General features: G+C 38.9%; 14 protein-coding genes across 25 annotated transcripts; 10 read left to right on the top strand and 4 right to left on the bottom strand.

Moving 5' to 3' along the window:
* The first annotated feature begins 1,247 nt into the window (after positions 1–1,247).
* On the top strand, positions 1,248–12,903 carry mgat1b (alpha-1,3-mannosyl-glycoprotein 2-beta-N-acetylglucosaminyltransferase b). Of its 3 annotated transcripts, XM_026942253.3 has the most exons (4): positions 1,362–2,074; positions 5,188–5,266; positions 8,123–9,018; positions 10,932–12,903. In XM_026942253.3, exons 3-4 carry the CDS (start codon positions 8,164–8,166, stop codon positions 11,631–11,633), a joined length of 1,557 nt encoding a protein of 518 aa, XP_026798054.3. In that variant the 5' UTR covers positions 1,362–2,074; positions 5,188–5,266; positions 8,123–8,163; the 3' UTR covers positions 11,634–12,903. The 3 variants fall into 3 exon arrangements, with proteins under 3 accessions (XP_026798051.3, XP_026798054.3, XP_026798053.3); XM_026942250.3 differs by lacking the exons at positions 1,362–2,074; positions 5,188–5,266 and adding an exon at positions 1,248–1,288; XM_026942252.3 differs by lacking the exon at positions 5,188–5,266 and having other exon boundaries at positions 1,364–2,074.
* Positions 12,904–16,883: 3,980 nt separating this feature from the next.
* On the bottom strand, positions 16,884–30,695 carry ddx39b (DEAD (Asp-Glu-Ala-Asp) box polypeptide 39B). Of its 4 annotated transcripts, none has more exons than XR_008301223.1 (11): positions 30,575–30,695; positions 29,644–29,879; positions 29,388–29,515; positions 28,934–29,026; positions 27,924–28,107; positions 26,934–27,052; positions 21,351–21,482; positions 20,196–20,305; positions 19,952–20,100; positions 19,434–19,581; positions 16,884–17,795 (listed from the first exon to the last, which is right to left on the bottom strand). XR_008301223.1 is itself a non-coding variant. In XM_026942094.3 (11 exons), exons 1-11 carry the CDS (start codon positions 30,646–30,648, stop codon positions 17,779–17,781), a joined length of 1,386 nt encoding a protein of 461 aa, XP_026797895.1. In that variant the 5' UTR covers positions 30,649–30,695; the 3' UTR covers positions 16,884–17,778. The 4 variants fall into 4 exon arrangements, 2 of the variants coding, with proteins under 2 accessions (XP_026797895.1, XP_053087210.1); XM_026942094.3 differs by having other exon boundaries at positions 19,956–20,100; XR_008301224.1 differs by lacking the exon at positions 16,884–17,795 and adding an exon at positions 17,857–18,099.
* Positions 21,417–33,579, top strand: polr1h (RNA polymerase I subunit H). 2 transcript variants are annotated; one of them, XM_053231236.1, is made up of 5 exons: positions 21,417–21,551; positions 30,999–31,118; positions 32,290–32,393; positions 32,508–32,617; positions 33,300–33,579. In XM_053231236.1, exons 1-5 carry the CDS (start codon positions 21,488–21,490, stop codon positions 33,322–33,324), a joined length of 423 nt encoding a protein of 140 aa, XP_053087211.1. In that variant the 5' UTR covers positions 21,417–21,487; the 3' UTR covers positions 33,325–33,579. The 2 variants fall into 2 exon arrangements, with proteins under 2 accessions (XP_053087211.1, XP_026797896.1); XM_026942095.3 differs by lacking the exon at positions 21,417–21,551 and adding an exon at positions 30,660–30,800 and having other exon boundaries at positions 33,300–33,576.
* A 1,071-nt stretch (positions 33,580–34,650) lies between these two features.
* gtf2h4 (general transcription factor IIH, polypeptide 4) lies at positions 34,651–45,152 on the top strand. Its single transcript, XM_026942116.3, has 14 exons — positions 34,651–34,803; positions 35,363–35,497; positions 35,716–35,820; positions 35,904–36,035; positions 36,237–36,422; positions 36,514–36,622; positions 36,727–36,795; positions 38,032–38,115; positions 39,041–39,209; positions 39,555–39,685; positions 41,119–41,166; positions 41,300–41,378; positions 43,242–43,303; positions 44,463–45,152. The coding sequence occupies exons 2-14, from the start codon at positions 35,382–35,384 to the stop codon at positions 44,571–44,573; spliced, it is 1,401 nt and encodes a 466-aa protein (XP_026797917.1). The 5' UTR covers positions 34,651–34,803; positions 35,363–35,381; the 3' UTR covers positions 44,574–45,152.
* Positions 45,153–48,020: 2,868 nt separating this feature from the next.
* sh3bp5lb (SH3-binding domain protein 5-like, b) lies at positions 48,021–56,264 on the top strand. The gene is made up of 7 exons (XM_026942445.3): positions 48,021–48,165; positions 48,468–48,705; positions 48,929–48,991; positions 50,348–50,476; positions 51,799–51,960; positions 53,496–53,669; positions 54,153–56,264. Exons 2-7 carry the CDS (start codon positions 48,475–48,477, stop codon positions 54,732–54,734), a joined length of 1,341 nt encoding a protein of 446 aa, XP_026798246.2. The 5' UTR covers positions 48,021–48,165; positions 48,468–48,474; the 3' UTR covers positions 54,735–56,264.
* Positions 56,265–67,930: 11,666 nt separating this feature from the next.
* Positions 67,931–176,970, top strand: gabbr1b (gamma-aminobutyric acid (GABA) B receptor, 1b). Of its 2 annotated transcripts, XM_026942212.3 has the most exons (25): positions 67,931–68,226; positions 68,697–68,779; positions 95,418–95,501; positions 99,161–99,225; positions 99,310–99,448; positions 101,028–101,213; positions 101,349–101,366; positions 127,843–128,003; positions 137,772–137,906; positions 141,718–141,888; positions 142,878–142,979; positions 143,906–143,971; positions 144,072–144,263; positions 146,459–146,704; positions 147,505–147,568; positions 152,077–152,154; positions 159,520–159,670; positions 162,249–162,381; positions 162,563–162,679; positions 164,881–164,988; positions 165,242–165,335; positions 166,344–166,471; positions 171,833–171,961; positions 172,208–172,351; positions 174,578–176,970. In XM_026942212.3, the coding sequence occupies exons 3-25, from the start codon at positions 95,426–95,428 to the stop codon at positions 174,860–174,862; spliced, it is 2,988 nt and encodes a 995-aa protein (XP_026798013.3). In that variant the 5' UTR covers positions 67,931–68,226; positions 68,697–68,779; positions 95,418–95,425; the 3' UTR covers positions 174,863–176,970. The 2 variants fall into 2 exon arrangements, with proteins under 2 accessions (XP_026798013.3, XP_026798012.3); XM_026942211.3 differs by having other exon boundaries at positions 67,931–68,779.
* Positions 176,971–179,565: 2,595 nt separating this feature from the next.
* tnfa (tumor necrosis factor a (TNF superfamily, member 2)) lies at positions 179,566–181,945 on the bottom strand. The gene is made up of 4 exons (XM_026942329.3): positions 181,080–181,945; positions 180,954–180,981; positions 180,790–180,855; positions 179,566–180,461 (listed from the first exon to the last, which is right to left on the bottom strand). Exons 1-4 carry the CDS (start codon positions 181,236–181,238, stop codon positions 180,022–180,024), a joined length of 693 nt encoding a protein of 230 aa, XP_026798130.1. The 5' UTR covers positions 181,239–181,945; the 3' UTR covers positions 179,566–180,021.
* A 13,809-nt stretch (positions 181,946–195,754) lies between these two features.
* On the top strand, positions 195,755–215,539 carry sacm1la (SAC1 like phosphatidylinositide phosphatase a). Its single transcript, XM_026942293.3, has 20 exons — positions 195,755–195,873; positions 198,018–198,115; positions 198,999–199,073; positions 199,558–199,685; positions 200,246–200,395; positions 203,953–204,012; positions 206,148–206,181; positions 206,279–206,380; positions 206,466–206,551; positions 207,388–207,474; positions 209,506–209,574; positions 209,676–209,755; positions 209,872–209,970; positions 210,078–210,216; positions 211,177–211,246; positions 211,438–211,510; positions 212,128–212,221; positions 212,331–212,423; positions 212,936–212,993; positions 213,128–215,539. The coding sequence occupies exons 1-20, from the start codon at positions 195,845–195,847 to the stop codon at positions 213,262–213,264; spliced, it is 1,761 nt and encodes a 586-aa protein (XP_026798094.1). The 5' UTR covers positions 195,755–195,844; the 3' UTR covers positions 213,265–215,539.
* A 5,129-nt stretch (positions 215,540–220,668) lies between these two features.
* LOC113543872 (zinc finger and BTB domain-containing protein 12) lies at positions 220,669–228,814 on the top strand. 3 transcript variants are annotated; one of them, XM_026942386.3, is made up of 5 exons: positions 220,669–220,826; positions 223,326–223,529; positions 225,248–225,439; positions 225,540–225,734; positions 225,974–228,814. In XM_026942386.3, the coding sequence occupies exons 2-5, from the start codon at positions 223,326–223,328 to the stop codon at positions 226,988–226,990; spliced, it is 1,608 nt and encodes a 535-aa protein (XP_026798187.3). In that variant the 5' UTR covers positions 220,669–220,826; the 3' UTR covers positions 226,991–228,814. The 3 variants fall into 3 exon arrangements, with proteins under 3 accessions (XP_026798187.3, XP_026798185.3, XP_026798188.3); XM_026942384.3 differs by having other exon boundaries at positions 225,245–225,439; XM_026942387.3 differs by lacking the exon at positions 225,540–225,734 and having other exon boundaries at positions 225,245–225,439.
* Positions 228,815–229,207: 393 nt separating this feature from the next.
* nelfe (negative elongation factor complex member E) lies at positions 229,208–233,518 on the bottom strand. Its single transcript, XM_026942256.3, has 11 exons — positions 233,401–233,518; positions 233,028–233,114; positions 232,363–232,432; positions 232,030–232,175; positions 231,837–231,911; positions 231,697–231,734; positions 231,337–231,617; positions 230,953–231,097; positions 230,032–230,086; positions 229,850–229,952; positions 229,208–229,510 (listed from the first exon to the last, which is right to left on the bottom strand). Exons 2-11 carry the CDS (start codon positions 233,100–233,102, stop codon positions 229,437–229,439), a joined length of 1,062 nt encoding a protein of 353 aa, XP_026798057.1. The 5' UTR covers positions 233,103–233,114; positions 233,401–233,518; the 3' UTR covers positions 229,208–229,436.
* A 129-nt stretch (positions 233,519–233,647) lies between these two features.
* On the top strand, positions 233,648–253,940 carry skic2 (SKI2 subunit of superkiller complex). Of its 2 annotated transcripts, none has more exons than XM_026942254.3 (29): positions 233,648–233,793; positions 234,281–234,402; positions 235,101–235,222; positions 235,481–235,598; positions 235,889–236,003; positions 237,057–237,131; positions 237,289–237,342; positions 237,434–237,591; positions 238,418–238,585; positions 239,071–239,216; positions 239,468–239,614; positions 239,733–239,817; positions 240,032–240,138; positions 240,513–240,659; positions 241,193–241,289; positions 241,884–242,096; positions 243,158–243,268; positions 244,388–244,499; positions 245,513–245,631; positions 246,933–247,064; positions 247,486–247,623; positions 247,831–247,935; positions 248,045–248,180; positions 248,276–248,402; positions 248,489–248,699; positions 249,303–249,413; positions 250,020–250,238; positions 251,340–251,480; positions 252,375–253,940. In XM_026942254.3, the coding sequence occupies exons 1-29, from the start codon at positions 233,781–233,783 to the stop codon at positions 252,573–252,575; spliced, it is 3,750 nt and encodes a 1,249-aa protein (XP_026798055.1). In that variant the 5' UTR covers positions 233,648–233,780; the 3' UTR covers positions 252,576–253,940. The 2 variants fall into 2 exon arrangements, with proteins under 2 accessions (XP_026798055.1, XP_034157421.1); XM_034301530.2 differs by lacking the exon at positions 233,648–233,793 and adding an exon at positions 233,822–234,093.
* A 136-nt stretch (positions 253,941–254,076) lies between these two features.
* On the top strand, positions 254,077–266,146 carry prrt1 (proline-rich transmembrane protein 1). Its single transcript, XM_026942090.3, has 4 exons — positions 254,077–255,900; positions 260,899–261,257; positions 261,538–261,729; positions 262,858–266,146. The coding sequence occupies exons 1-4, from the start codon at positions 255,882–255,884 to the stop codon at positions 263,032–263,034; spliced, it is 747 nt and encodes a 248-aa protein (XP_026797891.1). The 5' UTR covers positions 254,077–255,881; the 3' UTR covers positions 263,035–266,146.
* A 446-nt stretch (positions 266,147–266,592) lies between these two features.
* LOC113543903 (transmembrane protein 268) lies at positions 266,593–277,205 on the bottom strand. Of its 2 annotated transcripts, none has more exons than XM_053231596.1 (10): positions 276,891–277,205; positions 276,690–276,759; positions 275,769–275,884; positions 272,818–272,912; positions 272,287–272,394; positions 271,254–271,412; positions 270,282–270,392; positions 269,414–269,503; positions 268,975–269,184; positions 266,593–268,462 (listed from the first exon to the last, which is right to left on the bottom strand). In XM_053231596.1, exons 3-10 carry the CDS (start codon positions 275,881–275,883, stop codon positions 268,295–268,297), a joined length of 1,056 nt encoding a protein of 351 aa, XP_053087571.1. In that variant the 5' UTR covers position 275,884; positions 276,690–276,759; positions 276,891–277,205; the 3' UTR covers positions 266,593–268,294. The 2 variants fall into 2 exon arrangements, with proteins under 2 accessions (XP_053087571.1, XP_026798243.3); XM_026942442.3 differs by having other exon boundaries at positions 266,594–268,462; positions 276,895–277,205.
* A 2,487-nt stretch (positions 277,206–279,692) lies between these two features.
* Positions 279,693–286,361, top strand: LOC113543800 (sialidase-1). The gene is made up of 6 exons (XM_026942262.3): positions 279,693–279,915; positions 281,966–282,161; positions 282,279–282,541; positions 282,758–282,940; positions 284,169–284,388; positions 285,277–286,361. Exons 1-6 carry the CDS (start codon positions 279,850–279,852, stop codon positions 285,495–285,497), a joined length of 1,149 nt encoding a protein of 382 aa, XP_026798063.3. The 5' UTR covers positions 279,693–279,849; the 3' UTR covers positions 285,498–286,361.
* Positions 286,362–287,954: the final 1,593 nt, after the last annotated feature.

Here is a 287,954-nt window from a genome sequence, read left to right as displayed (position 1 = left end):
TATATATATATATATCTATATATAAAATTTATGCACACACACACACACACAGTAGAGTGCAAAAGTCTTAGTGTTTTAATGACCTTAAATGTTTCTAAAAAAACATTAAAAAAATACTGTAAAGAGCAGTAAACAGTAATAAACGAAACAAAGTCAATATTTGGTGTAACTGAGCATCTTGCAGAAGCAGCCACAGTTCTTCTGGAGACTTTTGCAGAAGTCTTACTAAAACAAATAGGGCACCTAAGACTTCTGCACAGTACTGTGTATCAGCAACAACACTAGCTAATAAATCAGGCCTGTAAAGTAATTTTAGCCATGTGACAGCTGATAACAACATTATTCATCATGCGTGCAACAATATCCAGCAAAAGTGTGTGTTTTTATTTATACATTTAAATTTTTAGAGTCCAGAGTGAATATAACTCAGCATGCATCATTGCTGATGAAATTACAGTCACCATCTACAAGTTTGTTTTCTAATTGTGTATTAAAAGCAGTAAAACTAGTAAAGCAGTTCATCTGTACTGAAATGTAACCATGCACCTTTCTCTTGTTTATTTTTTTTTTCAAATCCACACATAGACTTGCTACAAACTGAAGCATTATTATTATTATTATTATTATTATTATTATTATTATTATTAAAAAGGAGATTATTTTTATTACTATGCTTTTGCATCACTATGTTTGATAAATCATACAGGTCATTTTCAACTGAAACCGAAGACAGAAATTAGAAATTGATACGCGCGCAGTTGTTAGGGCAACATTGTTGCTAGGGGAAACTGAAGGAGGAGGAGCTGCAGTAGGGGGCGGGGATTGTATTTAAAAAAAAAAAAAAAAAAAATGACTCAACCCGGAAGTGACCGGAAAGGCACCGTTATAGCGGTATCGAATAAAAATTAAGCGTCGGTGACTCTCACCTTTGAAAAAAAAAAAACCCGTGAAATGATCTTTTCAACCGTCAAAACATTACGTGCTTCTCTGGAAAGGTGGAAGTAATGTGCGGAAATTTACATCCAGCTGAACGGCGTTTGCACAGAATGCGTGAGGAGGATATAACCGGGAGACACGGATCATCATCATCATCATCACCATCAACATCATCATCAACAACAACATCATCATCACTACACTGGCGTTATTCTGAATACTGACAATGCGTGGTGATGGAGGAACAGTGAAGAGTCAGCTGTGACATTTATCTGCTTCATCTGGATACTACAGAGAGAGAGAGAGAGAAGCTTTCCCTGCCTGCTTGACTGCAACCCTGAAATGAATAAAGGTGAGATATCCATTCACACAGCTACCCGGCTTGCCTGATAGGGGAACCGCTTATTCTTACAGCAATAAAACCATTAGGATGCTGAATTAATCTAAGGGTGTGACTTTCTTCACATAATTCTTCATTAAACTCTAATTAATGGCACTTTTTAGCATTACTGACTCTGCAGCCTGGCTTTGGATTTAGTCCATATGCAAGGAATAGGATTATGTATAAAGGGCCTGATTTCTGTCTATAAATACATATGTAAACCTTTTCTTTTTTTCATCTAATATAAGACAGAATGGATATAGTAATGCATGAAGATATCCAGCCAGGATTTTTTCCCCATTAACAAAAAAAACCCTCTAATGACTTCTTCCTCTAATTAATGACTACCATGCCTGCTATGTAAACATGCTTTAAAAATGCCCATGTGCAAGCCATTATCCCAGACAGACAAGCACATTTTGGCTTGTCCATCCAACATGTTCTGTCTGAAGTGTAGTGTTTAACTGTACATGCATGAGCTTTGACCTCAGTGGTGCTGAGTAGCCTACCAGACTCATCCACGTTTGCAGGAGAGGAAAGTGAGGGAAAAAAAAAGAAAAGAAAAAAGAGGAGGGGGTGGAAAGGGCCAAGTTCCCTCCCCTTTCTTTCCTCCTCCCCTTCTGTGTCTTGCTCTCTCTCTCTCTCTCTCTCTCTCTCTCTTTCTCTCTCTGTCTCTGTCATTTGTTTCCTACTGATCTGCTTCTTCTTGAGAGCTGAGAGAGCGAAGAGAGACGTGGAGCAAAGTTTCATATACAGGTACTTATACTTTAACACTAGATGCTTTTACTTTCCTTGTACTTGTACAGCATTTCAGTTGTGCATGCACCCTGGTCAGTCAGGTCTTTCCACAACAGAACTTCATCAGGATTTCTTTTGGACGCTCTACTGCATTTGCCGTATCTCTACCAGCCTACAGTTTCCTGATAACTGTGCCTCTTTTGTTTATTATCTATCTTTTACACTCCTTCCCTTCTGTAAAGGCCGTGTCAGGTCTACATGTGGTTTTAATTTTGAAAGTAGACCCAGGCTGTGTTCGGTTGCTGGCACAAGGTGAGTGTGGGTATGCGCTTCGGTTTCTGTCTGCTCAGTGGAAAAAACAAAAAAAAATGGTGTTGTCTTAATTCTTTCACACGTGTAAACTATTAACTTTGCTTCCTCTTTCAGTAATAACTGCTCACACTTTAAACCGTGATGATTAAATGATGAATCTCACTAATTAATGAAGAGTTAACAGTCCGTTTGACAGTGTTTAGTGAATAGAGAATACAGAAAAGCCTCCACAGACCTCTTGTTTAACAGGATCAAGTGGAGATTAGTTGCTCAGAGATTACTGGTGTTAATATTGTAACAGGTAATTAGTACTCATGCCTTCTGTGTCCGTTCTTATTCGCTACATAGGATTTCATGACGTACACTTTCCAGTTTCTGTAGGTTCCTGCACAGGTTTTGTGTTTGTTCATCGTTATCGCAGTAGTGGACTTTGCATTGCTGTTATTGCAAAAGTTTGTAAAGTGGCCATAAAAAGTCTACACAGCCCTGTTAAAATGGCTGGTTTTGGTGATGTAAAAAAATGAAACCAAGATAAATCATGTCAAAACCTTTTCCACCCTCAATATGAAATTGAACAACTTACAAAAGTTAAGTGAAAAGCAATTAGAAACATTTTAAGGAAAAATAGGACAAATAAAAAAAGTTACAGTTGCGTAAGTATGCCCACCCTTTTATAATTGGGGATGTGGCTGTGTTCAGAATGAACCAATCACATTCAACCTCATGATCCAAAGTAATTATCATGCAGCTGTCATCAAGGAAATTATTCTGATTAACCCCAAATAAAGACCAGCTGTTTCTGTAGGATTTTTTTCACATCTTCCTGGTTTTATCCGACTGCTGAAGCGATGATCCACAAAGAGCTTATAAAGTATGCATGGTATCTGACGTGTTGAAAAGTATTGTTCAGGAGAGGGGTATAAAAGAATTTCCAAAACATTTGCTGTAGCACGGAACAGTGTAAAGGCCAAGAAGTGAAGAAAATGGAGCACCAGAGTGACATCACCAAGAACAGGACGTCCCTCCAAACTTTAGAAAAGGACAAGAAAAAATTTATCAGGGACGCTGCCAAGAGACCTACAGCAACAGTAAAGGAGCTGCAGGACTATCTGACAAGTACTGATTACTCTCTGCATCTGGCAACAATCTCTTGTATTCTTCACATGTCTGGGCTATGGGGTAGGGCGGCTAGATGAAAGCCCTTTCTCATGTAAAACATCCAAGCTCAACTAAATCACCCTAAACTACGTGGCAAAATGTGTTATGGTCTGATGAGACCAATTCCAAAAGGTAAAATAATTCCAAAAGGTATGATGGTGCAAAAAAAGCACATCACCAAAAGAACGCCAAACCTATGGTGAAGCATGGTGGTGGCAGCATCATGCTTTAGGGCTGTTTTTCTTCAGCCAGAACTGGGGCTTATATCAAAGGTGGAGGGAATCACAAATAGATACAAATACTAGCTGATTTTAGTGCTAAACTTTCAGGTGTCTGCTAGTAAGCTGAAGATGAAAAGCAGTTTCACCTTTCAGCATGACAATGACCCAAAGCATACATTCAAATCAACAAAGGAATGGCTTAACCAAAAGAAGATCAATGTTTTTGAATGACCTAGCCAGAGCCCAGACCTGAATCCTAAACTGAAAATCTGTGGGAAAACTAAAAATCTGTGGGGTGACCTGAAGCGAGCTGTGCACAGGAAATGCCCTTACAATTTGATGGATCTAGAATGTTTTTGCAAGAAAGAGTGGGAAAATATTGCCAAGTCAAGATGTGCCATGCTGATAGACTCTTAGCCAAACAGACTGAGTTGTTTAATAAAATCAAAATGTAAATATATTTTAACACATGTTCACACACTCCAATAAACAAAGTAATTTTGTTCAAAATAACGCAAGAACATCATGGAGAAATTTGGTACAAGGCTGAGTCAAATGAAACCTTATTTATGAACCTTATTTATGAAGCTTTTTATCTTATGAAACCTTTTTTGCATTGTTTAATGCAAATAGGTGTGACAAAATTGTATAATCTGTCTACATTTCTACAATCTCCATTTTGTTCAGTGTTCCAGAGCTTCAGAAGCGTCCGGATTCATCTAGAAAAAAATTCGATTCAGTTCTGATCAGTGTACCACTGTACAACTCTCTATTCTGTTTGGTCAGAAGGTGTTGATTAATTTCCTATAACAGCAGCTCTGATATTAGGTCCAGCTGCAAGGTTTATAGTCAAGCGCTCATTGTAATACTTTATCGTTTCTATAGTAACAGCTCATTCACATGACTTATATGCTGTACATTTCACATACGGATTAAAAATGTGTGTAACTGTTGATATGGTGAAATTTTCTGTGAGGAGATTTAGTGTTTTATTTATTTAGTATTTAGAAGTTTTGGAAGATTTCAGACAGAGATAAGTCTTCAGGGTGGCTTTGCGGTTCCTGTTTTAGGTAACATCAGATGATAAGCTGAATCTGACAAGCTTTTTGGCTTCTTATCTTCTTATTAAGAGCGAAAAAAAAGGGACAGACTGTTTATAGCACACATAACCCTAAACAGATAAAAAGTATTCTTTAATAATGAAAAAAATGATCATCTTTGACAAATTGCTGTGGTGTAAGAGGAATAAATCACTGCTGTTACTTAGGCATGGTAGCAGTAACTACGCTTAGTGTTCTATCACTCTGTACTGATTCGTTTCTTATTACCCCAACACTGTCTGTCTGAACTTCCTGTGTCATGTTGCCACATTGCCGGCTTCCTGGTAGGTGATATCAGCTGAAAATCTAATTCTGTTGTTTTTAAATGCGATTTTTTCAGGAAGTTCTCTCGGGTGTAAAAAGCTGTTGGGAGTTTAACCCAGTCAGCACAGCGGAGTGAGTGACTAGCCGACACTCCTGTGAGTATTGACTTTTCTGTGCAGACTCGTGGCTGACACGGAGGATGAATGGACTTTGTAATTTTGAAATGCTGAGCGTTCTCTGGCTTTTGAGTGAGCAATGGATGATGTGGAAAGCAAACCAGTTCGCTCTGAGAATTCTGAATAATGCTCTTTTCATGTAGGCTGGGTTTTGTAAAAATAGATTTTTTTTTTTGTTTGTTTATTTTTCAGGTACAAAGGCCTTTATCTGCCTTTTAAGACTGAGACTTTTTATTTCCAAGAGTTTTTTGAACTCCATCCCTGTGTGCATTGATTAGACTACATGAGTAACATGAGTAGTGACTATTTTCCATAATTTGGATATGAACTTCACATTAGCTGTGTAAATTTCCTGCGCAGATTTGGTCACTGATGAAAAAGTGCCTACTCAGAGAAAGTTTATGACCCCATAAATCCACAGGATCACGGGAAGAGACGCCACGTTTCTGTTGCAGGACGGGGGAGGGTTTCCCAAGCACTTTAAAGTCAACATGGCCGTACGCTCCCCTTTAAGCAGGATAGTGCCTAGTGGAATACATGCTCTGTAGTGTAAATAGTGTATATATATGTCCAGAATGCCTATCACATGATCTGTAACCAATCAAATCCTGAACATGGCTTTGCTCTCCACCCCAACTCTGAGCAATCCTTCCCTTCATACACTCCATCATCCAGAGAGTCAGGAATGGAATTCATGGTTCAACTAAAATATTTTTTACACTCCATGGTATGTTCCTTATCCGGCTATGATACAGTCACATTCCAACACTATCAAGATGATCCGCGTGGGTGTGTTTGAAACTACACTCCAATCAAATGATGCATCCTTTTGATTCCATTCTTTTCTTTTTTTAAATGGAACTCTGAACCTTTTTCCCATATTAACCAAGAGAATATTATTATCAGAACCCTCTTCAGGTCAGCAGATGGTGATTTATTTTCTATAACAGCAGGTCTGACAGTAGTGCAAACACAGTTAATGCGCTTGTTCTAGTACATTATCGATATAATTACTTAGACAGGGACATGTGTGGAGAACACTTCACATAATCTATAACTAATAATAAACAAAAAAAAAAGAAAAATCCTATAACTGTTGACATGGTGACATTTTCTGTTAGGAGGCATTTATTTAACTAACCTTTATGAAAGGAGTCTCCAGTGTCAGGGCTTTGTAACAGTCAGAGGTAAAGCTGTAAGTTTTCCACCATGGGGAAGTTTTCATGATGTGGCACTTTGTGGTTTCTTGGTTAACAGCTACTTGATCATAGTGATCACAGGAACTATTGTGCTTCACGGACATTCCACAACATTTAATGTAACCATAAATGGATAAAAAGTACGACATGCTGTTCTTTATTAAATAGAAATTTGTAATAATTTGCAAATTGCCTGTGGTGTAAGAGGAATAAAACACATGCTGTTATTGGAAACTAATCAACTTCTGGGTGGTAAGAGTAATTCCACTATGTTGTGACACATCCCATCAGCCCGTCATTGATTTTCCTGTAAGAGCAGCCCCTCAAGTGTTTTATTGCTTACATAACCCACACATCTTCAAACACTCATATACACTATTTCCACTCAGCACCCACTAAGGTACACAGATTACACATTCCCTATTGCTGTTCTCTTTTGGAATGTATGAGCATAGTTGATATTCTTTGCTGTGTTTTCAGACCTAACAAAGCACACATCCTCAAAGCACGGCACTATATAGTGAACAGGGTGTGTCGCTTCCTTAAAGCCTGACCGTTAAATCATCTAGACTGCACTCCTTCTCCAGCACCTCTGAGATCATAAGAACACTGCTGACGTTTGGTTTTTATGCAAGATTCATGCTTCCTCTTTAGCCTGAAAACTGTTGGTCTAAAGGAAATGTTGTGCGAGAACTAGGCGTATACTTGCCCTACTTACTGAAAAATAGGCTAGGATTAAACTCCAGTTATAAAGATATTTTTGTTTGAAATGCCATGTATGATCCTCATCTATAGTATGGATCAGTTGCTGTTGCTGTTTTAAAAATATTATGAAAAGATATTGCAATACCCAAGATATCTCAGAAAAGTAATAATATCAGTAATAATAGTAAAAGTCAGCATCTTGTTAAAAGATTTATATCTGCTAAAGGTGAGGGTCTCTTTAGACCTGGAGATCTTTTTCACCTTTGTTTGGATGTGGGGTTTTTTTTTTGGGCTTGTTTTGTGTGTCGACTTTTTGTCTTCCTTGCTGCTGAATGGATAACCAGCATGAGAGACATTTAAGTTCAAATCAGATCAAATGGAAGTTTACTGGCGTGTTTAGAAGCTTTAGAGTTGTTTGTTGGTAACTGAGATGTGACTTGAAATTAATGATTAACAGTGTGTTATACAGATCTTATTTTTGCCCAAACGTTCTAACTGTGGAAATTAAATTAAGGTGTTTATAGTCACTTGTGTTACAATGACACGACATTCTCTTAGCAACTGTTGAAGATTCACTTTTACCTTCTGTCTTCCTGATTTGTTTTGTTTTTCAGAGCAGAGGCAGGCAGATAGACTTTCACATCTTCCCTTCAATATTATGCCAAGGCTTCCTTTTGTTGCATTTGAAATCCTTTCTTACGTCTTGCTAGTTTAGCCCAAGCCATCTTTTATAATTCTAGAAGAAAGTGTATCAGGTGTATCCTTGATACATGTATTCTCTAAGGGTAGACTGCTGGGGAAACTTGCCTTAACCATTTAAAAAAGATTTGGTGTTGCCTACCATGGATGGAAAACATGTTCTTTTAGTCACCTGTGATTGGACTTGTAGTTTTGGACTTTTTTTAATTGTTGACATTTTGTCTTGCTCTAGCTTTCTCCTCCCTTCGGTCTCTCCTTTGGTGCCACTGGGCCATGGTTCGTAAGAAAGGCTCCCTTATCTTATGCGGAGCGGTTCTGTTTGTCGCCTGGAATGCCTTGCTGCTTCTGTTTCTCTGGGGAAGGCCACCCATTGGTCGACTTGGAGACGGAGGCGGAGCTGAACCCGGCGCAGGAGAGGAATGGCAAGCTGGAAAAGGGAAGCGAGGTGGAGCCAGCGGGCTGGCGGGCGAAGTGATCCGATTGGCAGAAGAGGTGGAATCGGAATTGGAGACTCAAAAGAAACTCCTGAAACAGATACAGAGCCACAGATCTTTGTGGGAACAGAGTAAAGAATTGAGGAAAAAAGAGACTGAGGAGGCAAAGGACAAAAAAGACGAATTTAAAGAACCTCAGCAGTTGCTCCAGTTACCCACCTTGAAGGGAAATGAAATTATTGTAAAAAACAAGCAGGTTCCTGTTGTCTCAAACCCTCCACCAGACACAAAGCAGGACAAAGAGTCAGACAATGACAAACCGTCGGACAAAAATAACGTGGACCTTACAGATCCTAGTCCTCAAACTGTCATCCCGATCTTGGTCATCGCTTGTGACAGGGTTACGGTGAAAAGAAGTTTGGACAAGCTAATACAGCACCGGCCTTCAGTGGAGCTATATCCAATCATCGTGAGCCAGGACTGCGGTCACTCCGATACAGCCCGGGTCATTGGCTCCTATGGCAGTCAGGTGACCCACATCAGCCAACCAGATCTCTCTAACATTCCTGTGCGGCCCGATCACCGGAAGTTCCAGGGTTACTATAAGATCGCCAGACACTACCGTTGGGCCCTGAACCAAGTCTTTAACACGTTTGGTTACTCCACTGTGGTCATCGTTGAAGACGACCTGGAGGTAAGAACACAGGTCTAATCATAAGATGTGCAGAGTGCGTATTCAAACATGTACAAAGATTGTGATGGGCTCTGAACTTGTTCTGCCATTGAACTCATTTTATAGTTTGCAGCAGTGCAAATCGAGCTACCTGAACAATAGCATTATCTGGAATCGAAATGCTGTTTTTTTCTTTTTTCTTTTTTAAGTTTATATGGAAGAAGGATGAAAGAGACCGTCGGTGTTGCAGGATCTGCTTTTATCTGTTTCTCAAGTAGCTCTTTTGAAACTGTTTCAGCTCAAACTCGCTCATTATAAAGTCAAATTTTCACCTGAGAAGCAAATAAGGATCTTGTCACTGAACTTGTGTTCTCAAAAGGCCTCCACAATGCACCAGCAAACGTTGTTATTGAGGGAATGAAAACATTTTTTGCTTGATTAATTCACTTATACTTCTACACTGGGAAATAATAATAATAATAATAATAATAATAATGATAATAATAATAATAATAATAATAATAATGTTCTTAAGGTATAATCAGTATAAAAGTATCACTCCAAATGGTTAGCTTTTGGCCAACAATTAGTTGTCCTGCTATACTTAATGGCAGTGTCGATTTTCTCCATGTTTTGTTCCAAAACAGGATCACCGGATAAACTGGATTGCTCAGTAATGCCCTGACCACAGTGACTACGTAACATATGACACAATCACATAGAGTACAGTGAAGCATTCATGTGTAGCTTTGACAACCCATTTGTCTTGTGTAGACCTTGGATATTTAACACCAGAGCTGATTCATACTGAGGCTGAATCCCAGTTTTCAGAATTACGGGCCAGTTTTGGAGCAGTGTAATTTATCTCTAGTTAGCAGGATTGACATTTTCAAAACTATAGTTTAATGTGAAAATTTGTATTACAAATTTGTACAAACTGCATTTTAATGCCTTATGCTTAATTTGCTTATTTATCAGATCAGCACACAAATGTTAGGTGTGCAAATGTTAGGTTCAAAAATAGTTGTGTATAATTTGCATGATTTGGCCATTTGAATTATGACTTTGTTTGTGTAGGAATTTGACCTAAGACTTGACTATATGTAGGAATGACTTAAGACTTGACTTTTTTTTGACTGTTTTTGTAGGCTTAACGTAAGACCTGACATTGTTAATGTAGGAATTTGACTTAACACTTGACTTTGTTTAAATCCAGGAATGACTTAAGACTTGACTTTGTTCATGTATCCATTTAAGACTTAAGACTCAAATTAAGAATCTTTAATATAGAATCTTTAATGCAAATCTTTAATTTGCATGATTTCTCAATTGAGGCACTCAGATCTTTGTTTTTGTTAGCATTTGACTTAAGAAATATATGTTAACGTACATGTTATAATATGTTACTTGAAAATCAATACATCCCAAATAAAGCATGGGTGTTCTTTAATGCAGCTGTAATGAATATGTTGGAAAAACCAAGCGTACACACTTCGCTGAACCAACTCCTCATACACCGCAATGCTGCAAGACCAGACGCAGTGAATTGAGTTTTGTACTGTAATGCAATCACGCGGTCTGCATAAGCACCTGCCTCAACACAAGAGGCGACTTTTGACAAAGACGTTGAGAGTGGCTGAGAGTGCTATCTGTCACAAAAGACTAGTTTTTAATCCGTCTTTCTAAATTCTGCTGATAGCTGGAATTCCAGTCTATTCTCACAGATTAGCACAGTGAACTGATCATTGGATTAAACATTGAAGCCAGAATGGCTCTGCACCATTAGTTATCCCAAAGGCACAACCCGTTTAAGTTCCAAACCCAAATATAATCATTTTGAGCTTTCTACCAATTTCAAATGCCTAATTCAAAACCAAATGAGTTTGAGAAATCTTGTCTTTCCAAATCTTAACAATGCTTGTGTTGCTTTGTAGGTGGCGCCAGACTTTTTTGAGTATTTCCGTGCTCTCCACCCGATCCTGCTCTCCGACCCGACACTGTGGTGCATCTCAGCCTGGAACGATAACGGTCGTGACGGCCTGGTGGACCCGGGCAAGCCTGACCTCCTCTACCGGACAGATTTCTTCCCAGGTCTCGGATGGATGCTGTTGAAGGAGTTGTGGGCGGAGCTGGAGCCCAAGTGGCCCAAAGCATTCTGGGATGACTGGATGCGTCACCCAGAGCAAAGGAAAGAGCGTTCCTGCATTCGGCCAGAGATCTCCAGAACTATGACGTTTGGCCGGAAAGGAGTCAGTCTGGGTCAATTTTTCGACCAGTACCTGCGCTACATTAAACTCAACACTGAATTTGTGCCTTTCACTAAACGGGATTTGTCTTATTTGGTCAGGGAGCAATATGATGAAGACTTTAATAAAGAAGTGTACAGTGCGCCTTTGGTGAAAGTGGAGGAGCTGCAGCAGGGTGGCAGTTTGCAGGGTTCAGGACCGTTCAGGGTGCAGTACTCTAGCAGAGACAGTTTCAAGGTGTTAGCCCGGAATTTGGGAGTGATGGACGACTTAAAGTCTGGTGTTCCACGTGCCGGTTACAGGGGCGTGGTCAGCTTTCTCTCTCGTGGTCGGAGGATTTATTTGGCACCCCCTGAGGGCTGGACAAAATATGACACAAGCTGGAGCTGAAGGGTCTCATATGGAACATGGACTGAGTATCAGAAACATGCAAGAAGACACCCATGCAAGAGGAGATGATCATCCTCTTAAACCAAAGAAAACATGCATGGTAGAGATGGGAATGCACAGTCAAAATGTCAGAGATTTTATGAAGGAAGGCAGCTTTGTTGCGTTCTGATCATGTACCTGGCATTCACACTAGCAAGCGACAAAATTTCTAATGTCACTTCAGGTGTGTCACTTGTGGTGGCGTGTGGCGACTGCTACTATTATCACCTGTGGATGTGCACTGGCTGATTTTTTTTTTAACTACTGGTATCAGATGTAGTAGTCTTTTATTTTCTTCTCTTTTTTCACACCAAAGGCTGTCGAATGAGAACTAAACACGGGTCCGAAACTGATAGTGTGAGAATAGTGATTCCGGGAGACCATTGGAGTTTACTGGAGCCAGTCATTTGCATTTTTCTTTTCAGTGCACCAAGCCTAACGTGCATAGAACTGAGAATGTCGAATTCAAATGTCAAAGATTGTGGTTCCATGTCATTCAACTTGCGTAGAAAATCAATATTTGCCTGTTGATTTGTCACTTGCTAGTGTGAACATATGTTTAGGGTTAAACACCTGTTTGTACTGGGAACAACAACAAAAATCAATTCCTCATGCACATACAGCAGTCGGATTCAGAGAAGACTGAAGTTAAAAGTGTTACATTTTCCATGCCAGGGAAGGCTTGACATTTTCACCGCTAAATTGTATGCTTTCTGAGTGACTATCATAAAAGATCTCTCACTCAATGACCCAGTGAGAGTTGTTTTCAGTGAGTTACTGATATTGTTCTAAAGTGACTTATAAATGAAGGTATAATTGTCGTTTAATTTGACTGATGCATTTGGACAAAAGTAGATTTTACATACCTTTTCAAGGAGCACTACTTTGGCAAAGTTCCCAAATGTGAAGCACCAAAACTTTTGTTGAAATACTCTGTAATTTGGGATCACTTTCAATACATTTAGTCAAAGATATCCTAAATGTTGGGTTTGTTGCAAAACCAATGACCATAGAGAACTTGCTTTACGTGTTATGTCAAATGCGGTCATTTCAGTGGATCCAAGTAGACTGGACAAGAGGACAAATCAAATCTAATTTAAAATATGCTGTATTTGCAGGTGTTTGTGGGAAGGTTTGATATGTTCTAATGTCTGTATGACAAAGTATAAAACCACTGCCTGATGTGTTGTTTATAAATTTAATACATTGATAATAAATGACTATTTTGATATGTCAGTATGCAAGAAACCTCTTTTGTTCATCTGGTTAAGTGGAATTTATTAACCACTGATGCGATCAATGATCAGATGTATGAAAGATACGTGGAAAGCAGCCAACAACGTATTACGGTACAATTTATAGCTGGTTCAATGTACTAACTTGTGGTGCAACATATGTGTATTGTGTTAGCTTTGAGGAGAGGAAGTTCACGCCTCCTTCCCTGGGACTGACAGACTTCAATTCAATCCTAATGACTAAGCTATTTTGGGGATGAAAATTACTGGTAAAACTTTTGCATTCATTGATCAGAAATAGGTGGCGTAGTGGTGTAGTGGGTAGCGTTGCCGCCTCACAGCTCCAGGGTCCCTAGAGTTCTCCCAGTGTCTGTGCGGGTTTACTCCGGGTTCTCTGGTTTCCTCCCACCTCCTAAAAACATAGGTGTGAATGTGTGTGCATGATGCACTGCAATGCATTGGCGTCCTATCCAGGGTATATTCCCGCTTCATGCCCAGTGTTCCTGGGATAGGCTCCAGATCCCCGACAAGGATAAAGCGTTTAATAAGAATGAACAAATCACCCGATCACAGAGCCGCTGTTCTAACAATTTGTCCTACCTTATTAAAGTGTCCTCCCTTAGCTTTTTGTCTGCTTTATGGTGACCTTATCAGAAAATGCTTCCAGAAAACTGAAAAAAAATGTCAGAGCAGAAACCCTTTGGAGAATTTCACAATAGGTTTGGTTAGATTAGACTATTTGTCAGAACACCGGTGCTGAATAAATGATTAGATGATCATATAAATAACTGCTTTAGTTCATTTCGTGTTTTGCATCCAGCATTTCTTTTCTCATTTTTTGTTCATCAGTCCAGAACATATCACATTTTCTGAAGCGTTACAGTTTTGCTGCTCACATTTACAAAAAAATGAATACAGAGCATGTTTGGTTCACTTTCTGCAGCTGAGTGATTTTCTCATTGCAGTCGAAACACACTAGATTTCGCAGCCTCAGTTCAGTTTCATTCTCGATGGAGTACAAAGTGTTAATATTTATAATTGCTGTGGGCCGACAAACAAAAAGAGTAAAAAAGATAAAATGTTTTAAACTAGTTATTTATAGAATTATCTAGTCATTTATTTAGTGCTGTGCCTGGGTGACATATGAGATTTCTACATGCACTTGGCAAAAGTTTGCCTTTTTCCTTTGCTATATTTCTGATGAATTTTACAAGAGTTTCACAAGTACATTTTCACCCCCCTACATGCCCCCTCAGCCAACATTTTTTTTTTTTTTTTTGCTTTATGGTTCCTTTAATTATGTGTAGTCTGAGATGAAACCAAACCAAATAGCAAATTACTCAAAAGTCTCAATTTTGTTCTGATTCGGACTAGTAGGTGAAAAGGGCCAATAAAATACTGACATGAGCGATGAATCTTTGCACCCATACTAATACACATACCCTTTTCTGCCATATGTTTGGATGCACCACTGCAGCTCATGCATTCTAATTCACATCAGCTGTATTTGGTTTAAGGAACATACTATATCTAAAAAGCAGCACAGAAAATTGTGCTGCATGACAAGTACAATACCAGAATCTTACAATGCATTGTCTAGTTTTTTGCGAGTCTCGCAATCTCAGCAGCTTGGGCCTAATTCAACTGTTGGACTCAAATGTTGGACTTTGTAACATGCTTTAAAAGGCAAATTCAGACAATGTATTAAGTGCAAACTTTTGTTCCTTGTTTTTTGTTTCTGACACCCCCACTCTCAACATAACACACACACACACGCACACACACACACACACACACACCCCTCATCCACCCCATTTGCTCCTGTGATTTCCATTTTCACTTCTCTCTCATCCTGTTGACTTCCTGTTGTAAAGTCTGTGCTGCTGACCCTCCTGTGCTTGTTTCCTGTTATCTAAACCATGACCATGGTGGAAAAAAAAAAAAAAAGAAGGCAGGCACTTCAGAATAGGACAAAGTAGATGGACTTTCCTTTAGTTACTATTATCTTGAATGAGAGAGAAACAGAGTATAAAACACAGACTACAGTAAAAGTACGTCTACTGTAGTAATAATTCACTTGAGTAAAAGTAAAGATTAAGGAAAGTTCTAAAGTAAGAGTAAATCAGAGTAAAAGTGAAAGAAACTACTCGAGTAATTACCTTTTCATGTCTACATTTGACATAAACGTTCTATATTGGATGAATGCTTTTTTTGGAACAATTATGTTGGCTAACCATCTCAGCTATGAAGTAAACACCTCCATTATCAACATTATATAAAGAAAAGTAACGTTAGCTGGCTAACAAGCTTAGCCAAATGCTGTTGGGGTTTCAGTAGATTGCTAGGTTCATTAGCTAACTACCTAGCTCATGTTAATTCATATGTGTTGCTAACTATGTAGCTAGAAACACATATGAATTAACAAGAGCTAGGTAGTTAGCAGGTATCTAGCAAACATGCCTCTTTATTCACATTGTCCTGAGTAGACTTTTGCGACATTTAGTCACATTTAACCCCACAGGCAATTGCTAGCAAACAGTGAAGTGACATCTTCAGTTAAATACAGAGCTTTCACACTGTAAAACATCAAATGACCTGGCTAGCTGAGCTGTGAAATGTCGCTTTCTCCACAGGTTTTGGCTTGTTTAATTTGCAGATCATTATCATGCTGTTTCCTTAGAAGCATTTAAAACTGATAGCTGATAAATTGGGTCAGGGATGCTCATTTGTCTCCACTGTCTCAAACATAACTAACCATTTGGTGCTAGAGTAACCCAAGTAAAAGTACTATGATTTATTAATACTAAAAACGTACTGTAACAAGAGAACATATAGTTTGTCACTTCCCATCCCTGATAGGAAGTAACTGTGAATTAAGAAGAAAAGTCTTTTAACCAGTTCTTTGGATGAAGAGACGACCTGACAGAGACGTCCTCTCAGTGAGGATTTTCAACCTTGGAAGGTTGGAAGTACTAAAATAAACATTACCTGGGGGGAAGGATGTATCTCTCCTCTTAGGAGGTGTCAAAGATTAATTTAACCCAGCAATAAATTACGATTTATTACTATGCTCAAGTTCTTAAACTGCAGTAAGGCCACGGCCCCTGTCCTTCACTGGGACTGACAGATGTAAAGGCAAAATCTGAAGATGCCAAAATTTACATGTAAAAGGTCTTTTAACATAAATACGAGCTAAGATGTTTAATATACCATGGCACCACTGAATTATCAATTCTGATTGGTCAGAAGGTGTTGATTAATTTACTACGACAGCAGTTTGACACTAGTTACATCTGCAATCTAATACCTTTATCATTTCTATAGTATCGGCTAATAGTGAGGCTCGGCAATATCATTAATCCAGCTAATTAAAACACTGCTGTTATTTATCAAGTTAAAACGTGTGCAATTGTTGATATGAGACAGTTTTCTGTGAAGAGATGTTTATTTAGGATTTTTGGAAGGAGTCCCAGTGTCAGTGCTTTGTAACAATACATTTTCTGCCACAGGAAAGACTTCAGGACTGATGAGTTTGTGCATTCGGGTTTCTCTGTAACATGACAAGCTGCATTTTTTTTGTCTTCTTAATTGGGGGAGGAAAAGGAGAGGCTGGCGTGGGATTGTTTATAGCTTCTGTAATATAAGTAAGCGATAAGTAACTTGGTTTGTAGACGTTCCACAACATTAAATGGATCAAAGCTACGATTTTTGTTCTTTAATAAATAAAAAATGGTAATCTTTGCCAAATTTCTGTGATGTAAGAGGAATTATACACTTTTTATACTTTTAATGTTGTTACTGGGAAATCATCAGCTTCAGGGTGGTAACAGTAACTGCGCTTCACGTTACTACACCACACCACACCACACCACCGTTGATCATTTTCCTATAACACACCACCATGAAGTGTTTTATTCCTTACTTAAGACACTAAAGAGCAACAGAACCAGAACAAACATCACTGATACAACAGCAGTTTGTGTTTTGTATTTAATTACGAAATTCAATTTTGAATTCTGAATACTGGTAAGCGCTATGAGAAGTACCAAAAAGTCCTAAAGGTGCATTATGTAGGAAAAACTGAGTGCTCTCTTTTTCTTTTAACTGTTGAAAAGAAAAGCTAGAATTCTTACAGGTTAATACTTTGCTGTAGGTTTGCAATGTCTAATGATTGCAACTGCAACCAGTTATGAAATATAAAAAGGAAAACTCGTACCTAATGCACCTTTACTGTACAGCATCTCAATACTAATGTTAATTCAATACAATATTGCACACATTTTGATTATTAACACAAAAGTAGCTGTAAATAAACAAACATAGTGCGTTATTATTTCTGACAAGCACTAAACACAGAACACAGATTAGTGTATCAGGCACATTAACACTCTTTTATAACTCCATATCCATCATGCCTTCATTAATAACTACTAGCACAGCTTACTATTCGACTATTTTACACTGATGCTTCATTTACGATCAAAATAACATAGCTCAACCCAACACGCGAACAAAAACGAAACAACCACTGCACTCGGATAAAAAAAAAAAAGTCTACCACAATCAGGAAATAAATGAAACCTTTGAAAAGGTAAATAAAATCCTTTACAAACACATTTTAACATCTTGGCTCTATATCTTAAAATAAACAAAGCTTTTTTTGTATATATATATTTAAGCATCAGAGAAACTTCAGAGGCATTTAAGAACCCGTGTAAGTGTTGGATTATTAGATCTACTGATTTATTTATTTTTTGTCAGGTTTACATTCTCACTAAACTTCTCTAACAGTCTGTGTGAAATGCAGGCTACTGAGTGCTGCTCTCCCAGGCGTCCTCGACACAACTCGCCACCTCTTCTCCTTCTCTGCTTTATCGCGTCTGCTCAACTACGACAGAGAAAAAGAAACCATTTTGTATGTTAATTAAATTATTACAATCCACATATCCAAGAAATCCACATATAAAGGAACAAGCAGGAATCAGTAAATTCATTTTAATTTGCATGAATTATTCCTTCAGAGGATTATTTACCAAAGTGGAAGGAAAACATCACAATCTGATGACTGCCTTTAATTATTCGCTCTACGAACGTTTGCTAAAGTTTTATGTTCGTTCGTGTATTCTATTTCAGGGCTGGACACGCTGAGCATGCTGTGTTTCTTATTCCTTGTGTTTTGTTGTGGTTGGTCTCTGTAACAGAACACACCGAGATCAGAGGTGAAAACACTTGCTGTTCTCTTATCTCTCCAGGCCTGCTTCACTCTTATCTCGCCCCACGCCCTTCTCTTTACATAAGCTTCATAAGCTGGTGAGAACTTTCTGAAGTTCTGTTAGTGAAAACACTGATCTGGACTCCAAGTGCACAAATAAACACCGAGAATCCGAAGCTCCAAACCAGTCTGCTGTCTATTCACTCATCTTTGCTGAATTTCTAACTCTGAATGATTGAGTGTTTAGGGCATGATATTTGGGCCTTATATTTCATTTCCACACATGACCTGTAAACAAGAATTTTATTTTAGCTTGGGCTTGTTTAAATGACAACATAAAATTCTATGCAATACAATACAACCGGATTCAGTACAGTTCCATTTTAACTGAAATAAAAGTGTTGCTGAGTTTCCCAGCATACAACACAACATACAACGTGGTATATTCTGTATAATTTACCATAAATGTGTACAAGTGGCAGCCTGGGAAAACCCTTCACATGGTAAAACTGTGACATTTTGAAAACTACAAGCTTTCCTAAACTGAATTATGTTTCTCTTCTGCATACAACACAAGGAAAATGAACAATATCAAAATATCAACAAGTCAAAATAACATTTTCAAACCTGGCTTGAATTTAAAAAGTGAATTTAAAGATTTCATTCTGACTTCGGCGTTTTGATAGCGGTAACTGATTAGGATTATGTCTGTTTCACTACAACAACTTGATCAAAGCGTTACTATGTGAGGAAATGATACTTAGCTAGTGAGGTGTTAGATATCTTCACACAAATTTACAGTTTTAACCACTGCGTTTGTCAGTTTGGGGAAATATACTTACAGTTTCTTAAAGTTGTGGTGGTAAAGTATGTTAGAGGTAAAAATGAAATTTGGTTTTTCATAAATTTATCTAGAATTTACTGACAACTGATGGGTTTTCCCAGACCGACACATAGGACATGAGTCACTACAGTTTCTTAAATCATATTCTTGGGGGCAAAACAGTTAAATTAGTATCTTTAAGCTCTCATGTAAAATATTAAATCAATATTTCACCCAAAATAAATATGACAAGATATTCCTCTTACACCAAATTTAGTCAATTAACATAAGACATTGCTTGTTTAATACATTGCCCTGGAGCTGTGAGGTTAATGTTGCACACAAGTAGTAGTAATAATAATAATAATAACAATAATAATAATAATAAAAGCTTATAGCTAGCAGTTTAGCACAGTTTAAACAGTATGTCTCTTAAGTCAAACTGTTTGGATCAGTAATACAATTCAAGGACCAGGTAGTGCAGCACTTACTGTAAGACGAGATGTCGATCTCCTCTGGAAGCTCACTGATGTTCACCTCAAACCTGTCCTGAACGTCATTCAGCGTTCGGGCATCGCTTTCATCTGACACAAACGTGATGGCTAGACCTTTTGTGCCAAACCTGCCCGCCCTGGCCACCTGAAAAATATGAGAGTTCAGAGAACAAGAATGTTATAATCGTTACAAACATTACATGTAGTCAATATTAAAATGGTGTATGATTAAAATGTTAAAAATATTAAAACGTATCATGATATGTTTCTGATCTTTAACCTTAATAAAGGTTAACAATACTGTAAATAAGTACTGAAAATAAAACCGTGTCTTCCATGACACTAAAAATGACTGTCAAATGCTGGAGTGTATCCTAGGCGTGACATTTTGAAATGTCTACTATAATAATATTGTATGTGTTGAAAATATCACATTACTTCGCATAATTAATAACCGGCACATGCTTATATCTAAATAAAATGATCATATCACTAATTACTAAGCCAGTGCTGACCAACCCTGTGCAGGTACGTGTCTGAATCCTCGGGCATGTCGTAGTTAAAAGCGATGTTGACTCTTTCGATGTCCATTCCTCTGCCAAACAGGTTAGTGGCCACGAGGATGCGCCTCTGAAAGTCTTTAAACTGCTGATATCGAGCGAGCCTGTGGTAACGATCGAAACGTCAAGTTACTGCAGGGGAAATGACATTGATAAAGCACAGAGAGTGTGTTAGAGTGCGGATGAGGCGGTGTCACACCTCTCCTCCTGAGGCATTGCTCTGTGGATGGCGATGGCGGGGAAGTTCTGCTCCACCAGCAGCTGAGCGAGAGCGATGCAGCGCTGCACTGACTTCACAAAGATCACCACCTACAACAGCCAGAACACACAAGCCAGTGTTATTTGTAATAACATATAATAAGAACATCACTTAATTTATACTGAGACTTTATCACACCCAAGGAGACCTGATTATAAAATATCAAATTAAAAAACAAAACTGAAGCAAATAATAAAATCCCTAAGTAACAGCAGTGCACAGTAGAGACATTACCATTATCGAATTATATGAACTAGAAGTCCTGCAGTTTCCCAATACTGGCCCTTTCTCTGCTCATTAATCATACTTCATAAGGTTAAAGGTGCACTCTATAATGTTTAAAAGTATTTACATCCTGGAATAATCATATAACATCAGACACATTAGAAAAATATGTACTCTTTCTATAGAAAAGAAAGCTGCTGCTTATTCATAAGAATTGTAATCACGTTGTAGTATAAAAGCTTTTAAAGGTGGCGTTTGTAGTCTTGTAAAGTGATTCTCAATCTGTAATAATCACACAAAATCAGAGAAAATGTAAAAAAACTAAGAATTGTAACACAGGCATAGAAACAGATTTTACTGGCTTCTTTATTTCAACACTGTATTTAAATTTTCTGGCCCAGAAATTAGCTCCACCCCCACCAGCATACAGCCAGGTAAAAAATAAGCTAGGTTTCTATTTATTTAAGAACTCAAATAGGTCAGATTTAACTGAAGTCACATTTATTCGTATATTAGTACGAGTTTCACGCATGAGGAATTGTAATTATTAACATTATTTGCTATTTTTATTGTTATTACTTGTAATTGTTACTCTACTTACAAAACTCTAATTATTAAGGATGTACAGGTCGTTAACACATTATGCTCAAATGTACGACTGTACAGACACAACATAGATGAATCGGGAAATTCTTGGTGGAATTGGCGTACGCTTGTTTTACGATCAGAATTGACCATACAATCTTTGATGAATGTAAATGAAGTTTCAACAGAGAGGGTGGCAGTATGGACCAATATGTGCAGACTAAAAGGATCAGGATTGGGAAACACCGCTTTAAAAGCCTGGCTGTTGAGTGTACACTGACATACCTGGTTGAACTCCAGCACGTCCAGCAGATCAAACAGTTTCCTGTTCTTCTCGTTGTCTTTCAGCTTGACGTAGTACTGCTGCAGGCCGTGCAGGGTCAGCTTGGTCTCGTCATCCACAAATATCTCCATGGGCTGGGATGACCAGTGGACGAGGAGGCGTTGAGGTGCAAGACGGGATCGGGGGAAAGGGGGAAGGAGCAGGTACAGGTACAGGGTATAAGGACGCAGGCAGGATGTGGTATTTTAGAAGGTGGGATTTATGTGGGGCAGGACAGGGACATTTGAGGGTTTCAGAAAGAAAGGGGTGAGGAGTAGAGCAGGGTGAGTGAAACAGGAAGAAGAGAAGAAGGAAAAAAAAGGATGGGGGTTAGACACACCCTCCCCTCCCCCTCCCTCACAGTAACAAATGCAGACTTCAGTATCTTCTAAATACACGATTAAATACTATACAAATTACTTATGCCAGGGCTACACTAGAGGATAATCAGGCTGATTTGCCTCTTCCAATGATCTCAGATGTTGTTCTGATTTTAGACTGGCCTTCCCAGATTATCCTGTGGAACGCTGTGTGTAAAATCCAATCTCAACCCCTCCAACAACACAACAACCCTGATTTAAAATGGCAAATGAACAATGTTCACATTTGTGGTGCTTTATTCTGGGCAAATCTTGTAATGTATGTGTGTGATGACTGAAGGACTAACCAGGATGGAAAAAAAAAAAAATTCTGTTATATTTGTCGATATATCTGGGGTCTCTCACATTTTCAATACAAGTTTGAACTGTATAAATCTGGTAGTGCAGCCCAGGCATTTGCTCAAATAATAGCTAATACACACTGCCAGTAAAAAGTTTTTACATTTCTGGGTTAATCAGTAATATTCAAATACTCTAAAATCTTCTAGCATGCTACATATATTTGCCTTCCAAAGGATATCAGGACTGTCTATGACTCTTCTATCTATAGGCTTAAGCCTATGATGTTTTACACTGTGTAATTTCAGTGGTCTTACAAGATTATTACGTGTCACATAGTACGAGATCATACAGTTAAAACACTGGCCGAATTCTATAACATAGTGTGTTCTCCATGTCAGATCATACAATGAAGATCCTCTAACGATAAACCTGCCATTAAAGAAAATTACTATGTTTTGTTTCCATTATAAATCAGCATGATTCTGGCTTGTGCACAAAGTGGGCTCGCACAAACAGAAACATAGTCTGATGTAATAAGGATATTTTTCTGTCCATTAGTGTTTCGTTTATGTTTCGCCATCGCCACTACTGTATTTGTAGCCGTCTTTTGCGTTTCGCATAATACGCTTTCGTCCTGCTATTGGCTTTTATTTCAGCGCCGTAGCAGTGATCATTTTAAGACCCAAAAATCTTTTATGCTGCCAAAACTCTGGTCGCAATGGCACTAAATAAGCTGGTGAGCGTGTTACATTATAAGCCTGCCAATCTCAATGAATTCCCATCAGGATCTGAGAGTGACTCCTCACTCTCTACTACGAAGATTTAGCTCATTCTTGGAGCACTTTAACATTGTTTCTTCTATTGTGTACTACTAATAATTAAACTGTAATAAAAGGTAAGAAAATGGTTTGGCTGGCGGTGTATATTTGCTGCATATTTGCAGTAAGACTACAAACGCAATCGCACACCAACACACTCCTACACCGCAACGCAAGAGTGTAACATTTAACGACGAGTAAACAGCGTTTTACATGATGCAGAAAATTTGACAGCGGAGACACTCCTCACAGTCAGTCAATGCTGTTCACTTCATCGCTGAATGTTCCACACTCCACTTACCTGCAGACAGCTTACATTTAATCAGCACTATCACTGAGCCTTAAACACTCCATCTACCCTGACATGAGTGCAGCTGTTCTGTCTATGGCCTCGTCTCAATCTCATATCTAGGCATGTTAACAGCCATTCAGGATTAAGTCAATCAGAGATCAGGTTAAATTATATGCCTGACGCTTCTCCTCTCTGCAGCCTGACTGCAACTTCTGCTCTCTTCTCTGTGCGTGTGTGTGTGTATTTGATTATAGAGTATATATGCTAATTAATGAACAGGAAGATTTGTGCAAAGCTCTAAGCTGCCCTTATTCAATGAACAGTTCAGTACGGAAAAATCTAATTTACACAATTTCCCCAAATGTAGTCGATCAGTCGATCAGCCAAGACATGTTTGCTGTCCAACATTTGGTTTTTCAGCTTTTGCAGGATAATGTTGCTAACAAGTAATGGAAAACTGTCACACAGATGTGCTTTAGTGCACCAGCTCTGTCCCAAATGTCACCCTAAGCCCTGCGGTCCCCCTCTAATTTCACACTTGAAGTGCAAATCTGTGGTGCGCGAGTGATGTAGGAGTTTGAGGGTGTAAAAGCGAGCATTTGGGACAGTTCTCACGACTTCATTACATTCCAGATATGTTCAGCAACGGTGCTTTAACACCATGGCTTGCCATTCAGTGATACTGACAGACCGAGTCAAGAAATTGTGGTCATTATTCACTCAAGCGCTTATGTTGATAAAACGAGAAATAAAGATGATGGCTGTGATGAGACCACCAAAAAACTTTTAAACTTAGTTTTCCATTCAGAGAAGAATGAAGGATTACACGTGATTACACGCAGTAGCTCCATATAAAACAATGCAGGCTATGAATATAATGTTTATATAAAAATAACTGATCACACTAGTTATCTTTATATAATGTTTATATAAAGATAACTGATCACACTAGTTTTAATGAATATAAGCTGTTACTTTAATGCTGCTTCATAAGTTCAATTAATAATGACGGGCACTTTAGCACTTTAGTTGGAAATATTTTTTTTTGCTGTGGTTTTGCTCTCATCTCACCATCTGGCATGCACAAATGGAAACCCTGAGACCACAAGAGTCACACAGCGCTACTTAGTAAAATCTATAAACACAACGAAAGCTTCACAATTTGGTACCATTTCACACAAGATGGCAAGATGAGTGGATGTTTGGATTCCATCCTATGTGCCCTACTGGTAAATTTGTCCTGGAAAAACTGTACTGATTGTATTTTAGTTTATAATTAGATTATAACTGCATAAGATGGTACAGACTAAGTTATTCTGTAATTTTGTAAATAGGAACAATTGTTGCTGTTTTTATTAAAACACTGATTTCATTCTCCTGAGTGGTGCAACAGAAAAGCGTCCACCCTGTGGTCAGGAGATCACGAGTTTGAACTCTGACGATGCCACAGCCATCTGTGGCTGGGAGACAAGGGAGACAAAAATTGGCCTCTCTCTCTTTCTCTCTCTCTCTCCTTCCCTGTCAATCACTAGCCAATCGTGTGCCTCTGTCACCTCGTTTATGCAGAAGACTGATGCAGCATGAGCAGGTTGAAAACATGCGTTTGGGTGGCTTCACGTGTCTCAGAGGAAGCATGTGTGAGCCTTCACCATATCTTGGTAGTTGTTGTGAAATTGTGGAAAATTAGCTGGTGGGTGGGAATTGTCAAATATATAAAGATTTGGGAATTAAAAAAGGATGTAGTTAGGTCTCTCTTTAACACTAGCTAACATGGCAAATACATAATACAATAGCCTTATGTTGGCTAACTTGCTAGCGTACTGGTTAAGTACTGGTTACTGGTTTAATTAAATAATAGTTTGGGGATTATCCAGTTTCCTATCAAACTTTACACAATATAATAAGTAACTTGGTTTTTATTAGACTAACACTATTAAGCCTAAACACTTAATGGCAAATGCACAGTATAACAGCCTTATGTTAGCTAACTTCCCTGAAAACCTGGCTAATGCCTTTAATTAAACAATACAATATATTCAATAACTAGCTTGGCAGTGCTTAGTTCTAAGTTTTAAGTTATTAAACTTAGCCAGCTATTAAAGTCAGATAGTTACTGCTGAGCTGTACTTAAGCTAAGTACTTAGCTGGCAACATGTTGCTAAATAATGATGTGATATTTTTCTTTATTGGTGAAAGTAGACAGTTTTTTAGTGAGAAAGCTCAAGCATTACTTGTTAGCTGCATTAGCCTTGTAGCTGCAGTGCAAACAGACAATGAATACATTTTGGCTGATTGCCTAAAAGTGAGACATGTCACCAAACCATTCTTTTAAATATTTAAATTTTAAAGCAAATCTCTTTTTTGCTCAATAAAGAGAGGAATGATGTGAAATCAGATATGTTCATGCTGAAGTGTTTCTGACTCGCTCACAGTCACCTCAGCTTTCTTTTTAAACTGTAAATCACTTTTCACATCTGTTTGTTACTAGCCTAATTTCTCCAGACTAAATAAAGAACTCTTGGGAGAGCCTGTGTGTGTGTGTGTGTGTGTTGCTGATAGCTTGATATTGTGGTGTGTGATGCCTCTTTGCATGACGTGACGGATGTGGCTTCACACGTGGCTGTCGTTGATTCTTCATGGAGAATAATCCACAGCAGGACATTCCTCATTTCATTACTTATTTCAAAAGTCTGTGCCGAGTTTCTTCCCTCCTGCTCCACCTCGCACACGTTTTCCTCTTCTTTGCTTCAAGTCGAGTTTGTCACTTCTTTTAGCGCAGACGAGGCAGTGTGCTTAGAGAGCGGTTTGATGAAGCGGTCCGTCTTCAGGCAGGAAAAGCACACAGGCCAGTTTTAATACTCGGCTGAGGACGGGTGATTTAATTACAAAGTCGTTTTTCTTAAAAAGGGGGAATTGACTACAAGGTCCCTGGAGCATTTTGTTTGTTTTGGGTGTATTTCCTGTTTTATGTAATTAGCGCTCATGCAGGTCCGCTGGGGGCCTCGTTTTAATGAAAGAGCAAGAGGATTTGTGAGCACTAAGCTCCGGGATGACAGGCTGGCCAGCTTTAAACATAGCTGCCTTCATAAATTGGAAAGAAAAGAGGGAACAATGTAGAAAAATGTTCCTGATTTGTTTTGTTTTTTCCCCCAGTATCAACCACTGGCTTTCTATCTCTCTCTCAATCTGTTTGAAAATCACACCGCAGATTGCTTGGGCTCTTTTGTTCACCTTAAATTACACCTATTTCTTAGAACTGCATAAACACACTGCCCTAAAGTGCTTTGAAGAGCTCAATAATTGCAGCTTCTCTCCAGTTTTCATTCAAAGCAGCACAATATGCTACATGCTAATTGAAAATATTGGCCTAATCTGAGAGCTCAGGATGTTTTGAGAAGAAGTGTTTTGCCTAAACTGTGTATTTTTCTGAGTAGCTGAGTAGAAAGCTTTCTGGACGAGAACTGCAGCAGAATGGACTGGACATGACGGTCTACCCTCTCTAAGCTCCACTAATACCGCCAGGTGACATTGCTCCAACTGGGAAATGTAGCACTGGCCGCCAGATAAGGAATTAAATCTGCTAGCCGTCTCCTGTTCTGTAGAGCCAGTGAGAGATAAACAGGCCGTTCTGCTCTATAAAGCCTCTCTCTAACTTAACTAAATGGCTGCAATATGGCTCCTGTCCTAACCTCAGCCATTTCCTAATGCTAGGGCGGGGCCTGTTGCTAACGGGAGGAGTAGTTGCCATGGTAGAGCGAGAGGAGGTGTAATTACATCTTGCATGAACTTTCGGCAGACGGGCCGGATTTCTTTGCTCAAAGTGGCGCTGAACATCATGACCTGCTTCTCGTGCGGGGTCATGCGGAAAATCTCCTGAACGTCACGTCGCATGTCTAAAAAAAAACAAAAGGAAAAAACAACAAAAAAAAATTAATTCAGGTCCTGAATGAAAGATGATGAATTTTCACTGAGACCTTTTTCAGTTTAAAGGTAGAAATAACACATTGTGTGAATGTGTGGATAAAGCGAAACAAACAGCTTCAGACTTCTCATCTTCATGACAGTAAACAATACATCGTCACAGTATCCCTCTGAACACCACCTCCCTCTGAACACCACCTTTCTCTGAACACCTCCTCCCCCTATACACAGTATCCCTCTGAACACCTCCTCCCTCTGAACACCACCTCCCCTCTACACAGTATCCCTCTGAACACCACCTCCCTCTGAACACCACCTCCCTCTGAACACCACCTTTCTCTGAACACCTCCTCCCCCTATACACAGTATCCCTCTGAACACCTCCTCCCTCTGAACACCACCTCCCCTGTACACAGTATCCCTCTGAACACCACCTCCCCCTGTACACAGTATCCCTCTGAACACCACCTCCCCTCTACACAGTATCCCTCTGAACACCACCTCCCCTCTACACAGTATCCCTCTGAACACCACTTCCCCCTGTACACAGTATCCCTCTGAACACCATATCTCTTCAAATACTGCCTCCCTCTGCACGCCACCTCCTTCTAAACACAGTATCCCTCTGAACACTGCCTCCCCCTTGAACACCACCTCCATCTTAACACTGTCTCCCTCTGAACATCGCATTGTTCTGAACACTGTATATATGAACAATGCATCCCTTTGAAGAATGTCATCCCTTTAAACGCTGTAATTTCTTTAGACACCGTAATTGCTTTTGAAGATCTCAACACTATGTCCATTGTGGAACTGAGCTTTACTGTATAAAAAGCCTCTCACCAAGCTGTTCCAGCATTTTGTCACACTCGTCCAGGATGAAGTGTTTGATGTGGCGCAGGTTGAGACTTTTGTTGCGTGAAAGGGCCAGGATGCGGCCGGGTGTTCCCACCACTATGTGAGGACTCTCTCTCTTCAGCGTCTCCTCATCCTTCTTTATAGGCAAACCGCCAAAGAACACCGCCACCTGAGGGAGAGAGGGAGAGAGAGAGAAAGAGAGCACCACAGAAAAACAAAAATAGCATTAAGTAAAGTGCACTGAAAAGAATAATGGCTCTTATTTGCACAACACTGTTTTCTCATCTAAGCATTATTTACAAGAGAAAATTAAGCCATACATACAGATATGCTGGATACATGATAAAACAATAAATCATGCATAGCATTTGATTTACAAATAGAAAGAGATGGACTAGCATGGGATACGATTTAGAAGATTAGATGTGTGAAGAGCTGTGTTTTGCTTTTAGCTTTAAAGCATGTGAGACTTTTGGAGTTGTAACTTCGAATATGAAAGAAAAAAGTTTAGCCACAAATGATGGTGATGCTTTTCATGAGGACAACATGCTACACTGAAAAGCAAAACCTTCACTGCATTGCTCTTATGTCGCCTGATCTAGTTAGAGGAAATACAATAAACAGGAATTGCTTTTTTATGACTTAAACACTGATTTCGCATCAGAAGTGATTGTTATTCCCTGCTGCAGTGCATTTTGATCAGTGCGTTGCAGTCGTGCCACGATGAAATGTAATCAGTCTCACAAACACAGCCATAAGCCACATTTAGGGCTCTTTATGAATGTCCTAGGATTACTGTTTCTTCATTCCTATTGCACTGAGCCCTTAATCACCCTATATATCTTGGCTGATCATCTAATTTAATTTATTGTGTGAATTTAATTTTTTTTATTTTAACTATTTTTATAGTAAAATGGACAGTGTACTGAAGGAGGGGAGTGAAGAAGCTCCTTTAGCACAGATTACACGTATAGAGACAAAAGATATTTTCAAACCTTGACAGCAGGCATGTACTTGGAGAAGCGTTCATACTCTTTGCTGATCTGGAATGCCAGCTCTCGGGTATGACACATCACCAGCACTGATACCTATGAAATGAGAAATTATACATATTAGAAATCATATATAGCTTGCAAAAGTATTTCAAAAAAAAATTTAAAGGTTGTTTGTTGCTGTGAAAATTTAAGGGTTTCTTAAATTGCTTAAGTTTCTTAAGGTGCAACCAGTTACCATCAGAAGTCACATAATTAGCTGAATAGGGTTCACGTGTGTGCAATTTAAGTGTCCCATGGTCTCAGTGTAAAGCATGGTGGTGGTAGTATCATGTTGGATTCTTGGTTTCTTGTATGACTTCTATGACTATGATGCGCTCCTTACCCAGTCACTGACTTTAGGCTATATTCTTTAATAATAGATTTAATGGTGATGTTGGAGTTTTCAGCATACTACCTGTCCAGTCACTGGCTCCAGCTGCTGGAGTGTTGCCAAGACAAAGACCGCCGTCTTCCCCATACCCGACTTGGCCTGGCACAACACATCCATGCCCAAGATAGCTTGTGGAATGCACTCATGCTGAACTGAAAGAGAAAGTAGGGAGAACATCCAATGTCCAATTACACATTTTTGGCACATTTTTATTCTAGGGGAAGTCACTTATCTCAATAAAGACGTTGTGGTAAATTGTGGTACTGCTTGTGCTTCTCACCCTCAGACGGATGCTCGAAGCCGCAGTCCACAATGGCCCTGAGGAGCTCAGGCTTTAACAGGAAGTCCCTGAACCCTGAGGAGTGGATGGAAACGTAGGATCCTTTGAGTCCCTCTTTCCTCAAGGCCACGGTGCTGCCGTCTCCAGCGAGCCCTCCGTCCCCGACACCTCCTGTCGCATCCACCTCATCCTCCTCGTAGTCTAACAGCTCGTTGTCCACATCATTCTCAGTCATTCTAGGAGAAAAAAACAGAACATAATCAGTTAGCATTTGCACAGGTTCCTAAACTTGGTCCTGGAGTACCTCCTATCCTAGACATTTCAGCGTTTCCCTTCTCCCAACACAACTCATTCAACTAATCAGCTATTTCACAGACTGAAGTGGGTGTGTTAGAGGAGGAAAACACTGACATGTGCAGGACAGGGGGTTCTCCAGGACCAAGGATGGAGAACCTGAGATTTAGTCAGATCTCCTGAGAAACCCAGCTGTTTTTACTCCTGTTGCCTGACTAAATTTTATGCTTGTTTTAAATTATAAGATGATAACATCTTATATTAAATTATAATATTTGTGCTAACACTATAATGTTAATTTGTAAGGCTGTAATGGATTAAGTGGCTGGATGACAACAGACAGCAGAAAAAAATGATACAACAGCCACAGTATAACAAATAATAATAATAATTCTGAAAAGGCAGGAGCTATGCAAATTTAGAAATTTAATGAAATACAGTAATGCAAACATTACTGTTTTTATTTTCACAGCACATACTAATCATGGTGATAAATATCTAACGGTCCCAGTGGCGCTACACACCTGATTAGCATTGCTAGCTCGCTTTACTGTTTTGCCTTTCCAACCTTAAACAACCAACTGTCATAGTTATAGGTCACATTTTTATTTCGCAGACATTAAAAAAAAACACTTACTTTGAATTTAATCTGTGCAACAATTTATTTCGTGAATTTCGCTTCACCTGCTCGCGCGTCTTTACTGTCGGCATTTGCGTGCGACAAACGTGTCAAAGGCCCCAAAGCGACGGTGTCCTGTGTATTGCCTGAATAAAATTCAAGTTTGTGAAAGCGTTTCGGATTCTTGCGTGTTTCGTGTTACATTTTTATCTGTTTCGACAACCTTAGAAGCCGTCAACGAATAGTAAGTTAAAGATTAACATTATTAAATGTATAAAATAACTGCTGACCTGTGGGAATGGATTTACTCCTCGCACCCACGTGTACATGTTGCTGTTGTGCATAGCGTCTCAGTTTTTAATAACCTTTAATGGCATGTTTTACACAGTATTTCACTGAGTTTCTCATTTAAAATTGCATTTGTTTACCTCCTATTATAAAGGAATGTCGTGTTTCAAGGGGGATATAAACTTTTGCCCGGAGTGTGGTAATATCCTTCCTATCCCTGGAGTTCATGATTTCATTACCTGTCCTCGATGCGCCTTCAGCATCCCTGTCCGAGGTGAGAATTCATCTTAATCTTACTCACTTAACCATTAAAAGTGTAGCATTGTAACTGCTGATCCAAATAAACATTAGTCCATACTTCTGTACCCTCTGATCTCTGGCTATTTCAAATATTTCTAAATAAAGAATGACATTTATTTAAGGTTTGACCAGTATGTCTAAACCATGACAAGTCAACATTACTGAAATGTGTTATTTAAAAAAAATAATAATGATAATGTAATATACAGGGTATAATATACAGTAAATATATGCGATTACTGTTTGAACACTAGATGGCGCAATGTTGTAAAACCGCATCAGAAACTGTTGACTCTCTCTTTCTGTCTTGTCTAGATGTTGTGCTTATTAAATGTGTGTTTATTGTGTGTATTAAAATGGCACGACCAAAGAAACAATTTCCAGATGCAGCTCTATCTGTATAATTTAGGGATCAGCTGTGTGTAGTCACTACAGAATAACAGTGTCTACTGGAGAAAATCTAAAACTCTTTCGTTCATTCATCTTCAGTAAGCGCTGTAGTCTGGTCAGGGTCTTGCTGATTCCAGAGCCTATCCAGGAGCGCTGGGTGTGAGCTGGGAATACACTCAATACAAATACGTTATGTGGAATAAACAGATGTGTTCCATCCTTTGTCAGATAGGAGACAGATATTTCTTTTTAGAAACCTTGACACAAAGGTTCACTGGGGGTCTAGAGGTGTGCATCGGGATCCTGTGGTACATGACAAAAAAAAGGTCACACAAGGGGGAGGTTTTTACTTTCATGCATGAGCTTGTGTGTGAGTGTGTAGTCAGATATGAGGTTCACAGGACAAAGAAAGCTCATGTTCACTGACGTGAATGTGAACAATACATTTCCAGCGTTCATTTACTCATCCTTAGTAACTGCCTGGTCATGGTCACTGTGGTTTGTTTATATTTTGGGAAATAAAGCCTCCTAAATTTGTTAGAAAATGTCATGAGAGTTAAAAAAAAAAAGACTCTTGCACATCTCTGTGTAAAAAAGAAAGAGAAAGCAAAAAAAAATGTTTTAACCTAAATGATTTTAATTAGAGCTGGTGCTATTGTCAACACATTCTGACCAGCAGAATTGTGTATAATGTTAATTGTAAAATCCCTAATGTATGAGCATGGCATGTGTTGAAACCTTTCTTCTCTCTTCAGAACTTTCAGGACATGTGATCAAGTCATCGGTGGTGTTTAATTCGTTAGAGAAGAGTTCATTTGCTGTCGATAACGAAGAAGACTCCGAGCTAAAAGGCCCAGTGGTGAGTTAGCTTTGAATAACTGCTAGATTAGATGAATAAGTGTAAATATTAACATGCTCGGTAATGTTAACATTAAATGCATGAGATATTAATTGTCCTTAAATTGTTTAATAGGTTGACAGGAGGTGTTCACGCTGCAATAAAGAAGGAATGGTTTACCACACGAGACAAATGAGATCTGCTGATGAAGGCCAGACAGTGTTTTTCACATGCATCCACTGCAGGTAATGTTTCACATGACTCACCATAACCCTAATGACTAAGTGCATTAGTTTATCTGAAGTGCAGGATGGAGCCGGTCACTTTCCACAGATTATCCACTAAAGATATCACACTGAGATTTTAAATAAAAGCCCAAAATCAGACGAAGACTGAGATATTTATTCATTTGTTCATGGGTAGGAGCATGAAGTTAAACTGCCTCTTTAGAGACTCCAAAAACACGAACTTGTATATGGATAATTTACACAGAGAAGATAATATCATTTGGCTGACATTATTTCTACTCAATAATATATGATTAATAAACTCATATTCTTTACAACATCTGGAATTCATCAATCTCAGAAACTTCAGGATCTAATGGACCTATAAAAAATTTAAAAAAAAAAAAAAACTGTCTTAGTCCATGAGGTCTAATCAGTCGTTTTAGGTCCATAATAACAAATTCAACATTATTATATTACATAAACTGCTTTTTACACATGCATTAACTGAAATAATACCAAAACATTTCAGACAAAATATAAATCTAAACACATGATCATATGGGGTAAACGAGAAGACAATTACAAAATACCAAGTACATGAGTGGATTAATTAATGTAATTTGCATAAATATATCTCTGTGTACTTATGATTCTGCAAGAGAAACTGACTCACTTCTCATCTGATTTTCCACAACAGATACCAAGAAAAGGAGGATTCATGAGTGGAGAGGAGAGGCTTTTTTTTTTTTTTTTTTTGGTGACAACAAAATTTTCACTTGATCAACACCAAAGTGTAATTCTCTCTCTCCCTCTCTGTCTCTCTCTCTGTATGTGTGTGTATGTATGTGTGTGTGTGTGTGTGAGAGAGAGAGAGAGAGAGAGAGACCGACTCGTTTTATATCTGGACTGTTTTTCAGTATGCTCACACTTTGTATTTGGGATTTTTATTTAATTAATAAAAAAATAATGACATAAAATGAGTGGACAGCTTTTCTTTCTGGGAATATGCTGTTGAATTTTTGGTTCTTATCGTTCAGAGGATGTGGGATAATTTTCTGTAACAGCAGCTGTGAGAGTAGTTCATCTCCAAATCACAGACTTACATTAACACACTCTTTCTAATGTTCTCATTTCTGTAGTCATTCATTCACAGGGACTTGTATGGTGGTTATAATATCATATACTACATATAATAATAACGAATGAAGTAAAAGTATAATCCTTGATATGGTGAAGCTTTCTGTAAGGAAACATTATGGAACATTTATGGAAGGAGTCCCCAGTGTTAGAGGAGGACACTTTGTAAAGAGGAGTTTCTGCTTTGTGGTTTCACAGTAAAATGAGATGCTGCATTTTTTTATTATTATTATTTTCTTAATAACTTAAAGAGACAAGAAAGAGAGGTTGGTGAAGGACTGACTGTTTCTAGACTAAGTGATAACGGGTACTAGTCTATAACATCAAATGTAATTATCAACTCACAAAAAATGACACTATTAATAAAAAGGTGTAATCATTGGCAGATTGCTGAGCAATAAAAGACTTCAGGTCGTGCTGTTATTGGAAAATATTCAACGTTGGCATGGTAACTGTACCTCCACTTCATCACACAACCCTTTCGTTGATTATTTTCTTACAACAGCAGGACATTAAGGTGCTTTATTTCTTAAATAACACATTAATGTTAAAAGTCACTGAATGTAGGTTAAATGTGAGTTTTATAATTACAATTATTATAATCATAATAGAGTTATATGGCTGTTTTTTGGACTCTAAACCAACATGAACATTTGAAAGAAAGAACAGCTATTTATTTGTACTGTGTGTAGATTGCCCAATACTAATTAAATAACATCTTATATATGTTAAATATTTTCCTGGCTTGCTGCTAATAATCTGTCACATATCAAGTTCTTTTTGTGATTTTTAATCATTTTTAGGAATAAAAACGCCCAGTTTATGTTTCTAAGGTTGTCACTTGGCAGTTTCTCTAACATCTGTGCATCATACAGCAAGGCTTCCATGACCACGCCCACTGTTGAGCACCACAGCCAATCAAATGAGCTCGTTCTGTCTCGTGTGCTTCACGTGACCATTCCAACATGGCTCTCTGCTCCACTCGTTCTGAAGCTGCACAATAGCAACATGTCAATATTTCATTATATGGACTCTATTTCATTTTTTAAGATAGATTAAATAAGGTAAGGCTTAAGAAAGAAGTGTTTATAGCAGAATTAAAGCTCCACGTGGTATTTTTCGTTATTTTTCTGTTTAGTCCACATGCTGGTTTACTGCTTTAGAATATAAGTCTCCACTTCTGCGATTTAGTGTTAAAAGGAAGAGTTCAAGTGCTGGAGGTTAAAGTGCGTTTACAAGTATTCGAGTATGAGTCCAGTGTGAAGCTGACCTGGTTGAATTGTCTTAATAACTCCATTAGTTTTTGTAGCAATCCTACTAATATTGTATAATCCTACTAATCATTGTATGTCAGTAACATACTCTACATTAAGGGTGGATGATGTATCAAAAAATGTATCAGGATAATTAAAGGCATTCAGATACATGGAACATATCACGACATTGTCCCCTCAGAACAGCTCTTTGTTTTCCATGCAGATGTGTTCCCATGCAAAATCCAGATGTTAATGCAGCAAAGGCTAGACAGGTTGCCTTGCTGTGACTGAAATTCTGAAATATGTTTTAGATCAAATGATGCGAGAACTGTTTAACCCGGTTCTATTCTATACATGCTTTTTTCAGTTGAGATAAACACTCAAAGATGAAGCTCCGAGTACAACTGCAGTGCAAGAACCTTCATGAATACCTGAAGGAACTGAGTCCAGACATCCTCGACAGACTGTACAACCATCCAGCCACGTGTCTCGCCGTTTACAGGTTCTCATTACAGATTTTATACAAATGATCGTGTGGTTGTTTTGAGAGAATTCCTATTAAACAGGAGCTGACATGAAGAGAATTATAAAAAAATTCATTTGTCAGTGTTTTCTTTACACTATAACATGTCTGCTTGTGTAATTTCAATAAGAACTCAAGTTCAGAATAGAGATTGAGTTGTTGTGTACTTTACCACTGCTCATTTAATTTCTCCTCAGAGAGCTCCCATCTCTGGCAAAGAATTATGTGATGCGAATGCTGTTCCTGGAGCACGCTCTCCCGCAGGCAGCCGTGGCATTGTGGGTCAAAAAAGACAGCCAAAAGTGAGTTCATGTCCATGTTCCCTTCAATCCAAGATAAAGGTCAAAATCAAAGCTTTTATTTCTAAGCTCCAGCTGTGTTGCAGGGATCATGACCAGTGTGTGTCCGTGCTGACTGGACTGAGACTGTGGCACAGCCAGCAGCTGCAGGGAGGCCTTCAGGGCATCGTGCTCAACCCTGTGTTTAAGGATAACCTGAGGATTGCAGTGCTCGGAGGGTGAGATGAGTGAATGTCAAAAAAGTTCAAAATCCAAAGCCACAAAATTTTTTTCATTTGTAATAAAAATAGGGTCTAAACTTTTGTGCAGCATATGAAGAACTCTTAGTGTAGAGGTCATTTCAGATTCAGCATTCAAAATTGTGATTATCTGTGTCCTCCTCTTTCTTGGTTCCTCCACTTTTCTTTCCTGCCTTTCAGTGGTAAGCCATGGGCAGACGAGGGCAGCAGTCTCGGCCCTGATCGGCACGCGCGGGACGTAGAGAGCCTGGACCGCTATGCCATGGAGCGCTGGGAGGTCATCCTGCACTTCATGGTGGGCTCCCCGAGCGCCGCGGTCAGCCAGGACCTCGCTCAGCTCCTCATCCAGGCCGGCCTCATGAAGAGGTAAACATCTGTCTAGGATTTCTGGGGTTTTGATTTAACTGCAGCAAGCAGAAAAGATTATAATGTGCCTTTGCTTTGCACGCTCTGTCAGTGAGGCTGGTGAAGCGCCGTGCATCACTTCAGCTGGGTTTCAGTTTCTGCTACTCGACACCGCCTCTCAGCTGTGGTACTTCACCCTGCAGTACCTCAAAACAGTGCAGGTCTGTTCACCACATATTTCATATGTGTGTGTAACGTGAAATAAAGCAAAAGAAAAACTGTTTTTTGGTATTCTGAATTTTTTGGGGAATGTTGCCTCTCACAGTCTAGAGGGATGGACCTCGTGGAGATTCTTTCCTTCCTGTTCCAGCTGAGTTTCTCCACCCTCGGCAGGGTCAGTATTCACTTCACGTATCCAGGTTCTCTGACAAAGACAGTGACTGACTACAATTATGTGTTAAGGCTGCCAAAATTTGTTTACATTACTTAAAGTATATTTTTATGTTGACCAAATGAAAATCACTGATATTTTATTTAATGTTACATTTCGTAAGAATAAAAATCTGCCATCTTTCACTCATCTCTGTGCAGACAGTGAGGCTGAATACCACATGGCCCCCTTTTTCTATTTATGCTCACTACACTGGGTGTAACACACTGGTGCTAGTGAACTATACTTCCAATAGAACATTACTTCCATTTTCATATATATATGAAATATATATATATACACACACATATATATATATATATATATATATGTATACACACACACACACACACACATATATATATATACACATATATATATCATTATTGGTGAAATAATGATGGTTTATAGCTATTATACATTATAAGGTATGGAACTAACTGGTTTCACAGACTTTCCACAACATTACATGTAACTATAAACTATAAAACTACTAAAAATTTTATTGCTGGCAAATTTTATTGGTAAAAGAGGAATAAAACACTTGCTTGTTATAGGAAAATGATCAGCTTTGGAGTTGTAAGAGTAACTCTGCTTCCCATCAGGCCGTTTCACACCACCCTGTCACTGGTGATTTTCCTATACAGCTCCTTCCCTAGAAAACTGACACAAATAAAAATAGGTTATGTAGCCAAAAAGGTTCATTTGGGAAAACTTTTAGCATTAGGCAACCTACAGTTACATGTGGTATTAGGGAAATTGAAATATTATTTGAGTGAGATTGATTGTGGCAGCCCTAGCACACTACCATTCAGATTCAAAGTGGATTTTTCAAAAAATCAGCCAGTTGGAATCACTGTGTGCTTGTAAATTGTTTGTGAATATTGTAATCAGGTAACAAATTACATCATATAAAAAAGCAACACGGACTTTGAAAAATCTTTCTTAGTTTATTGAACTATTCCACTATAACAAAGTAGAAAACTTCAATCCACAATCAGATTTTTAAAAATATTTTGTACTAAGTTAAGGTTTTTCCCATCACAATAATCCGAAACTAATGCTCAGTGTATCAGTAACCATTACATAAAGCTGTATTTATACAACTAAATGTCCACTGTGCCTGTGACTCACAAACTTCATCTTATAAAGGAATTGTCTTTGCAATTATTGTAATTATTGATTTCTGTTTTATCACAGGACTATTCTGTTGAGGGCATGAGTGAGTCTCTACTGACGTTTCTGCAGCACTTACGAGAGTTCGGCCTGGTTTTCCAGAGAAAGGTTGGTCATCATGCTGGAAAAAAATTAAAACAGTATATGTTATAAGGTTTGTTTAAAAGGTTATATGCCTCCAGGACACCGTTAGAAGGTTCTGGGAAGGTTCATTAATGCTAATATCGCATTTTAAACCTCCATTATACAAGCGTACAGTAAAAAATAATAACATAAATCATACCACAGTACTGTTGAATTCTCAAAAATTAATTAATTAATTTATGTTCTATAACAGCATCTCTGACAGTACTTCTGGCTGCAAGATCGGTTTATTCACAGGTTTATAATAGTAATACATTATGGTTTCTATAGTAACCGCTAACTCACTGCGAGTTGTGTGGAAGATGCTCCACATAATCTAAGACTAATAATAAACATCTTACAAATGTGTTATTTAAAAAGAAAAGGGCATAAGTGTTGTTATTAAGTTTTCTGTGAGGAGATGTTTAATAGTTTTGGAAGGAGTCTCCAGTGTCAGCGCTTTGGAAGAGTTTGATAAGTTTTCCTTCATGGGAAAAAGTCGTTGTGGTTTCTCATTTTTTATGAACCTTCAAGAGACAGTAAGAGGGCAACTTATTATAACTGTTATAATGTAAGTGATAGCAGGAACTAACAGTTTTGCGGTGCTTCCACAATAAATGTAGCTATAAATGGATAAAATGTACAATGTGTTGTTCTTTAAATATTGTCACCAAGTTGCTGTGGTAGAAGAGGATTAAAACACTTTGGGACATGATATTATAGGAAAATAATTAACTTCAGGGTGATAACAGTAACTTCACTTCACTCCACCCCCTCATACAATTTTTTTCTTATTATTCCTTACTTTATGAATGAAATGGTGTGTATCGGTAGATATTTTTCTCTAAACAGACTGCAGAGTGATGAATACAGTGTGTGGATGCACATCATGTTTCTCTCACTTGTGCAGAGGAAGTCGAGGAGGTACTACCCCACTAGACTGGCCATAACTCTGGCTGCAGGAGTCACTGCCAACCCTTCATCCTCCTCCTCTTCTGCTGCTTTGACTGCTTCACCAGGAACAGGAGACTCTGGTTTCATTGTGGTAGAAACCAACTATCGTGTGTACGCTTACACAAGTGCGTATGAGGTAACGGTAGGAGTAAAAGACGAAAGTTCAGAAATAAGACTGTGTAATTACAAACTCTGATTGGAAGAAGCTGATTTGTTTGTAAAATAGTTGAGTTTCCCTCCTTTTCAGTGTTAATCTATTTTATAGATGTTAAATAAAACGATCATTAGACTTTAGACATTAGATTTTCATTGGTTGGCTGACAGTTTGTAGAAAAACCTATATATCATGATGGCGCATTAGTGTTGTAGAAATGTCTTAAAGTATTGTGATATGATATTTTTTGTCATCTTGTGCACCCCTGTTCAGGACTCATGACCGTACTGAAATGCACTGGTGTTGTTTCTCTCAGACTCTGAGCTGCAGATCGCTCTGGTTGCTCTCTTCAGCGAGATGCTGTATCGGTTTCCTAACGTGGTTGTGGCACAGATCACCAGAGAGTCTGTACAGCAGGCTATTGCTAACGGCATCACAGCACAGCAGGTTCGGGATATTTTCTTTGTCTTACACACAGCAGGGTGGACTAGAAGGGGATTTTATCATAAACCGATTGAGTGAGTGACTCACTGACTGACCTGAGTTATTACTCAGAAGAACACCAAAAGAGCAGTCTTCTTTCTACCGCAATGAAAACAGCAATGAGCCAATTGACACGTGAATCTGGAATGATTGACACTTGCATGGGTGTTTTGAACTCGCCCATATTAACTGACCACCTGGAAGCCCCGCCCCCTTCCCCCATCTCATATTAGTAATATTTCAACTTGTGCTTTTGTCTCGACTTCAGTATCCCACTTGAAAGATGCATGCTCATTTTCTGTCAAGGAAAATGGAGAATGCTTTCATTAATGCAAAATAAAATCTATCAGTTTAGATTTGCCTTAGCTAACATTACACAAGTATATGATTAACATCAGTTAGCCATATTTCTTGGGGATGCCGCTGAAAATTTTCAGCAGAAAATGGTCAGAATGGCTAAAAAAAATTTTTTTATGAAAAGAAAATTAAAAAGGCCTAAAGAAAGTGCAAAGAAAGCCCCAACAAAGTGCAAAGCATAACACTTTACAAATAATGATTATTAGAATTATTAGTGCTGCTGTAAAAGTGCTGCTTGATCTCCAGCACCATTCAGACCTGTTGAAGCAGCGCTACCAATATGTGAGTGTATATGCAGGGTGTGTGTATATACAAGGTTGTACAGTAACCACCAGGTGCTTGTCAGTATAGTTTAGATACAGATGCGAGATTGGACATGAACAAAAACAAAAAGAAAATTTGATTTGAGCAGTAAGTCAGAACTGAGCTCTTAGGATTGCAGTGTCAATATCCACAGAGAATATTTTACAACAAATCCCAGCTCCAATTCTGTTAGAATTGGCCAGCACATCTTCCTCGAACACAGTCTGCAACTGCACAACTGTAAACAATGCAGACAGATAACCAGACAGACCCAAATTTTAGGGATAAAAAAAGGGTTTTGAAAAAGTGCTTGTTTTTCTTTAGTTTATTACTTTTCATAAAGTGCAACGCTTTATGAGGGAGCTACAGGGCTGTACAAGTGGCTTGCTGGTGTGATGCTTTAGATGATCAGTGATATGATCTATTGTGTTCATATTTGCTTCTCCCAAGGTGTAACAGACTGTGCAAATCCTTTTAGCACTACATCAGTACTGCTACTGCTATAACACGGCACTACGCTCACATGGCAGCTATTATTATTCACAGTCAAGTGCAAAGAGCTGGTAGACTTTCCGCTGTAAAATATGCACAATTCCTCACTGTATTTTATACCAAAGTATATTTTGTAGATATTAATTAATGATTGCCCTGATTTATTTAATTAACTTTCACTTATGTTATGGTGAATCATACTTTCCTAATTTCTGGATATATCTCTTTTTATCTCCTATGTTCAGATCATCCACTTCATGAGGACCAGGGCACATCCTGTTATGCTCAAACAGGTAGCTTCAGAATATTTTTCATTTGCTCCGCTTATATGATTTATCTTGCCTACTCAGACACCTTTTCTTTCTTTTTTTTTTTTTTTTTTAATCAAATGATAATATCTTTTATTTCCTGTGCTCGTTCTTTCAGACTCCGGTACTTCCTCCAACCATCACAGATCAGATCAGATTGTGGGAACTTGAAAGAGATCGGCTGCAGTTTACAGAAGGTAAGAGCATTTTGTCTCATTTCTATCCTGATAAGCAGGTTAGAGGACATTCTTGTCTGCAGGTTTTAAAAATGATAAATAAGTAGTAGTAAATATACAATTGTGAGTGTTATACAATAATACGCTATGAGATGGAGTAAAGGTGAACATCTTGGAATAAAACATAACGCAGCTCATCTAAAAGTATAAAGCATATAAAGTAGCGTATAGTGTTTATTATACAAACAGCATAAAAAGTATATTTCATTACATTACATTACAAGTGGGACATTTCAGTTAAAAAAATCAAAATAACATGGACTAGCTTTTGATCATGATATTTAAGGATTAAACACTTAGGGCTGTGCCGTTATAGGAAAATAATCAACAGCGGTGTGGTGTGAGCCGCCAGACATGAAACGGAGATACTCTTACCACCCTGAAGTCGATTATTTTGCAATAACAGAACATCCTAAGGTGTTTTTTTCTTCTCACACTACAGCATTTTGCCAGCGCTAACAATTTTTTAATTATTAAAGAATGACACATCATACTTTTTATCTGTTTATAGTTACATTTAACATTGTGGAACATCCACAAAACCAGTTAGTTCTTGTTATTACTTATGTTACAGCAGCTATAAACAGTCACTCCCTCACCTTCTGCACTTTTTTCTCAATATAATTTAATGAGACACCAATAATACGGCTTTTCATGTTAGAGAAACAAGATATTCCTGTTGCGGAAAACTGTTACAAAGTTCTGACATTGGAGACTCCTTCTGTAAATGTTACACAAACGTCTCCTCACAGAAAATGTCACCTTATCAGTGATTATACACTTTTCTTCATTTAATAAATTGTTTATTAGTCAGATTATTTGGTGCGTCTGCCACACACATGCCAGTTATAGAAAATTAATCAACACATTTTGACCAATCAGATTTGACCAATTCAGATTTTCTCCTCTTGGTCCATATTAAATATTTTCAATATTTTTAGTTTTCAAAAGGTTTTCTTTTTTATTGCGGTACTACTGTTGTTTTCTGTATTGTGAAAATGTCACCATAGAAAGATATAAAGATATATCAACATGTCTTTTCCCTAACGCCCACCCTCACTGCAACGTAGTCCGCTTTTCATGTGTTTCTCTGCTCTAACACACCTGACTCACCTAATGAAGAGTTTGGAAAGTATCTGGTGAGTCATATATGGAGATAAAATGCAGCTAAGCATTGTGGGTTTGACAAGCTCTCGTCTAGAGATCAGTGCAAATCTGACTGCTGTTTGTTTTGACCTTTATTTTGAACAGCACAGTTAATGAGTCAATTTTGATTTGAGGTGTAATATTGCTGTGACATGATCAGTGCCGCTTAACTGAATGGATGAATCATTATTAGATTTATTTATTTAAGCAGCATGTGATCAAACAGAGGTAGGCCGCTGTCTTAAAATGTCACCTCTGGATGTTTCAGTTTTGGTGCCGAATGCTTTATTGACATCTTAGTTATACAGGATTGATGGTATTATGATTGGATGACTTGCTGCAGTCTTCCTCTATATGAAGTGGCAAGTGCTATATTGTATATGAAGAAGCAATTTAGTCCTCGGTGAATTGAATGTGCTTGGGATGGATCTTCTACAAGCATGACAAATCACATCCACAAAGGCTCCTTTGGAGAATGAAGGCTCTATTACATACTTTCCCCTGTGACCTTTGAATGTCAATGGCACTCAGGCGTAGTTGAGCAATAATAGGCATCCTCACAATATAATTCTCTTTAATAGGAATACTGGCACTGAATACTGCTGAAAGCTACACCATTCTCCTCACCCTCCTCCGTTCCTCCGTTCACACACTCTTTGTTTCCGCTCTTTGTTTCAGGCGTATTGTACAACCAGTTCTTGTCACAGGCTGATTTTGAGGTTCTGCGGGATAGAGCTCAGGTTGGTAACTAAATTTATCCTTCATGTCTCTCTGTGTGATCATAACCATGACCCTCATGACCCACTGTAGCACTATAAACCACGCATCACTGTGAACCAGCCATAATGTTCAAGTTACAAAAGTAATAAAAATACATGAGGGGCCTTGCTGTTATAGGAAAATAATCAATGACAGTTACTGTTACCACCATGAAGGCGATTATTTAACAATAACAGCTCTTCCTAAAGTGTCTTACTCTTCTTATACAACAGAAATTTGCCAACACTAACAATTTTTTTAGTCATTAAAGAAGGACACATCATACTTTTTATCTTTATAGTTGCATTTAATGTTGTACAATTCCCAAATTAGTAAACTTCCCTTGTTCCCTCACCGGCCTTGCTTTTTTTTTTTTTCTAATTCTTCCTTTTTTAATCCAATAAGCCAAAATGGCAGCTTGTCACATGAAGGTAAAACCACAAAGCCTTTCATCCTGTGTCTGAAAATTTTGAGTTAAGCTTTACCACTGACTGTTACAAAGCACTGACACTGGAGACTCCTTCTGAAAATGGTAAATAAATACTACAGAAAACTTCATAATATCACAATTCCACACATTTTTAATGTGGAATGTCCTTGTGTATATTGTTATTTATAGAAATGGTAACATTTCAGAACGAGTGCACTAATATAAACCTTGGAGCCAACACTGTTGTCAAAGTTGAGAATGGTTAAATCCAAATTATATGTGTGTATGATTGCAGATGTTCTTGTCTACCGCATTCAAGAGCAGTCACTGTTGGAAAATATTTTATATAGATCTATGTAGATCACTTTGTAAAGCACTTTGGTCAATGGATGTTGTTTTAAATGTGCTCTATAAATGAAATTTACGTACTTACTTACTTACTTACTAAAGCTACTGTTATAAAAATTTAATCAACACCTTCTGACTAATCAGATTTGAGAATATGATCTAAGCACAGAGTGGAGCAGTTGGGGTGTAAGAATTTTTACACAGTAGCAGTTCTAAGATCTGAAAACACTTCATACGTTACTGAATCATTCTTCACACCCTTCTTCTTGCTAAGCAGCACAGTGTGAGTAATTGAGTACAGTGTACTGAGCATGCCCTGTATGTGTTTATTCACACACATTAAACTGCGTGTCTTTCTACAGGGATTGGGAGTGCTAGTGTGGCAGAACCCACAGCACAGGGTCATGGTGGTGACGCCACATGGACACAGCGAGGTTAAGAGGTTCTGGAAGAGACAGAAGAGTCACACGTAGGACGAACAGACGCCACAGGGGTGAGACGGTGCCATCATGGCAAGGGAGGCCTTATCTGAACTAAAATACTGCACATACACTGTATGCATTTACACATTTCCCTTTTCCTTAAGGATACTGACAGAAAATGTATGGTTTGAACAGTTGGAGTGAAAGAATAAGATTTTTCACTTGAATAAAAAGTTGTTGGTTCATTTATTGATTCTCTTGCCATTACTGCTTCTCTTGTGCATTTATGTAAGAAGATTGTACAGAAAATTTGTGAGTAATGATGTGAGTAAATGCAACAAGCAAATACTTCTCTTAGAAACAATGATTTCGTGGTCAGTGGTGGCTCAGTTGTTAAGGCTCTGGGTTTCTGAACAGAAGGTAGGGGGTTCAAGCCCAAGCACCATCAAGCTGCCACTGTTGGGCCCTCGAGGCCCTCAAGGCCCTTAAGCCTCTCTCTTCCTGGAGTGCTCTATCATGGCTGACCCTGTGCTCTGACCCCAACTTCCTAACAGGCTGGGATATGTGAAGAAAAGAATTTTGCTTTACTGTAATGTATATGTGACAAATAAAGGCTTACTTCTTCAATGATTCATCAAGGGTTCTTTGGATAATTTAGGGTTCTACTTGTAACCGTCACTTAGAGGGAAACATGTTGTACATGACCAGGCATCACTACCTGCACTACCTGTACACCACTACTGTAATTTCTATGTATGAAATACATTCACAGGAAATATTCAAGGATTTGAATGTTTTCCATTTTGAGATATAGGGATAAAAGTTGTATCAGTTTTTCCCACAGTGGAAATGAATAAAAATGTGGTACCTCAGGTTAAGAGAGATTTTGCCTGGGAAGGTAGAAACTACAGTAGTGTGTACAGGTAGGGCAGGTAGTGACGGCTGGTCATGATATTGGAAAAAAAAATCTACTACCTATCGGTAACCCTGTGTTACTTTTATGAAACCACTATGGATAAAGCTTTATATGGGTCTCCTCATAGGTATAAGCCTATTACGCATACACACAGGACACACATTGAAAGACAGATAGGCAACATCATTCATGATTGCTATTTTTTTTTTTTTTTAATATTTCAAGTCTGTAATCATTCTCTTCTAAATAACAAGCATGAACAGAAAATCTGTGCTTGTAATTACTCAACTCTTTTGTTCAAGCCACACAAAACAAATGGTTATGTCTCTTGTTTCTTTGTGTAATTTTGTTTGTGTAGTCTGTTTACTTTTAATTTCTCCAAATGCATTTTGAAAAGTCAGTGATTGAGAAAGTAAGCCACCTCATTCTTGTTAACAACAGCTGTTACTGTATTTCATGAGTGCCTCCACAATCACTGCTGATGATGTGTTATGGATGTGTCAGCGAAGCAGGTTCAAATAATTTAGCTGCAGTGCATGGGAAAACTAGTGCGCTTCACCAAGTGTTACACATGGCTATCAATGCTAGGCTCTGTCTGAAACTTCAGGAACAAATGGGAATATCTTGAGCAAATACAGTATGTCTGAATATGTTGAGCAAAATCCACAAAAAAATGATAAAGCAGCTGAGAAAATGCACAGCGTAAGGAGGAACATGTAGAGCATATGTTGTAAACAATGAATACAAAATTAAATGTAGGTAATTTTACTCTCATTGGTTCCTGACTTTCTGGACACCCTGTACAGTCTGGGCTAAAAGGAAATCAGCCCCAGCCAATCCTTCATACTGTTCTGTGTACTTTAATTTAAGACTGTTAATGGTGCTGTTGTTCTTGGTGACACAAACATAAATAATAAGCCATGCCAAGTTTGTAAACAGCAAATAAGATAATCTGGATGCTGAAAATTTACCCTTATTTGGTTTCATTATAAGAGAGGGAGGGCTTAGCCCTTGTAGCCCATACAAGCCAGCCCTGTACATTCCTAGTTAACGTTTTGGTCATCGGTATAGTTTCAGTGCTAGTGACTGGAAGGTTATCAGCTCAAACCCCAGGACAGCAGTGAGCCGATTTTGGGTTCTTAAGCAAAGACGTTAATTGCTTACCTAGCAAACACAGACCTTTTCCCTAACATTAGCATTTGGTTCCTCTTTGGGAACAATTTCATAACATTCTGGGAACAATGTATTTTGGTTAACAAAGTCATAACTGTTGCTGAATCTTTTATAGTTATATGACAACTGACAAAGAACATTTGGTATAATTTTTTGTTACTACAAACTAACGTTGTAGGAACATTCCCGTAACCTTCCTTAATGGTCTTATAACAGAAAGACTGTCAAATAGGTATTATTTTTGTAACTACAAACTAATGATCTATGAATGGTACCATAATGTTCTCTCACAGGAAGTTATCAAAGTTCACCAAGTTTTTTTTAGGTTTTTGTATAAAATTAATATTCCAAGTACAGACAGACCATTTAGATAAAATATTTAAAGGGAATGGGTTTTCTTCTGTTGGTCAATCTTGGTCTCTGTGAATAACAAGGACAACTTTGTATTTACATCTTATTTTATTTATTTTTGTTGACTGTGGTTTAATAGTAATTTACAATATATATTATTATATTTGTGTAAATATACATTTTACTTAGTTATATGAGTTAATTGATAATTTCTTTATTGTGATTATACACAGTACAGAGTAGTCATTGTTCTAGATAGATCCATATAATAAGAAAGTGACTAGCATAGAAATTTAGTAATCATTTAGTAAGTTAATTCAGAGAATGCTCGGCTAATGTTATGGGAACGTTCTCTGATTCCTGAAAGGTCCAAATTATTTAAAGGTTACCACAACATTAGAGGAACATTCTCCGAATCATTGCAATCTAGATAGCTCCATATAGTTAATTAAAAACTTTGTAGCATAGAAGGTTAGTAATCATTAGTAAGTTATTATTTCAGACAATGTCCTGTTAACATTCTGCGAACCTCCCAGTTTAGTGCAAGGTTCCTGAGAGGGAAAAATAATTCAAAGTTTACTAGAAACGTTACTGGAAACATTAGGGGAAGGTACTCTGAACTATCTCTGGTTACTGCAAGGTTCCCAGGAGTTTCAAATAATTTAAAGATTAGCAGAAGCATTACCGGAAACATTAGAGAAACGTTCTTCAAACCATGGTGGGTTACAGCAAGGTTATTTAAACGTCATGGGAATGTTACGGGAATGTTCTCGGAATCATAATGTGCAGAGGAAGGGTTGTATTTCTGTAAGGAAAACTTATATGGAAAACCAAAAGGGAATTAAAAAAAAAGGATGTGTTGTCAGAATGTTTCAGGAACCAAAAACAAACGTTGCCAGAACGTTCTGGGAACCAATTATTGTTAGCTGGGTATCTTAAATTGAAGACCAGTTAATTTGGATAAAAGAGTCTTTCAAATAAACAGATATAGTGTAATATAGTGAATGTCCTGGGTTGTTAAAGACTCCGTGGGTTGTTAAAGACACTGTGTTTGGATGTGGATGAGTGAGAATGTGCCATTTGGAAAGCAGAGGGTTATTCCAGTGGAGTCTCCAAGATGAGGGGGGAAAATCCTTGACACACACTTTTACTGCGGGCAGGGAAAGCAGGGGATGAGACGAGTCTTAACATACTCAAATAAAGGTAGTGAACTTTTCATAATTATTATTATTTCATTAGTCTCTGAATTACTTGCGTTTTTTTTTATATTAAAATATTCACATATTGTAACTGCACTTGGCTAACGGTCTGGTCTTGAATTTCTGCTGTCAATAGCAACCAGCTAGCTAGCATGCTAACATTTTCCTTGCAAATTAGCCAAGAATTGTACTCCTTTAAAAACCCAGACACTAAATGTCTATCTAAAATTCCATCATTTGCATTTTATTTTCACTTCTTATACATGTCGGTTGTTATTGTTATAACTGGTCCGTCTGGTCGTGTAGGCCGCGTATGGAGCCGGGGAGGTTGCGTGAGAATCCCCCCGGTTCTGGTGAGCCCGAGGCCGGGGACTGGAGGGGAGAGACTCCCGGTGTAGAGGCAGATGAGGAGCTGAAACACAGCGCTGTGGTCAGCAGCAATGGCCCAGCATCCGAGGCTGGGTGTGTCGAGACCGGTGGGATCAGGGATGAAGAGGAGGAGGAGGATCAGTACAAAGACGAAGAACTGGACCCCAGAATACAGGTAGACATTTTTATCACTGAAATCAAACCCCATTTTTAACTAATCATGGCTTTGTTTATCCAGTGCATTGCTTTGAATGGCAAAACATAATTTGGTTACAAGAAAAGCTCTCAGCTCTCAAGCTCTCAGGGATCTGTTTCTGTACTAGACCAGTCTGTTGTGGTTTTATTTTGTTTCTTTTACTTTTACTGCTTTATAATGGTTCTGCACACTCCCATAATAGGAGGAACTGGAGCATCTCAACCAGGCGAGTGAGGAAATTAACAGACTGGAGCTTCAGCTGGATGTGAGTTACGCTTTGGGGTTGAAGCTAAACAGGCCTTCTTCAGAGTATATATCTTTTATAACATATAACACATTGTCTTACATTTGGGAAATTCAATATCTTTCTGAACTGTGTGTGTGTGTAATACCAAAGATGACGAGGGTGATGGCGCTGGCCTCGCCCTTATTTAACTCTTCTGTTCTTTAATCCAGTTTCATAGGAACACCTGTACCCTTGCTCATTCATGTGGCAGCAGCGCAGTGCATACAATCATGCAGATACAGGTCAGGTGCTTCAGGTAATGTTCACGTCAAACATCAGAATGAGGAAAAAATGTGATCTCAGTGACTCTGACCATAGCATGGTTGTTGGTGCCAGGCAGGCTGGTTTGAGAATTTCAGAAACTAAAACTGCTGATTGGGGGAAAAAAGACCAGTCGACATTTTTCCAGTCTTCATCTGTCCAGTTTTGGTGAGTTTGTGCCCCGTGTAGCTTCAGTTTCCTGTTTTTCACTGACAGGAGTGGATCCCCATGTGGTCTTCTGCTGCTGTAGCCTATCCACCTATACACCTACAGGTTTGAAATGTTGTGCATTCTGAGATGCTTTTTTGCTCAACACGGTTATAAAGAGAGATTATTTGAGTTACTATATCCCTCCTGTCAGCTCGAACCTGTCTGGCTACTTTCCTCTGACCTCTCTCATCAACAAAGCGTCTCCGGCGCAGAACTGCTGCTCGCTGCATGTTTTTTTGCACCAGTCTGTGTAATTGCTTGAGACTGTTTTGTGTGAAAATCCCAGGAGATCAGCAGTTTCTGAAATACACAAGCTGGCACCAGCAACCACGCCATGATTAAAGGCACAGAGATCACATTTTTAACCATTCTGATGTTTGATGTGAAGATTAACTGAAGCTCTTGACCTGTAGCTGTATGATGTTATGCACTGTGCTGCTGCCACATGATTGGCTGATTGCATGAAAGAGCAGGTGCACAGGATTTCCTAATAAAAGTGTCCGGTGATTGTACAAAATAAAAGTGAAAATGAGTGGTAAATAGAGAAAAAAATGCCACCAAGGTGGATCCCCAAAAACGATATCCGGTTTCCATCAGTACTGTTTGGATTGTGTATATTGCATGTAACCCATATAAACCCTATACTAGAGTGTTTCCCTATCAGAAACGATTCCATGTTATAACCCTTTTAAGAAGCTACAAAGGAACCCTTGAATAACCCTTTTCCTAAGGGTGTAATGAACAGAACATGACAGTTAAACCTGATCAAGGCTGTGTTGCACTGTGATGTTTCATGCTAATCAAGCAAAGCTAAGATTTTTCTTGTCAGTCATAATAATTTATCTTTTAATCTCTTGTTTTAAGGAGGCACGGTCGAGCTACAGGAAAATCCTCACCGAGTCAGCACGCAAACTTAACGCTCAGGGCTCCCAGCTTGGTGCGTGCATAGAAAAAGCCCGGCCGTACTACGAAGCCCGTAGACTAGCAAAAGAGGTGTGTGAAAGAGTCTTATCTTTCCCAAAGCATGTACCACTTCATCCTTGATGCAGAAATCCTTGTTCCGAATATTTGTCACTGCACTGCTCGGGAATGATAATAATGTTTTCCATTAAACGAGTGTGGAGAAAGTGATCCAGAAAATATCCCTTGGCTTAATGATCATTACGGGGCAAGACAGTCCATGTGTTCCTTAATACAATTAACCCCTGGCAAACACAAGATATGATTTGCAGATCACTTTTCATTAGCATTGTTAGCATCCAATCTCAAACATGTAATTGGGCTGGTGGAAAACACTCAGCTGAGGCCACAGGGTGTAATTGAAAACAATTGAAACAGAATTGGTTTGTTTGATTGAAACAGAATTGGATTGAAGTTTGACCTGGTTAGCCTCTCGCCGTGTGCGTTATATCCAGGACATAAACCGGCGATTCTTGAGGCCTAATAAGTGTTTATTAAGATGTAGTGTTTTTCTTCTATGCTAATTCTCCGTCACAGGAGTATCCAACATACCACCGAGCATCTAACAACCCGAAGAATTTAGTTTCTTCTCCTAATCTAATGCACCTGCCTCTGCTGTTCAGATCCCCCTGAAGACCTCAACTGAGTTGTATTAGATTGGATTTGGAAGGAAATTCTGCAGGAGTGCAGATCTTTAAAGGCAATATTGGCTACCGCTGCTGTGTAATCTACTCAGAATTGGTATTCAGGGCACAGAATGGTTTAGGGCCTGCTCCTGCCTGGGACAGCTGAAGCGTATCTTGACAAAAATTATGCCCATGCTCTAACAGGAGTTGCCATCAATCTCTTTGTTGTGACCTTAAACTTGGAGCAACCTTTGTGCATCTGTGAGGCTTTTTCGGTGCTTTCTCTTGGTCTTGTATAGTTTTTTTTTCCAACCCATAACCCTGAATCGATCTTCATTTAGGAACGTTTTGTCCAAAACAGAGTTAGACATCATGCTCGGTGGCACTGACATTTTTTCACTATGTTAGCCATCTGAAATATGGCCTGCTGTTACAAGTTCCCACCATTTATTGATTGTTTGGAGGCTTTTCACTCCAGCACAGCAATTGTTTCTTGTGACGAGTCAGCTTTTTTTTTTTTCTTCTTTTCAGAGATAGTTTTAATCTAAGCATTTTTTGGCTTACATCCTTGCATAGCATAGAATTATGTGTATGGTTGTATATGTGTATAGGATTCACGCCTAGCAGATTTTATCATGCCAAGTACAATTCTCAATGAAAGGTTTAAGAGAATGACTAATGGATGGCTGTCCGGTTGATGTGTGATTGATGGGTCGCTTTTACCAACAGGCCCAACAGGAAACGCAGAAGGCGGCACTGCGCTATGAGCGTGCCGTCTCCATGCACACGGCTGCGAGGGAAATGGTGTACGTGGCTGAGCAGGGCCTCCTGGCTGACAGGAACACGCTGGATCCAACCTGGCAGGAGATGCTCAATCACGCAACAGCCAAGGTACAATAAGCAATAAAAGCAATAGGGTAAGTAATAAAAGAAAGCAATAAAAGCTTAACTGTACAGAGAACTGTACTATTTTAAATTTATGAAGAACTGTATTAAGCACATTCAGTCTTACTTAAACCCTTCTAACTAGGTAAAGTACCTTCTGAAATGTCAAGGTTACATGGGTAATGCATTTTAAAGAGGCTTTGATCTGTCTTGACAAAAGCCAGAACAGAGAAGTAGCCTTTTTAACTTTTAGCTTTCCGGAGCTAAAAGTTTATAATGCCATAATCCAACATGACATTCAGGCTTTTTCTTTATGCGTGGCTCATACCTGGTAGATGAAAGTGAGTCACTAGAAATGATGAAATATTAAACCTTAGAAAAGCATATTTACTTAGCACACACACATAAAGCAATTTCATTGAGAAGGCAGGTAATAAACACAGTCCTTCAGAGGTAAGTGTTCTTACCTCATTAACGCTTTCCCATGGATTCTGTCAACCCCATGCTGCGTAAACACTTGCTCTCAGGGACCAATCAATGATGGTGATTAATGCGTACCTGTGCTTACTGATCAAGGTTACATGTCTTTATTTGGATTCCACACAGGTCTGTTTGCAGCTTGTGCTTTAACAGTGCTAACATGTAAAAGTTGAATTTTTGTATCTTACATTACAGGACATGTACTACTAGGGTTTGTCCACTTATTGTTTATTATTATTATTAGTATTATTTTGTTTAAATTTTTTTAATTTATTATTATATTTTTTTTAATTGTTAAGTCTTACTATTTAAATGTTTCCTTTTCTCATGTCAGATATGTATGTATGTATGTATGTACCAAGGATCACCTTAAAAACTACAACAAATTCCTTGTGTGTCTGCGCACACACTTGGCGAATAAAGCTAATTCTGATTCTGATTCTGATCAACTATGCCATATTTTAAAAAACTATTAGATTAAAAAACTATTAAATGCTGTTTAACAAGGAAAAATGTATAATCATTGATGAAGTGGGTGAAGTTTTCTGTAAGGAGACGTTTATTGAATCCGCTTTGCGGTTTCTCAAAAAAATTACAACTGAATTTTTTTTTTTTTTTTTTTTGCCTTACTGACTTCAAGAGAGGAAAAAAAGAGAGGATGTTGAGGGAACAACTGGTTATAATTTCTGTGATAATTAATAGCAGGAAAGGACTTGTTTCACGGACGTTCCATATGAAATTAAATCGTTCTTTAATAAATAAAAACTTATCAGTGTTGGCAAATTGCTGTGGTATAAGAGGAACATAAAACACATAAAACACATGGTATAAAACACTTCAGGGCATGATTTTATTGGGAAAAGAAGCAACCTCAGGGTGATAACAGTAAAGAGGACAACACTGAATGCTATATAATAGTACAGTGAAAACTATATCACCATGACAGTATACGGTTATATCTCTGTTGTAAATGGTGCATGAAGATTAGAAGCTTATGAGGCAAGCAGCGTTTAGCGCTGAGTGACCATGCTCGCTGGTGTGTGTGATGTGGCTGTTGGCAGGTGAACGAGGCTGAAGAGGAGCGTCTGCGGAGCGAGAGAGAACACCAGCGAGTCACACAGCTGTGTCAGGAAGCTGAGGCGCGAGTACAGACTCTTCAGAAAGCTCTCAAGAGGGTCATCATCAAGTCTAAACCATACTTTGAACTCAAGGCTCAGTTCAACCACATCCTGGAGGTAGAGGGCTCACACAAATTACGCTTATAATGAGAAGTGTTTTTTTTTTTTTCCTGCACCGCACAAATAGAGCTCATGCTGCTTTGATAGACATATTGATTTATAGTCCCTGCCAGGGTCCTCACAATAACCTTAAAATATGCAAACTGTTTGCAGAGACTTGAGGGTTGTCACAGCTAAGCTCTTTGGTATGAGATGAGAGAGTTTTCTATAAAGTTTATATTGAAATGGAGCAGGAAGACTTGCTTTCCCTCAGGAAAAAGCTTTAGCTGTAAAGCTAATGACATAAAGGCAACAACCATAGATTTGACAGAATGCAACAGAGTTCCTGGGGGGACTGAGAACAAATTAAAAATAAATGTTTTTTTTCAAGAATCATCATTTGTTTGCAAGTATCTATGTTTACAGGTTCTGTATTAAGACGTGAACAACATAACTATGAATCAAGTGTTGATTCCTAATTTTAGATAAAATCCTTTGCAGGAGCACAAGGCAAAGGTGGTCCAGCTGGAGGAGCGGGTGGCGAAGGTAAAGACACGCTACTCCGTTGCTCTCCGTAACCTTGAACAAATCAGCGAGCAGATCCACGCCCAGAGGGGGCGTGCTCGAGCAGCCAGGCAGCGGAACAGAGCCCGCGGAGGGCGGAGTTCCCCAGTAGGGGCGGAGGCCGAGGGCGTGATACAGGCAGGGGCTTATGGCGGAGTAGGGGTGAGTCTGCTGGATAACGATTGGGCAGATCAGGAGAAAACCAGGCAGTGGGTTGAGAAGCACAGGGAGGAGGGGTGGGGCCAAAGGGCTGAGAGGGCGGGGTCAGACTCGCTGTCCATCATCAGCCTGCAGACCATCGCCTCAGACCTGGAGAAGTGCGACTCAGTGGAGCACCTGGGCGACTTGAGCGACGTCAGTAGTGTGATCGGAGAGGAGAGGGAGGGGGAGCGAGAGAAAGAGAGAGCGAATGTGTTCAGGCAGGGAAAAGAGAATGAAACGGGGGCCTCAGGGACTGAACGACCTCAGAGGGATCGAGAAAACTTCGTTAAGCAACACCACAGAAGTGTGAGCTTGTAAGAAGTACTGATATAATGCACCTTAAACCTCAAGGTCCATGCCTTTACTTCAGCCTTTCATGCCTTCCTCTCTACTCTCTCGGAGGCAGTGTTACAGTTCTCACTGTCTCATAAAACGGCTTTTCATTGCACTCACAGACAGAGATGTAATAGACAGAACGCAGCGTGAGTGAGAGGAAAGCGTGAAAGGCTGCAACGGAAGGCATCGAAACGCTCTATCAACTCCTCCAGGACTCCCGCTCGGCAGCAGCGGCTGAGAGATAGAAGTCATATTTAGTCAGTAATGACGGGAAGAAACTGAATAATATAGCGGGAGAAACACGTAATGACTACTTGGCATGGCGTCGTTTCTGTAATGCTGCATATAGAGCAGAGCGTAATGTTACATTTTTCTCCATATTAATGAATAACAATAAGGGAAGAAACAGAGGGGGCGACTCATCGTGTCCTCTGGGGTTTGTAGTTCTCATGCGCTGATTCTCACTCTCACTTCAGTCATAGCAAGAAGGGAAAAAAAGGGGGAAGAGACAGGGTGATAAAAGAAAGACAGAGTGTAACTACAGTCTAACACACAGATTGTATATAGATCCCAGTGCACATCGTGGATCAGGGGCTAAAAATAGTATCAGGTTGTTTGCTGTGTGAGAGAGAGAGACTTCAGTGATTTATCACTTTGAGTTATGCTGCTTTCGTGTCAGGCATATGCTGTAATATCCATGCAGTCACTGGAATCAGTTTGAGCTAAAAAAAAAAAGCTGAAACCCATGAAAATGGAATGATGTGCTTTGGTTTGACTGTGAAATGGTACGTCGCTGTTTAAGCCACATTTCGAAAGTGGATTCGTGAGCGTTTTGAAGAAAGGGAGCTGTTCTGGAGTGCCTTTCTTCCATGTCTAGGCTAGTTCTTACTGAATGAGTGTTTCATTTGAAAATGTCAGTATGCTGTCCTGAGGTACCGCCTTGTATTTATAGAATATTGTGGCATTTATCATAGTTCTGAGTAACATATCTTACTGAACGTATTAGTCTTGGCTTATTTATATTTATTTACTTGAGTGTTACATAGTCAGTGCCACATTAGTACTGGATTTTTTTTTTTAAATAATGTATAATAAATACATGTTTACAAGTACGGTTTTGGAATAGCTGGATCGCTGGCAAGAATTAAAGATGCACTTAGGGAAAATAACTCATTTATGCCAATGTCTGTAATAGGATTGAAACGAACGGACAGTACTGTATCACTTGTACACCTGTGTCTCTCTAAGCTTTCTTCCTTCCTTCCTTCTGTCCCTCTGAATCCTGCTGTAAATCCTTTTCTTCTCTCACTTTTCCTAACTACTCTCTTGTAGTTCACACACTGGAAAATGACCCAGTCAGGTATGGCTCGTAATTTCTCAAAAGCTCCCTGTATCTGAAATTAAAGTATGTTATAGAGGAATATACTACTTATCACCTGATAAATGTATTAATTCTGTAAATGTTAATTTATTGAACTGCTGAAGATATTAAAACTTGAATTTAACATCTAATTCTGTATTTGTTGTTTTTGTCTTAACATTTTCTGAGTTCTGCTTTATCTCCTGTTAACCTTGTCTGACCTCTAATACAAAGAGGTGGCAAGATGTACAGTTTAGTTGTAGCGCTTACGATTTTTGATCAGAGCATTCAGACCAAATGCGACTAAAACGTGCCATATGGAAAAACCAGTTCCGTGACGTGACGAGACGAGACGTGAAAGACACGTTTGCTCCTGGAAGTGCTTAATTTCGCTTTGCAAGAACTTTTTTGTAGAAATTCTTTGACCTGTCAATTTGTGAACCTCGGTTTTTTGAACCAATAGAAAACAAGACTGTCGTCTCTTTGGTTCTCAAAAATGCAGACTAGAAAGTGCTATTTATCAGCACTGGTGAAGCCAGCATATCCACCAACATATGCTCAGGGTTTTTGTTTGTTTGTTTGTTTTTGTTTGTTTTTGTCTCCCTGCCTGTTAGGCTTTTCTGCAATACATTTCTTTTGTATTGTTTCAATCAGCAGCAAAACAAGAATTTTCCCAGCCAGTGACCTGATATTCTGTCCAAAGGAGAATCACCTAAATCCATTAGTGCATCTCTGGTACAATGTAACAGTGAATCATTTTGTCTTTTTTAGCCTTACTTGTTTCCCACTGCAACACGCTCCATTACCTGGTCTAGCATGGCACACAAATCTGAATAAAATGGGCGTGTTGGATGCTTTCCGTGGTGCTTTTAATGTCTGGTTTGGATGTACGAGGGAGTGTGCTGGGATGTTCCTGCTGTCTGTGATTTATCTGATAATGCACTACGGAGGAGCGAAACCCGTAGTTAACGAAAGGAGTAAGAGAAAGAGAAGATTATCTTTCGTGTCCAGGCTTCAATTATTCAGCAGAAAGAAGTGCTCTTAGAATATAGCCACAGGCAGATAAGGAAGAGGAGGATGAGAGTTATGGAGAGGAGGCTGGATGAGTGTAATGGTGAAAGGGAATGAAAAACCGTAGACGGCCATTGAGTGGCTAGGAAACGGCGGCAGACTGTAATTTTTTGACAAGCTGCAGAGAGTGAAGGTGACATTAGGTGTGGGAGTTTGTCAAAGGGGGCAACAATGATTATAAAGGGGCTTAGAGAGAAGAGCCTTTGTCGAGTTAGAGTCTCAATCTTCCTTTCATTATGTCGAAATTTCTCTTTCAGGTGTTCATTATGGGGAAATTGCACACTAAGGATTTTCCGCCTGAGTGGAATCTAATGTTGAGATGCCTGGGGAAGAAACAAAACGGGTTGGCATCAAAGCAAAACAGTTTATCCTCTTTGTATTTGTGTTAGATTTTGATATGCTTATCAGAAAAAATACATGCCTTGAATTCTCTGTATTTTCTATTCCCTTTGTACTTTTTTTAATGACCTTGAAACAGGCAGGCCAAAAGCTTTGTTTCTAGTCCAAGAGAGAAAGTGTGAGAAGGTGCGAGATGATCTGAGAGGTTGCAAATAGAGATGGAGAGCAGTGATACAGGAAACGGCAGGCAGAGATGAATCCTCCACTGCAAGTGACGTTTGGCTCGACAGATAAATCCGTACTGGAAGGGATTCATCAGAATCAGTGGAATGTGAGTCACTGGAAGTGGGCTGGAAAGTTTATGAAGTTTGCAGACAGAGAACTGTTCTGTTAAAATGATTGGGTAGATTATTTTAGGATATCATCCAGTAAACATACTGACTGTAGCAATGGAAAGAGACAACAATGGGATCACCACTGACTAGCTATTATTTGGGTAGTGGACTATTTTCAGTACAGCACTGACATTGATATATTAGTGTGTGTCGTGCTGGTACATGTGTATCAGGCACAGCAGTGTTGGGTTTTTTAAACATCACTATAATGGCTGGATTGAGAAACAGACCAACAAACAAAAATATCCAACTATATGTGCTCAGAAACTGTCCAATAGGAACCCATATGTCATTATACTGTGTATCGTGATATCATTTTTTTTAAACTTTAAATGTCTTCAGAACAGATGAGTTTGTGCTTTGCGATTTCTCTGGAACATGTCAAGCTGCATGTTTTTTGTCTCATCTTTAAAAGAGGGGAAAAAAGAGACAGGCTGGTGAAGAACCGACTGTTTATATCTGCTATAACGTAAGTAATTACAGGAACTTGTTTCATGGACGTTCCACAGCATTAAATGTAACTATAAACGAGTTTGTTGTTCTCTAATAAATAAAAAATTGTAATTGTTGGCAAATTGCTGTGGTATAAGAGGAAAAAAAAACACATGCTGTTATTGGAAAATAATCAATGTGGAGATGGGAACAGCAACTCCACTTTGCATCAGGCTGCATCACACTGTCCTGTGGTTGAATATTTTCCTATAATATCACACCCCATGTGTTTTATTCCTTATGTACCTGTTACGATGCTATGTGCTACCAATGTAGAAGTACTAGTTAGAACTTTAGTCTCTCATATTCTGCTCCCAAATCCCTCATCCATGCCTTTATCTCCAGCCACATAGGTCATTACAATTCTCTTCTCTCTGGTATCAGCTTCTGATCTCTCCTCAAGCTTCAGGTTGTCCAGAGCTCAGCTGTCCAAAATCTTCTATTCAGTTCAAAAGCCTCCTTCTGACTCATAAAGACCTCTATCATCTCCACCATCTTTTCTGAAATGTTCTTAAATGTTCTCTGCTTCTGTGTAATCTTTGTTGTCTAGACATTTTCTGTGGTAACACTTTGACTCAGCTTTGAACTCGCTTCCCTTAACAGATACACACACACACACACACACACTTTCTAGTCTTAAGACTCATCCGTTTTCTGTGTCACTTAACCAAACCATAACGTAATTCAATTCAATTCAATTTTATAATTTATATATATAGTGCTTTTAACAATGGATGTGGTCACAAAGCAGCTTTATGGAAATCTGGATATAGATTTAGATTTATCCCTCCTTGCATTTAGTATCTCCTTAGATTCTTGTCACTAAATTTATTGTTATTCAATGTCCTGTTGTCAGTTAGTTGAAGGTTTCCAGTCCCGTGTCTGCTGCATTGTCTGTCTTATCAAGCATCGTAGGTGTCTTTTACAAATACAATATACAGCATAATGTCTGGCCTGATGATGTGATCCAGAACCCGTCTGTATTCGTATCTGTTTAGAACACATTATCTGTTCTTTCTGAATAATGCATCTGTATTCGGTTACATCCCTATTGCTTTGTAGGGGTCATTATCATTTATTGTCACATCAAAGCTGGTGGAAAGGATCTTTCCATACAGCCTCACTTTGGTGTGGAAATTGATGTTAGAGTGCAGGGTCACCATGGTGCGATGTTATGAAGCAACTGAGGGTTAAAGGTCTTAGTCGTGGCTCTAACAGTGACTCAGTGGCAATGGTGGGATTTGAACCTTCCAGTTAGTAGCACAGACTCTTAACCACTAAGCTGCTACTATCCTCATGTCCTCTCACCAAACATCTGGCTCTGTGAGGTGTGTGACTGGCTTTTTGAGCACCCTGTTAAAAGTAAAAAGTAAATGTTTTTAACTGCTGGAATTAAGTTAATGTCATGTTTTCATGGGAAAAGTGACTTTTATTACTTATCTAAACCTGTATAATGATGATTTTTATTTTAAAGCAATAACACCGTTTTGCCTGGAAACATCATTCAGTGTCTGTAAGTTTCCTTCTCATATGCGTGACTAACATGACATAGTTCGCTAATGACTTAATCAGAAGTAAAATATCATGTAAATAACCAATAGCTAGATTTTGACTTGATGCCTAGCCAATTTACATTAGCTACTGGAATCAATGCTAGTCTAATCTCAGAAAACATGCTGACTTAGTTAAATATAACCAGTTAACATTAGCAAATTAACAAAACTTACCACGACATGCTTTTTGATTTTAGATGGAGTTCGTTCCTTCTAAGGAGGTAAAAGAGACACCTCATTTTAGATTTGCTTACTCAAGCATATTGAAACATTTTACTTAAGTAGGGAAAAACCTTGGTAGCATTTTTCTGTATTGATGAACTTGATTGGATGCTAAATTCAAAGAATTGGATGCTAAACTAAACCCTTTTGATTCTGGATGAGAGAAGAAGAGATTTGAGAGTTTTCGAGATATCTAACAAGTAAATTAAAAAAATGTAAGGACTAAAAAGCTTTCTTGGAAATGTAATTAAGAAAGCGTACAGTTTCAGTGTGTTTTCAGTTTCAATAATACTCAAGTAAAGTATAAATACGCCAAAAAATAATACTTAAAAGTATAGTAACAGCATACGGTTACTCAAGTATTTTCCACTCCTGCACCACTCTGATTAACAGAGAAGAGAGGAGAGCCAGCTTTGTCACCAAGAGAGCAGGACCAGGTATGCTTTTTCAAGTCCCAGAATTGTGCTCTTGATTATTTTAGGGTCAACAAGCACTGTTCCTAGTGGTCTTTGATGTCAGAAGCAGGACAGAAAATTGCACTCAAGTGGCTTAAGTCTGAAATCAGCCAGAGGTGAGTACTGTTTGACATTCCTGCTCCCATTATGTAATTTAAGTGCTGTCCTTAATCTCAGTATTGCTAACAAAGAAGGGACCAAATGTTAGTAGTAGCAGTGCATTGGTTTGACCTTCTTTACGGTGTGCTTCGCCTAATTTGTGGCCTTTTGCTAGATTATTCAGGACACGAGAGCTGTAATTTGGTCTTATCACAATCAGGAAATTGTGTTAGACAGCAGTGATGAAAAGCTGCCGCAGATCTTTAGCACACACATGACTGCCTGAGAAGGCGCGGACGTGAGCGTCACTCGCATTCGCAGCTCCAAATATGGAAGTGAGACAGCTTTATTTGGTTAGCTTACTCGCCCTGCAGGGAGGATGTGCAAACGTCTGTGATGTTGGGGATTCAGCAATTAATTATCCACACCTGCCACGTGCCTGGTTCCATAGGATTCATGACTGGGAGCTACACAGGCCCATGATGTTTGTGGAAAGCGCAGGAGAATAAGCGGAAAGCCATAAGGATGTCACTATAATATTGATGGAGCTGTTAAAAATGCCTGTCATACCCAGAAGCAAACAGCACGTCTTATCTGTGTAGGGCGTCATTATAGAAAGAATGCATTCACGCTGATTGTTCTGGGCTCATAAATAGAGCTGAGATGAATCACTTTATTGTATAGGTAATTGCTGTGTAAAAGTCGAACATTCAGGGTAGTAATTTTTCCCCCTTGGGCCAAATGTAGTAATGGCAGTGTAACAGGAAATGCCGCCGTAACATTTCGGAAATTGTCTTGACATCAGATCATGTTTGCTCTCTTTTTAGTCTAGTAGTGTCAAGGATTTGATAAATGCCTCAGGAACTAATTTTTAACACATTAACATAGTAAAATGTGTCATCTTTTATCTTTTTAATACATGAATCAAACAGGATAATTGTTCAGTGCAAATGATGCATATGCTGCTGCAATTCTGAGCAGTCTGTTCATTCTGAGTTTTTGTTTTGAAGTATGTGTTTATATTTTAAGGCTTTTTTTTTTTTTTTTTTTTAAATGGTGTGTTTATGATGTACATCTCCATTCATAGGAATAAAACTTGATGCTGTTACAGGAAAATAATCAATGACAAAGTGATGTGATTCAGAATAAGTTACTGTTACCATGCTGAAGTTGATTATTTTCCTATAACAGCACATTCTGATGTGTAGTATTCCTCCCACCTCCAAGCTTTAAAAATGTAGATCTATACCCCTAATGAGCAATCCAGAAGTGACAGTGGTGAGTAAAAACTCGACCTGCACTGTGTCCAGGATTTGATTCTGTACTCAGGTTGCAGGTTATCCTGGTGTCCACTTTCCTCCATGTTTTCCAAAAATGCCAATATTGGCTATACTATTGCCCCTGACTAAATGACTATGTGAATGTGTGTGTGCGTGCGTGTGTGTGTGCTTGGCTTGGTGTCCCTTCCAGAGTACTGTCGTTTTGTGGGACACTCTCTGTCTGTTTGCACTTTTGTAGATGTGTATTACATTGTATTGTATCATATGTATTACATATTATTATTGTATTGCATTAGATGTTAATGTATTGTATGTTTGTATTGTAATCTATCGTATTGTATTTTTGTATTGTAATCTATTGTATTGTATCATAACGTATTGTGTTGTATTGTAATCTATCATATTGCACTGTATTGTACTGTAGTCTATTGTATTGTATTGAAACACATTTCATCATAATGTATTGTGTTACCTTGCGTTGTATTGCATTGTATTATATTATATTGTATGGTGTTGTATTGCATTGCATAATATTTTGTCCCACGCTATAAGTGTATATGGATGGGGCATATTTTAAAAACGTGGTGTGTAAATATGTGTTGTCTAAACTACAGGGAGTCCCAAAAGTCTCCATACGTTGGGGAAATTGATGCTTTTTTGCAAAATGTCTTCCAAAATTTTTCATACTTAGTTTATATTATATATTTTTTCAGATGGCCTTATTGGAACGTATTGAAATCACTCTCATGGCTGGATCGGGAAGCTGTCGCAAGGTTGCGATGGACTTTAACAGGAAACACGGCAAGCACATCACACACAACACTGTTTCCAAACTGTGAGAAATAGTAGGGAGAGACAACTCCGTGTGTGTTTACAAAGAAATGGCAAACATGTAGAGGATGGTTGGTAAATAACGTTACATTCTGCTAAAAAAAGTGTTAATTTCCCCTATGTGTGGAGACTTTTGGGACACCCTGTAGTCATCTGAATTCAAGGTGTATAATTGGTTGGTGTTACGTGCTTGCATCAAAGTACAATACAGACCTTGCTGGGGATTAACTAGTCTGTGATATTTAAGTGTGCTTTGCCTCATTATACATCACCAGCTGAGAAGCGGATACAGTATGTAAGCGAGCCGTAAATATGCACAGCATGATGACAGAAAGCGACAGACTGTTGACCATTAAAAGCTGCCTGCTGTAATGAAGAGTTATAGTGTAGACCTGCTAAAAGAAAACACAGTATTGTATATCATTTGCAAATGCATGTCAACCACAGTGAAATCACAGAGCCAAACTGTTTCACACCACAGTATGCCTCTGTATATGCAAATGGAAACCCTTTTGGAAAGAAGAATACTAATTCACATTCACAAGCCTGACTCTATATGTATGAGCAATTATGCAAGGAGTAAAGCATAACAAGGCATGCTGTTACAGGAAAATAATAAACAACAGGGGTGGTGTGATGTCTACTTACAGAAAATTTCAGCATGTTAATGATTGTGCATCTTTCTTTGTTAAATGACAACACAGTTTTTAATTCGTTCATTATTAGCCCTACATTATGTAGAGCTTCCACCTGTCACATCCCTCAGAGATGCAGTATAAACCATATACCCTATATGCACGTTAGAGACCTAGAAAGGCGTATACCCTATATCCATATTAGAGACCTAGATAGGCGACAGATGATGCTGAAACCAACACATCAGTGGTGCAGAGATTCTCTCCAATTCTTAACCCTTTTAAACCCTAAGACTCCATTAGCGTGTCCTGACTTACATGCCCTTGCCTCTTTTTTTCACCAAGGCGTTAAACAAATCTAATGCATTTTCTTGATTCATACTATCTGAGTCCATAATATACTGTGTCCTATTGTTTCTTATACACTTTTGAGGTTCATCAGATAAATAGTCGAATTTAGCAGCATAATATAGCTTGCAGAGAAAATTGCCTATCTAACCTCTTCACTTAACAGTAATAATAACAAAACTGAAATTATCTTTTTTCATAATATAATGCTTTTTTCAATTCATACCATCTGAACCGTTGGTATAGTGTGAACTGTAGTTTCTTACACACCCATTAAATAGTCAAATAATATTTCTAATCCAGCAAGCTAACCTGGCATGCAGAGACTGTTTGGCTCACTTAGTTAGTTAATTCTTTCCATTATGCTAAACAAAGTAACAGCAGTTACTACCAGTAATTACTTTTAAAGCAATGAAATAAAACTTTAAAAAAAAAACTTCTACATGGATTCTTTTACAGTTTTAACTTCATTTTTGTTATATCTGAATTTTTGGGAAAATGTTTTGTCAGTAGATAATCATTCATATCGCAGTGTAGTGTAATCATTCATATCACCAGTGAAGTGGCTTTACATCACTCTAGAACCCCTAAGCTTTATTTGGTTGTGCCTCAGGGGAACACTTAGAAGCTTAGAACCCTTAACTGTCCAAAGAACGCTTGATTATTTCCACCCCCAAGAATGTATGGTAGCTCGATGTGAGCTCGAATCCTAATGCTGTCAGAGCAGAGATAGTAATCGCAGAACCAGTGACTGGACCTGATCCAACTCCTCCTACATCCCTAACCCATGAGACCCTCTACAACATGTTACAACATACTGCATAGTCTCCACCCCATGGACTTTCTGTTAGACTCCACCCAGGCAGGAGGAGCTAGATCAGATCTGACTCCACCTCCTGGACTTCTGCTTCTGCATCTAGGGGTATTTACTTGAGCAAGGCCTTCAACTTTTAACAAGCATCTCTCAAATGAATAAAAGTAAACAGATGAGATCAGTGAAAGAATGAGATAAACAGTAAGCAAACAGGAGTGGTGTGACTGTGTACAGTGAGTGTTTTGTAACCTTTATACAAAAGGCTGGTCCGATGCCGCCGATTGATCAGTTGCTGCACAGGCTGATTGACCAGGTCAATACTGGAACATTTTCATGCAGCCTCAGCATCACTTGATGAATGTTCGCCTCACCGAAAACTCAGATATCCTTTTTAGCTTTCATGACTCATCTTACCTTTTGCTGCCAAGCACCGAGCCGCAGGATTTCGAGCCGAGCTCTCACTGTGCATGGCTTTAAACCAAACGAGAGACATAACGAATCATAAAACTGCTTAATCCCAGCAGTAACAAAAGGGCTCTAGCACTGTGCTTCTTTGGAATAAAATCACACAGAGAAGCTTCAGTAGCACCATGTTGACACAGAATAAGTTTATTATGCTCATAAATGACTTCATACATCAACATGACACCACAGAAGGGAAGAGACGTGGAACAGGAGAACATCCATGGGCTTGTGTCAGTCAGTCATCAGCACTTTGTAGTGGAGGGGGGGAGGCGGGGTGCTCTATTTATCTAAAGATCTGAACGTATCAGCCAATGAGAGCTCTAATTCACCACTATCCTAACAGCCTTATCATCATGTAGTATGTGTCATATGGGCTTTGAAGTACACACTGCAGAAGGGTGAAAGAGGCTGAGTATGGAATGCTAGCAGTGCCAAAACTTCTAAAAATCAATTGGGCTGTATGTTAGGGGTGGGCAGATCGATGTTTTTGATTCTGACTTTTTTTTTTTTTTTTGGAAAATCAATACTGTGTGCTTAATTTTTTATCAAACAGAATGTGAAAAATAAAATGTTGTTGCATGTATCGTAGTATTAATGTGCAGGATGCAGGAACGGAGCTAAGGGGTGAACTGGGGTAGCCGTGGCCAGCCCTGAAATATGATTGGCTGCTCCAGTGGTCATGCCATACGTAATTTACAAATCAAGATGTTCAGATTTCACAAAATTGCATACCTGCATAATCTGAATATCTTCCTTCAGATATTTCCAATCATGGCCATTGTTAGCTAAAATGAATGGAACATATACAGAAGAGTGACAAATTAAAGGAAAAGTCAGTACTGAGTGTGTTAGTAAGATGTCAGTCTGCCAAGATTTCTCCTAGGCCATGATCTATTTAACCTCTGTAGGTTATTTTGGTCTAGTGTCTAGGGTTCTAGGGCTGTGATAGTTCAGTGGTAATAGATCAACACCCACAGCTCGAAGATTGTGTTTTCAAGCCTCTTAGCTGGCAGGCTTTCATGTGGATGAGCCTGTAATTAAAGGTCTGTAGGGTTTTTTTTTTGTAAACTGATTTTTTTTTGTAAATTTTTTGTGGTGACTGAAAAATTGGAGAACACACACTAACCAACTTGTGATTTGCCTCTGAATTGAAACCAAACACAAAAACGCACTTTCCCATTGCTAGGAAACAGAAACAACAATGCTTCAACAATTGCAGCACAGCTTTTTACTTAGTGTGTGTGTGTTTGTGTGTGTGTGTGTGTGTGTGTGATAATTATTCAGCTTCTTATTGTACAGGCACTCATGGTGCTGGCATCACAATACAAGTTTTTTCTTCCCTTTTTGCCACAAACACCAGTTGCAATCTTTTATTCCTTCCTGTATTTCCTTTTTTCCCCACCCTTTGATGGATTCCATTCATATTTGGGAGTCGGATCATAAAGAATCATTTGATTTACACCTACTTGCTATGACTGGTGTGACATTCAATCAGGGTGAGGAAAACTGGATTCTGTGCCCCTTGTACACTACTCAGTTTTCTATGCCAAAGTCTGACTGCCCCAAACATCTGCAGATTACATCAGCCTAGTGCAGACTGATCAGGACTGTGAATCAAGACTGTAATCCAAGTAAAGATTGTGCAGTGTAACCTCAGCATAACCTCAGCATTGTGCACTGTCTGATTAGCACTCCCCAGTGTTATTAGTAGCATGTGAATCACGAGCACTATGCTTTAGCTTATTAGAGAAAACAGTACATGCTTATGCACATACATACTGTAAAAGGCAAAATCCACCCTGAATGACTGCATATTAATCTTTATAATTTACAAATGATCATCAGTGGCGTTCGAGATTTATTTTGGACATTCCGAGTTGCTGTTTTACTTTATGTTTCTCTTATTGACATGATCTATTTTTACATTGGTTAACGGTTTCTTACATTACCCACAATGCCTTTCACTCATCTGCTGCTAGTGGTCAATTAGCCGTCGCTTCATCTCTACCTAAAGAGAGCAATGCAGAGACACTTTAGTCCTTTAGTCTGTCCAGCTTCCAAAGCTTCAACTTTCACGCTAATTCCACCATCAACGCCATCACGCTCATCATCTTGTAGATCACTAACTAGCGATATATAGTTACATTTATCGGTATATCTGCAATGCATTCTGGCACTGTTATTCTTTTGTTCTTTCTTTCTTATTTGTCCTGGACTCTCAGCTTTTAGCCATCAAGTTCGGGTTCACGCTTCATGGTGTGTGGGTGTGTGCGCGTGCGTGCATGTGTGTGTGCGTTCATGTGTGTCTCACAAGCTCCGCCTATATCTATATCGCCCTCTCTCTCTCTACGGTTACGGCAGCTACTGAACACACAAAGAGACACAAATAAGTAGACTGGAGGAAATAAGACACAGGTGAAAGTCATCACACGTTACTCGTCGGTTTGACCCGCCTCCTCTCCATTCGGCGCTGACGCTTGACCACGCCCTCGCTGCTGTATATTACTATTGCAATTTCTTTGAATGAAAATCGATTGCGTAATATTATTTGATAAGATTAATTTCTCCAACTCGAAATTTACAGTGTACATGCATATTGTACGTGGTGGATCGTACCATGATGATGATAATAATAATAATAATAATAATATTAATAATAATAATATGAAAAAGTAGCTCTCTTGTCATAGAAGTGTGAGCAGCCCTGATGTAAGGGAACAGATCAGGTTGAGTTTTGACCCTTTTGGCTTTTCATACTCTATATAGGAAGAACCGTGTTACGTCTTTCTCACGGTGACGTCGAGAGAGAGAGAGGGAGAGAGAGGGAGAGAGAGAAGCAGGTACTGTGATGAGATCTGTCCGTCGTCGTCTGTGTGTGGAGCTCTGTCCGTTTTCCGCCAGATTAACACTCTTATATTTATTTACACTATTATGTGCGCGTGCTCGCGGCTCTCCTCTAGCAGACTGAACTGCAGTCGCATATCTGCATATTAGATCTTACTTTCATTTCTGGCAACATTATAAATTGCTCGACATTTGGTGGGTAATTTTTTCCCCCCCTTGCAAGTCCTAGGCGACGGAAACATGGCAATATAAACACAGGCGTATGGTATTTGTGAGTATATCTCCTCGTTTTTGGATACATCTAATTCCTATCCGAATTTCTAAATCTAAAAATAATAATATCTGATCTGATCTGATCTGATGTGATCTAAGTTGTCAGGTTTTTTTTTTTAAATCGAGCAATACGTTGAAGGGAAACACTGTTATTATTAATATTATTATTATTATTATTATTATTATTATTATTATTATTATTATTCTGTAACATATTGCACCTTATTTTGTTTTTATCCCACCAAATAATTTGACTGTTAATAATCTAAATATATAGATATATTTATGATCATAAACATAATGTGCAAATGATCTTGCAATGTTATTAATATTAATCGTATAGAAAGCAATTTTTTGGAAAAAAACAAAATCAGAGTGCCAGCTGTGAAGCTGAGAAGTTTTTTTTTTCCAGTCATTTTTAAAATCTTTTAATGCAAGAGCAAGAATTATTTTTCCGGCTTAATATAGACACACTGGATATATATACACACATAGCCTATACCAAGCTCTTCTCTGGGATCATCTCTATATACATCCAGTCCTAATACAAGGCAAGTACAATATTTTTTTTGCATTGAAGTTTCTATATATCATGACAATTTTGTAATAGTTCACATCAATACACTTGATTTGTTGAGACTTCATATATGCTCTGTAGGTGTGGTGTGATTGCTGGAACTGTCTCTTTTTTGGGCTGGACTGCAGTGCCTCCACTGTAAACGTGCCTCTGGGGGTGTCTTTTATATCTCTGTGATGTTTTTTTTTTTCCTGTGGTCTTACAGTGATCCACTGCTAGGTGTGCTGAACACCATCTAACATCTCCAGGCACAGCAGAATCCACATCCCACTCTAACATTACTTTTGATCTCCACTGCAGGGCGACTCTGTTATAGAGATTGATCATGGCTGGTGAGAGATGTCGACCTGAAGCAAGAAAAAAAAATTGTATGAATTTCTATGAAGTTTTTTTTCCCCCATCCCTTGCTGACTGAAATGAAATTGCATTTGATATTTGCCCGTTATTAGTATTTGCACATTGGCAGTTGGCTGTGGGTGATGGGACTTGCAGGCAGACGCTGTTGGAATACATTTGTATATACATTTTTTCCTTCATTGATTCAAATGCAGTGCTCCACACCAGTGTTTGCTTGGTGGATAGAAACGTGTGTAAAATTTCACAGCCACGTTGTACGCCCCTGGGCAACACTCCTGTAAGCACCTGTGGCATCCAGCCCTGTCCTTGTCCATGGTTCTGAAATGAACAGTATAGGCATTTGAAGCAGGAGAAAATGCAGTGATAAAGTACCAGAGAGGGGCTGTGAAACACTTGAAAAGTGGCACATCGTGCGCGCCAGCTGCCGATGGCACATTCCCATCAAACTGTGGCTATGTGTGTGAATGTGCTTGAGGCAGCAAATGCAAATCCAGCTTTTTTCCCCTTCACATCAGAAAGGAAGAATTGCTCATATTTGTGTTTGCTTCCAAGTATTCATAATTTGGCTACATGCACATGAGAGGTAATCACTATGATGTAAAATGTATTCATTTGAATCACTGCACCTGTTTCAGTATTTACAGTACACCTGTGCTGTTTCAAAACAGTGGGAAATATATTATTATTTAGAAACGTTATGTGAATTTTCCTTGTTATTGAGTGTTTGGCTCTCACTTTCCATGCTTCTCAGTGCCTCAGTCCCAGTGAAGGAGGCGTGGTCACTGTGCCTGTCAATACTGTTTAAGGAGGCGTACTATCTGTGCTTCAGTCCCAATTAAGGAGTTGTGGTCTCTGTGTCTTTGTTTCCAATGACAGAGGTATGGCCTCTACCTCAGTCCCAATGAAGGAAACATAATCTCTGTGCCTCAGTTCCAGTGAAGGAGGCGTGGCCTCTGTGCCTCAGTCCCAGTGAAGGAGGCGTGGCCTCTGTGCCTCAGTCCCAGTGAAGTAGGCGTGGCCTCCGTTTCTCGATCTCAGTGGTGGAAGCTTGACCTCTTTCTGTCAGTCCCAATGAAGGAGATGTGGCCTTTGTGCCTTGATCCCTGTGAAGGAGGTGTGGTCTCTGTGCCTCAATCCCAGTTAAAGGTTTTTGTGCCTCAATCTCAATGGTAGAGGCTTGACCTCTGTCTATCAGTCCCAGTGAAGTAGACATAGTCTCTGTGCCTCGATCCCAGTGAAGGAGGTGTGGCCTCTGTGCCTCCATCCTTGAAAGAGAAATTGAAATGATGAGAGAGGCTGAAAGAGGCTCTCACTGTGCCTCAATTCCTCCTCAATGGAGGCAGCTTGAACTATGTCCTTGTCAGTTCCAAGTAAGAAGGCGTGGCCTCTGTGTGTCAGTCAGAAGGCGTGGCCTCTGTGTCTCAGTTGACACAGGAGATGTGTCCCCCTATTCCTCAAAGCGAACAGTGTTTAATTTTTACACAATACTGAATCATATTGTATCACAATTCATTTCACTGCATGGCGTCTTACGGATCTCTAAATTGTATTAACATTGCAGATTTAAATCAAATTGATAGAGAGACATTGGTAGAGAGATACACAAACCTTGCAAAACACATAGCATTGCCGGAATGTGTGTGTTCAAACATATGGTTAAATGTTGGAGGGCAGTGTGCTTGGCTGAGACTACGTATATTCTTAGTAGTGTGCTTTGTTACCTGCTGTTACTCGGGAAGGCGTATGCACTTGGCTACATGTATGTCTATTAAGCGATGTCTGTTACAGTCTTCAGATATTCCTGCTACAGTGTTTTTAAGGGCACGCTCCGAGTGTCTCGGAGTGTAAACGGAGTTAATTAGCATTTGTGCACAGAACGTGTTTACTCATAAGCAAGACAAACCTCCTGGGACAAAGCAGCAAGCTAACAAAGTGTCTTAATTAGGGGATTAAGGAAAAACGTGTGTCCACTGTCTCTATGAGGGTGTGCTGACACGGCACCACAGATTTGATCAAGAGACTCAAACTGAAAATTCATTTTGTATACTCACACCCACCAGAGAGAGAGAGAAAGCGCGAGAGTGATGGCATTTCCATTTGCATTTATTCATTTGGCAGATGCTTTTATCCCAAGCGACTTACAATGAGGCAGAGCATAGAGGTGTTAAAGAGCCGACAGTGATACCGGGGCCGCAAGGTTAAATTTCGACCAAGTGACCAGAAACAAGAGTGAGATAGATGCATGAAAAACAGAAAGAGCTCTAATTAAATACACACACATGCACGAATACAACTAAATTCGAGGGTTGGAGTAAGCATGAGCACTCAGGAGTGTTATAAACACTCACAAAGCACATTATAGATGATGGAGTTTTAATACAGAGGAATATCCTGAGGACTATAGGTAATCAATCAGTAGTACCTAAAAACTGCTGCTGTAATCATAAAGACTGTCCTGCTCATCCCAGAACTCTTTTGCACAATATACTCATACTGAACATCATTTCAACACTCTTAGTACTGTTTGAGTTTATAGTAGAAGAGTAATGCTTTATAATCGCACTATTGTGTCACTCAGAAGAGGATGATTCTGCTTCCTATCATTTCTAATCAGGGAGTTTTTCTTTACCGCTGTTGCCTCAGGCTTGCTCATTAGGGATCTAAATATAAATCTACATCGAGATTTTTGTAAAGCTGCCTTGTGACACTGTCTACTGTTAAAAATTACTACACAAAAATATAATATATTTAAGCTGGTTTAACTTTTTAAGCGGTCTTTTAAGATTATTACTTGTCACACTGTATGGATCCCAATAAATTCACGGCCAAATTCTATAACAAACTTTGTGATAATGTGTGTTCTCCATGTAGAACCTCAACCAGTAGACCTGTGATAAAAGAACTACCTTCTGTTTACGTCAGTGAACATTCAGTCAATCACTGTGATTCGGACTTGTACAGAAAATGGGGTGGTGAAGTGGTAATAAGGATGTTTATTTTTTATTTTTTATTCTATTGATGGTGACATGTCGTAGCAGCACTCACACTCTAAGATTGTAAGACAAAATCTCTTACACTGCTTACAACTTTTTTCAACCATCTTTGGTCGTAAAGGCACTAAAGGCCACATTAGGTCTTCTAAGTCACATTAGGTCACATTAGGTCTTCTAAGACCACCACGACCAGCTTCAGATACCATATATGGCCAAAAGTTTGTGGACACCTGACCATCACACCCATATTCAATTCAATTCAATTTTATTTGTATAGCGCTTTTAAGAATGGACATTGTCACAAAGCAGCTTTACAGAAATAAATGGATTCACAAAAATATATTGTAAATATTTGAATTTATCACTGTGAATTTATCCCCGTATGTGATTCTTCCCCAAACTGTTGCCACAAAACTGGAAGCACACAATTCTCTAGAATGTCTTTGTATGCTGTAGCATTACAATTTTCTTTCACTGGAACTAAGAGGCCCAAACCTGCTCCAGGAATGGGATGTTCACCAAGAACATATGGGTGTGATGGTCAGGTGTGCACAAACCTTTGGCCAGTGACTCGGTCACTGGAGTGACTTGATTCAGTAAATAAATTTGGATACACTTCTTTGACTTGCAGATAATGAAATAAGAGTGTAGTCCAATAGTCTGATTACTAAGTGATAAAAAAAAATGCATAATGCAGTTGGCCTTCAGTGGAAACATCAAACATACTTTATCACTGAAACTAAAGCTAATAGACCTTAAATAAAAATTTAAAGTTATTTGAATACTATAATCTTATTCCATTCAATCACTAATAATTACACATATTATGCGCCATGAAGTCCATGATTTCATTCTTTCCTTCCCTGACACCATGCAATCAATCCACCTCGTTCAAAAAGACACACGGTATATGCGAAAGCGTGCTGAAGGAATGGCATTGCGTTTAACAGAGTCGTCCTTTCTGAGTGATTGGTCACTGAAGGAGGTCTGAGTGATGCTAATAAACTAGCCGGATAACTCGGGCCTCTACGGTTACACAGGAGCTGGAAATCCTCTCTCTGATGGACAGGCTAATCGACTCATTCCTCACCTCTCTGCTTTGAGTAAGTAAAGGCTATAGAGTCGTCACACCCTTACAAACTGCTCCTGATTGGCAGCCAGCAGGTAAATAGAGTCTCTGAATGACACTCAAGTCCAAGAAGAACGGACACCGATGAGTTCAGCGCTTCTCCTTCCATCCTTCTATGCTGTCTCACGGACAAAGACGCTCATAAAGGATAGCAGTGATTCCTTGTACTGATCTTGCTTTCTCTCACACATGCATTCACACACACTAGCTCTCCTTTTCCTTCTCATAGTTTCTAGCTGCGGCATAAATCATAAATATCCCACTGACACAAAGCATATTCGTAATATCCCACTGACTTCATGTTCCATGTCTATCATATGAAAATGATTCCAAACAGCATAATAATAGAGATATAATCACGTTTACAAGTCATACTGACCTCCTGTCTGGAGCTATTTGTGAGATTATGTAAGTAAACAGTGAAGCTCAGACAGTTCAACTACAAGTGCAGTTTATCTCGCTGAAATATTAGAGCAAAGAAGAATTTTATGAAGTGGCAGTTTATGTGTAAGGACAAATGTGATATTCCTGCATCTTTTTTTGTGTGTATTTTTACTGAAAATGCAATACAGTACTTTTTCTGTGGCATAATCATTCAGTGGGTGAGATGTATACAAGCAGGATGTGGAAAAAAATGCAGTGGTTATGATTTCACGTCTCACCTCACACCAGAGACACTGTTGATTTCTTGAGTAAAACCCTTAAACCTCATCAGCTTAGCTGTAAACTCTTAAAAGTAAAGGTTCAGTCCAAAAGCCTTAAGGGTTCTTTGGTTTGTCGCTCTGGGAGAAGGTTATATGCATAAATTTACAACACAGTGTTTCCCTGTCAGAGAGGTTTCCAAGTAGCTAAGTAAGGAATAAAATCTGACGAAAAAACACGAAGCAGAGTTGCTGTTATCACCTGGAAGTTGTGTGTCCCAAAGGGTTTTATTCCAAATATACCAGGGCAGTTTGCCAACAATGAAAGTTGTTTATTGATTAATGAATGTCACTTTGTACTTTTTATCTCTTTATAGTTACATTAATGTTGTGGACCATCCATGATACGTTAGTTCCTGTTATCACTTCCATTATAGCAGCTGAATACTGTTGTTCCTCATCAGCCTCTCTTTTATCTCTCTCTCTCTCTTTATGTTAATAAGACAGAAAAATTCATCATCACAAAAAAAAAATCTTGAAACTGGAAAGTGCAGTCATCTGTCCTGAGCTGTTACAAAGCACTGGAAACTCCTTTTATACATTTTAATTTCAAAAAAGTCTCCTTACAGGAGAGTCTTACTAGGTGCTACTATAGAACCAATGATCTATTAGAATGAGTGCATTAATATAAACCTGTGTTTATATTAGCAGCAGGAACTATTGTCAGAGCTGCTGTTATAGAAAATGAATCAACACCTTGTGACCAATCACAACTGCCCCATAGTATATGAACTCTTAACTGTCCAAAGAACCACTTTGGTGAGCCTGTTCTTGACTCATAGGAGTGGAACCCAATGTGGTCTTTTGCTGTTGTAGCCCATCCACCTCAAGGTTCGAAGTGTTGTGAGTTCTGAGATGCTTTTCTGCTCACCACGGTTGTAAAGAGTGGTGATTTGAGTTTCCTTAGTCTTCCTAGTCGGCCTTTCTCCTCTGACCTTTTTCTCACTGGAGGTTTTTTTCTGCACCATTCCGTGTAAGACACTGTTGTGTGAAAAAATCCCAGGAGTTTATGAAATACTCAAACAAGCCCATCTGGCACCAACAACCATGCCACGGTTAAAGTCACAGGGATCACATTTTCTCCCATATTGTTGTTTGATGTGAACATTAAGTGAAGCTCGTGACTTGTATCTGCATGATTTATGCATTGTGCTGCTGCCACATGATTGGCTGACTGCATAACTGCATGAACAAAAAGAGGTATAGGTGTTTCTATTAACGCAACCAGTGAGTGTAGATCTACTGTACTGCTTTCTTAAGGAGAATGTAGCATTAAATAACCTGTGGTGCGAAAATTACTGGGAAAGATACTCTCGTTCTCTTTTAGTCTGTGTGAGTCGTAACAGTTTGTGCTGTAGTGTTCGTCACCACCATCACCTAAAGACAAAAGGCTTTCGGGCAGCGATCATCATCCCGTTCAGCTCCTTTCTGTTTTTAAGAAAGGCCTCGTAATCTTTTAAACAGCTCTTTTTTATCCAGTATTAAATGTATCAGTGCTAACATGATTTCTAGTAATGTTTTATCCAGCATCATTCTCTCTCTCTCTCTCTCTCTCTCTCACTCTTTTTCTTTCAGACATGCATTTCCCCCCCCCACCCCACCCCCCCAAACTCACACTCCAAACTCCAAATTGTGAGAAGAAATTGCTTTCAGAATGAAAAGAAAAATATATATATTTCCATTCTGAGCAGTGAATATTGTCTGAGTGCATAACAGGAGTGTGTCTTTGTGTTTGAACCAAGGCCGCCTTCTCTCATCAGCAACAGCAACTCCGCAACGTGCTTCTATGGCTGACTGATTATATTCTCTTTTTCTGGAGAGGACCAAAAAAAATGGAAGGTGGTAGAAAATATGAAATTCAAAAGTCAATGGCGAGGAACAGCTGTAGTAGCAGAATTGATTGAAGTCCATCAGATGTGTTTGGAGTGCTCAGAGACGCAGGCTGGAGAAAACCTACTTCAGCCTGCCTGTTTCAGTGCTATAATTGATTTTTAGGCATGTGTCAGAACAATAGCATGTGCATGGGAACTAGGCCTGGAATTATATATCATATACGTCATAATAATCACAGTTTTCACTATGTTACAGCATGTGGCAGTCATATTTGTGTGGATGTTATACTTGATATAGAAATGGTTCAGGAGTGGACAAATCATAAATTAATTAGTTAGCCCACCTGACAAGTGAAAGCTGGCCATGTCTCATGTTTTGGTTGCCTGGAAACTGACTAGTGGTATAATGACGTATGATGAGTTAGTTAGCTAGTTACGTTTTCATTAATAAGGAAAATAAACAAATATATGATCATGTAGCACATTGTGTTTGCTACTTCGACAAAAAACTCATCTAGTCATTGGCCAGTGTTTCAGTTATGAGATGAGGCGTTCTGTCCTTGCATTACCTAAACATATATTATTAAGTCTTGCTAGTGTCTTTATTGTCTATCCATGTGTTTCAACTTGAGTTGAAAGATGAGGAGCGTGACAGCTTTCTGCTGGACTTCTTTCGGATATATTTCGTTTGCTGCAACTAGTATTATTTTGACAATTGATTGATCTATTGATTATTATTTTAATTAATTTCTTAGTTGGATTAAAAAAATACCAAAAATATTTATTTAAAAATATTTCTTTGCAGTGCCACATGTGTGCATGAGGCAAATAATATTCCAAAGCTGTGGGATTGACTCTTAGTTATCAATATCTGGAATCAGTGAATCAGCTCTTTTTGGGATCGACTAAGCTGTAAACTGAAAGCAGGATGGTGACTTGATGACACACAGCATTTATTAAAAATATATATTGTGTATGCTAAGAAACGCTGCACTACTGCCAAAAATTGTGTAATGCACATGCTTCATGACATGATTTGTGTTTTGAAGTGAGAAAATATTTGTCTCGTAGACTAGTCATTCATTTGAGACCATGTTTAATCATTTTCACCCCATCAGGTTGTCATACAAACTACCAACATTTTGGCCAAAGTAGCATGAGATCATGTTTTCTGACAGTGCGGGAAAGATCACCTAATATGACCATAAATGTGCAATAAATCTAATATTAAAAATAATTTTTGTGAAAATAAATAAGGAGTAGTTTTTTATTTTTCTGGGTGTTAGGCCGACTTGTCTGTTGGGCAACTATGAATAAAGAACTAATGAAAACATGAAATCCACTTGGCTCTCACACCAGGCTACTGATTTGTCCATCCCTGTGATTAATCATATAATTAATCCAGGTTTGTTTATCATAATCATACAAAATAATTAGTATTTGTCACAACCCCTAAGTAATTATTACCAAATATCACTCTTCATTAATGATTTACTGATTTCATTGATAATTTTACACAAAAAAAAATGTGAATTCAGGAAAAAAAATACTACTTGGCTTTATACTCATGCTTTGTTCAATATGTGCATTTCATTAGTATTCCCGGTCAGTGAGCCACGCTTGCCAGAGATGTGGTCTCTTATCAGAGCCTACACAGAGCCGCCAAGGTTTGTTCAGCATTATGCCTTCAAAATGGCAGATAATAGGTTTTATAACTCTGCAGTCGTGATTTATGACTGGCTGTTGTGTAATACATTGGTGCCACTGTGTCTCCGTCTTTTGGGTGAAAAAAAAACCTCCAGTCCCAGTTTTGTGCCTTTCAGATGCTGGATTTGGGGTTTTAAGGAATTTGATGTGGGTCAGGTAAGCTCGAACAGCGTTTACATCCCGAGCCGGATCTGTAAGCGGGAGCTGGTGGCAGAGCGTAAAAAAATGAAGGAACAGATGGAGATCAGCAGAGAGAGAGAGAGAGAGAGAGAGAGAGAGGGAGAGATGGAGATGGAGATGGAGAAGGAGGGGAGAGAGACTTAAAGAATGACAGTGTGTGAGTGAGAGAATTAGGGAGATTCTCAGGATTCAGTCAGGCTTAGAGAGAGTAGAGCAATAGCATTTCCAGACCCACTGGCTAGATGAATAGCGTCATCCATTGTAATAAATTGTTAATGGCCGTGCAAAGACCAGCATAAAGTGTGAGCATCACACTCATTACTTAGTTAAGCTACATTAGTCTCACCGGTTTATTTAAATGGGCAAGAACTGCATTTTAAGAGGCATTTAGTTCCTCCAGAACTGTCTTTCTTAGTATTGATGGGTGTAAATCAAAGCTATATGTTTCATAAGGTAATAAAGAATAGAAATGTTTACATGCTTTTATTTATATGCTTTCTACACAAGGGTGATACTAATTGTGACAATTACATTCACTCATCCAGTAGACACTTTTATTATACATGTGAGTTATGGGTATCACTCAAGGGCTCAACAGTGGGAGCCTTTTCAGTGCTGGGATTTGAGCTCATGACCTTTCCGATCAGTAGCCTGCTACTACTGATTAGGGGTGTGTAGCCCTAGTTCTGAGATACAGTGCAAATGAAATCTCAATACTGGATCAAAATATATCATTTAAAGCCCAATGGATGCATTTAAAGCCTCGAGGGCTTGGGATAAAACCTGTATTTTTGAACAACATAGACTGACAGTGAAAAGCTTTTGAACACATTATTACAGCAGCTGTAGTAAATTAACGGATGAAAAAAATATGAAACAAGTGTTCCATCAATCGCTAAATCTTTGTATTTAAGGACTTCTTCATCATCCACTCTCAAATTGTAATGAGACTGTAAATGAGTGTTTTATTAAAGACAAGTGCACTTGGGTGGTGAAGCACAGACCATAAGACTGGAAGTTATTTTAAGCCGAGATTTGCCATGATTTTAGGAGTGTTACGGAAGCTACAAGCTAAACACATCAAGCTACAGCTACTTAGGATTTTAATAAAGTAGGCTTTGATAAAGTATCTAGCTATACTCAAGCTACTAAGAAAAGGTAGCTAACAACATTGAAGTTATTTTTTTATTAAACTGATGTAATGCAGCGGAGACATTTTAATTTTATTGTGTAGCTAATTTTACTTTTCTATTTGTAAGAGGAAATCAGCAGTTAGCATTACTTAGCCGTAAAACATCATCATCATAAAAAAAAAAAAAACAACCAGATCACTCAGTTTGTTTCTGGAAATATTTAGCTAGTTAACATTAATGGGTATATGGTAATCAATCTGACACTGAATTATATAAATAAGCACATTTGGACATTTTATGCAATATGAAAAATAAGGCTTGTCATCATTGCTTGTTATTTAATTTGGCTGATGCTAGCTATTAGGCTAAATGACATTAATTAGAAGTATTGAACCTGCACATATATAGCATGCACATTGCAATTTGTTTGATTTAAAAATCAAACACTAGTTGTGTGAAAATGGGAAAAGTCGTAATAAAGCATTTTGTCACAGGTGTAAAATAGCTTGTTACTGGAAAAGCTACATTATTCTGAAAATAGCTCAGCTACTGCCATGCTATTAAAATATAGTTAAGTTAGTAGCATCACTACTTATCCCACTAACACTGGATATTAGGCAGTATTAATATCAACTCTAAGACAAATATATGGTGTGTGATATAAATGCCTATACAGCATTTTATAGTTAGAACTAGCTTTTATAATTCTACAATATTTAACGTGAACCCATTTCTTATATGTTCAACATGTTAATACACAGTGTTTTGACTAGCAGTGTGTTTTTCACGTGTTAATATGAAGACGTGATGACAAGGCTGTTTAAAGAAGCTAACAAATGAATACAATATGATTTAGAGCAGTTTAGATGCTGTGTGATACAGTACAATGTGAATGAGGATTGTGCAGCGGTGACGTGTCATTCATGAACGAGGCGACTCTTCGTACAGACTGTTTTAGCTGAGCGCTGGAAGCCAACTCGCACTTCTAACGAGCTATAATATATGCTTATGCTGAAATTTCATCAGTCTTCTGTATTAATGATTCTGCCTTTAATCGCATACAGTGCATCTAGTGAATCTTATCAACATCTGAGTTGTCTGGCACGGCATAGCGATTCAGAGAATGTGTATGTGTCAAGAGGCAAGAGGATCTGTCTGCACTGCTGCTTGTTATAATGATCTATTGTAGTGTATTGTACTGAGGAGATATATCAGCATAAATAGGCAAGAATCTTTGAATTCTACCTTTAATGGAAGTTAAATGCAGAAACAGAAGCACAATAATAATAATGTAGGATAGTTTGCTGCATTTGAGAATGCAAATATGTAGCACCTTGCAGATTTGACTTTAGATTTTATCTTCGTTAAACTGTTAGCAAGTAGATTTTCTAACAATTTAGGTGATAGACATGCAACGACCAAGAACTTTGGCAAGGAGCCATTTGGGAGTCGAAAGAGTCAGCTCTTATGGTGAGCTGAGTCAATTGCATGATTCACTGAAGAGAGCCAGATTTCCCATCACTATTTTGCAGGAATTTAAAAAAAAAAAAGAGTAGAGTGTACACCTCTTCTTGCTGAAACTGACAGGCACCGAGGCCACGCCTCCTTCCTGACTGATTCAGTCCTGATTTGAATCAGCATTGCTGTATTTGCAGATAGTAAGACCAAAAGAGTTGACTCTCTCTACTCCCCTAAATAGTTATTCCTTACAGTTGGTTTATTTTGGATGCGGCCTGTCTCTCACATTCATCGTCCTCAAATGTGAAGACTCTGCGTTCTTCTCCATTTACTTGCACAGTCTAGTGGTGTGGGTTTATTAGGGTTATTGTGCCTCCTCAGCCTTTGGTCCATTGACACTCATGTCAGATGTTAGTGTTTGAGTCCAGACACGATGCTTATTGTAACAGCTGCCTTGGAGGCATTTCAAATTGTGGCCTATTCAAGGGGACATCATTTGAGATGCGACCACTCTAAAGGCTCATTATCAATAGCTGCTGGTGTAATTTTATCCCAGATTTCTTGGCTTGAGTTTGCAGTGTGTTCTGAGTGGGTAGTTGTGCCATGTTTTGTGTGTGTGTGTGTGTGTGTGTGTGTGTGTGTGTGTGCTTTAAATTACAGTTCCTGTAAAGCTGGGCTACTCAACTTGTACACTGCAAGCCATTTTTTGTGGCCCTCTGCCAGCATCAGTATCATAGCAGTTAATCATAAACATGGTGGTAATAATTCTGACCTATTTGTGATCTATTAAAATAGTTGTGGGGATATTTTATGAATAATGTCTATGCATATCTTCTGCTACCACTATGCCAGCACTATATATTGGTCTTATAATGTACATGGCCACTGGGAATTAATTTCCCTTGAGATGAGAGGAGCTCTACATAGAAGCTTGTTAACTATCTAAAGTCGCCTAGTCCTGCTGTAGAGCCCCAGCTTTTGTTTGCTCCTTATTTTCTTCGCCATAATAGCACTGATAGCAGTGCTGGAGTGTGTAATACAGGCTGTAAATGCCATACTTATTCCTTTGTGTAGATGCTCAGATGCTCTCTTTCTTTCCACACTAAGTGCATTGACATAAAGTGTGTAGATTTTGACCAGATTATTCAAGTGGTCATGTAGGCAGCATAGTTGTGATGCCTTAAATCAGATTAAAGGCCTAATCAGATTTCCAGAAATTCACTTAGGATGCCTAGATTGTAACCCAGTAATTAGGTTATTCAGCATTAACACTGTTAATCTGATATTGTTTGTTCTTCAACATCTGTGTACGTAAACATGTAGGGAAGATTGGAACAGCTGTCCTGGTGAAGTGAATGTGTCAGTGACATGACAATCTGCAGGGTCCAAGCATCCTTAGAAAGCATGGCCCCCTTTGGCCAGTTCTTGCAAAATTACACAAAACAATGAAGAGGCCATAGATGAGCATACTGTTCATGTTTTGTATCCCTGTGAAATGCATGCTGAAAGCTGCTTGGCTGATGGCAGCCATGTTTTTAATTAACTTTTTAATTCATCATTAAATTTATATTATTTAATTGACAGATGCTTTTATCCAAAACAACTTACAACTGAGCTGAGCAGATGAGGGCTTATAGCCTTACTCAAGGACCCAACAGTAGCAGCTTGGCTTTACCAGGATTCAAACTCACAGCTTTCCAGTCAGTAGTCCTGACTGGCCCACAGAAACCCAATTACAGATTAGCCCAATAATGCAGAAGTGAACTTCAAGAAATAGTAATAATAGCTAGAAGAAGAAGAAAAAGAAAAAAATCCTTGCAAAAAGTATAGCGCTCCACCACCTGTTGCTGCTTGGACCCCAAAATATAGAGCAGGAAGAATTTTGTGTCACGTTCCTTCTTATGAATTGGGTTTATTGGTTTATTGCTTCATGAGTCTGTACAAAGAATTCTGACTGCCTTACACCGTGTACTATTACTTTCAGTATGTGCACATAAACATGTTGAAATACTAATTTGCGAAACTGTTACCACATTATTTTGTACGTGTAAACATCCTGAGTGCGGTGTGTATGTGTGTGTATATGTGTGTGCCTTGCCGAGGCCTCTCCCCTTGGGGATTGGATGGAGGTAGTTTACACTCCGCAGGTCTTTTTAACTCTAGCTGCGGAGGAGATTAAGGCTTCAATTCACACCTGGCCTGCAGGCTCTTCACTCCTTCGCCAAGGGGCTTTGAAGGGTTGCAAAGGCCCTACAAACGATCGCCCGCAGAAAAATGAGTGTGTGAACTGGAGAGCTCCTCGTTCCCTCTCACTCAAACACACATTGACTCAGCAGGAGCAGGTACAGCAAGAGGAGTAGAACTCCTGTACACAGCAGCTCCACAGATCCGGCATCACTGGTCATTTTTTCCCTAGCGCAGCACAGTCATGGACTGTGACTGAAAAATGAGATATAACTGGTATATAACTGGTGTGAGTGAAAAGTGAGGTGAGGATTTAAATGAGGATCAGTCCTCCTATACACACCTGAATTGAATATACACAACCTAAAGCCCTCTATGGTATTGCTATTCACATCATCAATTTATGGCATAATAATAGATGTCTATCTTCCTATCTTCTTTATATTCTTATATGCTGCTGCTCTCTCATATGCCTTTTATGAGGGGTAATTTGCATAGCCATTTGGCTCGGCTTTGCGCAATTATGCTGTCTAGCTCGTCCTGATGCTGTTCTAATTATGTAGTTATCCATACTGTCCCATATAATTTCACCGTATTGTGCTGCTCTTGTACTTTTGCACTCTGATATTGTCCTATACTTGTTGCACTATTTGTACTTTATGTAGTCGTGTGTGGATCCTGGAGAATTGACCTTCTGTTTATTTGTATATCAATTTAAAGATAAATCTTGTTTTCTCCAAATGTGGTTTATTTGACATAAATTTATTGATAGGCATAAATAAGCTTAATAATATAATATTTGTTGTATCATAATCTCATGAAGAAAAGCATTCATTCACCTTGGTAAGCACTTTGTCCTTTTCAGGGTCGCTGTGGATCTGAAGCGTGTCCCGGGAACACTGGGCATGAGGCGGGAAAACACCCCGAACGAGACGCCAGTCCATCACACTGCACCATGCACACACACATTCTCACACTCATTCACACCTAGGAGGCAATTTAGAATTACCAATTCCACCTACAGCCATGTTTTTGGGCAGGGGGGGGCGAAGGCAGACACAAGGAGAACATGTACAATTCTACACGGACAATAACTTGAGCTCAGGATCAAACCAGGGACTCTGGTCACAATTATTCATATAAATTTGAAATATTCTTATAAATTTCATATAAACTTTCAAGTTATTTTCACTTAATTTTAAAAATGGAAATCAGGTTTCTGGCTCCTCCAGGCCTGCTCAGTTCTTCAGTGCAGTCTGCTTACTACAGCAATTTCAGCGTCCTCATCTAACTTCTAACTGATTTGTTACAAAGAAAAACCCAGGTGTGTGTGCGTGTGTCTGTTTTGCACTCTTTGCCTTGTACCAACTTTAGTCTTGGTTTTGTCTTGCCTATGATTAGTAAAAAATCTTGGTTAGTATGGCTCTTGGTCTTATCTAAGGCCTGTCTACAATAGTGATTAAATATATACTCACTTTAATAGGAACACCTGTACCCCAGCTCATTCAGTTGAAGTTGAAGATTATCAAAACCATCGCCTGGTCTTTCTCCACTCTTCACCTGGCCAGTTCAGTTGAGTCTGTGTTCACTGTAGTCTCAGATTCCTGTTCTTGGCAGACAGGAGTGGAACCTGATGTGGTCTTGTGCTGTTGTAGCCCAACCGTCTCAAGGTTCTGTGTGTTGTGTGTTCTGAGATGCTCTTCTGCTCAGCACGGTTATAAAGAGTGGTTATTTGAGTTACCGTAGCCTTCCTGTCAGCTCAAGCCAGTCTGGCCATTCTCCTCTGACCTCTCTCATCAACAAGGCATTTCTGCCTGCAGAACTGCTGCTCACTGAATGTTTTTTTTTATTTTTTATTTTTTGCACCATTCTGTGAAAACTCTAGAGACGTTTGTGTGTGTGAAAATTCCAGGAGGTCAGCATTTCCAGAAATACTCAAACCAGCCCAACTGGCACCAATAACCATGTCATGGTCAAAGTTACTCAGATCACATTTTCCCCCATTCTGATGTTTGATGTGAACATTAACTGACTTGTATCTGCATGATTTTATGCATTGCACAGCTGCCACATGACTGGCTGATTGGATAATTTGATGAATATGCAGGTGTACAGGTGTTCCCATTAAAGTGGCCGGTAAGTGTAATAAAGTACTTAAAACGGCTGGATAATATGACAGTATGATATTGTGATAAAATGATAAAAACGGTAACAATTACAGATTTTGTTTTTTATGTTTCTTCTTGTTCTGTGTTAAATAATTTAATTTTGTAAATAAATCAAAGTGTCATCTAATTCAGTATTTTTCTGACAGTTTTTTTTTAAAGCAACTCTATTGTTTTTCCAGCAGTTGGTTAGGAAACCCACAGTATATATTATAATACATATTATATCAAGTGTCGTGACTTTAAATAAAAATAACTTTAAATAGTGCATAATTATCTTTCAGAATAATGAACCACATTACAGTTCTAGCATGAAATGTTTAAAAATAACATAAAAAGGCACTGTAAAAGTACAAATTAATCTCTGAGGCTCCTTCTTTTGAATAATAATTTTTACAATGAGTGCTGTTCTTATGACCTCATTTATATTGTGTAATAAAATTTTAATTTACATGTTTATTTATTTATTTTGCTGTTTTGAAAGCCTTTTTTATCTTTAACTCATTCTATAACTCATTCAGAATAACAGAATAACATTCTCCTCCAATCTCAAATGTTTATTGAAATAACAAAGGCACAATAAAAATGCTAACTAAATAAAAGAAGATTAAATTTGAATTCTCTTTTTAAGTATAATTTTAAAATGCTATTCTCCTATGTCCCATTTATGTATAGTGATGGAATGACAATTAAAATTGAATTGACTTAACTAATGTGCATTCAGTAAACACTTCTAAAGCTGAGTCAAGAGAGGGGATTTTATTTCCCCATAACCAGATGTCCTCATGAAATTCAAAATGGTACTGACTGAAGTGTGTGAATGTAGTGAATTATCAGACATAGCAGATTCACAGCTTAGCAGGAGAAAAGAAATGTCAAGGTATGCAGCAAAGATACATAAGAAAGACAGGCTGTGTTGCTGTAGCTTGTGCATGTGTGTGTATGGCGTGTGTATGATGTAAATGGCAGTCCGGTTCAAGGCGGTGAAAAATGCTGCCAGTAAGCTTTCTGCTACTGTTAATAACCCCCTTCCATCTCTTTCACAAACACACACTCTCACTGGGCTCTCAGTGGGTTTTCTATTTGATGTCTCTCAGTATTCAGCACAGCAGGTACATGTGTGTGTGTGTGTTTGTGTGTGTATGTGTGTAGACCCCAGCATGTGTTGTTTGTGTGTGTCAGACTGGGCCCCTGTGCATATTATTAATATAGTGTTATTTAGAAACGTTATCACATTAACCTCACAGCTCCTGGGTTTTCTCCTGTGCTCGAGTTACTGTCTATGTGGAGTTTTGCATGTTCTCCTTGTGTCTGTGTGGGTTTCCTCTGGGTTCTTTGGGTTCTCTGATTCCACCCACTTCCCAGAAACATGCTCGTAGGTAGAGTGACAAGTCTAAATTGCACCTAAGTGTCTATGAGTGTGTGAATATGGTGTCTATGCCTGTCTATCCTGGTGAAGGAGGTGTGGCCTCAATTTCTGTAAATGTTTGTGAAGGAGGTGTGGCTATAGTGCCTCTCTGTCTCAGTGAAGGAGGTGTGGCCATAGTTCCTGTCAATCAGTGAAGGAGGCGTGGCTTTAGTTCCTGTCAGTCAGTGAAAAATATGTGGCCTATGTGCCTGTTGGGGAGTGAAGTGTGTGAGGAGGCGTGGTCTATGTGCCTATTGGCCGGTGAAGTTATGTGGTCTAGGTGCCTATTGGGCAGTGAAGTGTGCGAGGAGGTGTGGTCTATGTGAAGGATATTTGTCCTCTGTGCCTGGTGGTCAGTGAAGGAGGTGTGGTCTATGTGTGGTCTAAGTCCCACTGAAGGAGGCGTGGCTCTGGTGACTGTCGGTCTCAGCAAAGGAGGCGTGGCATCTTTGCACGTTAGTCATTGAAGAAAGTTTGACTTCCCGCTCCTCATAGCACTGATTGCATTATACTGAATTGCATTATATCGCATCATTTCACATTAATCCAGCTCTAAATATTGTATTCCATTATATTAAATTGCTGCCTGCTTTAGATGTATACTTCATACTTTGGATCATTGAGCACAGCAAGATCTGTGACTTATCATCTCAGAGGAAGAAATACACACACCCCTATTATTCAGAGCTGATGTTACGTTAACTTCAAGTAGCTAATGAATCACTATTATGTTTATATGCATCTGACAAGTACACCCAGTAAAGTTGCAAGTGGTCTCAAAACATTGTCTCTTTGTGACATCTTAATATTCCTGACATTTTTATATTCTCGGTAGAGTTGTTCCTGAATCACTATCTAATTGTTTTCATCTCAGTAGCGATGTGTCTGTTCTTTCATATCAGCTCTTGCTCTGACTTTGTGCATCCTTCCCTTTTTTTAATCATCCTTGATCTTTATCATATCAGACTGAAAAGAGAAATGGTGCTCATTTTTTTTTTGTCAGGCAGCGGCCCAGGAGTTCTTGGTTCTAAATGTCAGTCACTCCTGAGGATTTTGACCCTTTTAAAACGTAGAATAGAGCACTGGGCAGATGAGAGTCGACACTAACCTTTCGTCCTGCAAAGCGTGGACATATTGATTAATGCAAGTCTGTGATACGTCTTCTCCTGTTTGTACAGGTGCACGTACTTTCTTGCATGCAAGCTTTTAATGAATTACCAGCATTCGTTTGTATAATTTAACACCCTGTCTTTGTGCATTTGTGTGTGAAGAGCACAAGCGCAGACAAGGCCAGTGTAAAGGAGCGTGAGAAGGTGAAGGCCGTAGACGTGAGTATGATCTCTCCCTCTCTCGCTCTCCCCCCTCTCTCTCTCTGATTACTGACTGCTTGATGTGAAAAAGGGCTTATTGGATTCACGTTCCACTGCCTTGCGCTACATATCTTGACGTCTGGTCACGTACCGAACCGGCCTGCTGCCTCCAAACCCAGACATCTCTTGCGATTTTGAAGGAATTAGAATTGGTGCTTCTGAGTTCCACTTTGATTCTGCAGACTTAGCAGCATTAACAGAGGAGAAAAGCAGCAGATGATGGAGGGAAATAATGCGGCCTGCTTGATGACTTACAGTTCTGCCTTTTTGATGCCTGAGTGCATATGGGACAGCTCACAGAAGAATATGTGTCCTTGGTTAGGAAATACACTCTCTCCCTCTCTCTCTCTTTGTCTCTCACACACACAAACACACACACACACATACCAAGTTTCAGTGCATGTCCTCATGAATCAGAGATTTACATCAGCCAGTCTGTCATGTTTTCGATCCGTCTTCCTTATCAGGATGCAGACAAGCCAATCAAAGTCAAGAGATCGTCGACTATCACTTAGTATGCTTCAGGCATGAAATGAGAGTGAGACAGGACACGTGTGAACACGTCTCTCTGGTGAAAATGGCAGCACTCCTGTCGGTGTGTGCTGTTGGGTCGTGACCCCAGCCCTCTTCTCTCACATCTCTCTTTGTGTGTTGACCTCGTGGGAGAACAATAAGCACTGTGATGGACTGATGCTGAGAGAATGAGGCGAGTTAGAGAGACAGAGGAAGAGAAGGGAAGGAGGGTTAGATGAATGGTTGCCTGGCAACAGAATGAGGCAGTCAAAGGGAGCTTTTGGTTTGCCTTCTGTTAAACGTCCTGAACAGGACTGTCACATGTCAAAAGAGGGGATTATGGGATAGCTGCCGCATGTTTTTTTTTCTGGAGAAAGAATTTGCAAGAATGGGTTAAGAGCTTGGTGTAGGTAATCGAGGCATGCTCTGGATGAGAACTACAGATTCAGAGCGACACGTTCGTTGTTCTAAAAATACAAAAGAACGTGTAGAGTTAAGTAAGGGAAGAGGAGGATGAGAGAGAGGAAAAGCAGTGAGAGTAACAGTGAGTTTCAGTGAATGAGAGCGAGAGAGAGAAGTGTTACACCTCAGGTGCAGGACTTGTTCGAATTTTCATGCTTCCGTGCCCACATTAGCGTCTGTGGATTTGTGTGGGTTTGTGTTGATGAGCCATGCTAATCCTTCAGAGCACCAAAGCAACCCCACCAACACACTCACATCTATCTATCTATCTATCTATCTATCTATCTATCTATCCAATCATCCTACACCTACCATCCACCTAACCATCCAACATCTACCGTTCTCCTAACCATTAAAGATCTACCATCTACCCAGTTATCCACCTAATCATCCAACCTCTATTATCCACCTAACCACCCAACATCAACATCTACAATCTGCCCAATCATCCAACATCTGCCATCCACTTAATCATCCAACATCTACCATCCACCTAACCATCCAACATCTACCATCCACCTAACCATCCAACCATCTACCCAATTATCCAACATCTGCCATCCACCTAATCATCCAACATCTACCATCCACCTAACCATCCAACATCTACCATCTACCCAATTATCCAACATCTACCATCCACCTAACCATCCAACATCTGCCATCTACCCAATTATCCAACATCTGCCATCTACCCAATTATCCAACATCTGCCATCCACCTTAACATCTAACATCCACCATTCACCTAATTATCCAACATCTACCATCCACCTAACCATTAAGGTCTACCATCCACCTAATCATCCAACATCTACCATGCACCTAACCATCCAACATCTACCATCCATCTGTGAATCCACTGCCACCCATTCCTTTCTCTATCCATCTCTAAACCCATCCATCTAAATTTATACCATGTACCAGTATATCCACCCTTTCAACCATCCATTGTCTACTCTCCCTTTATCCATCCACCTAACCATCCAAAATCTACCATCCATCAATCAATTCACTACCACCCATTCCTCGATCCATACATACTTTAACTGAACCTTCCATACGCCCATCCATCTATCCATCCATCTATCTTCTACCCATTCCTTTATCCATCCATCCTTAAACCCATCTATCTATTAATACCATATACAGTAGCATGTCAATCCATCCATCCATCCATCCATCCATCCATGCATGCATCGCTCAACCAGTCTACCATGTACCAATCTTTCCACTTTCTACTTTTGAACTGGTTCATTTGTGTAAATTCAGTTACTATTTTTTCCTGTGGACTATATGTAAACTGTCTGTTTACCTAACAATCAGTTATGTGAAATAGCTTATTCAGGGCAGTAATAAATAAAAAACAAAATGCAATTTTTATGATCTCTCTTATTTTTTTAAAAATTGTTAACATTTTGCAGATCTGCAAGGTGTATGTAAACTTATGACCCCAAATGTACCTAACCATCTTCCATCCATCCATCCATCTATCCACCATTTGCCTCCCCTTCATCCTGCCACCTAACCCGCTACCATCTACCAACCCTACATCCATCCTACATTCTATCCTACATTCCATCCATTCGTCCATTCTTATAGCTTCTACCACTTATTCCTCTATCCATCAGTTCAGACCCATCTATCCATCCATGCATCCATCAACCTACAATCTCTCTCTCTCTCTCTCTCTCTCTCTCTCTGAGTTTAATCTTGTGAAATATGTGGTGTCATACAAAAAAATTCATCCACCCATCCATTTATCATTCAATCCTTCCATTCATACATACACCAGAAGCAGCTGGAAACAGTGTATCACTCTCAGCATCACTCCTCTATGCTGGAATTGTTGCAGTAATCTGTCCTCACTCAGGCCCTGCTTTAGCCGTTACCGTTCTGCTTTCTGCTGTGAGCAGTCGTTTTAAAGCAAGCAGCTTGAAAAAAAAAATGCGCCTGCCTTCATTGTGTTGCATGAAACACGTTACGGCACATGTATTCATTCCTGCCCCTCGGAGAGCGCTTCAACACTGTGCACAAGCTGCAGAAATTGCTTTCTATTGTGAGCAGTGCGCCGAGTCTATCATGCCTGGAGTGGCACACTCCCTCTCTCAACCTTCCCACCTGCATATCAGATTAGTGCAGGAATTGGGCAAGTCTATTGAATTTATTCACAGTGCTTGGGGTGGAAGTTGAGTGTGTAATTCGAGTGTGTGTATGTGTGTATGTGTGTGGTTGAAAGAAGGAGTGTGTGCTTTGTAGGATGTGCACACACCCTTACTCCATCGCCGAGCGGCGCCAGTCGCGTCCTAGATTCCCCACTCTCTGCGCTGTCTCTCCTCTGGAGCTCAGGCTCTTATCGTGTTTAAGTGCCTCGCTGCAGCCGCATCATCTCACACTTGCCTGTTTTTATCATCCCTCATCGTAGCACACACAGTTTAATCAAAAAAGATACACATGAGATGAGAAAACAATGGTCTGTGGAAATCATTCATCTAGTCCACTGCGTCCCTCTCACTGGGAACGGCATGTGCTGAAACACCTCTGAGTCACAGCACAGCTGGGTGGAGATGGAATATGGATGAGCGGGTGTCACCGAGCTCTGTTCCACGCGAGGGAAGACGCCTAGCGGAGGATGACTCATTCAGAGGGTAGCGAGAACGCCGATGAGGAGCTGGAAGTGGGACAGGAGAATTTGGGGAGATCAAAGCAGGTGTACTCCAGTGTCTTCTCCTTTCTCTTATATCTTGCTCTCTGTATCTCTTCTCGGTTGGTGAGATTTTAAATTCCATTGCTCTCTTGTCTTACTTGTCTTTCCCATTCAGATTATTATGTTGTCCCTTCCAACTCTTTACTTTTCCCTTTTCCTGTCTTACTCTCTCTTAGGTCAGTTCAATTTTTGATGTGGCATAATTACCTTTTTTTTTTTTTACCCTTGCTTTAATATTGTAAGGAATGACTGAATGACACTTTGGGGTCTGCTGTTATAGGAAAATAATCAACAACAAAGTTCCAACAACAGCACACCCGATATCTTTTATTCCTCTTATACCACAGCATTTTGCCAACACTCATATTTTTTTATTTATTAAAGAATGAAGCGCCTTGCTTTTTATCCATCCCCAAAACAAGTTAGTTCCTGTTATCACTTACATTATAGCAGTTATAAACTCTCCTTTACTCACCACACACTCTATTTTTTCTCTCTTGAAGATGAAAAATGCAGCTTGTAACGTTACTGAGAAACATGGAACGATTTCCCGTGGTGGAAAACAGTTACGGTTAAAGTTTCAGCTTGGCTTCTCGTTGTTACAAAGTGCTGAAACGCTTTGGAGACTCCTTCCATAATTTTAAATAAACATCTCCTCACAGAAAACTTCACCATACCAGCGATTACAAAAGATTTTAGTGATGGTGCATCAAACAATTCCCCCTTTTTAGTTACTACACACAACAAGCACATTAATAGAAACCTGTGATTTGACTTACACTACAGGCAGTACAATCTGAGCTGCTGTTACAGAAAATTAATCAGCACTTTCTGATCAATCATAAATGTATTTGTAGGAATAAATGCTTATAACAAATACATCAACAAAGAATGAACCTCGGATATAAGAAGTGGTTATTTTACTTACTGTTGAACCATACAGCTTGCACCATTCTAGCCATTCTCCTCTGATCTCTCTCATCAACAGTGGGTTTCTACTTGCAGAATTGCCGCGCACAAAGTGTAATTTTTGTTTGTCTCAGTTTCTCCTTCCAACAGGAAGAAGGACTTTCTTTTTTCAAGTGTTATATCATTGTAATGTGAATTATATTTTGATGTAATTGTTGAAATCTTTCAAATGTTTAATCTTTATTGCTCTGATCACTTGTATATTATAGAATCAGAGGAATACCACAGGGCTCAATTTTTGGTTTCGTATCATTATTTTCATGTATAAATAACATGCACAGTAAGGTAAAGGACTTACAGTCTTACTGTTATTCTCTGGTTGGATGCATTTAACGTTTAACCAATAAGTAGATTTAAATTAATTTAAATAAATGGACAGAAAGGTTATCATAGACAAAGGTCTTGTTTCATATAGAAAAAAATTAATGCAGTATTTTACAGTAGTCAGATCTTGACTATAGAGACATGATTTACATTAATGCACTTCTCACCATCCTTAAAATATGATTTTGTTTGAATCACACTATTATTATATCCCTTAGTAGTTACTCAGCATTATCCTTATAGCAGTGTATACTGGGATGTGATAGAAGGCAAGAGGGAGCAAAATACTAGACAGCTGACACTTGGGAAATTCCACACAGTAATTTAAGGTAGGAACAAAAAATTCTAAGGGGAGAAGAACAACACGGTCATTTTAACGATAACAAATAGAGACACCAAAGCGCCAGAGAACTCCGAGAGAGAAATACTCGGGGGCTTGGCTTCAAAAATGGGCACAGCACACAGTAAAACATGGGCTTTAATAGACTTATGAATGAGGAACAGGTGCATGTCATATCCTCTCACTGCAGTGATCAGCCATGGCATCATTGTGGGAATCTTTTGCTCTACCCAGATTGCTCCCCAGTGGGCATGTGGTATGTGACAGTACTTTCCCCTCAGTTGCCTACTCTAACACTGCGGGTGAAACTTTATTATGAGCTCTAGGTTAAAAAAGTGGATATGGAGTTGCTCTGCATTCATTCATTCATTCATTCATTCCTGCATTCTTGCATTCACTGTGACTTCCTGGTGGTGGCCATGGTGGCAACAGGCTGAGAAGGTCAGTCCAGACTTCTCTATCCCCAGCCACAAATGCCAGCTCCTCCGGGTGAATATTCAGACATTCTTAAGCCAACTTGGAGATATAATCTGTCCAGCAGGTCCTGCGTCTGCTCTGGGGTCTCTGTCCAGTGAGATGTGCCTGATACAGCTTTAACAGGAGGCCACCAGGAGGCATCCTTGTAAGGTGGCCAGACCATCTCTACTGGCTCCTCTCAGTTCAGGCTCTACTCTGAATCTGTCCTGAATTGTTGAACTCCTCATGAAGTGTAAGCTCAGCAACTCTGCGGAGGAACGTCATTTCCTCTGCCTGTACTCATGACCTTATTCTTATTCTTTTGGTCGCTACCCACAGCTCATGACTATCGGTTAGGTTAGGAGAGGGACATAGATTGACCAGTGAACAGACAGACTTGCCCACAAACTGAGCTCCTGCTTCAATGGTGTTGCTCCATGTTGTCAATTTACCTGCTGCTGCTTCTGTTTTAAAGCTCATCTGAGCATGGCAAAGGCTCAGTTCCCCGTCCGCTGGCTTCTCACTACTGCAGTCTCCACTGCTATTTTTGGCTACTGACTGAAGAAGAAGGGTTGAATCCCTCTGCACATTGCAGTGTGCAGTGGCATAGTGCAGGAGTTTCTTTTTGTTTTACTATGATGGTATGGTCAGTGTGGAAAAAAGACGAATAGTTGTATTAAATGGTGCCCAAAAGGCCTTCCAGAATCTGACCCTGATTCCAGACTATTTCCTGGTGACTATGATGGCCTGCAGATATCTTCACTGAAACCTTCTACTGCAGCTCAGGCAAGTGTCTTTCCCCACTGCAGTAGAGGCATCTGCCCAGTTGCGGTCTTTCTTGTCTTTCCACTATAGGTTGACCTCTAGTGCAGGGCCTGTGCTGGGCAAAGTTGGTAAGATGGGTAGTCTGTGGGTACTGTGACATGCTTTCAGTGTCTCTAGCCATGGTGGGTCTCTTTTACTCCACGACTCACCAGATCATGCTTGATGCTTTCTTTAACTCTGGTATAAAAGGCCATCCGCAAGACCTCCTGATTTTTGTGGTTCTCCCCAGCCAGGATCTGGAGCTCTGCCATGTATTATGACACAGGTTGGGGTCCTAGTTTTAAGTCAGTCCCTACTCTGCCTCCCTTTCATTGACTGGATTATCAAAAACTTAACACAACAGGAGGTTGAAAGTTTATACAGACACACGCTGGATCTTGCTGTTCCCACAGTGCTGTAATCAATGGCAGTGCCCGATATAAAAACAGCAATATGAGAAATAGCTTCAAAACAGCAAACCAGGGGTTTAATAGTCATAAGAATGAGGAACAGTTGAACTTCATATTTACATAATTGACAGTCAGTGTTATCCCATTGGTATCCCATCCACATCCAGGGTATATTCCCTTCTCAAGCTCAATGTTTTCAAAGCTCCAGATCCATCGGGACCCTGACAGGATAAAGCTGAAGTCATGTTACCGAAGATGAATGAGTGAATGAAAATGTTATTCAAAACACTGGTGGAGCTTTGCCCAAGAAGCCCACAGGGCAGCTTCAGTGCCAGGATTTAAACAATCAATTGTCCAATCAGCATCCTGGAGCCTAAACCATTGTGCCACCACTGCTCACATCTATCAATCTATCAATCAATCAACAGCTCATTCGTCTTCTAAATGAGTAACAGAATGATTCTCCCTTTTGAATGATTCCCCCTTTCTCTCATTTAATTATACATGGTAAGCTAGTTGAGAAATCATTCACATGTGTTCATTTGGCAGGCACCTTTATCCAGAGTGACTTACATTTTGAGCTGAGCATTTGAAGGTTACGAGCCCAGTGGCGGTTCTCTAGCAGCTCATACACTGAGCAATCACTGGCTCAGAACATTAAACACTGAGCCACAAATGACACCGGTGGAAGCAATGTGTTATTTCTTCTCACTGCCATGATAGCCGTGACAGTCTGATTTCTTGTTGTGTGTCTGATGATGCTATTGTGAACATTTTAGCTTTTTATATTGCATTGTGTTGATGTGTCTTTATTTTTTTTGCAAGGCTTTCCTTACAATAAGACTTGTTACTGAATACTAAAACTGGCTGACAGTCAATTGATATTATCTGTCAGGTTTTAGGGCCTTCACACCGCAGTGCACTTTAATTACTGGATTTCAGATGCATCCAAAAGATAATCATCTTAATTCTCCCCTCTATCTCTCTCTTCTTTTATATCTCTGTCTGCAGGTGGAGGCATGACGCTATTATTTTTTCATGTGATAATATTCATGTTCGACTCCTTCACTGAGGCTTCACATAATACCACTGCAGGTATGAACATGTATAATGTTGTTTCTTTGTGAGTGTAAGTGTGTGTGATTTCATCTGTTTGTGTGTGTGTGTGTGTGTGTGTGTGTATAGATAGACTGATATAGATATAGATATATGCATGCTTTGTTTTGTGCAAATTCCATCATTTTGCTTTGTTTTCCCTGGATGTCTAAGCTCTCATTCACCAGTCAAATTAGTGCATATCTGGAAATGAAATTTCGATCACGTCCTTTCAGGCGCGCCCTAATTGGCTGCTTCCTATCTCAAACACTGCAGGCCTGGCTAGGCTGTTTCGTCCATTTAGCCCAGCTAATGAATCACAATATCAACAATATTAAGTCGCTGAAAGCCGTAATACACAAATACATCAGCGAGTGTGTAAATCATTTATTGCATAATATTTGTACAGTATGCCAAGGGCACTATATTCATGTAAATCTGTCCAAGTTCTTGATTTGCTACAGACATTTATAGCAATAACAGTAATATAAACATGATCATTTAGATGCCTTTATTATATACTTGATACTTAGGTACAAAATACTTAAAAAAAAAAACCCAAAACTGCTTTATATGTTCGTACACATAAGCACTTATACTTACAAACATGCGCACACCTCCACACACTTGCTGGCCTCTCCTGGCCACTGGTGCTGGACTAGATGATTACTGTAATTAGTTGGTGACACAGAAGGTGAGCGAGGCTGTAATAACAGACTAAAGCAGCTATTACTTGCTCACTCTTAGCGTGCTAGAAACCTGAGAGCCTCGGGGGAGCAGTGCCATTTATACGAGATTGGACGCCAAGTACTAAAATGCATGGAAAAGAGCATGATATTTTAGTGGCCATACATGCTCTGTTATTATGTACAGCTCTCTTACCCAGAATCAATTTTCCTGTCTGATTTAGTAATCTGGTTTCAGTGGTTTGGTACGTTCCCATGTAATGCTGGATGAAACATAGCCTTCTCATTCAATTACAGGAGAGCCATGGGCATAGCAGTCCTTACTCATTTGGCTTTATGGCTTTGGTAAAATCCAGTGCCTCCACACACAGCTGTCGTTTTTCGTCTCGTAAGAGCTTGGATTTTAAGGGAAAGTGCTCCACCTACTGCTCATGAGGCATGCTATACAGCTTTTGCATGTAGCCCTAGTAAACTAGAAGACAGAAAAAAAGCATTTTTTCAATACAGTCTTTGAGGAGGGCACACATATTTTTACTGTATTTCTGTTCTAAACATATCTGAACCCAGCAATACCAAACACTGAATATCCATAACCATGGCCATAACTAGCTTTGAGGACGCCGAGGTCTAGTGTCGATATTGTTCTTTTGGTGCTAGGAGTCAAAAAACTGCCGCTAGTTTGTTTTAGTTAACATGTAGACACTAAAAAAGGTTACATGCACACTTTCTTTTTAATTACTGTACGTAGCAACTTTTTCTCCACAGAATAGATTGTTTATTTGGCAAAAGTCGATTTTTATGTAAATAGGTTGTAATATACAATATAATGAACATTTCAGATCTATTATTTACAATAACTAGATAAAATAGGAAATTTATTACTGGTAGGGTTTCTAATCTGTTGTTCTTTAATATGAAATCAGTTCACTGTGACAATTTTGCAAAATATGCAATGAAAAAGAAATAGTGATATGTGTTTGGGTCTGAAGCTAATAAAAAGCTATGTTTCAATAAGCAGACAAACTAAAAATGGTATATTCTTGCAAAGGACCTCTTATACCCTGTGTGCCTTTAATTTGAAATCAATTCACTTTGACATTTTTAAGAAATATGAATGCAAACTTCAGAAAAAAGCTCTAAGATATTGTGAAATTTCCTATTTCTAATTTTTAGAGGCTGGAACTAACAGATAACCAGAATATTTAAATCAATAAAATTAAACTGGAATCAGAGCAGTTTATGGAAGAATAAAAGGAGAACATAACAGGGATTAGAAATTAGCAATTGATGTATCGATTTATTTAATAACACATATTAACTATGACACATTTCTTCAGTGTGGACCTCACTAAAATCGTGATCCTGATTACGCCGCTGCCTTTAACAGGTAACAGGTATGCTGGATGCTGAAATTGAAGATTTATCTATTGGCACATGCCCGACCACCCAGTCAGCTAATTTATACACAGCAGTATAAACAATACAATCACATCTCACTCAAGCACACACAAGCATTAATGAGGGTTTACGCTAATTAAGCTTTATTTCAGAGCCTGTATGCAGTATGGTGTCCCACAATGTTTTGATTTAGGCCTTCTATTATTTTCCGTTTATATCCAGCCTCTTGGATGTATATTTGCAAGCATAAGGTTGGCTTATACTTCTATGCTGATGATACATAATTATACCTATAGTTTTGGCTAAATTCAGGAACCCACCTATGCAAAATGGAAGACTGTGTAAGAGAAATAAAAGCTTGGATGAATAGAAATGTCCCCTTAAATTTTGAAAAATTGTAAATACAGTATGCAGTATGGGTGCTGTTTTCACACTATAGCTATCCTTAGGCATGCTATCCCTGGATGATAATAAGATATATAGACATACAGTATGCTAATCCTACATGATAAGACATATAGACATAAACTAATCCTACATGATGATAAGACATACTGTATAGACATATGCTAATCCTGCATGATGATAAGATATATAGACATGCTATCCCTGGATGATAATAAGACATATAGACATATGCTAACACTACATGATGATAAGATATGTAGACATAAACTAATCCTATATGATGATAAGACATACTGTATAGACATATGCTAGTCCTACATGATGATAATACATTTAGACATATGCTAACCCTACATGATAATAAGACATATAGACAGAAGCTAATCGTACATGATGATAAGACATATAGACAAATGCTAATCCTGCAACGTGTTCCTGGCTCACTGCACTGCTGTCTCTTTACATAAGCTTCAGAATGTGGCCTCATGATTTTAAACCAGGAAAAAAATAGTCAGAGCATTTATATTCCCTGTCTTACTCAAGCTACACTGGGTGCCTATTAAGTTGCACATTGAATCAAAAGTCTTGCTTATGCTGCTCAAAGCTCTGAATGGTTTAGCTTTAGTGTATCTTGCTGATCTCCTGAGCAAAGTGCTTGTCCCGAGTACTTTTAGTTTTTTTTCTTACGTCCCCTTAAACCCTCAGATGGTCTTCCAGAGAACATTAGGAACATTAGCACAGATTTAGAAACACATATTTGTTTAACTTTGGCAATTCGTAGTTTTGGGGTTATTTTAAACACAGGTTTGTTAAGCATAGTTTTCATGAATTGAAGTAATCATCATAGTGAGTTCATTAGTGATTGTAATTTCTTTCCTTACTCTTTTAACCGTCTAATAATTTATATGTAATGCATTTTGAGATTTTTGTGCTCAGAATGATTATAAAGTATCTAATATTATATTGTATATTATAATGTATATTATTAGTATTATGATTATTATATGTGGATTGTCTTTCCTCTTTACTCTGGCTAATAGTATGAGGCAGCTGTGCTAATATACAAAGTTTAAATGTAATAGAGCGAAGATAATGACTGTCTCAAGATCCATGATGACTAAGAGCTTTAATACATCATTACCACAATCGCTCTGTCTTTTCCCTCAGGCTGTGCAATCATTCGTCCACCCAGAGATGGAGGGATAAGATACAGAGGCCTGACCCAAGAACAGGTTACCTGTTTTTGTGCATATGTTTGTGAATACTTTGTGAATGTGTTTAGGTGTAGTGTATGATCACTGTTTTTTGTGTTTCAGATCCGCAGTGTGCAGGTCTTACCAGTGGACTATGAGATTGAATACATCTGCAGGGGGAACCGGGTCATCGTGGGGCCTAAGGTCAGGAAATGCCTTCCTGACGGCACCTGGACTGATCTCAGCCAGCGCAGCAAGTGCTGTAAGTCTAGCTTCGTGTTTCTCCTTTTCTGCTCCCACTAATGACTGGCTACTTACTTTCTGTCAGGAATGATAATACTTCTTTCCAAGCCTCAAATAAGATACACAAGAAATCTTGAAATATACCACAAATTTTGGTACTATAAGTGAGTTTTCAGTTCATCCATAAATATTAGTGTGCCAGACATTTTTATTTATAGGATAGCTAGAGCGCAGCCAAGTGACGTCAGATGTATACTTTCACCTACGCAGCTGTTGTGAGCCATGTTAAAAATGAAGGCTTCCATTTGGTCATTTCAGCTCGTGTTTTCATTTAAATGCATGATAATTACTGAAGCATGTGATTTGCCAACAAAAACTGAGAGGCCCATAATTCATTTAGAGATGTCAAGCTCATAGCTGTACACAGCTCTGGGCTGGAATCTGTTTTGGGTGCTCCATCATGGCAACTCACCAACATTAGAAATACCGCAGAGGGAACTGACGAGGAGATAATTAGATGGTTAGCAGAAGTATGACAGTTATTCACAGAGATGAGTGTGTGTGGTATTGGACTTTACTGATACACGCTGGGTAACACTGCCACCTCGCAGCTCTGATGAATCTGAGCTAGGGTTACTGTGGAGTTCTGCATGTTCTCCCCTTGTCCATGTGGGTTTCTTCCAGGTTCTTCGGTTTCCTCCCACCTTCCAAAAACATGCCAGTATGTTAATTGGCAGCTCTAAATTGCCCCTGGTGTGAATGTGTATGTGTGTGTGTGTGTGTGTGTGTGTGTGTGTGCATGGTTCCCATCCAGTCTGAGTTCCCACCTCTTGCTCAGTGTTCCTGTGATAGGCCCCTGAACCACAATGACCGTGACCAGTGATTACTGAAGAAGAAGAAGATGATGATGGTGATGATGATTAATTTAGTGAAATGTGCAGCTGTGTCATTCTCACTATCGCTTCTCCCACCACACAGTAACATCAAACCATCCTAGATGCGTCCTAGATAAATATTCATAATATCCATACAGGTTATATATGTGACACCATTATCATAGTACCAATAAAAACAATGTCTTGAGCTTCATCATGGCAATCATTAATCTCCTGGATTAAGGATACACAATGCACAAAACTGGAGAAAATCAAGTTTTAAAGGTTTGCAGTTTAGTGCATATTAAACGCATGAATTTTCAGACCTGGTTCAAGGGCCTCTAGCATGGATTCACGGGTGTCAGTCAGTCCATCCTGATGGAGCATAGTGTCCTGACGGTGCCTTCGATGAGGTGGGGCCCCTTCTTCATTTTCTGTTTCTGAGCTTCCCTCATCCTCAGACCTCTGGTCCCTGCCAGTCCTCCTCCTCCTCCTCCTCGTCTGAGCTATAGAGCTGTCTAAGCTATAGAGCTATACAGTGATGGATTTGGATGTAAGTCGAGACAACAATACAGTGATGGATTTGGATGTAAGTCGAGACAACAATACAGTGTCAGAAATACAGATATACAAACACATGGTCCACGGCTCAGGACTCAAAGTATTCAGGCAAGATTTCACAGAGAGTAAGTGTGTGTGTATATGTGTGTGTGTGTGTGTCAGTGCTGCCATGTGCACCAGTGTGGACGTCTCTGGAGAATGGCCGCGTAGTGGTGTCTCCGCCCGGCCCGGCAGTGGAGGGCACCGTGCTGCGATACAGCTGCCTGAGCGGCTTCAACCTTGAGGGCAGGAACACAACGCAGTGCACCAAACTGGGCACGTGGGACTCTCCCAAACCCACCTGCCGCTGTGAGTTTCAGCCTCCGCATTCTGTGTGTGTGTGTGTGTGTGTGTGTTTCAGCTTCAGAATTGTTCTGCTTTCAAAAGTTATTATTATTATAACTTATTATTTCTTTTTCCATTTCCTCGTTTCTTTTAATATAGACAACAGACACCACACAGGTAAGAGCTCACATTTTTACATTGTTTATTTCATCCTCTTTAACACCCTGAGAGCGACAAGTTTACATTTACATTTACTAATTTCACTTCTATTTTCAATTATATTCAAAGCTGTTTACAGTGATGTAGAAGTCAGTTCAGTAGAGCTTTTAAAGGAGCAGTCTATGATACACACACTAGACTCTGACCAGAAACCGCTGCAAGGACAAACTGCTTCAACACACACACCCTCACATACACACACACATAAGCGATTGTACAGTTTCAAAACAGGGGATAAGAGGTAAGAGACAATGTATTCAAGGGTACAAAGACAACCAACAAAAAAAAGAGACACAATTCAAGCTACATCAGTCTATTATAATTTCATCACCAAGTATCAAAATATGAAAACTACAGGGTGTAAGGTTTGCCATGAAATGATGGATGATGGAGTCTAAGAGAGTTAGACAATAATCCCACAAAGAGAGGGAGAGAGCAGCAGGAGGTGTATTAATGCTCTTGGAGGAGCTGAATCTTCCAACATTTCACCAGTGAAGGGAGTGTGACTTTGTACTGCACAGTGATGGTATTAAGGAGAGAAGAGAAATGTTAATAGATGCTGTTGTTGTTGTTATTGTTCCTCTCTCAGCCACTCCCGTTAGGGATCACCACAGCAGATCATTGGTCCGCATATTTGATTTGGCACAGTTTTTGCACCAGATGCCCTTTCTGATGCAGCCCTCCCCAGTTTTATCTTGGGTCTTGTGCAGGTTGTTTCGCTGGCCGGGAATCGATCCCAGGCCGTGGCAGTGAGAGCGCTGCATATAAATTGGAAATAGCTGGTCCTCGTAGCCCTTTCTGCCAAAAGAGGGCAGTGTTGACTTTTAATATAGAAGTCTTCTCTTAGAAGGCAGTATGACTACATAAACGTGTTATTCTTAAATTGAGTGCTAACATACAAAGGAAATATACTTCAATCATTTTTAATACTATAATTTAAAACATATTTATCTAGATGGTTACACACAAGCAAATTACAATCAGACAGAATTCAATCCAGTAGAGCTTTTAAAGAAGCTGACAGTAATACACAAACTACACACAAGATAAATATTAACCTTTTAAACTACCAGGAACGTATGTAATTTTGGCATGTTATGCTGAAATACTAGCTATTGTATCATGGATGAACCTAAGAAATGTAATGTTTTCTCTCACGTCTCAGCAGATGCAGGGGTTTATTATTATATTTTACCTTCATTCTGTCTCAGCAGTAATACAGTACTGTGCAAACGTCTTAGGCACATGCAAACAAATGCTGTAGAGCAATGATGCCTTTAAAAATAATGAAATGAAATGTTTCTAAATTAAAAACACTATAAAGAGCAGTAAACAGTGCTGGAAAACTAATGTTTGTGCTGGAAAACTAATGTTTGGAAATCTAAAATGTTTTTGTACTGACTTGATGATGTAGAAGTCATAAAATACATATCTATAACAAAGTTTGTATTAAAAAAATATAGGGTGCCTTTTTTTTTTTTTGCACAGTACTGTAGTCCTGACAGATTGAAACCAGGCCAATCACTCTCTATAGCTACCAAACTACCAAGAGACTTAAAGACCCAACAGGCAAAGACAAATCTCTCAGCCGCTGCTTTAGTACAATTGGATCTGCTTTTTGGGGCATTAAAAAGAGCACTCTGATTACTTAATGTGCTTTCTCCCCCTCATACAATGACAGAATTTTAAAACTGATGAATCCCAATAAATTATTAAAATAAGATAGATGATATAGGCTTCATTTGACTGCACATGTTCTTTGTACACACTGGGGGTTCTTTAAATATCTTAAATATAACAGATTTAATCGGTTAATATGTATAATGCACAAAATGTGTAATTGTTACAGATATACTGTGTTGTTTAGTTTGCAGCATGCATTTAAACTGACTTTTGTGTAATCTTATACTGACAGCTCCTGTAGCTTACACCTTATAAGATGTATCAGCCAAAAACAGCCAAACATAGCAATCACACAATCATGTGTAAAAACAGTTAAATTTGGGATTTAGGAGGTGTGGGAGCTCTACTTCTTTCAAAGGTGCCAGCAGTGTAGAAACGATGCCATCCAATTTATGTGTTATTATAAAGAGTTCTCAAGAAAAAGTGTTTAAAACTAAAGTTTAAGGGCTTAATTTAACTAAGTACAATTGTATGGCTGGATCTTAGGTTTTCCCTATTATTTATTTGTTAGTTTTGGCATCAAAATTATATCAAATGTATATTTTTCTATATTTTTTGCATGATACAGTAAAGCTAGCGAGATGAATACATCTTGATTTAATGACTAAATATATAGTATATACATAGCAGTTAGAAGGCCTTAATATACTGCAAGTTTAAATGAAAGAGGTTTGAAAGTGTATTACACCATCATTACTATTTTACCATTAGGCCATAGACAATTATATATTTCTGTCTGATAAATCAGATTTTAGGTGTTTGAGCCATGAAGTTTGAGACCTTTAAGAAAAGTCTAAGCAGATACAACCTTCCAAACTTTTTTAGTTTTATACTTTTAAGCAGTATTTTGGCATAACACTTCTCCCATATATTCAATGGCATATAAAATCATATTTATAACATTACATGTGTTACATGTAAATATGTGAACTCCACATCTCTTTGGATGCCTAAATGGACACAGCAACAGTTCTTCCAATATTTATGTGTCTCTACAAAGACTGTGAAGATCCTTGACAACATTAAACCATGGTGTAGTAAAGACATATCTCTATGCATAAAGAAACATTTTGCACATATCAGTGCTGATAATTATGATGCTGCCAATGAAAGCCAAGTCAAATAATACGTCGCAGCTGGAAATTAAATTTGCTACCTCTGAAGGCAATGTTGTCCAGTTCACAGATTATCAGTGTGTAAACTTATACACAAGGTGATACACAAGGTGGCTGTATTATAGGATACGGTGAGTGCAGTGCCAGTGTTGTGTCTGATGATGGCAGTGTTGAGCTGGTAAACATAGAAGCTTGTAAACCTTTGGGTGAAAATGCGGTCGCGTAACAGAGTGTCAATAGAACAGCATGACGGAGCATTTATGTCATTAATTAGGAAATATAAAATGTTTTTAATACTTACTGTTCAATAATATATTCGTTTTCAGAAAACCAAAACAGTGTAATTTATCCAAATATCCTGTTCACATTTGCATATTATCTTCAGAAGCATGAGCAGCATTTCTGGCACAAAATATAAAAAACTATTTTATATTCTGGAGAAATATACACGACAGGTTAACATTCACAGTTCAGGAATAATTCTTTCAAATTATTACTGTCAAAGAGTAACAGCGTACTTATTAAAGAGACAGTATATTTGATTGACACTTCAGGATTTAGTACAGGCCACCGCTGTGGTTTCTGAACAATGCCCATCATTCACAAACATTCAAAATGTTACCTTTGTCAACTGATGTGTTACTGTTGAACTTTACGTAAACGAATTAAGGTGTTTTCAAAATAGGAAATTGAATTTTCTTTTCTACGTTGTCATGAAGGCAGACAGGCAGACGCAGTTGCATGTTTATGGCTTTTATTAAAAACCACTCAGGCAAACCAACAAAATGGGTAGGCTTTACTCAAAACGAGAGACAGGCTAAGTGTCAGGCTATTTGTAAACAGGTCTAAACTAGACAAAGCTAATGGGATAATGACTAGCAGGAAAAACAGTCAAAAACAAAAAGGCAAACAGGCAGAGAACAAAGGCTTGGAATTGTCACACACTCAATGCTGGAATGAGACTTGACAAACTCAGGGATATTTATGGGATTGTGGATGAGTGTGAATAGGGAAGTCCAATCAGTAATCTGGAAATTTGTGAATGGGGATATGTATTTGGTGACTGATGATCATATGACAAAGGCTGTAGATCATGGGAATTGTAGTGACACAACCATGACAGAACCACCCCTTCTAACTTTTATTCTGGGTCAGCTCCTGGGTCACTGTGTTAGCCAATCAGGACAGCAATGGTGACAATCTATGATGAAAGCAGGTTCAGGACATCTTGTGCAGGGACTCAGCGGTGTTCCTCAGGGCCTTAGACCTCCCATTCGACGAGATACCGGAGTGGCCCTGGCAATGATGAGAGTTAAAAATGTCAAGTGCTCCCTCAGTGTCTAATGGTGGTGGTGGCCATTCTTCATCCAGTAGACCAGGCACAACAGGACTGATTAGTGAGACCTGGAAGCTGAGAGATAAGCGGTACTGACATACCGACATATTGACATGGCAATTGCAGTTTATAGGTTACTTCATTAATGCGTTAATGGTCTAATGTCTTTGGTTGATAACCATAAATTATCCCCTAGTTCATAGACAGGAGTCTCCAAATGGTGTCTTCCAACCATTTCTTTTTGTCAGTGGACAGCATGACTTAAATACCTGTGTTCCTCCTCTTATGCTCCTTTGCTCATTTGGAACCACTCATTGACTGCTGGTGCATTTGAGTTCCAGGGGAAAAGGGGTGGCTGGTAACACCTGGGTGATTAGTAGCTAGGTAGATATAAGACCAAGGGATTAAGACACCATAAAAGTATCACCAAGACCCACCAACTACTTACCAGCAAAATCCTTTTGGGAAACCATGCTACAAGAAATGCAACAGTTGCATGTTCCATTTACACCCAGGCTAAAGTTCTATGTGTTTTCCCACTTATCAAACCCTGCTTGCACCACTTTCCTACTGAGTCTCTAGCATGCCTCAACTTGACACACCTTCCCACATCGTACAAGGAAGGCATGCTTCAAGACTTTTCTTTACACTGGTGCCTAGGTGATGGAATGAACTTTCCCTGGCTGTTCAAACATCTGAGATGCTAACTGTCTTCAAAAAATGACTGAAGACCTACTTCTTTACCAAGCGCTTAAATCCTGGCTTGTTTGTTTTTCTTGTTGTACTAACTCCTCTCTTACAGGGTTTTAGCTTGACAGTATACTCAGACCCTGTTGTATTTGTTCTATCATATGGATATATTTTTAAAGGAGACTACATAGCACTTTTGTAAGTGACAGGATAAGGATTTCTGCCAAATGCTGTAAATGTAAATGTATGATTTGGAGGACTATAACTTTTGTCTGGAGGGCACTGGGAAGGTGCAGGGTGATCTTGAAGTATGAGATTTGACAGTTGATGTCCTTAATGACATTGACGCAATATGACTCTGGTTAACTGTTGTCAGTGGACATGGGTTTAGGAGTTGGTGGGTAGATGCATGATGGGGCATCATCTTTGACATTTTTAGAGTCAGGATGATAGGAGATTGTAAAATTGAAGAAGAAAAAGAGAGCCCCTCTGTCATGTCAGGAGAAAGGGGTGTTCCGCACCCTCCAGCCAGTGCCGCCATTCTTCCAGTGCCAGTTTCACAGGTAGGTGTTTCTTTGAAAAGAATTCTGATGGTTTTGGTTGGAGTGCCATGGTGTTTGGAATGGATGGCTCCCTTCCCCTCTTCAGAGGTGTCTACGTGTACTATGAATGATAGACGCAGAATTATGTGTTTTAAGACAGGGATCTTGCTTTAGGATGGTAAAAGCATCATTTGCTTGGGACTTTCACAATTCCACAAGAGTTTCTTTGATCCTGATTTTAGGTGAGATATGCTGCAGATAAAGTTGCAGATGAAATGTTGTTGGTTGAAACTGGCAAGCCCTAGGACTCTTTGCAATTCTTTGATGTTTAGAGAAGTGAGTCAATCTGCCACTACTGGGACTGCCCATGACAACATCCTCTTGACATGCAATTCACACCTTTCTGCATTTCTGAAGAAGTTGTTGTGCAAGACAGTCTGGAACAGGCCATTTTGATATGCTGCAAGTGTTGGGCCAGGGAGTGTGAGTAGATTGAGAAGTCATTTTCATGAACTTTCCCAACATATCTCTGAGGGCATCATTGATGATTGCTTGAAAAACTGAAGGGGGCACTGGCCAGTCCAAATGGCATTGCCAAGTATTCATAGCCTCCTGGGGTAGTATTAAATGTCGTCTTCTTTAAATTTGTAAAGAATGCAAAATTTTGATTGATATACTCTGACAAAATTGTATTACTTTTTGTAATTGATGGAATGAAAACAGATGGTAGTGGATTGTGCTGTATCTTTCAGCAAACTTAATTAGAAAATGCTTAGATGAAGCGGTAGAGGTCGTTGTTAAACAGACTATATCGCTGTATAACACTATGAAGCATTCTGATCTCAGAAACAGTGCTGGGGTGTATTTCACATATGGCAGCTGCTGATAACCAGCTGAATTAACACCAGTGCTGGAATGTGGATGCATCATGACCTTGACAGTGCTGGTTGTGCGTCAGACGAGGTGAATGAATTGCAGATGCCTGTATTCCACGCTATGGTGTGTGTGTGTGTGCTGCACTGTGTGCTTCATTCCCCCCAACAGTGTTTTTCTGGGCTGATTAATGAGCATGTCAATGTCAGAGTGTGACTGTGACATTCGCGCACATGTGAATGCTTATGAGGCCAGGAGAGAGTGGCAGAGGATGTCAGAGAGGAGGGAGGAAGCGGAAGACAGGAGAAAAAGTGGATTAAGGGAAAGGGTGGCACAGAAGAGATGAAGAATGGGGCCCTGGGTGAAGTGGATGAATGAGAAATGAAAAGACGATGGAAGAAATCAAAGTAGGGGCTGAAGAGATGAGGAGAAAGAAGTCTTCAGGATGTGAGGGGAAGAAGAGAGTGGGAGTGAGAGGGAGAGAGAGCAGGGAATAGAAAAGGAAAGAGAGCGAGATTTATGTCCTCTATCTATTTAGTAAATGATGCATTCTGGGTGTTTTGACTTGCTGGAAATTGTTTCCCAGGTTCTTATTACATTCCCTCGACTCCCACCTGTGTCTCCAGAGCTTCTACTCTTAAACAGCAGCTCCTGTTTGTTCACATTCAGCTGTGTGTTGCCTGCCATACATTCAACAACAACACTAACAGCAATATATTTTATTTATATAGGGCTGCATTCAGAGTCAGTGATTTAAGTATAAAAGTTACATCGATATTTATGCAGGAGTCAAGTTATGTGAATTCAGAGATGGGTTATGTACATGCTGAGTTTCTGGGTTTTCTGTGATCATTAAAAGTTCCTGCATGTAGTACACATCTCTGAGATTTTTCATTTTTCATTTAGTAGAGGTGTCCGAGACAGAGTGTTTTAAATAGTGTCTAGACCACTACCTTTAAACGGAAGCACTTGCTTTCATAGATATTGTAGAATTTTTTTTTCCATTGCTGTCAAATGTAATACTGTGTGACATAAAAGAAAGAGACAGTTTAAAAATAAAAATAAAAATAAAAACAGACTAATACAATGATATATTAATGAGAAGATGGAACAGTTTCAAATAAACATTGAATAGGAGTTTATTATATTGCCAGTAGATTGCGTCATGAATAGTATTGGTCATAATTATAACATTAATCACAGCAAATTTTATTTAATTTAACAACATGGCTTCAACCTTCATTATTGGGAAGCTTATAAATAAGCACTTTATCCAACACATCCTATTATTTTGTATTTTATTTATCATGTGAAATAATTAATTGTCCAGACAACTTAATGTAGCCACAAGAAACTTAATCGAGGTCATGAAGCTGTAGCCTATTTTATCACACTTTTATCATTTTATTTGCAGTTTTGAGTCATGTTAATAAAATTATTTGAAGGATAAGCTGACTAAGCATTCATTTAATTTCAGAAATTTAATTCTGAATTTTGTCCATATAAATGCTCATCTGGTGATAAATCTCATTGGTCCTCAAGATAACCAATCATTTTGTGTATGAATGTCATATTTATGTATTTAATATTGGCTTCAAATGGCATTCCATAGTTTTAGAGTGTATTTACAGCTCAAAACATACATTTCCTCATGACATTTGTGGTTATAAACTGTCAGACAATGGTGCTGGACTTAATACTGCTCCACGTTCCATGAGCCAATATTGCTCAAGAAAAATAGACTATGAGTCCAAGGCCAGAATCGTGTGTTACTGAGACACGCCTCTGTTTTTTCATGCAGATTCCACCCCCTGAGCAAACTCTTTCGGGATTAAATCTTCACTACGCTTGTGTAACTCAACTCTACATATAGCCCATAGTGTTTTTTAATAACCCTCATCTCCTATTCCAGTGTTAAGACCTTTGCTACTAACCCTAACTCTAATACTTACCTTAAACAAGAATTTTAGAAACAGTTCCTCCCATGGATTAGCTTACGTTTTTATAATTGCCTTCCTGGTGCAGTGGCTCCCTCCTGACTTGCACAAGCAGTTATTCTTCGAAGTGCAAATGTCATCATTCCATCCCCAATTGCTTGATGCTAAACATGGCCTCACCAATAGGTCAACAGATAAACTCAGCAGGAAGTCAAAGCCCAATGCAGCACACTTTCCTGCTTATGAAATGCTGTAGACTCCACAATGGAAAAGATGGATTTTCATCTCAAACATATTTTCGCTTGTAAATATTGCAAAACAAAAAGGACGATACGCAGCCTGTGGAGCAGTGGTTGTTCTATCTGTACTTAGTCACATTAGTGCCCAAGGGTGGAATGTCTGATATATTGACTTTTTTCAGATTAATAACAAGACTGGGTGTAATTAAATTCCTGCTCTTTGTATAGATTTTTGGGGAAATAGCTGAGAATAGTTGTTTGGTATGTTGGCTCTTGGGAATGAACATGGGAGCTGGTGATATTGGCTTTTTTTCAGCAGAGAGCTGAGATTGGTTTGCACCCAACAGGCAGCAGGCAGCATTAGAGGATTTTAATTAACAAAAGACAAACCACAAGCACTTTCTCTCTTTCTTTCTTCCTTTCTCTGCCTCTATCCATTCTCTACCTCCTACTGGGGGAATCTCAACGTGGGTAAGGTCATTATGTGGAAGCAGTTTTGCAGATGTGATGTGTGCATGCGCAAAAAAAACAACAAAAAAAAAACCAACAAAAAAAAAAACAATGAAAAAAATTTCATTTTAAAATCTGTCTATCTATCTATCTATCTATCTATCTGTCTATCTATCTATCTGTCTATCTATCTATCTATCTATCTATCTATCTACAGTCGAGTCCGTAAGTATTTGGACAGTTTTCATAATTTTCATGATTCTTATGCCTCTGTACACCACCACAGTGGATTTGAAATGAAGCAGTCAAGATATGATGGAAGTGTAGACTTTCAGCTTTAATTCAAGGGGTTTTTCAGGGGTAAAAATACTGCATTAACTGTTTAGGAATCCCTCCATTTTCACAGGCTCAAAAGTAATTGGACAAACTAACTTAATCATAAATATTGAGATTATTTTTAATACTTGGATGCAAATCCTTTGCAGTCAATGACCGCCTGAAGTCTGGAACCCATGGACATCACCAAATGCTGAGTTTCCTCTGTTGAGATGCTTTTCCAGGCCTTTACTGAAGCTGCTTTCAGTTGCTGCTTGTTTATATGTCTTTCTGCTTTCAGTTTTGTCTTCAGTAAGTGTAAAGCAGCTCGATTGGGTTGAGGTCATCGGACATTTAATAACACTTAATTTCTTTGTCTTAAGAAGCTCTTGGGTTGCTTTCGTGGTATGTTATGGGTCATTGTCTATCTGTACTGTGAAGAGCTGTCCAATCAGTTTTGCAGCATTTGACAGAATCTGAGCAGTAAATATAGAATATACACTTCAGTATTCATCCTGCTACTTCTTATACACTTATACATCCTGCAGTCACATCATCAATAAACACCAGTGACTCAGTTCCATTGGCAGCCATACATGCCGATGCCATAACACTTCCTCCACCAGGTTTGACAGATGATATGGTATGTTTTGGATCATGAGCCCTTCCTTTCCTTCTTCATATTCTTCTCTTCTCATCATTCTGATACAAGTTAATCTGAACTGGGCAGGCTTTCTGTAGAGGTTTTTTTTAGCGAGTCTTTTTTTAGCGAGTCTAATCTGAGTGTTTCCAGTAGTTGGCGTCTTGAGGTAAACCGTCTTACATTCATGAAGGCGTTTCTTTATTGTAGACTGTGACAATGATATGCCTGCCTCCTCATGTTTTTGAATGTTCTTGAATTGGCTAGATGTTGTGAAGGGGTTTTTCTTCAACAAGGAAAGAATTCTGCGATCATCCACTTTAGTTGTCTTCCGTGGTCTTCCAGGCCTTTTGTAGTTGCTGAGCTCTCCAATGCAGTCCTTCTTTTTAAGAATGTACCTTTTTAATGTTCTTTTTAAGAAGTTTCTGCTATCTCTCTGATAGGTCTGTTTTTTTTCAGCCTAATGATGGCATCACTGGCATCACTTGCATCAACACATCTTTGGACTGCATATTGAGAGTTCACATGAACAACTGCCAACCGCTTGGAATCAACTCCAGACCTTTTATCTCCTTAATTTGTTATAAAATAATGAGGAAATCAATCAATTATCAGTCAGTTGTCCAATTACTTTTGAGCTTGTGAAAATGTAGGAACTCTGTAAAAAAAAATGGCTGTAATTCCTAAATGGTTAATACAATATTTTTGTTTTGAATTAAAGCTGAAAGTCTACACATCAGATCTTGATAGCTTCATTTCAAATCCATTGTGGTGGTGTACACAGGCAAAATTAGGAAAATTGTGTCACTGTCCAAATACTTACCCAACTGTGTGTATGTGTGTATATATTTTTACCTTTTTTATTTTTTGCCTTGGATCAAAGGCGCTGGCATTTATTTGACATTCTGAATTGACCACCCAAACCTGCAATATCAAAGAGCATCAGAGAGCCTAACCTCAATTTCAGCAGAACAATAAATAAAGGTTTGCAGAGATGGGAGGAGAAAGTAAACTACACATATGTACAATGAAGCCCTGTTTATTTTCTGAGACGCATCTTGAAATGAGGATCATTAAATTATTCAGCCCTTCAGTCCTCTATCTCTGCATCCATCCTTTCATGCATCTATCCGTTAGAGTTACTCTTCCAACCTAGCAGTCCAAGTACTGCTATTATAAACAACAGAATGACATTTGGTTTTACCCTCCACACACTCCACATTCTCTCTAGTTCCTCTTTCAGTCCCTTGGTGTTTCTCTGATTTCTCATATTACTTCTGCTGGTTGTGACTGTTACGTGGAATTGCCACATCTATCATCACTGCTGTTTTCTGCTCCTTGTCTATTATTACTATGGTCTAGTAGGTTTGTTATTACCTGTTCATCTATCTGCAGTAGCGTAGGTTTTATTTCAACTTTAGGGCTGACCTATCATAATGATTAAAGTATTATACTCCATATTAACAATAAGCTTACTTTTATTCTACTGCTATCTACTACTCCTGCCATTTATACTTGGGCATATTTCAATCTGTATTTCTCGCCAGTGTTGCTGTATACGATCCCTTTTGCTGCAGCCACTGGATTTTTTGGCTCCCCATATTTGATCCCCAAGTATATACACACCTTCTGGATTTTAATTATTATCAGAAATTAATTATTGTTGTAATCAAGAAAGGAACTCAATACCTATCTACATAGCAAGTAACATTTATTACTTTTAATTTAATATCATCACTTTGATTTGATGTATTTTAGCAGCGATCCAATCATGAATGATTTTAAAATCAAATCATTTTGATGACATAATAAAATGTTTACATAAACAATTTGTAGTAATGTATTTGAACTAGCAGCTAGCCGATCATAAAAGTAGTAGCCTAGCTAGTTTAGCTACCACACATCCAGTAACATTCTCCAGTCTCTGTCTACTGAAGACTTGTCTTCAGTCAACAATATCAGAAAACACTTTCTCATCTTTGGAAAACACCTTGTCACAGAACCACAAACGGACTTAACTGAGTTAACTGAATTAACCTAGACCCAGTAAAAGTTATCCATAGTGCTTTGGCAGTGACAACAGAACTTAATATTTAGTGGAGAAGGCTACAAATAGACAGTGGCAACCAACATGATCTCTGTTCTCATGTTGTTTGGCTGTTTTTGAATGAAAAAAAAAGAAAAAAAAAACAAAATTGATTCAACATTGACTATGTTTATGTAGGAAGTTTGACATCTTTGTCAAGAATTTGTTAAAAAGGATTTCAGAGTCAAATGACAGCTGAATTTCTGTAAAATCTTATCGATTTTAGTGCAGGAGTGCAAGAGCACACCTCCTTGACACACTTGGTTGTGCTTTCCGGTATATGAACTTTCTCTCTGCATTGTTTACATCCTGCTGTTATGTGCTGGACTGTCTCAGGGGCTTATCTGCTATACTACACCACTGCTTTGATTGATCTTGTGGTGAGTGCTTGTTCTTGTGCTGCTACGATTAGTGTGTCTGTACAGTTCTTCAGCCACTGGTAGGATTTTCCAATATCCGCCACCTCTCTTATATGTTATCTGTCAGTGGACGGGGTTTTGTACATGTCAGAGGTATTCCTACTGCAACTCTATCTTGCATGTAATTCTGGATGTCTCTTGTCTCTTCCAGCACCATAGAGATGACAGTATTTATAGTACCAAAACCTCAGTGTTGCTGTACTTCCGGTTTCTGCCTCGTGGTTGACATGTAACTAGAGGATTCTCATGTTTGCCTTCCGTGTAACCTTGTAGTAATTTAATTTCCTCTGTCCTGACCACTGTTCCTCTTTTTACTCGCCTCGACCACACTGCAAACCTTTAGTAAATAATCGCTGAAGTGTTGGCATTGGCAACCATATATACTAATAGGAATAACTCTTAAATTGTGTTGTAATGCTGCAGTATAGTGAGCAGATTTTCAAGCTTTGGAACAGGCACAGGTCCAGGGATGCCCTGAAAGATGCATTTATCCTTACTTACAACCTTAGAGACACATTTAAAAGCTCCTAATTAGTTGTTGTCAACAACTGTTTTGTATTCTCAATGGTGTGTTTTTATTGTACAGTGTCAGGTATTTCAAGCAGCTCAGCTTTCACACAACACACTAGTACCTTTTCATCCTATTCATGTTTAACGTATTCCCACGTCTGTCCAAATACTTGCTACAGGAATGGACAAATCAGTAACACAGATGCCGGGACAAGTTTTCTATTCACGACCAGGGAAGGAAAATAAACCCTACTACCTATTGACTTTCGCAAAACAAATGTTTTTTGTTTTTTTTAACACTATTCCCATCATACCTTTTGGAAGAAAAACCTGTCAAAATTTTAAAAAATTCTGTATGAATAACCTATAAAGTAAAGCTCCACTCTTCTGCGAAGTCTTTCCACTAGATTTTGGAGTGTGGCTGTGGGGATTTGTGCTCATTCAGCTACAAGAGCATTAGTGAGGTCAGGCGCTGATATTGGGTTAAGAGGTCTGGGGTGCAGTCGGTGTTCCAGTTCATCCCATAGGTGTTCAGTGGGGTTGAGGTCAGGGCTCTGTGCAGGACACTCGAGTTCTTCCACTCCAAACTTGGCAAACCATGTCTTCGTGGAGGTCACTTTGTGCACAGGGGCATTGTCATGCTGGAACAGGTTTGGAGCTCTTAGTTCAAGTGAAGGGAAATTATAATGCTACAGCATATAAAGACATTCTATACAATTGTGTGCTTCCAACTTTGTGGCAGCAGTTTGGGGAAGAACCACATATGAGTGTGATGATCAGGTGTCCACAAACTTTTGGCCATATAAAGAATTTTTGCATATTCAGTTACTGGCACATTAGTATTCTAATACAGGGGTTCTGTTTAAGGAACTTTGCAACCTTAAACTATAAAATAAATTCAACATACCCTCTAAACACAGAATTATTTATGAATATAGTTCAAAGATTTTAATATTAGGTCCGTTACTTCAATGTGTACAATAATATTTTGGCTATTTATCGAAGCTCTGGAACTTTTTATTAACAAATTTTCTATTTACAGAACACATTTTTATTAAGATAGTTATAGGCCTTTTGAGTTACTGAAGTCTGAATTAAGCCCAAACTGTAAAAAATGAATATTAAATCTAAAAACTTTGATAATAATGTGAGTTCCACCACTGTAAAAAAAAAAAAAAAAATGCTAGCTTCACAGGACCCACTTATATGATGGGTCCGATGACAGCATTGCTTCACAAATATGAGACTTCTGAAACAATGCCACTCTTCTAATCTGTGCTGTTCAAAATATCAAAATATGACAACATACACAAGTTCACACTAACACCGTTGTATGTTTCGCAGGATAACTGCGATTTATATGTCTTCTTCCAAGACAATATGATGTGTATCTCCATAATTGGATGTATGAAACATACATTTAAAGCAATTTTATATGTTAGGATTGAGAGTTATTTTGATGTATTATGACGTGATACAGTGTTGAGCAGACAGTTTGATTCCCTCCTTCAATGAGACTGACAGGCTGAGAGGCTTCGCCACCTACACCTTCCTCATAATAAAAAAGAGCTGTGCATGTGCTACTACATTCCAACGCTGTTTGGAAATCAGTGCACTTATTCAAACAGGGGGGAATCTTTACACCCCTACAGCCTAAATGTCACATCAAATTGGAGACAGACTGGGTAAAGAATAAAACAAACGGAAATTTTAGCTGCACAGAATTTTATAGCTCTTAAGAAGAAGGCATGTACCTTCTGACCATTTCCAGAACCACAGGGATGCCATTAAGGAGATCTAGCAGTATGTCAGAAATATCAATTACTCCATCCTGATGGAGCATGGGCTCAGAGCGACTATATTCCTCATCGTGGTCCAGACGTTGTCGTCTACGAGGTGGGGCTTCATCATTTTCCGTCTCTGAGCCTCCGTCTTCTTCACACCTCTGTTCCCTTGTCCTCCTCACCATCACCCCCCTGAGCCATTCAGCCAACATGAGCAGATCCTGCCTGGTGTTACACTCATGTGTCATCCATTGGAATAAGTCTTCATTATCATGATGGTCATCGAGGTGATCAGAATGATCAGGGTCATCATCATGACTAACTTCATCATGCCGGTAATTGATCTCCTCATACCCATCTTGCTCTTTTTGCTTGTTTTTATCATGATAACTATCATATGCCTCCTCATTTTTTTCTTCATCCTCATCACACCGCACATCGAAGTACCTCTGCATCTCGGCATGTTGCAGGCTCGTGTGCCCCGATGTTCCTGGACAGTAAGACACACCTGCACATTTCACTCCACTGACCAGAAGAACCTTTTTGACTTTCTATGATCTTCAGTTTTATACAGCAGGAAAATCCTCAAAACATGCGTTAGTCATATAATATTCATTTATAGTATCACTTCCTCCAGAAACAATACAGTTCATATGGTAAGAACTTAATCCTCTCAAATTTTGCCTTTTAATTCCTTCCCAATAAATGCTGATTTGTTGGAAGATGACACTGTACTAAACATTACACACATTAACACCAGTTCTTAAAAATCAGTGCAAACGTAGGCTATATAACAGTCAAATTAACAATATATATAAAATTAAAAAGTATACAAAATTTAAATAAAAAATTTAGAAATTCTTCTTTCTATAACACTACCAGCCCTATTTGTACGTGTGTGTTAGTGTATGTATGTATATTTAAATATTAGCACTATTTGTCATACCTATTTTATTATCTTCATTATATATATAACCAGCTAGGGTAATTTTAAATAACACCTCTATTATTGTCTATTTTAAGATTATATGGCTTTCTTTTAATGTTTTTTTTAAATTAACAGTATTTTCAACAGAGTGCCTATTCTTACACTATTAGTGTTTATCAATTTGTATCACTTATAATATTATTATTATTATTATTATTATTATTATTATTATTGAACACTTAGGACTATTTTAATTCTGCTAATGTTTTAATTAACACCTCTGCCTATTTTAACACAAATATTAAAAGCATTTCTGCCTAATTTTATGACATTTTGAATGAAAGTATGTTTAATAACACTCTAACTGGAACAGGACATTAACTGTACAGATGACTTACTGTTGCTGCTGGAGGAAAGTAATCCACTAACAGCAGGCTGATCTTCCTCCTGTTGATCAAAATCTCCTTCTGTCTGAAAGCAATGCATAGAGAGAAATTTGAAAGTTTCCCGATATGATCAGTGAGAATAAAATCACATCTGGTCTCGAACTCTTCAGGTTCAAAACTAAACATTCAAACATTCCAACTAACTGAACATTCTAGAAAAGTGTCTGCTGTTAGCAGTGTTGCTTGATGCTTTTTAAAATAGGGGAAGCACAAGTGTCTGCTGTTGAAGTGCAGTGGGGTCTGGGACCACGTTGAAAATCTGGGATTTTTTAAAATTTAAAACTGGAAATAAACAGAAAGTTTGGGAATTTTGAAAATTCTAAAACAAAAAAAGAAATGTGCAACATCTTCATTATTGCACAATTTCTAAGTCCCTATTTAAATGTAAGCAGATTTGTGATATTGACCATGTTATCCATGTTCAGATTTAGTATATCAAAAGACTTTTCCAAAATCAGGTTGACAAATTAGTAGTTTCTGCCACGTCATGTAAAACAAGCTGCTAGCTCAATTTCACTGAAGAAGGGAGTGAATGCTAGATATCTAGACCTATAAATTAAAAAAAAACTGCTAATGCAAATAATCAAACCTAACTTTATACTTACAATTTATGTACACTAACTTACAGATTTCATGTTCAGTACTTAAACTTTTTGCACACTTCTCACTGTAAATTAAATACCAGTCAGTCAAAATCCCCTAAGTACAGATTTATTTCATGAACATAATCAACCTATTCGAATATTAAGCTTATTCCTTATAAGCGTGTAAAATAATGTTTTGGCTAATTATTGGAGCCATAGAGCTTTTTGTTCCTGAGCGACGTCGTTTTTTTGTTCCTCAGTCGACGTTATTTGTACTTGTTTTTGAGGTATTAAGCTTTGGAACTCTTCCAATTCAGGTAACCAGTCAAATAGATTAATAACTATAAGAAGTCAATAATAAATATAATAACCTTTATAATGGTGGGCATTAGTTTTGTTACCACTAAAACCTGGACGCCATTTTGAGAACTGCTTTAGTGGTAGAAATAATCAGCTGCGTGCTATTTCTGTCTTTTCACATGCTACACTTGGTGTTAGCACTGGCATTTATATCAGCTAATGATGGCAAAAAAATCTCAAGTTTGGTATTTAATTTTTTAGTCACTGATTTAGTTAAAAATATGATGTTCTGTGCATATTGCTGCAGCCTAAATCCTGGCCCAAGTCTCTGAGTCACATTTAATGTCTGCAGCTGAGCTATTCTAATTTTCTATTATATAAAATAATTTAGTCAAATGGGACAGAACTATGACTGCAACACATTGCTACTACAAATATTGCCATGAATGACCTTGCCTGTTTAAACCATCTGTTCAGTACAGATATGGCGAGTAAAATGTTTTGTGTTTCTTGGCATCTGGCACTGAGAAGTATCCAACGACAACAAAAACATTTAGTGCTTCCAGTTAAGCTATAGAAAGATGTAGGTGAAAACAATGTCAGACTTTTCACACTACTTTATTTGGCTAACTTTTTATCCTCATTTCCAATGTTGTCCTAGTATTAAATTAAAAAGAAATGGCTACATGTTTCAATAAATTTCCATAATTTGAACTCAAGTGTCAGGAAGCATTCAGGCAGGTGACTGCATTACGCCTTACCACTGATTACAAGCCAGCGTGTCCCTGCAAGGTCATCACATACCCTCGCTTTTTTTTGCGCCCAAGCCCGTCTCACACTGATGATTTCGAAGGCTGAGAGAGGAGCAGTCAATGGCATATCACTTGTGAGCTGCAGTTTCCCCTGTCATTAGAGCTGTGATTTATCGGCATGTCCTGCTGACCCTTTCTGCCTCCATGGGCTTGTCAGCTCGGCCCAGGTTAAGTGGTTTGTCAGTGGTGGTGGTGGTGGTGGTGGTGGAGATATGGAGAGAAATGAGAGAGATACGGTGGTGGAGATATGGTGAGAAATGATTCACACGGCATCTTAATCCACAGACCAATCCCATTCCTCATTTCTTCCTTCGAGTCATTTAGCTATCTTAGTGTAGTTGATGGCTGCTTGGCTTCAGCTCTTTGTGCATATTGTGAAATATATACATATATAGACTGCAGCCTCTGTAGCTCCATCACGAAAAGAATGCTGATTCGACCAAACTCGATTTGTTATGTTGTTTGTCAACGTCTCACTTCTGTTCTCTACTGTACTCCTCGTCTCCTCTGACCTGGAAATACCATCACATCAGTCCTATTAATTCCCTTGTCTCTTATTCATTGAAACAAAGTCAGGAAAAATCAAGAGCGCTCTCGAAGCATGAAATAAGTGCTCGCATGACAACATAATCATAAGAGATGCGCCATAAACATGAGGGATGTCGGTACCAGAAATAGCAGAGTGCGTTTGGCTGTGCATGCAGCCAGCCAGGCTGATTAGAGTGTGTTTTATGGATGGGCTGCAGATCACATTAACATTATTATATCCAACCATAGAGAGAAGAGAGCGAGCGAGAGAGAGAGAAAGAGAGAGAGAGAGAGAGAGAAGGATGGTATTCAGAGAGAGGGCTTGGGTCAGGAAGTTTGGGTGTAGAATAGACAGCAAACACATGAAAAATGCACAGTCAGCGAGTACTGAGTGTGTACAAGTTTAGTGAAAAAAAAAGAAAGGAAGAGAAATATGGTAGGCAGAGAGTAGTAAGAGTTGACAGATAACTTGTAGAGTTTGGGAATATCAAACGTAGAGCCCAGTACCGCTGTTTCTGGTGCACTATGGTAACTGCTAACAACATCTCATTTTTTAAAAGGAGCTGTTTTCAATTTATGTAGTCAAGGAAACTGCTAGAATAATTATTTTAGCCTTCAGTAGATTAGTGTTTGGGGGCATGGTGGCTTAATGGCTTAGTGGCTAGTACATTTGCCTCACACCTCCAGGGTTGTGGCTTTGAGTCCTGCCTCTGCCTGTGTGTACGGAGCTTGCATGATTTTTAAATTGTCCATAGTGTGTGAATACTTCGTACTTCGTACTCAGGACTCCATCAGTGGACAGTGGATAGATTTTAACCAACCGGACTTCTTGCAAAAACTGTGATGAATTTACTGGTTGCACAATTGCACTATTTGTCCATGTAGTACACAATAATAGAAGGGATTTATTTATAATTGCACTATCCGTTGCACCCAGATGAGGATGAGTTCCCTTTTGAGCCTGGTTCCTCTCAACGTTTCTTCCTCATATTGTCTCAGGGAGTTTTTCCTTCCCACTGTCGCCTCTGGCTTGCTCGTTAGGAATAAATTCACATATTTACAATATATTTTTCGTGAATCCATTTATTTCTGTAAAGCTGCTTTGTGACAATGTCCATTGTTAAAAGCGCTATACAAATAAAAATGAATTGAATTGAATTGAATGTGTGTGTGATTGTGCCCTGTGATGGGTGGCCTCTCGTCCAGGGTGTCCCCTGCCTTGTGCCCCGAGATCCCTGGGATAGGTTCCAGGCTCCCCGCGACCCTGTGTAGGATAAGCGCTATGGAAAATGGATGGATAGATTAGTGTGTTCTTAGATTTAGCCTATTCTGTAGATGCAGTACAATAGGATTTTGCTTTTAAAAAATCATCAGTATTAAGTCAGGAAGTCATAAAGCCCGTAATAGTATTTCACAGTCATATGTTATCTCATGCTAACTTTAAAAACACAGAGCCAAGGGTAGCAAACTAGCTGAATCATGTTGGCTAGTTAGCTAAAAGACAGGATGGAGAACACAAATCAAATTCCAGCCCAGATTACAAAACCTATGTAAAACTCTTCAGACATTATAAATGCACATTAACAGATGTGGCCAGATGTGTGGGCTTTTAGCTAGCTAGTTAAAGGTATCACTAGCCTCACAGCACTGAGAGAGAACTAGCTAATGTTAAGCTAGCTATTGTTAGCTGGTTGCTCTTTTGGCTCTGTGCTGTGTTTGCATTCTGCAGTATGAGCACAGTTGCATGATCATAATTAAATCGGGGATTGTGTTGGCTCAAGTTGAGCAGAAATAACATTTTTGTGTCATTATTATCATCATCTGTATCTGTCTAGCATACACTCTCAGAGAAAAGGGTACTAAACTGTGCATTTTCCTAACATTGTGGTGGTAATCTCGAATGTCTTTTACTTGGAAGGGAGCATGTATTGATCTAAAAGCTAATTAAAGTACAACAGTGGTCCTTAAGGTTCATTTTTAAAGGTATGCTGCATTCACATTATCAGGTAAAAGGTACAAAACATGTACTCTTGAGATACTATACTATAATTTAATATCAGTATTTGGAACTGAACTCAATTTCCTATTCCATACATCTAGATATTCAGACGGTGTTTTTCTAACATGATGCATTATTTGATAGAACAAGGCTGTTAACCTCTTTATTACGAAGCAGATATGTACAGTACAGTATGTGAAGATGTTTTTAGGTTTGTGTCTGCTCTGGTGGCATGATTGAGTGAAATGAATGAAAAAGACTGGACTGAGCTGAGTTAATCAGCGGGGTGAGTCATAGCTCCTGAGCCGAGAGTTTTAACCATCACTGGGCTAGCGAAGGATTGAAATGAACAGACGCTCTAAGCAGCAGGTGTGTTATTAAGCAGCGCCTGGTCATATTTCACACTCCAATTCAGCAGAGCAGCGAGCGTGCTGGCTACCGATTTGCCACTCAACTGCTGATGGCTTCTGCTGTCTCTCTACAATCGTTTCATATTGAAACGACAAACCCAAGCATGCTTTCACACGAGTCGGAGTGAGCTTCCTTGAGCTCTGTGTGTTTTGCTTTTTTAGGTTCTCACTCTGCCTTTCCACACCGTTGAGTGATCTCTCTCTCCCCTACGCACGGAGAACGCAATCTGTCAATTACCTATGGGGAGCCAGGGAAAAACGGGCGCTGATGCAATTTCAAATCCAGGAATTTAGCAACAAATGAAATTTGGTGTCAAGTGATGCGAATCCGCCGGGAGAATGCTCTCTCCGTGCCGTGCAAATAAAAGGATTACTATGGTGATGAGAGGAGAAGTGTGTGGTTCTGTACAGAAATCTTCCCACAGCAGCATTGTGGAGGAGTGGGTAGGAGGAGGGCATCAAATCAGACGACTGTGGTATTTGTATGCCTTCTTTTGTTTCTCCCACCTAAAAACAAACCATTGGGTGTGGCTCTTTTGTTCACTCATTGTTTGCCTGAACCGAGAGAGCCAAAAATGGCACCAGATAACTTATATGCCTTCTATATGCCAGAGTTATCAAGGCATACGCTTCCTTAGTGGCTTCTGTGTCAGTGTGTTCATCTGGCAACCTCGACAGGTGATCGTGCTGCCCAGCTGTGACCTGGCAACCCAAGCAACAAATCGTGGCGCCCTGCTGTGACCTGGCAACCTGGGCAACCAATCGCGGTGGCCCGCTGTGACCTGGCAACCGGCAGGTCCAATCGCTCTGTCCTGCTGCCAGCCTGGCAACCCGTGCAACTTTTTCCGCTCGCGCTGCCGTATGATCATTAGCCAGCAGCCAGCTGTCAGTTCGCTCATTTCCTCTCGCCTGTGGAGGGCAGGGGAGTGTTCATTACTGCGGAAGAATTTAGATTTATCTGGCAGCTTTTTCAAAACTGAAATGGCATGTCTTAAATCTCTGACACCTGTGGCTGTCATAACACCTGTGCTACTTCTATTCTCAGTTTTTCAGAAAAAACTTTAGCGAAGGTTGAGCGGTTTTAATGAACACCATATGACACATTTTATATCATTATGGAATATCACAAGCACATTGTAGAGCCTGTTTGAGCTGTTTAACACATAATTTGGGATTTATCCGGCTGCAGTCGTATTTTTTCTTGACCTTCTGGATAACAACCGTCCTTCCTTCCTTCGTTATTTATGTGATTATAGAAATACACATTAAGGCAGAGGACATTCTCAGGACATTCTGTTATAGAGAAATTCAACTCTGTCAGTCTCAGTAAGATGACGCCTGAACAAAGCCCAATCCTGTAATTAAGGCTTCATCTTTTTTCAACCCGGCATTGTTGTAATGCTTGTTAAATGGCCAGGAGTGTCTCATGCTGGTGCAAAGTGGCAGAATTATCCATGAATCCATGAGGAATAAACAAACAACCCATCGATTAGGGAGTGTCACTGTTTTATTCCATTGCATTGTATTGTATTATTCCACTGTTGTTGTTCCATTGGAAGCTTCAGGGCTGAACATGCTTGTTGCTCACATTTTTGTGGATAATGTCTATGATTGTCAGTTTGCAAAGTTTTAAACCAGTTTGACTAAATTGCATTATGATGTGTGGAAACCAGACCCCGAAGTCTAAGCACTTGCATTAAGCATATTAAAATGATCTGCAGTCTCAGCTCCAGCGAGACCGCTTCCATTACACCAGCGCTTGTATGGATTTGATATTTTAGATGTGTCCTGAGGCAGCGTAGTGTTGTTTTTTTGTGCACGTGAGACAAAGCCGCTGACCTCCTCCTCTTCCTGCCGCCTCACAGAGCGCCACATGACAGCTGCTGGATTTCTCTCAAGAGGAAATACTTTCACCTCAATATTTCTCCTGCTGCCATCAACCTTGACATTTCTTTCAAAAAGCGTGCATGGAAGTCCATGCTAATTTTGACGGCACTCAGTCTAGCATGGCGTGATGCCTTTCTGAAAAGCTGAAGACACATCAAGTGCTTGAAAGAAAAAGGTAGAGGTTTAAGTTGTATTAAAGGGTTAAATAAGTCAGTATGGTTCATTTGAGTTGGTCTATGGAGATGAATTCCAAGTTGAGATCATGATACATATAGATATCCTGGCACAAAGATGTACTGACAGTCTGCAATAAAGTGCTATATTATTAGATTATAATGGAGTTACTTTAATGCTACTATATGATACGTCCTGTTTTTCTTAATCAGACAAATGTAGACTAGTCCAATTTCCACTTGATTCAAACTGAATGCTCTCTAGTCTGGTAAATCAAAAAAAAAAAAAAACTATAACTGTCTCTCTTTCCTATCTATTGGTATCTATTGGTAATACTATAATGTAGTCAATAATGTAACTTCTAATTTTATTTAATTAGATTGAGAGAGATTAGATAATGAAAACATTATAACACCGTTAATCAGTAGTTTTAAATGAACCAGCTATTAAGTGACAGCATGTATTATGAATTATGGATGATCACCGACCAGACTGCCTGATTAAGAAGGTGGACAGAAGGACAGCGCTGGGAACGTCCTCTGGACTTTGTTCTGAACTCTGTATTTTCCATCTTCTAATCTTGCAGCATTTACGCAACCTTAACTGTTATAATCAGGAAAAAAATGTATGCTGACAATAAGTACGACTTCTGTGTGGAATTGAAAATCTCATAAATAGCTCTTAATAACACCCAGGAGAATTGCTTGGTTAGTGTTTCATTTACTATAAAAGTGGATTTAGTGGATGTAAGCTATGCTAATTCACCAGTAAGACTACTGGGAAAAAAACATAATGATGTGTAGTTTGATTTTAAAAAAAAAACCTTGCATGAGAAAATGAACCTTTAATTATCAAAATATACCCGTGTTTAGTGATTATAAAATGTTTAAACTGACAACACGTCACAGAGACGGTTTAAATATACCGACTGTTTAGGGAAAACAAGGAATAGGTGAACACAAAAAGGAAAACAAACCAATGACTAGACCGGGGTGGAGACTAATAACAAAAACAAGGACTTAAGCCAGAACAATGAGCACATGTCTCTTGTTGCCAAAGGAACCATGATGCGAAGCAAGATCATGACAGCAGGGAATACATTTAATCTACAGTATATGAGTTACAGATGGTGTGCTAATTGACATGACAGACATAATGTGTATATCTTAAAGGTGGTGTGTATGTAGGGGGGGTGTGAGTGAAGAGCGGTGTCATATATGGACTACAGCTACTCCTTTCCAGAAGAGCTCTTCCCCTAAAGTGCTTCTCTCGTTTTATAAAATTACCCTGTTGTTTAAGACAGAGTCCAGAATGGCTAATCAGCTTTGCACCAAGATGTCGGCAGAATTTATGGAGCAAGGATCCAGAGAGTGCTCCAGGCGGCTCATGCAGAGTAATGTGCTCACTCTCTCCTGTGTCTCATTGTCTTGGGCAAAGTACAATTATCACGAGTTTGTGGTCTCTCTGATTTAGCAACGCATTACCAATGCATTATTCTTTGAAACGGCTGCGTATAACAAGGGCCGAGTGTTGGAAGGTCTCAGATGGCGCAATAAATATTACAAGCATACCACTAATTTGCAATATGGAAAACTGCATCTGAATGAGAGAGTGCGTTATACCTGCAGTGCTTGCCTTATCATCAGCTCTTAGGGTGTTTAGCTAGCATTCCTGGGAAACGATGTGGAGTTTAGGGAGCATGGTGATCAAATAATCACAGGTATGGTTGCATGAGGTGCACACAATCAGTCAGACTCGCTCCATCACATTCGAACTGCAAAACTGTCTAGACATTAATGATGTCATCAAGACAGCTGGTCTTCAGTGAAGGTTCAGTTTGCAGCTGTATATATATATATATATATATATATATATATATATATATATATATATATATATATTGTTGAGCTGAACCATTTATGCAGCCAAGAGGGATTGAACACAAACAAGTTGAAAAGAATAAATGGATGAATGTAGAAAGACTCACAGGATTAGAGAGAGCAGACTGACGGAACAGACAAAGAGATGGAAAACACAATGTTACTCAGATTGAAGGCTGAAGAGTAACAGAGCGCAGAGAAAGATCAAACACGGGTGCATAGGTGTTAGACCATCGCTTTTCAGATGTTATTCATTGCATCTTTCCACACTGAGCATGTATACACCTGAGGGGGATTAGTGAGAGTATCTTCTTTGTATTGTGTATGTGCACAATCCCTGGGGATTAGTGAGCTCTGTGAGCGAGGAAGGAGATTGCAGTGATGAAGACGTGGAAGATCGCGTGGGAGTGAGAACCCCAGGGTGATAATGCAGTTTGGCTTAGCTCTCAGACCTGCTCAGTGATCTTAGCTAAATGAAATGTTTCCACTGATTGGCAGATGGAGATAGATGGAAAGGTTTATGAGAGAGAGAAAGTGACGAGTCGTGATTATTATTATTTTTTTTTTGTATTAGAGTGTGCAAGAGCGAAGTGGATAAAGTGAAATTCTTTCACGTCAGTCCCACTTTCATAAGTAAATGTTCATCATTAACACAAACACGAAATAAAAGCCCATAAGTAGCAGGTGCTGAAAGCATGAAAGCATGTGCGGGTCCCTTTGGAGATGTGGAGGAGAAATCCTGTGCGTAGATGGCAGAGAAAGAGGGAGGAGGGAGATAAATGAGAGAGCCTGCGTTAAAGGGTTGCAAATTCAAAGTGGTTTGTGAAACAGAGAGGGAGAGAGCACAAGCCCTCCCCTTTATCTGCCTTGCAGCTCTCTCTCTCTTTCTCTCTCCCCTCCCTCTTTCTCTCACTCAAAACCTGGCACATTCTGCTCCTCTCCCTCAGTCTCCCTGCTGCATCCCGAGCACGGCTCTTCATACAGCATTTATTACACCGTTTCTTTTGTTCTGTGTCAGCTACGGGGTTTATGGACTAGCCACATTACGACTGGCTCACACATACTTCCATCGCTTTAACTCCGGTGTCATAGTTTCTGCAATGAGACATCCTGAGGAGGGTTTAGCTTGAGTGGATGTTATTGCACTGCAGTGATTGTTAACAAAAATGTGACGTTAATTTGTTCGAAATGAATGGGAGTGATGTTCAGGAAAGCCGTGAGTATGTAGACATATGCATATTTTCTGTAAAGTCGATGTAAAAGTGTCATATTAACAAACCAAGGATATATGTTGTACTTCTTTGAAATACTGAAACACTTCGTTTCAATTTTCTTTAATTCCCTAAAACCTGCATGAACAAGCTATACTGCGGGAGTAACATACATTTATGGCCTGCGGCTGAAATAAAACAGCTCCATTTAATTATCATCAACTTCTATTGACTGCCCAAATTCAATTAACTGACTTGCTGGCCTGCGCCTGTGTTAATTATTAGCCTTATTAGCCTCCTCGTGACTACTATTTAATTCAGTTACAGCAATTTAACACTGAACGAAATCTGCTAGATCGTTTATCAGGCTCTTTTCAATAAATACTGTTGGACTGTCCGAAACTCTTCAAGTATGAAGCTGGTGAAAGAGTAGTCAGCAGTGCAACCTCCACTCCATCACTCCCTCCTTGGACAAACTTCCAAAGCAGACTTTTTTTTTTTTTTAAACAAAAATATCACACAGTAACCAAAAGTAATCAGTTCCCTTCGAATCATGGCTGGCCAGCATCTTGTTGGGGTTCGGCGCTTTGGGACCCCTCGAAGATTCACCCTCATCTTGCTCACTCTGCTCCTCTCCTGGTCCTGCCCTGCTTTAGGAAAGAAGAAGCTCTACATCGGCGCCTTGTTCCCCATGAGCGGAGGATGGCCCGGGGGTCAAGCGTGCCTCCCTGCCGCTCAGATGGCCCTGGACTTGGTGAACAAGAGGACGGACATTCTGCCAGACTACGAGCTCGAGCTGATCTACTACGATAGCAGGGTAGGTGATGACTAATTTAAAACCCTCAACACTTTAAACAACTCAATAAAAATCATTATTTAGGCAGATGTACAATAATTTGGCCAATCTTTGTGTGATTAATACATTCAATTAAACATAGTTTATATGAGGTTATTAATATTCCTCTTGTATTAGTGTATTTGCTCCCATTTATTCAAAGATATTTAATGTACATTCACTGGTGAAGTAATAAATTTATTTAGGTATTATTTATTTAGATAATTGTTGATTAATATTTAAAGTCATTATCGTATATGCAGTTATGTATATAAAAGCATTTTATTCAGTAAAATGCTACGAATTAATCAATAGCTAGAGAGAAATGAATAGGAAATGTATGTATTATTGTTTCTACAGTGCCAAAAGATTATTTGTAGCTTTTAAAGCTTTTAAAGCTTTAGGGTTTAGTTCAGTTTGCAATTTCTCAATGGCAGTGATCTGGACAATAACCTGTCGCCACGTGATCCATATATTTTATATGAAGTTTCTTCATATTAGTCAAATTGTTCATCTGCGTCTAAATGCACTTGTATGCGTCTGAATGCATGCACTGGATAGGACAAAGATACACTCAGCTGTGAGGTGATGCATTTCACATGGCACTGTATAATTGTTTACTTGTTGGATGATATTAATTATGTACCCAGCGTAGGGTTGGGGTTATTTGTGTCTTATTTAAAGCATGCTGTACAGCGCTCACAAATTGCTTAAATTTGCAATTTGTTCGAGCAGTTTGTCATTAGTTATGATTAGTTCGATAATAAACTGTCCTCGTGTGATTCATGCAGCTCGTTACGTATCGTGTTGGGAATGTGTTATGATTACATAAGTAATGAGACTTTGTTTGTTATGGTGCTGGATGCGTTTCCCTGTAGATTATGTGCACTTCAACGAGATTTATTGCGACATGGGACTATCTCTTTAATTCGCACTGCTCGCACAGTTCCTCTCACTCTCTGTCTCTCTCTCTCTCTCTCTCTCTTTCCCTCACGCCGTCGTTTCCCACCTGCTAACCTCCTCCCCCGCATCGGAGATGCCAACACACACACACACACACACACAGTGAGAGTTTGAGACTGAAAGACACACGCACAGGCTGCAAACAGTTAACTTGCTGTGACTGGTTGGCTTTGCTAAGAACTCCGCTGTGATTGGCTGAAACGGCTCTGCATTGGAGCCCCACTTCAAAGATACAAAGGAGGAGGGGATGCTGGAGGCTGGTGGTTGGCATGGCAACAGTTACCTAGACGACTGCAGTTCAAACAAACACATAACTCCACAGATTCCCACCACAAAGAAGAGAGAGCGAGCCAGAGAGAGCGAGAGAGAAATCACATCCTTTTACATTTACTGCAAAAATGGGGACAGATGAGTCAATAGATGAAGCAAGCGGGTCAGTGTTATTGTGACAGAGCACACGGCTGAGCACGCATACGGAGAAGCATACAGACCAGACTAGGCCCTAATCCACTACTAACGCTTAGCTGTGGTTCTTGAAAAAAGAATCTACAGGCTGATAAAACACAACAATAAATGGTATACTCTTCTTACTATAATATGTGTATTTGTGTATTTTATATAAAAATAATTAAACATATACGTATCATATATTGATATATAAATATAAATATACACGCCATATAGTTTTATATAGTTTTTTTGGAATAGTTTTACCTCAGCAGATCAACATGAGAAGAGATACCATGTTACCCGTGACTGTTATATCACAGCCCCGTTACATTCTCAAGTCTGATTGCTCAGAAGGTGGTGGTCAGTTTTCTATAACAGTAGCTCTGACAGCAGTTCCAGCTGGAAAATTTATATTAATGCACACCGTCTATAATATGTTAGCATTTCTGTTGTAACACCTTACACAGGGACTCGTATGGTGGAAGCTGCACTGATTTAGAAGCGTGTAATTGTTGATATGTTGAATTTTTCTGTAAGGAGCATTTTTTGGGAAGGAGTCTCCAGTGTCAGTGCTTTGTCAATAAGTTTTCCAAGAGGCTTAAAGGCTGAGGATTTTGCGCTTTGCAGTTTTTCAGTAACATGACAAGCTTCAAGAATGAGAAATAAGAGAGGCTGGTGAGGGAACGACTGTTTATAGCTGCTATAACGTAAGTGATAACAGGAACTAGCTTGTTTCATGGATGTTCCACCATGTTAAATGTAACTATAAACAGATGAACCGTGTGATGTGTCATTTTTTTAAATAAATAAACATTAGTGTTGGCAAATTGCAGTGGTATAAGAGGAATAAAACACTTCAGAACATCCCATTGTTGATTATGTTCCAATAGCAGCACACCCTCAAGTATTTTATTCCTTACATATTAAGCATTGTTAAAGCCTACTAAAGCATAGTACTGAAGGCATGTACTGATGTTAAAAGTTCATATAAAAAATTTCATCCAACCTTTTAGCACAATATTATCAATATAATATGTTTTGTACTATGTAAAATGTAATGATGAACAAAATATAAGAAAATAATGGCCAGTGAATTGCACCGCAAACATATAGGATATAAAGTATAGGATTACTCTCAGGTCCAAATAATTACAAACTGAATAAGAAAACAATTAACATTTCTTACGTTTGTTTATGGAAGGTAATAAGTAAGTAAGAAGTAAGACTTATTTATAAAGCACATTTAAAACCACTTGTGTTGATCGATGCATAAGAAATCTAAAAAATAAATTAATAAAACGATGGCAAAGTGGCACATAAAACAGCCAGACAAGCAAAAGAAAACAAATACAAAAAGTACATCAGACAATCACAACTCAACAGTCTGAGTGTGCGATGACTTGTTGTCATGGTTACATTCCAACATGCTTATATATTAACCTATCAGGCACACTGATGTACAATCTTGGTTACATTTTTACTGTGTCTAACTTCCTGGTATACGGCCTTAATGGCCAGGGTATAAAAATATTATTACATGTTCTCCTGTGCTGTTGTAGTTATGACCTGTGACTTTATTTTCTCAAAATATTTTTAAATTGTTCACTTGAAAATATCATAAAAGTGTGAAAGAGTGGATAATGTGGATAGTACTTGCTTCCCATTAGCTGTTAAGTGCCTTATTTGCTATGTAATACAAATCAAAATTTAATTACAGATCGAAATTAATGGTGTGTATACTACCTATTGTGAAATGTAATCATGACAGCTAGCGTAAATAATTGTTTCAGCTAGACCTTTATTTACATTTCACTACTGCTGTTGGCGCTAAATTACAAGAAAAAAACAAAAATATTGACATGAATCTATGCACAGAGGGATTATTTACAGGATCCAGTGTTTGGAAAGAGATAACACCCTCTGGGATGTAACCATAACGACATATTATTGTGTGTGTGTGTGAGCATATATAAGTACATATATATATATATATATATATATATATATATATATATATATATATATATATATATATATATGTGTGTGTATATTTTTGTTCAGCACCATGGACAGCACTATGATGCAGATGATTTGAATAAGAAAGGTTTCATGAGGAGACACCAAGTAGCAAAAGTTTATTTGGCATTAAGGATTCAGCTCCAGTGTCACCTCTGATTGTGGCCTTTCTTTAAACAGGGTGCCAACATTTATTAACCTTGATTGGACTGCAATCTAATTTCCTCCGAGTCCAGCATTAGATCAGCGAGTCACTCAGGCTGCATATGCTGCCAAGCCATTAGTGCCCTTATTGCCTCTGTTTACTTACTTGTTTTTCTTGCCAAAGAAAATAAAGCAGTGTGCACAAAAGCTCGTAAATTATTACACACTAAATCTCTGACCTGGGCAATGACAGGTGTGCTCATTTGTACCAGAATGGTATTATATTTATTAACTAGATGATGTGAATCTATTATTCATACAATGTGAGGGACAAAGCACATTTCTGTGATGTGAGTGGCAATTACATCATATTGCATCATATTTAGTTTTATTATGGCTTATATCTGCTGCCACTATTCTAATACTAATATCCCAATAATGCACTGTATTGGTGTCATGGATTTGGAGGCAGGTGGATGTAAACAGGAGATTAATATGTATTAACAGTTCAAATCAGCAGGCAGAACTGTGGTCAAAACAGCCAATACAGAGATCGAAAACACACACAGAGCAAAACTGTCAAAAACAAGAAAACATTCAGGAAATAATGCTCAGAATTGCAGCTGGAAAAAACAGCAACAACAACAAAAAAAACCTTGCAGTGAACAGAACAGAAAAAGTTCTTTTAGTTCTTTTAGTTCTTTTAATACACTGAGTTGATTGGATGTAAACAGGTGAGTTCAGGTGAGTGGATGTGTAAAGTCCAGGCGGGATTGGGATCAGCGCCGGAGCTGGGAGTGACTGAATTTATTAGCTATGCCCCTTTTATTTCTGTAGACTGAATAAAGCAGAATTGCATGACTGTAGCTGTAGGAGACCGGGGGTCAGATCAGTCATTTAATCCACCTTAAAAATCACCACAAAGCCCTAAAAAGGCAATTCAAAATAATCTGCACTGCTACATTTGGAGGTAATTTGGAGCTAAAACGAAAGTGTTAACATCATCAAATTAACATTTTAATCATTCTTTTAACGGAATAGCTAGCTAATCATTCACTAGGTGTAGTTATCTTCAGCCATACTTGTGTTGGAGAATGTAAGTAGCAGTTTATTCTCTAAGCTAACATTAAAGCTAATTAGGTACACTGAATTGCTGTTGTTAATAGTCTAATTGCAGTATCAAGCCAAAGATAACCTCGACTTGTAATGAAGGTTTTGGAAATGAAAGACTAATAGGCTAGCTACTCCCCTGCACTGCTCAATTTACTTTTTCATTTAAACTCTTAAAAGAAGATGATTCTATGGCTGGTCCAGACATTTTTCACTCTCATAACTACAAATATTTAACTATATGTACTGTAGTTACTGAATAAAACATAATAATTACTGAATACTACAAAATAATACTTGTGTTACACCATATTCAGACATATTACTATGTATACAGTTGGGAATTTAAGGGGTAAAGTAAGGGGAAAAGACATGATAGGACATTCTGTTATAGGAAAATAATCAAAGACGGAGTGATGTGATGTGGCCTGATGTAAAGTAGAGTTATAGTTACCACCCTCCAGTTGATTATTTTTCTATTACATCATGTTCCAACGTGCTTTATTTCTCTCTATATACCACAGCAATTTACCCACAACTGCAATTTTTTAATATTTGTTCAAGAATGAAAAAATTACACATTGTACTTTTTGTCTATTTATAGTTACAATTAATGCTATGAAGCATCACAAACAAGTTATCTCCTGTTTCTGCTTATGTTATAGCAGCTATACACAGTCATTCCCTCATCAGCCTCTCTATCCTTTCTCTTGAAGTTAATGAGACAAAATAGTGTAAAGTCCTTTGTCTTGAAGCCTCTTCTGCTTCTCCTTTTAAAAAAACCCTTCATCATAGCCATGATTATAAAATTTACCTTTTAACGAAAATCAGTTTGTTGTTAGACTTACATTATGTGAGCATTTGTCATATGAGTCCCTTTGAATTAGGTGTTAGTATTAAAATGAAAATGGATTAGAATTAGCGCTTTAATATGATTGATTTGAGATAGAGTCAGAGCTGTCGTTATAGAAAATTAATCATTCTGACCAATGAGAATTGAGAATTCGACAGTGCTATGGTATATTATATTGTGCCACAAAAACAAACGCCTGCAAAGCTGCCACTGGTGAAAATTGTATGTATATTAGATAAACCAGTTGCAATTAACAGTGCTAAACTTGTACAGTGCTCAAACCCAGCAGCAACTCTCCTGAGTACACTCATTCCAGCTCATCAGCCACTACCATGTCTGTCGCTTTCCCAATAATATCTGAAAAGTCATGGTCCTGTGGGACTGAGTAGAGCGTGGCTAACAAATTGTGCATAGAAACAAATGGGCTACGGTCAGTAATTACAGTTTGACCTATATTGTAGTTTTAGCTGATAATGGCCGGTGCAATTACAGTGGAATTGAAGGATTTAACATCAATCACCAGAAATTCTCACCACATCTCATTTCGACTGGATCTTTTTACATAGGGAGGTGAGCTGAGGTAATATAATTATTACCCGAGTATCTCTTAGCCACTTTATTAGCTCAAAGAACCACTCTTTATAACCATGGTGAGCAGAAAAGCATCTCAGAACACACAACATGTTAACACCTTAAGGCAGATGAGCTACAACAGCAAAAAGACCACATGGGGTTCCACTCCAGTCGGCCAAGAGCAGGAATCTGAGGCTACAGTGGGCACAGACTCACACAAACCAGACAGTTAAAGACAAGACTAGACAAATGGTGCCTGTTTTTTTTTCTGGTTGGACAATTGCAGGTGTTACAAGTTACAGATGTTCCTAATAAAGTGGCTGGTGAGTGTGTATCCAATCCAAATTGACAAGTTGGTGTGCTTTTTCTTTGGTATAAGACACTCCAGGATGCACGATCTCTGTTCTGTCAGCTCTCGATGATATCAAAACATAGTTTAAAATGCTGAAAAATTAAATGTAGATGACATTTAAAAGTTTTTTTTTTTTTTTTTTTTTAGAGAAGTGACACTTTCGGAGGTTATCGGTTATTTATTGCAATCCTAGCGCAGGTGTTATGGTCATGTGACCAACTAATGCTCAAGCACTTATAATAAAAGACAAAACAATCAGTTTGTATTATACAAAAGATATGAGGTATCTGTAGTATGCATGGAATTTTTAATTTCGTATATCATACCAGTTGTACATCGTGAACACACACTCCCACATCAGTAGTTTAGGCAGAGATCACTAATCCTGTGCGAATCGATCATAATTGCTACACACGTCCTTCAGCAACGTTACATAACCGACATATGTCGGAAAAAAATCATTTCCCGTCTGAATAGTATTTGTGTCTCTGTGATATGTGCTGCTCTGTTATTTTAAGTCAATCAATAAATACTGAAGTGAGTTTTATGTCTAGTTTCTTAGACCTCAGATGTCTGAACATTCAAAAAAAGGAAGGAAAAAAAAAACAGTTGGCCTGGCAGGATTTTCAGTTGATTTGGCACAATGGGACCCAGCTGCACTACGGAGCGAGTGATCCTCACGCATGGCTTCCCTCAGGAATGGAAAAAAGAGATGGAGAAAGAGAGAGAGAGAGAGAGAGAGAGAGAGACAGGGAGAGAGAGAGATCAGGCAGAGTTTCCTGGGAGAGGGTAAGATATTGCTGCCAGTCTGCACTAGCACTAAAAACACACGAGGATGTATACGGTGCCTTGCATTAGTGTTCATCCCCTGACACTTTTCCCCATTTTGTAGGGTTACAAACTAGAATTGAAATGCAGTTACGACTTTTATGTTGATAAATTGCAATAACAGCTTTTATTTGTAAATAATTTTGCAAACTATATTGATTCCCCCCTCCCCACACTTTAATATTATTGGCTGTTTTATGTAGATTCATGACATATAATCCCAGTTAAGGCTAGTTCAGTTCAAGAAGGTTGAATACATATAGAGAGATAGACTCTATAGATTTCTCTACAGAGATAGACATAGAAAGAAGAGAGAAAGGAAATAAGAGTGACGTGAAGTCTGTTGGAAAGTCAAGGTGAATGTAATCATGCCATAATCTTGAAAACATTTCTGAGCATCTGAAGGTCTTCATCAGCTGGCGAATGTCTTCAAGGCTATAACACAAGTCTAGTCACTTGACTGCTCTTGGCACCTCGCATGAATGTGTAATATCCTAATACTCCATGTGGAATATTTCAGTGTCCATGAGCAGTGTGTGATAGGACCACTTCCCCCTCCATCTGCACACTGCCTTGACATAAATGAATAATATACACTCACTGTCCACTTTTAGAAACACTTGTACACCTGCTTATTCATGCACTTATCCAATTAGGCAATCATTTGACAGCAACGCAATGCGTAATATCATACAGATACAGGTCAAGCGCTTCAGTTAATGTTCACATCGAACATTATGGAGAGTTGAAGATTGAAAAATGTTGCCTGATGGCCATATTCCTGTTCTGCATCAGATTTCTGTTCTTGGCGGACAATAGTGGAACCAGATGTGGTCTTCTGCTGTTGTAGTGCGTCTGCCTCGACGTTTAACATGTTGTGCCTTCTAAGATGCTTTTCTGCTCACCACGGTTGTAAAGAGTGTTTATTTGAGTTACTGTAGCCTCCCTGTCAGCTCAAATCGGTCCAATCTGGCTGTTCTCCTCTGACTTAAACTTTAACATATGACAGCGAGAATGAGACCTAATACCTATCACTGTAAATTATCTGCTGCTGCATACACTTACACAGCTCGTTTGTTATTAATTATTATGCTAGCTAACATTTCAGAGATGAGGAATATAGCAGTTGTTAGTTAGTCTTAGCTAACTTGCTTTCTTTGGTGAAAGAGGCACTGATTTTCCATCAGTAACTAAAATCAGTATGTGCTTTGAGTCAGACGTCTTTTTCCACAAGAGCTGTAAAAGTTTAATACTTCTCTACTTTAACAGACATGAGTGAAGAATTTGAAGCTGTATTTCAACATTTACCAGAGAAAGTTTTATTTAGATGAGTAATTGGGTATTTTACTACCTTTGCTGACTGAGAATGGTTTGTGTTCCAATGAACCTGCGGTGTAAATTGCGATGGAGGTGCTCAAAGTAACACGGATGGCAAAAACACTTCCATAGAAGACGATCAGGATGTTTGTATTGTTGAACAACAAGAGGAACATTCGCTTTATTTATATTATTAAACAGGACATGTGGGCAAATTGCTGTATCAGAAAAATGGTGATGGCTAATTTCCCCATTTGCCATAATTGAGTTCAATGTCTCATCACTTTTGTGCCTTTAACAGCGAATCATTTTAGTTCCAACAAAGCGAACAGTTCCGCACTAAAAGCAGGCCCTTTGTTGTGACTCCAACGATTTCCTGATTTATCTGTGCATTTAGCTGAAATTAAAAGCTTCGAGAGAGAGAGAGAGAGAGAGACAGGGAGAGGGAGGGGGACCTGCGTCGAAGCACGGCTGCCAGATCAGACATTGTTAAGTACAGAGGAGTCTGTTGCTGGAGGGCATCACTGATTCAATTTGTGTGATTGCACCAATCAAACAAAATCAAGCTTCAAGCCTGTGTAATCAGGCTGCATTCATAGTTTGTACTGTTCTCAGACGTGCATGCTTTGTTATGTGCATTAAAATGCGAGTCTTTGTCCCTGAGAACGTAGAGACTAAATGAGAATGCACACCCTCTCCATCATGAGCACGGCTCAAGGCCAACGACCGCAGCTCATTCCTCTCTGAACACAATGATCAATGCTGGCGTTAGGCCACAATTATCATTTGAATGAGATATTGATTTTTCCTCAACACTACATTTAAGATGAATTTAACAATAGTGATTGTCAGACACAGATCAGACAGTAGCGATAGAAGCCATTGTGCTGTACGAATCAATGTTTTCTTTAAATGCTTACTATTCTTATCTCTGTATCTCTGTATCTCTGTCTCGCGCTCAGTATGACATTGTATTAAATAAATCTCTTGAATGTATCTCACAGTAGAGCGCTTTGTGGAATGCAAGTGCAGCGGGGAAATATTTCATTTGTTTGCAGTGCATCACACTACGCGTGAAATAGACTCGGAGGTAAGATGTGGAATATTCACCAGTTACTCAAATATCTTTCTTCTGATCTTTCAGTGCGACCCGGGGGAAGCCACTAAATTGCTGTATGACTTGCTCTACACGGAGCCTATAAAAATCGTACTGATGCCCGGCTGTAGCTCAGTGTCCACGCTGGTGGCTGAGGCAGCTCGTATGTGGAACCTCATAGTGGTGAGTAACCCTGAGTTGATTTATATAAAAGCTTTGCTTTGTGAGTTCAAATCTCACAACTGCCAGAAAGTCACTGTCGGGTCTTTAACTCTAGGCTTATATTATGTTCTTCCTCACTTCTAAGTCAGTTGAGATAAAAGTGGCTTCCAAATTATTAGAAGAGTTTTAAACGATCAGACATTCCAAGGAAGTGAGATAGATTTTTTTTTTTATTATTTTATTATTTTTTATTTTTTATAATTACCTCAGGTTGGGAAGGGTGGAGTTAATGATTCATTTTCTACTTTGCTTTACCTTTTTTCCCCACAAAGGGTTTATGCACATAGCAAATAAATAAATAAATAAATAAATAAATAATTGGAAATTACTACCAAAGCTGGCAAAAAAAAAAAAAAAAACTCGGAAGAACATATTTTCAGTTTAGATTGTTTTGGAATTTGTCGGAACACTAATAAAACAGAGACTACAAATTTGATTAATAAAACAAGATTACAACTTTATAATTACTTTATTTTTACTTTAATGGCTCTTTTACTTTAATTAACAGTAATTAAAGGGCATGAGCGTGGCTCAGTGCTCGCAGAGGTGAACTGCTCTCACACTCACTTTACTACTCCGCACTTGCGAATACAGTTTTGTGAATACAATTCAAGGAACTTTGCACTCATGACCACGCTCACTGATACTGCTCTGTGCATTCAGGTTGAGCGGTAATTTTTATCTATCTATCTATCTATCTATCTATCTATCTATCTACCTACCTACCTATCTATCTATGTGTCTTTCTATCTATGTTCACATAACCTAGGCTAAGACTGATTGCTTTTTGTATAGGCTATGCATGGTATCTGTCTAACACCCCCTCAAACCCCACCAGCCCCCAGCAGCGTTTCTAAAATAATCTCATCTTTGATAGATACAATAAATTAGCATTAAAGTAGAATATCACATCACCCAACATGTTTAAAGTTATGTTCTGATGTCTGTGAATATTAGTGTCTTGCTATGATTTGCATGAAAAAAAATTAATGATTTTTTTTTTTTAACCAATGGTAAATGAGTTATTACCATCTTGGGGGCAGTTACCATGGTAACTCGGTTAACTGTGACAGAGCACAGGGCTAATTGCAGTATAGATTTATTTTCGACACAGATAATTAAACCCTGTGTCTTCATTGTAATAAGTCATTTGATACATTCATTCGTTTCCCCCCAAATCAACCCCCCCTTGATTCATACTAACTGATACAAGTTTAATATTTATGTTCAATATTCCGATGGACATTATGTTATCATCAACTTCCCCCTCTATTTCCATATTTCCCACACATAATGTAATTGTGCAGTATTTATTACATGCTTGTAATGTGCAATATCAGGGTGCTTTCTGACTTGCTTGTTTTTTTTCCCAAGAAAAAGTGCTAGCTGGAGCTAATATGAAAAAAATAGATTATATTTTATTATTATCATTACGCGAGATGAAATAAAGATTGTTTTAAATAAAGATTGTTTGATGAGGAGGCTGCTTGCTGTAGCTTTGTTAAAGTGGGATGTCCAATCAAATAGCAGTGAATGTCCCAAAAATAGGCAAGTTGTTATTTTTAGCTGCATTGCAATGTTGGAATATTGGCAATAAAATATTTTCATTTCATCACTGAAAATCTCCTCATATTTGCTCACTAACACAACTCATTTTTCCACCTGCACTCTGTCCGTGAAGATTCAAAATACTAAGAATTTAGCAAATGAACTTAAAATAACAGAACTTGACATGAGGTTAGCACTGAGGAGAAACAAGAGATGAGAAACATGAACAAAAAATATATATACAGTGTGATTAACTAAGAACAAGACACAGGTGACACCAGAAAAGCAGTGAGCTAACAGGGGAGGAGAAAAAGAAACCTAAATAATAACAAAAATATGTTGAAAACTCAGAGCACACAGCGCTTACTGCTCCGGAAACTGTAACGTGCTCTTAGAGGAGTAATTTGTGACATTATCTGTTTTTCTCAATTTTCCCTGAAATTGTGACCTGATTGGTCAGGAGGTTAATAACCACTTGATGTCATTCATGTCACAACACGAGGTGATGTCATGAAAAACATTTTATACCACTTTTCTGCAAAATCTGCAAAGCTTTTGGAAAATCCAATGTGGTTGAAAAGCCACCTCATACTGCTTTTTCCTTCCTTGTGCTATGTGCAGTTTTGTTTGACTAAGAACTATGTAAAGACTTCTCGTTTAAAATTACATAAATGACAAAAAGCAGCAGAAAGCACATCCGTCTAGGGGAAGGACAATTATTCTTGTCCATTTTTTAAACTGGTATGATGTCATACCATCAAATGACCCTCAAATCAAGCCTTACATGTGAGATAGGAAAGCAGAGACATCTCTTCAGGCTTCTGAGTGTTTTGTCTTGGGTTCTTGGTAGGGTTAGCATAGTCCCCTGACGGATATCCCCTTATCTTATCTTCTTATCAGATAAGTGTAATGAATCCATGTGATGGATCAATCTGTGGCCATCTCACAAACAGATCTCATAATTCCTTTAGCAGGTGGGGACTCCTTCACAGCTACTGAATATGCTGACCACAGTAAACTAAAATCAGAGTTCTCAGGTCTAAAAATAGAACCTAGTATCTGTATCATTTCCTGACTTTTTTTCTTTTTTTTTTCCTTGAAAAGTGCCGAGCTGGTTCTTTCCATTTCAAAATTGCCCTCTTCATTTTTAATGTTTGCTCTATTTCTATATCTGACACCATCTCCACATGTCATGCACATAACCCTTTGCTGGCCTAAAAACTGCTCACTGTAGTGCTCTGTTTAGTGCTCCAAATATTTCAGTTCAAAGTGGGCTTGGCTTTAACCCTACCACTACATCCCCAGAAATACTAGAAAACACTGGGAAAAACCCGGAGGTACACTGCATGGCCAAAAGTATGTGGACACCTGACCATCACACCCATATGTTCTTGTTGAACATCCCATTCCAGATTTAGTCCTCCCTTTGCTGTTATAATAAGTTCCACTCTTCTGGGAAGCTTTCCACTAGATTTTGGAGCATGGCTGTGGGGATTTGTGATCATTCAGCTATAAGAGCATTAGTGAGGTCAGGCACTGATGTTGGGTGAGGAGGTCTGGGGTGCAGTCGGTGTTCCAGTTCATCCCAAAGGTGTTCAGTGGGATTGACACTCGAGTTCTTCCACTCCAACCTTCACACCCCATGTCTTCATGGAGCTCGCTTTGTGCACAGGGGCATTGTCATGCTGGAACAGGTTTGGGCCTCTTAGTTCCAGTGAAGGGAAATTGTAAAACTACAGCATACAAACACATTCTCTACAATTGTGTGCATCCAGTTTTGTGGCAGCAGTTTGTGGAAGAGCCATATATGGGTGTGAAGGTCAGGTGTCCACATACTTTTGGTCATATATAATGTAGAAATGTCCGCAGTTAGTAATGTGTTTCCCATACTCACACTCATCAGACCCCATCTCTCAGTGAGAATGCTAACGAGGTAGTGGCATTAGCAATTAAAAAGAATAAAACCCTGTGAAATAATAGGATGGGATCAAATGAGATCACTGAGTCAAGCATATATAGCGTACTTTAATTAGAAAGCTCTAATCTCACACTTCATTTCCTTCCTGTTTACACTCCCATCTCCAGCCCCGCCCCCCACCCCATTCGTGTCTTATCTCGAGTTTTATGGAGATCATTAAAGCCGAGTCTTCAGTGTGCTCACGGTGCACTCTTTGATGGTTCTGCATTTTCCTCTCCTCTTACTGGTTTTTTTTTCGTGCCGCAGCTGTCGTACGGCTCCAGCTCTCCGGCTCTGTCCAACCGTCAGCGCTTCCCCACGTTCTTCCGCACGCACCCGTCTGCCACGCTGCACAACCCCACACGCGTGCAGCTCTTCCAGAAGTGGAAGTGGACCAAGATCGCCACCATCCAGCAGACCACCGAGGTCTTCACTTCCGTGAGTCACATGCATTTCTTCATAACACACGTCATTACCGTGTATCACACGTGTCAGTGTCTGCAGCTACACAGTGAGACGGAAATAAATCAGCTTTATTACAAACATTTTATCGACACTGTCAAAGCTGTAAACAGTAAATAACAGCACAGCTAAAGAAGTAAAGACTGCACTCTCTCTTTCCTCTCTTTCCTCATTTCTGGACACCTCTATGTTCTCCCTCCATCTCTCCATCATAAACCTGTCCCATTACCTCTCTTCAACTCTACCCTTACTGTTAACTTCCTTTTAATTCTCTTCTTTTCTGCTGTCTGTTACAACTTTCATTTTTCACTCTTCTCTCTTGCTCTTTGTCTCTGTCCATCCTTCTACCTCTTCTTCTCTTTTGACCTTTCTTTCTTCCTCCTTTCTTATTGCTTCTACTTTTCTCCCTTTATTTTTCCTCCTTCCATCATTTGCTCTCTTATTCTTTCTTTCTTTTTACCTCCCTCTCACACATTTCTCTCCTTTTTCTCACTCCTTTCCTCCCACTCTCCGTCTTTCCACCTCTCTTTCTTTCTCTGCCCCTCTGTCTCTGCCTCGTTTTTTCTCTCCCCTCGTCACTGAATTCTTTCTTTCTTTCTTTTCGTCATCTAATTTCTTTTTCTTTCTCTGACTTTTTTTCTCCTTTTCCTAATTCCCTTTTCCTTCTTATTGCTTCTCTTTTTCTCACTGTATTTTTCTCTTTCCCTTCCCTTTCTCTCTTCCTTCTTCCCTTGCTGTCATATTCTTTCTCTTTTTTACATCATTTCACACCTTCATTCCCCAATTCTTTCTTTCTTTCTTTCTTTCTTTCTTTCTCCCTCTTTACCTTTCCCTCCATCCATCCCCCACCTACCTTTCTCCTTTCTTCCCATCTTCTCCCTCTATTTTCCCTCTTCCTCCTCTCTCCCTCTCTCTCTCTCTCTCTCTCACACACACACTCTCTCTCTCTCTCTCTCTCTGCCCAGACGTTGGATGATTTGGAGCAGAGAGTGAAGGAGGCCGGAATCGAGATCAGCGTGAGGCAGAGTTTTCTCACCGACCCTGCTGTGGCTGTCAAGAACCTTAAGGTGCCTTCACTTCTCCTTCACTGCTCCTCCGTTTCTCCTCCACACAACACCTACACACACAGTAAAAGCACACAAACACACACACAAGTACACACAAGTACACAAATGTACGCACAATCACTAAAAGTTAGATGAGTGCTGAAACTGATTTATATTTTCTTACATGTTTAGCAGACACTTCTATCAAAAGTTTGAAGGTTGAAGGTCATGCTGAAGATATTTTGTATTATATAAACATAAAATCCGAAGTATGCACACACATAAAAACACCCACACGGAAAGAAAGATGCTCACACATGCACAAAGACACGCACACACAGCACAGATGCAGTAAAGTAGGACTACCTTGTCATGACCAAAGTAATCATCCATATTCCTGGAGAAATACCACAGGGTGCGTTCAGATGTCTGTGGTTTTTATTTGGGAGAGAAAATCATCTAAATTGGAACGTGGGCCTGATCTTATTCTCCTCTCCAGTCTCTTCAGGGAGTCTCCTCTCTCTCTCTCGTTCTCCTTCCCTGTGCCCACATGATGGCAGCTCCTTCAGCTGACCTAGTTTTGGTACAGGAGATTAATTGGCTATCATTTGAGATACCATGGTAACCTGGAATATAGCACAACTATAAGAGGGAAGTAAAGGAGCACCGTGCGGCCTGTGGTTTCACCGAGCATGAGTATTACTGCAGCGTTTCACAGACACACACTGGCCTTTATAGTAACACTTTCTTTGAAGGCCATGTGTATATTAACATTAGAATACTTTCATAACATGTTATGATGCCTTTAGACATTTTAGATATTGTTTAGTGTCTTGTCTTCCTGTTCCTCATTTCCTCTCCTTCTCTCAGTTTTGCTTTCTCAGGTTTTCTTTTGTGTTACCGGTAGCATTTCTTTACCCTGACTCCTTTTCTTTTTCCTCCCACAGCGCCAGGATGCTCGGATCATCGTGGGCCTGTTCTATGAGACGGAGGCCCGGAAAGTATTCTGTGAGGTCGGTCTCTAGTGCTTTAGTCCAACATGATTAATGGATTCCTAGTAAGAACTTCTTTTCTAGCTGAAAATCTGCTGGTTCATAAAACTCTCGGCTGCAGGTCTATAAGGAGAAGCTGTATGGAAAGAAGTACGTCTGGTTCCTGATTGGCTGGTACGCTGACAATTGGTTCAAGATAAAAGACCCATCAATCAACTGCACCGTGGAGCAGATGACGGAGGCGGTGGAGGGCCACGTTACCACGGAGATAGTCATGCTCAACCCTGAGACGGTTCGAGGAGCCTCCAATCTGGTGAGGCTTTTATTTTTAGTCTTCTGCTCTTTCACCATGTTTGTTTTTTTTACACAAGTCGACTTGACCTGAGTGATAACAGCATCATGTATTTCCAAAGATTGGGTTACAAAATTTGTTTAGAGACCGTGGGAGAGTAATAGGATATTGACCAACGTAGAGTCTGTCATAAAAAAATAAATGATTGTAATCTATATTGACTGTGGAATTTATGAAACACCTGATGGGAGACACCTGAAAACTAAACCTTTTTGGTTTTTCAGTAAAGTCGCATTCAGACTGAATGCATATAAAATTCTCGCTGGTGGAAAAGCCAGTTCACTGAAGGGGAAAGGACGCAGGACCTGAAAGATGTGCTTTCACTTTTGGTAGCAGTTAATTTCATTTTGTGCCAACTTTATCAAGGTGAACTTGTGAATTCCTGAACCTTGGTTTTGTGAACCAATAGAAAACATGAACGGGGCCATGGTCTCTGGTTTGGACTGTTCCACGTTTTCTCCTCAGTTTGGCCACCTGCAAATTCCCACCCACCATCCAGCTCTCTCCATCCTGCAACAGCTACCAACATTAGGGTGAAAGCTAATACGTGCGTAATACATTCAGAGACATGTGAAGCTAGCCACGCACCTGTTCAGGGTGCATCACAGGGCAGCATAACACACTCGAAAGTGCTGTTCGTCCTCATCTGTATACAGTATATGAGTTCACTGACACCAACGATTGGCTAGTGTCTGTGATTTACAAGGGAGAGAGTAAAACCATAGCTCTCACTCACAGAGCATGGCCATATACTATGGTTTGTGTCATAAAATTCAGTTTTTTCTTTCAGCTTGCTAGGATTTGCTTGTTAGCAAAGTTAAAAATTGCATCAGTGTAATATTTCCTCTCTTAGAGTACTCTCGGCTAAATCTGCATTAAAGACCATGATGTGGTTTCCATCCACCTGTTTGTGTTTTCCATCCACCAGTGTTTTCTACAGTGAAGACCATGGTGTGATTTCCATCCACTTGTTTGTGTGCAAGATTTGACAACATCACTAGAAAAACCAGTCATTCGGAAAACACCTAAATGCCTCAAAACTTTTGAAGTATAAAACTTGGCTGTTGCATAAAGAAAGGATGCGCTAAAGGGGGTAACGGAAACTTATTTTTCAAATAAACACTGTGTTTGTTCCAGTCTATCTCAGATCATGTGGGTTTGGTTGCCGTTCTTTTGGTGACGTCATCCTCTTCAGCATGGTCACATGACCGTGATGGATAGAACGCACTTCGTGTTTGCGCAAACATTTGAAAACACATCCTCATGTCACCTATCGGCTCACAGCCAGAGCCTTAGCCGCGGAAGATGTGGCGGCTGTCTCTGGAGTCCAAACTGCTGATGAGAAGACAGGTGTGAGTTTCGGGGTGGAATGTGCTCCCAGGGGGACGCCGTTTGAAGCACATCCAGCTCCGGTGCCCCGTGCTGGGAGCTGTCATGAGTACAGATGCCCCTGCTGTTCTCCCACATCTTGCTCACTCTGGGCTCATTTCCAAATGCCCGTGTTTTACACCTGATGCCAAAAAAAAAAAAAAAAAAAAACACGTCATATTGGACAGGCATGTTTGTGAAAAAATCGCCATGCTAAATTTGCTTCATTCGGGAGTGATTTTCGCTCTCTCATTTCCTCCTGCCATACTGCTCTTTGATGCAGTGGATTTGAAAGGCAGGAAAGGCTTTTTGACAGCGTTGATGCTTTATGCACACACACACACACACACACACACACACACAGCCCAAAGCTATTTACGTACACCTTGGCTTTTTGGCTAAATGGACCTGTCTGAAGCGTAAAAAATGGTGAAGTCATTACTTTGATAGGAGAGAGGAAGAGAAAATCACTTTCTGCCATGTGCAGCTGAAATAACTGCAAAACCACTTTCTCTCTCCTGTCCTTACATTCCTCAGAATCGCCCTATTAAACAGTGTCACCACAGGGAGTGTTAATTTTTTTGTGTATGTGCATATGTGAATGAAAGAAGAAGAAATGGAAAAAAGAATGAAAGAAGAAAAAAAAGAAAAATAAATACTACCTCCATCTGCATAAAATGCTCCCACAGGGGATGACTGCACCTTGTCTTGACTTATACTGTATAATGATCTCTCTCTCGCCATCTGTGACGTACGTTTTCATTTCGGTTCACTTGTTTGCTTCGCAGACCTCGCAGGAATTCCTGACCCAGCTGATGTCTAAGCTGGGAGGGAAGAACCCGGAAGAAACTGGAGGTTTCCAGGAAGCGCCGCTCGCCTATGATGCAGTGTGGGCTCTCGCTCTGGCACTCAATAAGACTGTCGGGCCATTAAGGGCCAGAGGCCGCAGGCTGGAGGACTTTAATTACAACAACAAGGACATTACTGCTGAGATTTACCGTGCCCTCAACACCAGTTCATTCGAGGGAGTCTCCGTGAGTAACAGTGCAGGGATGGATGAATGGATTTGGGTTGGTGAATGGATGGATGGATGAATGGATGTGTGAATAAATGGATAGGTTTGTGGGTTTGTGGATGGATGGATGGATTTTTTGGTGGATGAATTGGTGGGTGGATGGATTGATGGATGGGTGGGTGGATAGGTGGATAGGTGGGTTTGTGGATGGTTGGATGAATGGATGGATGAGTGGATAGGTGGGTTTGTGGATGGATGGATGGATGGATGGATGGGTGAGCAGGTTTTTGGGTGGGCTTGTGTATTGGTAGATGGATGGATGAGTTGGGTTTGTGGATTGATGGCTGACTGCTTGGATGGATAGATTGGTGGGTGGATGAATGGCTGGGTTAAAGGATGGATAGAAGTGTGCATGACTGAATGGATGGATAGATGGTTTGGTAGATGGATGGATGGATCAGTGAGTGGGTTGATTTTATGGATGATAGGCTTGGATGGATGGATGGATGGATAGATGGGTAGATGGATGGGTTGCTGGATTGCTACATCAATGGATGGATGTAAAGAGAAGTTTTACATAAGAAATAGGCTAAATAGAGGCTGATTGCTTTTTATTATTTTGATATACCTTCCATCTTTGAAAGTCATGTTGCTTTAAAATAGCAGGAGGTGTGATTCATCCATTATCGAGATTAAGAGGTGTGTTTAAGAGGTGTGTTTAAGATGTGCTAAGGAAAGAGATCAAGACTTAAAAGCCAGAAGTGAGCGTCTCTAAAATAAGCAGTGATGTGAAATGATCTTTCCTCTCATCTCTTACAGGGTCATGTTGTGTTTGACGCACAGGGATCGAGAATGGCTTGGACTCTGATCGAGCAACTGCAAGGTAACTGCATGGATTTGACAGAATCGCTGTCCTTGCATTAAGATGTGATTAGGATAATTCACTAAGACTGTATGCATAATTACCTACGACTTGTCACAGCGCTGACAGATGCATCCAGTGAGAACATGACTTCAGTCAGCACCAAACAGGAAAATCTCTCTGATTTGTGTCTGTTTGAAGTCTAAAATGATAATGATTAATATGTAACATGCTGTGAATGGCCCTGTGTCTCTGCGTGTAGTCCAGGTAAACACTTACCCCTTCATTTAACCCACTGCTGCCCAGCCAAGTGTGAGTGCAGTGTGAGAAAAGGCTTTTAAGGAGCGGCATCTGCAGGTTAAGTGGTATGTGTGGTACGGGGACAGCGGTGATTATTACACTTCACTACTTCCAGACATGCAGATGATTTATGAGTCAGCTGTCGGCCTTGTCGTTCCTCGTTTCAGGGAAGCACAGGTGTCAGGTGAAACACGCCCAGGTTTTTACGCTCACACGATCCGGATCTGTGTTTATCCATTCAAGGCTGAAAAAATAAAGAGAGTCACTTCTGTACAAACTCGCATTTTCACTCTGCAGAATAAAATTGTCTCAAATGAACTTCATACTGCTCATTAAAACATATTTTACCATAGCGTTGTTGTGGCGTTGTGACAGGTTTATAAATTAATGCTTTCTTTCTAATACGTTATTGTTTCTATAGTAACAGCTCATACGCAAGGACTTGTATGGAGGACGTGCCACATAATCAAAGCCTACTAATAAATTGACAAACAAATTTTAATATTTAGTAAAGAAAAACGTTTAATTGATATGGTAACGTTTGCTGGAAGAAGACATTTATTTAACATGTATAGGAGTCTTCAGTATCCATAGGTTTTCTGCCACGGGAAAGTCTCTCAGTAACATGACATGCTGCATTTTTAATTATTAACTCCAAGAAAGATTAAAAAGAGAGCGACTTTTTATAGCATGCAATGACTGCTGGATGGGCGTGACTTCTGAAAATCCTTTTCCTATTTATTACTTATGAGATGCAAAATAAATGAATAAATTACGTTTGCTTTTAGATAATCAATATGTTAGAGTCTCTAAGTGGAGTTGGAATGAAATTTTTAAATGCTTTATTAATTTTTTAAAGTAACCCGACTTTAAAATTCTACAACTTGTGTTGGAGACCTGTAGTTTTCAGAGCTATATATAGTAGAAAATGTCAGACTTTCATCATGTGAAGAGTTTCCCCAGGCTACCAAATATTACCATATTAAAGGGTTGCAGAAGGTGCTTTCATTTCCTTAGTAAAATAGCGTTTTCAGAGTGAACTTTTTTTCGTTTTTGTATTTTTTTTAGGCAGGTGCTTTTCTTAGTCTCGGTGAATAGAGGAATAGAGCCATGCTGTTTTCCGCTTCACTGTCTCGATCAAGCCACTGCAATGCCAAGTTCATCGATATTCCAGTCTCTGCTACCACACGCTGATTGCATCCTCTTATCTCCGCTGGGGATTTGTCAGGCCGTAGCTATTTCCAGAGTCCGATCCATCTGATTGGTGGGCTTATATTCTCCTGCTCGAGTCTTTGTGCCTGTGTCGTCACCCATATCGCCTGTCCAACTTTCCAGCCCTGTAGCTTTAAAACCGAATTTTTTTTAAGCCTGAAGTATTTTTTTCCCCTCTTGTTCTGTGTAGATTGAAAAGGTTGAAAAGATTGTTGGCGAGTGTGAGCTTATATAAAGTGATAGTGTGTGGTTGTGAGGCTAACTGGAGCAAGACAGAGAGACGGTGCCGGGTCCCAGTGCAAGGCATCGAATGGCTGATTTGTGATCTTTGTCACTCAGAAGCTTTGTGAGCTGCAAATGCAAGGTATACACTTTCACTATAACAGAGCTGGTGCAATGAAATGCTTAGGAAAAAGCTACACTCATATACACATGCATACCAGTGCTGGATACCTTCGTGCTATCAGGGTCTTTCGGTCACTCTTTTCTGCATGACTGGTTGGTAAACACCAAGAATGAGATGTTCCCGGGAAGAAATTTCCTGCCAAGTCACTTTATGAGATATATGAACCCACAAGGACACAAGAATGGAGAACACTCCTGTAAGAATTTTAAGTGCTAGCTTTTAGTGTTAGTAGATTCCAGCTCTATGAGCCATGACACATTTAGCCACGTTTCTTTAGATGTTGAAAAACTAACAGCAGGTTAATGCTGGCTAGCTCATCTCAGCCTGAGACGCTCTGCCCACAGACCATATGTTATATATTGTACACTGAGCTAGACAAAACTATCCAGACTCCTTCCACTTATATTTGCTGTGTCTACACACACCTCTGTGTACACACAGCAAAAAAAAAACCTTAGATAAAATGTCTAAAACATTTAGGCTAAAGTGTTTAAGCATGTACATGTGCAATGATGTTAATTCAGTATGTAATCCTGTTCTGTTGTGTATATTCAGAATGATTTTTTCCAGTGACAGGCAATAGAGCTGGACAAGTCATCAGTAAGTGATGTCACTTCAACGTGACGCTTCAGTGAGCAAGAGTGAGTCATTTGGCAAATTAGTTTGCTATCGATTTCTCCTGTGCTTGTTTCCTTTCCTGTGCTAAGATGCAAGGAAGGAAAACACAAAGGAAATGAGGAACAGCAAATGAACGATTGAGAAGCACCCAGTGATTAAGTGGCAACGAACTACGGAAAACAGATAAACAAGTTTTAGAATTACAACAAATTACAGAAAACGTTCTTTAAATTGCAAATGAGTGTGAGATGCAGCTAATTAACTGGAACTGATGACCGTACATGTAAAATGGGAAGCCAATGGGGTCAAAAACAGGTTGGCAGCGTGTCGAGTTTGAACGAAGTCAAAAGTATATTAATATTCCTCTCCCTTTTTCATGGTAGTTAAATAAATCATTCAAGGTAGTGACTAGATAAGTGCTAGTTACTGGAGAGATTATTCATTCATTCGACTTTAGTTAGTATCCTGATTGGGGTTGTTGTGGATCATTATTCCAAGAAACATTAGACGTGAAATGGGAATACACCCTGGATGGCTCGCCAGTCCATTGCAAGTCATTGTACACACAAACACACACACACACACACACACACACACACACACACATACATTCATAGCTGGGGCATTTTAGTGCAGCCAGTCCACCTACCGGAGAATGTGGAGTAAACCCACGCATAGAGTAACTTGAGCTCAGGATCGAACCTGGAGCTATGAGGCGGCAGTGCTACACACTACTCCACCATGCTGCCCATGTGCTTTAGGATGAATAACTAAATAGAAATAATTTTAAGGGATTTACCTACATTTGCTCATTTGAGCTATATGTGTAAAATGGGAAGCCAAGAGTATCAATAACTGGTGGGCAAAATGTGGAGGTCGAAGAGGGTCAAAAGTAGGATGGATATGAGAGCTGAGTTGTTGCAGTTAATTATGGGGGATTTGTGTGTGGATTTGGTTGCCTGTTTTCAGTACTTGTGTCCTTCAGTATTAGAGCTAAACATGGATAGCGTAAGTACAAACAAAATCAATCTTTTATCAATTCAGTTCTGGATAGTTTTAATGCATGGCTGTTTTGCATATAATAGTCCCAGTGTAGTAAAAATAAGTTTTAATTAAAGTGTAACATAATGAAGAAAAGCAATAAAAGTTCAAGTTAACAGAACACCTCGCTGTTAGAACATCATGCGTGCTGTTCACGGAAATGAAGTTGAAGTTGTTACACAGTGAAAGCACACAGCAACAACAGTAGCTAATAATAACTCTTTCTCACTCACTGTGTTCTCTCTTTTTCACTTTCTGTCCTTTTTTTCTCCCCCTTACTTCCTCACACATGGATATAAACATATATTCACACACACATACACACATGAATTTCCCAGGAGGTAGCTGGAGCCGAGTGCAGTAATTATGCTTAATGATTACCTGATAATTATAATGCTTCTCACTTAAGTTAATTTCTTGTTGTGTATGCGGCTGCAGACCCCCGGAGCCCTGTAAAGACCCAAATGGCAATAAATGGCTTACAAACATGCAGAGAGAGAAAAAGAGAGAGAAAGCGAGTGTGTGTGTGTGTGTGTGTGTGTGTGTGTGTGTGTATAGCTGGCTGCCGGGTTGTGCAGTTGCTTTCAGTTTGATTACATGAAATGAAGATAAATTTCTCTGCCAGCCTGTTCTCGCTCCTGCACTGGTATATCAGTGTTACCCAGTTACTGTGTCCTCTCTCCATCTGAATTGTGGGAAAAACAGAAAAAAACACATCACGCAGCGTTGTTTATATGAGAAGGAACTTTGAGGATTGATGATAAAGTCTGGTTTCAGGCTGCTGGCTGAAAGCAGAAAGCAGTGCTTATATTAAGAAAGCTGTCGAATTGTTTAGCTGTCTTATCACATTGATTTAAAGTGCTATATAACGGGACAGCTGCCATGCCTCTGTCTCTTATTATACCTCTTCTGTGTCTCTCACACTGTCTCACGCTCTGTGTGTCTCCTATAGGAGGGAGCTATAAGAAGATCGGATATTACGATATGACCAAAGGCAATCTCTCCTGGTACGGGAACGACAAGTGGATAGGTGAGAAACAATCATCTTTATTATATCACGGCAGTGTTGAATTCTCAACTCTGATTGGTCAGAAGGTGTTGATTAATATTCGGTAACTGCAGCTATGACAGTAGTGTGGGCTATAATTTAAATCACAGGTGTAAATTTAAATATGCTTGCTCTGATACGTTATCGTTTCTATAGCAACAGTTCATTTACAGGGACTTGTGTGGTGGACACTCCACATAATAAATAAAAATAATGGGTTGGACAACCATGTTATTTAAGAAAGAAAGAAAAACGTATAATAATTGTTGTTGATATGGTGAAGCTTGTTTATTTAACATTTATGGAAGGAGTCTCCAATGTCAGCAGGTTTTCCACCTCAGGAAAGTCTTCAGGATATTGTTTTATTAACGTCAAAAGAGAGAAAAAAGAGAGACTGGTGAGGGAACAACTGTGTATCGCTTCTATAGCGTAAGTGATAAGAGGAACAAGCTCATTTCACAACATTAAATGTAACTATAAATGGATAAAAAGTATGTTTTGTTCTTTAATAAATTAAAAAATTGTAAGTGTTGGCAAATTGCTGTGGTATAGAGGAATAAAACACTTCGGGACATCATGTCCCGAAGTGTTTTAATCTTCAATTATAAACTGTGTTATATCTCTTTATCGTTGTCCATCAGGCCTCCTTACTTCCTTTCATTTCATTCTGTCTCTCTTTATCTTTCAAACACACACACACTCACACTCTCTCTCACTGTTCCTTCCACGTTGCTCTTCTTTTATAGCTCTGTGTCTCTTATGGTCACATCCATAACCACACACACACACACAAACACACACACACACACACACACACACAGAGAGAACAGATCGGTGGCAAGGCTGGCTGGAGGCTCTTAATCAATCAGTCAAACTCTGTTTAGTATTCTCTTTGTGAGAACAAGAAGATAGAGGGAAGGGAAAAAAAGAAAAAAGAAAAATGAATGACATTAGAAAACTGCCACTAGGTAATTCCAAACATAAATTGAGCAAGCAGACTAATAAAAAATCTGCCCCACATAGCATGAGTGATGGCTGCGTTCAGTTTTCTAATCAAATTTCATGACCAGCTCAAACTCCGTCTCAGGGAGGGTGTGTGGAGAAGATGCCTCATGACATCTGGAACAAAACAAATCAGAAGGAAAGCACAGACAGGCAGCTGAGAGGCGTCTCCGCGTCCTCGGAGGATATGAATAGTCCAATCAGCATGGGCAGCGGTGACGTGCATCCTACGCGCTTCAAAATTTTTCTGTCAGCCGTTTAGAACTCAAAAGCGGGGTGCAGGAATTGAAAATTGTATTTGAGTTGCGTGCTGGATGTCATTAGCGCTAGACTCGTTTAGCTCGCTGAAGATAGAGTGTAAGCTCTGAACACGCAGCTCTTTATGCGCATTGTGCATTCCCCAAACAAGGCCAGCGTATGCCTGCGAGCTTTCGAAATGGCCTTATTAGCTTTTTAAAATGTAGAGAATCCATCAAGCTCCATGGCAACTGTAGCGAGCCTCTGTCGCTGAAAGCGCTAATTGCGATTTTCACAAAAACCCTTCCGGTGGGAATGTGAGAAGGCTGCAAGTGTTTATTCAACTTGTGAGTGTGAACACCGAGGTGACAGCAAGCTGATGTGGCAAATCCTGTTACCTATAGATTCAATGTGAGATTGTGTGTGTGTGTGTGTGTGTGTATGTGTTTGTGTGTGTGTGTGTAAGTGTCAGGAACGCACTGGGATGACAGTGACCGTTGACCTTCATCGTATTATACTCCATATTGAATAGAGACTAAGGAGACTCTGGAGAGAAAAACAGTGTGTCTGCATGCTGCACACGCACCAAGGTTAATGCATGAACTGTGCGTGTGTGTGTATGTGTGTGTGGAGCCCGATGGCAGGGACACAAGCCGTGCCATCTGGGAGCATGGACACACACATGCCAACTGTCACAGTGTAGACGCGCGAGCATCCCGGGTCACCGCTGGGTTGTAAAACGGCCGTGGTGACCCTGTCACACTGTCTCCATGGTGAACGTTGCCTAGCGCCAACCTCATGCCCGCTACTGTTCAGGGAAGTGAAGCGGCTAAAAATAAGCATTAAGCAGTGACGTGGTTGAATAAAGGAACCGCCAAGGAGAGTGTGACTTTGCTCCAGGACGTTACATCTTGAGCAATCCCTGCTTTTTATTTGGCATGTTGCTCTCTCTCTTTCTCTCTCTCTCTCTTTCTCTCTCTCTCTCTCTCTGTGTCTCCTAACACGCAACATGCTCTCTCTCCTTCCCTGGTTGCCCATGACAACCGCTGCATTGCTGCCGTCTTCTCCCATCACCATAGCAACCGTTACCGTTATGAGGCTTGGTTGCCATGGCAGCATACGGCCCTGATTTCAGCATCAAGGTCAGGTGGAAGCACTAAGCAGTGAATGCAGACAGGCCCCAAATACACACACACACACACACACACACACACACACACACACACACTGAAATGGTTAAAGTTGGTATTGCAGTGAAAACAAGCAGACGCTGGAAAGGGACAATCAGTCACCACACAAATAGACACACAAATTGTACAATGTGAAGTCATTTCTGCACTTTTTGAAGTAAAAACTCTTTCAGATCATCTGGAAACAATCCTATGTTATCTTCAGGGCCACGTCTCGAGAGAGAGAGTGAGAGAGAGAGAGAGAGAGAGAGAGAGAGAGGGAGGCAGAATTTCCTGTCTGTGAAACATTAGCGATATCTGGTAGGAAAAAGAAATTACAAAAACATATGGGTCAAAAGGGAGGCCATGTCTTTTTGGCATCTTATGGCAGTTTATTTTGCAGAAAATTATATGCATATGTATTTTAGATCATTCTACTCCTATTTCTCTGTTGATTTTAAAAGGATCTTTAAAGGAGAAATGCTGTACATGCAAAATAGTCATGTCTAAAATAGTCACATATATGCTGGTTTGAAAACCTTTTTGAAATGTAACCCAGTAGGTCTTGGCTAGGTCTTCAGTGCTTTTTATCCAGCTAAGAAAACAACATTAAATTTAATAGATCACAGTGTGGAAATAAAATAAAATAAAGAGAGGACACTGGTTTCAGTAACAATTAAACACTGACAAATAGCAGCCAGCTGGTGGACCATAAACATCAGGTGGACAATAAAACTGCCAGATGTCTGAGTTTTTTCACGTCTCATATCCATCAGCCATCCTTGACAGATTTAACTCTGTTAAAACACACAGTAATGTGGCTAACTTAGTTGAATACCTACCTTCTAAGCCACATGACTGGCAGTGATATATCAGTAGATCAGGGTATCAGTAGATCAGTGTATCGGTAGATCAGTGTATCAGTAGATCAGTGTATCGGTAGATCAGTGTATCAGTAGATCAGTGTATCGGTAGATCAGTGTATCAGTAGATCAGTGTATCGGTAGATCAGGGTATCGGTAGATCAGTGTATCGGTAGATCAGGGTATCAGTAGATCAGTGTATCGGTAGATCAGCATATCGGTAGATCAGCGTATCAGTAGATCAGTGTATCAGTAGATCAGGGTATCAGTAGATCAGTGTATCGGTAGATCAGTGTATCAGTAGATCAGTGTATCGGTAGATCAGTGTATCAGTAGATCAGGGTATCGGTAGATCAGAGTATCGGTAGATCAGTGTATCGGTAGATCAGCGTATCGGTAGATCAGTGTATCGGTAGATCAGTGTATCAGTAGATCAGGGTATCGGTAGATCAGGGTATCGGTAGATCAGTGTATCGGTAGATCAGCGTATCGGTAGATCAGCGTATCGGTAGATCAGTGTATCGGTAGATCAGTGTATCGGTAGATCAGTGTATCAGTAGATCAGGGTATCGGTAGATCAGGGTATCGGTAGATCAGTGTATCGGTAGATCAGCGTATCGGTAGATCAGCGTATCGGTAGATCAGTGTATCGGTGTAGCAATATAATAATAATAGCAAAAGTGACACATTTTCATCACATGATGTTCCCAGGCATTACAGTTAAAACATTGTTTGATTACACTGTAAGGTATTGATTGCTCTGTCATTTCTTTATTGTGTCATGGGTAATTACTGTAGATGCTTAAGGTCTCGCCAGCTCCTGAAGTCCGAGCCAATGAGTGAGCTGCTTGGATGGCTCTACCTAGATACCACAAAGAAAAAAATGAACTGGATAGACTTTTAACCTTTTTTTCCCAAACAAATCTTAAAAAACAAAATTAATGTAGTACTACTATTCTTCCATGATGATGAGATGATGATGACGCTATCACAAAATGTTCACATTGGAAATCCAGATGAAATTGGCTTATTCTGCTCTCACTTCTATTGTGATTATGACGGTGGTTTCATAGTTGTGTAAGTGATTACTTGGATGTGTGCAGCCTACAGGGATACATTTTTTTATTCAGTTTTGGTTCCTGGAAATGATTTACATCGAGAGGGAGGAACAGGGTGTTTCAGATAGAAAGTCTTTGATCAGCTCTTGAAGCTGTAGGAGGTAAACCAGGTGATGTAGGTGTTTAAAGTACATACAAGTTCTTTTTTTCGTAGGAAAACTGAAGGCTGAAATGTTGCTACATGCGTAGCTGCACGTCTTTTTATTTTCATTTTCGGTAGACATTAAAATAGCATAACAAACCTCAGCATGCTCCATTAGACTCAGAAATCATCCTCAACGACAAAGAATGACTGACGAAATGAATTTTGTTTTCTAGTTATACTTTTCTTTTACACTTTCATTTGTGTATTTTTGTTCCTTCTTTTCTAAAACTGTGGCTACAGATGGTGTCATTTTCGCCTTTCGTCTTTCCGCTGTACTGTGTATATTGAGCAAGTGTTGTACATCATCTTGATACTTGGCATGATTTGTGATTACAGATGAAATGAAATTTCCACATGGTCAGCACTTTGACTGCTGATCTACCGTGCAAACTTGTTTGAATGCTTATGTTTTGACGGGCACAGGAGAAAGGAAACAAGTTTTTACCCCTTTCTAATTTCGCTTACCATTAAAATTCTGTGTAAAGTGTTAGATGTGACACTTCGTTGTAGGCCTAATTTTATCCGTTTTCAGTCAAAATTGTCAGCCAAATTTCCCCGAAGTAGTCATTTTAACCATTTTTGGCTGAAAATTTAGGAACATCATTAAATATACTTTAAAGCATAACATTTTCTTCTTTGTATTTAGAATCCATGTTGTAAATTTAGTTTTGTTTTAGTTTAGTTTATTAAAGACACATTCTGACTTGCAATGATTGTATTAACCAGAATATACAATTGGAAAAATGAAAACAAACGAATGAATGAATGAATGAATGAATAAATAAATAAAAAAAGAAAGAAAGAAAGAAATTTAAAAATACATAATACATACATAAAATACATAAATATGGATTCTTAAAAATATTTAATAAAATAAGCATACAGTAATAAAGTACATAGAAATTCTAATAGACTGCCAAAAAAGGCAATACAAAACATTATAAAACACAGCTACTACTAACATGTGCTAACGATGTAATTCTTCATTAACAAGATAAAAATTTTACGCTGTAACTATGTCTTTTTCCAAAATAACAAACTCCGGGGGTTTCACAGCATCATGGGTGAATAATTATGCAATCACAACTTTTACATTCTTATTTGTTAATCATTTTGCAAGCTACATTGATTTTTCCACCACTTTGATATTACAGGCGATTCATGAGAATATATATGAAAGGGTAATGTAAAGGCCTGTTACCTAAAATGAGTTTGATGAAGGTTTCCTGAAGCTTCCTCTCATCATTGCTGCTTTAGTGAGAACTGACGACACTAAGAGACATGTCATTAATGTGATGTCCTTTGCTGTTGAACTGTCTCGCTACCGAAAATGAGAAACTCTTCATACGGTGCTGAACACGAAGCTCAGCGAAACAACCAGCCAATTTTCTTTCTCCAATTTTCTCCTGAGGAGCGAGGGGCGAGGAACCTATTGATTGCTTGCCCCTTGTGAAAGAGATTTCTAAGAGTAAATCTCTCCAAGAGCAAAACACAATTTCAATCCTGTAACAAGAAAGGTAACATATCTGTTCGCAAAAAATCCAGTAAAATGATTAACAATACAATAAAATAAAATAAACCTCCATAGCAATATGAAGCTGCTAACATCACTTCCTGAAACATCACGGTAACTGCATTCGGCGCTCAGAAATTATTTCTATACCTCTTTTTATTCTCTCTCGCTCTACCTCTTGTCATTGATACTCAAAGCGAAGTCTATTTGCACTTCACACTCTCTCCTTCACCTGTCAGGACATGAATAGTTTTATTCAGTGCCACAAGGCATTCTAGCCTGTTAACCCTTAGCACACGGCTTTGAGGCTCATGACCAGCGGGAGGCCGTGAGTTTCTCCGTGCTCCGAGTTCAGGATCTACACCGCACTCGAGAGCATGAACAATCCTACGCCAGAGATAGACACACAAACAGAAAGCGAGTAAAGCTTTGGAGTGCAGCATCCTCTCGGGAGAGAAAAGCCACGCTGTGCTCTGCATGCAGTCCTGCACCCGAGGCTCACAGAGAAGGAAAAGGCTGTGATGATATCAATGCACACAGATGGGGGAAGTGAAGAGATGAAACTCCACACTGAGCACACGACTGACTCTGTGGCACACATACACAGCACCATGATTACAGGAGAAAGAGAAAGAGGCTTACTTTATACAACTGGGTCACTGCTAATGCCTGTCTCTCTCTCTCTCTCTCTCTCTTTCTTTCTCTCTCGGTCTATCCATCTCTCTCTTTCTATGCTCTGTGTCTCACTTTTATTCAGCTCCTTATTCCTTTGGTAGTCCAATGCTAATGCAGTTTCTCTTCTCTTCTCTTCTCTTCTCCTTTTATTTCATCTTTCTTATTTGTTCTATGTTCCTCTATTCTCTGTTAACTACTTCTTGTCTTTTTTCTTCTTGTTTCCATTATTTTTTCCTCGTCTCATTTCTTCTATTCTTCATTATTTTCTTCCCATCTTGTATTGTCTTTATCTACCCTCTCCTCTCCTCTGTTTTTCTCTTCTCATCTCCTTTTTGTCTTGTGTCTTCTCTTTGTTCCCTTCTCTTCTTTATACTTCTCTCTTTACTAATCATGTTGTTTCTTTTTTTGTTGTTGTTGTTCTCTCCTGTTCTTCACTTCTCTTCTTTTTTATTTTCTTCTCATCTTCCCCTCTATTCTCATTTCAATTCTCTTCTCTTCTCTTCTCAACCCTTTTATTTTGTCTTCTCTTCTTCTTTCTTCTCTCTTCTTCTTATCTACTTCTCTTTATTTTCTTCTCTTCTCCTTTATTCTCTCCTCTCATCTCTTTTCCCTCTTCTTGCTCCAGGCCCTGGTCCTCCAGCAGATCAGACGGTAGTGATTCAGAAGTTCAGATTCCTGTCTCAGAAGCTCTTTGTGTCTGTGTCGGTGTTTGCTGGACTGGGCATCTTACTGGGCATCGTGTGTCTCACGTTCAACATTTACAACAGCAACGTCAGGTGTGCCTATCAGTGTGTGTGCTGGATTCCCAAAAAAAAAAGAAAAAAGAGATGCTTTAGAGTCAGAACAGTCTCTTTTCATTAGAGCTAGGTCTCTATGTGGCCAGAAATAGCAGCAGAAGAGGGCATGTGAGTGAATGAGATTGAATAAGATGGAGAGGACTGTTCCATCTGCACTAGTTAATAGCCAGAGCCACAGTCTCCTTCACATATGTATGCATTAGATAGTGATGCAGTGTGCACAGAAGCGTGCAGAGCCGCGTAAGTGTGGCTGATAGATTCCGAATATTAAGTGCATGATATGCATACTAAGTATGCAGCGTACTTGTGATAAGCACATTCAGACTACTCTGCATGTGTGTGAATTCTTCTCTTTCATTTCGACTAACTGACCTGAGATAACACCCAAACTCCAGATAAGTTTCGCAGGCCTGTGTGTGTGTTTGTGTGTTTGTTTGTTTCTAACAAAGAGAAGAACATGTTCATGTGTGACAGCTCAAAAAAAAATCCTACAGTGATTTAAATCCTATTCACATTCAGCTCCTCGCCTGGCCAACTCATTTTAAATCAGTTTGTATCTGATGCAACAATTCAGTTGCAGGTTGTTTACTTCCTCTAAAAAATGTGACAATCAATGCAGCACTCCCCAGTAACACTCGTCCACTCCAACCTACCCATCCCCGGTTCCAGCCCTTAGCTAGTTTGTGATATTCAAAACGAGTCGCATCCTGTGACTTCAGTTTGCTAGTAATTCCAGTAAACAGGCTACGAGTGTGAGTTAGCATTATAGTTTGTAAACTAAAAAAGCATTTAAGCGTAACAAACTGTCAGGTTGTAACGAAATTCACTGGTAAGGCTGAGATTAAAGCAACAAGAGCTGATATCAGTTCATTTATCAATCAGTGTTGATGCAGTGTTGAAATAAACTCATTTACATTTACATTTGTCAGCTGTTGCTGTTAGCTGTTAGTGAAAAACCTTCCTGAATCTGATTGGTCAGAAAGTGTTGAGTAATTTTCTTTAGCAGTGATGTGTAGACATTTGTATTATGTTAATAAGCCTCTTTTCCATAAAGAGGCTTGTAGCAGATTTGGAAGGAGTCTCCAGTGTCAGCACTTTGTGAGAGTCAGGGGTAAAGCTGTAACTTTTCCTATGTGGGAAATTCTTCAGGATGGAGCGCTTTGTAACATGACAAGCTGCATTTTTCATCTTAATAACTACAAAAGAGAGAAAAAAGAGGAGCTGGTGAGGGAATGACTTTTTTAAACTGCTCTAAAAGACATTTCGCAATATGAAAAAACTATAAACGATAAAATCTACGATATGTTGGCATAGATTTTGTGCTAGAGTTGGCAAGTTGCTGTGGTATAAGAAGAATAAAACACTTCATGCTGGAGAATACTCAACTTCAGACCTCTCAACTAGACCTCCAACTCATTGGTGATTATTTTTTTATAACAGCACAGCCCCAAGTTGTTTGAACAGATAATTCTTGAACGAACTGATTTGTAGGCTGCTAGGCTAATGCGTTGGCTACCTCTGCCATGTCATTACAAATCCTGTTAGAATTTTTGATGTTTTCCTGTAGGAGTCACTGGCTTTTCCGGAAGAATCCATCATCGGCTTAGACAGAGTCGTGAATTTAGCACAAACTAAAACAGAACAGACTGTTGAGCTACAGATTGCACATGGAATTGCATTAGCTCAGAACTCTAGCTGGCTTTTCCAACTCTTAAAAAGGTCCAGAAATTGATTCAGAGTTGAGTCGAAAATGATGTAATTAGATAATATTGAGATAAATACAGACTTGTATAGTGTTCAGACAATGGATTTGCACCAAAATAGAGGCATATCTCAGTTACAAGTGTCTCAATCTTGAAGTTGAGTCAGTTTTTCTTGTGAGATATCAGCTCAGGCACCAAGCTGTACAGAGCCAAGTTCCTGCTTTTAACCAAATACACCTAAAGCACTGTTTGGAAGCCATATTTAAATGAAGACAACTTTACAATGATTGCAAATTAACGTGATAATTACAACTAGAACCATTAAGTCAGCCTACTGGCAAAACTACTATTGGATGTTTATTTAAATAATTGCCTTCGTCTTTTCATTTGTTTATTCTCAAATTAGTCTTAACCACATTTCTTTGTAATTATGGAACTACTGACTTTATGCAACATCATATTGAAGCTGATAGGGGGAAAAAATTTGTTTTTATTAGTCCTCATTTTCTATCCCCTGAGTTAATTTACTTAATTTAAAGTTTGCCTTTTCATTAAGTCTGATTGGATGAAAGTGTCTGCTGAATGAAGAAATGTAAAATTAACATTCTGAGCTGTCACTTGGTAATAAAAAACATCCAGATGCTGTCATCGTTTAGCAAACTTTCTTCATCACACAACTGCTTTAGCTTTCTCATATGAAGTTTTCCAGATGCTCTTAGACACGACCTGCATAAACAACGAGGTGTCTCTGTCATTAAATAGAGCGCATCCTGGCAAGCGCACAAGGAAGACGGAGACCGTTTCGTTTGTTGATGTAGCTGAGTATCTCTTGTGAATATTCCCATATGTTCCAGGTACATTCAGAACTCGCAGCCGTACCTGAACAACATGACGGCCGTGGGCTGTATGATGGCTCTGGCTGCCGTGTTTCCTCTGGGGATCGATGGGCTTCATGTCCGTCGCTCTCAATTTCCTGTAGTGTGCCAGGTAAACCCAAAGGCATCATGGGAAATTGTAATACAGGAGGTTGAGATGTAGGATATGTGGAAGATTTTTTTGCTGAAAAAAAAATCACAGGCATGAAAAAAAAAGTATTTGGATTCACAGGCATGAAAAAAAGTATTTGGATTCCATGCACTGAACACTGAAGAGACAATTTCTTTTCCAGTTCCGTTTGTGGCTGCTCGGGCTCGGCTTCAGTCTGGCCTATGGCAGCATGTTTACAAAGATCTGGTGGGTGCACACGGTTTTCACCAAGAAGGATGAGAAGAAAGACAAGCGAAAGGTAACTCTTCTGCAGAGTTTATACAGAGGTCATTCATGTAGAGCTACACTATAAACGCTCTAGTCCTGATTTCATTATAATCTCAGCAAAAAGCTCATCCTGCTTTCTGTGAAAAATTATGAAATTATGTGATCATTATGATTATATTAAGTAATTATATGATAGTAATTTTGCCTAACACTCCTTGCTCTTTCCTTCTCTCTCTCTCTCTCTCTCTCTCTCTCTGTCTCACCCTGATGTCTTTTCTATTCTTCTTAACTAAAATAGGTCTCCCTCTCTTTCTCACTCTATCACTTTAGACCTCATCTCTCTGGCTGACCTCAGAGAAATGGGTCTCCAGACGCCCTTGAACACTTCTAAATGAACCATTTATCGTACGGCCCAAACTCAATGACCCTTTTGCACAGCTCAGGCTGAAACGATTCTCTCCATCATTTCGCAAAACCCACGTCAACACACCTACTTTGCACTTAACACTCTCCAGTCAGCAGATACGTGTCCGCCATCACGTACAATTCTTGGGTGGCGGAATAAGAGGAGAGAGAGCACAGATAAGCTGAGTCGGAAAAGCAGAGGCTTTTTTCAGAGATAAGAAACCATTAGTGAATATTTATGAGCGTCTGCCTGGTTTTGGGGATTAGAATATGGAGAGTTGTCACAAATGCAGCTTGTGCGCTGCTTAATGATGATGATGATCCACGCCACACAATGCAACTGACGGAAATGTAATTTCACATTCACTTTGTTCAAGGATTCACAGGAGCCGCAACAGGGATGTAAAATGCAAATATTTGAGGGGGGGTGAAATTTGTTTCCTGTCATGAGAGATTAAAGGAATACTCCACAGTGTTTCAACCTAATCTCTACCTACCGTAAATGTACAGTATGTTTGATTATCACTGACAAGTATTCTGTCCCGTTTCCCTGTACTGACAAAAGCAAAGAATGAAAAACCTATTTACTCAATTCCTCAGTAAACATGTTCGGCAATCAGGAGTGTCACAAAACATTTTATTTAGCGCTGTTTATGTTGGTTGCTGCTAGCAATGAACTCCTCCTGCTGAGTTTTCTGACATTTAACCGTTATCTTTAATGTGTCTCAGTGCTCAGTGCTCGCAGAAGTGAAGTGCTCTCACATGCAACAGTTTCTCTGCACGCTCGCAAATACCTTTTCGTATGCTCACGGCAACTTGCTTGCCATGCTCGCTGATACTGCTCAGCACACTTAGGTCAGCCACCGTCACGCTCGCTATTAAAGATACTGTTTAAATGCCATACAAAGTGTTATGAGGTTACTTTTATTGTAGGAAGATGCTATAGTTCCTCCTCTTGATATTTTTGCAGAGCACAGTTCACGGTCTGCTTTGCTTTGATTGCCATCATTAATCATGAAATATGTCCAGATTGCAGTTATTCCATATTGTCTGTTCATTATCATGACAACATACAGTAGGCTTATGTCACATAGTATCACCTGGTATAGGATGTTGGTTATCGGACCATTTATTTACAAGTAAATGAGCACAGTATCAGACCGATACCCAATACCAGTATCTGTATCAACGTATCCTTCGTCAGAAATCAACAACTGGCCTTAGACTCTTAAACAGATTTTCTGCTCTTTCCTCAGGAATGGGAAATGTGTCAAAAATGCATATTTGGCACTAATGCATTTAATTCAGGTGCAATTATGCATAAGATGGATCATAATCACCGTAAAAAATTACATCCTAACAGGAAGTTAAGACACTGGACTGCATCTGAATTGCCTGACTGCTTTAATCTCATGCATCTCTATAGCAAGTCACAGCTCAGTTGTCTGTTATCTTGTAAAGAGAGAGCTACAGTGTAAACCAACTGTTATCTACTGCGAGAGCCCAAAATAGTGAAAATAACATGTTCTGCATTGTCCATTCTCAAGATGGCTTTTGTTCGTCGCAAACACAGCTATCCATAACATAAAACGCAAACAGGAGTCATTGACTCTGTGAAAGAGTAATGCTTTCAATTGAAGCCTGACACTCGTATAAGATCTACACTCTGTATTGGGCTGAATTGGCTTTGCAGTAATGGCCTACTTGTTTTCTCCTCAAGTTCTCTGTGCACACACTGGTTATGGGGCCATAAATCCTTTTCTGTCCACTTGAGTGGTTTCTGCCAATGAGAAAAGGTGACTTCTTGGTCTTTGTGTATCCCGGCAGCATCTGGAGCCCTGGAAGCTCTACGCTACGGTCGGTGTGCTTCTGGTTATTGACGTCCTGTCCCTCATGATCTGGCAGATTGTGGATCCACTGCACATCACAGAGGAGGTACGGCTGTGCTCAGTTTCTCACTACATACAGCACATGTGTGTGTTGTTGCAGGAATTAAATTGGGTGGTGGCTGGTTTTTCGGTGTTTCAGCTGAGGATGCTCTGACGGCTGTGAAATAAAACTCACAGGTCTGACAGAGAGCCACCTTACTTGGATAAAAGTATCAGGGAGATGATTCAAATGGAAATAAAATGGAAATTCCTTTCCTCCTCTCTCTGTCTGTTGTTGCTCGATTGCACGCTTTGAGCAGAAGTTCACGAGAGAGGCGCCTAAAGAAGACTTGGATGTGTTGATTGAGCCTTTGCTGGAGCACTGCAGCTCTGAGAAGATGAACACATGGCTGGGTAAGGACACATGCATGAGTATATTAGGGATGCTACCAAATATGAACACATTATTTGTAAATGGATACAAATATAGATATGAATATGAGATTTGTTGGGGGTTTTTTGCCATCTGGTTGAGACTGGAGATGTGCATTGGGACGCAAGAAAAAAGTCACGAGTGGGAGGCTGTTACTTTCATGCGGGTGAGCGGTCAGATATGAAACTTACATTTACAGCGTTCATTCTTTCCTCCTTAGTAACTGCCTGATCAGGGACATAGTGGTTTAAATTTGGCTACTAGTTTGTTTATATTTTGTAAAATAGAACTAACTTAATATGTTAGAAAGTCATAGGTAAACAAACAAATATAATAACTATCCCACACACATCTTTATTTAAAAAGAAACCTTTCAGTTAAGGCCACGTCCACTTCAGGTTTAAATCCAAATACAGATACAGATATGAATATTTGGAGCACTAAACAGATCCGGATACAGTTATTTCACTTTGTTACACCCTCTAAATCATACTTGTGTATGTATGACAGGAATTTTAATACTGTAACTCTCACTGGGAATTTTGCTTGGTTTTTTCCACCCCAGGTTTTTCATTTCACGTAATATTTCGCACTAATGAAACAAATTAATCACATCCTCAATAAAACAGATTAAACCAGTCTGCGTTGCCTGGTCACAGAGTGATTAAAATGCATGTGTGAAACACATTTGTGGCAGTGACCTTGGGAGCAGAAGTCTGAATTACCGTGGAAATTACTGTGGGACTATATCTCGAGCTCTGCTGTTGAATTATTATTAATTAATGCATTTTATCCGGTTGTATAGGCACACTCGATTACATTTTTTTCCAATAAAAAAGCAGGTCACGATTTAGATTTATTTTCCGATCAGTTTTCAGACAGCCAGAAAGATTATATATGGATAAAATGCAGCATTTTTAGTAGCTCTATTATAAAACACCCCATGTTTTTTTTTTGTCTATGACCTTGTTGTGTCCTCGCTGTTCCAGGGGTGGTTTATGGCTACAAGGGATTATTGTTGCTGCTTGGCATCTTCCTCGCCTATGAGACCAAATCTATCTCTACAGAGAAGATAAATGACCACCGAGCCGTGGGAATGGCCATCTATAATGTCTCTGTGAGTCTCTCAGCTTGTCTGTCTCTCTTATCATTTTGGAAATTTCACTGTGCCTCTCAATCTACCCAGCTGTGGGAGTGGATTTGGTTAAGGTTTTAAGGCTATATATATATATATATATATATATATATATATATATATATATATATATATATATATATATATATATATAATGTATATATAATATGTATGTATGTATAGCCTTAAAACCTTAACCAAATCCACCTTAACCAAATCCATATATATATACATACAGTATATATGCATATCTCTGAGTCAACATACTTAAGTCTGTTTTTAAGTATCTGTACTTTACTTGTGTTTTCCTTTCACCTAATACTTGACTTTTTGTACTCGCTACATTTTCAAATACTACATTGCTACATTTCTCTATAAACATATATTATTTAAATTATGAGGTAATTTTAGCATCAGACAACTTCAAGGAGTCAATCTAAATTCCTAAATAAAAAAAATCAAAACTAATAAATGTGACAGCCATATTCTCTCTGCTGCGTCGTGAACTTTGTGTCTATTAACATTCGGCTAGTTTGTATGGTCAGATTTGTTAGACTAGCATTTGAGAGACTAGCAATAAAACTGTTTTTAGTTAGCCTTAGCTAATGTTTTCCCACATTCCTTGCTTAGTCATAATATCTGTGTAAGTCATAAGGTAACTTTTTAGCATCAGACAGCTTCAAAGAGTTGATCTAAATTCTTAACAAATCTAAACCTTAGCAGGAAAAAATAGACCTAAAATATCGCTGTGATCTATCTGCTGCTACGTACACTTTGAATGTATTAGCTAGCATTTGCGAGATTAGCAATAAAAGTCATGTTATTTAGCCGTAGCTTATGTTTTCCTATGTTCCTTGGTTCCTCATTTTTTTGGGAGTCTTTCTTGTACTTTTACTTTCATAATTTATGATTTATAGAGTATAAAAGCTTTTCTATTTCAACCTAAGTAATGATTTTGAATGATTTACCAGAGCATTTACTTAGATGATAAAGTAGTTTCACTTTTACCTGAGGAAAAACATTTTGGTGGTAATTTTACCACTTCTGGTAACAAGAGTAATATTTTCAGCACCATTCTGCTGCTACTTAACTGGGTGAAAAAACACACTGGATGCTTTTCTGAAAGGAACTTTTTGGCTTTTGAAAATGTTTTCCTCTGATAAATGCTGGCGGCAGCACTTTTAAGATTACACGTAAAATGTGTGCTGGAGTAAAAATGCCTCGAGTGAGCATGGCCTAACGTAATATTTTTACCCTCTTAAATACTAAGTAAAGGTCTGTAGTTCCAGGCTAAACATTAAAGCGATTAAAATTTCACAAGTGATGAAAATGCAAAAATATGACTTTCACTGCAGGATCTGTCTCAGTTCAGATGAGAATTTCTCTTTTCTTCAGCAAAAAATGAAGTCTTATGTTAGCATTCCCTTAACACTTATACCGCTTATAACTCTTATACCTCTAGAGCTGTGAGGATTTAAACACATCAGATTTTTTTAGCTCATGCAGGGTCATTGTTCTTCCACCAACAAAATGTCCAAAAACCTTCAGATGTGCATTTAATATGAAGGATCAGTCCAGTAAATCTTGAATTAGTGTATGATATGTAAGGAATAAAACAAAATGTTATGGGAAAATAATCAACAACAGGGTGTTGTGATGTGTCCTGTTGAAACAGAGTTAATGTTATCACCCCGAAGTCGACTATTTTCCTATAACACCATGTCCCAAAGTATTTTGTTCCTGTTATACCGCAGCAGTTTGCCAATTTCCCAATACAAAAAAACCTTTTTAATCAAAAAATCTTTTTATCTCTTTGTAGTTACATAGTTGTGAAATGATATGAAAGTTAGTTTCTGTTATCACGTATGTTACAGAAACCATTCTCCCACCAGCCTCTCTGTTTCTCACTCTTGAAGTTAATAATGCAAAAAAAACCACAGCTTGTCATGTTACCGAGAAGTCAGACAGTACAAAGTGCTGACACTGGAGACTCAAAAATGTAAAATAAACGTCTCCTCACAGAAAACTTCGCTAAAGCTTCATTTTAATCAGTGAGCAAATTCAGTATGTACAGAGCTCAACACTGTTCTGTTAAATGCAATTTAATGTCTGAGTGCTTCGGGAAATGGTGGCGCATTTGATGGATCAACTTCGTCATGTCGGAACGGTAAAAGTCACCCATGAATGAAAGTGAAGGATGCATGTAACAGTATTTGACTGAAATAAACTTGTATGTGACAGGAAATAGATCCTGTTACCAAAAATAGCTTCTGAATTCAGTCCAAATAAGATAGCATCGGTATGTATGTTCTTATAAAGGTCACAGTGATGAGTAAACAACTCAGTGGTCAAAGTGTAAGAAAAAAATTAAAAAGAAATGGTGGGTTGGGACGTCCTTGCTGAAAACTACCTGCGCAGTGGAAAAACCCTTATGAACGTGATAGTTAGCTAGTAATGTAATACTGGGGTTAGCATGAGATCGGATAGAATTGGTTATCTTACGTGCTTTTTTTTACCTTTTTAAAGGAAGATGTTTTATAGCTAGATCTTGTTTGAATGTTGAAACTGCAGTACGCTGTGCAGGTTAAACACTCTAATGCGTTACTAGTGACAAGCATGCATCTCTACCTGGGTTGAAGGATTAAGACTCGTAACTTGGGATAGTCTTTTGATAGGCTACATCTATTGCTATGGAAGCAAATAATTTGATGCTAATAAATATAATTTACTTTAGATGCAATTTGGTCATGTTTGAGTTGATTGGGATGGTTTTAAACTGTGGATTGAAGTGGAAACACTCAGTCTGATCTGACAATCCTGAATAATTCATAACCACCTCTCAAATATCTCAAATATAGATTAAATAAAATTACACCACAGCGCTGTTGAACTCTCATTTATGATTGGTCAGAAAGCATGATTAATTTTTTATAAAAGTAGCTCTGAAATAGTCTGGCTGCAAGGCGAACCTACCGTCATTTCTATAGTAACAACTCACACAGGTCCTTGTACGACAGATGCTCCACATAAACGTATTTTAAAATCGTGTGTAATAGTTTTTCTGTGAGGAAACAATTATTTACCATTTTTGGAAGGAGTCTCCATTGCCAGTGTTTTATAACAGAAAGTTGTATCTTTAGGTTTTCTGACATGGGATGGCTAGCTTTCTGCATTATTTTTGTCTTATTAATATAAGACAGAGAAAATGAGAGGCTTGTGACAGCTTGACTGCTATAAAGTTCAAAAGGACAACAGGAACTAACTTGGTTCATGAATGTTAAAAAACATTAAACATAGATATAAATTGATATAAAGTATGATACAGAAATAGTTATTATTGGCAAATTGCTGTGGTATAAGAGGAATAAAACACTGCTGTTATTAGAAAATAATCAACTTTGTGCAGTAATGGATCTTGCAGCATCGGGATTGATTATGTACCTATAACGTCTTGTGTTTTATTTCTTACACAATTTAAGGATGAAGGCCAAACTGACAAAAGTACAGTTGCAAAAATAAATCACCAAACCAGACACTGTTTTTTGTATTTATATGCTAAATCACTTTTACTCTGTGCTCCACTCAGTGTCTTAATATACAAGTCTGTACAGTGCATGTTATGAGACCTGGAGTCCGACTCACTGGTATAAAATCTAGTAATGAGTCTACATGATGTCAAATACTCTTTGAAGGTTTATCATAGCCTTGTGACACATTTTAATCTTACATTTTCACAGACATTTTCTGTTTCGGATAGCGGATGCTATTACTCAACTATAGCTACAGACAACCCGTGAACAGTTTGGGTTTATGTGCTTTTTTGAAATCTATAACTTCAAAGAGCTCAGACTACTGAGCAGCTAACACCATGCTGAGTCGAAATCACTGCTGTGAGCAGGATGCTACACTCCGGCTTTATCAATCATTCCAGCTCACAAGTGCTTTCTGACTGACTCTCCTTCTCTAGTTTCATTCCCGCTGTCATCTTCTGCCTCGTCTCCACGGGTTTGTCCATTATACAGTGAGCCAAATTTGAGCCTATCTCAGCTCACAGACTATCTCAGCTCTTGCTATTAAATAAATGACTCTGATGCTTTGATAGATACCGTCTGCTGGGCACTACCAGGCTTTTTTTTTTTTCTAATTTTAACTGAAGGAGAATATGATAAAAATTAGATTTTTTCAGCAGGAAGCAGATCATTGAAGGAAAAAACCATCCTGATATGCATTACATACTGTGTGTTTATATTTAAATATTTATGATGTGTTTAGTGATACAGATTTTTCATTGATGCTGGATTTTCGTTGCTCCTGTGAGAAGTGAGCAGTTGTGTGCCGTTTTGATGCCACAGGAGGACACTGTTGTTGCTAGCATGGTTACAATGGAGTTCAGTAATAGAAAAAAATTCAGCAGTCTCAAATATAAGGGAAAAACAGTTTTGTTGTTAGCGCCTAAAAACAAAAGAGCAAGTGATTCTTTTGTCACTCACCATTTTCCGGCAACATTCAAAGTCATATTAATGAGAAATCCGATGCAGCCATATGACGCAGTTGGAACTTGGCTAAGCTAGATACCGAGCTACAAGATGACGAGCAGGATGGAACTGAAAGTGGTATAAGCATGAAAGTTTAATGATTGAAAGTTGATCTGTTTGAGCACAGTGTTCAGATAAGGAGGTCAGAGAGATGGACTGGCTAAAGGACTAAAGTGCCGCTGCATCGCTCTCTTTAGGTGGGGATGTAGCAAGGGCTAAATCCCACTGCACCATTATTAGCTGGTAGTCCAACAGAAAATAAACCAATATGTAAGTGAAAGAAATTTAAACTTAAAAAAAAAATCAACTCAAATTTCATTGCACAATAAATCTTGGATTACATGTTAATTATAAAGATTAATATTGAAGTCGTTCCGGGTGGATATTTCCTTTAATTAAAGATTAATTACAGTAGGGACACTTACTTTTTGAGTCATAAATAACACAGAAAGGAACATTTCTGAAATAAACTTGGCTCTGTTTCAGGCCGCAGTAATGAGGTTGCACAATTGTTTGTCTATTAATGGATAAAGATTTAGCTCGGAGTGGCCAATGGCTCATGACCTGTGCAGTAAAGCGTGATGATTTAGCGATGTTGTCCAACACCTTGTGTCCTGTCCAAATAACTAACGATCCACACCAAAAAATATCACCTCCTGTTAATGTCATGCTATTTTTTTCCTGCCAGTTTGGATGAAATGGTGTTTGTTTGGAGAGATGACTGACCATGGGTCAATATTTATTGATTCACTCCACTCTCTCCTCTCTTTTCTCCCTCTGTGTGTATGTCGCTTGTCCTTTCTTTCAGGTTTTGTGCATGATTACAGCTCCTGTCACCATGATCCTGTCCTCAAAGCAGGATGCTTCTTTCGCTTTCGCCTCTCTCGCCATCGTGTTTTCCGTCTACATCACTCTAGTCGTGCTCTTTGTCCCAAAGGTAAGACACGGGATCGTTAACGTGAATAAGGCTCTCTAGTGTAGATATTGTAGAGTGACCCCAGGTGTCGATGAACGCCCAGCCTGAAGATGAAGGATCTATCTAGCATTTTATCCTGTCAATGAAAAATGACTGAAAGTTGAAGCAGGGATTGTATTTTTGCATAGCATTCCTTCAGGCTCTGTTGTGTATTTGTATATATATGTATACATATCTGTGTTTATTTTTGTGTGTATGGTGCTGTAGATGCGAAGGTTAATCACACGTGGCGAGTGGCAGTCCGATCAGCAGGAGACCATGAAGACCGGCTCGTCCACTAATAACAATGACGAAGAAAAATCTCGCCAGCTGGAGCGAGAGAACAAAGAGCTGCAGAAGATCATCCAAGAGGTAAACTATTATCAGGCTACAATCTCTCATTTTTACAAAGTTTCTAACAATGTGGCATTTTGCTCTTAAATCAGTAGCAGAGTTTTTTTTTTTTCTGGAATTAGCAAATATACAGTACAAATGTGTTTAACTAGTATTTATGCTAGTTAAGGACATTAAGGACAATCTTATGATTTAATCAATATGTATTTTTTAAATTAATAATTCACTTTCTGTTTATAATTTGAGTAACAGGGTTGTACTTTCAAAGTGAATTTATCAGTCAATATCACAATATCACTAAAAAAAAGAAGGAAAAATGAATGAGAACTTGCTTTTCTTCTTCCCTTGATCTTCAGGAAATTCAGATGATCATGTGATCATGGAATATTCCAAAAATTCCATAGGTGTGAATGTGTTCAGGTAGCAGGGTTGAGTGAATGTTGGAGCACTGAAATGTATATTTTTCATAACGTGTAATGGATGACTTGTGGAAAAGGAGGTTTCAAGAACAAGATGTTCACACATTAATGCAACAATAAAATGAAGTATTTTAATGATTATTTTTCAAGCTAAGGTAAAGTTATAGTGGGCTGGGGCAGGCAAAGTGCTATTTTCTGCAGATAGGTTCGGTAGATTTTGTAGATTTTATTAAAGATTTAAGATATTTATATGAAATATACAATCATGGAATCACCCCAGCTTCTGAGGGATACACTAGAGCTCCTCATGTTTTCCCTCTTACCCCAAATCAGCCAAGACTTATAGGCCAGTATAGTAAACAAGTAAGTGACATTTATAGCTTCCAGTTTAGAATATTTGAATCATCACAAACTCCACTCAGAATACACCACTTGGCTCAGGAATACCACTTGTGTGTATATATACAGTATGGTTGCATAAGACTACATTAGAAAAAGAAAAGAAGAAGTGATTCCAGCTTTAAGATGGCCGCTACTGTTTTCAGCTCTGCAGTGGCTTTTTGTCCACAGTGTCAGAAATCATATAAGCAAATCTGTTTGAGATTCTCAACATCTTGACAAGGCTTGAGGCACATGTGTGATGATTCACTAAACTGGTAGCTCCAAGCTTCCACTAGTTTTTAACAAAATGAGTCTCATAGCGCCAGTCCAAACTGAAAGAAGCAAACTTCAGACACCAAAATAGGTCTTGTGGGTGAAATATTTTTTTTATCAATAGAACTCCCATTGATGCAGGGAGTCTCTTTACAATCTGTAGCAATATAATTGTAAAATGTATTTCAAAATGTCATCTTTCAATGATGGCAATATAAACCCGGATGATAAAAATGGAGCCCCAGTAGTCCTTCGCAGGCCTGGGACTCTTTCTGATGGTGGGTGGATATGCACCTGATGGGGATAGAGAATAGCCATTTGAACACCATTTCATCTTCTGACACTCAGGTCAAAATGATGTCAGTAACATACATATGAATTTTAAAAATGACTGAGCCAAAGCACATGGTGTAACATGTGGTAAGAGGCTGAATGCAAGTGTGCAACCTCAGCGTGATCTATTAATTGGGATGAATCCAAAAACTACAGTCAGTGTCCATAGCAGACAGACAGACAAGGTATTACAAGACAACTTGATGATCAGAAATCCAAGAAATTTAGGGTCAAACTAGTAGGTAGACTTGAAGGCAAATGCACAACAAGACTTCCCAAAGTTAAGTGGCAAGATAGCGGTTATAAAGACACAAGTGAAACAAAGGTCAGTTGCACATAATTACAGTAAAAGGACTCAGGCAAGACCCAAACATGGTTGCCATGTTGCCATGGGAACTATGACGTGACTCGAAAGGGTGCTATTGTGGCACATGGTGGCTCAGTGGTTATGACAATGTGAAGTCTCTGGGCTACTGATCAAAAGGTCATGAGTTCAAATCCCAGCACCACGGCTGTCGGGTTATTGAGCACGTGGGGTACCATATCATGGGTAATCCTGTGCTCTGGCCCCAACTACTACCAAGCTAGGGCATGTGAAAGTGGCATGGTGGTAGAACAGGTAGTGTTGTGGCCTCACAGCTCCAGGATCTCCTGTTCAATCTTGAGCTCAGGTTGCCCTGTGTGTATGCATGTTGCCCTCTGATGGACTAGCATACCATCCCATGCCCCGTGCTCCCAGAATCCATCATGACCCTGATCCGGGTAAATCGGTTACTGAAGATTAGTGAATGAATATCCATGTTGAACATTTGTCTCCACTGTTTCCTTTTCCTAACAGAAGGAAGAGCGTGTGTCCGAACTGAGGAACCAGCTCTCAGAGCGACAAGCCTTGCGCTCCCGAAGACGTCCGTCGTCCACCAACCTGAATCACAGCACCCCTCCTCTTCCAGTCTCTCACACTGACCCCAAATCTCTCCTCCCTCCACCAGGATACCCTCTTCCCACCTCGGACAATCATTCTCTTCCTCCGACCTTCTCCAACTCTACCAGCGTTTACCAGGCAGATGGCAAGATCAGCCGCAACAACTGCCACGCCAGCCGCCTGCAGCTCCTCTACAAGTGAGGCAACAAAAGATCAAGGAATGTGGCAGGAAGAAGACCTGAACTAAAAGGGGGAAGGGGCACAAATTTGTTCATCGTCTACCTGTTTCCTTGTCTTATACCTTGGTGTTTGTTCCCTCATTTTGAAACATGTAGGTGGAGGAACATTCAGCTAGACCTCATCACGTCATGTCAAAGTCGCGCTCATTGAACCTGCATTTGCAGTGGTATGGGAATTTTCCTTCTATGAAAAAGGCTAAATCTGGGTGACTTGCAGAAGACCTGTAGCCTTCCTTTGAAAAGTTTCAGAGAGTGGATCATAAATCTCTAATATGAGGTATCTGGTATCTAAAATGGTTTTTGAATTACCGTCTTCATAGCTGAGTTACCTGATCACTTAGCATGTCTCGGCATGTTGTAATAGAGCTGGAAAGTGCTGGAGAGTGCTTTTTTATGTAGGAAATGTAAGAGGTGGGTCTGAATTGGTGTTGAATCTTCCTGAACAGTAATTATTATGGTCTCATCCCCCTTCCATCTTAAACCTTAAGACTTTTTTTTCCACAGGACGTGTTAGAAGGGAAATCTGTCAATTTTGCAACCGCGTTTTTACCATGACATCATTGCTTATTCCCTGAGGCATGCAGCTAGTAGTGTTGCATAATTAACCTGTGAAAAGGATTTACAAGATCTTGGTTGCATTGTTTCGCACATTAATGGGTGTTTCTTTTGCTTCTGGCTGTTTTCGAGTTGAGCATGAGATGGCAGACCTGCTCTGATCTAACCTTGGGGTGGATCAATTGCTTAAGGGAATAATGATCAAACATAAAAAGCATTTACAGCTTTTGTTGGTTGAGTGTGTTTAATGACTGTGCTGTTCTTCAGTGGGTGAGCAAGGCATGGTTAAGATTGTTGCGTTTTATGGTCCTACCTTTGAAGTTGTCAGTGTTACGAAGCACCATTGCACATCCTGACCCTGGAATATGGTTCTATTTAAGCGAAATTAAAAACCTGAAGGTATTTTACATCTGAGCTTGTTTTGTTTTCTTTCAAGGCCTAATCTGAACAGATGCTCAGAAATGACGTGCATTGGTTTTGGCTGCAGTAGCTTGGCCTCCCACAGTTTAGTGCAGTAGATGTTCCAGAGTTTGCAGATGTTGCACTGTTGCATGTTTAAAAGCCTACTGTGGCATCTTGCAAGTGTGTGATTTGATTGATTTTATGTAGCTTATCTTTTTTCCTCCCCACAGATGAAAGCATTAAATTTAATCTACGAGCTGCTATAATCCAGTTAGCTTCTTAACGACACCTGCATAGAAGCCTATTCGTGTCACTCAGTCCAGCGATGTGAGAGTTATAAAGTTATCATATATTATAAACCCCCCCAAAGCCCTTATAGTTCAGTGAAGAGAGGGGATTGCTGTAGAAGGCATCACATGAGTCATAAAACAACACTCCCCACACTTTTTTCTGTCACTTCTTGCAGTTTCCTCTCAGCACAAATCCCTGTCTTGTGGTTTCATACTGACTTTTGATGAGAAAAACCCAGGGTTGCGGTACTTTTTCAGTGTAAGCTCTTACCTGTTCTGTTCTCTGGGTCCTTGCATTGTGCAGTCTTTCTAAGTATGTGGGGGGTGGGAAGTCATTCTTAGTGTTTGAAATACCAGCTTGGATCCAGGGCCTGTGTGACTTTTAGCTTTTTTTTGTCTCACAGCCTTTGATTCACCTCAGACTGTGCAGAATCGGTTCCTGCAAGGATTCTGTGCATAACGCAACACAGTGTTATTCATCTGTTTACATGAAAATGTTTATGACAAAGGCACATGAACAAGAAATTTGATTTTATATTTTATTATCTCACAATCATTCTTAGATGGCTGCATTTCTGGCATTTTCAAATCGATTGACAAGAAACTCCAGCTATAATCATCCGGACATTATGCACATACAAAGTGTGTACATGTTAGCTGTATTCTCTTGCACATACGATATAAAGTGTGTACAGTAAATTGTATTCCCATGTGGTATTGAAAGTATATTTATATTCACCATTATAGACTTCAGATGTTCAGATTCTGTCAGATGCAACAGAACTGGTGTCTATGGATAAATAAAGATTGTTTTTCTACTATAGTGCGTGAGTCCTTCACTGCCTTTTCAGTTGGCTTTATAAAATAAATGTGGAGTGTGCGTTTTATGTCAGCACACTGGAGAAATTATTTGCCAGGTCATTACCAAACATGTGCTTTGCTTTCGTATCATATGTACTCTTCTTTTTGATGGTTTTTTTTTTTTTTTTTTTTTTTTTTTGTTTTTTTTTTTTTGTTTGTTTGTTTGTTTGTTTGTTTTTTTATTTTCTGAACTTTACCTTGCATACTTAGTATAGTGAGTGTTAGAAAGGTGCTATATATGAATGAATGAATGAACGAATGAATAAACATTCGAGCAAATTAAATAAACAGATAGATAAACAGATAGATAGATAGATAGATAGATAGATAGATAGATAGATAGATAGGTAAAGTGGGCAAGTAAAGTAAGTGAAAATGAAAAGATAAGTGAAAGTAAGTAAATTATTTAAAAGTAAGAACGTAAATTAAATAAACAAATAAATAAACAAATAAATAGTAAAAATAAATAAAGTAAAAAAAGTAAGTAAGTAAAACTAAGAAAGTAAGTTATTAAGTAAGTAAAAGTAAAGTCAGTAAGTTTTTAACTAACGTAAATAAGTAAAATATGTAAGTAAAAGTAAGAAAATTATAAAATAAAGTACATAGATAAAATTTAGTAATGTAAGTCAAATAAATAATTAAATGTAAAGTAATAAGTGAGAAAGTAAGTAAGAAAAGAAATAATAAAATGAAGTAAAGTAAGAAAGTTACTAAGTAAGTGAAGTAAGTAAGTAAATGTAGATAAGTACATAAGCAAAGTAAGTAAATTAAGACAGTAAGAAAAAGTAAGAAAGTAAGTTATTAAGTAAGGTAAGTAAGTAAAGTCAAGAATGTAAGTAAGTAAAATAAGTAGGCCTAAGTAAAACTAAGAAATTTAATAAAGTACCTAAGTAAATTAAGTAAGTAAAAAGTAAAGTAAGTAAATATATAAATAACAAAAGTAAGAAAATAAGTATGTAAAAGTAAAAAAAAAAAAAGAAGTTATTGAGTAAATAAGTAAAAGTGAGTATGTAAAGGTAAAATAGTAAGTTATTAAGTAAAGTAAGTAAGTAAATTATGTCAGTAAAATAAGTACAGCTTCACTTTGTGCATGTCAGAGTACTGAGAAGTGAAATTTGTCTCTGGTTATACAGTTTAGACTACGGTTTAGACTCAGTATATTTTTATATGGCTCTTAAAAATGCTTTTTTTTACAGAACATTTTAAGTGACAACCCGTGCTCAAATACCCCACATTGCTTGCTTTTTAAAGTTCAAGTGCACATTTATTATTACTCTTAAAATAATTGACATCAAGCACTTCTCAAAGGTCACATGGGCCCTGCAAATGTCACTCTTCCAAGTGCATGCTGGAACTGGAGTAGAGGGGTCATTTCAGCTCCATGCTGTCTGAAGCGCAGAGGTTCTCATTACCCCAGCCCTGCTTGTGTTCGACTGACAGTTCTACTCCAAATCTGTCTTTCCTCTTCAGTCTCTCCTCCCTCTTACTCTAAATCTGGTCTGTTAAAGGAACATCCTCACCTTTTTTTTCAAGGTTGTAACTTTCCAGGCCACCTGACCCCAGATTGCGCTGGCGGCGGATGTGACCTGCAGAGGAGGACCCACTGATGGAGTCAGCACATGGCAAAAGGACGGAGTTCCCCCTTTCTCAGAAAAAAAAAATCACACCCCTTGATGTAAGGAGATGGTGTTCAAATGGAAATTGCAGTGCTTGCTAAAAATGATGCAAGGTGCGATTCAGACCCTTACTTTAGCATTAGTGCGGCATTTTTAATGGTTGGGGAATTACGACCTAAATAAAGTTTATATCTAAATGCAAGTCAAAACTAAAAGCATTACTACTCAGAACTCAGAACTTTTATTTAGCACAAACTGACCACTTCCTCTTTTTAATGCAGTCATCATCATCTGCCATCATGGTAAATCTGGGTCAACTTGTATTCCATATCGAGTGCACTGTGGGTAATAAAATAAATCATCACACGATGACAAACTGGGCAATAATCTGAGTAATACAGCTTTCCTTCTGAAATACACAAAACAGTTAAACTGTTCACTGCTTATTTGTTCTTAATAACATAAAATCTATTTTTTTTTCGGATAGCTGTAATTTTATTTTTTCCGAAACGGAAAAGTGATCAGGGCGTTCTGTTATTTCACGGTTTCTCGCTAACATGACAAGCTGCATTTTTTTTTGCCTTTATATTATATTATATTATATTATATTATATTATATTATATTATATTAATAAAATGATGACAGATGATATACCCTTTGACAAATTTGTTCTTTAGGGATCATTAAAGGACAGTTCGTGACAAATTAAAGAACCTTTAGGGCTTTAGATTTAATGCTTCAAGAATGTAGTATGTATTGTTTTCTTTTTGTTTTCTTTTCTTTTTTTTTGCTTGATTGATTCCACTGGATCATAAATAAAGGAAAATTCATTCCTTATGTCTTTATATAAATCTCTTTGGGTAATTAATAGACTCTTTAGTCGCGAGTCCTTTTTTTTTTTCAAACTTTTTTTTTTTACTTCTTTTTTGAAATTCTATGCCTTTTTGTGAGAAGTAATATAATACCGTAAAGAATGTAAGTAATAAACAGTAGTAAGAATTCCAGTGATTTTGGTAATCTTATGCAGAAAGAAAAATGCTGAAGAAAAATTTCAGTCGTTTCAAATAAAACAAGTCAGTAAAATGCCAAGACCACACAAAAGACTGTTTCTTTTTTTTTTTCAGTTTTATTATTTTTTTATTTCTAATCAAAACAAAATTACACAACTTAAATAAATAACACAAATATGATGGCATATAATAAATAAGCAAATAAATAATTTTTTGTTATAAATAAATAAATAAAAGTTCTTCAGTAGTAGGAGATTGAGAATATATTTTTTTTCATTAAGACTAATTTACGTTTAGGTGTGTTTTAATATAAAACAACAGTTCCTCAGTGTGGTTCCATGTCTAGGAGCCGTAGCAAAGTTCCAAAATAACGACATTTTAGATCTTTATAAGGAGAACGCTCCAAAGAACGTTTTCCCGCCGGCGGTCTCCACTTTGGGCAGCAGCTTCTTGTCCATGTCAGTGCGCAGTCGGTCTCCGGCCTCCAGATTGAAAGCGGCTCCAAGGTAGATAGCACCGTACCAGTGGGTTTGTTGCTCTTCAAGTGTTTTCTTGCAGGCTGATCTCGTGGAGCTCAGCAGTGGCTTCCAGGAGCCATAGGAGTCAGACCAGCGAGACATGGTGTGGCTCATGTGCATCACCTGGCCCTCGGACTCATTATCGGCTGTGCAGCTCAGATGGTACGAGGCCTGGCTGTAGACGAAGTAGAGGCCATTACGGAGAATCTTGATCTCGTTGCCTTCCAGTTTTAAGCCCGAAGCGAAAGACTGGTCTGCGTTGTCAAGCCACTCCACAGACGTGTTAGAAACCTGTGAGTTGTAGTGACCTTCAGGGAAAGAAAAATGCAAATTAGACACGTTTTCTTGCTCCTTTAATATTTAATTCTCTTCACTGTAAGGGTTAATGCAGCTGATATTTTTGTCACACACTGTACAATTTATCAAATCTGATTTTCCTACAGGTTCGAATTAGAATCAGCTATTAATAGAATTTCGAGTCAGCTCATATTTAATAAATTGCAGTGCCAGATTGATTTTCTTTGGCTTAGTCTAGAAGTCGAAATTGAAATTCCTTTGGTGCATTCCTAACCTATGTTTCCTTGTTTATTGCTGTAGCTAATCTGTTTCTGTTTCGACTCATGAAACCGGTCTTACCTGAGAGATGAATCGCAGCCTTTGCAGTCTCGGAAATCTGCCTCAGTGTGTGCTTGATTTCTGCTTCTAGAAAAGAAACAATGTCATTAGCTTCCAGAATTTCAGAAGAAGTTTCAGAGCTAACAGTGACTAATTATCTCGAGCAAGAGTTGAACTGAACTTACCTTGGGTTTCATCTGGACTACTTTGCGTCTGTGAAATGAACAAGAGAGAAAGAGGAACTATGTTATTGCAGAGGTAAATATAAACACACTATAGAGCAGTGTCATGTCTCTATTCATGCATCTCACCTTATTTAGAGTAAAGCAGACAGCAGCGGCAGCGCAGAGAGCCACGGCAAGCAGAACTCCACACGTTCTCCAAATTCCTGAAGCAGACTTGGCCTTCTCACGTACGATCATCACCCGGGGTGCGTCCACATCCAGCACAACCTGACTATCACTGGCCATCTCTGAGCTGTTTAGTAGTTAGTCCTTTAGGAGAAATGTAGTCTTCTGATTGCAGCTCCTGCTGATGAAATTCAGTTCAGATATCGGCCTGGAGCTGAATTTGATCTTCGTGTCTGTCTTTCGTGATCGGTAATGGTGCTCCCGTGTGCTCAGCTGCTTTTAAAGTGGAGCTCTGTAGGCAGAAATGGGGAAACTCCACTGATGTCAGTGAAAGGAGAATGGAGGGGAAGAAACCATGAAGTGTTTTCATTTGTGAAAGCCCACAGACACCCACACACCTCACATACATACTCAAACACACACACACAGTGAATACCATGTGCTCTTATCTATTTGTGCCTGCTGCAAACAAAAGTCCAAACACACATTTCTGATTCCATGTTTGTGTTGTAATCTTTTTTTAAACTTGAAAAAAATGGAAGACAAAATATACAGGTTATCTAGCTATGGGCTTTTCTGCATTTGTCTCGTGTTTTGTTTCTCGTGTATTACTTTTCCTTCCTCGTTTCTCTTTCGGCCCAATTTGAGTTTCCTTCCCTCGTTTTCTTCTCTTTTTTCCTCCTCTACTCAAAGTAATTTGAATAGATTCATGTTTATTAAGCAGTCATGCTTGTTCTTTAGTCTTAGTCTTTACTTAAAAAAAAATCTAAAACCTTTAATTATCCTTCAGTTTGTGGAAATCCAGATTTTTATTTAAGTTGAGTTGATGTCTTTTTTGCCATCTTGAAATTGACACCAGTTTCCTTCAAATCATCGTTTTAAATTCTGATGATATGGAACAATTTCTCATATTAAGCGAAGTGAAGTGAAGTGACTTGTGGCAAAGTATGGTGACCCATACTCGGAATTTGTGCTCTGCATTTAATCCATCCAAGTGCACACACACAGTAGTGAACACACACACACAGTGAACACACACCTGGAGCAGTGGGCAGCCTTTTTTGCTGCGGTGCCCGGGGAGCAGTTTGGGGGTTCGGTGCCTTGCTCAAGGGTCTCACCTCAGTCGTGGTATTGAGGGTGGAAGAGAGCGCTGGTCATTCACTCCCCCCACCTACAATCCCTGCCGGACCTGAGACTCGAACCCACGACCTTCAGGTTCACCTTTGACAAATTCAAATATTCAAAACTTTTTTTAATTTTTAATACTAGTGAACAGTTTCCTATATTGCAGACTGTGGTCTGTCTCATTATGAGGCAGCATCATGTTCCATGACCGGAAGATATTATGTAAGTTAGCAAGGTAATTTGCTTCATTTTTAGGCAACTGTGCATGTTGAAAGAATCGGACTGGGGCTATCGGGAAGGACTGAAGGCGTCGCATACAGACATAACATAATATACATTACCTGTTGATTCTGAATTATGTTACGCAATACTGTGCTGTTAATACACTACTAAACAATGCTCACAGAAACTAAACTTGAACAACTTTTAAGTGTTTTATTGTTATAGCCAACTGAGGAGCTTATAGCTAGCTAATGTTAATGCAACTAGCAAGCTAATTTCAACATTACCTGTAGTCTAACTCAAAAATGAGGTTTGCATTTTGCCAGTTTAGAAAACACCTCATAAATACAGCATATACTGTAATATGTTCTTGCATAAACCAATCCATTTACTGTACATCATATTAGCCTATAATTATAATTTGATAACTGGCGATATGTAAGGGGATAAAACAAGAAGAGTATTATTATTATTAACTATGCACACATAATGCATAATTTAGAACATATTATTCAGAATAAAAAGCTAAAAAGTGAGCTGAAATAATGAGCAAATTCCTTTTCGTTTTTTATTTATCACCTGTTCATTTGGAAATTCTTAGAATTTTATCTCCATATCCTCTGACATCAGACTTTCATTCTCTCAAAATCTGTATATTCTTGAAAAGTAAGCCCTGGGGCCACGCTTGGTTTCAGCCTCTTAAGTCTTTTACTCAATTTCCTTCCTTTACCTAAAAATAGGCCGCTGGTGCAACAGCTGCCAGTTGGTCCACACTAATATATTGTGCAATGTGTCTCAGTTGCAAACACGTGGGATGGCAAAGAGAAATCCTCTGCTGTTTCTGTTTGTACAGTGCCATGACATTTTCTCATGACATTTAACATCAAAGGGTTAAAGAAGGTAGAAAAAAATCACAGCAGTTTGTAGTTCAGAATTATAAGATAAGGTTGTATTTGGCATTTTGACCATATACTCCATCACTGGAGGACACTTTATACTCCTGTGGTGTTATTTTTTTATTATGGTGGAATGTTTGAAAAATTGGTTTTATACGTTTCTATCTGCCAGCCATTCATCATCCAAAATGAACATAAGATTAGCGCAACATAGACCACCTTGACCAATCAACATCCACGTTTTATTTACTCGCTGCCAGAAAAGAAGTCGGAGGAGAAAGTAAATTTGAGCTGTCCATGTTGTACAAGGGATAAACGTGCTAGCACAGTAGAACGTCTTAAAGATACGTACATTTTCTAAATAATAAATGTTTCTGACATTATCTAGCTACATGCAATGTTCTTAACAGCTTTTAAGAGCGTGGTCGCACAGTAACATGTCTTGTACGTTCTAATGTATTTTAATATTGTTAAATGTTTTATAATAAAATTTCAAGAAATCTTGTTTTGGAAAAATGTCAGATTTTAGATTGTAGTGAATACACTCAGAAAAATAAAACTTATAATAAAATCATTAAGCAGGTCTTTTGACATGTATTTGATCTTACAAAGTAACTTGCAAAGTAATGTAAATTTGATGTTCGATTCAATTCAATTTGATTTGTTTCCTATATTGCAGACTGTGGTCTGTGCTATGTATGAAAGCTGTGGTGTGACTCATTATGCAGCAGCATCATGTTCCATGACTGGAAGATATTATATAAGTTAGCAAGGTAATTAGCTTCGATTTTAGTCAACGGCGCGTGTTGAAAGAATCGGACTGGAGCCAACGGAAAGGACTGAAGGCGTCGCATACAGGCATAACATAACATAATCTACAGTACCTGTTAATTTCTGTATTATGTTATGCAATACTGTGCTGTTAATACACTAGTAAACAATGGTCACAGTACGCAACAACTTAAACTTGAACAACTTTTAAGTGTTTTATTGTTATAGCCAACTAAGCTGTTATAGCTAGCTTATAGCTAGCTAATGTTACTGCAGCTAGCAAGCTAATATCAACATTATGTGTAGTCTAAATAAAAAAATGAGGTTTGCTTTTTGTGCATTTTTAAATACGCCTCATAAATACTCACATATACAGTACATAATATGTTCTTGAATAGGCCTAAACATTTACTATATGTCATGTTAGTCTATAATTATAGTTTGCTAAATGGCGATATGTAAGGTTTTGTGAAATAAGAGTATTATTATTAACTATGCACGCATAATACATAATTTAGAACTTATTATTCAGAATAAAAAGCTAAAGACTAAAATGATGAGCAAATTCCTTTTTGTATTTTATTTACCACCTGTTACTTTGGTAGTTTCTTTGAATTTTATCTTTATATTTTCTGACATCAGACTTCCAACCTGCTCTCAAATTTTATCTCAGTTTTATTTCTGTAGCACCTTTAACAACAGACATGGTCACTAAGCAGCTTTATAAAAAACAGGAGGTAGGTTTCGAGCAATCCAGAGGTGCCAGTGATTATGAAATCCTCCCTGAGATGACACGAGGAAGAAACCCAGAGTTACGCAACATTAGTGTTAGTGTGTAGGAATGGTTGAGCTGTAAATGTAACTTCAGCACTTTACAGTCTTGCCAGCTTGGATTTCAAACTTTTGACGGCCCAGATCTCAAAACGGTTCGTCGCGAGTCACAGGTTGAAGTGTTACCTCGGGTTGATCTGGGAAGATAAATGACTTTGAAATCAACGTGTCCTGAGTAACATGAAGTGGAGCAGATTTAAGATGATGGTTGATGGATGGACACTGCTGCAAGATGAACTCTGAACTTCAACTTCTACACCACTGGATTCTTTGGATTCTTTCTTCTTTCAAAAGAGCGTGTCCCTAATGACTAAGTGTAAATTTACTAATCCTTTTATAGTAATTTGGAAAAAAATAAGCCTCTACATATGCCTACACATTACACCCCAGAGCTACAGAGCATAACATCCTACATACGATGACATTCTCTCTAACTGGGGTGGTTTCTTTAAAGCTTTGCAAAGGAAATGAAAGTGTTGCTCATCAGATATCACATTTATATGAAATGCATGTGATGTCATTTTAATGAGTTCACTATGTCACTATTCTTGACGTATTACAACATTAAAAAAAGTTGTATAATATGCAAGTGTAAACTGATGTAGATTTTTTTCTTTTCAGGATGACATGACGAATGTCAAAATCAGAATCAATGAGAACTAGCAAATGTGCTTCATACACAAATATATTACAAGCTCTGAAGTGAGATGCTTTATAAGAGTGTTATAAACACATTAAACATCAATCGGTTTAGTATTGGGAGATCAAATTTCTTCACAAAGCAGATGAATGTATTTCCTAGCACTGATGTAATGCACTAATAACATGTACGTACAGAAGAAATAAGCTTCATGAATGTGTTATAAGTGAGGACAACAACAAAATAATACGTCACTGTTTTAAAATAAAAGCTTTATGTAAACTTTAAAAATGTCTTCTGCAACATTATAGTCACAACTCTATTAATTTCTTGTGCAATGTTTAAAATACTTATATGAAGCATTTCCAAAATTCCTGTTTTATTGCAGAATGTGTTAATGAGTACCCGGAAATTTGCTTTAATACATTATTATACCAAAGCGCTTTTGAATTCTCGATCGGTCAGACATTGTTGATTAATTTTCTATATCAGTGGCTTTGACAATAGTTCCGGCTGTATTAATTCGTATTAATGCGCTTATCCTAATATGTTATCGTTTCTATAGTAACGCAGGGACTTGTACGGTGGAAGCCCCATTTAGAGAAACAATATGATGAAGTGTTCTGTGATGAGACGTTTAACATTTATGGAAGGAGTCCCCGGTTTCAGTAACTTTAATTGACTTTATGTTTTCTGACCTCTTCAGGAAACTGGGCTTCTTGCGTTTTCTTAATATTGCAATTTCGGAACTTTATGTTTTCGTAACATGGCCAGCTCCGTGTCTTTTTGTTTGTTTGTTTGTTTGTTTGTTGACAGAAAAAAAAGAGATGCTAGTGAGGGAATTAATGTTTATACTTGCTATAATAAGTCATAAGTTTTTTTGCAGGCATAACTATAAATGTACCGTATAACAATATGATGTTCTGTAATTAATACAAAATACTAATCACTGGTAAATTGTTGTGGTATAAGAGGAATAAAACACTTTGGGATGTGCTGTTGTAGGAAAATAATCATCAGGGAGCTTCAGGGAGGTTACAGTAAGTCCGCTACATGTCATGCTATGTCACACCTTCTCATCTACCACATCTCTGCATATTATTGCCACAGACATTAATCTTATCATGTTTCTCTGCACTGAGAAAAGAACAGAGAACCCGTTTATTCAAAACTATATAATGACTGTATAATACCATTTTAAAACTACACCCTGACAATTAACATCTTAGCATGAGACAGACACAAGAGAAAGTTTTCCCAAAGTTCTTCTTATGGACTTTTATCCAACTTACCAACACTGGAGCTATACAAAGTCCTTTTTTGTCAGGTTTTGTGGTGTTCGTTTGTAATCAGGTGGAAACTGTGCCATGTTAGCTTATTTACACTGATAATGTTAGTAGGCCAGTCTCCAACCTTTGGCTGAAAAATGAATTCTACAAAATCCATTTCTATTAAAATAAGTGTTACACTGCCCTTTTATTTAACTGAATTTTAAAAGTGAATTTTAATGTTCTGTTTTTTTTGTTTGTTTTTTTTTTTTTTTTTTTTTTTTTTTTTTTGTGGTAATCACATTCATGGCAGGTGCAGAGGATAGAAATTAATACGAAAAAAAAAAAACATTGAAATATTCTGCATTTATTTTGAACTCAATTAAAGGAAGCCCAGATGGAGAGTGATTCATCATTTTTACATCAGTAATGTTCATTTATGCAAGAATTACATATGCTTTCGTTTTGTAGTTGAGTAAAAAATGAGAAAATGCGAATAAAGAGACAAAAACAACAAAAAGACCAATAAAAGAAAAAGTAAAAACAACAAAAAAACAAGACTCCGAGGAGGGAAGCTCGGAGTAGATGACGCTGTCTCGAGGTGTTGAAGGTTGACACGAGTTCACCAGTTCCACAGAATTTCACTGTGGTTCTTTTTTTTGTCGCTGCTAACTACTGAATATGGAACTGAGTAATTTTATAAAGACACACTCCTACTGTGCAGTTTTTACTCGATATATTTAAACACTGACCAAATTTAATGAAGGTAGCATCAAAACAGAGTGGTTTTTTTTTGGGTGTTGTCATTGTTTTATTGTTGTTCAAATCAGATTTAAGTATATGAAGTGATGATGCAGCTTTGGAGAACCACACAAAAGTGTTTGAGCGGGGTGTGGGTGGAAACTATACTAAAGCAGTGGTGTGAGAGAGATGTAAGCTTCCGTAGAACACCCGAAAGTGGGGCATTTTTAAATAGTACAGTGGAGTTCTACTTCTCTATAAATGTTGGTGGTAAGAAGTAGTAAAGATTAGGGACCCAATAAGGGAGAACCCCCTTTTTTCCATATTTTGATCATATCTCTAAAGAGCGGCTGAGGTGACTGTGGTTATTTTTTAATTATATCAGTTTCTTGAATCTGATTGGTGTTCATTCATTTTCTGTAACAGCAGCTAGGACAGTAGTTTCGGCTGGAATGTAATTGCTAGGTTTATTTTAATGTGTTTATTTTAAAGTCTAATGATAAAGAAGTGTTATTATTTAACAAAGCAAAACTTCATTCACATGGCAAAGCTTTCTGTAAGGAGATGTTTATTTAACATTTATGAGAAAAGTCACCAGTCAGTAAGTTTTCAAGAGAGAGAGAAGAGAGAAGCTGGTGAAGGAACGACTGTTTATAGCTGCTATAATATAAGTGAAAACAGGAACTAACTTGACTTGACATTCCACAACATTAAATTTAACTTTATACCAAAGAGCAGTTGAATGCTCAAATCTGATTGGTCAGAAGGTGTGCATTATTTTAGTATACCAGCTCGGATTAGACAGTAGTTCCGGCTGTAACATGAACGATAGATTTATATTAATGTGCTCATTCTAATACATTATTGTTTCTATAGTAACAGCTCATACACAGGGACTTACATGGCAGAAGCTCCACATAATCTAAGATTAATAGCAAAGGGATTTTAAAAAACCTGTTATTGATTAATAAAGTAAAATGTATATAATCATTGTTATGGTGAATTTCTTTGTTAGGAGACATTTATTTAACGTTTATGGAAGCAGTCGTAGGTGTCCGTGTTTTATAACGGTCACCGTGCTTTGTAAAGTTTCCAATACTTCAGGACAGAGGAGTTTATGCTTCTGGTTTCTCTGTAAAATGACAAGCTGTGTTTTTTGTTTGTTTTGTTTTGTTTTTTGAAAGAGAGAGAGAGAGAGAGAGAAAGAGAGAGATGAGTCTGGTGAGGGTGATAAGTGATAACAGGAACTCTTCTCTCAGATGTTCTACAACATTAAATCTCTACTGTAAACTGTTACAATGTGTGATGTCATACATTAATAAATGAAACCTTATAATCGTAGGCAAATCGTTGTGGTCTAAGCAGAAGAACACACTCCAGACCATTATACAGGGTGTATAATCTACTTCAGGGTGGTTATGGCACTCCACTTTACACTGTACTACATTACACCACCCCGGTGTAGAATATTTTCTTATAACCGCATGTGTGTTGTGTGTCCTTCAATTAAAAAAAAAACTTTGTGCAGTGCAGTTATACGAATATAATCCACTGTGGGTGGTAACTCTCATGGCAAACCGCATCACACTGCCACATCATACATTAGTTTCTTTTAAAAGCATGAAAACCAATATATTAATGCCATAAGATAACACTTCACTAAGTGTCTCATGGCCTTGATGCCAATAACGTGGCTGTAAATTGTGGAACATCGTACTAGCCTCCGGTTAATTATTTGTCAGGAATAAGCAAAGAAAATATTTGCTTTGAGAATTCTCATAAGGTGAAGTGGGCTAATGGTATATCCATGTCGCAACATCAATGACTCCATTTTGTCTTTATGCGTCATTCCGAGAATGAAGTGTTTTGTGAGCAATTGTCTCCGTGCCCAGGTTACTGCCATAATACTCAAATTCTATTCATTTCTTAAAGTATTAAACTATTTTGTTGTAACTAAAACGATCTTGAGAAACTTAACTCATGGGCTTAATATATCGCCACATGGCTACACTGTATTTTTTAAACAATGTCACAGCAGCGGCTCTGTATATCTGCGCCTCAGCGGACATGTTCACTATAGTTTCAATATGCATGTATGTGCTTTGACTTTGAACACTCACTGTCACTCCTTTAGCGCCCTGCTAAGCACTGTATTGATTACGTCTCTCTCGCTCTCATGTTTTTCAGATCATGTCTTTAACAGTTCCCTAGCTGTTATGACAAATTCACAATACACACAACACAAGAAGTGAAACTGAGAAACAAAGACAATTATTAGAGAACCTGGTGATATGTCAGAGATGGTGTCTGTGGTAGATATGGTGGATTCAAGGTTAAACCATGTGACGTGTAACTCTTCTGTGGTGTATGTCATCATGGGATAAGTCACTCAACATTACACCCCATTTGCCAGAGTGTGTGTGCAGTGAATGATAGACACTGTGGGTGAAGTGTGGGAGGGAGAGACAGGGATTCATGATCCAGTCATTATTAACTTGACTTCCTGTAGCCGTACACTGCCATGCTTGTGTGTCATACTCTCACAGACATATGAGAAATTATATGAGATCATAGGTGCCATACCATAAGGAAACGTTCAGCAACTCTAGGCATAGACGTGTATTGCACATACTTTACTAATTCAAATATAATATTAAGTAAAATGTATGATCTGGTTTCCTCGCAGCATGAAAAGTGAAATTTGTTGCTAAGAATTTCTTTAACACTTTTTAGGTACAACCACAGCTATTAGGAAGAATCTGTGGAAAGCTAGATAGTTTGGATTTATTTGACATATTTTGGTCACTTGTGTGATTCAATATGTTTCATGTTTCATAGCTTTGTTGTCTTTATTATTATTATATTTAAATATGGAAAAGTTTGTTGAAAGAAAGAAAGAAAGAAAGATAGAAAGGAAGAAAGAAAGAAAGAAAGAAAAGAATTGTAAACACTTGACCTATCTTTCAGTGTTTCGAAATGTTTACAAAAATACCCAGCCAGACTGAGATTTGGAAATTTTTGGATGTTCTGATCCTTCCATCCTTCCATTTCAAACAAACAAAAAAAATTCTAAACTTTTACACCAAAACTTCCAACATATCTTACGAAAGATATTTTAAGATGATATCTTAAGAAGAAAATTCTGGTTGTCTTTAGAATGCTGTATTTTAATGAGTTAACGTGGATCCACACAGCCTACTTTCCCTTATCTTTCCTTTAACACCTTTAACAGCTCTTTGTATTAAATGTATTGTCTTTAATTATATTTTTTATCAACTAAACTGGTCTTCAGAGTTCCAACAGTGAAAACAACATCCTCTATAACCTCAACAACTACTTTACTACTATTACTACTGATACTACTGCGATTACTACTACTACCACTATTAATAATAGTAATAATAATAATAATAATAATAATAATAGTACTGCTACTACTACTACTACTAATAATAATAATAATAATAATAATAATATTACTAATAATACTACTATTGCTACTACTATTAAAAATTTAATTAATTAATTTAGCCTGTGTTTGTGCCTGCCTCAAAATGCCACAAAATTACATTATATTTATTTTGATCATTAAATCCAAATAACAAAATTATATTTAAAATAATTAAAATTATGTTAATTAATTATGTTAAAATAAATATAACACTGTTCAAATCTGCTTGTAGGTCAGTGTTTCCATAATAGACTTCTGTTATTATTATTATTATTATTATTATTATTATTATTATTATTGTTGTTGTTGTTGTTGTTGTTGTTGTTTTTGTTGTTGTTTTTGTTGTTCATGCTACTTTTATTCATTTTTAATGTCAGTGTATTCATTATAAAATGTTATTTTTTTGTAGTAGCTTTAGAACTTTTTTCCCACTGTATATATAATTATTAGTTAGTATTAGAGCCATGTGTCTCTTGTATGCATCATGTTCACAGTAAATCTCGAGTGATTTAAGTTTCAGTGTGGTGGACTCAGCTGGGACAACCTGTGTGTGTGTGTGTGTGCGTGCGTGCGTGTGCGTGTGCATGCATGCTTGTGTGTGAGAGTGTGTAAGAGGGACTTTCCCATCACTGCCCCTGAGTAAAATGCTTGTTTTTAGCCAGGTGGAGGTTTTACCTGTGGAGTGGAGGTGTGGAGGAGGGTTTCTGTGCTTACTCATATGTGTATAAATATTTGACCTATTATGAGCAGGCAAGCCCCTCTCTATTTAATTTCCCCTTTCATGGAACATATGAGTTTAAAAAGAGAAGTATGCTAGAAAATAAGCATAGATAAGGATGCAAAGTTTCATATTTATCTGTAATGTGAATTAAGGTGTACAATTCAAAGAAAGACTTCCCAAACCTGCCAGATTTGATTCACTGTTTCCAACTCTGTCACTCTTACGACCCATGTAATTCCCCACCAGCCTCAGATTGTACATTTATAAAAACCTGTCCATATAGTATATACTACACACTACTTACAAGCAGTGGCAGAATATACTTACTTACTCAACACAGCATGCAGTATCAGTGTGGAACGTTTACACTACAACTTGTCACCCTTATGAGTTTTACTTACTTTTAATGATCCTACATGCTTTAAAATTTCACCTCGCATCAACAGTTGATCAAGATCATATATATATATTTGAATAAATTCACAGCATAACACATATCTCTGTACCTCTGTACCTGTAGGCGGCAGTGTAGCTGCTGCAGCATTAAATCCGGAGTTGTGTTCATAGAGATCACAATGCAACACCTCCAGAGCTGGAGTTTCCCCATGTGCAACACTGTATAAACTACACACAGACCACTCATAGTGGATTTCCACATATTTGGAAGGGAAGTGTGTTTTTCCTTTTTGACAAATATAGCATTTCCACCTCTTGTGTTAATACATGATATTGCACGTGCTATTTATTTTAGATATTTTTGCAATGGGGAATTTTGTTAAGCAGGCTGAGACAATAAGTAAGTATTACACAACATACTATAGCTAGCTCCTTTCTCAGAACTTGTCATATATTTAGTATTTGTTAAACTAATACTATAAATGTTGAGATGCTTCAATGGTGGCACAGACAGACAGGTGACAAATTAAAGGAAAATCTTAACTGCAACTCAATACAAAGTTCTTCTGACGGATCACCTTTATCCTATGATGGAACATTTCTATCCTGAGGGGCGTGGTCTCTTAACGGATGACTCCGCCCCCATCGACAGGGCACGAGGGCTCACTGAATGGTTTGATGAGGATGAAAATGATGTAAATCATATGCTACACCAGATCTCACCCTAACTGAACACCTATTGGAGAATTTGGAGTGATGTGTTAGACAGCGCTCTCAACCACCATCATCAAATCATTTTTGATTTTTTTGATTTTGAATATTTTTTGGAATAAGAGTGTTTATCTCTCCGGTACAGTTCCAGAGACTTGTACAATCAATGTCAAGGCACATTAAAGCTGTTCTAGTGGCAACACAACACGTTGTGTTGGTTTTTCATTTATTTTTCACTTATGTGTACATTATATTATAATTTAATTTGACTTTTTCTTTCGAAAGAAAGAAAGAAAGAAAGAAAAAGTTCCACATGGCTCAGTATTTGGTCCTCTGTTGTTTGGTGCTCTGGCATAAAGCCCTCAATTTTTCATAAATTTTCTGCTTTTATGATTTTATTTACAATAATAAATTATAACATATACAATTATACTACTTGCTAAGCTACAGTTTATTTAAAGCTACACAACTGACGATATCTCTAGCTTTTTCTGAAAGAAATAAAGCTACAATATATTAAAGTATTAAATTTGCAAACCAAAAAAAAAAAAAAAATCACGGACTACGGTATTATTGTCTTTACCTCTTACTGTGTCTTTGGACAGCAACTCAACTAAAACTGAACGTTGGCAGCTTCTCATTAGAAACATATCGATCAGAGGAACTGACTTGTCTGTCATTTTTCCTCCTGAAACTCCATTTCCATTTTTGTCGCATGAACAGAATTATGAGATTGCCTTTTCCATAAATGACACATGCAACACTCCTCCAAATGTGTCCAAAATAAGGTGATAGTTAGAACATAGCTGTCCTTTTAAATGGATTTCATCTGCGAGTGACAATATTTTTGAAGCGTACATTATAACAATGTGTGTGTTGAATATTGCTGTATACAGTATTACATTACTGATAATCTGATGGCTCCTGTGGTGTTTCTAATCTTAGAATAAAAAGTGATTAGTGCTCACAGTTCCTCTCTCTACTCTCTACAGGGATAATCGCCATCTTTGCATCTGCCTTTTAGAAATTAATTAACTTCTGCACCTTTGCATGTCCCGACAACATCCATCATTTTCAGATGATGAAATATTACCTTTCATTTAAGTGTAACCTGAGGGATTAATTTATCTGTCAATCAAAAGATCCCCAATGTCAAGCCTTAGGTGTTAACTCTCCAGCTCTCTGATATGTATTTAATCATCTGCAGTGAATCTGTGTCGCACCACGGATGAGAAATAGTCTGATTTAAACAATTACAATATATGCCCAAAAGTATGTGGACATCTAACCATCACACCCATATTTGCGTGCTGAATATTTCATTCCAGATTTATTATAGTCCCTCTTCACTGTTATAATAAGCTCCACTCTTCTGCGAAGGCGTTCCACTAGATTTTGGAGTGTGGCTGTGGGGATTTCTGATCATTCAGCTACAAGAGCATTAGTGAGATCAGGCGCTGATGTTGGGATGTCGAGGAGGCCTGGGGTTCAGTCGGTGTTCCAGTTCATCCCAAAGGTGTTCAGTGGGGTTGAGGTCAGGGCTCTGTGCAGGACACTCGAGTTCTTCCACTCCATCCTTGGCAAATCATGTCTTCATGGAGCTCGCTTTGTGCACAGGGGCATTGTCATGCTGGAACAGGTTTGAGCCTCTTAGTTCCAGTGAAGGCAAATTGTAAAACTACAGCATACAAAGACATTCTAGACAATGGCAACAGTTTGGGGAAGAACCACATATTGGTGTGATGGTCAGGTGTCCAGATACTTTTGGCCACAGTGTATCTCATATCGAGTGTCTTCAGAAAAATCAGCTTCAATCAAATCGTAAGCAAAATTAGACTACAAACTGTAGGAATAACACAATATAAATACACTATACTGTATACTGTAACTAATTAACAAGCTATTCACAGAGATAAAATATAGTTCATTTAAAATCAAATACAACATACTACGCACTTATTAGCAACTATAAAATATACTATTCACCTGTCTGTGTCACAGATAACAATTTTAGGATAGCAGAATTTTTTTTTAATGTTATGGCTACAGGAATTATGATTTTTGGTTCCTTTTGGTCCTTTGACTTTTTAAATGTTTATAAAAACTATAAATGCTCCTGCAATATTGCTGCAACATTTTTAATAGTAGTACATTAACACTAAAGTCTCCATGTAGTTACTTTTTGTTCAACTGGGAAATCTTTGTAGTCTAGCCTTTTTAGAACCTGTCAAATATTCACTAAATGGTCTAGTAATGTTCTCTGTTAACTAGGTAACAGCATTTGAATGATTTGCATTCAGAGACCTTTTTCAGATCACAGCTAGTCTATAACCTATGAGTCGCCTAGTAAAATTCTCAACATTAACATCAGTTCTGTAATGCGCTTAATACTTTGTTTTGATCCTCTAATCCTTTAAAACAGGGAATACTGTATGTTCATGTTTTCCCGTGTTTGTGTGGGTTTCCTCCGGGTTCTCTGGTTTCTTCCAATATCCTAAAAACATGTGTGCGGATTGACTAAAGCTGAATCACCCCTAGATGTGACAAGTGTGTGTGAGTGTGTGTGTGAGAGTGTGTGTGTGTGTGTGTGTGAGTGAGTGTGTGTGCAGACTGGCATCCCATCCAGGGTGTGTTCCTGCCTCAATCCAGGACAGTCTTATTTATTCTTAAAAGAATATTGCATTGTTATTGTGTGACTTGTTATCATATTAATTACACTCCCATGTTTTTAATGTTCTATAATTCTTCCATACTAATGTTTCAGACACTAATCTTTCTGGCACACTTTTTAGAGAGCAGGAGTGTGATTTTGGACCAGCGTTTGTTTGTGTGTGTGTGTGTGCTGGAGCAGGAAAGTCTCTAAAGCAGGCAGGGAAAGTGAGGGAGAAATACAGCTCTCCCATGTGACGTCGCGCTCACGTCACGGGAAGTCAGTGTGATCCCGGAAGTAAAGATGGCGACTGCCTACGAGAGGTTTAACCTGTAAGTTGCGATGTATTTATTGCTTGCAGAGTCCAAATGTGTGTCTAAATTGTGTGTAATTGTCATTTTTGACTTGTTGAGTGGTGTTTTTTTCTGTACCGGAAGTGTTTCGGCGTGTTTTGATGCTTTAAAGTAGACGCTGTGTTCAGGTCCCTGGTCTGCTGCTGAGCCATTCAAAGTCACTGGCTGCTCCTTTGACAGCTCTAATTTCAGCCACATTCACAGCATTTACAGCTGTCTGAACCTTAACAACAACTTTATCACACTCTGATGAGTGTTAGCTTGGCTTTTGGATGTTATATAGTCAATATCTGAGTGCTTAGCTCAGCAGAAATGCACTGTTTTGCTTTTAGGTGGATTATAAACTCAGCAATCCAGTGAGACTGATCAACTATTTGAGTCATTTACACCTTTTTCATTTATTTCTGAAAGATCCTTTATGTCTTTTATATGACTTTTGTGTATGTATGTATATATTTATTTATATCTATGATAACAGACAGGACTAAGGTGTCTAAATGCGCTGCACCACTGTACATCTTATATGAAAGGAGTAAAACACTTGGGTGTGTGCTGATATGGGAAAATAATCAATGATAAGGTGATGTGATGAATCGTGAAGTTAAATATTTTCCAATAACAGCATGTCTGTATTCATCTTATACGACAGCAATTTGTCAACATTAACAACGTTCTGTTTATTCAAGGATGACACATCATCCTTTTTATCCATTTATAATTAAATGACGGAGCATATGAATCATAGATAATATGATAGCTGGTATTTGTACTCGTTAGAAACTGAAACTATTTAGGCTTATTTCTGTTTCGCTATGGAATATCACCAACATCTTTACCAAAGCATGATATTCAGTGCATCAGAAAAGCACACTTACCTAGCAAACATCTCTGCAAGGTTATAAGGTTAATACATTTAAAACATTTCTACATCTTTCAGGTGAAATTTGGTGATGTTTATGCAAAATGTGTTCGATCTTGTTCTCACTATTATAGCAGCTGTAAACATTTGTTCCTTCATCAGCCGCTTCTCTCGAAAAAATAATAATAATAATAATGATAATAATAATAATGCAACTTGCTCCAAAAACTTTAGTGTGTGAGAACTTAAAGCTACAGCTTTACCTCTGACTGACACTGGAGACTCCTTCCAAAAATGTTAAACAAGACCTCTTTTTAGCTGTGGTTTTCATTTAAGTTGTTTGAAGGCTCAATGTGGAATGCCATATTGATCCGAAGCTCCAAATCTTATCCTTGTCAGGTTCTCAAATTGTGTCAGCCAAAGAAGAAAATCAGATCAGTGTTGCAACAAGGTCATCTGACGAGTGCATTTTCCTCAAGATAAAGGCAGTTTGTGCTTTAGCAGCCCTATATTCTTTCAAACCTGTAGTAATTTGCAATGTATTTGCAATCCTGAAACAGTAGCTCTTTGTCAGACTGTGTTGTAAGCATTTGACTCAACTCCAGGCCCAGAATGGTATTACAGAAAAGCGCAAAATGATTGCCTACATTTTTATGTTTGTGGCCTGATGTTCCATGCTTACACTGCTGTTTGTGGTTAGCAGCAAATTTAAGTGCTCATAAAACGTATTGCTCAGCAGTCTTGCACGGAGGGAAGCCTTCTTCACAGACTGCAACAGAAACTGCAGTAAGCTTGTCATTTGAAAGAATTGTAGGAGTAGTTGCTGAATCAGTCAACATTTTACTAAAATAATCATCTAGAAGAAGCCACCAGTACCCAAAAGAGTAAAAAAAAATCCTGAGCTCTCGGTTGCATCATTTCCTGGCTCATAAAATCATACAATTAGCGGAAGTTCGATTCTGCAAGCTGTTTCTCTTTGAACACATGCTGAAATTTGATTCAAATAGATATCTAGATGTGTAAGGAAAATGGAAAGGAAGTTCAGTTTTGCAAGCACTGAGATGAGCCAATCTGATAGAAATGAGATTTGCACAGACATTCAGCAGGAAAATAAACTCCAAACATAACCAGCATCTAATGTGAATGAGAAATGCTTTGTTTATTAGGTTAGAGATTTATTTTACACCCTGACCGATTCACATTTCCATTGTCGACTACAGGAGCGCAGGCTAATATTTCCTGTCCATTTCCCCTCCTTGTGCAGGCACATGACCCCTGAAAAGTTTTACATCGAGGCCTGTGATGATGGCGCTAATGACGTGCTGGTCATCGACAGGGCTTCCACAGAGATGACGCTCACAGGTAAGATCTGCAGACCGATTAACAGGAAATGTGAAGAGAGAACAGAGAAAGTACGGTGAAACCAATACTAACTGCACACTTAAGCCGAGACCCAAAAAAAAAAAAAAAAGTGTGCGCCTGCAGGTGTGTTTTTGTAATAATACGCCCTGACACTTTTCCTGTATTTTTAGGATGCACTGTTGATCCTTGAAAAGTAAAATTAAATGTAAACCTGTGATCTTTAAAAGCATAGCTGTTGAAGAAAATTATAGACTGTATATTAAAGCTGTATTAAAATTATTTCGAGTATACCACAGCGCAGATAAATTCTCAAATCTGATTGGTTAGACGATGTTGATTAATTTTCTATAACAGCAGCTCTGACAGTAGTTCCGACTGCAAGGCAAATCACAAGTTTATATTAATGCGCTCATTCTAATCAAATTCGTTCATTCATGGAAGGAGTCTCCAGTGTCAGAGCTGTAATGGTTAGTAAGTTTTTGTTCTGTTTTTTAGAAGGGAAAAAAAGCAAGAGAGTGACTGATTGAACTTGCTATAACATTAGTAATGACATTTTACTTTAAATGTAACTATAAACAGATAAAATGTACAATGTGTTGTTCTTTAATTAATAAAAAGTTGTAATTGTTGATAAATTGCTGTGATGTAAGAGGAATAAATCATTTGTGATGCTGCTACAGGAAACTAATCAACTTTCCTGTGGTAACAGTGACTGTGCATATCACATCACCCCATTGTTGATTGCTTTCCTGTAACAGCAGACCACCAAGTGTTTTATTCTTTTCTTAATGTTTAATCTGTTCTTGTCCTAATCCAGCGGCTTTTATACTGTAGGAAGGTCGCAGGTCGGACATATTTTTGACACGTGTTTCTCTTTTTAAAGGTGTGATGAACATTCCGCCATCAGGAGTCACCAGACCCATCTGTGGCATCATGGGAACAATTCGGCTTGTGGCAGGTAGGTTCTGCTTGTATTAAACAGTGGCCTGAGTTGGGGAGCGTCTCACAAATCTGACACTTTCTGTGGTTTAGCTCCATCCTGTCAAGTTGGTTTAAAATCTAGAAATCTAAAAATTTGTTTTGTCATTTGGTAAAACCGATGACACACTTTAGATGAGTGAAAAGTCACTGTCAATCACAGTGACATTAGCCAATCGTGGGCGTCTGTGAGCTCATGTATGTGGAAGAGGGCTCTGGGTGTGACACAGCAGTTTGAAGAGACGCTGTTGGCTGGCTTCATGTGTCTTGGAGGAAAAACGTGTTAGTCTTTACCCTCTTTGGTTGGTAGCTGTTGTGTGATAGGGACGAGCTGGCTGGCTGGTGGGTGGGAGGGAATTGGCAAGACCAAATTGGGGACAAAATGGGGGAATTCAGTGACATAATTTATCACAAAATATCTATATTATCTCATCACTCACCTGTATCTCGGTTTGTGCATGCAGGGATGTACCTCATAGTCATCACCAGGAAGAAGAAAGTAGGCGACCTGTTTGGCCATGCGGTGTGGAAGGCCGTGGAGTTTGACCTCATACCCTACAAGAAGACCATTTTACACCTCACAGAAAACCAGGTGAGCAGCACTGAAACCACAGCCTTTACTACTGAATTATTTACATGCAGACATGACTGAGTGTCTCACAGCTTCATCATCAGTTATGCACTGTGACTCAGCTGAAGGGCTTGAAGCGCTCATTTCTGGAGAAATATCAGAATCGGTTTGGAGCCTGTGAGGAGGAGGAGGAGGAGGAGGAGGATGATGATAATGGTGATATCTCATTACAGCTGTGCTGACTCAGTGCATTATTTATTAATCAGAGCTAACTTGGGCTTTAAAGGAGCAGTATTTTTTCATCCAAACATATAATAGACACAAATATTCCCTTTAACCCCACATGTTCTCAGTCAACCAAGACATGCTTAATAATTTAGTTTACTGCTGGCTCTATGAGGCTAAGGTAGCTAAAAGGTCATGGATTTATATACAGCCTCCAGTTTAGCCTTATGATGACTTGATGTTTAAATCATCACACACTGGCCTTGAAGTATTGATGCTTTTTATTTTTAATAACTTTGCCAAAACTGTGCTTTTGTATACATGGAAAACGTAACTCCTGTGTGTTCTCCACACAGATGCAGGACAACAAGATGTTCCTGTCCATGATCAACAACGTCCTGAACACGGACGGCTTCTACTTCTGCACCAACTACGACCTGACACACACACAGCAGCGCCTTGCCAACACCAGCCCCGAATTCCAGGAGATGAGCCTGCTAGAGAGAGTGAGACACACACACACACACATGCAGACAGTGACAGGACACACAAATGACAGCAGTTTCCACACTTTAATGCAGTCGTAATAATGCAGTGTAATATCGAGATTTACAGTATTGATCTCATTATAGATAATATAATAATAATTATGTAGAGATGAACGGTTCTTTGCAGAGTCCCTGAGTCATCTTGTCATTACTATAGCTCTGACATGACCTGAAAACACTCCATCATTGTGCACAGTGAGAATGAGAATTAGCTTCTCATTAGTCTCTCATTCATATTGTAAGAGTGTCACAGGAGAAGTGGTGTTGAAACACACACATACACACACACATACACACATAAACATACACACTCACTCTGACCCGGGTTGATGTATCTTAAGCATCTTAATCACAGATCATTCATCTGGACTCATTTTTCTCCTCTGATAAACCTGTATAAAAGGCATAGAAAGGGAAAAGCTGAAAAATTAACATGAGCAATATTTTTCTGACAGGAAGTGGACTTTCTGGAAGTCCTTATAAGGTGAATGAATTAATGGAGAGGTGAAAGACAGATAATAAGAAAATAAAGACAGAAAATCAGTTTTTTCAAGATCAACCTAAACAATAAAAACACTACAAGAAAGTGTTATTGAGGTGTAAAATATAAGAGCCCATAATAATAATACTAAAAAGAAAAACCCGAACAATTCCAATAAGGTTACGAGCACTTGGTGCTTGGACCCCTAATTTATGTTCCAGTATGCAAATGTGGGTCATGTAAAAATTTTGTTATTCCACCTGGGGAATAATTCTACTATGTTCTTATATTCTTATCTCATATTTTTATATTATCATATTTATAATATAAAGAATGCATTCTTATTCTTTTTATATTATTATTATTATTATTATTATTATTATTATTATTATTATTATTATGAATTTCTAACTAAAACTTATTCACAAAGCAGCTGAAAAAGTTGTACAGCAGATGCTCCACAGATTAAAACAGATTCAAAACATTTCTAAGAGGAGATGTTTATTCAGCATTTTTGGAAGGAGTCTCCAGTGTCAGTGCTTTATGACAGTCAGAGGTAAAGCTGTAAAATTTTCCTTCATGGACGGAGTACTTTGTGATTTTAATTAGCAGTTTCTCTGTAACATGATAATTTTGTTTGTCTTATTAACTTTTTAAAAAAGAGAGAGAAAAAAGAGAGGCTGTTGAGGGAACTGCACATCATTAAACGAAACTATAAACAGACAAAACATTTGGGTTTTTCTTTAATTCTTTTTAAGATACAACCCCTTGATTACCAGGGAAGTGGCAAAGATTTCCATATTCCATATTCATACAATCTGGATTTCTTAATGAGGGTTAAAAAAAAAAAATATATATATATATATATATATATATATGTATAAAAGAAATCTGTTTTATTTATTAATTAATTACATTTTTGTTGTGCAATAGCAGTGTCAATGGATTTATTATTAAAATATAGAAAAAAAATCATCTGCAGAAACAGAGGTAGAAAAAGAAAAGACGTAAGAAAAATAACAATACTGCTCTAGCCTTCCTCATCAAATTTACATGACTAATAATATTTGGTTGCTGCATGTCCTCAGGTGCAGCCTGCACTGTGGTTACCAGACGGAAGTCTGTAGGCATGCTGCACTGAAACAGCTCACTTAACACAATCTGATAATCTTCATTTATTTAACCAACCCTCCCACCTCGCTAACTCTTCCTCGCTGACTTTTCTTTTTTCTTTTTTTTTTTTTCTCTTTCCATCTTTGTTTCCACTGCAAAAATCAGTCTTAGCAATATTGACAATATTGACAATATTTTGAATACAGGCACATTTTTCAAATATTTCTCATTATTAGAATGTTATAAAGTAGAATAAAATGATTTAAATGTATTTCTAGACGTATTTACTAATTGCAAGCTTAAAATTGTCTTGATCTATCCACAGATAATTTAGCTTATTTAAAAACAATAATCTTAGTGATATTTCTAAGCTTTAGTGTCTCCAGTTAGATCCTGAGCTCGGGTTACTGTGTGTGCAGAGTTTCACCTGTGCTTCCCGTTTTCACATGGGTTTCCCACTCAGCTAGAGTAGCGTCAGATCAGAAGTGCATACTGACTCAGAAGAAGATGGCGGAAAAACCATGCAGATACTGCTGTAGACATTGCATCCTCTATTCACCAGTAACTATAAATGAGCTTCCATGCTGTGCTCTCTCAGTTTCAGAATCAACGACTTCATCTCGTCTGCACAAGCTGATTTTAAGAATTAATACAGTGAATAGTGTAATATGACACAGTTTTATTATTTTGCATATTTATTGCACTGAATTATTTACTTCCACCATTAACAGTGTAGCCTAAACACACATCGAAGCTGGAAATATTATTTGTATACTGTGTGTAACTGTTAACTGAAGTGCAGTTTGCTAAAAATAGCGATGTCCTGGGTCCCGTAACACTGCAGCTGAAAAGTTCTCCTATTGTCGAGAGATCCTGAGCTCAAACCCCGACAATACAAAGCCAGCCGTGGCTGAGGGTCCTAGAGAGCAAAACTGGCTGTGCTATCTGAGTGGGAGAGATGGCTACTCTTTCCCCTGTCAATCACAGGGACACTAGCCAATCGTCAGCATCTGTGAGCTCACATATGCGGAAGAGGGCCGATAGCGCTTTCCTTCGTTTGTGTTACACTGCCTTTGACACAGCATGAACAGCAGATATTAAAAAAAAAAAAAAAAAAAAAAAAAAAAAGAGCAGTTGCCTGGCTTCATGTGTCTCAGAGGAAGCACATGCTAGCCTTCACCCTCCCAGTAGCTAACTACTTTTTGGAATGATCACTATCACCACCTCACACTCAGTGTTCCCAGGATAGGCTTCGGAATGGATGAATGAATAACCTTAAAATTAAAAAAATGTCTAGAAATTGGCTGAAAAATATTACCTTAGTAAACACATAATGAGAAATATTAGATAAATGGAACGATATTCAAGATATTTTCACTTGGTATGCACGTGTTTTTATTCTTTTTTGGTTGTTAAGACTATATCATTACTCTTATTCTGTATTTCTTTTCCCTTTTACACATTGTATAGCTGTAACAGAACCATAAGTGTGTGTGGTTATCCGGTGATATATTGTCTAATAGAACTGTAGGTGTGTGAGTTACCGGGTGATGTATTGTCTAATTGAACTGTAGGTGTGTGTGGTTATCCGGTGGTTAACATTATTACACTAGACCCCACACCTTTTAACACTTCTGTACCACCATCTCACAATCTCTCACTTTTCCTCCCTATCTTCCACTATCTAGTTCTTTTTACCTCTTTCACTTTTTCTCTGTCATTTGCTACCCTTTCGTTTGCTACACTGAGATTAGTCTTACCCTCCCAGACTCCCTCAAAGTGTTAGACTGGTTAGGTCAGAGTGGCACGCTGCACTTCCAGGCTGATCCGTATCTCTCTGAAATGAGTCATGTTGCTCTTACAGCTGTTCTTACACAATGCCCCGGAAATGTCTTCACTCTTCTGTTTGTGCTTTTCGCAGGCTGATCAGAGGTTTGTGTGGAATGGAAACCTGTTGAGGGACTTCACTGCACAGCCTGAGGTACGGCTTCACAAATTGCCCAACTTTTACCGGATAATTAGGCATGTGCCAATATGAAGGATGGGTGATATGGATAGGTGAAGTATCATGCAGGCTCATTGCACAGGTCTGGAAATTCTAGCTAAGTATGGAAATTAAAAAAATATATAAAAAACATTCAGAAAAGGTATGTATAATCAGTTGTGAAATCAAGACTCAAGAAACTAATGTTTTAATTTTGTTGTCTTTAAGCTTTTTGGAATTTTCTGCACTAGCACAGACACTCTGATACATTTAAATATTTCCCTTTACGTGATATGTCTGTAACACTTGTCAACAATCTGAAAACTGAAACCTGAGGATGATTGGCAGGAGGCTGTTGAATGTGTGAGGTCTCCTTTCATACAGTATGTAACCGATTAAGGGAGACTCAATATAAGATATAATCCAGACTACACCACTATATCACCTTTATGTGTGAATGCTATACAGACTTAGGGACCTACTTTCATTACTTTTGGGAGTGCAGGTACATAACCAGATTTTGGAATTTTATTGCTCAGGAAATTAGTGGCATCATGAAGGTGAAAGTGGAAAAGGATCCAGGCACTTTCCTGTTGGGTTTCCCATCAAAAACACAAATACAAACACTGAATTTAACCTCATTAGGTTTCAAACTGCTGGACAAACTACTGCTTCTGGTTAGGAAATGCATTCTTCACAAGTGGATGAAGGATGCTGCCCCTTCTTTAACTCAGTGGTACAAGGAGGTTTTTGCTCTGCTCCCTCATGAGAGAATGGCTGCTGTGCTCAAAGGCAATGATCAATCAGTTCTGGCAATATGGAGTCCATTCATAGATCATAGATCATGGAGGATGGTCTTTGTTACGCGTGTGTATGTAGTTGTTTTTCTTATTGTCTGTTTTTCTCTAGGTATCTATGCTGATATTGTTTTGTGAAAACTGGTAAATGATCAATTTAAAAAAACTGAAGTGAAATAAAACAAAAGTTTAGTTATACTATTATTTAATGTCTACAAAAACAAATAATTAACCACGGAAAAAGAAGAAAAATAAAACATTTCATTAAAAATGTGTAGTAACACTCAGTTACTACGAGTAAAAGTTAATCTATTAACTTTCGATGCCTGCGATATTTTAGAAAAGTGTATTGTGACTGTATCTTAATTGACATCATAGTATCAATCGCCTGATTTTATTAAACATTTTGCTTCTGTTTTTGTATAGTTTTAAAAAAAACTACTACATGTTTACTGTTAGTAGATTAGTAGCATCGCATGTAGCTAGCTTTAATTTCCTTTATGCTATTGCGCTTTTGAATTCTTGAATCTGATTGGCCAGTAAGTGTTGATTAATTTTTATATCCGCAGCTCTGACTGTACTCACACCTTTCTATTAATGCGCTTGTTCTAAAACGTTATTGTTTCTATAGTAACAACTAATTCACGTGGACTTGCAAGGTGAATGCTCTACATAAACAAAATATGTTGAGGAAAGGTTTATATACAATTTATAGAAGAAGTCTCTAGTGTCAGCGCTTTGTAACAGGCAGAGGTAAAGCCGTAAATTTCCGTTTTCACATAGAAACATAGGAAAGCTTCCAGTACAGACAACTTTGTGGTTTCTCGGTCACATAACAAGCTGAATTTGTGCAAGAGGGAAACAAGAAGCTGGTGAGGGAATGACTGTTTATAGCTGCTATAATGTAAGTGACAACAGGAACTGACTTGTCTCATGGACATTCCACAACACTGTAACTATAAATGGATAAAAAGTAGTTGTGGAAGTGTCAGACTGCATCACATCACGCCATCACCGATTATTTTTGTGTAACAGCACAGTTTGCTCAATGCTTAACAGAGCTTTAGTTCTGTCCTCCATGTTTTTCAAGCTGAGAAAAATTGCTGCCTGTTAATTAAAGACAACTGTTCTTATACCACGTTCCAGATAGAGCAGAATTTATGTGAACACTTCCCAAAAATGCAGCTTATCTAGGCAGCCTTCTCTCAAACGTGAAAATTTTTTACAACCCACGACATTATCAGCACATGCCCACATATAATACACAAGATTATTGACTTTGTAAACCTCCATGACTTCAGATCTGTGTTGATTTTTGTGCATTCGGCTTTTTAGCTCCACAAATTCACCTTTCCCGTCATCCATGGCTGTATCCTTCAGTGGCAAAACTGGCACTGTCATTGAGACTACTGTGTACGTGATTGTACTGTGTGTATGTCGTGTCTAGCCTTAACTCTGCTCACCAGTTATTGTGATGAAGCCATGCTGCATTAATGGCAAGGTATTTGAATGGATGCTCATCTCCAGGAGGAGCTGCTTCCGAGCCGGTGTGCGCTACTATGTCCGAGGTAGGCAGCGTCCCGACACACAGCAGCACGTGCACGGTATTGCGTATAGCCTGACATTTCTTCACCGTGTACACTTTTGTTTCAGGGATCGACTCAGAAGGACACGCTGCTAACTTTGTTGAAACGGAACAGATAGTGCAGTATAATAACAGCAGAGCCTCCTTTGTGCAGGTCAGTAAAAGCCAGTATGAATCAGCGTTTATTAGCAAGCCATTAAAAGAGCAACAGTAGGGTTTTAGCTGTGAAATGATTCAGGAGCTGTTATTCAAAGCGACTGATGAGTAACACAAGACACAATCCAAGCAGATAAGGTCAAACATGGTTTAAAAGGGATTTTAGAAAAGATTATTACAATATAAAGGACGACACTAGAGATGCTGCCTTGTCTCTGAAAGAATTGTTCTAATCACTGAACCTATAATGAGCTGCCTGAGGAAACAACCTAAATCTCTAATGAGTTCATTTGTGCTACCAGAAACCTTAATGATTTTTGGTGGCACTTCTTGAACCCCTCTAATCATCCACATGGATTTGTTGTTACGGCAAAATGTTTAACGTTAAATCACAGTGCTGTTGAATTCTCGATTCTGATTGGTCAGAAGTTGACAGCGTACACAGGGATTGACATGGTGAATCCTCCAAATAAACGGATTAAAAAAAAACACAATTGTTGACAGAGACAGAGCGAGACAGAGCGAGACAGAGCGAGAGAGAGCGAGAGAGAATACATTATTGATCCCTGAGGGAAATTGTTTTGTTACAGCAATATAATGAACAACAGAAATTACAAGGACACAGACTATGCACAGAAAACCCATACTTGGTAAACTAATTAAGTAACAATAAAGTAAGATGATAAGTAATAATAATAAAAGTAAATAATAATAAATACAGTGCGGCAGATTGTGGGGGTAAAAAATATTTTACTATGAACGGATCAAATGTGCTGTGTTGACATCTTGTTGCACTTGACATCGCTTTCTCTCTTTCCGCGTCTCCTCTAACAGACTCGAGGCTCCATGCCTTTCTTCTGGTCCCAGAGACCCAACCTGAAGTACAAGCCCAAGCCTCAGATCAGCAGCACCACCAATCACGTGAGGCCTCTTCTGCTTTCTTTTTTTTTTTTTAAATGTTATTGTCATTTCTACACACTAAGTACGTATTTTACGTGACTCACGTGGCACACGGGCTGTAAGTGAGAGAGGAGAACTTCTCACATGCTTCTCCTTCCATGTTCCAGTGTGTGGTAGCTCAGGGTTTCCCAATCCTCTCTGTCATTCAAAAAAAAAAAAAAAACTTTCAGGCTGAAATAAATGCTTAACAAGGAGGGAAGTAATAAAAAAAACTTTTTTACATCAGATCAGAGATCTTTACAGACCTGTATGCATTTTAATGTGTTTTAATTTCCTATATTACAATATGCTTAGTCAGATTTTTCAAACAATTTTTCTAAATTACAATTGGAAAGAATTTTGTGGGCCAAATAAGATTCATTAATGAACTTGACTCATTAACAGTCACTCCATTAACACTGACTAAATTAAAAACTAAATTAAACACAGGCACAGGAAGTTAAAAAAAATGAACAGTGTGAGTATATAAAGCTGAATATGTGAAGATGAAAATGTACAAGTATGTACACTATGTTCAGTGGTCCAGTGTCAGTAATATACAGATTTAGCATTATAGGCAGGTTTTCATCATTGCTATATTATAACCTCACGCATGTGTTGGCTGTTCTACTGACATTTATCAGTAAAACCAAAAACTACTCCTTGAGATCCATCTACATCACTCATCTAATCAGATCTTGAGCCGTATTTTCTGAGATTCTGAGGGTTTTGTCCTGAGCTAACATTACTCATTTCAGCGCTGATCATTTTATTACCTCATGCTGTGTATTAAGCTTTTTACTGGAGGGAGTAGTGACTGTAAAGGTCCTAAGATGCGTCCTGCTAAGAATTACTTCATATTCACGAGTGGAGGGGATTAGTACTGAGTACTGCAATGAAAATAAACACCTTCGTAATGATTTATTATTATATTCCACTTTATTCCACAGCGTCAAAAGGTGTTGATGAATTTTCTATAATAGCACGGCCTGAAGTTCTGCGTGTAACGTAAATGACAGGTTTCTGTTAATGTGCACGCTATAATATATGCAGTATAATATAACGCTATATTACATTAATTACATTACATTAATACAGGGACTTGTGTGTCAGACTTTTCACATCTAAGCCTAATAATAAACAGATTAAGAATACGTATTGTAATTTTATAGAGAAAAATGTTCATATAGTGAGGGTTTTTTTGTTGTTGCGAGATGTTTATTTAACATGAAAGGAGTCTTCAGTGTCAGCACTTTTTAACAGTCAGTACACAGAAAAGAGGAAAATTCACTTTCTGGTTTCTCAGTAACATGACAGGCTGTGTCAGGTTACTGAGAAACCAGGCTGTTTTTTTTTTTTTTTTTTTTTATTAACTACAAGAGAGAGAGAAAAGCAGAGGGAACAACTCTTTATAGCTGCTATAACATAACCGATAACAGGAACAAGCTTGTTTCATGGACATTCCACATTAACATTAAACATAACTATATAACAAAACATTCTTTAATTAATAGAAATTGCTTTAATTGGCAAACTGCTGTGGTATAGGAGGGATAACACCCTTCTGGATGAAAAAAAACTTAGGTGTGGTAATAGTAATTCTGCATCATCACACCCACCCCATTGTTTAGAATTCTCCTATAAACGAACTATCCATTTCTCATGTCCAAATGATAAATAAATTGCAGTCAGATATCACAAACACTTCAAGAACCTCGCGCATTTCAAAAGGCTGTGACGCAAAAGACTGATCCATTTGTCTGTTTTGTTGCACTGTGGGACGAGGCACTAAGGAAAAACATTTCACTCCATTAATACATCACATGTACGTAATGTATGTGACAAATAAAGAACCTTGAACCTACTGAACAGAAAAATGCTTAGTATCTATAGCGCAGATCCACAGCACCATCTGCTGGATGGAAACTTACACATGCTGCATTAATCACGTCTTATCTATGAACTCGTCTCAGCTAGGAAAGACTTTTTAACAAATATGTTAATCTTCCCTAGCTCGATGGATTCCAGAGGCATTTTGACTCCCAGATCCTCATTTACGGGAAGCAAGTGATTCTGAATTTGGTAAATATTTGAAATATATATTTTTATAAATATACCCCAGATGTCTGTGCATTGAATTTGTTTAAGGTTTAACACGTCAGTGTTTTTTTTTTATTCTGTAGGTCAACCAGAAGGGTTCAGAGTTGCCGCTCGAGCAGGCGTTTGCCAAATTGGCGAGCAACATGGATAATGGGATCATCAAGTAAGGACGCAGCTCTCTCTCCGTTTTCACTTTGGGGGTCTGGAGTGTGGTTTTGAATCTATAATAACTCGGTTACTGTTTGAGTGCTCTGGATTGATTAACTTTCCTCACTCCAGGTACATAGCCTTCGATTTCCATAAGGAGTGCAGTAAGATGAGATGGCATCGCCTGCAGATCTTGGTGGACGCTGTGGCTGAGATGCAGGATGAATTTGGGTAGGTGGCATCTCTGTTTTCTTCACGTCATGACATCATGCCAGTATTTTAAATCTGTGCATTAAAGCAGTGTTGTAGCTCGTTTAACGGACACTACGGCTCTGCAGGTACTTCATGCTGAACTCGGATGGGAAGGTGGTGGCTGAGCAGAGTGGAACGTTCCGCAGTAACTGCATGGACTGCCTGGATCGTACCAATGTGATTCAGAGCCTTTTGGCCAGGCGTTCCCTGCAGAGCCAGCTTCAGGTGAGAGAAGTGGCTCAGTGATCACAGCCTGCGTTATCAATAAGTTACAAATACATTAAGTAAGGATTAAAACACGTCTGGATGTACTGTTATAGGAAAATATCTATTCCACCAACCTGATGATCATTTTCTTATAACAGTACATGCCAGTGTGTTTTATTCCTCTTATACCACAGCTTTATATTTATTAAAGAGCAACATATAATGTTTATCCGTTTAGAGTTACATTTAATGTTGTACAACATCCACGAAACAAATTGGTTCTGTTATTATTAAGGTTATAGCACCTATAAACAGTTGTTGTCTCATTTTCACTTGAAATTAATAAGACAGAAAATGCAGCTTGTCAGCTAGGAAACTGGAATACGTAAACCCCTCTGACCTGAAGACATTCCCGTGTCGGGAAAAAATGACACTGCAGACTCCTTTAAAAAGTGTTCCTGAGTGTACCAAAACTTAACCATATCAATGAGTATACCTTTTTATTTGATAAATAATGGAACATTTTAAAAATCAGTTTATTATTAGGATTAGATTATGTGAAGTGTGCATGATTATTAGATATATAGATATATAGATTATGTGAAGTGTGCATGATTATTAGATATATAGATATATAGATTATGTGAAGTCCCTGTGAATGAGCTTTGAATTCTGATCAATAGGATTCAGAAATTCCACAGCGCTGTGGTATTATTTAGTTAATAATACAAATACAACGATTGTTTTTAGTCACTGAAAATGAAATAATTTAAGTTGATGCTAAGGGATGTTAGTTTACACATTGTTAAGAGTGTATAGATATTACCATTTGAATGAAACAAAATGGGCATGACCAGTATATTCATATATACTTCAATTTAATATGCGAATGTTTTTAAGCAGTGCAAACTTGAATAATAAAATGAGTACATTAGATGCTTGCTGGTAGTAGATCCTGATGAATTTATTTTGTTTTAGAGGATGGGAGTCCTTCATGCTGGCCAGAAGATTGAAGAGCAAGCTGATTTTGAGAAGATCTACAAGAACGGTGTTTACACATTTCTTCCTTTTCATAACCTAATGCCGCTGTACATAAATCAGTGACATTCTTCATAATAATAATCTGCTGTCTTTTAAAACCCTCTACTGTTCTGTGTAACGCTTCATTATGGTTCTGTGTTGGACAGACCCGTCTTGTACCTGACTTTAGTTAATCGGAGTTGTTGCTCTCTCTTTTAGCCTGGGCTGACAATGCTAACGCATGTGCTAAACAGTACGCAGGCACTGGAGCGCTAAAGACTGACTTCACCAGGTGTGTATATTTACTCTCTAAGGAATAAACCAATTGGGGTTGTGCTGTTATTTAGGCAAATAGTCAATGACAGGGTGGTTTGATGCCGGCCGACATGAAGTGGAGTTACTGTTGCCACCCCAGAGTTGATTATTTTCTAACATCCGCACATCCTGAAGTGTTTTATTCCTCTTATACCACAACGATTACAAGTTTTTATTTATTAAAGATCAACATGTCATAGAACGTGCAACGTCCTCCATTTTGTAGTCTTTCCTGTGTTGGAAAACTTAGTTAGAGCTTTATGTCTGACTGTTAGAAAGTGCTGAAACTGGAGACTCTTTCCAAAAAATGCTAAATAAACAGCTAATAATTATGTCTTCTTTGCAATTCTTATTAAGTAATAATAAAATGTCTTTCAAATCTGTTTACTATTAGACTTGAATTATGTAGATTATCTGCTAAACAAGTCCCTGTAAACTCCCTGTTAACATAATCAGTTCTTTATTATACCAGTAATAACAATTTAATCAACACCTTCTGACCAATCAGATTAGAGAATTCAACAGCGCTGCAGTATTAGTTAAAAATAATGTACAGTGCTTCTCTTTATTAACTTTGCCTCTGTCTTGGCTCAGGACTGGGAAAAGGACTCACTGGGGTTTGCTAATGGACGGCTGGAATTCTATGATTCGTTATTACAAAAACAACTTCTCGGACGGCTTCAGACAAGTAAGTGTGACTGATTTGTCTTTCATTGCTGTTTTACTACTTAATGAGGATGAGGAATCAGCTGACTGCATGATGTTAATTCTGTGATTGTGTTTGGACTCCATGTTAGGACTCCATTGACCTCTTCCTTGGCAACTATACAGTGGATGAATCAGAGAGCCTGACACCACTTCAAGTGCAGAAAGACTGGAAATTCCTCACGGTCATTATTTTTTTCCATGTTTTAAATTCAGATTATGGAAATAAAGAACTAGAAAGTTTTAGGTCTCTGGAGGACTAGTGGTTAGGCCACAGTGCTCTCACCTCTGTGGCTCGGGGTCGATTCGCGGCCAGGGAACCTCAGCCTCAGACCTCAAACCTCAGCCACTGGGGTTGCAGTGCAACAGTGCGCTCTCAGTGCCGGTCACAAGCCTGGATAAAATTGGGGAGGGTTGTGTCAGGAAGGGCATCTGGTGTAAAAACTGTGCCAAATCAAATACACGGACCAATGATCCGCTGTGGCGACCCCTAACGGGAGCAGCCAAAAGAGGAGGAACAACAATAAAGAACTAGAAAGTTTTGTGTTTCTACACAAACTGCTGGAGCAGTTGTTTAGTTGACTCAAGTGTTCTGTAATTGTGTTTTAAATCATAGGCTCAGGTCAGACTGTGTTGTTGTTTAAAGTGCATTAAAGATGTGATTACGACTGAGGCCTTGTTTTTCTTGTTCCTTTAGTTACCCATGATCATGCTGGTGGCCTTCTCCATGTGCATCCTGTGCCTGCTTATGGCTGGTAAGAAAAAATAGTGCTTAAAGCTCTAATTTTCTTCAACTAAAGCAACTGAGGATGCTTGGGGATCAGCGATTTGAAGTAAATTGTCTGTAAAAGGGAAGATTGTCTGACGTTAATACCTCTCTCGCTCTCAGGTGACACGATGACAGAGACACTAGCCTACGTGGTGTTCTGGGGCACAGCCAGCGCTCTCACAGCTGCTGTCATCCTCTTTAATGGGAAGGAATTTGTCGATGCACCGAAGCTGGTCCAGAAAGAGAAGATGGACTGAACGTAGACATGCACTCTTTTTCTTTCTCTCGCTCTTCTTCCTCTTCATCTTTCTGGAGTCTGTACTGATCTGCTCTTGTCCTGTATGTGCAATCTGTCTCTTGTATTACAGGAAGTAACCTCATGAACCATTTGGGATAGGGTCCAATGATATTTACACTTGACGCTTCAGCTGCAGTGGCATTAAAAGTCCAAAAATCTGAGTCCACTGACGTCAGTTAGGAAAAATGAATAGCGATTTGTCAAAAAATATTTCTTCAGATTTTGACTTTGAATCAATTGAATCAATTTGAATCAATAATTGGGTTTGGAGTCTCTGTGTTACTATTTAAAACTATTTAAATCAAATATGTCCACCAAATTCCTATGAGTAGAATTCATTGGATTCATGCTTTCTTGCTCAGATACATTCATGGTCTATATCTGAAAATATAAAAATGTACGTTAACACTGTGATGGTGGACTAATGGGACCTGTATATCGAAAAAAAATCAAAATGCATCAACAAAGTCTGTATTATTTTGATATCAATACAGTTCTGTAAGACAGCAGTGGACTCAGACATTTTACACAGTACAAGCTCTTCAGTGCACCATTAGTTATATTTCACAGATTTACCAAGCAATATTACTGTTACCAAAGTTCTTTTGGTTGGCATTCTGCTGGCCTAGATGTGTAATGTTGCCAACGTCAATTCCAACTTGAAGCACTGTGCAATCAAGGATTGTTTTATACATACACTCTCAGAAACAAAAGTACCAAACTGTACGTTTCCTTGCCCATGGAGTGATACTGTCCAGGGCACACTCAATAGCCACTTTATTAAGAACATCTGTAACCCCTGCTCATTCCTGCAGTTATTCCATCAGCGCAATCGTGTGGCAGGTGAAGACTGGAAAAAAAGACCTGGTGAAGTTTTTTCCAAACTTCACCTGTCCCTTTTTGCCTTTTTGATTCCTGCTCTTGGCTGACAGGAGTGGCCGCTGTGGTCTTCTGCTGTTGTAGCACTCAAGGTTCCGCGTGTTTGAGATGCTTTTCTGCTCACCACGGTTGTTAAGAGTGATTATCTGAGTTAATATAGACTTCCTGTCAGCTCGAACCAGTCTGGCCATTCTCCTCTGTTCTCTCTCATCAACAAGATGTTTCTCTAGAGACGGCTGTGTGCAGCACATTGTACACTTTAGTACCCTTCTTTCTGAGAGTGTACAACTGGGCAAATTTCTATCTAATGATGTATAGTACTCCATAATACTCATCATTTACACATCTTTCCTGTTTTACCTCTTCGCTTTTTCTCTACTCACGTCATTAACGTCTTGTTCAGCGCTATGGTTATAGTTTTGCCTTTTCCTGCATGGCATAAGCTACGAGGCTCTGCTTATAAAAAAAAAAGGCAGAGCTTTTATGCAAACCTTAGTTTAGTTTAGTTGAGTTGGTTAGTTTTCTGAGCACTTTACTGATGATTTCCGTTCATAGAACACAACGCTAAGATTTATGATGCATGAGCACATTCCCTACTAACGGCTGCGGTGTTATTCTTCAATTTAGAGGTCGAGTGCCGAGGGTGACGGTGAAATTTTATTATGTTACAGGACTCCAGTTCTTTTGTGCTTTATTACACTTCCTATTTAATGATGTGAGTAAATATTCTGTCTTGTCTTGAATCATTTTTTTTTTCCTTAAGGGCACTGGAAATGAATGTATTTCTGTTAAGTCTAGCTTGTTTAGGATTATCAAATTTGACTTGGCATAATTAATGAAAGAATTTCAGACTCACTGATTGGTTACATTGCAAAGCACACACACAGTTATACTTCAGTTTTAAATTCAGTAAATGCATTTGAACATGTTACTCATATTCTCTGCTAGAAAAGCTGATAGTTACACGTTTGAGCACAAAATCATGAGAAATCCTGGTTGGTTGTTTGATCTGTAATTTGTAAATTGTACATTGGTATAATAAATGCATCACTTATAAATAGGACATTGTAATTATGTACTGTACTGTATGGTTTACAATGATAGAATTAGCACTGTATTACATAGAATGGATCACACACTGTTATAACTGACTCCGTAGTTTTATCCTGGATTTCTCTCTTAGTGTCACTTCTGACCTGCAACATTCCCACTGTAATGATTCTGAATGTAGTATAATATGGTCATTGTATTTTTGGACTTGCTGTTCTGAAAATGTACTCTTGATTCATTCCAAGAGGTCACGTATGCCTCACTTATCAACTTTGTAATAAAATGTCTGATTACTGTGTGTGCAACCTGGAGTGCAAAGATGGTCAATGTCATGATACCCAAATACAGTTTATCATATTACCAGGTCTTCAGAATGAACTGCTGGCTTAAACATGTGTGCAGAGTCATGCATGGTCTTTTAAACCAGGAGTGTTTTGTCATAAAATATATACTGCATATGTATACACTCACCAACCACTTTATTAGGAACACCTGTAGACCTGCTCATTCATATAGTTATCCAATCAGCCAGTCAGTGGGTCTGTGCCCACTGTAGCCTCACATTCCTGTTCTTCCTGACAGGAGTGGAACCCGATGTGGTCTTCAGTTGTTGTAGCCCATCCACCTCAAGGTTTGACATCGTTCTGAGATGCTTTTCTGCTCACCACGGTTGTAAAGAGTGGGTATCCGAGTTACCGTAGCCTTCCAGTCAGCTCAAACCAGTTTGGCCATTCTCTTCTGACCTCTCTCATCAACAGTGGGTTTCCACCCTCAAAACTGCTGCTCACTGGATGTTTTTTTTTTTTTTTTTTTTTTTAACCATTCTGTATAAACTTCTGTGAAATTCCTAGGGGATCAGCAGTTTATGACACACGCATACCAGCTCATCTGGCACCAACAAACATTCCATGGTCAAATTCACTGAGATCATATTTTCCTTACCTTTCCGTATGCGCACGATTTTATGTATTGTGCTGCTGCCACCTGATTGGCTGACTGGATAACTGCATGAATGAACCGATGTGTAGCTGTTCTTAATAAAGTGGCTAGTGAGTGCATCATTTATGTATTTATGTAAGGAAAATAATGAACAAAGGGGTGGTGTGATCCTTTATCATCCAGAAGTTTCCAATGTTTATGTTCCAATAACGTCTTTTCCAGCATGTCTTAATGTGTTTTATTCCTCTTACACAACAGTAATTGTGGTTTCATTCATTAGTAATTAACAAACACTATGGTATAAACAGCTGTATTTACTTTGTACTTAAACTCACTAAGAAACTGTGCCAGATTTCCCCTAAACTGCACTGCAATCTGTTAACACATTTACGACTTACATACAGACCACTGTTACACTGAAATAGAGACACAACTGCTACACAATAAGTCCATCTGTAATCAGTTACCACTGACATGAATTAAAACACATAAACATTAATATTTTCTGACACTGAATCAATTTCTCTCAAAATGAATTGTGAAAATGAAAAGTGAAATGAAATGAAAATGAAAAGTTTTTTCTTTACATTGTCTGTCACTGACCTGCATACAGAAACTGCTGTGAAAAAGCCTGTGAAACCAAACAGGCCCACTGTGGAATGGATTAGTCTTCTCCCGACCAAAGCCAATATATCAGACGGAAAGATAAATTCTGATGAGGCAAATTGCATGTAAACATCAAGTACCAATTTTGAGCCTCATTAAGCAAATGTGCATTTAATCAAACCTGACTAAACTCTGACCAGGACAATTTTCCAGACAATTTCCAGATTTATCACCATAGTCACATTGAGCAGTCAAATGAAAATTGAGCAGTTTGTTCCGGAGACCAGATATGAATGCAGAATATGGATTTGTTGCAGCCTGTGTTTGTGGATGCAGTTTATCATCATCTCTTATGGAAAAAATATTAAATATGAAAATATGTGAATTCCACATGTGAATTCATCTAAGCACATGTGGGAAATAAGTTAAAATAATAAACCATTTGAAAAAAATCACATGTGAAAACAAAATCACATGACCTACATGTAAAAAAAAAAAAAAAAAAGTCAAATCACAGGTGAAAATTTTTTTAAAAATCCTGAAAATAAAATGTGAAAATTTAAAAAGTGAAAATAAAACTACATGTTAAATTTTGAAAATGTACAAATAAAAACACCTATGAAAAAATTATTTGTGAAAATAAAACCACATCTAAAAAAATTAACTACAAATAAAAAATTTAGTTATTTAAAGCTATCTAAAAAAATAAATAAATAAATAAATGTGTAAAATTCATATGTGAATTGTGTGCTTCTTCATACGTGAAGTTCATGAGACTTTTCTTTAACCACTAACAGTAACATAGTATCATCAATAATGTGTGGAGGAATTAAACATTGACACAAGAAGCGAATCGAGTGTTGAATGGCTTTGACTCACGTGAACCACCTGCTGGAGGGAAGGAGCTCAAGTATGTGGTGACGAGGGTGTGAGCGGTAAGCGATGATTTTTCCAGATCACTTCCTCAGGTTGACAAATAGGATCCTAGCACAATGTCAATAGACCTAATGGCCTGATGGGACAATTGCAGGAAGTCAATCAATGTGTCTGTACTGAACATTTTATTAGAAGGTAATAAGTTTTTATGCAAAATATTGCACATTAATTTGTACCTTTTGCTACACTGATCCATTTCCTTTTAAAAATGCCAAACAGCAGTATAGTCATTGCATATATATCTGGGCCCTGTGATCTTAAACCTCAAAATATTTCCCTAGAATGCAGATGAAAGATGAGAATTTGCCACCTGGGATTAATTGTTGAATCTGTCTTGCGTTCTGCAAGAACATTGTGTGCTAGTATTAAAGCCCTTTGCTACCCTGAGTCCTCTGGGTAATAGTTTCCTCTTTTATGCCTGTGTGGGTTGTGTGGCCTTGTTATACATTACACCAAGCCTTTGGAACACAAAGTATTTCCTGTTTCAACACTGAGCTGTGGATTGCAGGAGAAGTGTGATTGCACTCTGTTGGTGAATGAGTCAGAGTGATGGATAGTTTGGGGTGTATGTACATGTGGATCTGCAATGAATCAATGCAGAGTGATGGAATAGAAAAGACGTTACTTTTAGACGAAGTGAACAACACATGCACCTGCTCATTCATGCCAATTATCCACTCAGCCGATCATGTACAGTAGTAGCAGCGCAGTGCATACAGTCACGTAGAAACAGGTCAAGAGCTTCAGTTAATGTTCACATCAAACATCAGAATGGGGAAGAAATGAGATGTCAGTGACTTTGACTGTGGAATGTTTCTTGGTGCCAGATGTTTGAATAGTTCAGAAACTGAGTTTACACGGAATGGTGCAAAAAAAAAAAAAAAACATCCAGCAAGTGCCAGCTCTGGATGCAGAAGCAGATTGCTGATGAGAGAGGTCTGTGGAGAATGGCCTGATTCGTTCGAGCTGACAGGAAGGCTATGATAACTCAAATAACCACTCTTTACAACCGTGGTGAGTAGAAAAGCATCTCAGAATGCATAACACTTCGAAGTTTGAGGAGGATGAGCTACAAGAGCAGAAGCCCATGCTGGGTTCCACTCCTGTCATTCAAGAACAGGAATGTGAGGGTACAGTAGGCACAGACTCACCCAAACTGGACAGTTGAAAATTGGGAAAATATCGCCTGGTCTTTTTAGAAAAAAAGTGGATGGTAAGTGTATGTCACAAATCTAATCTAAAATAGCCCATAATATTGTAGTGGCAGAAAAATCCTTATAGTTTGCAAATTTATTTACAGATAAAAAGTGTAAAATTTAGGGTTTCCCCACTGCTATGGAACCCCTAAACTGGTTATTTTTGGAAAGAGACATGGTTATAGCATCAAGGTTTAAAGAATTACACTATTAGCACATTTTGTCAGTAGCTGAGTGTATGGCCCAGTGATTATTGCTCTATACCCCCTAGTGTAATAACAGAGACTAGCTCTTTTTAAAATCTTTCAATTCAGTTACGATCCACAAGATTTATTTTAGAACTTCTGATTCAGATTCTGAATTTGGTCAGATGGTGGGTCAGATTAGAACATTAATTGGGCCCGTCCCGGTCCGCAGGCCGTATCTTTGACATCCCTGTCATAAAGAAATTTTAGACAGTAGATGAAACTAAACATTATTCTGTTTAGTCTCTTTCAGGATTACAGTGTCCCCATCCACAGGGTATGAAGGGTCTGAAGGACTGAAGAGATCAAATCTCATCAGATCTCAATCCAACAGAACACCCGTGGGAGATTTTGGAGCGATGTGTCAGACTGCACGTCTCCACCACCATCATCAAACAACGAACTGAGCGAATGTCTTTAGGAAGAACAGTATTCATCCCTACAGTACAGTTCCAAAGCACACTCACACTGTTCTGGTGGACCAACACATTACTGAGACACTTTATAACTCCGGCAATCACGATTCAATCTTTCTGTCATCTTTCATGGATCCTTTCTTGCATTCCTGTTTCAAGGCCTTCTTTTCTATAGCCTCCGCCCCTACAGTGCCTCTTAATCCCACACTCAGGGCCAGTCCTTGCATAAGTAACAAAGGCAGCTAACTGAAGCACCATCTTAAGAGGGGCGCCATTTTATTCAGCCTTCAGCTGTATGTTGAATTGAAGTAGCACTCAAAATGTAGTCAGCGCCTGAGCGCCGCCATTTAAAGTGCCACTTTCATGCTTCCTACACAGGAGACATGTTGTCAGAAAGCATATTTCCCTATGGACTTGCGAATGCGAAGACGTTGCGAATGCAAGTCCATAGGGAAAATAAAACAAAGTTGAATAACTTTGGCATATTTATTATTATTATTATTTTGTAATTGTTTCTTTTATGGTGGCACATCGTAGTTTACCCTGCTGAAAAAAAAAATAGAACCCCTCATAGAATTTGTAATGGTTTTAATGTTTATAATGGGAATTGTATTGATTTTAACGGAAACTATTATGGTCCCTGTGGGTCTCTACTGGTAATTTGTTGCCTTCTGTTGGTAGCATGTTATGTCTAGTGGATACCATTAAGGACCAATGCTGGTAATGGTAGTGGTTTTAATGGATAGCTGATGGTTTGTAATGTTATTTGTAGTGGAAACCATTAGAATTTCTGTGATGGTTTCTATTGTTTTTTTCAGAAGGATAGTGTCATCTCTAGCACATTCTCAGAGTTTATGGATGTGCTGAGAATTGATGACTTTGGTATAGAATTTAAGTGAAAGTGTATTTAATGTATGATATATTTTATTTGTATTGTTTATAACACCCATGGACAAACAAAATCGACCTGTAATTCAGAAATACTCAGCTAACTGCTAACACTGAACTAGCAACCGTCAGAACTTGGCGCGAGCCAAAGTACCCGTATGCTCCCTGGCTCGAATTTCCAAACGCGTTCTCCACTTTCAAAAAAAGGCAGCCACCGGAAGTCACTTCCCGGTCCCCGTAGTGTAGGTTACGCTTCTTAAAAAGTAAACACTAGCCTTAAAGACTTAAAGACACTTCGCGTCACGAGTGTTTCTGTTATGTGAGATTCCTCGCCTGCTCGCCTGTGACAGAAGAACATTTAAAAGGGTAAGTTTGTAATTTATTCGCCTTAAAAACTGAGTAGAAAAAGTGCTCGCGGTGCATACATGTCATTTAATGCCTCGTGAACGCAGCTAACGTTAGCTGGCTAGCTGCACGAGACAAAAGGTAACTAGGCTACAGTTTAGCAGTGTACAAGATGCAGAGTGTTTATATTAAAGATACATGTATTCATAATAGTTATTGGGATGCATTAGTATATAGAGGGCCTGAGAGATCTATAATGAACTCTAGCTAATGTTAGCTCGCTGTATTTGCGTTAAATCTAACTGTTTATTTGAGTAAAGAGTGTGTGTTAGTTTGGTGCTTTAACCTTACAGCTTTATGAGTTATTTATGATCAAAGTGAATGGAAGTGACAGGATGGGTAGTTGAACTGATATATATTTTCTTTAAAACGAATCTAACTTCTTAGAGAAAACAACCTGATGGATTGTCTGGTGAGGTGTGTTGCACAATTTGTTACAGGTTTAATTTACAGGTTTATTTGCCTGATTTTACATTTTGGAGGTGGAGGAAAAGGAGTTAAAGGTGCAGTAGTCGTTTTTTTTTTTTTATTCCTTGCTTGTATAAATTACCTGAAAGATATGTAGAACATGATAAAACAAACAAACAATGCATTTAAGCCGTGTCTTTAGCTAAAGTGTATCAAGTCGCTGAGAAAATCCGTTTGGAAAACCGCCTTCCGGTCCGGAATGCTTGTTTGTGTTTGGATGAGCTTCCTGTCAATCATTTTATAGACCTTCTACGGGTCACTGCAGATCCTGGAGGTGGGAATGGCTCAAATGTTGAATCCACTTAACTGTTAGAGACCTCATCTTACAAGAGGAACAAAAAAGACTCTTCTTACCCAATGTACCTTTAATGTTTTTAAAAGTGAGGTATGTTTAGTAAAATCTCCAGGAAAGAGAGAAACTATTGCTGCGTTCTTTCACTTTTTTTTAACTTCTTTTTACTTTTTCAAACAAAGACAAACTTTTCATGAAAGCTGTTTACACCACAGTGCTGTTAAACTCTCCATTCTGCTTGGTCAGAAGGTGTTGGTTCATTTTCTACAACAGCACAGGATTATATTATTTTGTCCTGGCTGCACAGCAAATCACAGGATTGTATTATTTTGTTGATATGGTGAAGTTAAATTCTGTAAGGAAACGCTTATTTAACATTTTATGGAAGGAGTCTCTGTTGTCGGCGCTTTGTAACAGTCATGGCAGTATTTCGCTTTCTGGTTGCTTAGTAACGTGACGAGCTGCATTTTGTTTGTTTCTAATTAATTTCACATGTGAGGCTGTTGAGGGAACGACTGTTTATAGCTGCTAAGTGATAACAGGAAATAACTTGTTTAACTATAAACAGTTAAAAAGCGTGATGTGTCATTCATTAATAAATAATACAGTTTAATCGTCTATGAATTGCTCTGGTTTAAGAGGAAAAAATCACACGGCTTGGTCTTACATGCAAATAATTACCAGACAGAGTCACACCACTCCGTCACTGATTATTTTCCCCATAACAGCACAATGCGTCATGTTTTTCCCCCCTTATTTATATTTCTTGCAGTGAGTAAACGTTTTCCAAACAAAGACCTTTTGCTTATTCTAGACAAACCAGAATGAAATGTGTTGTTTTTGTGTCGAGAGAAGAATGGTGTTTATTCAAGCGGTTGTATTTGACAGCAGTTCTGATCATGTTGCTTTTGGATGATGTATGGAGTAGGACATCTGAAGTCATTATAATTAAATAATTATTATCTGTATTATAATTATAGTGATATATTGTTAGTGTTGGCAAATTGCTCTGGTACAAGAGGAATGAAATACATCAGAACATGCTGTTACAGGAAAATAATCAACTTCAGGTTTAAGTAGTAGGAGTAGTGACTCAGGAGGAAGTCAGTCTGCTTCGTGCCTAGACGCATCGCACCACCAAAGTAATCTTTGATTATTTTCCTATAAGAGCATACCACGTCATGTTTTTTTTTTTTTTTTTTTTTTGGGCCCTTACTTATATATATAAGTTTTATATCTCTTCATCACTCTTTTACTATCCTCTTGACTCGTAAAGGTGATACTGAGAGGGGCGAGGTGCTTGGGTGAGATCTTGTAAGTGGTGGCTCAGTGGGTAAGATGTTAGACTTCTGATTGGAAGGTTGAGAGTTCAAATCCAGCACCACCAAGCTGCCACTGCTGGGCCCTTGAGCAAGGCCCTTAACCCTATATTAATGAGATAATTGTAAGTCGCTCTGGATAAGGGTGTCTGCCAAATTCCATAAATGTAAATCTTGTATATTTTGGTACTAAGCTAACCAATCTCGTGGAATAATTAAGATCCGAGGAGAAGCTTTACGAGGTCCGTCAGGTTCCTCTCATCCTGCCACGTGTACATTCACAGTGCATGTTTGCTGTTTTTGTGTTGATGAACATTAAAGTCTCAGGTAGGAATAACTGCAGCTGTTGAAGTAATAATTCTGACTGCTCCGTGTGTGCAGATGGATGTGGTGTGTTTCCGCCTGCCTGGCCACAGCGACGCTGCGCTGAGGAACATGAACTCCTTGCGGGAGCAGCGGCACTTCTGCGACATCACCATCATGGCCGGCGGCAGGCAGATGTTCCGGGGTCACAAAGTGGTGCTGGCTGCCGGCTCGGCCTTCCTCAGGGACCAGTTTTTACTGAACCCCTCTGCAGAGCTTCAGGTGTGACTCGGGAGAAACCGCTAGGCAAATGGGGGGTTCTGGGTTCTGAAGTCTCTGAGGGGTCTGTCGTAGAGACGTGCGAGCAATAATTAACGATGCAATATGTATTTATTAAATCTCCTAACATGATCTAAACATTTGGCATAGACTGAAGTATCAAACAATTAAATATAAGTCTTCTAGAGATGAAGGATCTCATTTAAAGGTGTTACTAAACCAGTAATCATGAGTGGACAAACTGCTAGCTTGTACCTTATCTGTCCAATCTAACATTTTTTAGTCATCATTGCCCAGCATTAACTCATCCTTGTAGTATGCTGCTACTGATGATGGTGGGCTCGTCAGCATTTTTTTTTTTTTTTGTCCAGACCATAAATGAGGTTTAAAAAAAAAAAAACTGCTCCCTTCAAAACAACTTTCATTTGATACGCATACTGATCTGCCAGACGTATTTTGCGTAGGAGCTCAGAAATTTTGACTTTAGAGTTAACCTTCAAAAATATGCCAAAAGAGCAAGTCTTCTTTTCCCCCCCAGTAGAAATGGGAGACAAATTAATCGACTTATGAAACTGGAATGATTGACAGGTAAACTCCGCCCCTTTCCCCCTCCCCCAGTTTGACATTAGTACCCGGTGCTCTCGCCTGGACTTGATTTTCCTGCTCGAACAAACCATCGCCTTGACTTTCTGTCAAGCACAATGGAGAATGTTTTGAGCTTTAAATGATTTCTAATCAAATCTATAAATGTCGTTAGCTAGCTTAGAAAATAGTAGACAAGTACATATTTAACATCAGTTCACTATATTTATTAGGGACACACCAAATTTTCAGCCACAGAAAATTTTCGGCTAAAAATACAGCACTTCATGGTTTTCTCCCAAAAGACAAAAAAGGCCTCAAAAGATTAAACAGACCTACAACAAAATGTCAAATCATTAATGTTTTACACATAACTTTAAATTAATAATTACAAAGTGGTTAAATCTTTGTTTGCAAATGCACTGAAATGTAATATGCTCCCGTTAGTTCATTGGTGTCACTTGCTACACAGTAAACATCAACTGAGTATAAACTCAAGCAAGAATTTAGCCAGCAAAATCACATTAATACCATTTCATACTAATGGAGCCGGCTAGCCCAGAAGCTCCTCATGCACTCGGGTTAAATTTTATTGGCAACCCATTTTTAGCTTAGTTCCTTTTGTTTCTAAACAATGTGACTGGAGTACAGTGTCTGGAGGGTTAGACATGAATTCAATTATTTTCCCACCCCGCATTATAATTATGCTAGTTTAAAGATATTTTGGAAAGCATGTAAAGATGTTGGTAGTGTCTCTATTTTAGGCTTCTGTAATTAAGTTCAGCTCGTAAATGAACTCTACCCTAGCCTTAGTAGAGCCAAGGCATGAAGTCATAAGCGAGGGTCAGTTGGCAGGGGGATGGGAAGGTTTTGAGTGTTTTCATTACAACTGCAATTTGCCTCGCAGGCAACAGAGATGTGGGATCGACCGCCCTCCTGAGGAATTTCAGTACTCGAGTACTCACTCCTTCTGTGTAGTGCTTCAGCAGAATGCACTTCTCTAGTCCATTGTTAATTAAGTGTGTCTTCTGTTCTATTTGCAGAGAACAATACTGGTTTGTCATTTCTAAGGTAACTGGTAGTAGCAAAGTTCCTTCTGTTTTATTTGTTGTTGTTGTTGGTGGTGTTTTCTGCAGCAGGTGTCAGTGCTGCACAGCTCCACAGTGATCCGAGAGCTGCTGCAGTCCTGCTACACGGGCATCCTGCAGTTTAGCGCCAAAGAGATCGTAAATTACCTGACGGCAGCAAGCTACCTCCAAATGGAGCACGTGGTGGAGAAGTGCCGAGTGGCTCTGAGTCAGTACCTGCAGTCGAAGAGCAGCAGTTCAGGAGTAAGTCAAATTCAATCCAGCACATTCAGATTTAATGCTGCTCTTCTCTTTACATTTGACTCATTTGGATGTTCTGTTCATTCCATCGTCACTTGTTCAGTCTGTAAAAACAGAAGAATCACAGGCTATGGCAGCAATCGTCAGTGGAAGCACTCATTCTCTGGACGATATGTCGCCCCCTTCTGAGCGTGCCTCGTCACTGCAGCCTCACAGCTCAGAGGAGGAGCCGCAGGTCTCAGGAGTCGAACACGCCGGTGTTCAGCCCAGAGATGAGGCTGATTTTTCTATAGCGCGGGTAAATATCTGTTAACGGCTTGATTAGATATCTCAGGAAAGGTGGAGGTCAAGCCCAGGCTGAGGAGAATTGACGTAACTATAAGCGTTCACTTTCAGACCTAAAAGAAAATATTTCAGCATTGAATCGAATCACTGAGTCTTTTAAGTGAGTCATTCAGCTTTTTTGGCTAAATCACTCATCCCTTCTGTAAGGTTTTAATAAATCACTGACGTTTGATTAATGTGTCAATGTTGCAGCTTCGAGCCTCAGAGCACTCCGGAGGTGTTGAGGACGAAGAGAGCAGAAACGACTTCAGCGTGTTCGAGGTGCGCATCAGGGACGAGCACCATGACGTCGAGGAGAACTCAGGAGTCCAGGAGGATGCCGGAGACGCAGTGGACGTGTTAGCCGTACGACAGTTGACACATCCACATGCAGAGGATCTGAGCAGGGATGAAGGTGGAGCGCCGGGCAGCAGCCCGAGGGGTGGAGTGCGCATCTGGAGACGGAGATTCGGGGAGCCCAGGGGCGGCCGTGGGCGGGGCTTCAAGCACAGGAAGCGCTACACCTACCGTGAACGAAGGCCTTTGGGGAACTTTCAGCAGGCTTGGCGCTTTCCCACCTCCGAGGAGATCATGGGGAGTTTCGGAGCAGGGATGGGGCAAGACTACTTGGCTCTCGGAGAGGGTCCGATGCGGGTGGAGTACCAGCCGTCGGAATGCCAAGGAGATGCGGCAGGTTCCGATGGTGGCCCTGGTCACTTTAGCATGGACGGAGCAAGCGCTGAGGACGATGTAGGAGTCGTATCGTTGCCCACTAATGAAGACGGTGGTGAGGACTCTGTGGCTGTCGTGGGCTCCACATCCTGCGTGACGGGCTCGGTGGCGTGCGAGCAGTGCGGCCTGGCGTTTTCTTCAGTGGAAGATTTAGCCGCGCACTCGCGCTCCACCCACCTGCTGTACGTGTGCCCGTGCTGCGGCAAACACTTCAGCCAGACGAGCAACCTGAACCGCCACATGGCCGTCCACCGCTCGGCCAAGCTCCACAGCTGCCCGCTGTGCCACAAGACCTTCACGCAGAAGTCCACGCTGTCCGACCACATGAACATGCACAGCGGACAGCGGCCGCACGTCTGCGCCTTCTGCCGCATCTGCTTCGCCCACAAACCCGCGCTGCGGCGCCACCTGAAGGAGCAGCACGGCAAGACCACCGCGCAGAACTACCTGGAGATCCAGAGGGAGTGTGAGGAGCCGGCTATAGGAGGAGGAGTTTAAGATGACTTTTCAGGATGGAATCTAAAGTAGCATTATTGAGATAGAGGGACAGTTCTGGTGAGGATTAAGGGCCAGATTCTGACAACATCTTATCCACCTACAATGTGCTAAATTGAATCCTAACTTGAGCTAAGCAAAGGAAACCACATCAGGTGTGGTTTGGTGAAATTTTTCATTTACACTTTATGCCAATCAATTAAGTCATGTTTGGTATCTGAACATTTGCTTCTTTGATTATGCACTGGAGCTACCAGGATAATTTAGTGAACAAGTTACAGGTTCCTGACCTTTGTTTTTAGGCCAGAGGTTGAAACGTCTGGAACAAGTATTGCAAGTCTTCTCACTCAGAATATTTTCATCTAATTTCATCTCCATGTTAGTGACTGCTGTTTTGAGTAATTTTGTATTTTAATACTTGAGTACAAAAAAAGAAAAAGAAAACTAATTAATCAGTTATTCAGTATTTTAAATAATGTGCCACAACAAATCATGCAGTTCATTGAATAATTTTAAAGTTTCTAACTTTATACAGCCACAAATAGAACAAACATTGAGCCGCATTTATCAAGCTGGATACGAACGGATTTATTCGTTAATCATTCGTAGGAGCTTTTACACAAAAAAATTTGGTATTGAAGGAAAAAAAACACAACTTATTATTAAAAGATGGGTAACTGAGGCCCATTATCAGTATCACATAAACCAAAGCAGGTCACTTTTAGCTATGTTTTTAGTATTTTATTTTATTATTATTTATCTTTCTTACTTTCTTTATCCATATAAATGCTCACTACATAGGGTAATAATATAATAATGTAATATAATCTAATGTAGTGTGCTAAATACCTATGAGAAACTTGTATTTTAACTGGTATAGCCTGCACAGGTTTGCACTCAGTATTCTTTCTTGTGTTTTTACGCAGATTAAAGTATTGGCACCCTCTGCCTTGCTTATTCATGCGCAAATCTTAATACCCTTGCCTCAGACAACCCTTAAACTGTCGCTATTTACAAATTTAAGTTCAAAGTTGAAGATTTTATGCTAAAGAATTTGGAAGAGATGCATGTTTATCATTTGTTACATTAGCCTGATAGCTCCAGAGCAAAACTGGAAGCCCAAACATTGTCTTGGCTGATCACTTGCGTTGAGGAAAGTATAAAGCCATTCCTTTAAGAGTCAGAAGACGCACAGAGATGCGAGGAGCCTAAAGATCCCGAAGTCAGAGTCTGGCCCTAAGTCTGAAAGTCAGATTAGTTATGTTGATGCCTCACTAGCCACGTCCTGTTTAGTTAATGAGGGCTTGGTTCTTCAGACTTGAGAACATCTGTGCCTCATTGATAAATTAGTATCTGAACACTGTGCTGACAGACTGCATTGTGGAGAATAAAAACAGGAACAAAATCAGTGTCGGTGTAATTGTCTGTATGTGTATTCGGTAAATAGCTTGTAACTAGTCGAATAAACCAGTTAGCAACAAGCCAGTAACGTTGTAATCAAGTGTAACGTTTTGTTTCATGTTGTGTCTTTAGCTACGATATGTTGTCATTTACAATCAATTAAAAAAAAACAGGGAGCTTTAATGGATTTCTTTCCCCTTCTTTTTCTGCAAAACATTATGGACTTGATAAACGATGACTTTTACACACGTTTGTGTCTGAATGATTTGCATTTTCTGTTGTGCCTGTTTAAGAGCATTGGCTGAATTCAGTCCTAAGTGCAGAATATTAGCTTTATACTACAGCGTGGTTGATTTTGTGTAACAGCAGCTTATATTAATTACACAGAGACTTGTATGGAGGATGATCTACCTATGCTGATTTTAATGTTGAAGTTTTCTGTGAGGAGACGTTCATTTAGCTTTTTTTTCAGAAGGAGTCTCCAGTGTCAGTGATTTGTAACAGTCAGAGTTAAAGCTAAAACTTTAGGGTTTTTTTTGTCTTATTAACTTCAAGAGAAAAAAAAGAGAGGCTAGTGAGAAATAACTTATTTTGCAGATGTTCCATAACATCAAATGTAACTAGAAATAGATAAAATATGTAGCATTCTTGAATGAATAAAAATGGTAAATTGCTGTTATAAGAAGACATGCTTCAGGAAAATGATCTACCCCATCATTCATTATTTTCCTCTAACAGCATGCCTTGTTAATTACTGAATCCTTATCAGATTGTTACTAATGTATTAGTAACGTTCTCACAAAAAGAGATACACATCGCTATTTACAGCTGTTCAAACTTTATTGAGCGCTGTAATGCCAAAGCACAGTAAAGCTGATTACTGTATGAACTATAAATACACGCTCTACACACTCTAAAGTATTTTAATGAAAGTCTTACAGCTGTATGATTCGCATGAAAAAAAAACAACAGGGGAAGAAAGCAGAAAACCAATAGCAGTTCTGCATTTAAAAAAAAAAAAGTGTGTGTGTGTGTGTGTGTGAAATGCTCAGATGAAATCTTCACTGTAGACGACTTGATTCCGCTTGTCCCTGTACGAGCCTTTGGCGCTGTTCTGGACAGCTGCAAAATAAAAACAAGACGTAAATAAACATGTGTCTGAAAAACATAAAGGTGACAAATTAAAGGAAAAAACATGGTGGCTCTATTATGTATATATTTTACTGGCATTGATTTAAAGCATCACTGCAAATCAGTACAAAGTTTTTCTTTAGCAGATGATAAAACTTTTCTCTTGTGATGGGCGTGGTCTCTTCCAAGATGACTCCGCCCCCATCCACAGGGTGTCACTGAATCGTTGATGGGTTGGTTTTTCCTTTAATTCATTACTTGTGTAGCTTAAACAAAACAAGGCTTAATGTGAGAATCTCTCGAGAATCACGGCACGTTGGTTTTACTCACCCAGAGAACCCCAGACTGATTTCCCCGTAGCTGCATCCAGCATGGGCTGCTTTCTAGCGATGCTGACTTTGATGGTGATGTCACCCACTGTGGTGTTATTCAGCTAAAATCAGAGAACCATATTAGCAGTTTGTAAAGAACGTTAATAAAAGGACGTGTAAGTGCTGAGATTTGACACTGACCTCTACTACAGCCTGATCTGCCGACTCCATTTTCTCAAAAGTGACAAACGCACAGCTTGGAGGGGAACAAAGAGGGAAACACAAAGAAGCCATTCACACTGAGGTCATACACACAGAACAGCAAACATTCCCTTTTTCTCTCCAAAATCTCCTGCAGCAATCAGGAGTGCACACGTCTGTAGAGAAAATGCAGAAATAGAAATTCCCCTCCCAAGTTGCAAATGAACTCGAAGCTTGCTTGTGAACATCAGGTCATGCTGCTAAACATATGTGCCGAGTTAATAAGTAAAAGTGTTGCTAAGAAATGGCTTCACTTCCTGTTTAACAACTTTGTAGTCAAATTCATTTGCCTGGTACGGATGAAATTTTAAATGGCGGAAAATCCAATATTCTGAAAAAAATAAATAAATAAATACAATCACGGTATTCATTGATCTCAGCATAACCCAAGGAATCCCAAGAGGAAAGTGGAATTGCATTTCTAAATTATTCTTAAGGTATTTTAATGGCATGTCCAAATTTGCTCTGCTCTCAAAACCAAAATTACTGTGCAGGTAGCTGAGACTGTCATCCATCACTGTGCCAAATTTCATAAAAAGTGTACAAAGCCTTCTATGGGCTGCCATAGACTCCCTTGTGCAAGCGTAATCATAATAATAATAATAATAATAATAATAATAATGCATATAATTCCAGTATGGTGCTTGACCCCCTAATAATAATAATAAGCAGAAAACATCTACAGTTCCAGCAGGGTGTCTATGCACCTTCAGTGCTTGGCCCCCTAAATATAGGAAGAAACCTGCAGTGCCATGCTACAGGGTTCAGTGTGTGTGAAATGTTATTAAAGAATAACTGAATAATTACTGAAAAATTCTCCTTCACTGTCACAGAGATTAGCAGGTTAAATCTCAGTCATACTTGCGTGGTGAGTCCATGGACAGGTCGATGATGTTCCCATGCTGAGAGAAAGCTGCACGCAGGCTCTCTTCCACCATGCCTGCACCGTAAACGTACACGGTGTTTCCTTTCCGCATACCTCGCCGCTCCGGGTACGAGTCCGTACCTGCATGTGCACAAAAATCAGGATAATTTAAACGTTAATGGAACAAACTCAATGTAACTTAGAAGGAAACAATTCCACACAACACAGAGATTAAGCAATATAATTATTATAGGCTTGCTAATCATTAAAGTAAAAACAAAACAAAAGACTATTCTGTATAATTAATAATGCAATCATCAAATCTGTTACAAACTGTTAAGTATAACTATAATGGTATTGTTGATTATTATGGGATTTACGTCTGAAGGGTCCATCTCTGTCTCGCTCTCTGTCTCGTTCACGGTCTCTCTCTCTTTCCCTGTCCCGCTCTCTGTCTCTGTCTCTGTCCCTGTCTCGGCTCCTGTCTCTGTTCCTCTCTCGTTCACGCTCTCTGTCTCGGCCACGATCTCGATCTCGGTCTCTGTCCCTTTCTCGATCGCGCTCTCTTTCCAGATCCCTGTCCCGCTCGCGCTCGAAATCCCGGCTAGATGCTCCTCCACCTTCATCATCGTCACGCGAGCGGTCTGCCGGGCCGACGAAGCTGCAGCAGGAAGTGAAGATAAATATTAGTATCACAAAGTGTCCAAATAACTTATATACAGAGGGTCACTTAAAGTTACCTCTCATACAGAGCCTTTCTGTGGGTTCTTTTGGCTGACTGTAAAGGGAAAAAGTGGATTAATTTTCATAAATGATGAATTGGTAAAATGACCTACTACAGACTAAGACAAGCTGTGTAGCGTTATTAAATCATCTTTACCTCAGAAAGCTCCTCATCTGTAGAGACGCTTCTCTGAAACGGCAGGAATGCTGGAACTGGACCTTTCTCAGGATCCTAAGATTAAAAAACAAATAATGCTTGTAGTAAAGTAGAAATATATGATTTAAATTGCAATATTGACAACATAAAAACAGGAAAGTGACGACACTTCAACAGCATGGTGGTTTCGTACCTTTAATTTACCCTCGAGTGTTCGTGATCGCTTGAACCCCGAGTTCTTGTTCTCTGATTTGATGGCACTTATGGCGCCAGATTTGATGAGCATCTTGGCCTGCTCGGTGGCTGTCGCTGTGTCCACCACAGGCTGATCTGACAAGGCTTAAGAGAAACAGAGTACAACCCAACATTAAACTCCTGTCCTCAAACCAGGGCATGCAAACGAGGTGTGATATTAACTTCATAAATCAAAAATAAATACATCATAAACTAACATTTGCTCACTCCGACTATGACTTTTGTACTGATTCATTTTACACCAGTAGCCAGTAATGAAAACGTGACTCACTGCGTTTCAGTCCAGCCTGACTCGTCTGATTGCTGGAGCTCTGCTTCTTAAGCGCCAGCAGGGCTTTTTTCTACCGTGAGAGAAAACAAAGTTAACAACATGACAAAATGGTGCCTATGGTTTTTTTTTCTTTCATTTATCTGCTTGTCAAAACTGTCTGAATATCCAGGTCCAGATTAACACTGACACGTGACCCAGCACTATAATAATCCAGAAAACTGCTGAAATCCTACCGATCACCAAACACATATTTTTTAAAATATATTTTTATTTGGTATGTGTATAATCCTATAACAGTCCTTCTGAAAATATGTATAAAATTCTTATAAAATAGTCTCACATTATCACATTTATTCTTAAAGGTTCCTCATAAAAAAAAAAAAATCCTTTTAAATAAGAAAATAAATAATAGTCTTTACTAATTTATGTATTATTCAATTTTTTTTTGTAATGTATTTTAATAAAATAATATTTAAAATAAACAAATAAATAAAATACACCCACAAACATCTATTACTTAGATCTAATCTCCTCCTATTAAAGCACAACAACATAACACTATATCTAAATAAATAACTGAGCTGTTTATATGTGCTTCTGCATGAAAGTTTGCACAGATCCTCCATCATCACATCACCTGCTGCAACATCTGAATGCATTTCTACCTTTTTCTTTAACTTGGCATATTTCTTCTGCAGCGTTTCCTCCTCCTCTGTCAGTGAGTTTGGAAACAGCGCCATGTTCCAGTCAGACTGCAGAAGAAAAAAATGTAGACTTCAGGAATTTTTTTATTTTTAACCATCACAACAAACTGAACTAAGCCACAGTTAATAATTTGGCTAGCCAGTGAGCTATGAGAAGGGTTTCGGTTGTTAGCTAGCTAATGAACACTGCGAAATGTTGGGATACATTTAAAAGAAAAAAGCAAATAGGTCGTTAAACTTTTTTATTTTAGCTGTTAATATATTTCACGCTGGCAGTTACAAGCCATATGCTGCAAAAAGACTAGACTAAAAAACAGAAAGAAATGTTTGTTACTTCAAATCTCTCCTAGATGCAGAATTGGGAACGCGCACTTTTTTCACATCATTCGACGCACGGATATGACGTCATCTGTTGTCGTTTCTTCATTTTAGCGACCAGAATCGGTTTGCCACTGCAACCACACACACACACACACACACACACGCATATGTATATATAAAACAAAGGGGAACCAAAAAGTTCTGTGTTTGCTTTGGTGCATGAAATGATGAACTCTCTTTCATGTTTTAACTCTTAATTCAAAACTTTGTAAAAAAAAAAAAAAAAAAAGTCCTATCTTCGAAGTCCACGAACTTCCGGGGCGTCACTTCCTGTTCACGCGTCGCTTGTTTTCTGCAACTTCAGTGACTGAAATAAGAGAGCAGCAGTTTGGGATGGAGAAGATAAGTGAGTTAGCAAGAGACACTGTTTATTATTCAGTGGCTATATTATATATTTATTATTCTATTAATTCGTTTCTATTAATATGTTATTTTGTTTTTAATACCGGCGGTGTTCATTTAAAATGGCTAAATTGACAGCCAGCTGGTTGAATCCCAAATGGATTCCGGTTCCTTATGTATGTGCACTCTGTAGGGTGTGAGTGAGTGGGATAACGCGCCCTATGTAGTGCACTATAAGTGTGAGTGGAAGTAATTTGGAATTCGGTACCTTGTTAGCTAACTTGGCTAGCGTGAATAATTCATTGTGAGTGTTATAGTTTGTAGATAGTGTGTGTTTGCTTTTGTTGTTTTGCTAAAATTCTGACAGATTGTGTAAAAACTTTGAGAGATTTAATTTAGGGTTAATTTTAGCATGGCTTCCTGCTGCAGCATGCCTTAATTACCTTGTCCTGTGTGTGTGTGTGTGTGTGTGTGTGTGTGTGTGTGTGTAGATTTGCCAGCCCCTGGCCCTGATGATCTGCCTCTGTCCCTGCTGGAGATGGGCTGTTCAGGGAAGTTTGAGCTCCTCACACACCCACAGCCCGGTCACACACCCTTCCCACCACAGAGCACGGTGAGATGATCACCCCCAAACCTGCTGCTTTTTACATCTGCTCATCAGGATGTCACTTTCATTAAATTAAGTGAGACAAAAAGCAATATAGAGCTGTTAAAGGAGAAGTGATACAAATTTTCCACCAGCTGACCTGAAACAAGTCAGAGAACCACATACACACTTCAACACTCTCATAGAGACATTTACATTAAAGGCTTTTTTTGACACTTTTATCCAAAACAGCTTATAATCAGAGTAGTTGAGGATTACTGGTCTTTCTCGAGGATCCTACGGTGACAGCTTGGCAGTGCTGGGGTCTGAACTCACAACCTTAAGATCAATATAAGATAAAACACCTTGGGGTTTGGTTGTTTTTCAATAACAAAATGTCCCCAGCTGTTTTAAGAAGAAAAATCTTTGTCACATGTATGTTACAGTGCAGTGAAATTCCTTTCTTTGCATATCCCAGCTTTTTGGGAAGTTGGGGTCAGCTATGATACAGTGCCACCGGAGCAGATAAGGTTAAGGGTCTTGCTCGAGGGTGGTACAGTGGCAGCTCGGCAGTGTTGGTGTTTGAACTCCTGACCTTCTGATCAGTAACCCAGCGCCTTAACCACTGACCCACCATGGCCTCTTTTATTCCTTGGAGATGCTTAAAGAGAATTTGAATGCTTGAATATGAGTTTCTGGGATTCATGGTTCTTTTGTTCTTTCAGCTTCCTCATGGGCTTCCTCCATTCAGTCTGGACCTGAAGATGGAGGTAGAGAAACGTTTCCTGCAGGATCCCGCATGGATGCCCATACACGATACCACAGACGCCTTCCAGAAGTTTCTTAAGTATGAAGGCACACAGCCTGATCATGTTTCCCTGAGCATGTAGATCCTCGATTCAGATCCACTGAAATACCAGTTGGCAACCCGTGTCCTAGTCCGAGTCCATTTTACCGTCCCTTTGTCCTGCAAAGTGTTTTGAGAAATCTGTATTCATTAGATGTTCTTTTAGGCTAAGGCATTCTAGGCTAGGTCACCGTTAGTTGTAATATGTGCATCAGCATCAAATCAGCATCAAAATAATATATATTTTTTATCTCTCAGACTGACTAAAAGGGACAGACAAGTGGATTCGTTGTTGCACTGTTCGCTGTCTCCTCTGCACTCGGGTCTGTCTGTAGTGAGAGATCCCACCACCGGCATGCTGCTGGATTTTACAGAGGTGAAAAAGAAAAAACATGTCCACATTAACCCTTATTGTCTGTTTGCATCTAATGTATAATCATATATTAGATATAATGTGCACACACACACACACACACACACACAAAGAATGGAGACGAATTGTTTTGTCTGTTTCCAAAGAACTTTTATCTATGTCGCTGATAATTCAAAATCAAATGCCATGAACATTACAGTTATATTTCTATAAAGTTAAAAAGATGGAGTTGATGCTCCAAATCTGTATTAGTATTTGTATTTAGTATTGACATGTTTCTGTCTGTGTTTAAGGTGTTGCTGGAGCACACTGGCTTGTCAGCAAAGAACTCTTTATCAATGCAGCGGCAGCCTGGACCTCCATCTGAGAGCCTGAGAGGCAGCAACACCAACTACCCCTTCCTACCAGGTTTTTCCTTCAATTTCTCAGAAAAGGGCTTGGACGTAATCACACCATGTGTAATATATATATATTAGTGGATATATATATATATATATATATATATATATATATATATATATATATGTGTATATATATATATATATTTATATATATATATATATATATATATATATATATATATATATATATATATATATATATTTATATATATATATATATATATATATATTCTCTCTCTCTCTCTCTCTCTCTCTCTCTTTATATATATATATATATATAAATATAAATATATATACATACACACATATATATATATATATATATATATATATATATATATATATATATATATATATATTAGTGGCATCACTGTGTATAGACACAGAGAGAGGAATTATCCTTATTTTCCCCACCCAATCTGAGCACGGCTCAATGGAATCTAATCAACTGCAGCTTTGGTGAATGAATTTACTTGTACCAAATATTTTTTAAAAAATGCCAATAATTTATTTGTCCTTCTGTCATTCTTTCATATCTATTAATTCTGATTCAAGTATGCGTTCTGCTTTCTGTCAGTAATCATATTTCCTAGGATATACATGACATGTACACAGTGCTGGGCTGTAGCTCTGCTACAAGTGCTGATGTTTCTACTTTAAGCACTAAACTAACTAAACTAAAATTGCATTTCTTTGAGCTATGTCTGTTTTAGTCCAAAGACACAGACAAATTTATTTTCTCCCTCCAGTTTAAGTTTATAAAATATCAGATTTTAAGTGTGCATTAGCTGAATAACCAGATTATTGGTCTATAACCGAAGTGTCTGTATTGGATTTTGTGACATCAGAGTTTCTTGTTTAGATGGCCACTTGGTAATCTGGTAGCTACCCTAATTAGACACTGATTGGATTATTAGTGTGCATGTAAACCCACTCACTGTAAATCAGATTTAGGTCTTGAATGCATTAGCTGGATAAACCAATGAGGAGGTTGTAATAATGAATGATTTGGTTGCTTTTCAGCTGCTCCTGTAATACAGAGCGTCTCTTTTATCCTCAGGTGGTATGGAGGAGCTGACGTTAGAGCAGATAAAGAAAAAGTCCGAGTTGGAGGAGGACATTGACTTTGAGAATGGTGAAAATTCTTCAGTTTTTCTTTGTCACTGTATGGCTTTGCAACATGGCTGTTCATGTTCAGTGCCTGTGTAGAGTCTGTATAAGCATTTGTTCCAGGTAGGGGTGTGTTTATGCAATTTACAATAATGACTCTCTCTCTCTCTCTCCTTGTCTAGATTTACTGACGGTGCCTCCGGGGCTAAAAGCTGGCATGAACTTCAGTAACAAAGGTTTAATCCACAGCTATTTTCACACACGTACTACACCACTCTCCTCTTGGTGATGATTTATTACTCTGTGTCTGTTCTCAAAATACTGCAGAAGCTAACACTACAAAAGGAGACGTGAACCTGCTGTCCCTGCTGTCTACGTTTGATGATATAATTGAACCTGTGCCTGAGGAGAAAGAGAGAAGCTCAGGAAGTGGAGAGGAGTCCAAACTCCACAGAACTAACAGCCTTGAGGATCTGGGCATTAAGGTAAACAATGAATCAATATCAGTATTAGCCCTGATGAGTAAGGAATAAAACACTTCAGGACATGCTGTTATAGTAGAGTAATCAACTTCAGGGTAGAAACACATTAACCTGTTGCGATTCATCCTATAAGCGTTTTATTCCTCTTATTTGCCAATGATTAAATTTTGTTATTTATAAAAAAAACACGTTTTATCCATTTATCCATGTCTGTGAAACATTCTAGCAGCTATAAACAGTCATTCCCTTACCAACCTCAATTTTTTTTTCTCTCTTGAAGTTAATAAGTAAAAAAAATAGCTTTTTTTAACCAAGAAACCAGAAACACTCTTCAGGACCGAAGAGTTTTTCAAGTCGGAAATCCTGTTACAAAGCTCTGAAACTGGAGGTTCCTTCCAAAAATGTTCAATAAATGCCTCCTTGCTGAGAACTTCACCATACCAATGATTACACACACATGGAGTGTCTGTTATTCAAATCCCTGCCTAAGTTGTTACTGTAGGAAAGACAACATATTAGAATGAGTTCATTAATATACACTCGTGATCTGAATTACAACCAAAATATGATACAAAGCATGACCAGTGTTCTACTGTATAAAATATACATTAAAGCATTCAGTGATTTAAATACGGATGGATGTGATAGAATGCAGTGGAATATGATGTCAGGCTGTTGGATTTGTTATTATACAAACAATTGACTTTTATTACGAAAGAAAGTGTTAACTTTGAGGAGTGAGAGACCGCGCTTCTTTTGGACTTTACAGATTTAGACAGTTGCCTGTATTAATGTGAAACATGTGATTTATTCTTTTCATCTCTTCCAGGACACACTGCCATCTCCTGCTCCCGCTGGAGCTTCATCACCGAGCAAGACAGATGGAGGAATACAGAAAATCAGAGAAGAAAAGAAGGAAAGGAAGTGGGCTATGCCTGTGGACATCACCTCTCCGTGTGAGGATTTCTACAAACGAATCCCCAATCCTGCTTTTAAGGTGCAGATTGTACCCGTGTTTAGTGGCAGTAGCCATTTCTGGAGTATAAGGCACTTATTTAGAAGAATAGTGTACACTGATTTATCGTGGATGTGCATTACTATACCAGGCATTTTGTACTCAAAAATATAATGGTGTAGGATTTAAGCTTTAAATGCTTTCTCTTGAAAATCAAGAACTAAGAAATCTCCAATATAAACAATATGAAAAAAACCATGAATGCTATTAATTTATTTGATTATGGATCACTCCTGAGTAATGTATTAGAAATTTATAAAAATATCACACTACATTTGTATCATATTTCCTAGAAATAATGCTTTGTGGTGACATTTTTTCAATTTATTAGTACAACTACTATAAGAGTGTACCTTTATATCACTATATCATCACATCCCTTTAAAGGACTAAAATAAATCACTGCCTGGACAGAACAGGATAATGAATTATGTCCCTGTGTGTGTTTGTGTGTGTGTGTGTTTCAGTATCCGTTTGAGCTGGACGTGTTTCAGAAGCAGGCTATCCTCAGGCTTGAGGCTCACGACTCGGTCTTTGTGGCTGCTCACACCTCGGCGGGCAAGACTGTGGTGGCTGAGTACGCCATAGCGCTCTCGCAAAAACACATGACCAGGTGTGTGTGTGTGTGTGTGTGTGTGTGTGTGTGTGTGTGTGTGCGTGTGTGTGTTTGCTGAATCTGTATATAAGAACCCAAATGGAAGGTCCAAAATATCCCCCCCAAAATGTACACCTGGATAAGAGATAAATAACAATGGAAAAAAATATATGACTTATTAGTGTATGACACATTTGGTGGAAATCTTAATAATAGTAAAAATAATGATGATGGTGATGTCTTCCTTCAAACCCTGTCTTCCCTGTCAGAACCATCTACACGTCCCCCATTAAAGCTCTGTCCAATCAGAAATTCCGCGACTTTAAGAACACATTTGGTGATGTTGGACTTTTGACTGGAGATGTTCAGCTAAACCCTGAGGCCTCCTGTCTCATCATGACCACTGAAATATTGAGGTAATAAAGCAACCACGATCATACATTAACATTCATTATCATTCTCTGGTATAAGAGGAGAATGAAGCTTTCATAACCCCTTTCTCTCTCTCTCTCTCTCTCTCTCTCTGTCTCTCAGGTCTATGCTGTATAACGGCTCAGAGGTCATTCGGGACCTGGAGTGGGTTATATTCGACGAGGTTCATTACATCAACGATGCCGAGGTGAGATTTTCAGTGGATTGCCGTATTTTGGATTTATTGGTGTAGTCTGGTTGACTTTTTGTCCTGTTAGGGTTGCCTTTGCCAGATGTTTACCATGCTAGAGTTAAAATGTCTTTTTAGTTTCAGAAACTATGGGCACTGAATGCTGCTAATGAATCATTCCATAACTGATTCTCGGTTATAAGAGTCTCTTTCTGTTTTCTCTCTGTTTCAGCGGGGTGTTGTGTGGGAGGAAGTGCTCATCATGCTGCCTGAACATGTTAGCATTATTTTGCTCAGTGCTACAGTGCCCAATGCAGTGGAGTTTAGCGAATGGATCGGGTAGGTGTCATCATCTAACGCTTTTCCTGGATCGCTCTTATTGACGCTGTGTGTTAGGAGAGCATGGCTTTTAAAGGATTTAGCAGTTGGATATTCCTATAAAACAGCTACAAATTGCTGTCACTCTTGATCATTTATTTATTTATTTTTTAAAGTATACATTTTTTGGGTAAATGATGAATAGAAAATTTTCTTTCTTGTGGGCTCTTGGTATTCTTGGCTTTTTTTTTTTTTTTTGGTCTTTTTTCTTTTTCCACTTAAACTATTAGTAATTCTTTCTGTTTTCTCTTACACCTTGTGGCTTGTGATTTTTTTTTAGAAAAACTCTCATGGCCAATGTCTCGGTTTCTCCTCTTTTTCTCCTCCTCTGCCAGGCGTATAAAGAAGAGGCCGATCTACGTGATCAGTACAGTGAAGAGACCGGTGCCACTGGAGCACTACCTCTACACAGGAAACAGCACCAAGACTCAGAAAGAGCTCTTCCTCCTGCTGGATGCTACCGGAGGTTTCCTCACCAAAGGGTAAAGCCAAGAGATTCGTCTTGAGAAGATGGAGTGGTTTTTAGAGTAGGACAAGGCAGTAGGACGGTGTTTTAACAGCTGTTGTCTCAGCTTTTCCAAAAAAAACATGCATGAAGTGAAATTTTAAATTCGTTCAGGGCTAGGCATGTTGCTCTAGTAGTTACGGTAGGTTAGGCTTAACAATACATTGAAAACCCCACAGCCATGGAGAGTTTAAATGCTGAATATTAAGCGAAGTGCAAAGGTTCAGCGTTTAAACACTGCTCTAATGACTGAACCGTAAGGAGCTACAGATAGACAGCTCAGCTCAGAAACTGAACTACAGTAACACTAGTGGGGAAAAACTGTATTAGCACTTATAGGGTTTCTGAAGTGCCAAATGCCTTGTACATGATTGTGGCTTAAAACATACAGGCCATCTACAGAGACTATTAATATATTCTCTAAGCAGACAGTGTTTATGTGGTGTAAAATTTATACTGAGAGATTTATTGTCCAGGAAATATGGTAAGAAACTGATTTTTGTGCTTCAGGTACTACGCCGCTGTGGAGGCCAAAAAGGAGCGCACCAGTAAACATGCCCAGTCTTTTGGTACGAAGAAGGTGTCACAGAGCACCACACCAAGTCAGGTGTGTGTTCTTATTCATAATAATAATAATAATAATAATAATAATAATAAAGCTGTGTATCAGACATACTTTCACAACTGTGAGATGATGTATTTTTCTAAGTTATCATGAGTGAGGCCTAACTAACACTGTGAGCAGACAACATGGAGGCAGTTTTTTGTCAAACCATTAAATTAAAAGCAAATGAATTTAGTCTGAAGTGTAGAAAAAGAGCTGATTGGCTAACCAATAATATTTTTACCCATTCTAAACCATTTTTCTCATTCACCTTTCTGATTAAACATGTCATGACTGTTTTGTTGAAGATCTTTGAAATAAGTCTACAAGGGAATTTTGTGTTACTGTACCATATAATTTACACACAAATCTGCACTCACGTGACCCACAAGTTCACTCACTCTCCTCGTTTCCTCACCCTCACTTGTGTTTAGCAGATGTGAGATTCTCCACAAGGGGGCGCTCATGTTCAAGTAGCTGTTGTATGTGTTGTCACAATGGAGGATCTGATGAATGCACATACTGTATGTTTGCACTTGTGTGCTCTGTGTGTGTGTATATGAAGTAAAAGCATGTGTGCCTGTGTGTGTGTTTCAGGACCGGGCTGTGTGGCAGACGCTGCTCAACTTCCTGTCAGAGAGGCAGCAGACTCCGGTGGTGGCGTTCACCTTCTCACGCACACGCTGTGACGAAAACGCTCGCTCACTCACCTCTCTGGACCTGACCACCTCAGTGGAGAAGAACGAGATCCACTCCTTCTTCCAAAAGAGTCTGAGCAGGCTGAGAGGAGGAGACCGTCAACTCCCTCAGGTACATCCTGATCCATGATTGCTCAGTTTTCTGATGAGAACTTTAAACTTCAGTAAACACTGCATTACTAAGAAAGGCAGTGCTACAGAGAATTTGTCTTGTTCCATTGCTTTAACACACAAAGACACATGGAATATTTGGCTGGCTCTCTTGCTAAGTTTTCTCTTTTCTGGAAGAAGATGTTGTAGATCTAGACAGGTTTTTTTAGTGCTTCTACCTGGATAAAAACATGCTGGATAAAAACATGCACATCCTCATTTTCTCACAGTAATGTAACTACTGTGACACTTTTGAGAAAAATCACTTAGTCTGTGGAAAATAAACTTGTATATAGTCGATCAAGTCATTCATGAAAATTGTAATTAGTCATATTATAGTCATCCATATATATTATTTTTTAATGTGTAGGCCCCCAATTTAATTCAAGATACACATTTTTGTTACAATTTAATTTACTAGTAAATGAGCACTAATAAATATATTCATGAATTAACCCTACTGAATACTTTTTCCGCTTTATGCCTCATATCCTCTTACCTAAGGACCAGACAAGGCGTGCAGAGCACTAACCTGCTCAGAGGTGCGTGTCTGAATCCGGGTAATTAGCCTTACAGATCTTTACGGCCAGTGCTTGGTTTAATGGACCGCGCTGAAGATATGGATTACTTAAGAATGATAACAAAGTGAGGGAAAAAAACAGTCATGCAAACTTGTATTTAGAAATAGTGCTGATGTACAGTCAGAAGCTAGATAAACGGTAAAGATTTGCTATCCTGAGCAGAGGGGTTTTATTTGTGATTTGGATGTCTGTTCCTGCTTAACTGACATTTTTGAATCATTATTTTGTTACTGAGTGGAAAATTAAAGATTGAGATTTCACCATATGTTTTATTTTATATTCAAGACACATTAATATTCTTCTTCTATTATTATTTTTTTTGGGGAAAAAAGTTTTATATTGACAAAATGGACCCTGGCTCTATGATTTTTGCCGGAGCAGTAGATTCTTATACTGGCAACTTGGCACTCATGTGATGTTTCTGTTGCTCTTTGGTTCTCAGATCCTGCTGATGAGGGACTTGCTGAAGAGAGGCATTGCCGTGCACCACAGCGGCATCCTGCCGATCCTGAAGGAGGTCATCGAAATGCTTTTCTCTAGAGGCCTTGTAAAAGTACGTCTTAAAACCTTTGTTGTTTGCTCTAGGTGTTGTTTCAGTGTACACTGTATAACAGGATCAAGCAATTTATATATGGCTAGAAAAATCTGTCCTGTCATGTCTTTGCATCATCTCAGGTAACAAACTATTACGTGTATTACATGTGAGAATTTAAAAAAGTATACTGAGGAATTTGTTTTACATTTAATAATTCAAAAATGACATAACATTATTTGATTGTGTTTTTGCTCTTTAAACTCAGCTTGTACTTTTAAAAAAACATTATTTGAACGTTTTAGTTGGTATTAAACATTTAACAGGCATCTTACTGTTTCTTATGCCACAGCACTGTTGAATTCATTTACATTTATGGCATTTGGCAGACGCCCTTATCCAGAGCGACTTACAATAGTGTTCTTGAATTCTTGAATTTTATTAATGCATTTATCGTTTCTATAGCAACAGTTAAAACAGGGACGTGTATATTGGATTCTCCTTAAAATATAAGACTAATAATAAATGGATGAAGAAATCTAAGGAGCTAACATGTTTCACTGACATTCCACAACATTAAATGTAACTATAAATGGATAAAAAGTATGACACGGTGTTCTTTTAATTACTAAAAAAATGCTGTCGTTGGCAAATTGCTGTGGTATAAGAGGAATAAAACACTACAGGACGTGCTGTTTTAGACAAATAATCAACTTCCTGGTGGTAACGGGTCCTTTATATCACACCACTCCCATCACACTACATCACATCACTCCCATGTTGATTATTTTCCCATCAGCATGCCTCCAAGTGTTTTGCTCTTTGCGTAATATACAAGAGCTAACAAGGTTCCAGTATGCATGTCTTCTGTTATTATGAGGATGGATTAAGGGCATTTTGCAGTTTTTAATGAGACTTTTGAATGAGTTTTACTTCTCCCTGATGTCATTATTATGTGAAACTTTAATATCAGGCAATTCCACAATGCTCGTTGATTTGTGCATTACAAAACCCACTGGGGATTAGCTATAACTAGCACCTCAATAAATGTAGAATAATAGGTCCTCCTCCTCCCCCCACCCCCAATTCAGTAATCTAGTGCATACAGATGATCACAGTGATGTTTTCTTTCTCGTGGAGGTTCTTTTCGCCACCGAGACTTTTGCGATGGGTGTAAACATGCCTGCCAGGACCGTAGTGTTCGACAGCATCCGCAAACACGATGGAACTGGATTCAGAAACCTTCATCCTGGTAAAAAAAAAAAATAATAATGATGATAAATAGTGCACCGTTTATTCTGTGACCTCCTAAATTCTTTGTTCTACTCTCCTAATGGACCTAAGACACAAAGATATTTTATCATAACCTGTGTTTCTCACAAGGGTGCCAATAATTCTGGAGCTGTGTATGTGTAAGAATTCCTTGCCTGTCAGTCTGTTCCTGTTTTTTATTACTATTTATGATAACTGTGATTAACAAAGACTGAACTGATGCTCATTAGTGTTAGTGATCGTGCTGCTCATTAGATTTCACCAGGTGTTGATGGAATAACAGACCACAGTGAATGGGCAACACAATTATGTGTAAAAAGACAGATGTCTAATGTAAATTCGCTTCATCGGAAGCTTTATGAAATACTACAGGAGGCCTTTGATGTGCCTCTGTGTTTGTGCTGAGTGGGTGTAATCTCTTTGGATAGATGAGTGTAATCACTATGCACATAGTGATCAGTGAGAGGAAGAACATCAGAAATGACACTTAGCTAATTTCTTTAACATTTGAACTAAAATTAGTTGACATATATAATTAAATAAATAAATGAGCAAATTTGAGGTAGTCATAAGCCAAACATTACATGCACCTGAAATTACATGTCCAAATTTTATTCCTAGAATTATTATTGAGTAACAGAATATTGGTATTTAATGTTAAGTGAGAAAGAGATGGGAGTCTGTCACTGATAGAGGGCTGTGTTTTTAATTCTGAGATATTAATGTGCATCTTGATGCATGTTCAGCAAGAGTACTAAAGGGACAGAGGCCCCGCCTCCTTTACTGGGACTGTCAGACACAGAGGCCCCGCCTTCTTCACTGGGACTGATAGATACAGAGTAAAAATTTACTTCTGTGAATGACCTAACAAGAGTAATCTCAGGCCAAAGTTAATTAAATACACACACAGAAAGATTGTGTGTGATTGTGTGTGTGATTGTGTGTGTGATTGTGTGTGTGATTGTGTGTGTGATTGTGTGTGTTTGTCTGCAGGTGAGTACATACAGATGGCAGGGCGAGCAGGCAGAAGAGGGCTGGATGCTACAGGCACGGTCATCATCCTCTGCAAGACTGGAGTTCATGAAATGGCGGATCTGCATACGATGATGCTGGTGGGTCTGAAACTGAGTGCACCTCCATTTTATAATTGAGTTTAGTCTCCGCTCTAGAAAGCTTTACCCAAGGCATTTTGAAATGACACTTATTCTGGTTTGATATAGCTTTTAAATTCCAAATTAGTGGTGTAAGAAAAATATATGAATCAGAAACAATTCCTAGTAGCTATAAACAGATTATCTCTTTTTCTCTCTCTTTTTTTTTTTTAAAGTTAAGACCAAAAATGCATCTTGTCATATTACAGAGCGTAAACGCCTTCAAAACATAAAACTTAAAGTGAATCATATTGGAGTGGCCCTGAATCGAATCGTGTCACTGCTGTAATGAATCGTATCACATCATTAGTGAACTGAAGTGTATTGAATCGTCACTTGTTTAACTGCATGGTTTTTGTATCGTATCGTATACTATGTATCGAGATGTGTATTGTGTTGCCTGAAAGGCGGAGATTCACACATCAATGTTTCAGGTCTTTGGAACATTGGAGACTGTTTTTGTTGGTGATTTGTTTTCCAGCTGAGAGGCAGGGGCTTGGCGGATGATGATAATAAAGTATTTGAGATGTTTGGTATAATCGGGTTATTGATTAGAACATGTGATGGAATTGTGGTCTGTGTAGCTTGTGTAGCATTTTTGTAGTCTGGGAGCCAATACTATGAATATTCCAAGTTATGAATTTAAGCGATGATACATTATGTTCACTAATTGTTCGCTCTTAACAGGCCTCTCCATCCCTAAGCAGTATGGTTAGATTTCTAAAGTGGAATTAAAGGGAAAACAAGCTTGTCATAGCAATCAGGAACCATTGATACAAATTGTGTTGTGGCTTTTAATTCATTTTTTTTACAGGTGCCATTTTTTTACATAATGAAGGGTTTTAAAATGTGAGTGCTTGTGCAATCTGTACCTGCATGTTTGTGTGTTTGGAGGTTCCTATCTGGCTCTTCTCTGAATGTTAATCAGCGCTGTGTCATGGATGGTTCCAGAGGCTCGTGCCGGCTCACTGCTCCATGGCAACAGCATCACCGATGGACTGAGGGATGTAATTACTCACAGCGGGATAGAAAGAGAGCTGTGATCTCCATCAAACCCATTTTACTTATTTTTCCACATTCCTCAAAAAAAAAAAAAAAAAGCTCTTGCAAAACTCAGTTAATGGGTTTTGAGTTTATTTTCTCAGCTGTTTGGTCATATCTGTGTTAAAAACTGTGTGCAACAAGGTGTAAATTTTACCCATTTGCAGTCTAACCTGATTTTTATTATGCAGCTGATCGAAAGACTTTTCGCATTTCCTCAGGGAAAGCCAACGTTGCTGCAGTCCCAGTTCAGGCTGACTTACACCATGATCCTCAACCTGCTGCGAGTCGAGGCTCTCAGAGTCACCGACATGATGCGCAGGAGCTTCTCTGAGAGCCACAGGGACACACAGGTGGATACATTTCCCAGCAGCCCGTGTTCTTCAAAGCTCTTTTGTAAAATACCTGAAGTTTAGTTCTGTAGGTTTTTTGCAGACCATTAAATACAGGAAATACAATAAGGTGGAAAAATATATCAACTGCTGGAGAGTTAGCTTGTATAAAAATTTCAAATCAGTTTTGTTGCTTTTGTTCTATGTCCTGAAAAAAAAAAATAGCAAAATCTTTTAAACCCTTTTAATTTTTTTATCTTTCTGCTAAGGCAAATTAGATTGGACTGACCTCAAAGGTTTTTTTTTTTTTTTTAGATTTCTAGGAAAGATGTGTAGCAGATGTAAGAACATTTGGCAAATTATCTTTGCAAATTGTCTGTCTTTGGTCTCTGTCACTTTCTCTCTCTCTCTCTGTCTGTCTCTCTCTGTCTCACTCTTTCAGGCCAATGAGAGGAGGATATCAGAGTTGAAAAGTGAGCTTTCCTCTCTCCCACCTCTTGACACAGAGGGTCAGTTATCTGATCTGCTCTCCTATTACCACACATTGACAGAGCTACGCATAACAACAGAAGCCCTGCAGGTACATGAGAACACACACACACGCGCACACACACACACACACACACACACACACACACACACACACACATCATCATCACACCATCACAGATAAGCTACTACTTTTATACTGAGGTACATAGTAAGCACTATTTTAAAAAAAAAAAAAAATGCTTTTGGGTTTTTGTACATGAGTAAAAATGTGAGTTTCCCACTCCCGCTATCTCAGCAAGCAGTGATGGAGTCAGTGAACGGAATGAAGGCTTTGTCAGTGGGGCGGGTTGTTGTGGTCAACAACGCTCAGCACTTCAACGCCCTGGCTGTCCTCTTACAGGTCCGTGTGTGAAGGCTTCATGTCTAATATTATTGTCACAGCTTGAGAGCTCTCGAACTTGGTGGCTGATTTTGTTTAATGGAAATGTCTGCTATTCTGCTGCCCTCAGGTGTCCACTGACTCTGTGAATCGGACGTTCACTGCCCTCATCATTTGTGATAAAGGGAACGAAGAAGCAGCAGGACCCATACAGAACAACCGGGAGTTCACACACCTTCACAACAGCAGCCTTTTCATCCCAGAGGGTCAGTCTCGTACATGTCACCACCTCGTACTGGCTACTGTACGAAAAGACAAGTTATATTGTTCTCATTGTTTGTGTGTGTTTGTGTGAGTTTAGGTCCCTGCAGTCACACAGTGCAGAAGCTGAAGCCGCAGGACATCTCAGCCATCACAGTTAAGACCCTGAAGGTCATTCCAGAGAGGATTATCGATAACTATAACAAGAGACAGCAGCCCCGCTTCAGGTGGACAAGCATCCGTTTTGCGTCTGCTCCCATTTATTTCACTTTTCTCAGATCATTAAAGTCAACTTTCCCTCTTTTCTTCCCAGACTGGATCCACCCGGTCAAGCCATTTCCACTGCGACTCAGGAGCTCCTGCGATTGGCTGAGGCCAGCCCAGATGGCATCGCGACCCTCGACCCTGTGAATGACCTCCACCTGAAGGGTGTGGATGTGGTGGAGGGTGTGATGAGGCAGCGAGTCCTTCGGGACAGCCTCAAAGACTTCCACTGCACCCACTCACCCACCTTCACTGAGCAGGTATGTCTTGCTCTGTTGTTCCCTCACGTGTGCCTACATTTACCTGTCTCACCCTTTAACTCTCTCACTCATTCTTGCCTGTCTACCAGCTGAGGGTCTGGGTCATGGCATCAAAAGTTCGGAACTCTTCTTGTTCTCTCTCTCAAGTTCTTAAGCTCTTTCAGTCAACATTGCCGTCTTATTTGTATTATTTTTAATACTAATGTGTTTATTTTTAATTCTAAAAAAGAGTGTGTGATTATTTGTACACCTCTCGTTGATTCACGAAAAACCACCAGAAGCATCTACTTAGACAGTTACTTATACAAAATCCTAAGTGTATTCTTTCAAGCTGCTGCACAACTTTGCATGGTATTAAAAACTGAATTATAATAGCTAATCCTTCTGGCCCCGGCTGCCATCCCTTCAGTCTCGGTGCATAAGAGGCTAATGTCTCATAAGCTCATATTAATGTCATCCAGGCTCCAGCGTTGGAGGAATGAGATTAAACTCATCTCCTGCCACTAATTTGAATTTATTCGGATGCCTAGTCAGAAAAACGTCTTCCATGAGTGATTAGTGATTGAGTGGATTGTCTAACAGCAGCTCCTTTTTTGTCCTCAGTTTGCACGTGTGCAGGAGCGGATGAAACTGCAGGAAGAGTTGGATAAACTGCTGTTCTTGATCTCAGATCAGTCACTGACTCTGCTGCCAGAGTACCACCAGAGGATTAAGGTCAGTGGCTGTTACTGCTGCTTTCCTGATCTCTTCCCAAACACAAAGTGGCACATGGTAGACCAGTTACACTGTTTGTAATATGGAGGACATAATTTGATGAGTATAGTGAGAAATATATTCTTATGAATTATATAAATGTCATCCTCCTATTGAAATGCAGTTATTTAAAAAAGTGACATTTTGTAGTGAATAAATCACTATGAGGAGCGCTATTACAGGAAAATAATCAGTGGCAGAACAGTGTGATGCGCCCCGACAAAAAGTGAAGTAGAGTCACTGTTAAAGCCCTGAAGTTGTCTCGAAGTGTTTTATTCCTCTTATACCACAGCAGTTGGCCAATTCTAAAATATTGACATGTTTTATCCATTTATTGTTACATTTAATGTTGTGAAGTTAGTTCTTCCCACTGCATAAGTCACAGAACACAGTAGAAGGTGAAAAATTGATCTTTTTGTTTAGAAGCATTATAATTATTGAAACAAATGATGGTACGTCGTATGTTGGCTGAACATTTATTGTGTATTTGCAGAAAATGCAATAGCACACTGTAGTTTTATATAATGATTATGTTATGTGAATATATTTTGGTATTCTGATCCACAGGTCCTGGAGGCTCTGAATTACATTGATGGTAGCGGAGCGGTGCAGCTGAAGGGTCGAGTGGCGTGTCAGATCAGCAGTCATGAGCTCCTGCTCACAGAGCTGCTGTTTGAGAACACACTGAGTCCTCTGGCCCCGGAGGAGAGCGCCGCCCTGCTGTCCTGCCTCGTCTTCACACAGAACACTCAGATAGAACCGCACATCCCCAACACGATCCAAGAGGTATGCACAGCACCGTGTGTGTGTGTGTGTGTGTGTGTGTGTGTGTGTGTGTGAATGCGTGTAACACTGCTAATAAACTATAGAGGTGACTGGTGACTTGCTATAAAACTATAGAGGTGACTGGTGACTACAGCCTTCTGGAAGTTTCTCTCCCATTCATTATAAATAACTTAGAAAATTTGTAAATGAAGAGATCAATGCGCCAGACCAAACTGTCTACCATTATTTTATATATTTTATTTTTAAAGAAATGTTTGAAAAGATGACCGAAAAGGTAAATGACTGTGTAATAAATGTCACGATATGCATTAAAGGTGTGGATCAGGACTGTGATCCTGCGGGGCCCAACAAAAAACCTGCACAAGCAGGTGGTTTTTACTCATGCAGGTGGGATCAGCTGGTCGTTTTGACGCTTGCAGGACAAAGAAAAAGCATATTTATTATCATAGTCATGCTTTGGCATGTCAGATAGTTCACACAATACAAAATAGTGTATGTTAGACAAAATATCTAAACAGACATCTCTATATTGGTAAAGTCTGATGCTACACGTGCATTTCTTTTATTATCAGTGCACTGTAATTCAGAAACATTGGCAATATGCAGTGTGGTCTCTCATTCCTCAAAATATAGCATAACAACCTAACGTAGTAGTACAGCCTAACTGCAATTTGAGAAATCTGTTCAGTTATTCGCTGCTTTCACATGTAAAAAGGAATAATGCTAGTCTGTCTAATCAGAGTGCTTACTGACTCACTGTTGCCAGAGTGCAGTTACTGGAACAGGCTGCTTCTGCTCCAAGCCTCCAGGAAGGGCAACACACCTGCTGAGCTCCACACACACACACACACACACACACACACTTGTCCTGTGTCAGTGTGTGTTGTTAAACAGCCCTGGAACATGAACAAGTTTTAAAGAGGGCCTGAAATAGTGAATGAAAGGCAAGTGAGGAGTGTGTGTGTGAGTGATTTATAGCATGCAGGAGTGCCTCTGAAGGAGCAGAAGAGAATCGAGTAGAGACATAGAAGCTCTATGACTTTGAGTTTTAATAACATGAGAGATAACATCCTTACTCGTTTTTTTTCTCCCCTCAAACAGGCAATCGATCGGGTGCTGTGCGTGGCTCAACGTATCGGGGAGCTACAGCGCGACTGTGGCCTCTCTCAGACCGTCGAAGACTTTGTGTCCCAGTTTAAGTTTGGCCTGACTGAGGTGGTGTACTGCTGGGCCAGAGGAATGGTGAGCACTGACCCAAAAACCCACACAAGTTTGACCTTGCAAGGCTGCCGTATCACTGAGCCACTCTGGGCTCATTTCTCAGAGGATTTTTGTGAGAGTGCTTTATAGGATTTTAACAGTGTGATAAATAAGGAATAAAACACTTAGGGGAGTGCTGTTATAGGACAATAATCAATGAAGCAGTGGTGTGATGAAGTGGAGTGACTGTTGACACACTGAAGTTGATTATTTTCCAATATCCGAGCACATCCCGAAGCGTTTTTCTTTTATAGAAGCTGCATTATGTTTAATGTTGTAGAACGTCCATGAAGCAAGTCACTTCCTGTTATCACTTACGGTATAGCAGCTATAAACAGTCATTTTCTCAGTAGTCCTTTTTCCTCTCTCTCTCTCTCTCTCTCTCTCTCTCTCTCTCTCACACACAAAGTTAATAAGACAAAAAACGCAGCTTGTCATGTTACCAAGAAGTCGTAATGCACAAAATCCTCTGTCCTGAAGACTTTCGCATGGAGGAGACTCCTTCCATAAATGTAAAATTATCTCCTTACTGAAAACTTTCTGCATCCCTGAATAGATTAGACATTTTTCTTTGCTATAAATACCAACACATTTTTGATCTGTTTATTGTTAGCTTTAGATAATGTGAAGTGCCCGTATCACTCCGCTGAGTCGATTATTTCCGTACAACACACTGTCGGTTTTTATTTTTTACTTATCTATTTTATACTTATATTTTCACATATCATCTGTGTACTGTTACTATCACATTACTTTATCACAGTATATCACCACACTTGTGGAGATATCAAACTAGAACATGTTAACATTAACAGGTATAAACTGTGCATTACGTGACAGTAGTAAATCAGAGCATGATGTATTTGTGTGTGACAGCCCTTTGCAGAGATCGCCCAGCTGACGGACGTGCAGGAGGGAACGGTGGTGCGCTGCATTCAGAGACTGGATGAAGTTCTGAAGGAGGTTAGACAAGCAGCCCGAATTGTAGGAGATTCGGTTTTGGGCAGCAAGATGGAGAGAGCATCGCTGGCCATTCGCAGAGACATCGTGTTCACGGCATCTCTTTATACGCACTGAGAGAGTGTGCGCCTCAGGATGGCTGAGTGTGTGTGCTAATGTGTAAAAATGGGCAAGTAAACATAAAGTGCCAGTTAATGATTGCATGAATGTGCTAACATCCTAATTAATTGATGTGTAACAGCGAAAACACTGAGGATCAGCGTGCATTGTTGAAGGAGAAATGGCCATTTTACATCTGTAATGATTAAAGATGGCGCCTCTGAGCACTGAAGACAGCTGAAGATACTAAATCCATGTGATTGCAGCTTTGAAGTGGGTCCAAATGTTTACATTGTGTGTGTGTGTGTGTGTGTGTGTGTGTGTGAGGGAGAGAGAGAGTGAGTTTGCTTGCATTGTTAAGAAAGCAGTAATGTCTGATGAATTGGAAATCAAAGACAAAACCAATCATGGGCTGTAATTTATTGTACAGTAATAAAATCCACTGTATCTGAAATGAGCGATAGTCCACTCCACAGCACTACATGTCAACTCTAGTAAAACAAATACAACTAGGAGCCGGGGCTCCTAGTAAACATTACATTGACTGTCTTGTAAAATGAATTTAAAAGAATCTCAAAAAAAGAGACGTAGTGATTAAGGATGGAACTATATGATAAATTCGAGCATGATAATCATGCAAACGATATTCTCTGCCATATAACAGTGTGGTAGAAATTGCTCTTAGCCTTCATTGTAGAATCTAAAATAGCACTTTCCCTGATCATGTAGCAGATTTTCACAGAACGTCCTGCAACACAAATTCATCAGTGTAGCATAACGTTACACTTAGAGTTATTTCAGAATTCCTCAACACACTTTACTTTCATACCTGGTACACTGTCACACTCCTAATAATGATATTATTTATAATCATTTCCGTCATACAGCAATATTCTTGGTCATAAGTACAATGAAAAAGTCCGTGTTTAAGGGATGTGTGTAAGTTAGCTCCTCTTTGTCAACATGACTGTGCTTTCAGATCAGTTGTATTATAATTGTCAGATCACAGATGCATAAAGTGTACATGTTTGCTGACTTTTTCCCTTGCTTTTGGTAGAGATTTATCAAAAAATGCCATTTTTTTTTAATTCTAAAACTTTAAATGCTGCTAAATGTCTGCCTTGGTTGCTATATTAAGCTAGCAAGCAAGTGTTACTAGCTAATGTTCATTGACTATATCGGCTAGCTAACATGGCTAAACATCCTTCACTCAATACTAGACAAGCTAATTCAATAAACCTTTTACAAAAATACACAAGAATTGTTTTGCCACAGGACTGTGGATTGTTTCAGTGTTTTTCATTATATTTTGGGAATTGCGTATATCTACAAACGAGTATGTCAGTGTGTGTGTTTGAGAATGGTGAACTGTGATATCTGCAGTATTCCTGCCATACTTTCACCAGTAACCAGATATTACTTGTGTGTTGGACCATTCTCAGCACCTCAGTGACATCGATGGTAGCAACATGGGTCATGTTGATGGGATTTAAAATATCAGTGTCACTGCTGGGTTAGGAATAGTCCACCAGTCAACAATATCCAGCCATCTCTGGTTTCCCCCCATCTCCCAAAAACAGAGAGTACACCCTCAGAAATAAGGTACCAAACTGTACTTTTCTTTGTCACTGGTTTGGTACCATCAAGAGTACATCTTCTGTACCTTTAGTATGTATCTCTATACCTTTAAAAATAAATTAAGGTACATAAATAGACCTTAGGAACCACTGATATACCTTTAAGGATTAACTCTAAAAGCTAATTAAAGTGTGAATGATGAAAGATAGATAATAAAGTTACAAAAGATGTCCTTGTTGCTGGAGTGAGGTGCCACCACAGTGACAAGGTGAGTGTAGGTGGATTGGCTACACTAAATGGCTCCTCAATGTAAATGAGTCTGTGACTGTTTAAAATACTTACCAGATGGCAAAGATGGTCTACTAGCTTGACCAGCTTGGCCTGTGTTTTGGCTCTTGGCAGCTTGTCAGAGACCAAGCTGGATTTTTCAGTAGAGTGATAAAATGTCTAATGAATGTAGATAGAAGACAGGTGTACCTTGTAATTTGGCAAATGAGAATATATCATTATCTATGGATTAAACTCCGGTTAAGGCTATGCTTCGTTGGTGTGTGTTATAGCAGGAAAGCAGCACTCGACCCCAGGTATACACTGTATGGCAACAAGTATGTGAACACCTGATCATCACACCCATATACACCCCTTCCAAAACCAAACATCAAAACATGGAGATGGTCCCCATTATCTGCTATAATACCCTCCACTCTTCTGGGAAGGCTTTCCACTGGATTCTGGAGCGTGGCTGTCGGGATTTATGCTCATTCAAGCACTCATGTTGGGTGAGGAGGCCTGGGGTGCAGTCAGTGTTCCAGTTCATCCCAAAGATGTTCAGTGGGGTTGAGGTCAGGGCTCTGTGAAGTCCACTCGAGTTCTTCCACTCCAACCTTAACACACCATGTCTTCATGGAGCTGGCTTTGTGCACAGGGGCATTGTCATGCTGGAACAGGTTTGGACCTCTTAGTTCCAGTGAAGGGAAATTGTAATGCAACAGTATACAAAGACATTCTAGACAATTGTGTAGAACTTTGTAGTGACAGTTTGTGGAAGAAAACATACAAGTGTGATCATGAGGTGTCCAAATACTTTCCATTATATAGTATAGCTTGTCAGAGACCAGTCTGGCTTTTTGAGCAGGGTGATAAAATGGATGAATGTAGATACAAGAGAGGTGATAAATTGGCAGATGAGAGTGTATTTATGTATCTGTGGATTCAAGGCTGGGTTTGGTGAAGGACCATGTTTTGGGAAGCAGTGCTCATCCCCTGATACACAAGACTGGTGAATGACAGGCACTCATGAGTTGTATATTTAGTGATTTTGATGGATTCTCCATTCCTAGTCTCTACCTGACTGAAAATCAACCTTTTTTTGTCTTCCCCAGACTCTCCTGTCTGTCTCTTTAAGACAGCCACACCGTGTGTGTGATTAATTCAGTGTGATGCGATGTGCTGACAGGAGCCCATTTTCCCCTACATGTAGCTCACTGCTCCAGTACTGTATGCAGGGGAAAAATCCAGTGGAATCCACTTGGCACCTACGAACATTTCGTATTCGACCATAAAACCTGGGACTATAAAAGCGGAGGTCGTATTTTTTTTCTGTGAAGATGCTCTGATAGCCTGAAGGACTTCACAGCCGTTTTAACGTCTCGGTTAACGGTTAACGGTTTAAAAATTTAAACAAAGGGCACGCGCGCCTGGCGTATTTCCAACTGAACACTCGTCGCCTCAGATCCGCTGAGCGTGATGTCGTCGGCAAAACACGGTAAGACTGACTGATTATTCTGATTTATTTACACATGCCATTGATAATGAATTCATTTTCTGGAAATTAGAAACCCATCCTAACGTCAAAAACATGAAAATGGACCAGAATAATCTTGGTTCACGGAAGGTAATGCTATCTCTCTTTATACAGCCGCATAATGTGTGTAGGGTTTTATTTTATTTTTATTTTTATTTTTACTTTACTAGGCTCTCACACGACAGCTGGAATAAAATAATCTAATAAAAATAAGCATTGAGCTCATTATTAAGCTACACCTTATGAAGACTAAATGTGGCTACATTTATAAAAGAAAGAAAAGGGGAAAAAAATTATAATAATAATAATAAAAATCGCCTCATAGCGGCCGAATTCCAAATTGCTCTGTGCTCCCTACACAGGCGCACTGCTTAGGGTATTCAGTAATGGGCTCGTGCACCCTACGTAGTGCACTAGTTCTCGAATCCGTAGCCGTTTGGTATTCGGACAGTGATTGATAATGGATACAGAATGGAAAATCTGCCTGTTTCATTTCTGACGTTAAATCGTTGCAGTTTAAATCTTTTTTTTTTTTTTTTTTTTTGGTCGTTTTTTTTTTTTTTTTTTTGCATGTACAGTTTTTAAAGGACATCTATCGCGTTCTCTAAGAATCTACTGACACAGAAAAACATCATTTTGTGGGAATTTATTATGTAACTGGTATATTTGAAGGGTTTTCAGCTATCATGGATTGAAAAAATTTTTTTTAAATAAAATAAAAAAACCCAGAAATGAAGGAAAATTATATTCATATGACGTTGTCCAAGTTGATTTAATATAATTATGACTTTAGTATGGGCATAATACTGTATTTTTAAGGATTTAAATGCAATTATTACATGCAATATTACACAATAATATTATTATTAATAATAATAATAATAATAATAATAATAATAATAAATGATGATGAAGATGAACAGAAAGAGCAACCAGGCAGAATAAAAGGACACAAGAGCATGCAGTGATACATTGCAACACATTTTCTCTCTGCAGTGAGTTCCTCTATAAAGCTGCAGTGTTACTGCACAGATAAAGAGCTCACTTTTGTTCAGAAATATTTTGCAGTTAAAATGCAGATGACAGGTTGTTTTATGTTGCTTCACATTTTGCAGCAGTGTCTGCTGTCTGTCCGTCTCACATGACAAGGTGTCTGTCATTCCTCATTTCCTGTTAACAGGGCGAGAAGGAAAATCTTTTTTTTTTTTTTTTTTTTTTTTTTTAATCCTGCAACATTTTTGCACAGTGATGGAGTGATGGAGAAACCGCTCATGCTTGTCTCTTATAAACAGCCGAGAGTTTTTCCAGTCTAACCTTTTCTGTGGCTTGCTGGCGTAGAGACGTTCTGCCAGTTCGTATTCGCTAAGGTCCCTGATAATATTGCAGATTTGATTGTGTTTCTGTGTCATGGTCTCAGGGCCATCTGACATTTTTCATTCTGATTAGGGATACGTCGATACCGATACTGTGATCATTCCCCAGCATCCGATACCAGGTGATACTATGTGATGTAAGCCTGGTGTGCGTGTCTTCATGGGCGTGCAACACAAAATGACTGGGTGAATTTCACGATTTAATGATGGAAATCAAAGCAAAGCAAGCTGTGAAAATACCAAGAGGAGGAACTACAGCATTTTGTTCCAATACAGCTAACCTGATAAAAACATCTTAGATATAAAACTCAGCACAAAGAGTTCATTACTAGCAGCAAACGATGCCGGCTAGGTGAGAAAAAATGTCTACACACAAAGCTAGGTGAGTGAAAACAGCAGCTCTTACCCAGAATGTTGTTCTTGATGATGAGCCACTGTCGATCCTTGACAGCGAGGGATTCTGATGGACTGATGACGATAAAACATACTTTACTTACAGCTAAACAGAAGCACTTTTTTCCCTGAAGTGAAACAAAATCACACCACAACCGTACTCGATTTACAGTAACTGAAGCAGCTAGTTAATGAACTTCATTTAAAATCAACTCATTATTGTTATAAAGAACAAGTCTAGGAAGCTAAGCTCGTTAACACATGTGTGTCACTATATAAACCAGGGAAATATAAACAGAGATAAATAAAATGTTCCATGATGCCCTGATTGATTAATACTAAGAGGTTACTCATATTGGTCTCATTCTTAGTATCTACGGGTTCTCAGTCTGGGGAAAACAATGGTACAGATGATGTAGCAGCACTTTGGTTAGCATTGCTGAACTGTTGATCAGTTACAAAATGGCTTGTCCTCAGACACCTCTCTCTCACACACACAAACACACAAACACACACCATCTGATGTTATCAATATCCTAACACTGTCTAGTTCACTGTACATAATGATTTGTAATGTGTATGCAATGAGCTTCCAAAGCATTTTAATCTATACCAGATGAAGCACCAGGATAAGTATTCATTAAGCCCAGTTGATTTAGCTGCAGCGTAGTTCTCGGCCTGGAGCGCTCTGGTACAATTGATCATAGTCACAGTACATGCATAAACAAGCGTCAGGGAAAAAGAGTGAGCTGTAAAGTCCGGTGGAAGAAACAAACAATGTTAGGCATGCCAAGAAACATCAAGAGCTGCTCTTCTGAGTGATGCAACACAACCAGAGAGGATGGCACAAGAATCATTTCGTCTAAAGGAAAACATCTCCCTGAAACACATTAAAGATGTTATTTCCACGTGAACCTATCGGTTGTGTGGCATGCTGATGTCACAGGAGGACATCATTATTGCTGGTGTAGTTACAATGGCATTTAATAGGAGAAAACATTTCAGCAATCTCAAACATAAGGGATAACAATCAGGTTTTGCTATTAGCTCCTGACAAACAAAAGCACAAGAGCTTCTTGTTTCACTCACCATTGGTTGAGGTGAAACTAACTAGTGAAAATAATCTAGCTTGCTAGCCAACTTTGGTCATATTTTTAGTCAGAGTTAGTATGTAGTTAATTTAGCAGTGGTCTTTTAAATGTCATTTAATTAGCCTTAATTAGCCTTAATCTTCTTTATTTGTTTTGACAAGTTGATTTTGTTCACATCAGAGGTAATTTTAGAACAACTCATTAGAGAGAGGTCTATTTCAGGTTTAATTCACTTCAGATCAGAATTCCAGTGGGTTAAAAGTTTTGCACACACCATGATGACTGTCTCTTTCAACAGTCTGGAAGATTCCAGAAATTGATGTGATGACTTTTATAAGCTTCTGATTGGCCAGTTGTTATAATCATGAGTTAATTGGGAGAAGCTCCATTTAAGGGCCAGTGTCTTTTTGGTCGGATACCATGGGAATATCCAAGAACTTCAGAAAAGAAAACTGTGCACCTCCACAGGTCTGGTTCCTCCTTAGGAGCAATTTCCGAACAACTAAACGGACCACAAGCATCTGTACAATTATATGCATATATAAAAATCTAGGGACCACACAGACAGTGCAGTGTTCATGAAAGAGGCACAAATTAACTCACAGAGATGAACAAACTTTAGTCCGAAAGGTTCAAGTGAACCCTAAGACAACAACAAAGGAAACTTTTGAGTTGGAGGCATCAGGTACCAAAGTATGTACATCCACCATTAAGTGAGTCCTACATCACCATGGCCTTAAAGGGTGTAAGGGAACAAGGAGGAATTTTGGAGGAAGTATTCTCTGGTCAGATGAAACAAAAATTGTACCGTGTGGCAGTAATTATCGGCGTTACATATGGAGGAAAAGGAGTGAGGCTATTAATCTGAAGAACACCATCCCCACTGTGAAACACAGAGGTGGCAGCATCATGTTGTGGGGGTGTTTTGCTGGAAAAGGGACTGGTGCACTTTAGAAAATAGAAGGAGGATTATCTAGAAATACTAAAGGAACACTTTGTCATGTTCAGGACATCAGCCAGAAAGTTAAATCTTGGTTGCAAGTGCTAGCTTAGAGATTTATCCTGATACCTGCCAGTTAGCTTCTCAGTTCTGCTATCATATTTATATCTTGACAGTGACAGTTGTCTAATTACTCATGTCGATTCATTTGTAGGTTTTGGTCGTTGGTGACAAACTAATAGTGAAAACAACATGTCTGAAAAGGATGCTTGCTAAAATGGAGACGGAATAAAAATAAGTGGTAAACACAGAAACAGAGATTAACATTTTCGGGTATTTGTATGGGGATGGTAATAAAATGAATGCTAACACCGCTGTAACAGTAGTCACATGACAAAAAGGTATCACTTCCGTGTTAATTAATTTGGCCTTAAACAAAATTCTGTATCTGAACAAAGAAATATATTAACAAATAATAGTATATAAAGAATATGCATGGCTTGTGTACTGATTGTATGCATGGAATTTAATGGGAGTATATAAATATTACTTCTTGGTCCTGGTAACAAAATGGTGAGCAGCCATTTATAATGGCTATAATAAATAAAATATGATGTTTAATAAGGTTTTTTAACGACACTAAACAAGAAATGGACCCTTTTTTGGTACGATATAGAATATTTCTTTGCTAAGAGTATAAAAATTAATCTAACCCTAACCTGATTACTAAAGCTGAATTATACTAATGTTTTCTTAAGAAACAAATCTCAGGTCTCTATCAGCAGACGAGTTCAAAACCACAAAAAATGAGAACAGACAAATGTCAAACCAGGACCTTTGTCAGACCACACTGACCGCAAAGCTGACCTCTGCTAGGAAGAGTTTCATCACATGGGAAATTACTGACACTTCCTTCTGCTTCAGAGTCTGGCCTTTACAAGACGAAGTGGTGCAATTTAACAGTCAAGATTATATTATAGATAACTATTTTATACTGATAAATAGTACATTTATAGAAAATACATTTTGAAAAACAGTGTTTAATAGCCACATATTAAAGACATTTTGCACTCATATAAGAACGTCCTCAGTTTTCAAGCCTTTCAGTTTCAAGTTCAGTTGGTTCAGTTAGACGTTACTTCCTGTGTTCATCTGACGGCAGGTCTTGAGGAGGCAGCAGGAAGGCAGCCCATGACTCAGCCGCTGAACCAAATGGCTCCTCCACCTTACCTGCCGTCGCAGGACCCAAGCATGCCCCCGCACCCTCCTCCACCTGGCTGCGGCCCCCAGCCCAACTACCCCCCTCCTCCTCCTCCGCCCGGCTCTGAGGGGTATTTACAGGAGACGCAGTTCCCTCCTGGAAACCCTCCGCCTCAGGCAGCCCCTAATGGTTACACGGTCCAGACGCACGGGCCCACCGGCTCGGTGCCTCATCCTCCCGTGGGTTACCTGCAGCTCGGATATCCACTCCAACTGCAGCCCTGCACTGCTTATGTACCTGTGTATCCCATCGGAACAGGGGTGAGTCGGGGCCCGCTTCACACACCGTTCTTTTCTGAGCAACAGTATGACATCACTCTCAACTAGTATTGTTATTGTTTAGTGAAAGCCGTAAGGAAGATGACGTACAGTATAATGAATAGAGAACCGTAACAATTGAACCAATATCAGTGGAAGTAATGGATTTTGACAACTGACAAAATTAAAGAAAAGTTTTTGCTATCAGACTTTGACTTTCATACCCCACTGTATCTCTTTTGACATTACTTGAAATATTCATCCCTCTTTCTCTTTCTCCCAGGGCCAGCCTTACATGCCTAATGGTACACCCCATGCAGGTGTTGCACCAGGGCAGGTGCCAATGCAAATGCCCCCCGGCGTTGCTCTAATGGAGCCGCGGCGGCCCCCTCATGACTACCTGCCCATCGCAGTGCTCACCACCATCTGCTGCTTCTGGCCCACAGGCATCATCGCCATCATCAAAGCCGTGCAGGTGAGCCGGCCATGCAAATGAGCAATGTCCTGAATTAATTTGAATATTAAGAACTCCTCAGGGTGAACGTTCATCACAAATCAAACTGTAAGACTGTATGGAGGCATTTACCAACATTACGTTTTCACATATTTGTAATTGCCTCACCTAATATCAATATTTTATTCTTAAAAAATTACTTTCTGTTTGTCATTGTTCTCTTCGGGCCGGTCCTTGGAGGCATGACATTTAGAAATCAGTCACCATTTATCATCAATTAGAGCACTCTGTTAGAGCACGTGGCATTTGTTCGCTCGCTCTTTAAAAAAGCACAGCTCTGCATTTCAATTGAAGCGGAAAAACATCCTTCTCAGCAAAAAAAACCCTTCACAAATGGAATGCAGGAGCAGATTCAATATTGTTAAATGTTCACAAAAACTATATAGTGTGCTCTGAATATTGTTTTATATATATAATCGATAATTATGACATGATTGTAGATCACAATTATTTTATAATGGATTAATCAGTGCACTAATTAATAAATTACAAGTAAGAAATTATGTATTTGACAAACAGTAAATCTCATAAATTGAAATAAATTTAACAGTAAACTTGAACTCTCAAGCTTCACCTAAATCACAAGTTTGTTTTCAGGAAACCATCAGCAGTAATTGTAGCTAATTAAAGTTACAGAGCTTAAAAATTTCAAGTGAATATCTGAAGATGAAACAATGAAATATTTAAAGGGTAAATGAACACTGGAGTAAACTAGTCACATTTCATTTATTCATGAAGGCACTTTGAATGTAGAGTAACTTCCATTCTTTATTTATAAAAGCCATTCAGATGACAGTTAAAACACCCCTGAGGCAGGTTAACTGCTAAAGTAGCCATTACTGCTAAAGTCTCCATACACGGCCTACCAGATGACTGTGATTAGTCTAAATCTAGAAGACGTGTATGGAGAAGTGGCATTAATCTCAGCTCAATTAAAAAAAATGCAATTCCTGAGCATAGCTGCTTTTATCAGCTAAACACTGCAATCCAAGTTTATTGGTATTCAAAAATAACACCACGGAGCACCTGGGGATCCAGCAGAATTGCATTTTTTGGCATCCTCTAAAGCCGCTGTTTCTTCTGCGTTAGGTACGTACAGCTGTTGCTCGGGGCGACATGGTGTCGGCGGAGATTGCGTCACGCGAGGCCCGTAACTTCTCCTTCATCAGCCTGGCGGTGGGCATTGCCTCCATCGTGCTCTGCACCATCCTCACGGTGGTGGTGATCATCGCCTCGCAGCACCACGACGAAGACTGGGAACCGTAGACTCATCCCAAAACCCGCACTACACTACGGACTGAAGGCGGTACAGCCAGTATTCTACTCATAGCGTTCACTGATCATCACACAACACACTCACTGCTACAGTCAAGGATAAAACCTAAAGTGAATAATCGTTTCCTGTGTTAGCTAACAGGCACAGATTTACATCCTTAATTAATCTCTAATGGGAGCCGGGAACAAATCACACCCATGGTTTCTTCTGCAGAAATGCTTAGTTTTTCAGTTTAGTAATCTACAAACAACAAACAAACAACAAACAAACTCGTGTTACATATTGGTTATGCACTGTGTTTGCGTTCAGTCCATTCCGTCATTGATTCGTGCCATTAATCTGTTTAGGTTCAGTGTTGTACAATAGAAGTAAGGTATTTCCTGGCACTGACGAAAATGATTACGCAAACCGATCTGCTATTATTTACTCGTATTGTAATATAAAGGTGTTAGGTAGCCGAGCAGAAGTGATAATCATGATCAGATTTACTCGGTTGAATAACAGTAGAGTAGACTTTTACTACAGTCGGTGTAAAAAGATGTATATGATTAATAAGTAGAATTTTGGTCTTTGCTGACAGAGAAACACTTGGCGGAATGTTTTGACAACTAAAAATATTTTTCGTGCTCAAACAAAGTGTTACTGCCTCATGGTAAACTAGGAAAGATATATAATTATTGTGTGGCAGTGTTATGTTATGTATTATACATTATTTATTATCTGTTGTGCATTCATTTAAATATTTATTATTATTATTATCATTATTATATATTTATTATTATATTTAGCCATAGCTCTAGTGTTGAATTGAATTATTTTTATCGTTTGATGATTACGTATGAGCATTACAGATTGCACAACTTCATAGTGCGGCATATTTTTAGCTAAGCATGTTGCGACACGCACTTTTATGCACTGTGAGGGTGTAAATGCTGCTGCCTTCCTTCTGGTTTGTTTGCCAGGTATGAAGAGAGAACAAGATATAAGGGTAAGTTAAAAAGAAAAAAACAATACCCTTCCCCGGGGGAAACTTTTGAGACATTGGTTCTTTCCAGATTTATTCCTTGTAAGCACTACACTAATTTAAAAAAAAGGAGGATAGATAGCATCAAATAAGCATTCATGTTTTCCACAGCTCTATCAGTCGCCTTGTAATTTACTGAATCCTCACAGAATGCAGAGAGGCTTTCATCAGGATTGTTGTTCTGGTTTGTCTCAGGCTCGTCCCCTGAAAGCTTCCTCTCCTACGCTCGTAGCCACAGGAGATTTGTCACAGATAATTTCAGAAATGCAGGAAAATGTCAAGTCCTCACAGGCTCGGTGAACTGCATTACTTAACTGCTTATGCATAACAGTCAGAAGTGACAGACTTGCAGTGATGAGATGGTGTTCTGCGGTGGGAGGGTTTGAGGTTAGGGGTTGTTGCCCACCCGAATAATTGTCAGAGACAGGAAATTCTGCATAGTCATTACTGTTTCTGTAGATGTATGGTGCTGCTGCTCAAAGCCATACAGTTTGATGAGGATATACTGCATTAATGTCAAGTGAATCAGCACTCACTGATGTTGATAAATTCTACTTTCACACAAACCTACCAGTGTGAGGTGTGATTAGCAAACGAATGTGTTCTGTCATCTTGGTTTGTTGGACTCCACAAACGTGCTTCCCATCAGCCACTCTGGCCGAACACACACTGCACATGAACCTTTGGTATATTCTCTTAGATTTTGGGGAAAGGAGCTTTAGAGTCTTGTAAATTTCTCCATTAAAGAAAAAATCCACCCTGAGCAACTTGCATATTAATATTTATAATTAACATGTGATCACCAGTGGCATCCAAGATTTATATTGAAATGAAATTCTGAACGGATTTTTCATTGACATTTTAACGGCTTCCTACATTACCCACAATGCCATTCAACTACCTGCTGATAGTGGTGAGGTGGGATTTAGCCCTTGTTTCATCTCTTCCTAAAGAGATTGATGCAGCACAGCTTTAGTCCTGTAGCCTGTCCAGCTCTCTCACCTCCAACAGATCAGCTTCTAAAGCTTCAGCTTTCACGCTATCCTGCCGTCAACACTATCATGCTCGTCATCTCGTAGATCTCTAACTAGCCGAGCCAAGTCTCCAGCCTAGCTCAGCACTACTGCATCATGTAGCTGCATTGCATTCTGGGACTCTGGGGCTACTGTTTGCCACCTCCACTTTTTGTGAAAAGAAGCTCTTGCTCTTTTGTTCACCAGAATCGTTACGCACATCACAAATATTTCAGTATAAGCGTATTTAATGTGCTTCAGGGTGGAGTTTTCCTTTAATTTTTCTGTGAGTAGATGTGTTGATATGAGCTGCCAGGCTGGTTGTTGGGATTGTACTGGTGCTTTTATTTTGAACCCAGGACAAATGAAGTATCTAAAAATTGGTTGGAGATTGGGTGGAAATCTCAAGCCCATGACACTTTGCTCCACTGTTTTTTTAGTGACATCTGTGTTTCTCTTCAGTACTTAAATGATGTTTGGCCAACAGACTGATCTTTTCTGCGCTCATTTTCTTAAATCTGTCCGTTTTTAGATAAAGAGCTTTAATGTAAATGCAAGTGACTACAGATGTATCGATGTACCTATTTTATCTACTATAAAAAAAGAAACCAGTGGGAACACTCCTAATCTTTTGGCTGTGTGTAAAATCACCGACCAGTGGTTCTCTGATTCTAAATGCATTAAACAGAAGATCATCGTTTGTATTATAATGATTTCAGTATCTGCTGCCAGTGCAACGTATTGGTGTTGTGGGTTCTCAGTACCTAGATAGAACTCCAGCAAAAAAATGCTTTTCTGCATTAATCTAATATAAATCTGGTCCTGTATTGTTACAGATGACTTTGCTAAAAAAAAATAAAATAAGAGTTACTGCACTCTTAAGATGCCGGTTTTCTCTGAGCTTGTAAATGTGGCAGGTGGCTTGTTGAAAGAGCCTGCCTGATAACTTGTGTACCTGTGCTTTTAAGGTTTATTCTGTTGAATGATGCTATACATGCCTTTATTGTGTATGAATCCTGTTTAAATTAAAAAAAGCCACTGCAGGAATGGATTGTGGTGCAGGTCTCTGTCTGGTCTCCTCTCTCTCTTTCTCCCTGTGGCATTTTCTCTCCTTCGTCTCACATGTGCTTGCTATTTATAGATGACCTGTTTTTTCTTTCATTTTTTTTTTTTTTTTTTAGAGTTTGTCTCGCTTCTTTGTCACCATGTTCAATGAAATACTATATGCATTCAAGCAATGTGTGTATTCACCTAACACCCCTCATCTGGGAAATTTCTACTGTGTAGTAAGAGCTGCATATTCCCGTTTAATGTTCAGGGACGTATCACTTCAGTAATATTATTTTAGGTACAAGATTTGTATTCAGAGCTGAGAAAAAGAATCAGAGAGCACTGGGAGAGCAACTGAACTGGAATTGTAGTTATATCAGGCAAACTAGGCTGGCCAGACTGTCTGCCAGATCACAGATGGTCGTTTAGCCCCCCAATGAGACGCAGCATCTTTGTGATCGTTTAAGCAGGCCTCACGCTGCCTCCTCCATCACATGCTTCTGTCTTTCCAGCTCAAATTTTCACCGCTTCTTTCACCATGTCCATTTACTCAATGAGCAGTCACTCCGCAATGCATCAGTGTTTTCTTCTTGTGCTCCGTTACATTCCACTGTGCTGTATTACATTATTTCTGGCTGGACATTATGACGATATGATATCAGTGTCATGATAGCATAAGATTGTGATAGTTTTTGAAATGTAGTCATTATCACATTATAACACATTAGTGTATAACACATTAGTTACTTGCCGTAAAATGTAACCAAATATTAAAAAGTATTTTGTTACCAGTTGTTTACTACTTGCTTTTCATAAATTCTGAGCAAAAAGATCTCTGAAGTTCATGTGATTGTGATATAATATTATTCTCATATAGCCCACTCCTTGTGCTGCCTTTTTCTCTGTGCTGTGTTACATTACACTCTATTGCCTTCCTCCCTGTGCTGTGTTACATTACACTGTGCTGTGTTACATTACACTCTATTACCTTCCTCCCTGTGCTGTGTTACATTACACTATATTACCTTCCCCCCTGTGCTGTGTTACATTACACTCTATTGCCTTCCTCCCTGTGCTGTGATACATTACACTATATTACCTTCCTCCCTGTGCTGTGTTACATTACACTGTGCTGTGTAAAATTACACTGTGCTGCCTTCTTCCCCGTGCTGTGTAACATTATACTGTGTTGTGTTGCATAACACTGTGCTGCCTTCCTCCCTTTGCTGTTACATTACACTCTATGGCCTTCTTTCCTGTGATGCCACTGTTCTGCCTTCTTTCTTGGGCTGTGTTACATTACACTGTGCTGTGTTACATTACACTGTGCTATGTTACATTTCACTTTGCTGCCTTCCTCCTGTGTGCTGTTACATTACACTCTATGGCCTTCTTTCCTGTGATGCCTAAAATTACACTACTGCTTTCTTCCCTTTGCTGTGTTCCATTACACTGTGCTATGTTACATTAAGCTCTGCTGTTTTCCTCCCTGTCCTGTGTTACCTTTCACTATCCTGCCTTCCTACCTGTGCTGTTACATTACACTGTGTGTCCTGTGGTACCTTTCACTATCCTGCCTTCCTACCTGTGCTGTTACATTACACTGTGTGTCCTGTGGTACCTTTCATTCTACTGCCTTCATCTCTGTCCTTGCATTGTGCTCTCTTCCTTCCTGTGCTGTTACATTTCACAGTGCTGCCTTATTCACTGAAATTGTAAAGTGTGAAATTGAAAGTGTGTTACATTGCACTGTAATACTTGCCTCCACTTCCTTTCTGTTACATTCCCTTGTTCTCTATTAAGCCGTGTTGTCATATGCTCTGCTAAATTAGAATGAGTTTTTCCACCACATGCAGTTATGTACAGATTCACTGACTCGTTTTCTGATTCATGCTGACAGCCTGAGCATAATCTCTGAAATGCATCAGTGACTCTCTCTCTCTCTCTTGCTTTCTCTTCTTACACAATCTTTATGTAAGAACCACATTAGAACATCGCAACTCACCACTTTAAATGAGGAAATATATTTATATTTCACAAAGCAGCTTAAAAAATAATTTAAAGAACATTTATAGAACAGCAGGCTCAGGTTTGTGCACACTGCCACTATTGAGCATTTCTACAGAAATGCATTGCAGGCAGTCTTTCCCAGCTTGAGTCTCTCTACTGCAGGAGTTTGTATTGAACATACTGACAAAGACAAAGTGACGCCATTGCGCAGTGATTCCTCTCGGAATCTAGAGGGCCATGTGAGGAACTGGGAAGCCTCTGTGACACCAGCAGCTTCACATAGACAGCACTGTAGATCATCAAAAGGTGGTTTGCAATGTCCTGGAAGCACACAAACAAATAAGTCAACAATGTATAAAAAAAAATCATGTATCATTCATTCATCTTCAGTAAACACTTCTTCATCAGGGTCGTGGATTCGGAGCCCATACACACATTGGCATAGTTCCTCACACCTAGGGGCAATAAAGTCACCTATACACCTGCTGGCATTTACTGGGAGGTGGGAAGAAAACCAGAGAGAACATGTGAAACTCCACAACCCAAACTCAGGATTGAACCAGGGACCTTGGAGCTGTGAGGCAGTAAGTAACAGTGCTACCTCTGTACCATATTTTCAGTCTATAATTTGCTTCTTTGTAAGTCACATCAATGTAGAGGGCATTGTTATTTATAGAATAGCTAAGTATAGCTTAGCAGCAGCTGGGTAATGTCTCACGTTCACCTACACACTGGCTCAATTCAATTCGATTTCTGCTTGCTATGACAACGGTGTTATTTATAACCGAGATCATCACTGATGCACAGAAATGAACTTCTCTATGCCTCTGTACCTGATATGAGAGGGTGAAGTCTGGTAACAGACTAAATGTTTGGGTCAGTATAACTTCTTGTCTTTTCTTGGGTAGAGTGCGACTCTCTCTGCCCCCTCCCAGCAGGGGGTGCTCTTCATCAGGATCCTCGCCGATCTCGCCAGCATCCGGCTCAGGGGGCGGGACTTCAGCCACTACAGTGAGGTGGGACATTCTTTTCTTCAGTTTCTTCTAGAGAGTAAAATGGAAAAGATTTTCTCTTAATTTTATAATTGTGAAAACTTAAAATATTCATATACAATATCTGAAAATAATTTGAAGTAAATAGTAGTAAATAAAGTAAATAAATTGAATTTGCATATATTTGAAGTCTGAGTATGTCCAACACTATTTTGTGTTGTCTTAACCTTAGAACAGAACATGTTGGGATTGTATTGTTGGTTAAAAGTAGCCTACAAACCTTTATCTCATCTCTGACTAAGTCCAGTTCCTCTAATGTTTCAGTCAGGGTTTGCAGGCAAGGACCTAAGTCCCAGAACACACAACAAAGCTACGAGAGAGAGAGAGAGAGAGAGAGAGAGAGAGAGAGAGTAGGCTGTTAAGCAGAACTCTCATGTTGTGGTAGAAACACACTGTTATCAGATAAAGTAGGACATTAACCTGATTCTGTATATAAATACAGAAAGAAAAAAGCAGTTTCAGTTTAGACCAGAACCCAACAAAGTATTTCAGCAGATTGAACCAAGTTCTTGAAAATACAATACAATAACAGAGAGCCATGGAATAAACGGTCTGTCGTTTAGAGTTCAGAGATTAGCTACAGGACAAGAGACATTATGTCAGTTTTAAAAGAGTTACCATAGATTTTGTTAATCATATTTAAAGATGACTGGGCAGAGATGTATGCATTTATTCTGCTGAGTCAAATTCAAAACTGATGTATCTCATCTATTCAGAGTCCATGGCTCTAGTCAAAAGTGGTGACATGAAGTGCCACTGTGAAACAAAATATAACCACTTCTTATTTATATCCTTAAACTATTGCATAAGGGCTAAGTATTAAAAGGTCACTGTTGTCACCATTAAGTCATGTTAGTTGCATATCCAGATCTTTGCAAGCATTTTACAGTATGTAATTGGACCTTCACAAATTTTCACAAATTGTGTGACTTGTTAAAAAAAAAAATTCTGGATACTCAAAATCATAAAATAGTATTTTCCTAACAGATCCATAACTTCAGTTTATGAAACAAAACCCAAACCACAGAACGCATAGATAAAACACTGACAGTTTACTTTTTAGGTGTCCTCTTGTGGCTGAACGTTACCTGCATTTTCCCAGTGCACTTTTCAATCCAGTCCGCTACCCCCAGGAGCAGACCGTGCCCGATGAGCCGCTCGTTCACTTGCACCAGACGCACATCAGTATTCACGTTGATCTGTGCCAAGAAACACAACCGCTATCTTAAATCAGTGCGTGCAGGTTCACTGCTATAGAACTGCTATACAAGCTACACCTGACTCCACCTGTTCAATCAGGTGATCTTGGCCAAGTATGGAATGAAAACTTGCACATACACTAGCCTTTTACAGATAAGCTTTTACTCCCCAGCTATGAAATATTAGTGTATTCCAGTGCTTGTAAAGAAACAAAGCATCTGTGACATGCTAAATATTTACCAAAACCTGTCTTTTCACATATGTTTTTAAAGGAGCTATGCGTAATTTTTTATGTCCTTTTGTGTCTGTGAATAACAATTGATCCCACCCTTTTTGACAGTACATACATGTGAGTTGCTTTTTAATGAAATGTGCAGAGCTGAGAAACTCTTTTCTGGCTGGGGGTTGAGCTAATTTCTGGGCCAGAAATTTTAAATAGAAGCCTTAGTGCATATCCATACATGCCTAGTTAATGAGATTAGTTTAATTGTTACTGGGTCTGCACTGTTCCAATATTATACCTTTATAACAAAGGGAACTGAGTATAAATTTATAACATTTCAATTGATATTGCTTTTCAGTTTTTTGCATTTCCCCTAATTTCTAGTGTTTGGTGTAGTTATGGGGTGATTTATGTATGTATGACTACACAATGCACATGACTGGAATGGTAAAAAAAAAAGTCTACAGTGTCATTAATACTCCAGAAGTGGTCTTGCATTCACTGATTGATTCATTAATTATTTAAACAACACTTAAAATTTTTTGAAAACAATAATTAAGCTTGTGGACTAGCTGGGAGTGAATTTGCTTTCTTTCTTGAGGTTGGAACAGGAATTTGATATGAAGCGTTCTCCTGCCTCTTTGTTGTTGTAGTGGAAGACGAGGATGATGGCGGCGGTGATGATGACAACGATAAGGCTCACACACAGACACAGAACCCAGAGGTTTATGATGCTCTCATTGAGGTAACGGTGCAGGCTGGAGTACACGGCACACCAAAGAACCACATACACAATCTGCCGAGAGAAACCAGTCACGTCACACAAATGCAGACACTCCATGACCTTCTGAAAGAAGAATGTCACTCGCTTTGGCAAGTTCCATTAAACTGCAGCAAACTCCTCAACGGAGATGAATGAATTATGAGTCATATGAGTGAACAGTGAGTTATTTAAATGAATTATGATTCATGTAAATGAATTATGTCATAGCAGTGCTGCGAGTTGTGTAACCGTGGATATAATCCAGTTCTTAATTTCAGTCTGTTGAGAGCGTGTCTAGGCATGTTTAAATGTTTCGCATAAAAAAATGTAATCTAAAATCTAATTCACCCCAAAGTTAGTCGATGAGCCAAAACATGTTTGGTGTACGATGTTTGCTTTCTGATATGAGGTTAATCTGATGGAAATCTGAAAGAAATTTCCACAAATATCTCTCTCTCAGATCACACACAGTTCTTCAGTTATGTTGCACAGACTTGCCAATGTGGTTTGAGACACAGTGTGAATTTCAGGAATCTATAAAAAGAACAAAAATTCCCAGTGTAGCTGAACACTGTGATGTTCTTAAGGCAGTCATCTTGCACAAACAGAATGACTTTTCTCTTTTTTTCATCACATTTGTAAATACAGACATTTCATGTTATTTTACAAAATACTTCATGCAGAATGTTTCATATAAAATGGCATTATGTAGCTACGATGTACAGTAGTTTGAAGCAAGTATATGAAGATTTGTGCATTTATTTAAGGAAAAATATGCTTTACTCATACCTCCAGTGCAAAGAAAAAAAAACAAACATAAGACACTAAACATGTCTTGGCTGATTGACTACATTTGATTTATTTGTTTTTAATGGGTTCCATCAGTGATTTGCACGTTTGCTCTTACTGGGGCCATGATGAAATGAAACAGAGATGAGTTGAAGAACAGGTATCTTCTGATGGAAGGAGGTTCCAGCGCTGTTCTGAGAGGAGTCTCAAAGTCCTCGACAGGGATCTGCATTAGAGCAGCCAAAATAGTGGCACTGTAATATACAGTACAGTATTGCGTGGCAGAAAAAGTTCTTTCCCAGAACTCATAGAGCAGAGGTGTCCAAACTTAGTCTATAGGCTATATGACTGTGTGTGTGTGTGTGTGAGTGTGTGCGTGTATGTATGTGTATATATATATATATATTCTGTAAATTTGCAGGTGTAGTCAGAAAAAAAGGCTCTTACATTTTAGCTAACTGTGTTAATACATTCTGAATCTGATAAAGTTAAAATTGTAACATATTATCATACATCTATCATACATTCTTACAGTGAAGCCACAATCCACGTTTGGCCCTGGGGCCAGATTTTGGACACCTCTGTCCTAGATCAACTTTGAGGCTGTTAGTTTAAGAATGTAAAGACCAGATGTTTAGAGAGTACTAACATGGAAGCCTTCTTTCTCCAGCTGTGTCCTGCAGAGTTCCAGGTCGAAGCTTGGTGTTAATATAGAGGATGTTGGTACAGCCACTACACACTGACCTGATAAAAACACATACACACACACACACACACACACACACACACACAAAATTAATTTATTGACAAATGACACGTCATACTTTTTATCTGTTTATACTTACATTTAATGTTGTGTAAGACAAGTTAGTTCTTGTTGTCACTTTCAGCTCTAAACAGTCAATCCCTCACCAGCCTCTATTTTTTTCTCACTCTTGACATTAATAGGCCAAAAAATTCAGCTTATCATGTTACATAAAAACCAGAAAGTGCAAAGTCCTCTGTCCTGGAGACTCCTTCCATAATATATATATATATATATATATATATATATATATATATATATATATATATATATGTGTGTGTGTGTGTGTGTGTGTGTGTGTGTGTGTGTGTGTGTGTGTGTGTGTGTGTGTGTGTGTGTGTGTGTGTGTGTGTTTGAAATAAATATATCCATACAGAACACTTCACCATATCAACCCTTATGAGGTTTTTCTTTGATAAATAACATTTTTATCTGTTTATTATTAGCCTTATATTATGTAGATCCTCTGCCACACAAGCCCTTGTGAAATACTTGTTACTATAGAACCGAAGATCTATTAGAGCCAGCGCATTAATATAGACCTGCGAATTGCCTTGTTACCGGAACTGCAGAAAATGAAGCAACACCTTCTGACCAATCAGATTCAGACTTCAACAGCTCTCAGGTACATATACAGAATAATACACAACCATATGTGATACCAGTAATACAGGTTATATGAAGTATTCTCTAAGCATGCTTGTGAAGGATTAGTATTGTGGTGCTTCATAAATAATCTGGTTACATGCTTTAGGACCACAACTCAGCTGACATATCACTACACCCATCTTAGGCGTGTGTGTTACAGTCAGTGTTATTATAGTTTCATTTTCAGTTTTACGTTAATTTGCCATCTAGTCTGAAAGTTATGGGGCTATTTTTGTATCTGAGAGGAATGTACATTGTGTAACATCACTGGACTGGCAAAACATGCTTAAGGTTTACGGTGTAAAATTTGTAAAATTTCAGTTATTTATTTAGCTGAGACAGTTACTGTGTACTTTATCACAATCAAACTCAGTGTTTCTATAACAGAAATATGAGTCTGCAAATGAACAAAAAATATTTCTGCGATTGTCCAAAATTATTTTTCTCAAAAATAAAGGTCTATAGCACATTGTGCTATTATCAGTAACCAGGCATGGACTTTCATCTGTAAAAGCTTAATTCATAACATTCCCATTAATAACTTTGTTAAGAAACAGTGGGTATTATAAAATTCCTCACAAAGGCCATGGGCATCATAAAATTATAATAGTAGCCAGTTGGATCACTACTAAGGCCAATATACTACTTAGTAAATAAAAAAATACTGTTTTTTTACACAATAGTTTAGTTAAGCTAACCCTCTATCAAAACTATGTGGACACCTGACCATCACACCCATATGTGCTTTTTTCAGCATCCCATTCCAGATTTATTCCCCCTTTGCTGTTATAATAACCTCCACTCTTGTGGGAAGCTTTCCACTAGATTTTGGAGCGTGGCTGTGGGGATTTGTGATCATTCAGCTACAAGAGCATTAGTGAGATTAGGCGCTGATGTTGGTGAGGAGGTCTGGGGTGCAGTCAGTGTTCCAGTTCATCCCAAAGGTGTTCAGTGGGGTTGAGGTCAGGGCTCTGTGCAGGACACTCGAGTTCTTCCACTCCAACCTTCACACACCATGTCTTCATGGAGCTCTCTTTGTGCACAGGGGCATTGTCATGCTGGAACAGGTTTGGGCCTCTTAGTTCCAGTGAAGGCAAATTGTAATGTTACAGCATACAAAGACATTCTAGACAATTGTGTGCTTCGAACTTTGTGGCAACAGTTTGGGGAAAAAACACATGGGTGTGATGGTCAGGAGTAGCTCTATGCTAACATTTGCCAGATAACTAGTTTGCATAGATGAGTGTGATCTCTCCAGTGGAAAGTATCTTAAATATTCAGAAAATTATTATTTATAGGCTTAATAGGTAAGATAAATTAAGTTAAATTAGTCAGTTTTGTAGAAGAAGAAATTACTTTTTGTCAAACTTTGTGCATGTGAAAAGTAAAAACAACACATACATTATTGTTACACATTCTCGGACAAGACCAAGACCGTGGTTAGCGAGACCAATGCCCATGACTGGGCCGAGACCAAATACAAATAGCAATAAGTCTGAGACAAGTCCAAGTCAATACAGAAAACCTGACTCAAGTTCTACAGCCCTAGGTAAACCTGTAACTTTACATTATCCAGCAAGGAAAAGGCTTTAGTACAGAAACCTGACAAGCTGTGTGTCTTATTAACTTAAAGAGAGAAAAAAACGAGACACAGGCGAGGGAACAACTGTTTATAGCTGCTATGATAGAAGTGTTAACAGGAAATAACATGGTTTGCAGACATTACCTGTACCTATAAATGAATATGGTGTGTTCTAAAATATAAGCATTATAGGCAAACTGCTGTGCTGTAAGAGGAATAAAAAATATATAACTCCGTGGTGGTAACAGTAACTCTGCTTTGCTTGTGGCTGCATCATACCACCCGGTCATTGATTATTTTCCTATAACAGCATGTATATGAGACTGACTTATCTATAATATTTATTATCTTTGCCCTTGTGTTTGTAGCTCATTGCATTAATCTCTCCTTGTCTTGCTTGGACATGACATTTTTTATCCCTACATTATTTTGTTCTGTAAGTATAAAGTAAAAGTATAAGCGTGAAGCTGTAGAAAACCATGAAGTTAAACACCAGTTTCTACAGACGTTGCATTTCAGAATTGGGGAATCCCAATGAGGGACGTGTCATGTTAGTGCAACATACCGTTTGTCCATGAGGACCTTCTGCTGCTTGTTCTGTGGACTCGGGTGTTTTCCGATGAGATCCCAGATTCAGGATCGCACCTGTCTCTGTTCCACTGACTGGCCCTGTCCGCCATGCTGAGAAAATTTCAAGAGATAAATAACATGTCTGATTATTAGAAATCAGATATATTAAAAGTATTTCTACAGTTTGATTGTAGATAACGGAATTGAATCAATGTGGAAGAGAAAATAAGAGCATGAGTCATTTTCTGTCATCACGATCCAACTAAATCACACATGCATCATATGAATATCAGCGACTGTTCAGCTGATATTTACTTCTTCTAAGCAGACAAGGCTGTTCCTTCTTCTTCTTCTTGCTCACATCATTCGCACTTTAGCTGGAGATTCCACAACAGCTGCATAATGAACTCTCAGTCCGAGTGATAGTGCAGTTATAGCCTGTTTTTATATATGTCTTGTTTGAAGGTTCTAGCACTTTATTCTGGATTCAGAAACTGAAATCCAATCAGATTTTAAGCCCAAGGGCTTTTTTCAGCTGTAGTTTTGCAGATTTGCAAAAAGTCATCATGTTCAGAACTGAGCAAAACAGAACAGGAAATATCGGTCTGGAACACTTCTTCTTTTATAGTTTCATGAAAAGTTTCTCATCAAAAAGACAAATTCCTCAGTGTACTTTTGTGACTCTTCTTTTTTCTTCAGAACAGCATTTTTTTAAAAACTTGAACGAATATCTCATAATCATTGCTAGAAGAATCTTCTGTTTCTCTCCATGTAGATATGTTCTTCCAACACAAACAAGTGAGCACAGATATTACATGAGGATTGAGGACTGAGGATGCATAACCTCTGTGTGCTTACTGCTTCAAATAAAAAGCTCAGCTCCCCCATGCTATGATCTGAATAAGACTGAACTTACTGCAGTGCAGATGAAGCAGTCAGCACGGCACCATATGCCCACCGCTCGCCGCTCTCTAACACCTCCCAATCTGTGAATGAGAAACATAGCCCCAGAAAGAGAACAAGGAAAAATGCCACTGAATAAAATGCAGCATCACACCATCTCTCTCTCTCTCTCTCTCGCTCTTTCTCGCTCTCTCTCTATACGCCTCACACTCACTTACTGCTGCTAGCTGGCAGGAGAGGAAACACACATTATAATGTTGATGGTGTGGCGTACACTAGTCCATCTCTTCTTTCACTATTGCATCTTGCTTTCTGTCTGCTTCACATGCTCTTACTGCTCTTCCAGTGTTTCTCTTAGCCAGCAGCTCCTCCTACTCATCTGTCAGTTTCTTAACTTATTTGCTATTTTCTCGTCGTCTTGATTTTCTTCATTCTTTCTTACATGCTCTCCAAATCCCGCTCTCTGTCACTCTGTTTTTCGACACTCTAGGTTTGGCATCACTTCCTCCTTTGTGTGCCTGCGACACCTTACCAACAGCCCTCCCCCTTTTTTTTGTGCTCTTGCTTCATCATCTGTCTTTCTTTCCTCTTTCTCTTTCACGCCGCAGCTCGTGACTCAGATCCACATGACCTGAGGAATTCAGAGTACTTCTGGCGTACGACTGAGGAGGTTGATTATTCTTAAAAGTGCTACAAACTCAGACCATTTCATGGGAACGTCTCAATTGAAACCTGACAGAGGTGAAAATATATCAAGAAATCAGCCTTTCTGGGATCACATTCTGTCAATCAAACCGACAAATCAAATAGTAATCACTTTCGAGTTGGTGATCATGTGCTTCTCAATCATTGTCAATATGTTCAAAGTCTCTCAAATCATGTCTCTCTGTGGGGATTTCCACTGAACTCTGTGCTTTAGCAGAGTTTAACCATACCTCAGTCTCAGTGAGGAAAAGGAAATCGTTTGCCTATTTCCGTTTTATAGTTGCACAACCCTAATATATGTCAACATGTTTATTAGTCTTCCTCTACCCGTCCCTCGATGGAAAGGGACCACCACAGGACTATTTTAATATCTGGTGGTTATTTGCACTGATAGATATGAGGGCTATAGCAACAAATGTGCTACAGTCAGTAATAAAGCAACTTTTTACCAATAGGTGTAGCTACAACATACCTGATGAAGTGGACACTGATATTTGCATGCTGCTTAATAATGAATAAGTCTCTCTGCTGCCATCTTGAGGTACAGATCACCAAACACCAGCAGATTAGTGAAGTTCTAGGTATGGCTGAGATCTTGTCATACATAAATATGCTGTATACATTTTATGAATTATGCATGTGTGTGCTGATAATTGATAAATACCTTGCTAATCAACAAACACAGTATTACTTCATCTAGAAGCTTTAAAATGTTGTCAGTCAAGGTGGTGTTACTTTGTACGTGTGTTTGCCTGGGAAAACTTTTTTTTTTGATCACACTTTGACTAAATATATATTTAGTTATAAATAGTTGTCCATACTTTCCTAATCTCTTTTGCACGAATATTAAGTTAGAGCATTTTTTAAGTGAAAAGGGAGAAAATTGCATTGAAAGATTTCATTCCAATTCAACTGAAAGATGCCAAGGCAAGCCCTACATCTATAACCTAATCTACTTATTAAATCTACTTTAAATTTTTAAAGAGTTATAGGTTTACAATGGGAAATGTGTTTTGATAATCAGCATCATCCACATCAGTTGAGGTAAAAGTCACTCACAGCATTTAAACACGAGCCTTGTCATCCTCTCTTCACTCCACTGATCTCTGTTCATACTAACATCTGTGCTGAAAGAATCACTGATTCATTCACTCTCTTCTGTTTTGCTGACTAGAATGTTTTCCCAGACTTCCACATCTATCTGTATTGGACTTTATACCTGCGATGCACACTGTTGTTGGTTTCTTTACTAGGAACTGATCTTCATATTATTCTAGGTTGTCCTTTATGTCTGCAGTCCAGCAGTTTGGCCTAACACACAGGTTCCCAGCCCTGGTCCTGGAGTACCCCCTGTCCTGTACATTTTAATGTTTTTCCTGCTCTAACACACACACTTCAACACAGGATGAGCTGTCATGTACTCTATCTCTATATGGCCAAATGTTTGTGGACACCTGACCATGTGGGTCTTTCCTGAACTGTTGCAACAAAGTTGGAGGCACTCAATTGTCAGAATTTCCCTTCGCTGGAACTAAGAGGCCCAAACCTGTTCCAGCATGACAATGCCCCTGTGCACAAAGCGAGCTCCATGAAGACATGGTGTGTGAAGGTTGGAGTGGAAGAACTCGAGTGTCCTGCACAGAGCCCTGACCTCAACCCCACTGAACACCTTTGGGATGAACTGGAGCACCGACTGACCCCCAGACCTCCTCAACCAACATCAGTGCCTGACCTCACTAATGCTCTTATAGCTGAATGAACACAAATCCCCACAGCCACGCTCCAACGTGTGTGAGTGGAGGTTCCTATAACAGCAAAGGGGGAATAAATCTGGAATGGGATGTTCAACAAGCACATATGGGTGTGATGGTCAGGTGTCCACAAACTTTTGGACATACTGTATAGTGTACATCATTAAATGGTGCATGATTCCAGAAATGCATGACCACATCTCTTGTTATACTCTTTACTAGAAAATGATGCCTCCATCTAAAGCAAAAGAAATTTTGTTAAATTACTAGTGATGCTAGACCCATCAAAAGAGATTAAAATGTATGGTTGATGTAAATAATTGTCAATCCTGTAATCGTGGCTACAGAAGATATAGTACAGATGTTAAATATGGTGTCACTATTGATAAATGTGCACGGCACGTTCTAATTTGCAAAATAATAATATTAGCAAAAATATTAAAAAGATAAAAAGTAAACGGGGGAAAAAAAAGAAGAAAGAGTCTGCGTATTGTGTGCGCATCCAGTACGCTACTCAACGCTTCAGCAAAGCAGCAGGCTGATTGGATCACGTGATCTCCCACGTCACACTTATCATATGACAATGTTCCGGATGAGAATGTGAACAAGCGACGGTTTTCTTCACGCTGTTTTTAATAAAAAACCGACGGCGTGTTTAGAGCTATAGCGAACTTTCAGTACACAAATAAGTACCAAAAACCCAGGGAGAGAGGCAGGATGGATTTATTTCTGTATCTAAGATTAATCTGGATGTTTCTGCTGGCTTCTGCACTGCGCTCAGAGGTAACAAAAACAGGAAAAAAAAAAAAAACAGGCTATAAATAAATTACTGTGAGCTGTGAGTTTCTTTAAACAACAACATGGAGATAAGGAGTATAAATAAGCACTGAAGGAGATAATATCACATACGTTAAGGTTCTACTGCAAAAAGAAACTTTCTAAAGTTGCCACTTTTCCTGCCACTTTGTGTCTGCACACAGCTACTGTTACATCTACGTCATGTTACAGGTGTACAGGTAACAGGTGAATTCGGCGTTTTTCGTGGATATTACGGAAACACCCGAATGCATGAAAGCTTTAATGATTGTTTGGAGAATCTAATATCTACCTAGCAGACAGAAAGCATTTTGATTAGTAGCATTTGCACCAATAGTGTTAAAGATTGGTGTCTCATCACTTCTGTGCACAGCTGGGCCAGTGTTAAGTGGAATTACAGTTTAAGATTTCTTTTATATCTAATATAATAATGCTGGGTTGAGTTCTTTATCTAAAAGCCATTCTGTTTAATAAATATCCTCACAGCAGTGGTGGCTCAGTGGTTAAGGCTCTGAGTTACTGATGAGAAGGTCGGGGTTTAAGCCCCAGCACTCCCAAGATGCTACTGCTGGGCCCTTGAGCAAGGCCTCTAACCCTCTCTGCTCCAAGGGTGCTCCAAGGGTGCTCCAAGGGTGTCATGGCTGACCCTGCACTCTGACCTCAGATTTCTAACAAGCTGGGATATGAGAAGAAAAGAATTTCACTGTGCTGTAATGTATATGTGACAAATAAATGCTTCTTCTTCTTTAGTTGAACTTTAGAGAAGACAACATCTTTGTTGACATGAGTGTCTTCAGTAATATACAGTAACCAGTTTTCAGGTCATGGTGGTGGATCTAGAGTCTATCCCAGGAAAACTGGGTGTGATTCAGGAATGGATGGGACACCAGTCCATCACAGGGCACCATGCCCTAGCTTGGGCACATTGACACCTAAGGCTCATTTAGCATAGTCAGTTTAGCATGGCATGTTTTTGGAAGGAGGGAGGAAAACCAGAGAACCTGGAGAAAGCCCATACAGACATGAGAAGAACATGTAAAACTCCATACTGACAGCAATCCAAGCTCAGGATAGAGCCAGAGACTCTGGAAGTGTCCAATGCTTAAACAGTCAAGACATAATGTTTCCCCATTCCATGTCATGTAGAGAGTCTCACACTGTGTGTACTGAAATTATTAATTGTTCTACTAGATCTTAGGAACCATGTTTTATGGTTGGATGAGACAAAACAAGCAGAACAGAGATGCCCTGGCTGCCGACATGCACAGACAATTCAGAAACATAATGCCTTCACTATGTAGTGGGAGAAGCATGAATAAAAGAGGCTTTTTTGCCATAAAATCAAGATTGTTCTGCGGAAAATACCCATATCACAACTGTTATGTAATTATGGGGGACGATGAGTGATGCCTCCAAAGGCTCATTTAAAACTTTGTTAGGACACTTGGCATCATGGACTCCAATTTTGTATGAAAATCTGGCTGCATCTGCCAAAAGTTGCATCTAGAGTTGTGTTTCTAGCAGGACAATGATCCAAATCCAAACATATGTCAAAAAGAAAAAAACAAAAATATTTCAGTGACCATAGAATCAAGTGTTCGACATGGCCATCCCAGTCCTCCATCACAGTATGACTGGGTTTATAAACAGTTTTGGGGGGGGGTTTGGGGGGTTATTTCGTGTTAAATGCATAAGTCTATAATCAGTGCCCACATTTCATGCTTAACATCTCAGAAGGCTGTTTTCCCCCTCAGTGGGTGTACAAACATTTGCACTGCATGTTTTTGTGGAATAAATTGGCCTCAGTCACTGTTTAACCCGATCATCCTCCATCACATGAGCTTTTATGCCGGATATAAATCAGTCTTAAGAGTTTATAAACCTTTCAGGATCTTTTAATGCTTTATAACCATAATAAGACTGAAATCTCTGCTTATTTTGTTGTATGTGACAGTGCTGAGTCATTTCTTGTATTTCAGTCATGCATTGCTCTTTATTGTATTATTTACTGTCGCAGATGCAGATCAAGCCACTGATTTATGATGAGCAGTTGCTCTGGGTGAGCAACGGAGCGGGCGAGGTGAACACGTATCGTATCCCTCTGCTGACCTTCACTTCTCGAGGCAGCCTGCTGGCCTTCACTGAAGCCAGGAAAGACTCGTCAGGTGACATTGGGGCAAAGTTTATCGCAATGAAACGGTCCATAGACCGAGGTGATTAACAAACCTGCTCATCTGCACAGACAAACTGAAATTGCCAAAATACACGCCTTAGTAAATGCTCCTTAATAAATCACATCTTTCATATTTCTTCATTCTTTCAACCCCAAGGAGCTACCTGGTCTCCTACATCCTTCATAGTGGATGATGGCATTCTGGTCGATGGCTTGAACCTTGGCTCGGTTGTAGTGGATGAGCAAACACAGTCCGTGATGCTGATCTACTCTCTGTGCTTCCACCAATACCAGTGCAGCACCTCCAGCACCATGTTAGTGGAGAGTCTGGATGATGGTCTGACCTGGAACGCTCCTCGCAATCTCTCTGTCCAGCTCGGGGTGAAGAGCTTCGCCCCTGGGCCGGGATTCGGCATTCAGGTGGGGCTCCCGTTCTTCATGCTTTCCTCCTTCACTTTGACTGACAGGAACAGAAGCCACACCTCCTCAATTTGACTGACAGGAACAGAAGCCACACCTCCTTCACTTTGACTGATAGATCAGATCATATCAGATTAAGCAGACTTACTTCACTTTGACTGACAAGCACAGGGCCATGCTCACATCATGTGATGAGGTTTAAATGTGTTTCTACAGAAACGCTTGAGTCCAGCAGCAGGCCGTTTGGTGGTGTGTGGTCACGGCACCATAGAGGGCGACGGGGTTTTCTGTATCCTGAGCGACGATCACGGGCGCACATGGAGGAACGGAGGCTCACTGAAGAGCATCCCTTATAACCAGCCCAAACAGAGCCAGGACTTCAACCCTGATGAGTGTCAGGTATGAGCACTGAAGGGGAGAAAGTTTGGGATATTTAGTAGAGTAGAGCTGAACATGAGTTTATTATCCTACACATGCAATTATCCGATCAGCCAATCATGTGGCAGCAGCATAATGCATCATACAGATCATCATGCAGATACAGGTCAAGAGCTTCAGTTAATGTTCACAGCAAACACCAGAATGAGGGAAGATGTCAGTTACTTTGAGCATGGCATGGTTTTTGGTGCCAGAATGGAATAGTGTGAAAAACAAAAAACATCTAGCTTTATATATAATAAATGTGAAAATGTTTATAGGTGCCCTACAGTTCATTTTCATGTATGGAAAATTTCAAGTTGTTTTGATGCAGCTATCAACATTAAAATTATTTTAATAATATAAATAATTTTTGATAAATATTGAAATAAAGTTTGGCTAATTTTACATCCATCAACATCTCCAGCCTTAACTCTGAAGGCTTCAGTAAGTGAATCTGCGGTGTGAAATAATGAGTTTGTAATTAATTTAAAATTGGTTAATATAAGGAACAGTTATCAACAAGGACTGTGAGGGTTTCTCACATAATATGTTAGGTTCTGTGTTGTGTTGGCTGACACAGAGTAACACACGAATTGTTCATAGAGTTACATTCTGTACATTATGCAACAGCAAGGAGCACGTGTCACCAATCACCTCAAAAGGGAACTACACAGCAAAATAACACACGTACATAGCCATAAATCAGAGGACGAGAGCTATGGGGCTTTCTGCATTGCTCTCCCAGGAGAGCTGAGGACATTAAATATAATTTATACAACAGTTAGCTGATATTTAGTGTAATAGCACTAAAGTTAGTGCAATTTCACTGTGTGCATCACGCCACTTGTTGGTGTTCGGTATAGAAATATCCAATATACACTTTCTATGGGCTGTCAGTCAGTGTGTTGGCATGACAACATGCAACGATCCAGCTGTGGATTATTTGGGAACTATTTCCGCTGTCAGAGCAAAAATAAACAAAATATTTGTCCATATTTTGTCTGAAATGTCAGTTATTCGATATTAATTTCTCATTAATAGAACTGTTGTATAAAAGCAGTGTCACACTCGCAGTTGTGCTGCTGTACTAAATATCAGCACGTGCAGATGTTCAGTATAACATCACTCTCACTCATGCTATACTGATTAGGTATATTTATTATAAATGAAACAATACTTTTCCCTCTAACGTGGCTCTCACCCCCAGCCGGTGGAGATGCAGGACGGCAGCATCATGATCAACGTGCGGAACCAGAACAACTACCACTGCCACTGCAGGATGGTGGTGCGGAGCCTGGACGGAGGAGAGACTCTGCCCGTGGAGGAGCTGAGGTTCGACCACACGCTGGTGGATCCCGTGGTGGCGGCTGGAGCGCTGCAGAAGGAGGAAGTGCTGTACTTCAGCAACCCGGCCAACTCCCAGAAAAGTGAGTGAGGAGGGGAGAACCTGGTGTCAAAGTGCTGTGAAGTGACTTGGAAAACTTAAAAAAAAAAAAAAAAAATACTCCACTTTATAGCTACACTCTTAGACCAGGGATAGAAATGCTACTCGGTAACCAAGGTAGCGAGGAATGGGTGTGACATGGGGACATTTCAGTTTGCATGTCATGCATGTTCATAGGCCTGTTGTTTTTAATGAGGCTAATGAGGTTAGCAGTATCTTGATCATTACAAATATATTAAACAATGTTATTATTCTCTATAGATTATTTCTAATGATTTGCAGTTACATGCTCATAGATATAATGTAAGGAATAAAACACTTGGGGACATGCTGTTATAGGAAAATAATCAACGATGGGGTGGTGTGACGTGACGCAAAACGAAGGTTGATTATTTTCCTATAATGGCACATCCTGAAGTTTTTCTTTCCTCTTATACCACAAAAATTTGCCCATGGTTATAGCTTATTTTTATTCATTTATTGTTACATTTATGAAGGATGTTCATAGACAAGTTCCTGTTTTTACTTGTGTTATAGCAGCTTTAAACAGTTTCCCCCTTTTTTATTTTCTTTCTTGAAGACTCTCCACTCTGTTCCCAAAAGTGCACTGACACTGGAGATTCCTTCTGTACACCTAAATAAACTCCTTCCTCATAACAGTGATTTTTCTTTGTTTAATAAGAAGACGTTTTTTTATGATTAGGTTAAGATTATGTGGAGTGCCAATATTTTGAAGAGTGCTACCTCCTGACCAATCAGAATTGAGAATTCAACAGCGCTGTGGTATAATATATCTTATGGTGTCCATATAATCAGGTGAATGGAAGCGTGACTGTTGTCCAATGTCTGATGTGTCGTGTCTCTCCTCCAGGGGTGAACATGACTCTCCGTTGGTCTTTAACTAACGGGACGACGTGGGAAAACGAGGCCATGCAGATCTGGGCAGGGCCAAGCGGCTACTCCTCCATGACGTCTCTCGTCAGCAACTCCGTCGAGGATAAGAAATACATCTACGTCATCTATGAGAAGGGCCACAAAGAATCCATTGAGACCATCTCTCTCGCCAAAATCCACCTGTACGGCGGCAGGTAGAGCGAGAGCACAGTGCGCTGCGGGAAAGGAAAAGGGAAACAGAAGTGACTATATTTATTAAAGATCGCACAAAATTCATGAGTGGAGGAAAGCTGTGATCTGAGTTTGCAGTAAATTGCTGAGGTTTATCTGCTTGCTGTTTGCCACACGTGACCAAGGAGTGTAGGTGATGAATGATTTTGTATAATTCCACCTTTTAAAAATAACAAATGATCCAGACTCATTGTACACGGACAGGAAAAATGGAAAAAGTCCTGGAAACTGGCCGATCGACTGTCTTCCAAACCTACAGACACCTGAAGTCTTAAGAGAAGATTCAGAGCTACAGTAGGTTTATGGATAGCCATTTAAAATGATTGATAAATTTTGTTAATCATTACTTTTTGAACCTAATAGTCACTTTATTCTTGGTTAGAAAGTTATTTTGGGTTTTATTATTGTCCTCATTATTCCAGTTTACCTCAAAACAAATCTGTGCACATAATAATCTATTTATTTTTATTACACTAACACATGTTTCTGTGTGAACTCATGAACCACCCAGTGATAAGAAAAAAAAATCCAATCAGCACGTTATATCACATGACGGTCAGTAGCATCTGGTGTAGTCGGTCACATGCGCTTGCTGAAGTGTTTACAGATTTGAACTCTGTGAATGAGTTCATCGTCTCAGGTGTCTTTTGTCCTCTGGCTTTTTCTTTTGAACATTATAGTTTGTGTTGAAGTGGTAAGGACTCTTCACACAGTAATGGATTTTAGGAATTATAATGTACAACATAATGTGAATGAAAACCATTATACTTAGTATCTCAAATAAATGTACACGCCATTCTAGATTTTATATTAAACATATTTTTTTCAGAATTGTCCAAGATTATGACAAAGATATATAAAAGAGTGTGTGAGTGTGTCTGTGAGTGTGTCTGTGAGTGTGTCTGTGAGTGTGTCTGTGAGTGTGTCTGTGAGTGTGTCTGTGAGTGTGTGTGTGTGTGTGTGTGTGTGTGTGTGTGTGTGTGTGTGTGTGTGCGCGCAGGCAACAGTGCCCATCCTGTTTGTGTGTTCACTTTAACAAAAATGTGTCATCCATGTCTTTTGATACTGGGAGGAAATCGGATGTGAAAACGTAACAGAATCAGAATATTTCTATTCAGCAATGTACAGGATACAAAAAATAATACTTTATCCTAATAAGCACAAGGTCGTGGGTGATTCCATGTCTATGGTGCCATTGAACCATTCTAACTCTTAAATGTGTTGTTGTTGTTCCTCTTTCGGCTGCTCCCATTAGGGGTCGCCACAGCGGATCATTGGGCCATGTATTTGATTTGGCACAGTTTTTACACCGGTTGCCCTTCCTGATGCAACCCTCCCCAAATTTTTCCACAAATTTACTTTGCTATTAAATAATGAGTAACAGGGTTGATTTTTAATTTTTTTTAAGCATAGAATTAGCAAATACGCAACTAGTATTCATGTTGATAGCATGAGATCATTAAGGACTTTCTAATGATTTACTTAAAATGTATTTTTAATGAATAAACTTACTTTCAATCTATAATTTGAGAAACATAGTTGTACTTTTGTCAGTCAATGCCACAGTATTATTGAAAATAAAGAAAAAAGAATGAGACTGTGCTTTTCTTCTTCTCATGATCTTCAGGAAAATCCAAATATGTCTTCAGGTAACAGAGTTGAGTGAATTAATTAAAATGTACATTTTTTATAACCTATAATGGACGACTTGTGGAAAAGGTTGTTTCAAACATAAGATATTAAATGGATTCACACATTAATGCAAAAATAATAATCATTATTTCTTTATTTCAAGGTTAGGTTGTTGTGAAGGACACTTTACCTGTGTTTAAAATCATAACAATCATAGAATGACGCACATACAGATATATATCAGTATAATGCTACTGTAAGTAATAAATAAAGAGGAATTCATCTTCTAAGGACTTCTGTGCCACTTTTTGTTGTTAAGTGTATTACAATACATTTTGTGTAAAAGTCCAAATGCTAGCACTGCTTTGATGTTTAAGCACTAGAAAAATATATTGTGCTTTTATAATATTGTGAATAATGACATGCACGGATGTGTTCAGTCCTTTTGCCGTGTGCACTGATACCGACACAACAATACAACTCTGTCAGACAGATTTCTGTGTGTGGACTCGCGTACTGCTCAAAACAAACAAACACAGCAATAACACAGTCACGTGTACGCCTACAGATCCTTTCAGAGATGAAACAAGTCAATACAGTCTGGTACAATACCACACTGTTCATCACTGTAACACATCTGGTATGTGCTTTAAGGAACAATACACTGCAATAAACACACACACTGCACCCAGCCACTTTAAAGCCAGCAGTTAAAGTGTAACACTTAATGACTGAGTGCTGAGCAATAAGATAACACTTCCAGCTGACACACCTGCACAATCCCAAGCATGA

Source organism: Pangasianodon hypophthalmus, chromosome 29, assembly GCF_027358585.1.
Source record: "Pangasianodon hypophthalmus isolate fPanHyp1 chromosome 29, fPanHyp1.pri, whole genome shotgun sequence".
Classification (NCBI taxonomy): Eukaryota; Metazoa; Chordata; class Actinopteri; order Siluriformes; family Pangasiidae; genus Pangasianodon; species Pangasianodon hypophthalmus.
This window is presented reverse-complemented; position numbering and strand designations above follow the sequence as displayed.

Excerpts from the sequence above, each read along its gene's own strand:
- mgat1b (XM_026942250.3), top strand. Across the intron at positions 9,019-10,931 it reads TCGTTGAAGACGACCTGGAG|GTGGCGCCAGACTTTTTTGA; the intron begins GTAAGAACACAG and ends GTTGCTTTGTAG.
- polr1h (XM_053231236.1), top strand. The coding sequence starts at position 21,488 with ATGACCAGTGGACGAGGAGGCGTTGAGGTGCAAGACGGGATCGGGGGA. Across the intron at positions 21,552-30,998 it reads GGGAAAGGGGGAAGGAGCAG|GAATGTCGTGTTTCAAGGGG; the intron begins GTACAGGTACAG and ends CCTATTATAAAG. Across the intron at positions 31,119-32,289 it reads CTTCAGCATCCCTGTCCGAG|AACTTTCAGGACATGTGATC; the intron begins GTGAGAATTCAT and ends TTCTCTCTTCAG.
- ddx39b (XM_053231235.1), bottom strand. The coding sequence starts at position 30,648 with ATGCCGACAGTAAAGACGCGCGAGCAGGTGAAGCGAAATTCACGAAAT. Across the intron at positions 28,108-28,933 it reads AGTACATGCCTGCTGTCAAG|GTGGCGGTGTTCTTTGGCGG; the intron begins GTTTGAAAATAT and ends TCTCTCCCTCAG. Across the intron at positions 20,101-20,195 it reads GCAATGCCTCAGGAGGAGAG|GCTCGCTCGATATCAGCAGT; the intron begins GTGTGACACCGC and ends TCGTTACCACAG.
- gtf2h4 (XM_026942116.3), top strand. The coding sequence starts at position 35,382 with ATGAAGCTCCGAGTACAACTGCAGTGCAAGAACCTTCATGAATACCTG. Across the intron at positions 39,686-41,118 it reads ACGGCATCACAGCACAGCAG|ATCATCCACTTCATGAGGAC; the intron begins GTTCGGGATATT and ends TCCTATGTTCAG. Across the intron at positions 43,304-44,462 it reads TTCTGCGGGATAGAGCTCAG|GGATTGGGAGTGCTAGTGTG; the intron begins GTTGGTAACTAA and ends GTCTTTCTACAG.
- sh3bp5lb (XM_026942445.3), top strand. The coding sequence starts at position 48,475 with ATGGAGCCGGGGAGGTTGCGTGAGAATCCCCCCGGTTCTGGTGAGCCC. Across the intron at positions 48,992-50,347 it reads GACTGGAGCTTCAGCTGGAT|GAGGCACGGTCGAGCTACAG; the intron begins GTGAGTTACGCT and ends TCTTGTTTTAAG. Across the intron at positions 53,670-54,152 it reads AGTTCAACCACATCCTGGAG|GAGCACAAGGCAAAGGTGGT; the intron begins GTAGAGGGCTCA and ends AATCCTTTGCAG.
- gabbr1b (XM_026942212.3), top strand. The coding sequence starts at position 95,426 with ATGACGCTATTATTTTTTCATGTGATAATATTCATGTTCGACTCCTTC. Across the intron at positions 141,889-142,877 it reads CCACCGAGGTCTTCACTTCC|ACGTTGGATGATTTGGAGCA; the intron begins GTGAGTCACATG and ends CTCTCTGCCCAG. Across the intron at positions 164,989-165,241 it reads CACTGCACATCACAGAGGAG|AAGTTCACGAGAGAGGCGCC; the intron begins GTACGGCTGTGC and ends CGCTTTGAGCAG.
- tnfa (XM_026942329.3), bottom strand. The coding sequence starts at position 181,238 with ATGGCCAGTGATAGTCAGGTTGTGCTGGATGTGGACGCACCCCGGGTG. Across the intron at positions 180,982-181,079 it reads TCTGCTTTACTCTAAATAAG|ACGCAAAGTAGTCCAGATGA; the intron begins GTGAGATGCATG and ends TTCATTTCACAG. Across the intron at positions 180,462-180,789 it reads GGCTGCGATTCATCTCTCAG|GTCACTACAACTCACAGGTT; the intron begins GTAAGACCGGTT and ends CTTTCCCTGAAG.
- sacm1la (XM_026942293.3), top strand. The coding sequence starts at position 195,845 with ATGGCGACTGCCTACGAGAGGTTTAACCT. Across the intron at positions 206,552-207,387 it reads GCAGAGCCTCCTTTGTGCAG|ACTCGAGGCTCCATGCCTTT; the intron begins GTCAGTAAAAGC and ends CTCCTCTAACAG. Across the intron at positions 207,475-209,505 it reads TCAGCAGCACCACCAATCAC|CTCGATGGATTCCAGAGGCA; the intron begins GTGAGGCCTCTT and ends AATCTTCCCTAG.
- LOC113543872 (XM_026942384.3), top strand. The coding sequence starts at position 223,326 with ATGGATGTGGTGTGTTTCCGCCTGCCTGGCCACAGCGACGCTGCGCTG. Across the intron at positions 225,440-225,539 it reads CGAAGAGCAGCAGTTCAGGA|TCTGTAAAAACAGAAGAATC; the intron begins GTAAGTCAAATT and ends TCACTTGTTCAG. Across the intron at positions 225,735-225,973 it reads CTGATTTTTCTATAGCGCGG|CTTCGAGCCTCAGAGCACTC; the intron begins GTAAATATCTGT and ends TCAATGTTGCAG.
- nelfe (XM_026942256.3), bottom strand. The coding sequence starts at position 233,102 with ATGGCGCTGTTTCCAAACTCACTGACAGAGGAGGAGGAAACGCTGCAG. Across the intron at positions 231,912-232,029 it reads CACTCGAGGGTAAATTAAAG|GATCCTGAGAAAGGTCCAGT; the intron begins GTACGAAACCAC and ends TTTTAATCTTAG. Across the intron at positions 230,087-230,952 it reads TCCATGGACTCACCACGCAA|CTGTGCGTTTGTCACTTTTG; the intron begins GTATGACTGAGA and ends TTCCCCTCCAAG.
- skic2 (XM_026942254.3), top strand. Across the intron at positions 239,818-240,031 it reads ATTACATCAACGATGCCGAG|CGGGGTGTTGTGTGGGAGGA; the intron begins GTGAGATTTTCA and ends TCTCTGTTTCAG. Across the intron at positions 247,936-248,044 it reads CCCTGGCTGTCCTCTTACAG|GTGTCCACTGACTCTGTGAA; the intron begins GTCCGTGTGTGA and ends TGCTGCCCTCAG.
- prrt1 (XM_026942090.3), top strand. Across the intron at positions 261,258-261,537 it reads TGTATCCCATCGGAACAGGG|GGCCAGCCTTACATGCCTAA; the intron begins GTGAGTCGGGGC and ends TCTTTCTCCCAG. Across the intron at positions 261,730-262,857 it reads CCATCATCAAAGCCGTGCAG|GTACGTACAGCTGTTGCTCG; the intron begins GTGAGCCGGCCA and ends CTTCTGCGTTAG.
- LOC113543903 (XM_053231596.1), bottom strand. The coding sequence starts at position 275,883 with ATGGCGGACAGGGCCAGTCAGTGGAACAGAGACAGGTGCGATCCTGAA. Across the intron at positions 270,393-271,253 it reads TCCACTACAACAACAAAGAG|ATCAACGTGAATACTGATGT; the intron begins GCAGGAGAACGC and ends TTCTTGGCACAG. Across the intron at positions 269,185-269,413 it reads TAGTCAGAGATGAGATAAAG|AAGAAACTGAAGAAAAGAAT; the intron begins GTTTGTAGGCTA and ends TTTACTCTCTAG.
- LOC113543800 (XM_026942262.3), top strand. The coding sequence starts at position 279,850 with ATGGATTTATTTCTGTATCTAAGATTAATCTGGATGTTTCTGCTGGCT. Across the intron at positions 282,542-282,757 it reads GGCCGGGATTCGGCATTCAG|AAACGCTTGAGTCCAGCAGC; the intron begins GTGGGGCTCCCG and ends GTGTTTCTACAG. Across the intron at positions 284,389-285,276 it reads CCCGGCCAACTCCCAGAAAA|GGGTGAACATGACTCTCCGT; the intron begins GTGAGTGAGGAG and ends TCTCTCCTCCAG.